Below are 288358 nucleotides of genomic sequence, written 5' to 3' on the forward strand. Positions count from 1 at the left end.
CCCTTATTCCACATATTTTCGAACCAGGCAACAGGACATCTGGGTTGAGCGAGCGACCCTGCGGAATGAACGAGCGGAGCGGAATATTCAGAAATGCGCTCTCCACTCACGAGCTCTGATCGTAACAAACCCGAACCTCACTGTCTGCTGAACTTGCGCAGAAACATCAAAATTAAACCAGCTTTTTAAAATGGTTTTTAAAACTAAACACTATTTTAGCACAAATTATGAGCTTATTGGCGTTTTTTTTAATATATATAATTATTGACAAAATTCGAATAGGCCTAAAAGTTTTTTTTTTTTTTTTTTTTGTGTGAAAGTTTTGGGTGGGCCCAGGGTGGGCCTGTTGAAAAGTGCCTGAGCTAGTACATCGTCTTTCAAAACATAACCTGTGCGAAAGAGAGAGAAAAAAAAATGAATGAGTCATTGTACCCAGCACTTCTGAAAATGCACTTCCGAATGCGTATCTGTCCCCAGCACATTTCAAACCAAACTGACGCCCATGGATGTCGCGTAAGTTCATCAGTTGTTGTAGAGAAACTGCATCTCAGCTCAGCCCTTCGAAGGTAGGCTACCTAACGTTAGGAATGTGTGACTAAAGATATTTTTAACGATGTGCTGTGATTGTTTTGATATGCATATGCAAGGACGCCTGTAGCTCAGTATAGATCTTGGTTGCAAAATCGTTGCTTAACGCAGTGGGTATACAGTAAACTTTATATTGTTCCTCTTAGCATCACGAAATTCACATCTCATTCAAAACAGTGATTACATTTTATACAGAAAACGAGCAAAGAACGGGTTGCCAGGTCCCCCCGCCCAAAAAAAATCCAGCACAAAATCGACTGCAAACGCGCACAAAATGGGACTAAAACTAGATACCCGCCGTAGGCCTACTCAAAACTTAATAATTTATTAATGGGATTTATAATTTTTAGCAACAAAGATACTGATCCTATCCCATCTTGTCATGTGCATCAATCTCAACATTACTCTCAAACTGAACAGCCTTTATCTCTCATCTGCTACACCTGTTTAATATTATGAACCAGTTGCTGATCTTCCTTCTCTGAGATTTTTATTTATTTATTTATTTATTTATTTATTTATTTATATATATATATATATATATATATATATATATATATATATATATATATATATATATATATATGTGTGTGTGTGTGTGTGTGTGTGGGTGTTTCATTGGTGTTAACAGGGCCTTACTTACGAAAGACTTTATAAAAAAGTTATACTTTCAGTCTACTTTGTATGTACTTCTCATAAATATACGTTATACTCCTCGGAAAAATACTTAAAATTGCACTTAAATATAGGATAGGCTACTTGACTTATAGCCTACTGACAGAAAAGACTTAAGTATAGGCCTATTTGGCTATAGCCTATTTGTACTCAAACTGAATCGAAATATACTTAATCTTATAATTAAGAATTCTAAGTAGGCCTATACTTGAATTGTGGTTGTGCTTACTCTTTTGACTGAGTAGCCTATTAAATACTTTTTCACATAGTGTTACATAGGCTACTGTCTTATGAACTTACATTGTTTGAAAATATTGATTTTAAGAAAACAGATATGTTCATAATTCTTAGTATCTGAATTTTTTTGTATTTGTATCTGAATTTTCAAATCTACTTTAGCCTACTCTTTTCCTGCCATTGACTGAATTAAATGGGAGGAGCTAGAGCTCCAACTCGCTGGATCTAGTGGGCGGGGCTTGAAGTGCTATCAAGCCTGTTAATGTGAGTGCAAGTTCAAACGGAAGGAAATGTTTGTTTTGATGCGCAAGATGCATAGACATGGCTACGACAGAGACGGAAGGCACTCCTGCCAAAAAACCAAAGCCCTCATGTAAATACCAAGAATGCAAAGTCTGCAACAAATTTGTAAAATAACTCACTAAAAGAGTACAGAAAAGTTATGTGAAATGAACAATGTGCTCTGTTTAGTGTCCAAGTTTAGTGTTTTGTTCTCTCATATTTAAAATATATATAAAAAAAGAAAAACTGTAAAAGACAAGCAATGTTAAATGAACAGAAAATATGCAAATAAGCCTTTAAATAAATGCTCTTCATATATACCCTTTTGTGTTTTCATATAGGGTGGGGTGGTGGGACTGCTCGCGGTGGGCGCAGGAAAATTTCCCTTATTTTCAAATCCCAAACTTGACAGGTATGTCTTGGTTGTTTAGTTGCCTTAACTTTATATTGTGGCGATGTGCTGCATGCAGGCTATTAGGGTTTCCCTCAATACTTAAGGATTTCCCTGCTGGACATATACAACGCTTAACGTAGCTTAATGGACTACAGTCAGTGATGTAAAAGACCAAACTCGCAGGCAAACAGATGGACTCAGAATAACGCGCAAAGCTTAATGCTGAGGGTTTCCCAGTGATAGACTGGCATACAGATGGCTTGATGTTGGACATTCGCACATTTAGGGACCGTCTCTAAAGTGTATACGACTTTGGTATACACGTTTCTAACTCCGATAGCATTTGAATAGAACGACTTACAGTCATAAAACCAACAGTAGTGTTAATTTAGTGTCAGGCATAATGCGCACCCTTTGGATTTTTGATATTTATTCAAATAAATGTAAGTTTGCTATTGAAGTTAGAAACGTGTATGCCAATGTTGTATGCAACTTTAGAGACGGTCCCTAAATGTGCTAATGTCCAATGTCAAGCCAATTTTTACATTTAGTCATTTAGCAGAAGCTTTTATCCAAAGCGATTTACAGTTAAACTAACAATAGGAGGACAATATGCAAGTGCTGTGACAGTTTAAGCTAATGCAATACACGTATGCATACTATATGTATGTGTTGATTTTATGCCAGTATATCACGAAACGCTCAGCATGAAACTTTGCGCGTTAAGTTCATATTCTGAGTCCATCTTCTTGCCTGTAGCCTATATAATAGCCTACAGCCTACTTCCCTAATAAGGTGCAAGATTGGTCTTTCATATCACTATCAACGGAAGGGAAATCCTTGAGTATGAGGTATTGAGGGAAACCGATTATAATCCTGTTCATGGTAGAGAAAGCTGATGACATGTAGAATACACAGGGAAAGTAACAATGAAGTTATTGAATGAAACATAAACACAGCTTTTGTGTGTTTATCATCTTTTCCGCATATACTGACACAGATAATCATTTTCATTTTATGAATGAATGTCTTCGTCAGCAACAAGCGCTTTTGCACCATCTGATGGTGAGGTCGACTAACAGCAGATGGAGAGTATGCTCGGCAATCTACTGCTTTTCCTGCAGTTCCTGGTCGTCAATGTTGAATTTACTGTCGAATTTGAACCACTGAATTTGTGGAAGCGAATTTGCAAAGCGAAATAAAATGGACCGAAAATTGCCTGTTGAATATTATTGGTTGTATTTTTAAACAGTTTGAATATTTTGGAAGTGAAATATGAAAGGTGAATATGGATTATTGAATTTTTAATAATGAAAAGGTGTTTGAAATGTTTTTAATTGAAATATTCACAGCTTAAATATTCAACCATGTTGAATTTCAGCCCATAAAAATGTAAACACTAAAAATACAATGCATTAAAATGCAAGCATGGTTAATGCAATGCCTATTTTTTTTCCAGTAGTGCAATTCAACAGGCTTTTTATTTCAAAAACATTTGACATTATTCTACTTCCATACTCTCGGTTTATCCCGAGGTTTACCGTAGTCTGCCGGATCCAGGGCATATCCAGATCTGATGAAGGACCTGCTCTTAGACATGACGACAACACAGTCCTGAAGTGTCAACCCTTTATATCTGTACAGATAAAACGTTGTCAAAATAGTTCCGGTTCACATGGCTACTCGGAAGCGATAAATAATTCTGTATTATACATTTTTAAGGCCAGACAAGTAGTTTGTTTTGGTCAATTTGTAAAGAAAAACTACACACCTGCACACATATATATTCAAACGCGCATACCTATAGACTAAATGCGTAATACGCACACATCAGCGTTTTCACAGGTTTGCGTTTTTAAAGCTTGCACAGAGATAAAAAAAAAATATATATATATATATATATATATATATATATATATATATATATATATATATATATATATATATATAATTATTATTATTATTTAAAAAAAATTCAAGGTTTGAGTTCTCGAGCCACCAGGCACTGTTGTTGTACGAATGAGCGGGCCGGAGAACGTTAAGAGTGTTCTGTTAGAACGGTGTCGTGTAAGCAGCCCCTGAGTTAATAACTAATGATCTTTGCAACGGAAGTGAATCAATCAAAACTAACTTTAGCTGGACAATAACTTTATTCTAGAGCTGCTGTGAAGCCAAAACAATCTCTGTTACTTTCATTTCCTATTATCACTGTAAAGCTGTTTTGAAACAGTACATATTGTTAAACGCGCTATATAAATGAAGGTGACTTGACTTTGTTTCATTAATACAGTAAATACTTTTTTCTTGATTTACCCTGAAAGAATGGAAGTGAAATGTGACAACATGTTGTAACATGTGAGGGGCACATTGTAACATCACCATATGACAGCTTAAAATGCTATCTGATCTAATCCCCAAAAAATGTACAAGACAAACTTAAATATTTTCTCAATAAAATATAATTAAGTAGTTTTTCATATTAAAATAATGGCATTTTTTAATAATTAAAATGTTGTTTTTTTGACAACCAACACACCGGAAAACACAGCTATACAACTAGTTCAAAACATAATAATTATTAATAATTTCTAAACATCGACTATCAGTCTATACTCACCTTTTTCTCATGGTTTCTCAATAAAATTCATAAAAGTATAGAATAGAATATCATAGTTCTAAATAGGAGCACATTGTAATGCAGTGTTACAACATGCCCCTCCTACACAACAAGCGAAGTATTAAAGAATTGTCTTAACTGTTAAATAACATATTGGAGATTCAAATAATATCAGTTCTATCATACGGTGGCCGAGAGAGCTCAACGCGCTGCAAATGAAGAAAACACATGCAAATAGAAAAACACCTGCAAATTAAGAAAACATCTTCTTCAGTTTCACAACACATGTGTGCTCCAAATACTCACAACACAACCAAATACAGAAACGCGCTGCAAAAGTTCACAACACAAACAAATACAGAAACGCGCTGCAAAAGTTCACAACACAAACAAATACAGAAACGCGCTGCAAATAGAACAGAACACAACGGAAATGTTTCCGGGGAACCCAATAAGTGACGGACCCGGCTGGGACGTGCTTACAGCTGTCTACTTTTATTTTATTTTTTATTTTATTTTTGCAAAACATACAGAGATGACACGTTTATGATATACAACTTTGTATACAATATACAAAATGTATTTACAATATGTTCAATGTCATAAGAATACTAAAAAGAACAATGAGCTGAAGACTAAAATAAATAAATAAAAAAGAGAGAGAAAAAGAACATGAGGGAAAGACATTAATCTATACATCAGTTACATTGTACACATTTTGTCATGTTATGTTAAAATAAGTTTCATAAGAAATTTTAGAATGCAGCTAGGGTCCAAATATGAGACAGCAAGTTTTAAAGTTGAGACACTCACACACAGATATAACGCATATTTTAAAAACTTTGTTGTATAAAATGTATATTTATTTGCAACAGTTATGTTAACAGCAATAATACTATATTTCTGGTAAGAACAGCTATTCAGCTGATGGACACGCGCTGCGTTGTCATGGGAACATCCCAGGTGAAAATAATGAGGAAAATATTACGTTGTCTTTCGTTGCTCCCTTCATCAACATAATGGCACACAAGTGCCCCGCTCCCTCCAAAGTGCCCAATTCAAGGGCTCTGCCGTCTGCCCTTTTAAGAGAGTAGGGCATAGGTAAAGCTCACGAGCAATAAGCAGCCGTCCGTCCGTCACTTATTGGGTTCCCCGGAAACATTTCCGTTGTGTTCTGTCCTATTTGCAGTGCGTTTCTGTATTTGTTTGTGTTGTGAACTTTTGCAGCGCGTTTCTGTATTTGTTTGTGTTGTGAACTTTTGCAGCGCGTTTCTGTATTTGGTTGTGTTGTGAGTATTTGGAGCACACATGTGTTGTAAAACTGATGAAGATGTTTTCTTAATTTGCGGGTGTTTTTTCTATTTGCATGTGTTTTCTTCAGTTGCAGCGCGTTGAGCTCTCTCGGCCACCGTACTATCAGGACCACTATCGTCAAATACGATTGACAATTAGCATACAGTTTGGATTGGCGGTATAGTTCAGCTCTGGGCAAGAACTCCCTGTGCATCCATGCAGCCTTGCATGGACAAGAGCAGGGAGAGCAGCAATAACCCCCCTTTGGGTAAACAGAACAGAACCAACATGAATGTATGCAGATATCATTAATTAAAGATTTTAAAGTACAACATAATTTGAGAATTTATTCTGATTCAAGGGGAATTAGAATGCCAAATCCTGACTGGGCGAGAGGAGGAGCTGGGGATGGAGGAGGGTAATAAGCTCATGAGAAACGCAATAGCTGCTGATAATACTGAAGGAGCTTATATACAGTGGGGAGAACAAGTATTTGATACACTGCCGATTTTGCAGGTTTTCCCACTTACAAAGCATTTAGAAGTCTGTAATTTTTATCATAGGTACTCTTCAACTGTGAGTGACGGAATCTAAAACAAAAATCCAGAAAATCACATTGTATGATTTTAATTAATTAGTAATTAATTAGCATTTTATTGCATGACATAAGTATTTGATACATCAGAAAAGCAGAACTTAATTTTTGGTACTGAAAACTTTGTTTGCAATTACAGAGATCATACGTTTCCTGTAGTTCTTGACCAGGTTTGCACACACTGCAGCAGGGATTTTGGCCCACTCCTCCATACAGACCTTCTCCAGATCCTTCAGGTTTCGGGGCTGTCGCTGGGCAATACGGACTTTCAGCTCCTTCCAAAGATTTTCTATTGGGTTCCGGTCTGGAGACTGGCTAGGCCACTCCAGGACCTTGAGATGCTTCTTACGGAGCCACTCCTTAGTTGCCCTGGCTGTGTGTTTTGGGTCGTTGTCAGACCCAGCCACGACCCATCTTCAATGCTCTTACTGAGGGAAGGAGGTTGTTGGCCAAGATCTCGCGATACATGGCCCCATCCATCCTCCCCTCAATACGGTGCAGTCGTCCTGTCCCCTTTGCAGAAAAGCATCCCCAAAGAATGATGTTTCCACCTCCATGCTTCACGGTTGGGATGTTGTTCTTGGGGTTGTACTCATCCTTCTTCTTCCTCCAAACACACGAGTGGAGTTTAGCTCTATTTTTGTCTCATCAGACCACATTACCTTCTCCCATTCCTCCTCTGGATCATCCAGATGGTCATTGGCAAACTTCAGATGGGCCTGGACATGCTCTGGCTTGAGCAGGGGGACCTTGCGTGCGCTGCAGGATTTTAATCCATGACGGCGTAGTGTGTTACTAATGGTTTTCTTTGAGACTGTGGTCCCAGCTCTCTTCAGGTCATTGACCAGGTCCTGCCGTGTAGTTCTGGGCTGATCCCTCACCTTCCTCATGATGATTGATGCCCCACGAGGTGAGATCTTGCATGGTGCCCCAGACCGAGGCCAAATGATTGACCGTCATTTTGAACTTCTTCCATTTTCTAATAATTGCACCAACAGTTGTTGCCTTCTCACCAAGCTGCTTGCCTATTGTCCTGTAGCCCATCCCAGCCTTGTGCAGGTCTACAATTTTATCCCTGATGTCCTTACACAGCTCTCTGGTCTTACCATTGTGGAGAGGTTGGAGTCTGTTTGATTGAGTGTGTGGACAGGTGTCTTTTATACAGGTAACAAGTTCAAAAAGGTACAGTTAGTACAGGTAATGAGTGGAGAACAGGAGGGCTTCTTAAAGAAAAACTAACAGGTATGTGAAAGCCGGAATTCTTACTGGTTGGTAGGTGATCAAATACTTATGAGAGAAACCCGTATTTTAGAGCGTAAATGGAAACAAACTAATTTAGAGGTCTTTAGAATCGCGTGGAAAGACAGTATGTCACGTTATAAAAAGGCCCTAAAAGCGGCCAGGGCTGAGCACCTCCGCAAACTAATAGAAAACAACCAAAACAATCCAAGGTTTTTATTTAACACCGTGGCTAGACTAACAAATAAACAGACGTCACCCGAACAAAATATCCCGTTACAGTTCAGTAGTAATGATTTCATGAACTTCTTCACTGAGAAAATAGAAAGCATCAGAACCACAATTGTAAACGTTCAATCTTCAATTGCGCCTTATAATTCAGCTTCAATTATCACCCCGCAAGAACAATTACAGTGCTTTACAACTATAGAACAAAAAGAGTTCAATAAACTTATCACTTCATCTAAAACAACAACATGTTTATTAGATCCTATACCAACTAAACTACTGAAAGAAGTGTTACCTGTAGTGGAAGAGCCTCTCCTCAATATTATTAACTCGTCTTTATCTTTAGGTCATGTTCCAAGAACATTTAAACTGGCAGTTATAAAACCTCTCATTAAGAAACCACAATTAGATCATAATAATCTAGCAAATTATAGACCCATTTCAAATCTTCCATTTATGTCTAAAATATTAGAAAAAGTGGTGTCTGCTCAACTGGGCTCTTTCTTGCAACAAAATGATATCTATGAAAAGTTTCAGTCTGGATTCAGACCGCATCATAGCACTGAAACTGCGCTCGTTAAAATCACAAATTATTTACTTTTAGCTTCTGACCAAGGCTGTATCTCAATACTAGTTTTACTTGATCTTAGTGCTGCGTTCGATACTATAGATCACACATTACTCTTAGATCGACTACAAAATTATACCGGTGTTCAAGGACAAGCATTAAGCTGGTTCAAATCATACCTATCTGACCGCTACCATTTTGTCTATTTAAATGGAGAAAAATCGATCATAACTCCAGTAAACTATGGAGTGCCGCAGGGATCTGTGTTAGGCCCTCTGTTATTCTCAATATATATGATGCCACTTGGAAATATTATAAGGAAACATGGAATTAGTTTCCATTGTTATGCTGATGACACTCAAATACATATTTCATCACGGCCGGATGAAAACGCTAAATTTTCCAAATTGACAGAGTGTGTTAAAGATATAAAAGATTGGATGACGCGTAATTTTCTTTTATTAAATCCAGACAAGACAGAGGTAATACATATCGGTTCAAAAAAACGCCCACAAAACCTCGCACAATACAACTTTAACATCATAGGATGTCCTGTTACTTTATCCTCTACAGTGGGTGTTATACTTGATTGCAACCTGTCTTTTGAAAATCATATTTCATATGTTACAAAAACAGCCTTTTTCCACCTTAGAAACATTGCTAAGCTACGTAATATGCTATCAGTTTCTGATGCAGAAAAGTTAGTTCATGCATTCATGACCTCGAGACTGGATTACTGTAATGCTTTATTAGCTGGTTGTCCTGCATCCTCAATAAACAAGCTACAGTTTGTCCAAAATGCCGCCGCTAGAGTTCTTACGAGATCAAGAAAATATGATCATATAACACCGATTTTATCATCACTGCATTGGTTACCTATAAAGTTCCGTATTAATTACAAGGTATTGCTACTGACTTATAAAGCCCTAAACGGCTTAGCTCCAGTCTATTTAACGGATCTTCTATCGCCCTATAATCCATCGTGCTCTTTAAGATCACTAAATTCAAGGCTTTTGGTCATACCTAGGATATCCAGAACCACCAAAGGAGGGAACTAGATTTAAAACTAGATTAAAGTCGCATTTCTTCAGCCAGGCATTCATATAATCCTACAGTTCAAACTACAATCCGGCCTCTAGCTCATAAATGCCAGAGGAGAACTGCCCCCCGACTGAGCCTGGGTTCTCCCAAGGTTTTTTTTTCTCCATTAGGTCACCTGATGGAGTTTTAGGACACCATTAGGTCACTTGATGGAGTTTTTCGGTTCCTTGCCACTGTTGCCTTTGGCTTGCTCAGATGGGGATATTTTGGGGATATTTAATTTAATTTTATCAATTTAATAAATTCCTCTTGAAACAAACTTTGTTGTATTATTTTAATTTAATACTGTGAAGCTGCTTTGATACAATCTGTATTGTGAAAAGCGCTATACAAATAAACTTGACTTGACTTGACTTGACTTATGTCATGCAATAAAATACAAATTAATTATTTAAAAATCATAAAATGTGATTTTCTGGATTTTTGTTTTAGATTCTGTCTCTCACAGTTAAAGTGTACCTATGATAAAAATTACAGACCTCTACATGCTTTGTAAGTGGGAAAACCTGCTAAATCGGCAGTGTATCAAATACTTGTATTTCTACACTGTAAAAAAAAAAAAGGTTGAGAAAACTTAAACGTTTAAGGCAACCAGCTGCAGGACATTTTTTAGTTTTCTCAACTTACGTGTTTGAGTTATCTCAACTTTTCTCAACTTTTTTCATGTTAAATAGTTGAATAAACTTTAAAAACTGAATTTGTCAAACAAAACGTAAGTTGGATTTTTTACAGTGTATAGGTAGACGTGGATCAGCTGAGAGTCAGCTGATGCGAGCTTGACTAACATGACCTGCCAGAACTGACGCAACGCTTGATATTTGTCTCATTTTAAATAAACAAAAAAAAAAAGATGATTTTTTTTACTTTTGCTATGGTTAAATAAATATTCAGTGATATCTTTCAAAGATCTTTGAATTTTGGGCAATTTTTTCTCAATATAGTGTTGATATGGCAACTAGTAAATACACTGAGTTTCGTCATGTGTGGAAGGATTTAAAACAAGTGTGTTACAACTAACCCTGCGCTAGTTTGTGCCTCGCTCACCCCTATTATTTTATCTTTATTAGGATGAATAATTTCGTTGTTTTCCTCACTTTAAAAGTCGCTTTGAATAAAAGTGTCTGCTATATGATTTTGTAAATTACTAGACTTAATAGGCAATGTGAAATCTTACTATCTGTGCACCCATCTTTATTTTTTGTCCACCGCATAAACGTGTGAATTATTTGTGAATTAATCTAAATCATCTGATTAATTTATGAAATAAATAATAAGACTAGGTTACCTAATCTGCCCTTTTTGTACATAAATGTGAAAGCATACTCCAACAGGCTAGTTGCCATTTTTTTTTTGTTAAATTGTACATTTAAATGGAATATTGACTGTAATTTTGGATAGACAAATTAAACCTTCATGTGATAGGCTATGCATTAAGCTATTTTAATGAAATGGAAACAAGTAAGTAGTCCAGTAGTCTAAAACCAGACATGGGACTTCCCACACTAGAGGAAAAACAAGATAACAAATGTGCTCTGAGATTAGTGAGGCATCCTCTCCAACAACATTTGGGAGAAATGTAATTTAATAGTCATATACTCCACTGTCCTAAGTGTTGAGATGGATTTATTTGTTTCTATTAACCTAAGTTAGCTAAATGTGCATCTTACATAAAATGAATCTTAAATCTAGATAAAATGTTATAAGAAGAAGATATAAAATAATGAATATCATAAATATATTTCAAGAACACAACTTCAACTTTCTACACAACATTTTAATGGTATAATAAGATTCAAGAACACACTTCACTTACAAAACAAAAATTAGTCAGTATTTACATTATAGTACCCCACTGGTAGATTCACAAGTTAGGTTGTGTAAACAAGACACATGGATATGTATTCGCAAGAATTTCCTGCTAGAAAAATTCCATGTCCTCAACTCAAAAGTGAAAAGGAAGGGTGCCCAAATTTCTTCTTCATTCCTTTCACCTTCATAAAACATGGTGTTTATAAACAAGTCCCGCATTGTGATAGCCAACAAGGCATCATCCTTAAGATATTTGGCAGATCAATCTTCCCTTCCCTCCACCCACTCACAGGCCAGCTGAATGTTTCTCAATATAGTCCTGTGAGTCCTGTGTGCAATATAAGAATTCCAATAATAATGTAATTAATTAAGTGCTGCTCATAAACACCTTTATGAAACAGGAAAGGTAAATACATAAATAAACAAATCATGCAATACATAAACATTCCCTCTACATACATAGATTTCTGGTGTTGGGGTGATCTCTGTGACATCCGACTCATGTCATCTGGATTTGGTGGTTTTTGTTCCTGGGTGACTAGTTGTGGGACTTGACTGTGGGAAGTGACAAATATTAGAATGTTTTTAGGCATGCGTTGCTTTATTTTTTATATATTGTCTGCATACTGGAAATGCACAGTAGGAGGTTTTAATCAAAAGTATAGTTATACAATATTATACCTTGTCAGAGGAAATGTCTGAATTAACTGATAGCACCACCACTTCCTGATTATAGGTATATCAGACTGGTAAAAGATAGCAATTGAAAATCTTAATCGTTTAAAAAAAATTGTTGATAGTGTTCTCACAGTCCTTTTTGCTTTACAAATAACCATAAATTGATGCAAACTCACCGTAGCAAAATCAAATGGCTTTGAGAGCATAACATAGAACACATTCTAAAAAACAAAAACAAAATTATATTAACAAATGCGGTGTTTAGGACACAGACACGACTGTACAGCAAATATAAGACCCCTAACCATCAGCATGAATATCCCACAATCAATTCCTCATAGCTGAAGAGGGGAACCCTGTTAATTATAGACAATATGCAACTAGACCATATATAATAAATACAGTAGCGGTCACATCCGTTGATTGTTTTTTGTTTTGTTCAAGTAAAGTCTTTGTTTAAAAACGTGCACTTGGGTGCACGTGCGCTATTAACCATCTTCTGAAAGAGTAGGCTACATCATCTCAGGATAAAAAACTAATTACGAATAAAACAAACAATTAGCCTACGCAAATATAAAATAACGATCATCAAACATTAAACAGCATTTAAATCAAAACTGCCAAATATAGCCTTCCAAATGAAATGTCGATCCCACGAAGGGAAAGTGACTTTGAAGCTTTGGGGGTGTTGATGGACTCGATCTACTCCATTTGTGTTTGATCATCGTTCTGAATCCGATCCAGACGTTGTCTTAAAATCCGGCGTTTTGTTTTAATGAAATATATACCCACATTCATATTGAAATAAAAAAAGTTGATTAAAAAAAAATGCCTGAAGGTAGACATTTTTTTTTTCTTTTTAATGGAAAGATTTAAAGTACAGTATATTTCTCAAGTATAAAAAAGTAATACATTAATAGGAACATATAGCTTACTTAAAGTACAAAATAATATATAAATAGTAAACTATAAGTATGATGTTATGTTCAGTTAAAGAAAACTTACAAGTAGCCTACTAACTAGTATTTTTTGAGAGTATACTTCAAAATGTACTTTCATAAACAAAAAAATGTGCTTTAAGTATTTTACTAGTAAACTATCCATATAACTTTTCTCCAGTAGAGGTTCAGCGAAAAAATCGGCAGCAGGAAGTAGCTGCCGTTGACAGCCGGAAGCCCTGCCATATTAGGATGGACCTGCCATTTCGTGGCAGCCAATCAGTATCGTCCAAAGTAGTAGCAACCAATCACATGTAACTGCAAGTCAAGCGACAGCGGCCAATGGTCAATGATGGCGCCGGCGATAACCATAAAACATGGTAAATCATGGTAAACCATACTAGAGCATTTAAAAAAAAAAATCTAACTTTCTGGCTAGGCTTTTTCAAGCCAACTTAAAGTTTGTCTACGAACTTTACCATCTAGTTCAGGATTGTGGTCTATCATTCTGATTTCAGAACAACAAATACAAAGCCTGTTTCAACAGTTACAGCTGCTTCATTAAACAAAGACAAGAATATATTAAAGTAGTACTACAAATGTAAAACTGAACTTAAATGATAGCAAAATACGATTTTAAATAAAGATAATCGATGAGACAAAGTTCTTTTTCTTTTTTTCTTTTAGACAGGACTTTCATTATTTAAGTTTAAATGTTGTATATTTAATATGTATAAAGAATAGGCTATATATTTAATAAATATACAATATGATTACATAGGCATTTCTTTCTGTATGTATATATTTAATTATTTAACAAACATGTACACTCATTGATAAATTATATTTATACACGTAAAAATTCATAATGTAGGCTGTATTATATTTATAATAGGCTATACACTCACCTAAAGGATTATTAGGAACACCATACTAATACTGTGTTTGACCCCCTTTCGCCTTCAGAACGGCCTTAATTCTACGTGGCATTGATTCAACAAGGTGCTGAAAGCATTCTTTAGAAATGTTGGCCCATATTGATAGGATAGCATCTTGCAGTTGATGGAGATTTGTGGGATGCACATCCAGGGCACGAAGCTCCCGTTCCACCACATCCCAAAGATGCTCTATTGGTTAGAGATCTGGTGACTGTGGGGGCCATTTTAGTACAGTGAACTCATTGTCATGTTCAAGAAACCATTTTGAAATGATTCGAGCTTTGTGACATGGTGCATTATCCTGCTGGAAGTAGCCATCAGAGGATGGGTACATGGTGGTCATAAAGGGATGGACATGGTCAGAAACAATGCTCAGGTAGGCCGTGGCATTTAAACGATGCCCAATTGGCACTAAGGGGCCTAAAGTGTGCCAAGAAAACATCCCCCACACCATTACACCACCACCACCAGCCTGCACAGTGGTAACAAGGCATGATGGATCCATGTTCTCATTCTGTTTACGCCAAATTCTGATTCTACCATCTGAATGTCTCAACAGAAATCGAGACTCAATAGACCAGGCAACATTTTTCCAGTCTTCAACTGTCCAATTTTGGTGAGCTCGTGCAAATTGTAGCCTCTTTTTCCTATTTGTAGTGGAGATGAGTGGTACCCGGTGGGGTCTTCTGCTGTTGTATCCCATCCGCCTCAAGGTTGTGCGTGTTGTGGCTTCACAAATGCTTTGCTGCATACCTCGGTTGTAACGAGTGGTTATTTCAGTCAAAGTTGCTCTTCTATCAGCTTGAATCAGTCGGCCCATTCTCCTCTGACCTCTAGCATCAACAAGGCATTTTCGCCCACAGGACTGCCGCATACTGGATGTTTTTCCCTTTTCACACCATTCTTTGTAAATCCTAGAAATGGTTGTGCGTGAAAATCCCAGTAACGGAGCAGATTGTGAAATACTCAGACCGGCCCGTCTGGCACCAACAACCATGCCACGCTCAAAATTGCTTAAATCACCTTTTTTTCCCATTCTGACATTCAGTTTGGAGTTCAGGAGATTGTCTTGACCAGGACCACACCCCTAAATGCATTGAAGCAACTGCCATGTGATTGGTTGATTAGGAATTTTGCCTTTGCCTGTTCTCATTATTTAAGTTTAATAAATGGTTATATTTAATAAATATACAATATGATTACATAGGCATTTCTTTCTGAATAGATTTCATTATTTAACAAACATGTACACTCATTCATAAATTATATTTATACACGTACAAATTCATAATTTCAAGTGTAGTTTAATGTTTGTTTTTTTGTATTAGGCTATGTCTATGATCTTAGTTACTTGATTTATATTTGATAAACCTTTTTTAATCAAATAATATAAAATAATTACTAATAGAAGTATTTTATTAGACGTGATAGTGCGCGCGTGCGGCCGGGGCTCTCTCTCGTACTTATATGCGCCCTGTCAAGCGCAGCAGTCATTCTATTCTACATCACTCTCACTCGCCGATCAAATAAGGCTTTGGCGGCTGCCAAAAAAAATCCAATGCAGGAAAACCCCTGGATTGGTTATATAACGTTGGATAGAATGACGGTCCAGCCATCGCGTATCAGCGCACATAAGGTATACACACTGTGAAGTAATTTGCTAATTTGCTTTTTGAGAAATTAAAACAGGTCGCACCACAAACATTTGCACTCACACAAATGCTCCCAAATATATTTTTAGGTCGCACAGATTAAATTTCAGGAGCATATGCGACCTAAATGGTCGCAATTTCGAGCCTTGCTATAAGTTCTCTTGAAGTATAGTTGCAGTAGGCTACAAATGAAAAACTTGTTGTGTACTCAAAGTTAACTACTTTTACACTTAAAAGTATTTTATATGCTAAAAATGGGCCAATAGACCCCTTTTCAGTTAGTAAACATTGTGACGTTTTTTTGTGGGCGGAGCTTAGGTGGTGGCAGAATGATCCCTCTGGCCGTAACGTTAGTGTGCAAGTTTTGTTAGCTTGTTTTTTAACAATGACTTGAGAAAATCCGATTTTATCTTAATGTGCAAGGTCACTCACTGTCCAGGACCGCGATTGTTATTTGCAAAAGTTAATTTTAACGGACATCCCAGATTGGCTGACCCCGCATACACGCTCATTCAATGGATGGACGATCTGACAGGATTAAAGGGGGGGTGAAACACTCAGTTTCAGTCAATCTCATGTTAATCTTGAGTACCTATAGAGTAGTATTGCATCCTTCATATCTCCAAAAAGTCTTTAGTTTTATTATATTTACAAAAGAAAGATAGGCTGTACCGAGTCTTTCCGGAAAAAAACGAGCGGCTGGAGGCGTGCCGTGTGGGCGGAGCTAAAGAATCACGAGCGCGAATCACACACACACCATACATCGCATGCTCCATAGATACATGAACTATACGTGATCATGTTGTTTACCTGCTGTGCTTACGCGCTGATAGCTAACAACACAGAGACATTTGAAGCAATTTTACTCACCGCCTGCGGTTCCAACGCACGACCGTGAACCTTTATCGTTGGGACTGCTCCATCCTTAAGCATTAGACGATCTGCAAATCCGGCGTCGAACTGGGCCTTGTTTATAAAACAATCATCGTCGAAATGCAGGGAACAACCAAGAACACTTGCACAACTCCGTTGATGGCTTCCCTAAAGCCGAGCACAGCGCTTTGATGGGCGTACTGCTTTCGCTCTCTCGCTATGGTCTACGGGTGCGCGCGCGCCCTTCCGGGAGAAGTGCCCTTAGGACCCGTATAAGGAAATTCCGCCCCATCTGACGTCACACACGCCCATACTCGAAAAAAACTTTCGAAACTTGTGACAAACCGGAAGGAGTATTTTTGGCACAGAAATATTCCATCAAACTTACAACTTAATTTTTTAAACTTTGTCCATGTTTAGCATGGGAATCCAACTCTTTAACAGTGTAAAAAACTCAGTATGCATGAAATAGCATTTCACCCCCCCTTTAACGTCAACGCTACCTCCGGTTGAGTGGCCTGACTTCTACACCTACCTACCTCATAGAGAAACCGAGGGTAAAGAGAAACTGAGGGCATATACATATTTAGATGCCTATAACTGTACTAAATGGTCACGTACAAGACTTGTGTGGTAGCCTACGATCCGCAGTTCTGCCTAGCCAGCGCCAAGGCCAGACAGAAGACGACAATGTAAAGAGTGACATTACGGTGCAATTTTAATAATGTGAATATTTTCTAGAAATAAAAATTCCAGATACAGCATATTCATTTTTTAACTATGTAGGCCTATTTGATTACACTTTCTTACTAGGTTCTTCAAAAAGTCTAATCACAATCAATCAAAACAATGTAGGCTATACAATCATAGATGATTCACAAATAATCACAATAATTTAGAAAACATTATGCAATAAAATTTCAAATTGGAGCCCGTAGGCTACTCCGTCGATTCTTGCACCCAACAACACAACAAGATGACATTTAATAACAATAATAATAATTTAAGCTCCTTATTATGTAGCCGAATCTGTGCTGGTTTGTATTGGCCGCCTCCAGTTTTCTGGTTTTTTTATTTAATTTTTTTACATTTTTTTATTTTTTTTTAAATGTACAATAATAATAATACAAGAAAAGATAAGTAAATAAATAAAGGACATACAATCAGTTAGAGCATGTTAGGATAAGAAAATGCGACAAAATTTAAAGGGGGATTTTGAAGAGAGCACAACAAGACAATGTTTTCCTTGCTTTGGTCTTCTCTGAAACAGAAAGCGTTTGAAGGTATTGATGAAAATCATTTATAAAAACTTTGAATAATGGCTTATGATTGGAAAATTTACATTTATGAATATGAAATTTTGCTAGGAGAAGTAATAGGTTTATAAAGTAAAAAAAATTCTCAAATTTTTTCTCCTTATTAATAAAACCAAATATAACATATTTCCAATATAAAGAAAAATGAGGGTACACAAAATCAATAATATACCTGCAAAAGCACTTCCAAAATATTTTGGTATAGTTACAGTCCCAAAACAAGTGTACAGTAGTTTCATCTTGTGCATTACAGAAATCACATTTTATGTCAATGTCAGGTTTAAACTTTTTTAGGTAACTTTTCACTGGATAGAATCTATGAATTATTTTAAATGAGACTTCTAATAATAATAATAATAATATCTTTTATTTATGGGCGCCTTTCAGGGCACTCAAGGACACCTTACAATATAGAACAAGGCAATAAGTACAAAACATACAAAACACATTGATGCAAATCATGCAACACATCATACAATCATTTCATTAAAAGCTATTCTAAAAAGATACGTTTTTATCTGAACTTTAAAACTGGAAATTGAATCCATTTGGCGAATGTGCAAGGGTAATGCATTCCACAGCCTAGGTGCCACACAACTAAAAGCTCTACCACCAAAGGAACTCATCTTGAAGTTTGGCACAGACAATAAGTCTGCAGAAGATGATCTCAAAGATCTAAGAGGTGTATACAAGTGAAGAAGATCTGACAAATATTGAGGTGCCAGATTATGAAGTGCTTTAAATGTAAGGAGTAATATTTTATAATGTACACGAAAATGAACAGGAAGCCAATGTAGATGGTAAAGAATTGGAGTTATGTGTTCGAAAGAACATGTATGAGTTACAATTCTGGCTGCTGAATTCTGTATTAACTGTAGTCTGTGAAGTTGTTTTTTCGGAATCTCACATAAAAGGGAATTACAATAATCAAGCCTAGATGTAACCAAGGCATGAATGAGAACTTCAGTACAGTGTTGAGAGAGTGAAGAACGAAGTCTAGTAATATTACGTAAATGAAAAGATGCAGTACGTGAAATATTATTAATATGGGAACTAAAAGAAAGCAAACCATCAAAAATAACGCCAAGACTTTTCACCTGGTTAGAAAAGTTAACCGGGCAATTATCAATGAGCAAGGGGAAAGATTGAGCTTTAGATAAAGCAGACCTAGATCCAACAAGAAGGGCTTCAGTTTTACCTGTATTTAACTTAAAAAAATTATTAGTCATCCATATCTTAACATCCTGCAAACATTTAGTAAGGTTAGAAGGGGGATGAGAAGCATTTGGTCTTGTGGATATGTAAACTTGTGTGTCGTCGGCGTAGAAATGAAAATAAATACCATAGAAACGAAAAATTTAACCAAGGGGTAGAATATAAATAATAAATAAAAGCGGACCCAAAACTGACCCCTGCGGAACGCCGTGAGTGACCGAGACAGGCTCTGATTGAGCAGTCTTAATCTGTACAAACTGTTTCCTGTCACATAGATAAGACGAAAACCAAAGTAAAACATTATTAGCTACTCCAATGCAGGCCAATCTTTCGAGTAATACTGAATGACTAATAGTGTCAAAGGCAGCACTAATATCTAAAAGAATAAGAATAGACAGGAAACCAGAATCAGCAGCCAAGAGAAGATCATTTGTAACCTTAACAAGAGCTGTTTCTGTACTATGGTTGGATCTAAAACCCGACTGAAAATGCTCATAAATGTCGTTATCTTGCAGATGTGAATCTAGCTGAGTTTCTACTATTCTTTCAAGGATTTTAGATATAAAAGGCAGGTTAGAAATGGGCCTATAATTATTTAGATCATTAGGATCGGCACCAGGTTTTTTGAGAATTGGAGAGATAGAGGCCATTTTTAATGATGAAGGAACAGTAGCAGAAGATAATGAAGAACGTACTATAGCTGTAATAATAGGAGAGATCGAATGAGTACAAGACTTAGCTAAAACAGTAGGTAAATGATCAAGTGAGCAAGTAGAAGACTTAAACTTTGTGATCAACTTAGTGACGGAATCAACTGAAGGCAGCTCAAAGTTAGAGAAAGTTTTAGCAGGGGAAAAAATATGATTATGTCCAATTTGATAATCACTAGACATTAAATCAGAATTAAGTAGTTCTTGATGAATATTGTCAATCTTAGATCTAAAAAAATTTGAAACAGATACTTGCATTTGCATAAAAAGATGATTTTGTGTTTTCCAGCTCAGCCTTGTAAGAAACCAGATGCTCAGAGTACATCTGTTTGTGTACTTCAAGACCAGTTCGTTTGCATAGTCTCTCCAGTCGGCGACCTAAAGCCTTTTGATGTCGAAGTTCCAGAGTATACCATGGAGACGAGTTGACATAGGATACAATACGAGTTCTCACAGGAGCAACATTGTCAAGTATTTGAAAAAAACTATTGTTATAAAAATTTACCAAGTCAGATGTAGAAGAATTAAAACAACACTTGTTTACAGAGTGATCAATCATTCCATCCAAAACATTAAGATCAATATTCTTAATATTACGAAATGAAACAGAGCGTTGAGACTTAACTTTTGCCAATGGAAGAGAAATATTAAATAATATAGGCTTATGATCTGAGATAGAAGATTCAATAGAAGTAAAATTAAAAGGCTTGACACCTGAACAGCATACAAGATCCAGAATATGTCCCTTGTTGTGTGTTGGAAATTTAACAAACTGCACAAGGTCAACACTATCCAGAATTGATTTAAATTCATTATACTGAGTGTTAGTATATTATCAAAATGAATGTTAAAATCTCCCATCAACATGATGTTCGGAGACAGGGTACACAGATATGTTAAAATGGTACAAACTTCTCTGACTAAATACCTTATTTACTATAAGGTATTTATGTGGCAATAACCAAACTTTTCTCCAGTCCACAATGGCCCTCATTTATCAATCTTGCGTAGAAACGGGCGTATATGTTGGCGTAAGATTATGCTTACACTCCTCTCGCCGCCTGATTTATGAAGCTGTGCGTACCTTTGAAATCCAGGTGTACGCAATACCTGACCTTGATAAATGCCGCGGCTGAAAACGATCGTCATTAGAATAACACGCCCCTATATATTCAAGTCTCCGCTTCCCCCACGCCCTCATTTTACGCCATGGACACACGGAAGACGGCAAAGAAGAGATACTTCTTTGAGAAAGAGAAAGCGAAACCAGGGAAGTGGAAAGAAACAAAATTGATTTCTAGATTTTTATTATTAATGACACTTATTGTTATTTAGAAGAAGAATGTCGTTATTATTATTATTTGTATTATTAGGCTATTATTATTTAAAAGAAGAATGTCATTTTTATTATTTTGTCAGTCTGAATAATTTTGTTGGTCATTGAAAGCCTTTCATTACTGAACCCAGTCCGTGCACACCTGCCGGGCCTAACCCTGGCCTAACCATCGTTTCAAAGAATAGTACAACGGCGAGCGCGTCGAGTATAAACGCCTCGTCCGTTTGGGGAGGTGCGCGCGCAGTCTGTGGAGACTCGCGCTGCGGAGCCAGGCGAAAGTATTTAACAAGGCTTGAAACGTCAGGTAAAGCGCACAGGCTCGCAACTGAAGGAATACATATGCCTACAAATCAAATGCTTTGGTAAAGTCACACAACTTAAACATTGAAGTCCATGTTGCACAAAAATAAACACTGAAGTTTATAATTAGCCTACTATGTTGTTTTTTTTTTTTTTTACAGTGGGTCATAATATATCATATCTTTTAGTTTGTCAGTGCGTTTTGTGGTGTTAGGAATTGTTTTTCTGCGCATTCCCGCACTCAAAACGTGCGTACACCACCTCCTGAGCTGGCGTAGGATTTGAGCGTGCCGTACGCCAACGTTCATATTGATAAATCTCAAAGTCACCGTGGTTTTGGGTGTACGCCAGGTGTACGCTGGAAATTTGGTGTACGCACTTTTGATAAATGAGGGCCAATATCCACAAAATTGCTCCAATAGGTAATTACATAAGCTTTGGTAACAATCTTTCGGAAAGAGAGCACGAATGGACCTATTGCTAGAATATGGAACTAGACAAATCTTGCCCACCATTGTTTGAGTGGGATCAAAAATAGGTGGTGTGGTAAACAAAGTCCTATCCAAACCTCTAAACAATGTAATAACACCTGTGGGAATAGCATCGAAAACGAGGGCAAATTCTCTAGGCGTGACAGGAAAATTTAATTTTTCTAGGAATTCGCCATATGTATATAGACACCCATCTTCATTAAAAAGATCACGTACTAACGTAATATTGTTACCATGCCAGTTTTGAAAAAATAAGGACTTGTTTTTATAGAGAATATTATGATTGTTCCATATGAAATATGAATGTGGGGAAAAGTTGTGTTTATAAATAAGTTTTGTTTGTGGAATGAAGAGAGCTTTCCAGGTAATTTTTCAGTGTTATAATTGCATAACGAAAGAAACTGTAGGCCACCCAGCTGGGAGAATATATAATTTGGGATAAAGTTCCAAATTGAAGAGGGGCATTTTAAGAAGTGTTTCATCCAATTAATTTTAAAAGTGTAATTTAAAGTTTTAAAATCTAGAAAATGTAGAACTCCATTTTTATACGTGTTCATTACAACAGTAATGGATTCCTCCAAACAAAATTGAATAAAAGATTATCTATCATTTTACAAGTTTTATTGTCCAAATGTAGAGCTAAAGCTGCATAATTATGTTAATCTAGATAACCCTTCAGCTTTAGTAAGCAAGACCCTGCCTTTTAATGAAATATTTCATTAAAGTTTTTTACGGGTTTTGTCAATAGCAGGAATAAAAATTTCAGAACATCGTGTAGCTTGATTCTTAGTTATTACAACTCCTAAATATGTGACTTTTTCTCTGACAGGAATATTACAAATGGATGAAATATCGCACTCTGTAATAGGTAATAACTCACACTTAGATATATTAAGGTATAAGCCAGAAGCTTTAGAGAATGCATCAATTATCCCTAGAGCTACTGCAACTTGATCACTATTTTTTAAGAAGAGAGTGGTGTCATCGGCCAACTGGCTGATGATCACCTCCCTGCCTGCAATTGAGATACCTACAAGGTTGCTTTGCTTGATATGGTCTACTAAGAGTTGAGCTGCTAATAAGAACAAATAGGGAGAGATAGGACAACCTTGACGTATACCCCTTTTGACATCAAATCTAGAATAAGTCCCATGTTTAAATTTAATTGAACTGTTGGCATTACAATATAAAGTTATAACTGCATCACTAAAAAAAGGTCCAAAACCAAATCTTTCCAGACAATACTGGAAGATACTCAAGAGTATCAAATGCTTTGTAGAAATCCAAAAATAAAACTTTGATCCGAAATCAGATGAGAATAATCAAGAACATCTAAAACTAATCTAATATTGTTGGAAATATGTCTGTTCTTCATGAAACCATATTGTGTTTGATCAATAATCGAGTCTAAGACGGTCTTAATTCTCTCAGCAAATATATCCGCAATTATTTTGTAGTCATTGTTTAAAAGACAGATAGGACGCCAATTATCAATCAATAATAAATCCTTTTTTGATTTCGGTATCAAAGTAATAAGACCCTGATTTAAGCTTGGTGGAAGCTGGCCAACAGAAGTACTTTCATTAAATACATTAAGTAAAAACGGCACCAGTTTTGGGGCAAAGCACTTATAAAATTCTCCAGTAAGCCCATCCGTCCCAGGAGATTTGTTATTTTTTAATCGATCAATTTAATCTGTTATTTCTTTAATACTTAGAGGTTTGTCACAAAGAACTTTATCTTCTGGTAGTATACTCTTAGGTTTATCTAGAGAGGCAAAAAAGGAGGATGTTGATTGTTCAGAATAATTAGAGGTATAAAGCTTACTATAGAACATTAAGCAGAATTTAGAAATCAGCTTCGAATCAGAGGTAACGGTACAATTAATACTGATTTGGTGTACAATGGCCTCCAGTTACAATGGCCTCTAGCGCCGAAACGTAACTGTGACGTCAGCTCGAAACTGGTCTATTTAGTCCCAAGTCGTTTGAAACACAGAACCAGTTCTTTAACTTTGCGATATGGTGCCTACTTTGTACGGTTATACGGTTTTATTTCAACTCTTGCTCTACACTGTAAAAATAAAAGGTGCCTGGAGGAACCTTTTGGGGTTCTTCACTTTGCCACACCGGCGGAACCGTCTGTAGATCCTCTAGGCACCCTTTAAAAAGGGGTGGTTCTCTGAAGAACCACACAAGTTTCCTGAGGAACTCTTATATTAGGCACTGTGTGGAACCACTTTGGGTGCATCCAGGATCCAAATTTCATTTTTTTTTTTTATATTTAATTTCATGTTGTTACTATGGTTACCTTTGACTTCTATTATAATAAACAAATTGAACCAAATACAAAATAAGAATTGTTTATTACATATTTTATATTCATTTTTATACATACACTTCTATGCATATGGGGAAAAAAGCTAACTAGATTAATATCAATGAATACACACAAAAAAAATAGTATAATACATAAGCAACATGAATAATCAACCATATACAATAGGCTATACAAGAAAAGACATTTCAACAAAATGCATGGAAACACATGTTCCATGTAATAAATCAATGTAAAAAAAACTAATAAAAAATGTCCATCTTCACTTAACTTTAAAACATTTGTGTTTCAGTCCACTTGTTAAGTCTGACATCACTGTTTCCAAGTCCAAAAGCTCTATCAGATGCCAAAAACAAACAAACAGTGCTAATATACACTCATTGTGCTGTAATATTCCTGAAAATTATGATCCTAACCTTTATCTCTATTCCGAAATCTCTGATGGTTAGTTATTCAGCTATTTTGAATCATAAAATGTTGAAGTCTGGGATGCCGTTACTGGAGACTGTAATGTACATACTATGGCTTTTGAAAAGCTTAAATGTGTGACTTGAAGTGTTCATAAATGGTTTTTGAGTATTCTCATGAAACAAGATAGAGTCTTCGACCTGGAAACAGTATTAAGTAAGTATTAAGTAGAGGCTTCGACCTGGAAACAGTATTAAGGTGCAGTAAAATTATCTGTTGTTCTGTGAATGTTCACTGGTTAATTTCAGTCATTTCAATAAGAATCCACACAATCAGCAATTTCGTTTGTGGTCAAAATTGACACTACGGGACCAAGTTGGTCACTGGAATTCACTAGATTTGACCAACAGAAAGCTGTGTGAAAGTGACTCCTGTGTGAGCTGTGCTTCATACATTACGTCGCTACACTGCTGACAATGGTCAATGGACTTTTTTGCCTGTGTAATTTCACGAAATTCAAAAATGTGACCGCACCTTTACTCGCTGCAACATAAAATGCAATCAATTATAAAATCTTCACAAGGGACATGTGAGGTACTTAAAGAGTTAGAAAAGTGAAAAGGTGCATCAGCTTCATTTTCTGTTTGTTTTTCCTCTTTTCCTCTGGTGGATGGTCCAGGCACTTCAGTGATTTTCAGGCCTACAGGAGGATTTTTATTCTTGTTCAAACTTGTATTTCAGCTTACCGAGATCCCTAAAAAGTACAACATTTACTGTTAGTAAGGTTATTAAAATGATAGTTGTGAAATTTAAATAATTTTCTCAGCCTTGTGACGTTCCAAACCTGTTTGACTTTCTGTCTGTGGAACCCAAAAGCAGATCTCAGGCATAATGCAACCCCAGTCACCGTTCGCTTTCACTGCATGAAACAAGCAGAAAATTTTTTTTTGTAAATCATTCATTAAACCATTCTTATGTACACTTGTCTAGTTCAAATCAATGCAACAATTTATGTAAAAATGGTTAAGCTCCAAAAATGTCAGAGAAAAGATCCTAAAAATAATCTCTTATAACTATTATAAAATAATAATTTATAATATAAATAAAATAAAAACTCATGTTTATGGGTTGTGTTGTAAGTCTTTTGAAGCCATATAATAGCTTTTTATAGTGATAATAATAATATAAAATAATATTGATATTATTTTTCTGAGTAACATGAATGAGATTTGAGAGCATGAGGGAAGATTTTCAGAGAATAACTGATTAAAAAACACAAGTACACAGTCAAACAATACAATTTCACACAGAAAAGTTCATAGTAATAAAGCATGTGGTGCAGGTAACTTACTGTAATTCAATGTTGCCACTGAAATGTTCAGATTATTTTAGAAATGTACTGGTTGTTCTGGGGAAACAAAATGAAATTATTCATAACTTAATATGTATTGACCAGTAAATGGCTTTAAAATAGTATTTGAGAGAATGAGGGCACCTGTAGTAAGCAGGGGCGTACTTTACCATTAGGCAAAGGTTGGCAATTGCCTTGGGCCCCGAGCTTCCTAGGGGCCCCCAAAATGCCCTATTAACTTATGCTTTTTTTAAATTTATTTTTAATTTATATATTCCTAAAACTCCATTTACGAAAAATGGCATCAAATCATTAGTGTTGCAGACAGGAGGGGGCCCCCCGCCTCACTACATTGGACTATTCCATTATCTCACTTACTGCGCATCTGCGAAAGTGATCTGCTGTGCCAAAAAACTGACGGAGAAAAATAAGTGATTGACAGACAGAGTGTACAGAGTAGTAGACAGAGTAAAAATGAAGCGAAGCTAGCTACCCAAGCGGTGCTGAAAAAAGGAAGAAGTGGGAGGAAAGCAAAAAAGTCTGTAAAGGTGCGCGGCGCGAAAGATAAACAACACGCAGTAACAGGAGGACTGGGAAATACACAAACCGAGCAAGACGAGTCTAAACGCGAAAATTTTAAGTTTCGAAGTTACCCAAGCGGCTCAAATAAAAGAAAAAAGTGAAAAGACTCTGATAAGTATTTGGGAACGCTGCCAAAGATGACACACCTTTTTAACGGCTACTGTTGGGGATAACTTACAGATCAGCAACAACAACGTCCAACGCACAGAAAAATCGTGAAGCAAAGAGGACACGGAGATCGACAGACAAAACTGAGAAGTTTACTTATGAATCATGATATTTAAAAAAATCTCAGCTCTCAGATTCTGTCAATTCTATTACGAAATTCAAACAATAAATACCGTTTTGCCGTTTTAATGTGACGTGACAGATTCCTATAGCGGCACGTGAACTGATCATCTCTTGCTAATAGTAAATAAACACGAAATAACAATGTTGAAAGATACAGTATAACTTACCGAAATGTATATTCCTCATTCATAAATAATATTGATTAATAAGTGTTTTTCAACCGCGGAAAGAGGTAAAACAGCTGGAGAACATTTACATCAGGAAAGCCATTTAATTGGCTAGAAAAAAAAGCTATAGAGAGTATTTGGCTAAATATGTGTACTATATTACTTATTTTAACCTTAAATTATACCAGCCAATAGGGCTTTTTTTTTTTTTCTTGAGAAAAAGTAACGCCTATCTTGTGAAACATTACCTAATATTTACCCAAATGAGTCAATATTGAATCAAATCACAAGAATTGAATTGAAATGGTGAAATTTGTCAAGCAAAAAAAAAAAAACATAGCTCACCAGAAATTGTACCATGTAAACATTGTAACATGTTTCTGTTTAGGAGTAAAGAAGTGTATGCAGGGTTTAAAGGAAACGTTTTTTTCTCCTCTCTAACTTTTACTTCCCCATAGATTAGCTTTACCTGCCTATCCACCATTCAGTCGGTACATATTTCTTTTGTTCTCTTTTAAAGATTGGATGGGGGAGGGGCCCATAGCCTACCTACCTTCGCCTTGGGCCCCCGAATTGCTAAATCCGCCACTGGTAGTAAGTAAAGTTAGGCTAAACAAAAACAGACCAAACTATATTAACCTGCTTTTGTTATTCATAACAAACCCCAATGAGGCAGGAATCAGCTAAATTAGTACAGGCTATATCAGCAATTTGAAGACACAGTTGTACAGAATATGTTGAATTGAATGACTAAATCAATCTAAAACAATAAGTCAATAATTTCCATTTGTTCATTAGATCAACGTAGATAGCATCGCGGCTAAAACCTTCGATACTGTGCAATAAACGAGGGGTAAACACTGTAAAAACCGTAAAAACGTAGTAATGTATAATAAATTTAGTTTATATATATATGTGTGTTTGAATATATAGTGAGTAGACTCTGTATTTATATTTATTTGTTGAGTTTACAAACCTTGTAAAGGAGAGCCGAACAAACGGCGGAAGCTTTGATGAGAGGAGCCGTTACTTTCCCGATGACGATCAGCTGAGCTCTGATGCGCGCGAGCAGCGCGAGGATCACTGAAGCGATGTCAGCAGAGGAATAGCAGCAGTTTCGTGACAGAATAAAACTTTTCTCCTGGTTCTTCTTCTTCATATTATTAATATTATTATTAGTGTTGTTGTTGTTTAAGGTTTAAATTAATCAATAAAATAGGCCTATACTAAATAAATGTAAGCTACCCAGGTGAAAAAGATGTAGGCTACTGTTAAATGTATTAAAAATGCATTAAAGTATATTTGTATTGTAGGCCTACTAAAAACACACTCAAGTACATTTTTAATACATTTAATAGTACGTCTTTTTCACCTGGGTATGTATACTGAATCAAACTTAAGTAGCCTATAATAATAATACTAGGATAATAATAATCTTATTCTGGCCTCACTGAACCATTGGGTTCCTCCAGATGCTGGCTTTAACATAAGAGATCTTCCAGGAACCACTTAAATGTTAAAAGATCTTCCAATAAACCTTTTATCGCATTCAAGTTCCTCTATTTTCCCCCAAAGCACTTCGAGGTCTCATGGTAATAAAAAGGTGACTCCAGAACCTCTGAACTAAATACAAAGTGCTTAAAGGATCCCATTAGTTCCAGCAAGAACCTCAAAGATTGTCAATGCTCCTCCAGTAACCCTACTATAGGAGAAAGAGCTTTGAGGCACTTAAATTACATTTTGAAGTTCCTTGAGTATCCGACAGGATATTTGAGGCTCCTTTAGTTTTTACAGTGTATATGCATGCATGCAGAAACATGTTTAAAAGCAGGATGTCCTGAAGGGTGTGGAACAGTCATTGGCCGTTGCATGTTTGTTTTGAAATATGTTACTTACAATAGCTGTGTTTGTAAAGCTCCCCCTTAGCCAGGCTTTTATTTGACTTTCAAATTTCTCCAGTAAAATTACAACAAACTCATCTTGTCAGATATTTTCACTCTCATTTTCCAGTTCAATCCATCAAGTGAATAAAGACACAAGACACAGCTGCATGATACGCCAATAATGCGACTCCGTCAGAGTGTTCATTTCTTCCTTTTTGGCATGTTTGTTGGCTTATCACTGAGTGGGTATGTAAAAAATTTTTTTTAATCTGTTGCTGATATTCTCACACTTGTTTTGAATCTATTTACTAAATGTAATTGTCATACTTTTGTAGCGAAATTGGTGACTAACACAATTGACATGTTTATTTGATCACTGAGGGAAAATGTGTTTTCTATAGACTGGTTTAAGCTCAGATCTCCCTAAACAAACACAAAACCAGTAAGTATTCATTACTGAATGCAGGTCTCAGAAGACATGAAGTGTTATTCTCAAAGATATATGTAATCATACAGACAGCTAGTGAGGTTATCTCCCTTCCCTCATGTTCCAATGAAACTTTAATGCCTATGTGTTGTTCATATGTTCTCAGTATTTGTGTATTTGGGAAACCAAATATATGAACAATTGACAAAATGATGGAACATTTGAAAGACATTCATAGGTGTGTTTAATGGGAAATTGTGGATGCTCTTAAAGGTCCCATGACATGAAATTTCCACTTTCTGAGGTTTTTTAACATTAATAAGAGTTCCCCTAGCCTGTAAATAGTCCCCAAGTTTCTAAAAATGTCAATCGGTGTAAATCGAGCTTTTGCTATCTTTCTCTGCCTTTGAGAAAATGGAGGCTCATACGCGCTGATCTTGAATCTCCTCCTTATGACGTCATAAGGAGGAAATGTTACCTCCCCTGTCTCTGCTTTGCCCGCCCAGAGAATATTTCTCGCCCATGAGAAAATGCGCTAGGAAGTAGGAACGCGCGCGCGCGCGATTTTAGTTTGTCCACGAGAGATATCATGGCTTTTGAGCGAGCGAAGCATAACAATTGCTCAATAATTGGATGTACAAATGAACACCGAAGGGTCAATACAGAGCTGGGCTTGCTGAACGTCTGAAACTAAAGTCTGGATCACTCTCTTTGGCTCAGCTACACACCTCGGACAAGTAAGTCAACTAATGATATATAAGTGTGTTGCTTTACTGTTTATGGTTACCTAGATTTTACACGTAGAATGTGGCTGTAACATTAGCTATGCAGTTTATGTGTGTGAATACACGCACTGTAACGCGAGTGTTGTACAAGTCTTTGTTATTTGGATAACCGTTTTCCTGTTGGTTATATGGCGCGCGCGATATCCGCATTTCAAGATCGCAGAGCTTGATGTAATTGTAATAAGATAAATTACAGACGTTACAGATCTCTCATGAAAAGGCAACAGTAGGTTCGCGTTAGCTACATGATAATAACTGTAAACCATCCGAATAAAGTACCGTATCCAGACATAATATTTTAAACTAACCATTCGGAAACGTCCTGCTGGAGCCGCTGAGTTGCAACTTCTTCATCCGTTGCTTCTCCATCTGGATCAGATTCTGGGTCAAACTGAAATGCTTGAACGACTGCGTGTCTTCGTGCCATTGCTATATCCAACGTAAACATGCACGCCACGTTACCGTTGCGCAAGATGGTCAAGGCCACACCCACCCTCCACCTTGCGCCGCCTTTCTCCTCCTCTCTCCTCCTCATTAGTATTTAAAGCTACAGACACCGAAATGGCCCGTCTGAAGGAAGCTCATTCTGGGACTGGCTTGTTGTGGCTATAATTCTGCACCGAGGCTGAATTTTTGGAAAGAGATTTCAGATACAGTACTAGGGACCACTAAGGCCTATATTAAAGCCTACAAAAAGTAGCATGTCATGGGACCTTTAAGTAAAAATTATTCAGTAAAGTAAAATAAAACAAATATGCTTTATAAAGCCAGGTATTAAAAGGCAAGAGGTTCCTTCTGAAAGTAAAATACATTGGTACTAATGGAGCTTAAAGATGAGACCCTTTTTTATTGGTTTAAAATAGCAGACAAGCAGCGAGTTTTCAGAGTGTTTATTTTATTTATTTCATTTGTTTTTCTTCTACTGTTGAGCTAGTGGGTCATTTTCCACATACATGTATGTATGTATGTATGTATGTAGCCTATAAATAATTTCATTTGAAATATTCTGTGTAATTTTATGTAGACAGAAATGGACTCTAAAGTGTACAATATTCATGGATTGTGCCAAAAATGTAAAAGTTTTAAAGGCTCAAATTGTGTGTTGTTATATATTGTTGAACACAAAATCTAAAGACAACACCACAATGGAATGGACGTCCTTTTTAAAAGAGCCTGTCTTGTTTTATTAGCTGCCCAGTCTGAAGAATCATTTATTTCTCTGTAAATATTTTATTTATATATATTTCCTTCTTTCCCGATTTAAGATGATATAGGAGCTGTGCATATAGGCTAATATTTAGTTTGAGCCCCTGAGGTTGACAAACAAAATTTTTGAAGGTTCAGCACCTCCCTCTACAGACCATTGACAAGGGAAAATCTTAAAACCTATACTTCTACTAAAAAAGATTGTGAGGGTGTCTACACACATTTCCAAAAGATCTTTGCTTATTTGATTGTCTTCTCTCACAGGCTCATTTTATTGAGTTACACTTCCAGTTGGTTTAGGTAAGTAGCCTACTGTACATACGTTTATGTGAACATTAAACATTACATTTCAGTCTGAATAAAACGTACTCGGTTACTAACGTAACCTCGGTTCTCTCTAGAAGAGGGAACGAGTACTGCGTAAGATATCTTACGCTAGGGGAAAATCCTTTTTCCGCGAGATATTGAAGCCAAAAATTATCCTTAATTTTGTAATAATGCAAAACGCGTTGCGGCAGCATGCAGACGTAGGCGAGGCAGCTCGCGCGCCTATTGGCTGCTCGGCGGCAACTGCAGCAGCCTATCGAGCGAGGCCTGGCGTGACGCCAGACCCAATCAGGGCACTTCGCGCCCGCTGCGTCACGTCCTGCCGAAATGGGCGTGGTCTAGGCCTATAAATACCGCTCGCAGGGAGCTATTATCTGGTTTTTCATCATCGAAGCAACCAGAGCGTGTGCATGCACGGCAAGATACGCAGTACTCGTTCCCTCTTCTAGAGAGAACCGAGGTTACGTTAGTAACCGAGTACGTTCTCTTACGAGAGGTCTCTCGTACTGCGTAAGATATCTTACGCTAGGGGACCCAATGCAAAACGCCGTGCATGCTGAGATCTGACACCAAAGACCCAAGGGCGAAAGCCCGGGGTACATATAGTGCACAATCACTCAGGGAACTCACAGGGAGTCCGGGAAGAGGGAGGGGCGAAGCCGCACTCTTCCACATATGGCAGCGTCGCTGAGACGCAAATTTCATACAGACAGGGCGGGGTACGGCCTGAACTGATGGGGGAATGTGGGTCTTACACAGTCTGCCCAGGCACATCTCGTGCTGCTACTTTTTACTGTCGAACATTGAGCTGTGCTCAGTAGACGCAGCATTCTGAGCTGATAGCATCAGGTCAGATAATACTGGTAAACTTAGACCGACAGCAGCCTGGCCTGCAGGGCGGGAACCTCTAGGTTATAAAACCTTATAAATGTAGACGGGGAGGCCCAGCCTGCCGCCATACAAATATCTTGCAAGGCAATCCCACTTGACCAGGCCCACGAAGAGGCCATGCCTCTCGTGGAGTGCGCTCTGACACCCAACGGGCACTGCATGCCCTTGGAGGCGTATGCCAGCGCTATAGCATCAACTATCCATCTGGATAGGCTCTGTTTCGACGCGGCAAGTCCCTTAGAACGCCCGCTAAATGAAACAAAGAGCTGCTCCGTCTGTCTGAAAACAGACGAGCGAGACACATAAGCTCGTAATGCCCTGACTGGCGAAAGGAGGCTCGCGTCTCTTTCCTCATCAGGGACCGGTAGGGCTGACAGGGAGATAACCTGCGCCCTAAACGGTGTGTTGAGGGATTTTGGAACATAACCGTGCTTAGGTATAACTTTTGAGTCATTAGGCCCAAACTCCATGCACGCCGCACTCACAGAGAGCGCGTGTAGATCCCCTATGCGCTTCACTGAAGCGAGAGCCAGCAAAAACACCGTCTTGAAAGACAGGTGTTTCAAATCAATTGACTGTAAAGGCTCAAATGGCGCACCTTTCATGGCTTCCAGAACCGTAGAAAGGTCCCATACGGGGACTGAGGGAGGTCTGGGAGGATTCAGTCTCTTAGCCCCTCTAAGGAAGCGGATGACTAAATCGTTCCTTCCTATTGACTGACCAAGCGTTGTTCCTGAGAACGCTGCTATAGCCGCCACATAAACTTTGAGCGTGGAGGGGGCCCTGCCCTCATCCAACAGCTCTTGTAGGAAGGAAAACACCTCCGTCACACCACAGTCTGTGGGTGACACACCACGGGCTGTGCACCAGCCCGAAAACACTGACCATTTCGAGGAGTAGAGCCGTCTCGTAGACGGAGCTCTAGCCTGCGTGATCGTGTTTAATACTCCTTTAGGGAGTCCAACATGTACCCGTTGATGGCCCAGACATGAAGGGACCATAGTTCCGGGTGAGGATGCCAGATCGAGCCGTGGGCCTGTGAGAGGAGGTCTCTCCTCACTGGTACTGGCCACGGGGCAGTACTTGCTAACTACATCACGACTGGGAACCAAGGTTGGTTTTTCCAGAACGGTGCCACCAGCAATACTGAGCATCCTTCTTCCCTGATCTGTTCTATCACCTGAGGCAGGAGAGAGACGGGGGGAAAAGCATAGAGCGGGCGGCGGGGCCACACATGGGCCAGCGCGTTCCTGCTCTTGGAGAAAAATTCCGGACAGTGAGCGTTTTCTTGAGACGCAAACAGGTCTACTTCCGCTCTGCCGAATTTCTTCCACAGCAGTTGGACTGTCTGTGGGTCATTTCGAGGCAGTTTATGTGCAGGAGCTTTTCCCGTTCCGACCACTGGCCGAAGAACGGTCTGCCCTCGAGCAGCACTCCCCATCCCGAGGTGGACGCGTCCGTGGACACCACTCTCACCCTCGAGGAAGTCCCCAGGCTTACACCTGATTGGTACCAGTCGTTCGCTCTCCAAGGTTTCAGAGTTGTGACGCACTTCTGATTGACCCTGAGGCGAAGCGAACCGGATGCCCACGCTCTGCGTGGGACTCGCGCTTTCAGCCAAAACTGCAGCGGGCGCATGCGGAGCAGGCCCAGCTGGAGCACTGATGATGCTGAGGCCATGAGACCTAGCATCTTCTGAAATTTCTTGAGCGGGACAGACGTGCCGCAGCGAAACGAGTTCGCTGTGCGTTGAATGTCTACCGCGCGCTGTGGTGATAGTCGCGCTATCATGGACAGCGAGTCCAATTCTGTGCCCAGGAAAGATATCTTCTGACTGGGTGACAGAGAGCTCTTCGCCCAATTGACACTGAGACCCAAATCCTCGAGGTGATCGAGTAAAATGGTTGTGTGTTCTATGAGCACTGCGCGAGATTGCGCTAGAATCAGCCAATCGTCCAAATAGTTCAGTACTCGCATGCCTCTCATTCTGAGGGGTGCGAGCGCCGCATCCATGCACTTCGTAAATGTACGGGGTGCCAGGGACAAACCGAACGGCAGGACTGTGTACTGATATGCCTGGCCCCCGAAGGCGAATCTCAAATATCGCCTGTGACGTGACGCTATCTGTATTTGAAAAATACGCGTCTTTCAGATCTATTGACACAAACCAATCTCCTTGGCGAATCTGCACAAGGATTTGTCTGGTCGTGAGCATCCTGAACTGTCGCTTCACAAGCACTTTGTTCAGTTGCCTTAGATCTAGTATGGGTCTGAGACCCCCGTCTTTTTTCGGTACCAGGAAGTATCTGCTGTATAGCCCTCTTTCGCTCTGAACTTGAGAGAGAGGCTCTATGGCCCCTTTGCTCAATAGTTTCGCCACTTCGGCTCAAAGTAAATGTGCTACTTCTGTTTTTACCGTGGTCTCGACGCGCGCCACATAGTGGCGAGGGCGTCGGCGAAACTGTAGCGAATAGCCTCTTTTTATAATGTTCAGCACCCACTTCGAAACCCCGGGCAGCTTTGCCCATGCGTCCGCATGAATAGCTAGGGGTTGAATACGAAGCGCGCTCCGCTCGCTCAGCGATGGGGAGGCTTCGGAGTGCTGTAACACAAGCGTCGCGCTCATGACATTTGAGGCATGGGGCGCGCTGATAACAGCGGGCAGATTGCCCGCGCTCGACTCCTCTGCGGTGGTCAACCGCGAGGGGGAGGGCTGGGCGGTTCCCGTAGGAACTGTCATGTCTATGTGTGGATGTGGGCGCGGGACAGCGGGCACATTTACCACACTGAAAGCATCGTTCGCTTGAGTGAAGCGAATGCACGTTGGTTTCGTTTTTACAGAAACCGTGAGACATGCATAACGTGGTGTTAGTGGGCACATTCACCATGTTTGAAGCGCAATCGATCTGAGTCGATTCATGTGCGCGAGCCCTGTGTGACGGGCTGTGCTTGTGTGTAGAGATGGGCACTGGGCAGTGGGCATTCTTTCTACACATAAAGCACCATCGGCCGTGGCCGGGACACCAGAAAAATTCACACTTATGGGATTTATCTGGGTAGCCGTAAAAACGGCGTTTGTGTGCAGGCAAGCGGGTGACAGAACCGACTTGTTTACTGCAGGATACACTGGAACAGTCACATTTACTGGAACTGAACGAGCGAGAAGTTGCCATAGAAACAGAGAGCGTCAACATGCTGGCGTTTATTGCAGGCCTGCGTGCATTACAACAGGCTTGTTCACTGCAATATTGACATTTCCAGTCGCCTGAATTCCAGAGGGGAATGGGAAATGTATAGGAAAAAGGAGGTCGGTCCGTCCGCAGCGGGACCAGAAAAACTTCTTTTTTTTTTTTTTTTTTCTACGCCAGTGACGCACGGAACACCATAGAAACGGTGTTTGGGTGCAGGCGAGCGGGTTGTACAACGCGCTCGTTGGCTGCAAAATACACATCTGCAGTCGCCTTTTCAGGGAACTGACAGAGCGAGCATTGACGGCATAATTTTATCTGCCGGTAGACCCGGGGATCGAACGCGGGTCTCTCGCGTGCAAAAACCTGAGAGTCTGCCGCTGGGCCACAGGGGGAGACACATTGTAACTCAGTTAGCGCGAGTATTATAAGAGAGCGTCAACGTGCTGGCGTTTGTTTGCAGGCATGCGTGTATTACAACAGGCTTGCTCACTGCAATACTGACATTTCCAGTCGCCCGAACTTCAGAGGGGAATGAGAAATGTACGAGAAAGAGGAGGTCGGTCCGTCCGCGGGGGGACCAGAAACGCTCTTTTCTCCTTTCGCCAGTGACGCACGGAAACCATAGAAACGGTGTTTGGGTGCAGGCGAGCGGGTTGTGCAACGCGCTCGTTGGCTGCAAAATGCACATCTGCAGTCGCTTTTCAGGGAACTGACAGAGCGAAGCATTGGCGGCATAATTTTAACTGCCGCCAGACCGGGATTCGAACTCCGGTCTCTCGTGAGGAAAACCAATGATTCCGCCACTGAGCCACAGGGGGGGTCACAAAGGTTTTCGGATGCACGAGCATATAAGAGCGTCACATGCTTTCTTCGGCGTATGCTTGCAGGCGCGCTTGTATTAAAACAGGCTCGCCTGCTGCAATATTGATATTTCCAGTCGCATGATCAGGGAACTGGGAAATGTATGAGAAATTGAAGGTCAGTCCATCCTCGGAGGGACTAAAAACACACCTTTCTCCTTTCGCCGGTGAGTGACGCATGAATGGGGCGCAGAAGGCAGGGTAGCTTTCTTATAACGTAAAGAAAAACTAACCCCGACCGTCCGCTTCCAGCCTCCCTTGTGAGCGGCGCAGTTTGCGCGGCTTGAACAGAGGGAGAGAGAAAGCTAGCCCCGTGACCGCCCGCTCCTGACATCCTCTGTGAGCGGCGCGGTGTGCGCGGCTCGAACAGAGGGAGAACAGGTATGCAGGAAAAGGGGCGTCTTGAAAAAGACGCCCAGCTCTTTTAGTGCAATGGGAGTGTGTGTCGCGGCGGCGAGCACACACACATACATAAACACAGTAGCAGAGAAAGGATATAACGCCGGATAGCGCAGCAGGAAGGCAAGGAAGGCGGCGCGGCCAGCGACTTCAGTGACTCGTCCCGCTGAAGGTGCTTTCTTTCAGACGGCGCGGCTTCTTATCCAGCTCCAGCGATGCGTGTGCTTCGCTTGAAGGATGAAAAATCAGATAATAGCTGCCTGCGAGCGGTATTTATAGGCCTAGACCACGCCCATTTCGGCGGGACGTGACGCAGCGGGCGCGAAGTGCCCTGATTGGGTCTGGCGTCACGCCAGGCCTCGCTCGATAGGCTGCTGCAGTTGCCGCAGAGCAGCCAATAGGCGCGCGAGCTGCCTCGCCTATGTCTGCATGCTGCCGCAACGCGTTTTGCATTATTACAAAATTAAGGATAATTTTTGGCTTCAATATCTCGCGGAAAAAGGATTTTCCCCTAGCGTAAGATATCTTACGCAGTACGAGAGACCTCTCGTAAGAGAACAATAATTCGTTTTATTAAATTGTCACATGTAACTGCTTTAGTTCATACCAGTCCAATTATTGTGTAAGTCAGACAAACAGATAATACAATTGTAGCTCAGTTTCTTTCTACGCATGCTCCAAAATCTTTTACATGTTCGATAATTATCATGCCTTGTGTCACGTATAAAGACTACACAAAACCCCGCCGCTGTAGTTCGATTACAGTGTCTTTTGTGTTATACAGTCTATTCCTGCATAATTGTGTTTTGGTTTGCAGAAATCAACAAACAGACGAATTAAGGTAAGTACTCAATGCATACACTCATAAATTAATTCTCTCTTCAACTTATACATAAAAATCTCATGTGTACACTTGCACAATAAGAATTGACAGAATTCAGTTTAATACCCTTACATATAGCCTATATGTACTTTCAGAATACAAAATGTTGAAAATATTTACTTGTTTACAGTGTAAACATGCTTCGATATAAACACGTGTGTGTGCGTGCGTGCGTGTGGTGTGTGTGTGTGTGTGTGTGTGTGTGTGTGTGTGTTTGTGTTTAATACACAGTGGGACAGACATTGTTTCACCATGGTTAGCCCCAGTTGTTTGGGAGGGAACCTTTGACTCCATACTGATTGACTCTATCTTCAAACAACAAAACATCACTATAGCGACCACTGTCTTCGCTTTGGGAAAGTAATAAAGTTACTTCTCAAACTCTCAAAATAACTATTTTTCTCTCTGTCTATCATTTATTAATATTCTTGGGTGACTTTGTAATGTCTTTAGATTATGGAATGGAAGTATTTTGGGCCAAATTACACCTCATATTCACATTCTCATGCTGGCTTCCTGTTACAACAACAGGACCAAATTTGCATCACCGTTGTAAAACTTGTTCACTTTGTTTGGAGCATGATTACACATAACCACAGCTAAATGCAGCCACATAGATAACGCCATTTGATCTTCACACACAGAGTCAAATCTATATCTCTGAATCTAAAACTGCATTTTTGTGGCAGAATCAGAGAGATGTAGATTTGAGATGTCTGATTTTTTTCAGCAGCCATTACTCCAGTCTTCAGCGTCACATGGTCTAACAGAAATCATTCTAATATGCTGATTTGATACTGAAGAAATATTTATATTATTATAATTGTTGAAAAAGCATATACACATAACATTTTTATTTTTTCAATATCTGTTCCTCACTCTTTTTCAGATACACACGTTTCCTCAAAGACTTTCTGGAGTCAGCGGAGGAGCATTACTTTGTTGGATTTCGAGTGCATTACTACTTGTTTACGGATCAACCAGGAGAAGTTCCTGAAGTAAAGATGGGTGAAAATCATCATTTGACAGTTCGGAGGGTTCCGAGTTTGGACAGATGGCAGGACATAAGTATGGGCAGGATGGAAATACTAGAAAAACTAATAAAGAACGAACTGGCCAGTGAAGCTGACTATATTTTCTGCCTGGACGTGGATACAAAGTTCTATGGCCGCTGGGGGGTGGAGTCTTTGGGGCGTCTGGTTGGTGTGATACATCCTTGGTTCTTTGATTATCCAAGAGATCAATTCACATATGAGCGTAGACCAGAGTCTCAAGCATTCATTCCAGCTGGGGAAGGTGATTATTATTACACTGCTGCTGCATTTGGTGGATCATTGGCTGATGTACATCATCTCACCAAAACCTGCTGGGAACAGCTGAGCATTGATGCTGCAAACTCCATTGAGGCGATATGGCACGAGGAGTCTCACTTGAACAAGTATTTCCTTTATAACAAACCCACTAAACTTCTCTCTCCTGAATATCTGTGGCGGGACATCAGTATCAGTGCAGCCCAAGTAAAAATTATTCGCTTCTCTCACGTAGCTAAAAACAATGCAGAAGTTCGTCCAAACTTCTAGCAAGTTTTATTTAACATCATGTTTCACAAAAGAGCATCATTTCCCTATCCCTTCGCTTTGAGACATATCTGGTCAAACTGGTTTGACAAAGCATTGTGAACGATTTGTAGATAACAAATCTACAAATAACACATTGCAGTTTTGAATTTGACTGATTATGTTGAATACCTTTGTTAAATCCTGATTAAATAATGTGTCATAATATTTTTCTGATGTCTGATTGATAAGTTAATAAAGATGCTATGTGTGTAATTTAATGTTCTTGTGAGCTGTGAATCAGTAATGACTAGATGTACACATATAAAACATCTAACAATATTTCAGGCTACATTGCAAATCATCTTTGTAAGTTTCCAAGCAAGAAAATATCTTAACATTCTTAAAACAACTTTCATTTACCTGAGAAGCAAATGGCATAACATATTAATTCTTGCTTTTTTGCATTTTGTCTTGGTCCTTTTGAAGATATTTGTGTCCCCCACTTGTTTTAAACATAAACTTCATTCATGATTGCACAATAAGGCACCATCTGATCTATGTAAATTGATAAAGAGATAGGATGATACAATCACTAGGAGTACAGCAGGTGGGAATTGTAGGATTGATTTCCATAGTACTACACAAGGGCAAAGAGCCCTTCATTCATGTTTGCACAATAAGGCACCATCCGATCTATGTAAATTGATAAAGAGATAGGATGATACAAGTAGAATCACTAGGAGTACAGCAGGTGGGAATTGTAGGATTGATTTCCATAGTACTACACAACGGCAAAGAGCCTTTTCTGTAAAGGGCTCCCAACTCTGGAAACATGTTGCCAAATGAGTTTAAAGCAGTAAAATGAACGTGAAATAAAGTCTTTTACATTGAAGGTAAAGTGGTGGTTTAAAATAAACCAGTACTGCACGCATATTTAAATTTAATAAATGTTTGTTTTAATTAGTTATTCATGCCAGGGTTGGAAGCATCCTTAAAATAGGTACAGGTCATTAGGTATGTATTTGTATGTGTATAAATGACACATTTATAGGTTGTGTTAGCTTTATTCTATGATTAGTAGTTTTCATTTTTTAGAAAACCTTTCTAGGGACCCGAGATGCAAATTAGCTTATGCTATCTCGATGTGCAATACATATTGATATAATGTGATATAATAATGTGATTTTAACATAGGCCAAAATATATAGGCTTCAGTATGTTTGTTCAGTGACGGGGGGCAGTTTTTGTAGCTACATCTTGGATAAGTCAATCTCTCCTCACCTTACATTCACGGGCTGTGAAATGTAATTCACCAACAACCCTCCCCAGCTGGGTACACTCATATAGTGCTATTAAAGGAGCCCTGGTATCCCAGTAGTAAAAGGTAATGTCTGGTCCTTTCCCTGAAGAATGGATAGTTAGCTACAAGAATACTACAAGAATAATTTGTTATATAGCACGGTGCCTCCAATTAATAAACATATAGCCTATATTCTCATGTGTTTGAGAATAAAAACAATGTAAATGTGCTCCAGAGAGGCATCCAGCTGCAGCCCCGCAGACTCACTTCTTGCTAGACACCAGTGGCTGGATACCAGTGGATGGACAGCAGACGTCATTTCCGTATCGTCATTCACTTTTTAAATTGACGTCATTTCCGTATAGTCATTCACTTTTCAAATTTGACGCGCCATGCAGATGTCAGCGGAAAGAAAAAATAATAAACTGTCGATGATTTATAGGTCATGTCAGAATTCAAATGCACAAACTAGCTAGTTAAAAAAAATCGTCTTGTTTTCAAGGTACTGTGTCGTGTTTTTTAAAGGTACTAGTGCAAAATGCCCGTGGCAAAATCAGTTTTTGTGTGTTTTTTTAGTAATTGTTGGTTTGGTGCCCGTGAAAGAGACTGTGAACGCATTGAATTCAGGGAGCAGGCTAGGTTACTACAAATGATGGCTGTGAATAAACTATAATATTCAGAAGTAAACAGTGTAGCTGACAGAGTGTTTATATCAGAATGTTTATTTTTAAACCACAACCTTCTTGGGGCTTCTTTGACCGATACAACCCTCTAATGTAAGAATGTTTATTTTTAAACCACAACCTTTTAAAAATGATATATTTAACGATATCTTTAGCTTTCTCATCCAAACAACGTCAAACTTGGCACTGCACTTACTCGTGACCGTAGCGAGACACCTGTCAAGTTTGAAATCCATCGGACTAACGGTTCGAGATGTGGTTAACAGACAGACACACACACACACACACACACACACACACACACACACACACACACACACACACACACACACACACACACACACACACACACACACACACACACACACACACACACACACACACACACACACACACACACACACACACAGAGAGACAGACAGACAGACAGACGTTTCTGTAATTTATAGATAGATTAGTGAACTCTGGTGTGCCTCAATTCTAGGTTGCTACAATAGATTTTCCAATTAAATCGTTCTTTGAGTGGTATGATTTAATATTGTAAATACGTTTTTTTTTCCACTTGGATGTGTGAAGATTGTACCCAGTTAACGAGATCTCATAGAACAGTCTTGGCAGAGAATAGTCTAAAATGCTAGGTTGTCTATGCACAAGTATGCTAAGTTTTTAATCAATTTTTCATTTCTGTATTGGCCTTGAATCAACACTTGTACTCTAATATAGTTAAATATAACCATGCTCATTCTAATCATATTGTACATCTGTTCTTGCTTTAGGTGTGGTTAATGTCAAAAAACTGCCCCAGGCTGTAAGAGACATGTGTGTCCCTTTTAAAGTTGTACAATGCAGAAATTGCAGATGTTTTTTCAAAGACTGGGTGGGGTACTGTGGAAACGGAAGACGTGGAGACCGGCGAGGGTTTTATATTTCCCTCTGAATTTCCTGAGCATTGCCCAGACTGCCAGTTTTAGGGGGCAGGAAAGAGGTGTGGTGTGCACAGTGTGCAATTGTTTATTTGGAACTGTTCATGTTTTATTTTCTCTTGAAATAGGGACTTCCCCCACAACCTTATGGGCCAGACTGTGGCATCTTCATTCTGATGGTCAGATTTGACTAATTTTACTAATTAGATTGTGTAATTTCCAATAAATATTGCAAAACCATGAAGTGTTAATTTGATCTGGATTGTTTGGTAAATTCTCTGATCATGTGAATCTACGTATATTTTAAAAACAGAAGTGGTTACATTTACAAAAAAAAATAAGAATTGAATATCCAAATGGGCAAGGCAAAAAACTGTGGTCAATTAACATGTACAAGTCTGTTGTATTGACAAAACGTTATAGTCCATTGATCTAGGCTGAATTTAAGTCACAAAAAATTGTTATATGATCTGAACAATATATATTTTCAAGGTGGTTCTTGTGAATGCAGTTTGCATGAATTATTGATGTTATAATATTAAGTATATTATTGAGAATTGTTTTATGTAAAGAGATATGATAAAGATCATATTTCAATTTGCACACAGCTTTTATATTATATATTTTAAGTCATAAAAGTAAAATGACAATACGGAAAAGACGTGTGCAATTAAGCCTGCAAAGAATGCTGTCTATCCACTGGTGAAAACAGAAAATAAATATATGTCAATCCAGAGGTGAAAATATAAAATAAATATATGTCTATCCAGAGGTGAAAATATAAAATAAATATATGTCTATCCAGAGGTGAAAATACTTTAGTTGAACTTTAAGCACTGCTTTTGGATAAATAAAATGCATTTAGTTAATTAATAATTAGTTACATTTATATAGCGCTTTTTCTGAGACCTCAAAGCGCTTTACATAGATGGGGGAATCTCCTCAACCACCACCAATGTGCAGCATCCACTTGAATGATGCGACGGCAGCCATATTGCGCCAGAACGCCCACCACACACCAGCTTACTGGTGGAGAGGAGACAGTGATGAAGCCAATCAGTATATGGGGATGATTAGGAGGCCATGATGGACAGAGGCCAAGGGGCAAATTTGGCCAGGATGCCGGGGTTACACCCCTACTCTTTTTCGAAGGACATCCTGGGATTTTTAATGACCACAGAGAGTCAGGACCTCGGTTTAACGTCTCATCCGAAGGACGGTGCTCTTTTTGGCAGTATAGTGTCCCCGTCACTATACTGGGGCATTAGGACCCACACAGACCACAGGTTGAGCACCCCCTGCTGGCCTCACTAACACCTCTTCCAGCAGCAACCTGGTTTTCTCAGGAGGTCTCCCATCCAGGTACTAACCAGGCTCAGCCCTGCTTAGCTTCAGTGGGCAACCAGTCTTGGGCTACAGGGTGATATGGATGCTGGCAGTAATTACTTACTGTATATAAGTTGATCCAATTTAACAGACTTTAAGTATACCAATTTATAGTGTGCCACAAATAGGCCAACATTTAGTTATACTAAAGTACATATGAATAAATTGTGCTTAAGTAGGCTATACTATGTTTTCGCTATAGGGTATAGTTTTTATTAATCAGTTTATTTAATATTTAATATTATTAATAATATTATTTAATATTTATTGTCTTTTAAGACACAAGGCATGATATTCTATAACATATCACATATCATAGCTGCTTTGAAACAAGATTGTGAAAAGCGCTTTAACAATGATATATCAGTTAAATAACCCAGCAAGGCCTACTGACCCATAAGAATCGACCCAAAGTGGCAACCATAAGAACATAATCTGATAGGCCTGTGACATTTCTAGCACAACAATAAACGTGGCTTGGGGCTTTTACTGGGAAACAAACATGATACAAAGGTGAACATTTAACGTTGCGTTCAGAACTGAGGTGCAGGCTCCCACAGGTGGTGATCAGGTGGAACTATGCAATATTGTATCTATCTCCTTATTTAGACAAATGTCATTTCAACAAAGTTTGATTTGATTAATAAGCTTGTTTGGCTTGCAACTCAGTGGAACCTTCAGTGGACACAACGCTGATTTTCCTATTTTCACAGGTATAAAACTATATAGCTCATGCCATGCGTTTTTTTTTTTTTTTTACAATGCAAAAGCAAAAGCATGAAAAAGAGCAATTAACACGTGGCCGATATTTCTCCAAATCTAGCAGGAGAGGGCGCTGTCGACTGCAGAGTGAACAGGTCAAATCTGTAAATGAGATTACTGCTTACACGTCTTGGTGATTACATATCAGATCATGCTGATATCCTGCCGACTAAATCTCCACGTCAGAAATATATATACAAAATCAACAAGTGTTATTAGGCCTATAAAACAGCAAAAACAATGGAATATTACTGCTTCACTCACAACACTGTCCTGTGAAATGGAGACGTTCCCTTATCTCTAACTCATAAAGACAAACATCCCATGAAACCACACGATCAGGGCTGGACTGGCCATCGGGCATACCGGGCATTTGCCCGGTGGGCCGACGTGCTTTTTGGGCCGATACATCTCATACTCATACATAATTTTTTATTATTTTTCTATTTTTAATTTTTTTTAACGGCCCATAAAATTTGTACATCGGCGGCCCATTCGTTTTGTTTTGTTTTGCTTAATTGGCGGCGCTGGGTTTGTGCCGGTGTAATGCAGTCAGTGGTCAAAAAAAGTCAGTGTTATTTATTTTTTTCTGAAAGACCAGCCCATGAAACACGTAGATCAGCGGCCCATTGGTTCTTTTCTTGATTGACACTGGGCTGGCCCAATCACAACTTTAAACTAGTGAGCGCGCGTGCAGCAGTTTCAGTTGTATCTGTCAAAGTAGTCTGCGAGATGGAGAAGAAACGCAAGGATTGTGCGTGAGAAATAGCGTGAAAAAATTGAACCAGGCCCTTAAAGCAAAATGTGTAAAATGTAAAATGTGTAAAATGTAAAAAACATGTAAAATGTGTCAAAATATATGTTTTCTGCCCTTCATCAGCTCCTGTGATGATGATGATAGTGAGGAGGATCAGGAGAGAGATGAGAAAGTGTATAGCCTGCGGTAAGCAGAACTACTTTCAAAACACTTAAGCTATGTCATGATCGAGTGTAGGAACCCATAACCCAGTTACAGATTATTTCCACATTGCATAGTTGACGATTACATAGACAGTATATAAAGACGATTACCGCAATTCACTAGAAATTTAATGAGAGTCGTTTGTAAACAATGTTTTCCGCCAAAATAAAAGCTTGATGCAGTTTGCGTCAAAATAAAAGATCATGTGCTTATCTCTTTCAAGTATAGAAATTGGTACAAAACTAATTATGAAAGTTTCCTTTATTTTTTAGTGCATTTGTTTTACAAAATATGGCTATTACTGTCATTGGATTAATATTATAGCCTAACTATTATTATGTAGTAGGTGTAATGTAAATAGACACTGTAACTAAAAGAGGTTTGAATTTTTCGTTTAATTTGCACACTGAATATGGGTTGGAGATTTGAATTTTGAACTCTCAAAGTGCACCAGATTGATGAATTTAACATTAAAATGCACAAAATTTTCTCACGTGGGGGCATGCCCCCGGACCCCCCCTAGAAGAACCAAGGTCCACCCACCACAGTTTTACCAAAAATCCTGTGAGAAACACTGGCATTGCTATGCCATTGCAGCTTATAGCTTGTTTTAGGATTCATCACTGTGGAGTATAGTTCAACTGTATTAATTAATAAATGTCAAATTTTCACTCGTTCCTATACTCACTCATGACATGGCATTAGTGGTTTTAAGGAATAGGAGTTGGTATGCATATAATTAAGGGCGTGCAAAGATGGGTTGTGTTTATGATCAGTGGGCCAGTCTGGGCCAAAATGCCCGGGCCGATTTTTTGTCCCAGTCCAGCCCTGCACACGATTAAACAGCAAAACAGAGGAAAAGATAGGAAAGCTATAAGTAATATAAAATATAAAAACATAAAATAACTTAATGAATAATAAAATGATGAATCAATTATTACATGATAAATCAAATGACAACTAAATGACTATTGATTATCAAATTAAATCCTATTAAAAAAAAAAGAAAATACAGCACAGATATGATTGCTCTCAAACACAGATTGCTAATTGAGAATCCTTAGATCCTTCACATACTTTCCATTCAAAGCAGAAAAAAATTATCACACGAAGAAGCCAATTAGAAATGCAACATTCAATTTCACATAATATGAAATGTTGTTTGTATATGTTTGTTTAAGTTAAATGGTATATGTCTTCGATATGATACTATTGTTTATGATAATTGCATCTGTTCTTTTCTATTCCAACCTTCAATAATTTCTATGTCAGGAACAATTTATGAAAACGATAAATATTGTGACAGTCTGGCTGATCATCATTATTAAGAGCTTATTAGCAGATTATTACCTAAACTACACTTTTCTAATTTCTCTAAAGATTCGCTTACCACTGAAAATTAGACTGTTCAGGCAAGAATAATGATAATAGTTTGCTTGAGAATATTTCACAGAATTTTAGTGCATATATTCTCCTATAAGGGCTAGCCCCTATATAGGCCCACATTGTTTTTTTAAACTTTAAAAAATAGTTACAGAACTACTTTTCCTTAAAAGGGAACTGGAAAACATGAGATGAATCGATAAATATATATTATGTTAATATATATTATGGTAATGTATTCTTTTTATAGTTTAAACAAAGCAAAATCAAGTAGTGCCTTCAAGAACCCCTTGATATTATTATTAAACCCAAAAGTGTAATAGTACTTCACTAAAACACTTATACTATATTATTTTGGGAATCTGTACTTTACTTGAGTTCTGTTAAAACTACTTGTACTTTTTCCTATTACATTTACCATTACAGTTTCACTACAGTTTTCAAGTGTAAAGTAGGCCTTTTCACATCATTCACAAAATATATATTTTTCTTGATCCAACTATCAAGCCAATTAATCATGCTTACATAAGTTTGTTTCCTTTTATTTAAACAGCTAATGAAATTTATTTTAGTTTAAATACTGATAAAGCTGCTTTTAAAAAAAAAAAAGAAAAGAAAAGAATAGTTGACCAAAAAATAAATAGGCTATGTCATAATTTTCCCATTGCCTTTGTCATTCCAAACCTGCACGACTTTCTTCAGTGGGTCACAAAAGGAGAAGTTGTGACATCCTGAAGAATGTTCATAATTTTCCCAACCACCATGAAAGTGGATAGAAACCAAGGGCTTTCAAGTTCCAAAAATGACACACACACACACACAAAATCATAGCATGAGTCATGAATCCGCAAAACAACATCAACGAAAGCATCATAAAAGTATAGTCCATATAAGTAATGTACTGTATTTCAAGTTTTCTGAAATCAAATGAGACTTTATATAGAGGACAGAGTGAAATTTAAGTTGCTATTTACCTGCCTTTACAATCTAGCTTGACACATGGTCTCCATTTACTTTCGCTATACACAACTATACACAGCATTCTCCTATAAATAACTACTATAACAAGTCATTCAGCCTTCAAAAGACTATGAGGATGACAGAATGTTTTTGGGGTGAACTATCCCTTTCAGTTTCAGACAGACTTTCAACTAGCAATGTGTTTTTTTTTTATATAATAACAATCACTGTAGATGAACTTGAGTTAAGTGTAAACAGGGTTCAGTCTCGATTATTAGTTTAAAAATCATTGTATTCAAACCTCAAACCACTGTAAAATCATCTGCTACTAATTTTTTAGCTGAAAATCTTCCGCATATTGGGTCCAAAAGTCTTACATGGCCAGAACAATGTAAAAAAAAAAAAAAAAAAATTAAGTTATCTTTACACATTTTTGCATCAAAAACTGCAAGAATTTGAAAATCTCCACTTGTTTTCAAGTCAAATAAAAAAGAAAAATGTGTTTACTTTAAATTATTTAAGTACAATTAAAAATGGATACTTTTTTGCTTTCACTCAAGTAATTTTTAAATGAGTAACATTTTTGACATAGTATCTGTACTTTACCTTACAGGGCCGGCCCGCGGCATAGGCGGTATAGGCAAATGCTAGGGGCGCCACTCATCCATAGGGGCGCCAGAATGAATTTTTTTTTTTTTTTTTTACAAATTTTTTTTTTTAAAATATATAATACTATTTTAAAACCATTAATTCGAAATACTACCCCCCCAAAAAAAAAAAAGTCCGGCTCACCAATCGTCCCCCGCCCATCGAGAGCTTGAAGTGCGTCAGAAACAGAGCGCGCGCGCGATCAGTTGTTGGTCATTTGTTGTGTAGCGTGCGCGACTCCGCATCCAATGTAGACAGCACTGCTTTTGTTAACACACAGCTCGTAGAAACGGACCTGGCAGCTCGCGCCAGTTTTAGACACGGTGAAAGTTTCCTGATTGTGACGGAAGGCCGAATTTACATGACACATTATAAATGAGCATAGTCTGCGATAGATACAGTGCCAAAAAGAAGAGAAGAGGATAAAAGGGGATAAAGACAGAGGTAAAGTGATGTAGTGAATGAACAATTTATGGCATAGGAGTAAGATACTATAATTTCATGGCAGTTATTTTTACCTTAAACTTAATGTTAGCAGTTGTTCTGAGTTCTCCAGAGTCCCCAGACTGTGTGGTTTTGTAACAATCATGTCAGTTTTAAGACGCATTTTTTATTATCACTTTTTTATTACTGTTTTACTCTACAGTTGTGCAGTTGTGGGGATACAGTACAGGCCAAAAGTTTGGAAACATTACTATTTTTAATGTTTTTGAAAAAAGTTTCTTCTGCTCATCAAGCCTGCATTTATTTGATCAAAAATACAGAAAAAATAATAAATATTGTGATATATTATTACAATTTAAAATAATTGGTTTTCAATTTATTATACTTTAAATTATCATTTATTTCTGTGATGCAAAGCTGAATTTTCAGCATCATTACTCCAGTCTTCAGTGTCACATGTGACATCCAGTCTATCACATGATCCTTTAGAAATCATTTTAATATTCTGATTTATTATGAGTGTTGGAAACAGTTCTGCTGCCTAATATATTTGATGAATAAAATGTTAAAAAGAACTGCATTTATTTAAAATAAAATAAAAATATTTTCTAATTATATAAATCATCTTTACGATCACTTTTTATCAATTTAACACATCCTTGCTGAATAAAAGTATTGATTTATTTCAACCAAAAAAAAAAAAAAAACAACTGACCCCAAATTACTGACCATTAGTGTATATTGTTGTTACAAAAGATTTCTATTTTTAAAACATTTAAAAAAAAATTTATTTATCAAAGTATCCTAAAAAAGTATCACAGGTTATGAAAAAATATTAAGCAGCAGAACTGTTTCCAACTTTGATAATGAATCATATTAGAATGATTTCTAAAGGATCATGTGATAGACCGGATGTCACATGTGACACTGAAGACTGGAGTAATGATGCTGAAAATTCAGCTTTGCATCACAGAAATAAATGATAATTTAAAGTATAATAAATTGAAAACCAATTATTTTAAATTGTAATAATATATCACAATATTAAAAATTTTTCTGTATTTTTGATCAAATAAATGCAGGCTTGATGAGCAGAAGAAATTTATTTCAAAAACATAAAAAATAGTAATGTTTCCAAACTTTTGGCCTGTACATTTTATGGCATAGTAATGATATTTATTTACAGGTTTATTGAAAATAGCAAGGTTCACATTAAATCTTTATTGTAAATCGTGCTATAAAAGATAATGGGGACTTGACTTGAATGCTATGTAATGCTCTTGGTATATATAGATATATATATATATGCTAAATCATGAACACAATGACGGGGTGAAATGGGCTGTGATGCATGGGGCGCCAGGTAAAATCTTGCCTAGGGCAGCAAATTGGTCAGGGCCGGCCCTGTTACCTTAGGTAGGCTACAAATTCTCAATATTGTTTATAGCCCTACCCCTTGAACGAACCATAATTATAGTCCCTTTGCAAAAGTACGAGTAAAGAAAAACAGCGTGTGTGGCTTTAAGAGAGAGGTGGGCGTGGCTTCAGGCGCAGTGACCTCAGCGAGGTAGAGTTTCTATTCAGTTGCGTTACCAAAACACCTGTAAGCGCTCAATAGGGAGCTATCGATTACGTTAGTTTGCGGAAGCATTTTTAAATTGTTTTAAAACCCAGTTTGTGCTTTGTATTGTACTAAGGAGGGTTGCGGCAGGGTTGGTTTGCCGAATATGGGGCCTCTTGCGAATCGGGATGTGTTTTCGTGGCTACTGGTGGCCTCGGTTCTCCAGGTGTCGAGTGTGCGCTTGGCGCAGGCCAGTTACCTGTGCACTGCATACCTGAACATTTCCTACACCAATCCTGAAACGAATCGAACCACCTGGAATCAAGAAGAAATTGGACTCTATGGGCAAGACTCACCCAAAGCTTCTGTCGTGGGGAATGTGTATTTAGCCACTCCGATCTTTGGCTGTGACGAGAACACCGTTTATAGCCGACCGAACGATTCCAGGGGCTGGATCGCCTTAATCCAACGCGGAAACGGTTGCACTTTCAGCGATAAAATTAACGTCGCAGCTATGAACGGAGCTGCCGCTGCTATCATTTTCAACGACTTCGGGGCAGAAAATCGGGTCATTCAGATGTCCCACCCAGGTATGTGACTCAACGGGCTTAGGACCTCAGGTGGGCTGTTGAACTTTTTTTAGACGGTCCTGTATAGGTTTTAGTTTGTGTATATGCAAGTGTTCCCTTGTCTATTTATTCTGATCAATTCTGGTCTCTATTGGGTGCCAGTTGTACTCTAACCCGGGCGTTGCGTTGTGTAAGTTGTGTAAACTTGACGGTTGATCCGTAGGACCTCCTCAACGCGGAAGAGCGCGCGCTCTGCTCTCACCTGTCCAGGATATATAAAAGAAACTGGACTAGATCCGCAATTTAGATCTGTTTTTATTATTATTATTATTATTTTTATCACAAACCCACTCACTGCGTAATGTCGACTCACTTTTTAGATGACCTACGTGTTTTATGACATTATGTCATGCCATAAAAAGTTAGTGTGCGTGTAGCCTATACTATACGTAGATGTTATTTGCGGTGTTATTTTAGTAATCATGATACTTGTTGTTAAAATTTGTTTAGTTATTTTGTCGTGTTTTAAAAAATATGTATATGTGTTCTAAAATAATTAAAACAAAAAAATACCAACATCACAAACTAAATAAAAAATGAAATGTTGCCTTTTATATAGGTTGTGTTTAATCAGTTAACGTTCTAGTAATAAACTGTATGTGTGAACTGTGATCACTCACTGTGTGATAACCTACTGACGCCCACAGGAACAGATCTGGATTTTTTTTTTTATTAAGTAATGTTAACTATAATAATGCTGGTAATTGCTTTTTTGTGTGTTAAAAGTAATGTTTAAAGAGTTATAAGAGTTCAGAACTCACATCTCTCTCGAAACAAGCTCTTGTTTTGACCACTTTTTTGACACAAGTGTGTCAAGCTGCATAATTTCCTCTCCCTTAATTTAAAATTAATTAGGTGTTGGTAAACACCTCTAATGGTGCATGTTTGGTGACGATTCGGCTCTTTCCGTCAGGTTGTTAAGCGCAACGGTTTGTGTTTTGTTTCGCTCATGCGTATTGCTGGTGTTTTCAGTATCATCTCTTTTGTGTGTGTTTCTAGGCACGAGCATCGTTGCAGTCATGATTGGCAACTACCGTGGGATAGATCTGGTCCAGCTGCTTCTCAAGGGCGTTCCCGTTTCCATAGCGATAGAGGTCGGGAAGCAGCACGGTCCCTGGATGAGTCACTATTCAGTGTTTTTCGTCTCCATCTCCTTCTTCATCGTCACCGCAGCGACTGTTGGCTACTTCATCTTTTACTCCGCGCGGAGACTGACCGGCCTCAGACAGCAGAACCGCAAACAGGTAACGTTACAGCACAAGATTTGCCTGGAAGGCTGCTGATTTGATGAGCAGTGAACGTCAATCCTGTTAATACACTGCGTTAATCTACGTTTCGCCCAAAAACACTTTTACGGAGTAAATAAAACTGGATTAAAGTAGGCCTACATCTTTATAAGACACAGATAATATACCTCAAAATGAATAAATATAAGAATAAATGGTAAAACAAACACCATTTGAAGGAGATTATATTTTTTTGCACTAGCTATAAGGGTCAATGACGTGACGCCTACATTTTCTGTCCGATTGCATTTTTTTCAGGCAAAAACGGGTTTAAATGCATAAAAAGATACTGTATATTTGTAGTAGCCTACCTCTCCCATAGGGCTGGACCCGAATATTCGATTATTCGTTCGGTGGGTTGGTATTCGATGTGAAAATTTGACATTCGAATATTCGTTTTTGTTTTGTTTTTGCACACCTGGGATCCCCCGCGAAACGGTTCTCATTCGCGTTTAAATAAGGCCGGCGACACACTGGCTGCGTGGCGTGTCCGTTTTTATTTCGGCTCCCATGTTAACAGGTTGGAGTTTGCACACTGCCTGCGTGAGACACGCGTCTCAAGGCCAATTTATACTTCTGCGTCGAGTGTACGCCGTAGTGTACGTCGTAGGCTACGCACGTAGGCGACGCCGTCGTGAGCATTTATACTTCTGCGAATGTCTGTGTTGCTCTGCAGTTACACCGCCGAAACGCTAGTTGGCGCGGGTGGGTTTTAATGTTCCAGTTCCACTGTGTTTACATTCCTCGCGGCTATTTTGAGTTTGGGATTCTACGAGCAATGGCGACTGAAGGAGTCATACAGATGGCTGTATTTCCACACTTCTTCAAGCAATCTCTCGGTCACTTGGTCTATTTCCATGGCTCTTCACTGATCTTCGGAATTTAAAAATGGCGGGCGGGCGCTGCAGAGTGCAGAAGATCATTCCGGAAATGCGTAGGAGGAAACGCGATGCTATCCAGCCGACCAATCACAGATCTTGCGGTCCGCGTCGCCGCGACGCGTAGTTACATTTTTGAGGAGGTGCGCGTCAGGGTACGGCGAAGGGTACGACGTATGGTACACGTCAATGCGTATGCTACGCCGTACCTTCTACGCGCACCCGACGCAGAAGTATAAATTGGCCTTCAGGCGCGGCTCGAGCCACGCGGAAAACGCGTGCATGCTAGAAATAGAAGAGCGCAGAACAGCGGAGATTTTATGGACCGAAGTGCATGCCTGAGCTTGTGTTTTGGGTTAAGCTGAGTTGCTTTGACATTGTGGAAAATAGAATAATAGAAACAAAATGTATTAGCCTTTTTACCCGTTATTATCAATCTAAATTAATCTTGTTTTTAATTTAACTTCATTTCGTTTTTTCTTTATTTAAATTTCGTTTTTCTTTATTTAAATTTCGTTTTTTCTTTATTTAAATTTCGTTTTTCTTTATTTAAATTTCGTTTTTCTTTATTTAAAATCTACCCTTTACTGTGTCAGTAATTTGTTAGTCAGAAAAATATTAGACTACCTTAAAAGTATTGCTTAATTTAACAGACCTGTTTGTGTTTTATATCACTAGTGCAGTGTCCGTTCTCGGAGCATAAGCCCTGCCCACGTGAGGTGCGCCGCTTCCCGCTCGCGCTGTTCTGTAGTTTACTAAAAGTGTATTAATTCTGAATGTGTTGCGTCTCGCGTGTCCATCTATATTGCACCAAATGCGACACTGCACTCCCTTGTGAAGTCGATTGAATGAACGGTTCTCGAAATAATCAAAATGCAAACGGACATACCGACACATAGAGATTCCTGCTCTTATTAGAGAGAAGAATATGTTCAGACCCCTCTCGATGGGGGAATATTCGATGTTCATTACTACCGAAGCTCAAAAAATGGTATTCGGTCCAGCCCTACTCTCCCATGTATGTACTCACTTTAACTTTTCAAAAACCTTTAGTTATTTGTTATTTTTTTGTTATTTAAAGTGTCAAAACATCATGTGGTGCGACCGTCCGGCCATAACTTGTTTTGAAAACGTCTTTAAAATGATTTTCTGCACTATTTGGCATGATTTCCAAAATGTTTTGTAATCCTTAAAGGAACACTCCACCGTTTTTTGAAATAGGGCTTATTCACTTTCTTTCCTACATTTAGATAGGTGGGCAAATGCATTTTTGTCTCAGTGCATGCATTGTTTTAGTTTGACAGGGTCTGCGCTAGCTTAGCTTAGCACAATGAATGGAATCCTTTGTTGCCAGCTAGCATGTCCTGAGTAAAAGTGATATAAAATTTTTTAAAAACCCACCTAATTACTTCTTGTGGCCTGCGTATTCACAACAAGTACAAATAGTTATGCAGATTAACACTAGGCGATTTCCTAGGCAGATATTGACTTATATATTAAGGACTATATTAGGGCGAAGCACTGCTACTTGGGCATGATATCTCTGCGCCCAAGTAGCAGTGCTTCACCTGTGCTTCCCCCTAATATAGTCCCAAGTCAATATCTGCATAGGAAATCGTCTAGTGTTAATCTGCATCGCTATTTGTACTTGTTGTGAATACGCAGGCCACAAGAAGTAATTAGGTGGGTTTTTTTTTTTTTATATCACTTTTACTCAGGACATGCTAGCTGGCAACAAAGGATTCCATTCATTATGCTAAGCTAAGCTAGCGCCGACCCTGTCAAACTAAAACAATGCATGCACTGAGACAAAAATGCATTTGCCCACCTATCTAAATGTAGGAAAGAAGGTGAATAAGCCCTATTTCAAAAAACGGTGGAGTGTTCCTTTAAGAAAAAATGCAAAGCATTTGTATTTATTTTTCCATCATAACATACAAACAGACTTTGTCCGATGATGTCCATTTTATGAAATATCATGTGGTGCGACCATCAAGGAACTACCATTTTGGGACTTTTATGTTGAAAACTGTCCAAACACAGGAAGTTACATCATATACCAATTTACCAAGGACCCATGGAAGCAGCAAGCAGTTTTGTAATTATCTCTAATTGGAAAAAAAATAAACCTTTGTAATGGTTGGTATGTAGTTGCCACATTTGGATGTCATGTGGTACGACCTCAAAAAAAAAAAAAATATTAAAGTTATTTCTACAAATATATATATTTTTATTATAAATTTCATAGTGACCTTTTTTGGGAAGATAGCTTGTTTTGTTTAGGTGGCCAATTCTGTGCCTGTAAATTTTGACTGAATTTGAAAATATCACGTGGTCCGACCACTGCAGACGGTTTTCCATGATAGATATATGTCCTAGATTGGCAGTTTTATGCTTTATATTCAATTGATGGTTTATATACAAAAAGTACATTAATTTAGAATCATTTGGAATAGATTTTTATGCAATTTGGGATATTTTTTTTAAATGTATATTTCAGACAGTTTATGTTTACTCTTTGTACAATATGAGAAAAATGAAAAAAAAATGTAATTTCAGTTTAGTAATAATGCATTTATTAGTAGTGTATTTATTATTGCCTATTTATTTATTTAAAACTATTTGAATCTATTTTACCAGATGCCACTGCCAAGCGAAAAAAATTCTAACCCTGCAGCAAGAGCAAAGTACCTTGATAGGAGAAGAGTGAAATATTATTACAGTTTAAAATATCTGTTTTCTATGTGAATATATAGTAAACTGTAATTTATTCCTGTAATCAAAGCTGAATTTTCAGCATCGTTAATCCAGTCTTCAGTGTCACATGATCCTTCAGAAATCATTCTAATATGTAACCCTGTACCACAAAACCAGTCACATGGGTCACTTTTTTGAAATTGAGATTTACCTATACATCATATGAAAGCTGAATAAATAAGCTTTCCATTGATGTATGATTTGTTAAGATAGAACAATATTTGGCCGATACAACTGAAAATCTGGAATCTGAGGGTGCAAAAAAATCGAAACATTGAGAAAATCACCTTTAAAGTTGTCCATTTATGTTTGCGATATTGCTATATTCACTCACAAAAATAAATGTTTTATATATTTACGGTAGGACATTTACAAAATATGAAACATTATCTTTATTTAATATCCGAATGATTTTTGGAATAAAAGAAAAATCGATAATTTTGACCCATACAATGTATTGTTGGCTATTGCCACAAATATACCCTGTGCAAGTCAATTGTGACTGGTTTTGTGATCCAGGGTCATTAATGATTTGCTGCTCAAGAAACATTTCTGATTATTATCAATGTTCATATTTTTGTGGAAACTGTGATACATTTTATATGTCAGGATTATTTGATGAATAGAAAGTTCAAAAGAACAGCATTTATTTGAAATAGAATCTTTTGTAACATTATAGCCTAAATATTTTTACTGTCACTTTTTATCAACTGAATGTGTCCTTGATTAATTAAAGTATTAATTACTTAAAAAAACAACAACTATTGACCCCAAATGTTATGTGTATACAATACTTTTATGAAGTAATTTATATCTATAACATTATTATTTGTTAGAAAGAAATTCTAAGTCAAGTTAAATTAAATGGTGCACTTGTGATTGTGATAAACATTTTATAAAAAAATTATTTATAAAAATCACGTTCAGGAAAATTCTGTGAAATTTGTATAAAATCTGGTTTAAATCAGTTTTTGGGTATAAAATGTATTGTTCACTGATCTCTTTAAATAGATTTTTAACTACATAAGGTCTTCGTGTCATTTGGAGCGACCACTCATCATGTGGTGCGACCAATAAAAGCAATCACTGTATTAAATTTAAAATAAAATATCTTATTTCTGTGGCTGAAATATGAATCACTGATACAGTATGCTTTAGGATATGATATTTTTAAAACATTTGTATCAGTTTTATGTGATTTACAGGAAAAATAAGTCTGTTAACTAGATTTAAGAAGGCAACTCAGAAATGATAGAACATATTATATAAGCAGTACACACCACAGTCATCTCATTGACAAATTCTTCCGGTAGCCCTCCTCCTCCCCTTCTCCAGTAAATTATCTTCCTCTTATGCTTTTATGCGCAATTCCATAATGGGGGGGGGGTTAACTCTGAGCTCATGCCGAGCCTCAGGTTTGAGCCTCCTCCAAGGATAGCAAGCCAAGTTAGTTTACTATTAACCTTTAAGGCTGAACGGGCAGGCGAACTAGTTAAATAAAGTTTTGCACTTTAAGATCATTTTATTGGCTTTGTACACACTGCACAGTTTGGTAACCAAAGAGTGATAACCTTATTTAAATGCCAAATGAACCTCTTTAATGCAATAGGCTAACTACACTCGAAATGAGAAAATGGCTTAAATTGTTTTTGAATTACATTTTATTTGCTTTCGTTTCATATCACTTTAGTTACTGGGTTTAGTCAGCCTTGAATTTCTTGGCGTGTTCGACAAGAAAAATCAAGGTCGTCTATATAATGTGGGGTTAAAGTAACTCTCAGAGACATTGATATACGCTTTCTAAGCCAAAGCTTTTAGAGCCAGTCTTTCCACCAGAGCTGCTTCCAACCATTTTTTTGGCCTGTGGCTAATTAAAATTTGAACCTCGATTGAGCTTGTTTATTAAATAACATCATGACAATTGTGATAAGGCTTTCCTGTTTATCAAAAATGCCATCTCTGATATTTCCATTTGTCACTGTCATTATCATTACAGGTGTTATTCACAGCAATAACAATAATAGAAAGCCATTGACTTTGGTTACTCATTTATATAATAGACGATAGTTGGTCTGCCCGGTAAGTGGTTGTATAAACAAGACTATTTGAGAATGTTACTAAATATAGATATCAAAACTGGATCACACAGTCAGTACTTTGGTTATGATTCTATGAGACCACATTTGTTCTGAACATCACAAATGTGTAGTTTTGCACTGTGCACTTCATGCTTGCTTGTTTATTAGTCTGATGTAACTATCTTCTTACTGGTTGGTCTGGTTTCACAGTATTGGGTTCTGAGATCATCATCCTTTTTTCAACTTTAATGTCATCACTGTATGAGTATGAGTTTGGTTCAAGAATGGCATTAGGACTAACTTTAGTATCAAGGGAATGTTTGATCTTGGATAAAGTTGAACTAAAATCACAACCCATCAGAGATTAATACACACGCACGCACACACACAGACGGACGGAATTTTTTCAGTTCGCTACTGTTGAAACTACACTGGGGATTTTTCAAAAAAATCTTGTTTGCAGAGGGGAATACCGTGGAATATTTAAGCTGACTAAAGCCAGAAGGCATTACTGTGCTCCAAAAGTACCTTTTCCTGTTGTTTATTTAGTTTGAGGTAAAACGGGAAGAAAATAATAAAAGTAAATTGTAAAGTAAAAGTCTTTGTTGAACTTTAGCAGGCAGAGATCCCATTCTTAACCTGTTGAGCTTTACAACCCATATCTCGGCAACGGCCTGGTAATACATGTTTGTGCTTTATAACTTCTGGAAAATCAGACCCTTTCTGTCTGAGTATGCTGTGCATTTTCTTGTCCAAGCCAAAACACATTTCATACATACATAAGACATGCCTCTTCTGCGATTTATTTAACTCACAACCATAAACAAATGCAATTCCTGTAATAGCTCCTTTTATAAAAGTAGTTTAATGAGTGATAGGATGTAGGTTCTAGAGTAATAACCAGATTTACCAGATTTGAATTGATTTTGTTTGGGTTTATGTGAGCAATAAAAATGACTTCCTTCTTCATACTGACTTAGAATTGACACACTGTCACAATGGGTCTTATTCATGGAATTTAAAAATTACAGATACATATTCACTCTATGACTCATTTGTCTTCAAATAACACAGGGTTGAGATCAGGTCAATGACAAATCAGAAAGAGCTCCAAGAAACCCATATTTCTTTAGAGGCTTGTAAGGTGTTGAAAAAGGGTGGAATGTCAAGGGTATTAGATTTACTTTTTGCTGCTGAAGAACAGTCAGTTTTAAGTAATTGCTGTTTAAAAAAAAGTTAACAGACATCAAATTGTTGCTGAGACTGTTGAATAGACAGATAGTCTGTTGACATGGTTTGTTTTCATTTTTTATTGAGTCTCTATTATTTGTTGGCCATTAGTATGTTCATTTCCTCAATAGGAAATTAATGTGTCTGGTCTTGTATGAATACATTTATATTTTTTGGTATAACTTTAGTCAATAGTGTTATATTAATTATATATTTTCAATCAAATGTTTCATCATTGGTAATAATAAATATCAGTGGCAATAAATTACTCTAAAGCAGCACCTGAGCAAACTTTGCTTTTGCATCTAACTCTGGCTAATAACTGATGCACTGTTTTAGATTTGAAAAAATTGTTTTATGAATAGTTTTTTTTTATTATTCAAATTTTGACTGCAGGGTAAGGATTGTGAATTTTCAACTTACCATTTATTTTGATTAATTTATTCATTCCATATTCACATGTAAGACTAGGCTATATTTATTGTAAGACATGCACATTAATAGTATTCTTTTTTTTCTGTTCCTCCAGATAAATTCAAACGTGTATATTCACATATCTCTTAAGCTACAGCATTTATAGTCAAATGTGATGTCAGCCGAAATGGTGGCTGATAGATTAAAAAACATTACTTGTCACTGTGCTGAAAAATACCTGCATTTAATTGGTGTAAATGAGCAGCGCTAGAGTTTAACATGTAAGAGTACATTTTCTTTTCCTTTTCAATCTGGTAGAGGATTCATATTACAATCTCTGTGTCAGCACACAATTCACTGTTTCCCTGTAGAAAACCAACACACAGGGTTGAGAAAGGTCATTGTTGTTTAGTCAATGAACACAAACTCCAGAGTTTCATGCGAGCATCTCTGGGGTGAGTTATCCGAGCTCTGCAGGCATATCCATGTCTGTTATATTAACTTGTCCCTTAATTTGTGAGGTCGTATACAACTTAATAACATGTATCTAGATAATGCAGTTGAAATTACAGTAATTAGAGTTGGACTAAAAATATGTTGGTATTCTCACAAAAGAAAAAGTTGGCACACCACAGCTCCATAATAGAAATATTATTACATGTTCTCACCAAAGTGATGAGAACATGCAGTAAATAATTGTTCTATTTATAAATCTGGTATGCCAACTTTTTCCTTTTTCTGTCTGTTTAGCTAGAGGTTCTTTTTTGGTTATCTAATGCATTGACATTCATAAATCTTTAAGTCTGTCTCAAGTGTCCACATTCTTGTGGCGGCCACTCTGTATGAATCAGCCGAGTAAATGAGTCCGCAGTAGATCTCGCACTGAAGGTTGAGGGGTTTTTTTTATGCTAAATGTAATGTTCCATTTATGTGCGTACTTAATAATCCTAATCTGAAGTCCCTTTGTTGTAGGTTTTTGTCTAGCAGACTTCACAAATCTGAGAACACTGTGTTGATACTCGCGTTACAGTTTAACGATATTCATACACTTCCTGAAAAACCAGTAAGACCAGACCAAAAACACTGAAACACACACACACACACACACATTTCAAGCTCTGTTTGTCTGTTCTTTTTCAGAAAAAGCTGAAAGCTGAAGCAAAAAAGGCGATTGGCCAGCTGCAGGTCCGCACACTGAGACAAGGGGATCAGGTACATTTGAGCACCATACACACTTCTATTTGTATTTATGCGTTTTCTTTCTTTCTTTATTCTCTTTGTTTTGTGCGTGCAGATGTATGCATGTAGAGTTTATTTGAAAAAAATGTATTGGTTTGTATTTGGTTTATATTCGTACATGTAAGTGCTTGTGGGTTTATCCTTTTTTTCATGTTGTGGATGGTACATTTTTAGGGTAACATGTGTAACAGGAGTGTAAATGTTACAGCACTTTTGGACACTTAGGGCTCTTTCACACTGCTTAACCCCGGGTGATTGACGTTCTAACCCCAGTTTTTAACCGCGGGTAAAGGAATGTTTCACACTTGTAATCTAGAAGTGGGGTTAGCATTGCTTTTTACCCGGGGTTGCAAATGCTTAGCAACAGACAACCAATTGCGTGCCTCATATTCACAGGCTTTGAACAGTCATTGAAACACTGAGTGTTGACGTTTCATGCTGAAATGGCGTTTCAGAGAGATAGAAGAAGAAGTGAAGAAGACACCATTTCATTCTTACCATTATAGTTCGAAAAGTCTGTTCTGGATAAACTTCATAGTACAGTTGGCAATATATAACATAAAGATGTGCAATGCTGGAGCCATTATGTAAAACATATCGGGTGTTTTGTTTGACCATTTTCAAATATGCAAATAAGGACGTTAACCTGAGGTTCAGGAATGTCCAGTGTGAAACGTCATTTTATGAATAGATTAGTTGTTAACGATGCAAGATAACCCAGGATTCCATTTACCTGGAGTTTCCAATGATCCAGGGTTAACTATTTCAAGTGTGAAAAGTCCTTTTGTAAATTGAGTCAAAAGCCGAAATAAAGCATAAAATATAGCATAAAAACAATGTTTGTTTTTTAAACTATTGTATAGTTAGAATTTGCATGAAAAAAGACCAATGAATCAATGTAATGGCTTATTATCAATAGGATAACTTATTAATTGCAGATATACGAAGAACTGGATGAACCATCCGTGTGAATGGTGTTTTGATAATGTGTGTGTATCTTTGTTTCACAGGAGACTGGCCCCGATGCTGATACCTGTGCAGTTTGTATTGATTTGTATAAACCAGGAGATGTACTGTCAGTTCTCACATGCAAGTATGTCTCTTTGTCTTTCATTCCATTCCATCTCCGTCAATCACAGATGTTTATTACTTTTTTCCTGTCCTTTCAGTGCTAATGTGTGCACAATGTGTTTGTGTGTGTTTTGCAGTCATTTCTTCCATAGATCTTGCATAGAGCCGTGGCTGCTAGAGCACAGAACCTGCCCAATGTGCAAGTGTGACATTCTTAAAACCCTTGGAGTTGAGGTGAGTTTTCACACTAGGACTGTTTGTCGCCCCAGACATGTTCAAAAGACCAGCGTTAGACGATATAAAGCTCTGAGGTGCTAGCAAATATCAAATGTTCTTTATCTAAAACACGGAATCACAAGTTGAAATAAAGTTTCAAAAGCACATTTACGAATTCATTTACTTTTTTCAACCACTCTTGTCAAATGTAACTTTTTTTTTTTCAACCTACCTTCTTTCAAAGAGGCACCAGATGGAGGCACCTCAGTAGGTAGGATGTTGCGTAAACAACATGCCTTGATGTTTTCCAGATACTGCCTGATAAGGTGTAATTTTTCAGGTTTCAGGCCGCAGTCTTATTGTTAACACAGTAAAACAAAGAAGATAAAAGCTGAACAAATGCAAACAAACCAGAACTCTTATTTCCTCTCAGTTCAGTTTAAAGCGCTACCATGACAATACAAATGTCCTGTTGTTTATCATGCTAAAGTGTTAGCAACTTAGCTGCAGATGAAAACGTGCAAAATAAAAATCATTACATTACTAAGCATTATTTAAAAAGGAAAAGAAGACGACAAGGCCAAATTATTTCTCTGCCTCGTGGTAGGAGGCAAAGAGGAACAGATGTTCAAAAGCTCTGGTGTTATTCCTGTTCAATGTGAGACAGCTCATGTGTTTAAAGCATTTGATTTCTGAGTCATGCAGAGTCACAGGGAAGCAGCATTACATTGCTGTTTGTGTTGACTAACGTTGGGTGCTCCTGGGAGAGAAATTGCTCCTGGGAGAGAAACCTTCGTAATTTGAAATATTTTATTGTGGTAGGAGTGAAGATGGATAGAGATGCATCAGCAGTGACACACCTCAGCTCAAAGTTTATTTGTCACATGTTCGAGTGAGGCCATATAATGCTTTTTTTTTCTCAAGGTTTCTAGAATGACTAGACAAAATTAATGCTGCCCTTCAATTGTTTGGGGTCAGTAAGATTTTTTGTTTGTTTGTTTGTTTTATTGGCAAAGATGTATTAAAATGATCAAGATTTCCATTTCAATGAAATGCTGTTTTTGAAAGGCAGCAAAAATATTATTGCAATTTTAAAAACATTTTTCTATTATATGATGGCAAAGCTGAATTTCCAGAATCATTACTCCGGTCTTCAGTGTCACATGACCCTTCAGAAATCATTCTAATATCATGATTTTGTGCTCAGGAAACATTTCTTATAATTTTTTTACATTATCAACAATGTTGAAAATACTTGTGCTGGTTAATATTTTTGTGGAAAAACACTGCCGACCCCCAAACTTTTGAATGGTGTCTATTGTGATAATATAAATTGACACATTTTATACAAATATGCAAGTAATATACAGATACATTATTTAAAATTGTTTAAAATAAATTATTTAATTATAGATTATAAATATTAACTTTTAATGTCCCTAGGCTATGGTGGTATTTGCCTTTCTGCAGCAAATACCATATCTGGGATGCTTTTTTTTCTGGTCTTAGCCCTGCTCACCTTGGTGAAAATATCTGACAGATTGGGCAGCATACCTGCGGTGTTACATTCTGTTGCTTGTATTATCCTCTGTAAGTCTCTTTGATCCTGCTCCTATTCGATGGAGTACATGTTTGCCCATCCTTAACTTCCAGAAGCAGTGATAGGATAGAAAAAAGGTCCAGTGTTCTGATTTACTCAAGTTGAATAATTTGCAATAGTCTTTTCTTTCTTATTATAATGTTTATAATCGAGTGAAAAGGCAAAAAATCCGGAGCATCTCCCACTGTGTTTGTTGCACCTTGGGAGCTCACCTTTGTTCCAAAGAATGTCCTTAAACAGTCCTGACCCAAGGTGACAAAAAACAGCATACCTGTAGTGTAAGGGGTGTTAAGTGGCGTTAGTAAGTAACTGCACATGATGTGTAACCGTGTGTGACTCTTCTTAACCATCCTGTCATGAGCCTTGATTACAGTAACCAGAGGGTTGATGGATCCTCTGTCACTTAAGCCCCTTTCACACAGAGATTCCGGAAAATACACGGATAAAGTGACCCGGGATTTGACCCGGGTTCGTTTGATTTTGGTTCATTCACACTGCCAGTGATTTTCCGGAATCGAGAGTGCGTTCACACACAACCCGTAAAAATGCCGTAAAGACACGTGACATCGATGTGACTTGTAATCTCAGCAGCGTCTTAAATTTGCTTATGAGCTGCGATCTCTCTCTCGAGAAACCACGCTTGTGCATTTTTTTCTCTGATTCGATCATAAAATTGCGCTTTACGTACCGTTTCACAGCTGGAGAACGAGCCCGCGCTTCAGCGCCATCACTACGACACGGCATTATTACGGCTTTTGTTCACACAGCGCGCGTTCCGGGACTGAACACGGCAATGTTACTAGGTCCCGACCCGGCATCGATCCCGGCATAAATCCCGGGTCGAGTTTGCGTTCACACAGAAGGCGCTCTGGCAATTTGCCGGCAATTTGCCGGGTTCAAAGCGCTGTGTGAAAGGGGCTTTATTATTATAAAAAAAACTGCTCTCACTGAAACTGGACTGCTGCTTAGTCATCATGCTTCGCATGCGGAAAGCTGGAGGATTAGTTCTGTTTGTTCTTCTCTCTTTGGCTGCCTGGTTTTATTCTTTTGCCCTTCAAGTCTGGAGTCCATAATTTTATGGAATTTGCCATAAAATCTAGTTTTCAGTTTTTTAACATTCAATCAGTGCGCACTAAAAAAAATATTTGGCCAGATATTTTCTGAAATGAATTTTTCTGATCTTCTCTCTCTTGTAGTTGGATGTAGAGGAGCAGCCACAGATTTCAGTGCCTGATTTCAGATCCTTTTCAACCTCCGAGGACCTGCAGAGTGAGACAGCATCACACACACACAGCGAGACTGCATCCTCTGGATATGCATCCATGCATGGAATCGAGCACCTAAGTCCTGCTGAAGGCACACAAAATGGTATTAAAAAAACACGCACACAATCACATTACTCGCGTCATGTAGAAACGCACTCCAGCTTACTGTGATTGTACTAATTAACTTTCACATACAAATATTATATGGAATGACAGCGTATCTGTGCTGAATGTCACACATTAATATATATTATATGCAGCTTTTTTGTGTTGTTTTCCATTGAAAACCCACCAATAAATAACCATGATGTACTTATGTAATTGGTGTTAGTGACAATATGTGTACAGTTACATGAACATTTTTTTGTGCATAATTACTGAAATTGCTATCCCTGCACAAGGCAGTGATGACACTGGTATAGAAATACTCATAATTCTGCTTTGCTGAAAATATGAAAATATGTTAGAGACAATAGCTTGCATACTGTATTGTACATTTAAATGTTTTAAATTATTAGTTCATGTTTTTGAATGATAACATTCACTTGAAATATTAAATAAATTAATTTCCAGTAAAATAATGTACTGATTTAAATCTAATCTATTGGTGCTATTTTGTGCCACAAATAATGCAGAGTTGCTTGATTTTGTGTTCAATTCTGCAGTCCTCAAAATGGATCCTGTTTTTATACTATATAATATACTAACTATTTTGAAATAAACCTCTGTCTAATCATTTACGTCCAAATAATATCTATAATAGTTTAATGCTTCTCTGTAATTGCTGATTTGATGAAGCCGTTCACAGTGTGCCTTAAAGCTGACGTTTGTAATGTTGTAAATACATTTGGAGATGGATGTTATTGTTTTTTGTAAACGCTAATGGAGAAAATGATTGGGGAAAAAGATGCTTCTAGAAACAAGGTAATAGGTCAGTTATTGTTATTGGTCTTTTGGTCTGAGTGGTTTGTTGTGATTGGTTTGCAGATGTGCAAGAGGAGCAGTTGGACGCGTCACCTCATTATGATAATCTTGCCTTCGAGGGTGACGTTCACAGCCAGAGTGAAGTCAGGACCTGAGCAGCACCAACAAACACTGATACAATGCACTCATACAGATGAAATGAAGGGTTTTGATTTGAGGACTTATATTGAAGCACTGCTGAGCCCTTTTCTGATTAGTTTCTGACTAAGTGCCTATACATTTTCTCTCTCTCTCTCTCTCTCTCTCTCTCTCTCTCTCTCTCTCTCTCTCTCTCTCTCTCTCTCTCTCTGACTAAGTGCCTATACATTTTCTCTCTCTCTCTCTCTCTCTCTGACTAAGTGCCTATACATTTTCTCTCTCTCTCTCTCTCTCTCTCTCTCTCTCTCTCTCTCTCTCTCTCTCTCTCTCTCTCTCTCTCTCTCTCTCTCTCTGACTAAGTGCCTATACATTTTCTCTCTCTCTCTCTCTCTCTCTCTCTCTCTCTCTCTCTCTCTCTCTCTCTCTCTCTGTGGGGTCAATCGGAGGTCATGTTTTAATTGTCTGTGGTTAATTCAGGTTATGATTTCTAATTCAGGGTTTGATTCCCACTGTGGTTGTGTAAGGATTTGAGACTCACGGCCTTCCATAGCGTCACGATGTCAGAGCAGCTGTGGAGACACACAGAGAGAGACAAGAGTGCTCCACCTGCTGTACATCAGTGGACTTAATGCATACTGTACTTTCCCCCTTTTTTCGTCGCTTATTAAAATATATTGTTCCAGTTTTGATGGAAAAAATTTAAATTCAGAAATGTTGTGCCTTACACACACTTATGTAAGTGTGCAAATGTATATTACTCTTTGCATAGACCTAATGGGGCTGGTTTTAAAATATCTGGATTAAGTTCTCCTGATTTTAATATTTAAATAAGAGATGGAAATATTTCTTTACTCTTTCAAATGAATAGTACTGACATTAAAATTAACACTGTAAATAAAATATTTTATGAAATTTTCTGTGTTTTTATTATTCAGTGTTTTTTAAGAAGCTCATTTCAGAACTCAGTTCTTTTTAATGAATCCAAAACAATTCACATAAATCAGAGCAGATCAAAGAAATCTGAATCACTTACTGAGCTGAAAATTACTTTTGTCATTAAAGAAATGCACCAAGAGCTACGGTTTTATATGAGACTTTAAACCGTGTAATTCATGGCTGTTCTACTTCGTATGACAACGGTCGGTTGAAGATCACACAAGTTGTGTTGTAATCAGTGGTGTTTCATAAAATATTGGCAATATTATTTTTTTTAAACTTTTTTTAATTCAGTATATAGTTAGAGACAATTATTGAACTTGTTAACTCTAAAATAAAGTAAACACACCTTTTGCAAGAATTGCATTTCTATTTCTTTTCTTTTTTTTCAAAAGTAGCCTACTTAAAGAATCGTTATTGGGAAAACCGGAATCATTATACTTTCCAATTCCCACCCCTAGTCCTGAAACACCCTTCTGCATGGTAGAAATAATGAGTTCCAGGTAAGAACGCTATCGTGACAACTCGTCGTAAACAAATGTTGCTGTCCCTTTAAATAATTTGAAACAAAGTCATGAGGTTGAGCGGGGATTGTGGGAAATGTAGTCGATAGTTTTCAGGCTAGCGCTCTCCTCTGCTCAGCGGGGCAGATGTGGAAGACTACAATCCCACTGGCGCCGGTGTCGCTGTCTTTGGCTCAGTTTCTGTCGACGTGGGAAAAGCGGTCCAAGAGCAAACACGCAAATCTATGGGTGTATGCGCTTGAGATGATCCGAGTGTCATGCAAGAGGACGCGTATTTCTGAAAACAAATTCCAGCATGTGGCTCAAACCCGAAGAGGTGCTTCTTAAAAACGCGCTGAAATTATGGGTGACGGAGAAATCCAACGATTACTTCGTGCTGCAGCGCAGACGCGGATCCGGAGAGGACAGCGGAGGATTGACAGGTACCGCGAACGCGCGGATATCCGTGTGCAAGCTCTAAACATGAAAGGCTGTAACGTTAATGCTTTAATAATTGTGCTAAATAAGTGTCCAAGTGTGATGTCTTTTTCGCTGTTACACCTTAAATTATACACCTCAAATGGTTTTCCAAACTATTGATTTTGTTTTAACCAAAAGTCATTTTGCAACAGGTCAAGGGTTAAGGTATATTTTTTTGTTTTTTGCAAGTTTCACAATCAGTGGTCTGATGATGTGCTCTTTTGAGTGCTGACGTCACCACTGCGGTAAACTGACCGTGTGCGTAAAGGTACTTAAAAATGCAACATTCCTCCAGTCATTATATGTTTAGAAGCTGAAGCCTAAACGGTTTTAATACGGAGAATATTTAGGTAGATCTGACTTCATCTCTCCTTTGACAGCAGTTGTTGCGTCATGCTGTGACGTCAGGTTATTTAGGTTTCATGTGGATTCAGCGTGTTTACTGTTTACTGAGGTTGTCTTAACAAAGTCCATCTGAAAGAAGGCCAGTGATATGCAAGTTTTGGGTCTTTTTTTTTGTGTGTGTGCCAATTTAGATTGTTTATTTTAAAGGTGCACTCATTATTTATTTATTTGCTAACATAAAAACGTTTTTTTACACATAAACAACTGAACAGTTTTTTAAGTTTTGAGAAATGATGTTCACTCACATGGAAGCTCTAGTGATATCAGTATATATCTAATCTTACTAAAATTACTACTAATAATTCAGAGTTTTTTTTATTTTAAATTTTTATAATTGATCCACCATTTCAAATTGACCGAGAGTATGTACAAATAAAAGAAGATAGATGCAAGCAGGACCACAGCTATGCCATTGGAAGTGGTGCTAAAAAACTGTTTAATATTATTAACAAACAAATAAATAATTAGTAATAAAAGTCATACTGTCATGGAGTCTCCTCCAGTACAGAGGAACATATGGCCAGAATGGTTGGTGAGCTGATTGTAGGTTTTACTCTAATTATTAGTGACTTTTTCCCCTTTTGGAGTTCATCACCATGGAAACCTTTGCTTCATGACTAAGAGCCATAATACAGCAGCTTCTTTCTGAAGCAGTGTGTATAAGCAGTGCAGAGAGGACATATTTGCAGTGACTATCATAATAATTTGTCCCTGCTAACACCCCCGGTACAGAATTTTTGTTGCAAAAAGTTAGTACCTTTTTAACCTCATATTATGCTATATATTTTATATATCTTAATGTGAATATATTTTAATATATAATATATTTTAAAATGTAATTTATTCCTGTGATGGCAAAGCTTAATTTTCATAGTCATTAAGTGTCACATGATCCTTCAGAAATCATTCTATAGCTATAATGATAACGATATAGTTTCATTATAGCTATATAATAGAGTATATTCATTATAGCTATATAAAGATAGCTTTTTTTAAATTCTAAATGTAAAAGATATTATTGGAATCACTTTCACAATTTTTTTTTTTCCAGCTGATGAATTATAAAAACATTGACAACCAATGAGAATCCGTCCTGCTTTAATGTGCAGTAGTATTTAAAGCGGCAGATGACAAAACTGCAGCATGTGCTTATAATAAATACAACAATATTATCCGTGGGTGTGGATGCTAATATAATTATTTTTATAGTTATCTTTTGTGGGCGTGTCATGGTATGAATGGGCCTTATTATGCTGACTTGGTGCTCAAGAAATATTTCTTTTTATAATTGTTTTAAACAGCTGCTTAATATTTTTGTGGCTTTTTCGATTAATAGAAGGTTCAAAAGAACAGCAGTTATTTGAAATGGAAAAACTGACCACATTCAATTGCAATTCAGACTGCAGGTTTTAAGAAATGTAGCCACATTTTAGGCCCAGGGAGATGTTTTTATAATGTAATGCTTGTTGTTTTACATCATTGTTTTAGGCCTGCTGGTTGGAACTTTGGACACAGTTTTTGACTCTACAGCCAAAGTTGCCCCGTTTCGCATTTTACACCAGACGCCTGACTCTCAGGTGTACTGGATCATTGCCTGTGGTGAGAGAGATGCTACACACAGTGTTAATGTGTATGTGAGGGCTCATTCAGATCCTGATATAATGTGTGTGTGTGTGTGTGTGTGTGTGTGTGTGTGTGTGTGTGTGTGTGTGTGTGTGTGTGTGTGTGTGTGTGTGTGTACAGGAGCATCTTTAGAGGAGATCTCACAGCACTGGGACTGGCTTCAGCAGAACATCATTAGAACTCTATCTGTGTTTGACTCTGGTGAAGACATCACCAGTTTTGTCCAGGGAAAGATAAGGGTGAGAGGGTTATTTGGCTCCCATATACCTTTGAATGTTTTTTCCCCTGTTTTTGTGTTTTGTGGTATTTTAGATATTAGTCCCTGCATTTGCTCTTGTGTTGACTTTAGTGGTGGTATGTTGTTTGTGTAGGGTCTGATAGCAGAAGAGGGCACATCCGCAGATGACGAGGAAGATCCCGAACGCTTCCGGGAGGCAGTGCTGCGCTTTGAACGTCTGTTTGTTTTGCCTCAGAAAGAGAAGCTCGTGACATATTTCTCTTGCAGCTACTGGAGAGGACGAGTGCCAAACCAGGGCTGGATCTACCTCAGCACCAACTTCCTGTGTTTCTACTCCTATATGCTGGGAAATGAGGGTTAGAAACATGCTGGCCTGCTTACACACAATGCCACAAGCTCTATTACAGTACCATTTTATGGGGGCACGATGGTAAAACATTGCGTGTATTAACAAAGTGGTTTTTAAATCTGTTTGTGCTAAAGCCCCACATATATTATGGCCCCTATTTACACCTGGTATTAAGATGCATTTTGGTTGGATCACAAGTGGATGACGCTAAATACAGGTGTAAATGGGGTCTAAAGCGTTTTGGGCTTGTCCACTTTCAACCACTTCCAGAGGTAGTCGAAAACGCATTCAACCAGATTGCTTTCATAGTGTGGACACTCGTGGTCGAATGTGTTCGAACAGCCGCAAAAGGCCGCCTACTCTCCGCCTACTCTCCGCCTACTCTCCGCCTACTCTCCGCCTACTGACCTAATTATGGCGAGCGCACTAGCAAGACCGGATTTAAACTGTCAGCTTGAAGACCCAAGTTCGGTTTGAAGACGAAAATCGTACCAAGCACAACGTTCTCTCACTATTCCTGATTTCTAACACGCACTCACAGAGTTCGGTGTGGTCTTGCCACTGTCAGAGCAGAAATCAAAGCTGCTGCTCTCCGTATGTTTTCCGTCGTCTCCTTTTGCGTTCATATGTAAATTGTGCAAGCTTATTATGTCCATTAGATTAACAGATCTAAAAAAAAGCCACTTCTTAAAATATAATAGCAGCAATGTATTTTCTCATATGAAGACCCGTGTATTTTTATACGTGTGAGAAATATATAAAGCATTTGACATCAAGAGATGTTGTTTCTCAAATAATATGATTGGTTGTTATTTTCAGCATCTTGTTGCCCCCTGAACACCTGTATTAACATGTAACTAAGTTACATTATTATACCTAAGTTTACATAGCAATGAGTACTCATTATTTAGCAACTTGGAAATGGCAATTTTTCCACATGCAAAGAGGTTAACCAATCATAATTGAGGACACTTACATAGCAAAGTCCTAAAGAGTTAGTTCACGCAAAAAAACGAAAAATCTGTCATCATGTACTCATCCTTATGTCGTTCCAAACCTGTATGACTTTCTTTCTCCTGAGGATTTTACGACAAGATATGTCACATATTACTCTATTAAGCACTTCATACATTGTGGTTTCCTCCTTTTACAGTTGGCATCAGTCAAAATCTTATATTATTCATGGTTTATGCATTTCTTTGCTTAGTGAAACGGGTGTATCCCTGGGATGAAGTGAGCCGTCTGGAACGTACGTCAAGCGTGATGTTGACAGAGAGCATCCGTGTGCGTGTGCGTGGAGAGGATCATTTCTTTTCGATGCTCCTGAGACTCCAGCAGACGTATCTGATCATGCAGCAGCTGGCCGACTACGCCATTGTGCGGTTCTTCGATAAAGAAACATTTAATGCTGAACATCCACTTGCCAACCCCCTTCACATCACGCAAAGGTGCATTAGTTTTATTCCTCTGAATGTTACGTTTGTTTTTTTGTGTTTTTTTACTGAACAATGTCTGACTCTACTGTAATCTTTGCAGGGCTCTGGAAATACATGCACGGAATCAGTCATTCCGAGCTTTTTTCCGGTTGCCACAAGAGGAAAACCTTTGTGAAGTGTACGAGAGTTTCCTCTGGGTTCCATTCAGCCACGTCAATGCGCTTGGAAAAATCTGTGTCTCTGAGAACTATCTGTGCTTTGCAAGCCAGGATGGGTCTCAGTGCCATCTCATTATACCTCTATGGGAGGTGCGTAAGCTGCTGATTTTTCTGCAAACTGCTAAGAAATCTGTCATGGTGAAGAAAAAGAAGTATGCTTAATTGTGTTGAATGTGCACTTGAAATGTACTTCAAATCTTAAAAGTATATTTAAAAAAAGTTTAAAGTTAAAAGTTTAACTTTGATTTTCTTTTAGAGAAGTACACTTATTTTGATATGCTGACTAACATAACTGAAGCTCATGTAAAGTACTTGATTATAATTTATATAGTGTGTTATGATATATTACACTTAAAGTTATACTTTATATGTACTAAATTACAACTTTAACATTACAAATATGTAATTACAAATATGTTTATTTATATACATGACATAAGTTTCAATAGAAATGATGTTCAAGTATATTTTGTTGCTGGGGAGTTTTGAAAAATTCATAATTCCTAAGTTTTGTTTTGTAATCAGTGTGTTTGCTTATTTCTATGTGTTTATGGCATTAATGTATGCCTGCAGGTGTTTAGTGTGGAGCTGCCAGACCGCAGTAGTCGTGCCCTGACTGTGTGTCTGCGTGGCAAGAGAGCTTTGCGTTTTTCTGAGGTTCGGGATTTTGAGCGACTTGCTGCCACCATCCGCAGAAAGTGTGGCACAGCAGGAAGCCCCCAGCATTGTATCAGTAATCCGGTAATTCCTCTACACTACAGCCACTAATATAAAGAAATTATGTGTTACCTTACCATATCTTAAAATGATAATACCATTATTATATATTCCATCGCAATAAAAAATGTCACAGGCAGTCTCAAATTAAAAATATCCCATATTTCATGGCATGGCAAACTGTACAAATCCCAGAGGATTCTTATTGGACACTAATTTGTATGTGTGTGTCTTTCTCTCCGAGGATGAGGAGGGTGTGATGGTGGGGCAAAGTCAAGCCGTCAGCACGGAAGCTCTCATGAACGTCTTTCATCCACACGATGCAGAAAACCTTGACCCCAAAATGGTAACCTTATTGCAATATTGGTGTAACGTTAGTTAGGTAAAGACGAATAAATGGAATCAAAGCAAGCGGTATACACTAACATTCAAAGTTTGGGATTAGATTTTATTTTTGTTTTGAAAGAATTGTTTTGAAAGAATACTCAGTGAGGACACATTCAATTGATCAACAGTGACAGTAAAGACGTTTTCTATTCATTAGGGAATTCTGAAAACATGTATCATAGATTCCACAAAAATGTTAAGCAACAACTGTTTTTAACATTGATGATAATTGGAAATGTTTCTTGAGCAACAAATCACCATATTAGAAAGACTTCTGACGGATCATGTGACACTGAAGATTGGAGCAGTTATTCAGCTTTGGCATCACAAGAACATTTTTATTAAAATAGAAAAAAGTAGATTTTTTGATTAAATAAATGCATCCTTTATGAGCATAAAATACTTCTTTTTTTAAATCCTTAAAAAATCTTACAGACCCAAACTTTTGATCCCACTGTTGACAGCTGAAGGAGCGAATGAAGGAGCAGTCGTGGCAGATCCACTTCGCTGAATATGGCCGTGGAACCGGAATGTTTTGCACCAAAAAAACACGTGATCTCATTGTACGAGGAGTTCCGGAGACTCTCAGAGGAGAACTGTGGATGCTCTTCTCAGGTGTGTGTGTGTGTGTGTGTGTGTGTGTGTGTGTGTGTGTGTGTGTGTGTGTGTGTGTGTGTATGCACAGTAAGTGTGTGCTGCAGTTTGTACATGTATGTTTGCTTGTGTTATAGGTGCAGTGCATGACATGACCTCTCACCCTGGGTACTACGGGCGCCTGCTGGAGGAGTGCATGGGCAGCAGCTCACTCGCATGTGATGAGATTGAGAGAGATCTGCATCGCTCTCTCCCAGAACACCCAGCATTCCAGAGTGACACGGGAATCTCGGCCCTTCGCCGCGTCCTGACTGCCTATGCTCACCGCAACCCCAAAATCGGCTACTGCCAGGTACACGCACACGTGACTCTTTCATTTAGTCTTCACACGTGGTCTCAGCATCAGATGGTACAGTTCACAGGACATCTGATGCTTCTTGTGCACAAATCTTTTTTAAAAGCTTCCTCAAAGCCATCAAGTTGTACCCTGGTAAACCAGATTTCTCGCAAGAGCACAAGTTGAATTTGCTCAGCGAGTTACTCTGGTGTCAGAGCAATGGAGCTCATTAAATATGCCCCTCGATCTGAGCTGCACCAATCACATCGGGTTATCTGATATAGGCGGGCCAGAGGCGAGCTAAACAGATGACGACAGCGCTGTGACGTCGAAGTCATCAGTAAACATTGCAAGAAGCCTATGGATAAATAGCAGTGGTTTGAAACCGCTTTGGCCGCTACAATGAACGAGTTAGACTTGGCTTTTTCCCAAAAGAGGAACAGAAGACGGCGCTCGAATCGTTCCTTTGCAAGAAGGGTGTTTTTGCTGTTTTGCCAACAGGAAGAGTCTAATCTACCAGTTAGCTCTGCTGGTAGCTAAGCGTATGGGGTTTATTGTTGTGATTGGTCGTAGTGTTATCCAATTGCGTGCTGTGAGATTTTCAAATGCGTGCTTGGTGCCGCCCCTAGAGCTGGCCGATTTTCATTGATCGACACCAGACCATTAATCTTTTAGATTTAGGTCTGGATTTCCAGGCTAATCAAGTTGCACTCTGATTGATTGACTACACAATCTCAGGTTTGTAATGGTCTAGTGTTTTCATGGCATAGAATTTTTTTTGAAATATTCACTTAGCAAATGTTAAATGTCAGTTAGATGATCGTGTCGTGTTTAAGTGACCGGTTGTAGCTTCAAAGGGGAGCAGACTTTATGATGGTGTATGTCTGTGCGCAACATCCTGCTTTTGCACAGCAATAGAGCATTATCTACCAGACTATCACACACACAATTATTCATTACCAAAATTACAAAAAAAAAATTTATTGCACATTGCACCAATATTTGATATTAAATCAGATATTTAACAAAACAAGAGAAAAATGAGAAAGAGCTAAATCTATGGTAATAAAGAACATAACATGAACTATGGAGCCTCATATAAAAATGTTTCTGTGCAAAACAGGAGTGACATGGAATATAAATGTTTTGTTAATCCAACACTTTGTCTATGCAAAGTATAATCATGGAAAATATGCAAAGTGAAGTCTATGCATTTGAAAGATATTGTGACTACGTTTTTTATTTGTAAGAAGTCAGATTATGAAAATATTATAACATCATTTAGCTTTAGATGATGTATATATTCTCACTCATTGTTTATATGTCGGTATGTCCAGGCGATGAATATCCTGACGTCGGTGTTGTTGCTGTATGCTAAAGAGGAAGAGGCCTTCTGGCTACTGGTTGCTGTGTGTGAACGAATGCTCCCAGACTACTTCAATCGCAGAATTATTGGTATGTGTGTGAGAGCTGGTTATATACATCTCCTACCCAGAATGTCATTGAATCATCTTAATAAATTTGCAGGTTGCCAAAGGTGTCGTAATTACTTGCCCTCACAACTGAAGTGAATTATTATTACTGAGCTTTGTTAAGGTGTGCTCTACAATGATCAAATGTTTATTTTTGCTTACAGTCAGGGCCGTCGCTAGTGGGTTGAAAGGTGGTGACAATTATGCCCAGGGGGCCCCACAAAACCCTGCAGTTATACTTTATAGGCCCCTGTTGTATGAATAATTCTAATATTTATATAAGTTTTATGCCTGAGATTTAAATGAAAACCACAAAAACATGCAATTTTGTTTAATATTTTTTCCAAATATCTACTTCTCTTACCTCCCTAAAAATGGTTTAGTCCGATCTAAAGTATTTAATAATTATTCAGTCCGGGACAAACATCATATGGACCCAATAAAATTGTAAGTCCCACCCCAGCTCGTGAACAGAACCAATCAGAGTTGAGGCGGCAGCTGCGTAAAGTTAACGATGAACTTGGTGGAAGAGCAGGGGATTGACTGACTGAAAAATGTCAGGGAAAAGAAAACATAAATCAGGGTACCAGAAACGCCATGAGAAGAATGAGAGGGAGGCCAGGAGAGTTATTGTATCCCAGTCGATTGAAGACAGGTTGTATTGTTATTTCGCTGGGAACAAGAAAACACGAATACAACACACTGCACTTGGATGATTAAATGTATAAGCTTTATTTAACATTATATTACCAGTTCCATATTATCTTTATTAAAATTTGACTGCATTCTTGTCAATTTCTAAATGTTTACTTTTTGATTTATGAATTATAACAGACTGATGGGGGTGTTTATTGGTTAAAATGTATTGGTTAAAAAATGGTTTTATTATTATTTAACAATTTCTTGCTTTTTGTTAGTTTTTATTAGTTGTAATTTTTATATAAACATTTAACTTTTAAAATAAAGGTTTTACAACAACATCACCATCTTCTGTTATATGTGGGCCTCCATGCTCATCTATTGTACAGTATATGATATTGGTGGAGGGTGGTGGGGGCCCACCTCAATATTTTTTCAGGGGGTCCCGAATCCTCTAGCTACGGCCCTGCTTACAGTATTGTTCAAGTCTCCGTGTGTATGTTTTCCAGGTGCCTTGGTGGACCAAGCCGTGTTCGAGGAATTGATCCGTGAGCATCTAACCCAGCTGACCGAACACATGACAGACCTGTCGTTCTTCTCGTCAGTGTCGTTGTCATGGTTCCTGACTCTCTTTATCAGTGTACTGCCAATTGAGAGTGCTGTGAATGTTGTCGATTGCTTCTTTTATGATGGAATCAAAGCCATTCTTCAGCTTGGCCTTGCTGTGCTCGACTACAATATGGACAGTCTGCTTTGTTGCCATGACGACGCAGAAGCTGTCACGGTCCTCAACAGGTGATTGTCGTTTTATAATAGCCAAGCATGTGAGTAGCAAGCTGGATTGTTCCTTCTATCAGTTCCTTTTATTTGTGTGGCCTGTCTGCCTCTTATGAGCAACATTTTATAGTAGAGGTTGACCACTGTCAATCAATTTGCATGTATGTTTATTATTACCACCACTACTACTACATGGATCTTTTGTCCATGCTGTGTACCGGTAATTCATTCAGCCAAGATCAGGATGACTGAACCTACAGAGTGTTTTTGGATGACAAGCTGCTGTTTAATTGTAAAGAGCATCTTTGGTTTTTGCAGTGGATATTTATATTTACAAACTCGATCTGTCTTCATATTTGATCTTATCCTTCAGGTTTTTTGACAATGTCACAAATAAAGACAGTCCTCTACCAGCTACCGTGCAGCAGGCATCTGCAACAACCAACGACAAATCAATACAAAAGGTTGACATCTGTGATCTCATCAAAGAGGCGTACGAGGTAAATCTGCACACTTTAATACACTGTAGTGAACATTAAAAACTGTCTATACAAAGAAAAGGGATGTCTCATACTCTCATTTGTTAGCCACTTTGGATAAAAGCGTCTGCCTAATGATTAAATGTAATGTCTTTGTTAATACTCAGACAATTAACACCTGTACTCAGGTTGACAGATTTTATAGTTTTGTGTAAATTTTGTGTTGACGGAATGACGGAAACCCCCCTCTGACAGGCCTGAAACAGACATAATAATGAGGTGTCTTTGTTTCAGAAATATGGAGACATTCGAACAGAGGAAGTGGAAAACATGCGGAAGAAGAACAAGCTTTGTGTCATTCAGACATTAGAGGACACAACAAAACAAAATGTAGTAAGTACAAATGTGTGTGAACCTTATTCCTTTACAGTCCTTATATAATATAATATAATATAATATATGATATAATATATTATATAATATATAAATCTTTATATAGACATATATAAAATATATAAAAATAACTACATTCATTAATTTCATGGCAAATTAGATTTTGATCAGTAAGATTTGATTAATCTATTTAGCAAGGATGCATTCAATTGATCAAAAGAGACAGTAAATGCATTTATAATGTTAAAAAAGTTGTGTTTCAAATAAGTGCTCTTTCTGTTCTTTGATTTGTGTTCTGTGATTTGTGAGGTATCATGTGACACTGAATACTGGAGTAATGGCTCCTGACAATTCAGCTTTGACATGACAGGAATAAATTACATTTTAAGATATATAAAAATAGAAAGCAATTATTTTAAATTGTAATGATAGTTCTCAGTATTGCTGTATTGTATTTTTGGACTTTGGAATGTGGTGTAATCTGCATAATTTCTTCTTTACACATTGTTTGCATACAGTGGCAGTAAAGTTTATTGTCCCTGGTAAATTGTTTAATAGTCCGTAATTTTTTTCCTTTTTTTTTTTTCTTCATATTATTGCAGTTGCGTGTTGTTGCTCAAGGTGTGAAGTTCAGTGCTGCTCAGCTGGACGAGCTCTACTTGCTTTTTAAGGTGAGTTTTTCAGTACATAAAGGCCTCAAAATATGGCCGCTGCCACATGAACTGTGTGTGCTTGTGTGTCTTTTGTTGAGTATGTGTGAGTGTGGGCATATGGATATATAGTGTCTATGTCTCTGTGTTGCAGAGGCAGCACTTTGTGAGCTGTTACTGGTCAGTGTGTAGTCCTGCCCTGCAGAACCATGACCCAAGCCTTCCATATCTGGACCAGTATCAGCTGAATCAGTCCCAGTTTAGTAGCCTGTTTAACCTCCTGCTGCCATGGACCACACATACGCACGCATGCTCGCTGGCAAGATCAGCCTTTCATATTCTGGACGAGAATGGAGATGGACTTGTGACCTTTAAAGAATTCATATGCGGTCTGGGTAAGAGGAGCCTAATTCTGACCTTTGACCTTTCACCTCAGTACATAGCAGCTTGCTTTCCAATCTGTCAGATTCATTCAAGTGTGTGTGTGTGTGTGTGTGTGTGTGTGTGTGTGTGTGTGTGTGTGTGTGTGTGTGTGTGTGTGTGTGTGTGTGTGTGTGTGTGTGTGTGTGTGTGTGTGTGTGTGTGTGTGTGTGTGTGTGTGTGTGTGTGTGTGTGTGTGTGTGTGTGTTGCAGATATCTTATACAACCGATCTTTCACTGAAAAACTAAAACTTCTCTTCAAACTACACCTTCAACCAGGTAAATTAATTATCTGATCTCTGCCACTGTACTATAATGTTTATTGTGAACATAATGATATGGTTATGTATGTATATGATTGTACAATGATTTGTATAATTGTATAGATTCATCTCTGTATATCTGTCCCCTTTGTGAACTTATGCAATCTGTATATCTTATACCTCATACCTCAGTAACCCTTAATTATCTATATATCTGACCCCCATGTATAACCCTGTATAATCTGTATGTCTTGCCCCTTTATAACCCTGTATAATCTAGAAGTCTTACCCCTCAATAACCTTTTATAATCTATACAGGGTAATAGTTGGGTCAGATATATAATCTATATGTCATCTAACCCCTCTATAACCATGTTTAATCTATATACAGTATCTGACCCCTCTGTAACCCTGTATAATCTATATATCTAACCTCTCTACATCCCCTCATTATTCTCTTTATTTGTAAACATTTAGTTAGTTAGTTAGTTAGTTAGTTAGTTAGATAGTTATTGGACACTTTCTCATCCAAAGGAACTTAAACAGCAACAGTTCTTCTAGTCTAAGAAGGCCATAATAGTGATATGGGACCTGTGTAATATGAGCCAATAACCTTTGGATTACTCGCCTGGTTTTGCAACAACGAAGATAACACCACTTTATCTAAATCCCCATCAATCTTGATGTAATTGGGCGCCTTTAAAAAAAAAAGGCCATTTTGATAAGTGCAGATTTGACCATAACTTACAACAGATCATGACAATTTTTTTTACCAGTGCAAAGAAAAATAGAAGAATGTGTGTTTCTGCATATATTCATATTTTGTGTTTCTTCAGGGACCCAGGAGTGTAAGATTTTACCGTCGTCTAGATTTTTTCCTCCAGCTGAAGATCACTCTTTCTCCACTCGTCTTTCTGGTCAGCTTTCACTCCTTTCTGTGGCTCATGCCTTTCTTTTTACTCTTTCTTCTTTCTTCTGGGTGTGTTATAATGTTCGTGATTTATTTTGTGTGCTTATGTGTTATTTTCATGTTTGTGTGTTGTGTGTAGTATTTTTTATTTTTGCTTAAGAGGAACTAATCAGCTAACATCAAAAAAGTTTCATTGCTAGAAAACACACTAAATTTTGTTATTTTATCAAGAAGCAGAAGCTTAAATCCCTGCCCACCCTAAAAAAAAGCTTATAAAATATGTCTATGTGTATGCATGTATATCTGTTCATTAATGCGTGAGTGTCGCTGTTTTGTGGCTGTACATTTTCTCCTCTTTTCCTTGTAGACTCTGCAGAGGATGGAGTGATCAGAAAATGTCCAGAGAGAGGTGGAGTATTCATCCCTGTCCTATAATCATGTTCTCCACCATCATATCAAACAATATTACAAAATAAACCATAACAGGGTGGTCAGGGTCACTGTGCAAAAAAACAGATGACTGCATTTTTACTTGACTACTTACCAAATAAATGGATGGGCAGAATATATTGATATGAGTTGAAATTATTGGATTATGTGAAAGGAAAGAGATTGGTTGGCAGACATAAACGTCAAATGAGTATACTATACAAAAATATTTTACCACAGAATGCTGCAATCAACCAATCAGAATCGAGTATTCCAGGAAACTGTATAAAAATCGGATGTATTTTGCCCTTCAGGTCGTGCTAAAGTAGATCTGCAAGAATATCTGAAACAGTGGCAGGAAGACTTGCAGCGGAGAGATGAAAATATTAAAGATCTGCCCAGAATTAATCAGGTACACACACAAAAATGAAACATGGTCAGAATTTAATGGGTACATAAATCTGTAATGTCTTTGTTCAGGAAAAAGGAAAAAGTCAGTGGTATTAAATGGCATTATCTAGCCATTTAATAATGACTGAACATTATCTGTTAACTTTTTCTGTGTGATGCTGAGATTTTCCACTTTATGCACTGCTGATCTGTGTACATTAACGAAACGTAGCATCGCTATTAACTGTCCAGTGTTTACCTTGTTGTTTTAACATTGTTTGTGCGCACATCGTCTGAAAGTTGAGCGAAGGCAATAATCAAATATTCTCTCATAAAGTTCCCTCTTTCTCATATATAGTGTTGGGAAGTTTGGGTATTCAGATTCATTTTATTAAATTGTTTTATTTGGTTCAAGATTTTATTTTATTTGTGTGTGTGTATATATATGTGCAGCAAATCTGCATTTATTTGATCAAATTCAGTAAATCAGTAATATTGTGGAAATATGATTACCATTTAAAATAACTTTTATTCTATAAAAAATAAATGTAATTTATTCCTGTGATGGCAAAGCTATAATTTCAGCAGCCCATTACTCCAGTCTTCAGTGTCACATGATCCTTCAGGAATCATTCTGATATGCTGATTTAGTGTTTAAGAAACATTTCTTATGGTTATCATTGTTGAAAATATTGTGCTGCTTAATATATTTGTGGAAACTGGGATACATTTTTTATAAATATATTTAGAAAGTATGATGAGTATTTTTTTTGTATTCTATACTTTTCCTTTTTCCTTGTAGAATAAATGTCTTAATTTAAAAAACATGTTCCTGAAAAAAACATTTGAAAAGGTAGTGTATGTAAATAATAATAATATATATTAAAAACTATTAAATGAATGTAGTGTTACACAAATACTGTAAGTGTACTATTAAAATAGGAATATATATTTTTTTTTTATTGTAATATGAGTATATCATCTCTGAAATGAATTTGGGACATCAAGACGGTTTCTCATGCTTATTTGAGTACAGCACCTGGTTTGCTTAGTCCTTGATTCCACAAATACATTGAGGTGTTTTGACAATTGTGTCAACAGTGTCCATTCTCTACTGACTAACATTGTTCAGTGCGGTTCTATTCCTGTTCTCTGGCATAGTCTCTGAGTCTCGCTGTTCTTTGTCCTGAACGCACAACTTGTTCTTGCCCTCAAACTTAAGTTTAGACTTATCTTATTGAAGTGTAATAGGAATGTTGCCCATTGCTGAACATATTTGTTGTGGTTAATGTGAAGCCATGTAAATGCAGTTCAAATCAATTAAATGGACTGTATTTGTTCCAGGTGCAGTTTATTCGTTTGACGAAGACTCTGTATGGTGTGTTCCACGGTGATGAGGAGGAGGAGAGTCTGTACCGCGCCGTGGCGCGAGTGACCAGTCTTCTGTTGCGCATGGAGGAGGTGGGGCGGAAGCTACAGCAGAGCAGCCCGCAAAAAACACCCCAAAATACACCCACCAGCACGGCTCAGATAGAGACCTCCCCAACATTACCCACCAGCACGGCTCAGACAGAGACCTCCCCAACATTACCGACCAGCCCTGAGCCCGGGACCCTCGCTGAGGGTGAAGGCACCCAGGACCACACTGAGTCTCCGGTCAGTCAACATGAAACCGTCCCATCCCGCTCTGACATTACCCCAAACTCAACTTCGCGCCCTTCTACGCCCACCAGCAGTCCCACCGGAACCAGCAGCCCTGCGTTGGACACACCAACAGACATACCCAGCTCACCCTCCATGGTCAGAGATGGGGACTGGAGTTTCTCCTTCGAGCAGATTCTCGCATCTCTCCTGAATGAACCGTCTGTCGTTCGCTTCTTCGAACGGGCTATTGACACAAACGCTCTGATCGCACACGCACGTAAAAACCAGCTTAAAGACGCACACTAAAACACTATTTCAGAGCAATCACAGCAAAACACTGCCCTAAAAGCCATAAGCCCTTCCTCCTCCTCTCTTTCTCTTACTCTGTGCAACCTCTACAGGTCAGTGTTTGTGAAACACTTATATGTCTGTTAAAGATGAGGAAATCGTTTCATTTAAATACAAATGCACATATGGAGGTCAAAGGGACAAAAAAAAAGAATTGAGGTATAAAATGATTCAGATTGTATAGTGTTAGGAAAGAAGTAAAACGGGTATGAGGTTATTTAATGTCAAATAAATGATTAGTGTTAGATGTTATTCATGTAATATAGAGGACAGGTGATATAATGTAGATGAAGGTATTATGATGTAATATAGAGAACTGAATGAGGTATTATATTCTAATCTAAATGATAATATAAATGGCACCTGTGATTTGGGATGATGGCATGAAAAGGCTTTGCCGCCTTTATTTATTTAAGTTACCTCAGAATATTCCTCCAGCTCTCATTCCCAGCCTGACCTAATTCACGTAAGCACATGTAAAACTACAAAAAGTGGGATAATTCTAAGGGAAATCAAAGTGCTATGCTGTTGAACTGCTGACAAACTATGTTGTTTGAGAATTCGTTCAAAATATCTCAGTCCATTAAACGTCACCTGACATTACTTACCCTACTAAAATGCTCCATGAAATGAAATTTTTGTTCTTTTTGTAGAGGCTTGATTAGGAAATCCCAAAAATGGGCTTATGCCAATCAGGAGGCAGAGTTTAGTCTGCAGTTTATATCCATCGCATTGAAGGTCTGTATTAGGAATCCAGATCATAGCTGTTTAATTCTGATTCACTGAATGTGTTTGTGTCTACAAACCGGAATCTGTGGTTTATGCCTTATTAGTTTTTGATTCAGGTCTTCACGGATACGAATATCACAAGTGCTTCCATTTAACGAAACCTATTTCATCATTCCTCTTATTGATTTGTAAAAATGTATCGCAACCATTTATAAGATTTGTTTCCAAATAATGCACATTTTGTCATAAAACAAGGATATTTTCTGCCATTATTTTACAGATTAAAAAAATCTCATACAGAACATACGGAAATGCTTTAGCAAGAAAAATATGTACAACTATTGCGCTGTAAATTATATGCACAGTAATTTTTCTGTCAGAGTTCATGTAATCAAACCTGTAAGAAACACTAAGTAATGAGTCCACCAATCGTAAGTAAAATATGTTGTATGATGCTTAAAATGGACCAATGAATATGCAGAATTGTTCTTAATTTTCAGCTTTGTGTAAATGTTGAGAGCTTGTGATGAATGCAAAAAGGGAAGTTGATGTGTTGTGGTTATTCTGTTTAAAGCTGTCAGGTCTATACCAGCTAAACATGTTTTTGTTCAATGTTTAATGAAGTAATTATGTTCTTCTAAAGCTAAAAGGCGCCCTAAGACAAGGAAGCCATAGTGCGTATTTTGTATTTGTTTGGTTGTCCATCTAAGGAAAATGCTGTTTTTGTTTTGCTTTCTTGCACACAAACCTCCAATTCCATTGTAAACCCGCTCTGGACTTTGCAGATGGAGTTGAATTGAAAGTTAAATTATTAGTGTTACATCTTCTCCAAGTCACTCTTTTGCTGTTCATACTGAACATTTGATGTTCACTTCATGTTCTGCGGGGTAATAGTGTGGTCGTTTTGATTAGATTTTTTTTTCTTTGTCTAAAAGTTTTTTCTTTGTTACAAACTGTTGTGCCTCATAAACTCTGTCACATAATGAAGATTTAATGATAAAATAAAATGTATGAAGAAAACATCTTCCATCTCTATTTTTCTCTAATCTCTAATGTTGTTCTAGGAGCAACATCGATGTTGATCCAGGAACATACCCTTCATGGGCAGAACACGTTAAGCCTCCTGGTAAAATGAGAACAATGTAAGCGGGACGTCTACAGTGCTGTCAATAGAGTGATCGATCCCAACTGCAGACATGCAGACAAGTCCCTGCTGTGATCTGCTTCAGCTGCCTTTGAGAGGTCACATGAGGAATGTTATATAATTTATGAAGTCCATGTTGGCACAGCTTGACATCATGTCCTATGACCCCTACATTGACTAGAACGGCCTCTGATCTTCTTATTGGGATTCCATGGCAGGTCGCAATGAAACAGCAGTTTAGACAGATCTTCTCTTCCAAGTTGTGACGTACATCCGAGTGTAACTGATTTGGTTCTATTTTTCGGCTGTTGATTGGATTTTGAGATGTGGGCTTTGCACTCAAAAATAAATGTGAACTTGCAGTCAATTGTGGATGGATTAAGCTAAATAAATTATTGTAGATGTCCAGCATACGTCACTAGAGAATTCTGTCGTTTTACCAAGTTCGGAGTTATGATATTCTGACTAGTAATTATGAGGTCAGGTCAGTAATAATAATAATTGTAATAATAAACATATGCATGGATAAAACATTCACATACAAAACATACATTTAGAAAATAGATGGGGAGAATTTGCATTTCATGTCAATTTTAAGCAGAGGTTGTAGTCTCCCTCTGAGGGAAAGTCTGTCTCTGGTCATGCAGCATTTCAAAATGTGACTATGTTCCAAAAGACCAAAATCTAGTGGGTTTGGTCTCTCCTCAGACTGCGTAAAATATTTACATTTTATTATTCTGTACTGAAAGTATCTAATCTTTCACCGGTCTTTCATATATTTGAAAATGCATACATTTTATTTCAACTAATATTTGTGTATTTATTGTGAAAGTATCAAGCGATTAGCTTAGCAACATGCTAACATGAGACTCTTTGTGTGGGCATAAGTGATTATTTAACCTTTTTACTTGTAGCCTATTTCAAATTAGTCACTTTTGAGGCTCCTTTTCAGTCAGGATGATGCTGCCTTTGAATGACCAACATCTCTCTAACCCTGCTCCAAAACCTTGTGAGCTGCCTAGCTGGCTTGACATAACGATTCATTATCATTGTGCCAAAGTGCCCATGTGACACTTTAAACTTTTTGGATCTGCTGAAATGCTTTTTGCAACTATTTAAGCCACTTGAATTTGAGCTACTCTTGCCTAATGGGACAGATTTAGCCAATCGGTGCTCCTTCCCGTCCGTCTGCTAGACCTGTATCAGGTTTCAAACCGGACACTCATGCTCATACAGAGTGTCTCTGGGCACTCATTTCATCTTTCTAAGAATAGTCTTCAGTGTTTATTTAAGAAGTGAACACACACATAGCAACTTTGCTTTATATCAATCATGTTTACATGCTGAGAATGTGTGGACACTACATTCATAAAGTGCTGGTTCTCTGGCTAAAAAGATTTAAACAGGCCATAGACACATTGAAGACTCTGTAAACACCTGGTAAAAAAAACAAAAAAAACAGACCTGAAGTCTGAATGATGTAACTGTTGTAAGCTTTTGACGTGTAAAATGTGGTTATTGTTGCCAATGAAAGAATATAAATAAATCAGTTTTCCTCCGTAGTCTGTCCAAACCCCCCACCCCTCCAAAAAACCTCACAAAATTCAGACATTCACATTTTACCCGTAAGTCTCCTAAGTATTTTATTGCTGGTAAATGTAAAGCAATTCTGAATCATTCTTAAGTATCATACCTATGGAAGATCATTTCTGCCACATAAGAAAACAACTCATGCTTTGGTAAATCATAATTATGACAAAAATTGCTCTCTGTCTCTTTTTTGGAACATATCTACTATTAAACACATTTCTTACCGATGAAACTTATTTAAACTTCATATGAAATGTATGACAAATGTGTGTAATATTGCTTGTCGGAGAATGTGTTAACAGCAGTATGAACTGACGGCCATATCTATGGACTTTTAAGGTAATCGGCTAACCAAGCTAGTTCTTTTTATTGTTGCCATTTTATTAAATTTGAATATCCGAATGTTAGTGAGAAGATGAAAAATAAAAACCCATTTAGATGCAGTCCAGCAGCATATGCAATGGACATCATTATGCTCATCTTTGGTAGCTCTTTTAAAGGCATCTTGAGTAAAGCAGCTCTATAATTAATGAAGCACATGCAAAAGACCTGGACTGGAGGTGATTGGACCTGTTTCATAGAATACTGAAATTTGTTGCGCAAAATCCCCTTCTTCTTATTCTATAAATGATTCTATTTATATGTTAACTCAAACTCTCCCGCCATCTAGCTTTAAAATTAATGAGGACTCCATCACCACCCTGAATCACATGACCATAAACAATAAAAATACTTATTTGAAGTGACCATGGCATGTACCCTTTGCTAACGAACTTGTAGAAGGGCCTTTCACGCGTTCACACTTGTATATAATTAAATAGAGTAAAGGTAATGCGTATTTGGCGTGCTGTTCCGAGCTCGGATTTTGGCCCGAACGCAGAGAGCTCCCCCCATCCCAGGTTGGGATAGGGATAATTAGAAGTGAGGAGATGGTGTGGTGGAGGGATGCTGGAAAACTGTCATAGAACAGAGGTAAGTCTGCTGTATACCTCTTATCTCGTTAATTGAATTGATTCTCTGAATGTGAACCCTCATGAGAAGGTTTTTAGATTAGTATGTCACCCAGTAATGTCATCATTTCAACTTTTATTTCATAATTATGACTTAGTATTTCATAAATTCAACTTTTTCTATCTCATAATTATGTCCAAATTATAATTTACCAAAAGCATAAATTTTTTCTTATGTGGCAGAAATGGGCTCCATATGACTCAGTCCATTATTCAATCATCAATCTGTTCAGTCGATGATCAAGTGATTGCAATGTTCCCACAAAATGAATTCAAGTAAAGCATCACACCAATTTACATTCAGACTCCCTGATTCTGATGTCACTCTAAATGACACTTTTGTAAATGAATCTCATCATGCTCAGTGCTGGTGAGCGAGAGAGAGAATCTCTTGTGTGTTCAGAACGGAAGAGCCCGGAAACAGTGATGGAGTCTCGTTTCCTTCTGGTTAGATTTTGAGGTCATCCATCCTGGTCTTGTTGCTGCTGTAGCGACTTGAATGGCTGGGCCTGCGCTGCTGGCTCGCTGGTGATCCGGGGACAGAATTCGCCGCTTTACTGGTCTTGACATCCATTGCGTCAGGTTTTCCGCTGCGCTCTACAGCCATGTTCTCGCGGTTTTGCTTGCAAACAGAGCGGCTGCCATGCTGTGGGAAGGTTCCATCGGGTTCTGAGAGGTTGAAGTGCGGCTCAGCGGGAAAGGGAGCCGGAGGAGGAGCGTGAGCTGGAAAATATGGGTAGTTTGGCACAAACTGAACCATCTCACTGGGTGCTTTAGATTCAGTGTCGCACACAGAATGAGCGCGCCGGTAACGGAGGCCCTGTCGGCACTTGGTGAAACCCAGGTGATACATCTCCACCAGGTTGAGCAGCAGAGAGACACAGGCCACGGCCAGCATGAACACGATGAAGATGGTTTTCTCCGTAGGTCGTGAGATGTAGCAGTTGACGGTGTTAGGGCAGGGCCACCTGTTGCAGGTGTACAGTGGCTTGAGATCGAATCCATACAGGAAGTACTGTGCCACAATGAAGCCCACCTCAAACAGTGTTTTGAAGATGATGTTGAAGACATACGTGCGTAGCAAGACTCCCTGCAGGCGGATCTTCCCCTGTTCATCACGTATAGGACCTTTTCCATCTTTGGAGCTTAAAAGTGCCTGTTTGTCTGCCCCGCTGTCATCACTGTGTTTATGTTTCTGCTCCATGCGCACCAGGTGCAGGATGTGGCCCAGGTAGATCAGTGTCGGAGTGGAGACGAAGATGATCTGAAGCACCCAGAATCGGATGTGAGAGATCGGGAAGGTTATATCATAACATACATTCTGACAACCAGGTTGTTTGGTGTCACAGGTGAAACCGGACTGCTCATCACCCCAAACCTTCTCTGCGGCAGCACCGAGCACCAAGATACGGAAGATGAAGAGTACGGTGAGCCAGACTTTGCCCACCACTGTGGAGTGTTCCTGGGCGCTTTCCAAAAGCTTCCCAAGACTGTTCCAATCTCCCATTACTGTTTCGTGCCCACCTGCAAAAACATACAAATATATTGGGATGCATCAATAGCAATTACAATTCTGAATGAGCCAATAATCAGTTTTTATGGCCAATAATAAAAAGATAGATATGAAAATTCTATTGTATTTTGTTTTAATGATTATTTTAATGAATAATTCTATACTTAGTACGGATACATCCCTACAAAAATACTTTGACATATACTTTGATGTTTTGAATTTCAGTCCACTACAGATCCATCATGTATTAAAGGAATAGTTCACCCAAAAATGAAAACTCTGTCATCATTTACTCACCCTCAAGTTCTTCCAAACCTGTCCGAGTGTCTTTCTTCTGTTGAACACAGAAGAAGAAATTTTGAAGAATGTTAGTAACCAGACAGTTGAGTTCAACAGAAGAAAGAAATACAGATTTGGAACAACTTGAGGGTGAGTAAATGATGACAACATGTTTTGGTGAACTATCCCTTTCACACACACGCACACACGCACGCACACACACACTTACACACGTACACACGCACGCACTTACGCACGTATTTAAATAGGGACATTCCATAGACTTGTATTGTATTTGCATCTTGTTAAAGATACTATAACCTAACCCTAACAGAAATCTTTCTGTATTTTACACAAAAAACACATTTTTACAAATGAGTCCCCAAGAGGTTTTTTAGCAGATTTGGCTCACACAAAAGTTTAGAAATTTGTCCTTAAAATATGATTAATTTGTTTCACACACATGCATATATACCAAGAAATCTGGTTAAGTATGTACACACACACACACACACACACACACACACACACATATACAGTAGTAGAGTGGGGTTTTGAAGGTTCTTTGTCATATATATTGTCATATGCCCTGAGGTTTGACTGGCATGTCTTCATGCTTGAGCATGACCTGAAACAGGTGGACATGCTCGACCCCTACACACACACACACACACACACACACGCACGCACGCACGCACTTATTTAAATAGGGACATTCCATAGACTTGTATTGTTTTTGCATCTTGTTAAAGATACTATAACCTAACCCTAACAGAAATCTTTCTGTATTTTACAGGGGAAAAAAAATTTAAAAAACATTATTTTCTTTATACTGTTTTTACAAATGAGTCCCCAAGAGGGGTTTTAGCAGATTTGGCTCACACAAAAGTTTACAAATTTGTCCTTAAATGCATATATTCCAAGTAATCTGGTTAAGTATGTACACACACACACATATACAGTAGTAGAGTGGGGTTTTGAAGGTTCTTTGTTATATATTGTCATATGCCCTGAGGTTTGATGTCTTCATGTTTGAGCATGACCTGAAACAGGTGGACATGCTCGACCCCACACACACACACACACACACACACACCAGGGCTTGACATTAACTTTTTGAGGCACTTGTCCTTCGGACAAGTAAATTTATGTTTCACTTGTCCATGCACTAAAGTCACTTGTCCGGGTAAAGATTTGTAATTTTATCATTTATGTTTTTGTGTTTTGCTAATGCAGAATTCGAACAAACCATTGAAAGCATCCAAACACTATCAATATTAATAAAAATTCAGTTGAAACAGTAGAAAGGAACGTGTCCCAAGAATAGAGTTCCCCTTCAACAAGAAATAAGAATCTCCAGACTCCATAATACAAAGTAATACTTTGCACGCTGGTGTGCAGTGTATCACCAGAGTATCACCAGAGGTAGTGGTGACTCTTGGTGTAAAAAATAAAACTATCTGACCTTTATACAGGCTTCAGAATGGACAAAAACACTTCAAAATGTGTTCGTTTCAAATCGGTAAAATTAAATCGGTAAAATAGACGTAATGAGTGGCACATAACGTGAAGTAACATGGCATTTTATTTTGTTTGAAATTTAACTTGTCCAGTGGGACAACTCATTTTCTCTTCCATTTGTCCTACAAAAAAATCCACTTGTCCCGGACAAGCGGACAAGCCTTAATGTCGAGCCCTGCACTCACACACACACAGACACACACACACTTATTTAAATAGGGACATTCCATAGACTTGTATTGTTTTTGCATCTTGTTAAAATACTATAACCTAACCCTAACAGAAATCTTTCTGCAAAAAAAAACAAAAAAAAAAACATTATTTACTTTATACTGTTTTTACAAATGAGGTTTTTAGCAGATTTGGCTCACACAAAATTTTACAAATTTGTCCCTAAAATATGATTAATTATGACCGCCGCTAGCGTAGCTAGCCGGTCATATAGGGATTGTCAAAGTTTTTTTTTTTTTTTTTTTTCGTCACCTTACTGAATTTTTCGGCAACGATACCAGGGACACCGAAGCACCGGGGAACATGAAATTTGGTGGGCATGTAGCCCCACTAGACTTCTAAGGAAAAATTTCGTTTGGTCCCCGGGGGCCACTCCCCCCCCGCGCTGGGCCCCCCCAAACCCAAAAAAATGCAGTTTTTCCTAAATAACTACCTGAACCGTGGCACCGAGGATGAAGAAATTTTTATCGTATGTTGGTCTACTAGACTTTTACGGAAAAATTTCGTTTGGTCCCCGGGGGCCACTTCCCCCCCCGCGCTGGGGCCCCCTTAAATTTTTCGTCAACGATACCAGGGACACCGAAACACCGGGGAACATGAAATTTGGTGGGCATGTAGCCCCACTAGACTTCTAAGGAAAAATTTCGTTTGGTCCCCGGGGGCCACTCCCCCCCCGCGCTGGGCCCCCCCAAACCCCCAAAAAATCAGTTTTTCCTAAATAACTACCTGAACCGTGGCACCGAGGATGAAGAAATTTTTATGGTATGTTGGTCTACTAGACTTTTACGGAAAAATTTCGTTTGGTCCCCGGGGGCCACTCCCCCCTCCCCGCGCTGGGGCCCCCGTAAATTTTTCGTCAACGATACCAGGGACACCGAAGCACCGGGGAACATGAAATTTGGTGGGCATGTAGCCCCACTACACTTCTACGGAAAAATTTCGTTTGGTCCCCGGGGGCCACTCCCCCCCCGCGCTGGGCCCCCCCAAACCCCCAAAAATTCAGTTTTTCCTAAATAACTACCTGAACCGTGGCACCGAGGATGAAGAAATTTTTATGGTATGTTCGTCTACTAGACTTTTACGGAAAAATTTCGTTTGGTCCCCGGGGGCCACTCCCCCCTCCCCGCGCTGGGGCCCCCGTAAATTTTTCGTCAACGATACCAGGGACACCGAAGCACCGGGGAACATGAAATTTGGTGGGCATGTAGCCCCACTACACTTCTACGGAAAAATTTCGTTTGGTCCCCGGGGGCCACTCCCCCCCCGCGCTGGGCCCCCCCAAACCCCAAAAAATGCAGTTTTTCCTAAATAACTACCTGAACCGTGGCACCGAGGATGAAGAAATTTTTATGGCACATCAACCTAGCCCATAATCACTCATTTGTGATTTGCGCCCCTCCCATAAAAAATGAAAATGCAATATTATTCTGCTTTAATCGCCCCTATCTTCAGTGGAGATGTTCAGAACTGCACCATATTTCATGTGTATGATTAACTTGACAACCTCTGGGGGTATCCTCTGCTAAGTTTTGTAGAATTTCATCCATGGGGGGGTATAAAATAAATTCATTTATGTGCACATTTAGTGACTGTACACTCATCGGCCTGTAGATGGTGCTGTTGAGCGAAGGGTTGCTGGTTTAGGATGATACTGTCACACACACACATGCAGGAATACAAACAAACGCAAGCATGCACACACACTGACATCCACACGCACAGACACACACCCATACACACACATACAAATCCACATGCACAGACACACACACACACAAACACACACGCGCACACATGTACGCACACATACATACACGCACAGACACACACACACACACACACACACACACACACAGACACACACATACACAAATACACACACATACACACACACACACACACACACACACACACACACACACACACACAGACAGACATGCACATACTATTACTTTTTTTAGGTATATACATAAACACGCAATACAGCCAAATTACTCCACGTCATTTATTTTTGTGGAAAGCCAGTGCAGGCCTGAGCGGCGGTCATATTTTGTACCGCGATGCGGTACATCTAGTTTGTTACATTACACACAAGTAATCTGGTTAAGTATGTACACACACATATACAGTAGTAGAGTGGGGTTTTGAAGGTTCTTCGTCATATATATTGTCATATGCCCTGAGGTTTGACTTGCATGTCTTCGTGCTTGAGCATGACCTGAAACAGGTGGACATGCTCGACCCCTATACACACACACACACACACACACACACACACACACACACACACACACACACACACACACACACACACACACACACACACACACACACATGGATCTTTTAACACACTTCATCCTTTCTGTATTCCATACTGTCTGTGTATTGATTCCGTTTAACTAAACATTAAATTGTCTTAACTCAGGGGTTTTCAAACTTTTTTAAGCTATGGACCTCCAAATAGGATAATGGCCTTGCGAAGGGGCCCCCCTCCTAAATTATAAAGGTAGTTATATATGTTCGTGTATACTGTAAAAAATGAAGACATTATAAATATGTGTCAAATATTTTCTGGAAAATATCTAATTTGTAATATTTGTAACATTTACATATTTTTGTTTCTTATCTGTCAATAGAACAAAATAATTAGTGAATAATCTCATGATTTTTTTTACCAGTTTTTAAAAAGCAGACTTAAATGGTGATTGGTTACATTCAGTCATATATTTGTCACATCTCTCCACCATGCCCATGATCTCCACCAGAGGACACTCCTCCCGACTCCCTTGCTTTCCCACATGAACTTCAACTCCCATAACCCATTGCCTGTACACATTTTTGTTTGGTCACTACCACCTGTGTCTCATTATCTGGTTAAACTCTGCCCATATAAGCCTGGTGTTTTCACTCATTCAGTGTGAACTGCAAAGTCTTGTATGTTCAATGTGACACTGCAATTCTGAGCCCTTGTATCCTGGTTTCCCGTGTCCATGTAAACAGCTCAGATAGACCCCCCCAAAAAAATATCATGAAGCATACTGTGTTCAACAAAGTTAGATATGCCAGTTCAATAGAGTCTGATATAGTCCTCGACTGGTCAATCTCCCTGTCAGTAACGCATAATTCACACTGCTGGGTCCATAGTTGGCGAAGTCTTCTGTTACGGACTACTCTGAGACTTGGGTGAAGATCCAAATGCAGCTTTTTTTGCGCTATCCAGAATCCAGATCACATCCATGTAACAGGCAATTTGGTCAAAACACCAATGCAGACAACCCAGACAAACAACACCAGAGCAGAAAACACAGGCAAACAGGGAAATCCAGCACACACACCAAAAAAACAGGCAGAAGATCAAAACTAAGACTCTGGAACATTATATAGATCTTGCATTGCAACATTCACTCTGTACCCGCCACGCCAGAGTCTACAGCCGCAATGGCCGCCACGCCAGAACTTCTTTAAGTCATGGCCGCCATGCCAGAGTTTCCGGCTGTCGTGAACCCTGCACCTGAAGCTACCAAGGCAGTCCCTATAGGCATTTGAGACTGGCTTCCATTTTGGCGGACACACCGCTGATGGCGGTGCGAGCAGTTGGCATTTCTTTGGTGGTAGCAAGTCAGGGTGTCTCAGAGGTCAATTGTACTCCCTGTTACGGCGATGGCCATTCTGTGTGTCTGGGCTGTGTACACTTCTCCAGAGGCGGCGGAACCTGATTCAGTTTTGCGCGAGGGGGGAGCATCTGCCCATGAACTTCCTGTTTGCTTCTACATTTCTAATGTAATACACTTATAATAATAATATGCTAAAATATGGATTTTTTTTCCATTTTATATGAATCTAACTACTGAGTTAATTTAGTTCACACACACAAATTCTCTGAAGAACAGGTTCTCAAATACATGCTAAACACAAAGTATTTCAAAACCAATATACACATCCTTCCTCAGATAATCACTCAGACATACTGTGATTAGTCACTGACGAATATACACACACAGTCATATATGAATTAATCACATTAGTCATAATACTAAATATAGGACACTTTTACTTCCCAAAACCTGAAGGGTCTGACAATCATTTGTGCCACAAAGCCATTATCTTTACATATAGAGACAAAGATTGATTCATGCTGTTAAATGAAAGGAATAAAAAACTGTGATTATAATCTGAACCTGAAAGGATATTAAATTGATTTTTCATTCTGACAGATGATGTTCCAGTGCTATCAGTCTCTATGTGTGTATAAGGTAGAGTGTGTGAAAGTTGTTTAGTTTTATTGTGTGAAACTTACCTTTCTTAAATGTCCAGAGTTAGAAAATCCCCTCACACACAAACGCAGTGCTGCACGTCTTCTGTCATACACACACTTTCTTCTTTATTCCAGCACTGGTTCAAACAGTAAGAGAAGACTGGCCCATACAAATACACTGTATATGTGTGTGTGCATGTATGTGTGTGTGTGTGTTAGGGTTAATTTTGGCAGGGAACACAATCCCTAGGGAGAATTTTGAAGAGTGTACCACCTGCCTGGTTTCTCAAAGCCTTTCTGGTGAGTGACAGCTGTCAGGCCCAATGGCTGAGCTCACAGTTGAACGGATGCATTCCTCCCTTTGAAGGAAAGTAACTAAAACAAATTATTGTTATTTTTGTCTGTCTATTTTCATTTCTACCTTTTTAAAGTGTGTTTAGCACCAAACAGAGAACAAGTAGATATAGAGCAAGAGGTAGACAAAAAACAAGAGCTGTGTGTCTCAGATTGTAGCTATTTTGAATGTAGGATATGTAGAATGACAGATGACAGGGAATATTTTACATTCCCTATAAGCCCAGGTAAAATCTGGATTGGCTGGTGACAGAAGACCCAGGGCTCAAAACAGTTTCATAAACAGGTTTATGAAATATTTTAATATTTGCTGACCTCCGTAGCAAATGTAGGTCAGTCCAAATTAATAATAAGCATTTTAACAACAGATTATTAAAACAAATGTCCTGCCCATTTATAATGTAAAAAGTAATTAATAATAATAAATAAATAAAAACTGTATCATCATTATGTTCCGAGAGGCTGACCTTGATATTGTAGATAAAGCATTACAGTCACTGTGGTTTCTATCGAGACTGAGTTGGTCTTTTGGAACTGTAGCGCCCCCTAGAGTACAAGTAAAACAAAAATAAATCTCAAAGTTACGAGTAGGCTTCTTGTGGAATTAAGAGACTTTTAAACATTTGTTTGACACAAAATCCCGAAATCATAATGAATCTGAATTGCTATAAACTGTGTGTAGATGTTTGTAGGCATATTATATAGCAGTTATAGACCTACATAGTTAAGCACACATTTATGTAAGTGGAAAATGAATAGCAGAACATTTTATTTGATTATAAATTAGCTTTCTACTGCAGTGGTTCTCATCCTTTTTGACTCCAAGATCACCATTGTCCGAGACAATATTCAATCCAATGTAAGCTGATTGTAGGCTACCTCTACTTCTGTTGTCAGACATAACAATAATAAGCTCAAATAAAAATGAGGTGTGTTTTTGTGTGTTCATTTTTAGCATTAACAATTAAGATTATGGGAATATACCTATATTTAAATCAGTTTAAGACTTATTGGTAAAACCCACTGATCTACAGGATAATGAAGTAGCTACAACTGATGAATGAATTGAAACATTTTGAACTTTTTTTGTTACAAACACTTTTGACATTTGCAATAAATCTCAATGTGTGAAATCTAATCTTTGTCATCAGGCAGAGATTCCATCACAAATAAATTAAGATTAAGATTTTCTTTAATTGTAGTATTTTTAGCTACAATATAACATTTTTATACAGCAGTGTAAATTTATTTAAACAATGGTCTAAAAATTTTTGGAGTAATATCATGTTGTGCCTATATCTTTTAAAAAGTATTTCCCCAGTTTCACAGACAAGGCTTAAGCCTAGTCCCAGACTAAAATGTTTGAGTTGTTTTAACCGAAAGCTAGCACTGACATGTCTTTAAAAAAATGTCAGTGCCATTGTTTTGTCTCAAGATGCACACCAGTAATGTTTTTTCTAAGGCACGTTTATAAAAGCTTCATAAATGTCCTAATTGAACTAAGGCCTAATCTTGACTTAATCAAAACCCTGTCTGTGAAACTGGGCCATTGAGTTATAAAAAAAAATAATAAAAAAAAACATCATCAATGAGGTGAGGATATTATTAGGCCTCATTAACATTAAGTGTTTGAGTGAAATATTTAGCTTTCATGGTGACTAGACGAGCACTTCTAAAAGGAAAACAATTTCTGAGAGATCCAGGCTCCCACTGCAGAGTCCTTGGAGTTATTGAGATGGCGACTTGTTGCCCTAGCAACAAGAAATATGATTTCTGCGATGTTGAGCAGGATGCAGATGCCGGACACCGCAAGCATAAATATAGTGAACACCGTTTTCTCTGTTGGCCGGGACACAAAGCAATCGACTATGTTTGGGCACGGGTACGAATCACACTTTACCAGCCGGAACATCTTGTAGCCTGGGTAAATCATGTAGAAGAGATACATAAACGCAGATTCGAATAACACACGGAACAGCAGGCTAATCATGTATGTCCACCAAAGGCCACCGGTAATCTTCATCTTTTGAGTCTTTATCTGCTCTAAGTCCTTCGGACTGGTGCGGCCAGCTTGGCGATACAACTTTTTGTCGATATGCCGACGATGTGCAATGTGCATGGCAACCAGCAGGGCGGGGGTAGAGACCATGATGAGCTGCAGCGCCCACAGTCGGATGTGAGAGATGGGAAAGAAGTGGTCGTAGCACACGCTGTTGCAGCCAGGCTGCTGGGTGTTGCAGATAAAATGCGCTTTCTCGTCGCCCCACACGCTCTCCGCCGCCACCACCAGAACCATGATACGGAAAATGAAGAGAACAGACAGCCAAATCCGCCCAATGCCTGTGGAATGCCGGTTCACGCCGCTGATCACGGCATAAAAAGACGCCCAGTTCATTTTTGGTTCCAGATCTGCAAAACAGAGAAAAACTCCACTCTTAGCAAACTCTCTCTCTCTCTCTCTCTCTCTCTCTCTCTCTCTCTCTCTCTCTCTCTTAAGAAATACATATTATTATTTAGCAAGGAAACAATAAATTGATCAAAAGTGGCAGTTTATACTCAGCTGAAAAAAATGCATCATGGTTTACACAAAAATAGTAAGCAGCACAACTGTTTTTAACATTGATAATAAGAAATGTTACTTAAGCACAAAATCAGACTGATTTTTGAAGGATCATGTGACACTAGAGTAACTAATGGCTGCAACATAAAAATCCATACATAAAAAATTATTTAAAATAGAAAACCCATAGAACATTATTACATCACAGTCTTGATTTAAGCCTTTTTATTACCACACAATAACCATAAGACATCATAATATGTAACACAATGACCATGTCTGACTCAAATCTAAAAATATATCGGAAACATTGCATAACACAATAATAAAAATTTAATTCTGACCAATCTGAGACCAGAGCTAACAATGAACTTGTTCTGTATAGGCTGGTACTTGCACAAAGTGATTTTTCATGACTACTACCTAAAAGAACCTCATTGACTGAAACCCATTTACATGTCACAAGTAAAGCAAATGCAAAGAGAAAAAATACAACTACATCTACAGGAGAAAACAGCAGCAGACCACCCATGTTCTGACAGACAGAGAAAGTAAATGACAGAAAGAGATTTATGCAGTATTCAGCATTACCAGACTCCGCAGGTGGTGTTAGTGGCATGGGCAAAGCCCGTTCAGAGGGGTTCTGAGACCCGCCGTGTCTCCGGTGTGTGTGTATGCCTGTGTCTATATGTGTGTACTTCTGTCAGATGGAGTGTCTCCGGCTTGCAGCCACCATTTATGAAGGAATGGACACCCATGTGACCGGCGAACTCAGAGCCAATGTCATTCTCCCATCACACAATGAAAGCGTGGGTTCAGTCACAGAACAAGAGTGTGTGCTTTGATGAGTGTGTTTGTGTGATATGGGTCACCGGGTATCTTCCATCTTGTACTTTTGCCTTTCTGCCTCATAGATTTATGTAATAGCTATTTTAAGCTTTATATTATATATTAAAATTATATGCACTATTAAAGGCAAAATCTTTTTGGATTTTTAGTAAACTTTTCTATGTCTATCCAATTCATTTGTCCAATATATTTGAATTGACAAAATAAAAAAAGTTTGGGTGTAATTAAAACTCAAAAAAGCCAATAAAAAAAAAAATTAAAAAAAAAGGAACACAATTTAATGATTTGAGATTATTTACAGTGTTACCTCACAGGACCATGTAACAAAAAAAATAAACAAATTTAAGCACACTCAATATGAACTAAAATTGTATATGTGAGTTTAGAATTGGTTATAGGTAAGTTTAGGAATTAGAAATATGCCAAAAGTTTGGTTTGCAAACACCCTGAATCAATAATATGTATCCATGTGAAAATTCATAAAACTTATGATATCATAGTGCAGGACATCCATTCATATTATGTAATTTTATGTTTTAATTCATGCTTTTACATTATTGATGAATATAACTATTATATTTTAATATTTCATAGAATAGAATATCATTTAGTATATAATAATAAATATTATTATTCATACTATACAAATTATTGAATATAAAGTGTTGTCTAAAAAAGGTAAAATATTATAAAAAGTATTTTTCTTTTTCTTTTCTCTGCTAGGAAAGTGTTGATTGTGGTTTTATTGTTGTTTTAGTGAAATACAATGATGGATGTCATCACAAAGATACAGAATCCTACAAGTACATCAGAAATCCACTAAAGAGTCTAAAGATACTGTGTAACATCTTGACTTCAAATAGCCTAGAGATTTACAGTTTCCCAGAGTAGTGTTATGAAACAATATATTTTCTGATATTATTATGTGTAGTATTCCATGAACAGGGAGTGTTGTAAACTTTCTAAATTAAATATAGAGGGGAGTTTCACACAGCTGAATTCACTGGTTTGGGTTTGGTAGTTGGTTGATTATTGAGTTTCTGGAGTGAACATGGTTGGTAGTTGATTATGACAAAGGTTTAATTGGTAGGTTTAGTACTGTGTTTGATAGGGTTGATATTTGGCTGATGTTTACCTGCGGTTGGTGTGGTCCCTGAGCAGAAGAAGAGGTTGAAGTCGCACAGGAAAGGGTTGATGTTTCCCTAGTGCCGATTATGGCGCAGTACCGGAGCTTTGCATTGCTAATCACTCGTGTCACGCTGTTACTCACCCCACTACAAACATCTCCACACAAAAGATGCTTGTGCTGCCGGTCCTTAACCATTCAGATCAGATCCGAGGCATACACCCACCAGCAGAAACTGTGACGCAAATTATGTACAAACGCACATTTACACATGAACATACACCAACTCACATACACAAGCATGTACATAGCAGTTCTTTCACACACATTCATAGCCACGAACAACAAACATGAAAGTTTAAACACACTGGACCCAGTCTGTGTCTGCAAAAAGATACTTGTACAACAGAACTGTTTTTAGATAGACCTACATTTATTATATTAAATCACTCCAATCACAGTTACAACAGCAATATTTCAAATGAAAAGATAAAATTAATCCAAATTGTTCCTTATTGTCTATTAAAAGCAGCATTTATTAAAGGGAAATTTCATTAAAAATATAAACTAGATGTACCGCATCGCGGTACAAAATATGACCGCCGCTCAGGCCTGCACTGGCTTTCCACAAAAATAAATGACGTGGAGTAATTTGGCTGTATTGCGTGTTTATGTATATACCTAAAAAAAAGTAATAGTATGTGCATGTCTGTCTGTGTGTGTGTGTGTGTGTGTGTGTGTGTGTGTGTGTGTGTGTGTGTGTGTGTGTGTGTGTGTGTGTGTGTGTGTGTGTGTGTATGTGTGTGTATTTGTGTATGTGTGTGTCTGTGTGTGTGTGTCTGTGCGTGTATGTATGTGTGCGTACATGTGTGCGCGTGTGTGTTTGTGTGTGTGTGTGTCTGTGCATGTGGATTTGTATGGGTGTGTATGGGTGTGTGTCTGTGCGTGTGGATGTCAGTGTGTGTGCATGCTTGCGTTTGTTTGTATTCCTGCATGTGTGTGTGTGACAGTATCATCCTAAACCAGCAACCCTTCGCTCAACAGCACCATCTACAGGCCGATGAGTGTACAGTCACTAAATGTGCACATAAATGAATTTATTTTATACCCCCCCATGGATGAAATTCTACAAAACTTAGCAGAGGATACCCCCAGAGGTTGTCAAGTTAATCATACACATGAAATATGGTGCAGTTCTGAACATCTCCACTGAAGATAGGGGCGATTAAAGCAGAATAATATTGCATTTTCATTTTTTATGGGAGGGGCGCAAATCACAAATGAGTGATTATGGGCTAGGTTGATGTGCCATAAAAATTTCTTCATCCTCTGTGCCACGGTTCAGGTAGTTATTTAGGAAAAACTGCATTTTTTGGGGTTTGGGGGGACCAAACGAAATTTTTCCGTAGAAGTCTAGTGGGGCTACATGCCCACCAAATTTCATGTTCCCCGGTGTTTCGGTGTCCCTGGTATCGTTGACGAAAAATGTATGGGGGCCCCAGCGCAGGGGGGGGGAAGTGGCCCCCGGGGACCAAACGAAATGTTTCCGTAAAAGTCTAGTAGACCAACATACCATAAAAATTTCTTCATCCTCGGTGCCACGGTTCAGGTAGTTATTTAGGAAAAACTGCATTTTTGGGGGTTTGGGGGGGCCCAGCGCGGGGGGGGAGTGGCCCCCGGGGACCAAACGAAATTTTTCCTTAGAAGTGTAGTGGGGCTACATGCCCACCAAATTTCATGTTCCCCGGTGCTTCGGTGTCCCTGGTATCGTTGACGAAAAATTTACGGGGGCCCCAGCGCGGGGGGGGAAGTGGCCCCGGAGACCAAACGAAAATTTTCCGTAAAAGTCTAGTAGACCAACATACCATAAAAATGTCTTCATCCTCGGTGCCACGGTTCAGGTAGTTATTTAGGAAAAACTGAATTTTTTTGGGTTTGGGGGGGCCCAGCGCGGGGGTGGAGTGGCCCCCGGGGACCAAACGAAATTTTTCCTTAGAAGTCTAGTGGGGCTACATGCCCACCAAATTTCATGTTCCCCGGTGTTTCGGTGTCCCTGGTATCGTTGACGAAAAATTTACGGGGGCCCCAGCGCGGGGGGGGGAGTGGCCCCCGCGGACCAAACGAAATTTTTCCGTAAAAGTCTAGTAGACCAACATACCATAAAAATTTCTTCATCCTCGGTGCCACGGTTCAGGTAGTTATTTAGGAAAAACTGCATTTTTTGGGGTTTGGGGGGGCCCAGCGCGGGGGGGGAGTGGCCCCCGGGGACCAAACGAAATTTTTCCTTAGAAGTCTAGTGGGGCTACATGCCCACCAAATTTCATGTTCCCCGGTGTTTCGGTGTCCCTGGTATCGTTGACGAAAAATTTAAGGGGGCCCCAGCGCGGGGGGGGAAGTGGCCCCCGGGGACCAAACGAAATTTTTCCGTAAAAGTCTAGTAGACCAACATACGATCAAAATTTCTTCATCCTCGGTGCCACGGTTCAGGTAGTTATTTAGTAAAAACTGAATTTTTTTGGGTTTGGGGGGGCCCAGCGCGGGGGTGGAGTGGCCCCCGGGGACCAAACGAAATTTTTCCTTAGAAGTCTAGTGGGGCTACATGCCCACCAAATTTCATGTTCCCCGGTGTTTCGGTGTCCCTGGTATCGTTGACGAAAAATTTAAGGGGGCCCTAGCGCGGGGGGGGGAAGTGGCCCCCAGGGACCAAACGAAATTTTTCCGTAAAAGTCTAGTAGACCAACATACCATAAAAATTTCTTCATCCTCGGTGCCACGGTTCAGGTAGTTATTTAGGAAAAACTGCATTTTTGGGGGTTTGGGGGGGCCCAGCGCGGGGGTGGAGTGGCCCCCGGGGACCAAACGAAATTTTTCCTTAGAAGTCTAGTGGGGCTACATGCCCACCAAATTTCATGTTCCCCGGTGCTTCGGTGTCCCTGGTATCGTTGACGAAAAATTCAGTAAGGTGACAAAAAAAAAAAAAAAAAAAAACTTTGACAATCCCTATATGACCGGCTAGCTATGCTAGCGGCGGTCATAATAAGCACCAAACATTAAGTTTTTTTATTGATTTTTTTACAGTTTTTTCCAATTGCTAACACACTAAAATGACATGCACAGCACACTTATTTAAACTGACACAAAACCTCTTCTCAAGTCTCCAAAAGTCTAAACACATTTTCTGCTTTACACACTTTTTTAGATATTCAAAATGGCACTTTTTAAATGCACTGAACACGGTTCTCTGCATAAGACACAACAATCTGATATAAAGTCACATGTTTGCCATTTCTAAACACTGCCATTCAAAATGACACTACATGAGCTAATTGGTCAATACATGTGCCACCTGGCCAAACACCTCAATGGTTAATTGTTAACGCTTCAATCAGGATGTAAGCACTATGAAAAGACCACAAGTGAGCACCTTTTTTTCTTTTACAACAACAATGGAAGATGCTGCAGACAGAGAGAGGAAGAGGAAGAGGAAGAGGAAGAGGGAGGGTGAGAATGAGAGAGGGTGAGAATGAGAGAGGGAGAAAGAGTGAGAGGTAGGGGTAGAGCTGGTAGAGGAGTTCATGGCCAAAGAAGACAACAACTTTCAAATAAAATCAGAGCAACTTTAGTTGATCATGTCATCAACCATGGGCTGACAATGCGAGAGGCTGGACAAAGAGTGCAGCCCAACTTGAGCCATTTTACCGGACATTTAGACTGAGTACAGGTATGTAACCAAAATTTCATGTAGTACACATGTAGTACACCCCATGTCATAGTGTATCAGTTGGGTGACACCTGTTTACTTCATGAATGGCTGATGTCATACACTAAATGTACAAGTTTCCTCTACAATGTACTCTACTGTGGGGGAAATATCTGCATTGTCCATGCCCTATATTTTAGTTTTTTTGTTTTTCTAAAGGACTGAGAGACGCAACCATGGTGGAGGAAGGGGCCAAATTTTCACCGGGGTACAGGAAGCTGGCATTGTAAACTTGGTTTTGGAAAATAATGAAACCAGATTACGAGAAATTCAAAGCCACATCATCCAAGACAACACCACATTCAACGAGTCAGTCTGTCCACATTGGCTTGCATTCTCAAGCGAAACCAAATCAGAATGAAACAACTTTATGGTGCCGTTTGAGAGAAACTCTCAAAGAAACAAAGAGGTCAGATGAACACATGTGGATGTAAGAACAATATTGACTGCAGTACACTACACGCAACATTGTTTCCCAGTGTACTGGATAACACCATATTGACTGATTTTTGTTCTTTGTTTTCAGGGAGTACTGGAAATGGATGTTCATGCAATCCCACATGAGTTCATCTTTATAGATGAGGCTGGGTTTAACCTAGCAAAGACCAGAAGAAGGGGGAGAAACGTCATTGACCTCAGAGCCATTATAGATGTTCCTGGCCAACGTGGTGGGAACATCACAATGTGCGCTGCCATGGTGTCCTCCACCATCTTGCCAACCTTGGACAATACAACACAGCCCATATTCTCACATTTCTGGACAGACTGAATGATGCAGACCATCAAAGAAACCGGTACGTTGTAGCATGGGACAATGTGAGCTTTCATCGTGCAGCCTCAGTCCAAAACTGGTTTGCTGACCACCCACCATTTCTCGTGCAGTACCTCCCACCATACTCACCATTTCTGAACCCATAGAAGAGTTCTTTTCGGCATTGAGGTGGAAGGTATACGACCGGCAGCCCTTTGTGCGCATGCCTCTTGTGCAGGCTATGGAAGAGGCATGTGATGAGATTGATGTGGGTGCGATTCAGGGATGGATAAGGCACTCACACAAGGTGCTTCTTCCCTTGATGTCTGGCAAGGGAAGATATTGCCTGTGATGTGGATAAGGCGCTGTGGCCAGATCCAGCTGTGGGGCAAGATTTTTTCAAAAAGATTTTCTTCTTCAGTGTACTGTTTTTTGTGAACATATTTTTGTTCAGTCCAATGTAAATATATCTGCTGTGCATATGTTGCACTGACTTTTTGGTGGGGAAAAAAAGAAAGAAAAAAACGTTTCAACGTAGTATGTGTCTTCAAATATTTCTGTGCATGTGAACAATCTGAAGAATTTTCTACAATTTTAACTATTTTAGTATGGCAAAGCATACTAAAGATGAAAGTGCTTTTCATTATGCCCAACAGTGTAGTTGGTTAGACAAACAACTGGTAATATGAATGAAGTGTGTGCCATTTCGAGCAAAAGTTTGATTTTGATAATGCTATAGTTTTGGTTGCATTGCTTCATTTTGCAGGATATATTAGGTATTTCGCAGTTTGGGTGTGGTTTTTGTGAATTGTATTAAGTATTTTGATAAAAAAACAGCCTAGTTTGCAAAATTGTGTGTTAGTAATTGGAAAAAAAAAACTGTAAATGCAGGGGACATTCTTTTAATTTTTAGTATTTCACTTCCCAAAGGTCTCCACAAGGTGACCCACGAACACGCGCACCAGCACTCTGGCACACAGGACGCGCGAGCGCGGCAGCGCGCACGACAAGCCCCACCTAGAGGAATTGTGGGAAGACATGGCAGCTTCCGCTGTTTGTGTTCACGGAATTTCCGCACTGAACAGTCACTAAATGAATAGAGTTTAGTTAACATCATAACTCAATAAGTGTTGCGGTTTGGTTTGTTACGGGATGGAGGAGAGCGGCAGTGTGGACAGTGTGGAGTCGCTGTGCAGGTATCAACAGAAAACACACTCTCTAAATGAATATGTAATGTATAATTTCACGCTGGCTTTTATATAATGTTTTTGAAACTTCTTGACAAGCGCAGCCGCTAACTGTCTTCACTTCACTGTCAGAAGGGATCGCTGACCCAGAAATTAAAATTCTGCCATTATTTACTAACCATTATGTTGCTCCAAACACGTATGACACCACTTATTTTTATTATATAGAAAAAAAGATGGTGAAAAGAAAGTGAATAATGACTGAGGCTGTCAGTCTCTAACATTCTGCGTTGTATATTCCATGGAAGACATAAATTCAGTTTAAAATATACAGTTTTGGAACAACATGAGGGTGAATAAATGATGAAAGAATGTTCATTTCTGAGTGAACCTTTCCTTTAAGATGAGTAAAGCTCATAGGTGTGCTTTAATCCGCCTTCATCCTCTAATGTCCTTTCAGCTCCACTACGACCCGCTCTGACCGTTCAAGTGGCACCAAAGTTTCAGACACAGAGCTGCGGGTCAGTCAGAACCAAAGTTCAGCCCAGCACTTCTTTTTCTGTATTTAAAACTGGTGTATGTTCTGAACTGTTACTATTACTAAACCTCATCTGTTACTTTTTCTTATTACAGAGTAAAGGAAGGGCATTTGAAAAGGTATTAAAGTGTGAATGTGTGCAAAAGACTTGGATAAAGTTTCAGTTTATGTTCACTGATCATATTTTCCTGTATGCAGGTCTATAAAGACCCTGGTAAAGGCGAACTTCCTCTTCTGGAAGAGGAACTGGTTCAGGATGCCGGTATGTGTGGCACTTTATACTGACTGCTGTGCATCAGCTATTCTGATGGTTTTAATGCTTATTGTGTGCTTGTCCACAGCTAAAGACGTGACTTACATTTGTCCATTCATTGGGCCTGCTAGAGGATCTCTGACCGTCACTAACTACAGACTGTTCTTCAGGTGCACTGACAGGGTAAGAACCACGCACACATGCTGTTTCTGTACTTCTGGAGAGAATTTCTAAACTAAAGACTTAATTTTCAGGCACCTTATTTGTTTGTTAGGAGCCGGTGTTTGGGCTAGATCTGCCACTGGGAGTTTTGAGCAGAGTAGAGAAGATCGGAGCAGCGACTAGCAGAGGAGACGCCTCATACGTCCTCGTCTGCAAGGTTTGTGAATTTATTGTACATTGTTTTTCAAGAAGACGACTTGACATTTAACTATACAAATGTTTAAAAAAACAATAATTAAAAATAAAGCTGAAATAAAATATAATTATTGAATGAAATAATTATCTATAAACATTTTGAGATAAAATGTACAAAAATGACAGACAAATAAAAATAATTTAAAGCTAAATTGGAATATAATTTTTTTTTTTTTTACTGAAAATATACGAATAAAGGCTACTTCAAAATATTAATAAATAATAAAATGAGGTGTTATTAAAAATAGTGTTATTTATATACTAATAAAATAGTATATAAATAATACTAAAATAACACTGTTTGTGGTTGGCCAATGAAAATGTTGGCAGGGCAGGAAACTGGCCAGCAGAAAAAACTCTTACTGTTGAGCCCTGATACATTCTTTTCCCTGCATGTTTGCTCAATGTATATGTGTCTTGTAGGATATGAGGAACCTGCGTTTTGTGCACAAGGAACCTGAGGACTCACTAAAGAAATCAGTGTTTGAGGTTCTGATGAAGTTTGCTTTTCCAGTGTCAAACAACATGGTGAGAAACATAAGACGACAAAGAGCGTATGTTATTCCAGCATAAAGTATAGTATAATTAATAAACCTAACAAAATCAGCATCAGCCTAAAAGTAATTAGACTCCATTCTCTTTGTCTAGTCCCTCTTTGCATTCGAGTATAAGCAGGTGTTTCCTGAGAATGGATGGAGGGTGTATGATCCACTGGCTGAATACAAGAGACAGGTATGTTGTGTGTTTATTCATTCACCCCTTCAGAGGGACTAGGACTCTAATGTAAAGCTTGTATCACCCTAAAAAGGTTTGTTTTGCAATAATGATGGCTGGGTGTACATTATCCCATGTATTACACAGCTACTTACCAAATAAATTAATATAAGTAAGTTAATATAAATAAATGAATAATGACAACAATATTTAATATGTAATAATGGTTTTATTCTACAATATTTTTATATTATTTTTTGATTTTATCACTTGGCAATAGTATAATAATAATATTAGTTAATAATATTAATACATGTATATACATTATGTAAAATAATTTACAGTATTTAACAATATTTTATTATTAGAAAAGAATGAGGCTATGGAGTGATGCAAGAGACATCTGGCACAGCTATGTAGGATATTGTAAATCAATTATACATTTTAGGGTCATTATACAAAACATTTCACTGCAGAATCTGTGATTGACCAATAAGAAACAAGTATTTCAGAGAGTCGTGTTTTAAATATAAATAGGGTCTTCCGAATGAGAGCTGGAGGATCTCCAAAGTAAATGATCACTATGAGCTGTGTGATTCATACCCAGCGGTGCTAGTTGTGCCGGTAACAATCACTGACGAGGAACTGCGGCGCGTCTCCAGCTTCAGGGCCAAAGGACGCATTCCGGTCAGTGTCTTGAGACGTTTCTGAATCTTCACACGTCAGTTTGTGTGTGAGCAATAATTCATCCTCAGATCTCATCACTGAAGCTATTGGCTCGTTCCGGTTTAGGTATTGTCATGGATCCACCCGGAGAGTCAGGCTGCAGTGGTTCGGTCCAGTCAGCCCATGGTAGGTCAGAATGGTCGACGCAGCAAAGAAGATGAGAAACTCCTTCAGGCCATCATGGACGCAAACGCACAATCACACAAACTGTTCATATTTGATTCCAGACCCAGTGTGAATGCTGCAGCTAACAAGGTAAATACTCACTTTCTTTTCAAGCGTGTGTTTTAAATGAAAGGGAAAGTTTTGACGGTTTGTGTTTTAGATGAAAGGAGGTGGGTATGAGAGTGAAGATGCTTATCAGAATGCAGAGCTGGTGTTTCTGGATATCCACAACATACATGTAATGCGCGAGTCACTACGGAAACTGAAGGATGTCGTCTATCCCAACATTGAAGAATCTCATTGGCTGTCCAATCTCGAGTCCACACACTGGCTGGAGCATATTAAGGTGAGACAAGAGGGATCTCTTCATAATGTTTCTCACATGTTAAGAAACATGAGGATGATGAAGATGGCACTGATTGTGTATGTGTGTGTGTGTGTGTGTGTGTGTGTGTGTGTGTGTGTGTGTGTGTGTGATAGTTGATTCTGGCAGGAGCTTTAAGGATAGCTGACAAGGTGGAGTCTGGGAAAACCTCAGTGGTGGTTCATTGCAGTGACGGCTGGGACAGAACTGCTCAGCTGACCTCACTGGCCCTGATAATGCTGGACTCTCACTACAGAACCATACGAGGCTTTCAGATACTGGTGGAGAAAGAGTGGCTCAGCTTTGGACATCGCTTCCAACAGGTCAGGCAACTTACATGACAACAACAAACAAGACTGTAAGGGGATAAAATGTTTGCTGTTTTCCAAATTCCTCACTTGTTAACTCATTCACTATTTACTATATAACGAATGCTTCATAGTGCATCATATAAGTGCACTGGTGTCTACTCTGGGCACATACTGTGATTTTTAATGTGTTGCACTACTGAAAAGTCTGAAATTAAGTCAAAATAAAGTTGCTAGAATAACTTTATTTTGCCTTTCCCAATTAAATAAAGTGGTTTCATTTTCAAATATTATATGACAAATATCATTAGACATTCTCAGCATTATAAACAGCAATGATAAAGAGAAGAGATAACACTGGTGTTATGCACTAGCACATGCTTTTCTAACTGAACATCAGCATTACTGAAAATTATCAGTTTTTTTCCAAATGATATCTAAATGGAGAATTCAACTTCATTTGCCAGGCTGCAACAGAAAAACAAATTCTCTTCTTTTTAACAAAAGGATGAGCCACTCAACATGTCCCTCCCTGATGTTTCAGTGGAAATTACATCAAAACATTGAATAACGCTGTGCTTTTCAAGGCACTTCAGTAGAACTTTAAAAAATTGCATATGTACATTACAATTCAAAAGGGGTCAGTAAAATTTAAAAAAGAAAGAAATTAATACTTTTTTTCAGCAAGGACACATTAAATTGATCAAAAGTGACAGAATATTTCTATTTCAAATAAATGCTGTTGTTTTTAGCTTTCTATTCATCAAAGAATACTGAAAAAATTATATCACAGTTTCCAAAGAAATGTTAAGCAGCAGAACTGTTTTTAACATTGATAATAAGAAATGTTTCTTGAGCTCCAAATCTGCATATTATAATGATTTCTGAAGGATCATGTGACACTGAAGACTGGAGTAATGATGCTGAAAATTCAGCTTTGCATCTCTGGAATAAATGGCATTTTAAAATCTATTAAAATAGAGAGTTATTATAAATTGTAATAATATTTCACAATATTACTGTTTTACTGATCAAAATAAATGCAGCCTTAGTGAGCATAAGAGACTTTGTTCAAAAATATATAATAAAAATCATACTGACCCCAATGTTTTGAAAGGTATTAAATACAGCAGCATGTCAAATAATGAAATAATACCATTCAAAAACAAAAAAGATCCATGTTTTGTAATTATTTTAAGTCACTTTGCTCATTATTTGCTCTACCAGATGAAGTAAAAGAGGCTACTAGCATTCATATTTTTAAAAAGCGGGTTAAGACATATCTTTAAGACAAAGTTGCTTATCAATATAATGATATGGTGTTGTAATATAACAGAGCTGTGTGTAAGTCAGTTTTATGTTCTATTTTACCTTCAAATTTTTTCTCGTTGTTTTATTTTTATTTTTTATATCGATATTGAGATCAAACTATATAGCCAATTTACTTTATTTTACGCGCTGAACCTTTATAGTTGTTTTACGAATATTTGTATATTTACATTGTGTGATTGTATTATTTGATTTTATGCATGTGAAGCACTTTGAGTTGCATTCTATGTATTATTATTATTATTATTATTATTATTAATACAATACATAATTTTTGTGTATGTAGCGAGTAGGTCATGGTGATAAGAATCACACAGATGCAGATCGCTCTCCGATCTTCCTGCAGTTCATTGACTGTGTCTGGCAGATGACAAGACAGGTTAGTGCAAAACTGTGTCTTCAGTGTATTGCTATGATCTGTCTCTGTATAAGTAATAAATATTTGTGTCTCTGCTGTTTGTAGTTTCCTGCAGCTTTCGAGTTCAATGAGAATTTCCTCATAACAATACTGGATCACCTCTACAGCTGCCTTTTTGGCACATTTCTGTGTAACAGTGAGCAGCAAAGACTCAAAGAGGTGAGAGCGAGCCTACTCTTAGCTATAAATGTTTGCACACTTTGTACGAATGTAATTTAACAGTAAGAATATGAATGTTTAATGGATCAGGAAATAATCTGGTAGATGCTATTATCTTTAACTTACAGCGAATTAACCGTGTTTCGGACACAATTTTGTGTTTAGGAAGTCCCGAAGCGCACAGTGTCTGTATGGTCATTTGTGAACAGTCAGCTAGAGGAGTTTGTGAATCCGCTGTACGTACACTACCCCTCCCACGTTCTCTTCCCCACCGTCGGTATACGACACCTCCAGCTCTGGGTCTCCTACTACATACGCTGGAATCCTCGCATGCGGCCACAGGTACAGACATGTGAATGGTTTTTAAATTAATGTGCAGGTGCAGAAATGATTAGGTTCATTCTCTGATTATGCCACATAATTGTGTTCTCACAATCTTCTGATGTTTAAAAGATAATAATGTGTGTACTAGAGGTGTCCGTCACTACAAAAAATCCAAGTATCTGTTGGTTTAACTAACAGGGCTAGATCCTTCCATCTTTAAACCCAGCTATTTTGTTTTGATTGTCAATAAATCTTACTCTATGATGTAATTAGATGGATTTTATTATCCATCAGCTAAACATCTGAACCTAAACATCATTTAAAGACCTTATATTAGTTAATAATGGGTCTTGAAAGTCACTGTTTGATTAAAAATGTATTTTAGGAGCCCGTCCATCAGCGCTACAAAGAGCTGTTAGCAAAACGGGCAGAGCTTCAGAAGAGGGTGGAAGAGCTTCAGCGCGAGGCGGCCAATCGTACGGCCTCGTCATCCTCCGAGAGGGCGGGGTCTCCTACGCGCTCCATCACACCTGTTCAAACCTTTGTATAAGTGCTCGACAGCTTTGAGGAATGTAGATCGCCACACACCACGTGAGCGTCACACGGTTCTCATGTTACTTGCAGTGATGCACAACTGATGTAAATTCACACACTAACATTCACCTCGCTGCTACAAGCTAGGTGGATGGAAGAAGCTTTTAATCACTAAAACTGTTGGATACTAGTATTATATTAATACATTTATTAAGACTAGTGAAGCATTAATACATGTTATGTTAGAAACATATTAGGGCTTGTACTGAATGAACTGTATGTAATAGAACATGACGAAAGCGTTGTGATGTTACTGGGATTCTGTCTGCATCATCTTGATGCGGAGGGAAATTGAGGTGAGTCTTTCTAGACTCAGGGTTTTATGTACAGAGTTCTGTCTTTACTTGAAATTCCTAACTTTCTTGGGCTTGATAAAGATGACACTATCTAATCATGTTATGAGTCATATAGAATATGCTCTATAATCTAACTTTTGCTTAAACATTAACATTATTGACCAATAAAGTGTATTGACACTAATTAAATGGAACTCTGTTGTCAGTCGTCACCAATCCGGTGGTGCTGTGATACAGCTAATCCACAGCTATGTCATGCAGTTATAATTGAGCTAGAGCTTTTTGAGTTTTTGTGTAGTTAGGCTGCAGTCTGTCCGATTATACATGACACATGTAATTTAATATTTGAAAGATTAAATGCATGTTATGCATTACCTTATAATGTGTAAAGTGCCAAAGTCAATTATAGCTTGATTAAAGTGTGTACAATCACATTATCTAGGTCTTTTAGTTTCACTTTTCAAAGATTTTCCATAAGTTTTTAGTCGGACTAAAGCGTTTACGTTGTGAACTCTTTAAAGTGCATGTGAATGTCAATGAATCAGTGTTTAAAACTATTTAAGGAATGTGTTAATTGAAATAAAGCTGAAATAAAATATACATGAAAAACTTAAATAAAAATCCTTACATGGCAAATGACAGAAATAAGTTTAAGTACTAAAATGAATATAACTAAAAAATAAATTTTAGCTTAAAAAAATGACCAAAGCATGTAACAAAATTACTAAAAACTTTTAACTAAAATTACAATGAAAACTGAATACTAAAATAAAAGGCTAATTCAAATGGTTAATAAATACTACATTCGTATATAAATAAAAAACAAAATAACACTGCAATGAATGCACTACATCCAACCAAGCTTTCAAATGTCAATTATCAAGTGTCTGATTTACCTAACGACTTTAATCATGGCCCCACTGTTGTCCTCCTTCAGATGCTGTTTTATTGTTGAATGAAAGGTGGGGCTGACTCTTTTCCGAATGTTCATTCCAGTCGTACATCGCTATAACATTTATCACGGTTCGAGTCCCAGCTCCTGTCCTTTCTGTGTGGAGTTTGTGTGATTTCCCAGTGTCAGTGTGGGTCTCCCCACAGTCCAAAGACATGCAGGTTATGTGGATTTGGCCATAGGAATACGTGCGAGTGAGTGTGTCCCAGAACTCTCAGTGTTTTGTCAGGAAGGGCATCCGGCGTAAACCCTATGACAAATCTAATGCGTGTGCTGATAATTCCGATGAAGTGGACCCTGCAAATGAGCAGGACTAACACTAAGAAAATATATATTGCTATACCATTTTTCATGTAGCACATGCTTTTAATCTATAGCAAATGTGAGAAAACATGGAATTAAAACCCACTAAAAGGTTTTTAATCACTCATCATAATGTCATATGTTCCCAGTTTGCATTTGGCAAGTAAAATCAACTCCCCAAACAGTACAAACTGTTTATTTACACATCACATTCAGTTACATTTTTTAAATGACGCCATATCTGTAGAGAAGTTATTTTTATAAAAACCATGAAAGTACATAAATACAAGTTTATTTACAGTATTTATGTTGGTTTGAATTCCTGTGTGTCTGTGAGCTAGTGGCCCTGCTCTCTCTGTCCTTCACCACTTCCCCCTCTTGCTCCAGTCTTTAGGAGTGAAATGCAAGCATTTGGGATCAATGCGGAGATGGCGTTTCTGCATGGCACGCTCGTGGCCTTCCACTATGTCCTCGGACAAGGTGAGGATATATTGACCCTGCGAGGGAAGAGAGCAAAATCAAATCACCCTGGAAGACCCCTTCAGTATCTGAATTAGCAAAGAATATAGCTAATTACTCCTTTTCATTGGAAGTGATTTCTTACCTTATAATAATTGATGAGGTTGAGGTATTGAAGAGTTGATATCACGTCCTCTTTCTTGACACTCGTGATCTCACTAATTTCACTAAGAACAACAAAAGCGAGAACACTGCTAGAAATGTGTGCCTACAAAGTATTTCTTTAGTACAGTACAAAGAGTTGGCACACACTTGATGGTGATCTGTGGCCGTTCTCCATTCTCTGATTTGAGGTCCATGAGTATCTCCAGAATGGTCTGGGACCAGTATGAGCGGTAGGAGAGCAGGCCCAAATCAGACAGAGGTTTCTCTGGGGTACCTGTCTTTCCTTCCACCTTTGAGAGCTCATAACCTTGGAAGCAGAGATGTGAAACAGGGGCTATGACATTTAGAGCTTATTATATTTCACAAATAAAATTGAGGCATAAAATATTGACTGAAAATTAAGCAAAAATCTTCAAACTACTCACTGAACTCAATTAGTAGTTTTCCATAGCCTCTTCTCTGATAAGGTGGTAACGTCAGAATACAGGCCACATTATAGTCTTCTGTTGATTCTTTCTCCTTTAATGAGAGAGTAAAAAAGACATTAAAGTCATCGTGAAACAAGTTACGATAGTCTTTTCTTCCTTATTGTGATGTATATTCGAGTGAAACAGCTTCTTGAACAAGACAAAATGTAGGCAGAGACTTGATTTTGTCCATCTGGAATGTGGTTTGCTATTGCTGTGATGTCATGTTAATAACAGGTTGTCAGACCAGTAAACACATCATCAGAGAAGAGAAGAGATGTCATTGCAAGAGGAAGGGAAAGTTATTTTGATTAAAGAGGGCACATTCATTTTAAAATAAAATAATCACGTGCCAGATAAATCATTTATATTACATTCTTCAAAATTACATTAAAAAACAAGAATTATCCATTTTGATTTCATGATGAATTTAAATACAGTGGCCTCAAAGAGTATTTGGTCACTTTATATTAGAGAATATCAAAACAAGAGGAATTCATTTTAAATAAACAGCACAAGCGAATGTTTGAAGAATTAAAAGGCAAACAACAGATGCCAGCAGAGAGGGAATATACCTTTGAGAAGTAGCCAACTATATGGAAACCCTTTGAGTCATACTCCGTCATAACATAGAAGAGGAAAGGATCCGTGTCGTAGTACAGGGTCTTGTGGTCCAGGAAGCATTTAGCCAATAAACACAAATTTTGGGAATATGCCTGTGCAGCAAAAAAGAATCACAGATTTAAAAGACCATCAAGAGACCACATAAATGTACAGTACATACTGCAACAGTGCACAGGACATTATTAATGTTTTTATTTACATAAAAAATTACACACCTTGTTTTTCCTGCCATCTATTTCAAAAAAGGAGATGGTTCCTTTGCGGTAGATCTCATTTCCTGGAGGATGCCGAAGGTTGCATTTTGTCTGTACAGATTACAGGGGGAGTAATTATTTATTAAAAGTAGTGAAAATTAAACAAAAGGCATGTAAAACTATATAATAACAGCTATTTAAAGATATGGTCATATTTATTATTGTCCAGTGAAATTTAGTGGGTCATTTCAATAGGAATCCTCCATGCTATTGAGAGTTTCGCATGAGGGCGGAAATGTTCAACAGAAAGCCGCTTGGTTTGAAAGTGTGAGCCACTGACAATGGACTTTTTATTGCCTCGTGAAATTTCACCAATGTGACCACACCTTAAGTCTTGAAACAACTCTTACCAGGTGTCTTTGAAGACATTTGAGGCTCTTGAGGTATTTGAGACAGAATTCACAGAGGTAGAGAATGGGCAGAGAGGTGAGCTCCTGTGAGTATGGAGAGAAGTACCAAGGCTTCAGCCTGTGCCGGCCCAGCTCTATACAGTTTATGTTTTTCATTCGCGTCACGATGTCATCATGACTGCGGTCTGACACCAAACTACCGGTCATGCGCGGGGCAGATGGGATTCCATCTGAACTGTCCTGAGAGTCCTGAGATCAGAGAGTAGTGTTAGAGAGAATTGTATGAAACATCGATAACATGAATGTCTTTCATATTTAAAAATGTTTGTGGGTTTTATGTAAACTGTTTTGTTTTTCATTGTTAGGTTTTCCTGATTTCCTTTAAAGTGATAAATATACTGCATTTACAGAATCCATTGTATCAAGAAACATCTTTAACAGCCCTAAGCCTCCATTCTGGCAAGGCACTCAACAAAGCAAAGGGAAGTAAATGAGCCAGACCTCTCCTGGCAGCAAATAGACGGTGGAGCAGCGGGGACTGTTATTCTGGAACACCTTTACCATCTAGAAAAACACAAGGGGTTGCTATAATTTAGGACACTTTAGAGGAGTAAGGTAGTTGATGGAGCAGAAAGAGTTATATTTATTTGGAAAACATTTGATGGATTTGGTTTTGATTGGAAATCAGGTACAGACTTGCTATCTCATTGGTAGTCAGTGTTGGTTTTTAAAGTAAAACGTTGCATAGCACAGAATTTGTTTGTATAACATAATAAACATTAAGTTCCTTCATGAGAAATAAAGGAAATGTGAAGTGCCTTACAATCTAATTCCTAACATCTTACAGCACCATGTTCTTGCCAAATAACAATAAAATGTGTGTAAAATTAATGAGTCTACACATAAGCTTCTGCTTTACGCGGACGACATCTTGTGGCTTGCTTCGGACCCAGCCAAATCAGTCCCAGCATTATTGGACGTTATTGAATCGTTCTCCAAGATATCAGGGTATAAAGTCAACTGGTCCAAGTCAGAGGCCCTTCCATTGACTTTATACTGTCCAAGAACTTTATTTCAGGCGGGGCTGTTTCAGTGGCCTAGTGAAGGCATAAAATATCTTGGTATTCTCTTCCCTCACCAAATTGATAAAATAATCGAAAAGAATTTGAATCCACTCTTTAATAAAATTTCATTAGATACAGATAGATGGTCACCACTATTTTTATCATTATGGGGAAAGGTCAATGTCCTGAAGATGAATTGTATCCCGAGGTTGAATTATTTGCTGCAGTGCCTGCCTATTACAATACCCCAAAAATACTTTAAAAGATTCGACCAAATTTGCAAAAAGTTCTTATGGAATGGTAAACGCGCAAGGATAAAATTAGAAAGGCTACAGGTACCAATCAATAAGGGTGGCATGGGCCTCCCCAAACTAGCCCTGTATCATTATGCCTTCTGCTTGAGACATATAGCTCAGTGGACACTGCCACCTGAGAGAGCTCCTCCCTGGTTTGAGATTGAACAGAGATTATTCTCACCACTTTCCCCTATAAATGCTTTATCTAGCAATATACCCTCCAAATTAAAATCTCACCCTATCATATCCAACCTCTGTAATGTGTGGAAGAAGTTTTCTAAAGCTTTTAATATTAATGTTTATCTTAATTCTGAATCCTGTATTTGGAATAATCCAACCTTACGTATTAATAAACATTCTCTTCTATGGAAAGATTGGGTAGAAAAAGGAATTATTACACTTGCAAATCTGTATGAGAGGGATAATATAAAATCATTTGAAAGGTTAGCAGGTGAATACAATTTGCCCAGAAATAATTTCTGGAAGTATCTTCAAATGCGTCACCTGCTAATTGCTGTCATAGGGAAAGGAGTAGAACCTCAGCAGTCAAACCTTCTTTCTCAGATTACAAAAATAATGGGTTTGGGGCATGAAGCTGCTATCTTTTATACAATGTTATTTCAACAGACAGTTACCATATCTTATGCAACAATGTTAACTTGGTCGGCAGATTTGAACATTGATGTTACACATACAGAATGGGATCGTATCTGTGAAAACATTAAGAGGGTTTCAAGAGACATTAAGATTAGACTAATTCAGTTTAAGATTCTTAATCGATTTTACTGGACTCCGACTCGGCTGTTTAGGCTGAAGCTGAGAGATAATGCAGACTGCTGGAAGTGCTGTAGTTCAGAAGGGTCTCTTTTTCATTTGCTCTGGGAATGTCCCATGATTCAGAATTTTTGGCTAAAGATTCATGACTGCATTGAAAATATTACCCGGGCTAGTCTGGAGTTCTGTCCGAGGTTGTTTGTTTTAAATGATCCACAGATGACATCGAACTGTGGAGCAGCGGACTTTATTCAGACTAGTATAATGGTAGGAAAACAAATAATAATGAGAAATTGGAAGAACCCAGGGGAGCCCTCTTTCCAGGAGTGGAGTACGGAATTGGCAAAAGTGGCATCATATGAAAAAATTTCTTTCAATATTAATGACAGGACAGAAAAATATATGGCGAAATGGGGAAAATATGTGCAATATATTGCTACTAGATGAGAATGTGGTGCTTATTGAAAAATGTATATTTGATTTGTTGGCTGTTTTTTTTTTTTTTTTTTTGTAGTTTTACATGATTTTTATTATTTCTTTTTGTTTATTCTTTTTATTTATTTGTGTACATTTAAAATGTATCATCACTATGGGATACATGTTAAGATGTCAATTGTGAAGTTGATTACAATGTTGATTTTATTGTAATAGTGATGTTTAAAAACTTAATAAAATACTAATTATAAAAAAAATGTGTGATGTTTCATTTTAAGCTGCAGGACTTACCTCATCTGTCCCTCCACAATTTTTTCTTTTTCTCCCAGGCTGAGGAGGAATGAGATGACGCTGAATGGACATTGTGCCATTCTTCCAGGTGGAAGAAGCAGAGTAAATAAAGAAAGGTTTGATTGTTAAATGATATTAAAAAATTACTTTATACTTACAACTTAATAATAATAATAATAAGGATTATTATTATTGTTGTTTTGCAAGAAGAGACACACTGGTCTTAAATTGTAATTTCTTACTGTTGTTAGCGAGGTGAGTGGTTCATGCTCCTCTCTGGATTTGATGCTGAAAGGGGAATCTCTAATTGTTGGATATACAGAGGCCTGACTCGCCTCTGCAGAACCAGGAAGTGAAGGCACTGGAGTCGCTGCGGTCACTTGTGTTGCCAAAGAGACTGACTCTGCTTTCCTTTTCTGTAAGATCAAACAGAAACGAGTGTTACTTTTTAATCTTTAAAAGGCACTAAAATCCATCATATATAACAACATAACCATGAGTGAACACCTGCCACTTACCTCATGAAAATAACTAAGGAGTAATAAGTAATGAGAATGACTAATGAGGTCTGGATGCATTGAGAGCTTTTCCATAAAGATTGCAAAATTAATAGATTTGTTTTCAAATTAATAAAACATCTTATTTGAAGGGATAGTTCACCCAAAAATGAAAATGCGGCCATTAATTACTTACCCTCATGTCATTCCAAACCTGTAAGATGGGTGAACTATCCATTTAATTCCCTGTGCAACAAATATTAACAACGTATCGGCTATCTTAACTGTGCATTTCAAAGTTTCAATCTCATGTAATGCCTTTAACAATGCTACCATTATTGTGGGATAAATATCTTTAAATTATGTCACACATAAGGTTCTGCAATCTGCAGTTGAAATTGAGATGAGGCAAAAACTGCTTCCCTCACACTGTTTGGAAAGTGTATAATGAGTTTATTCAAACTAGTCTTTAATTCAGCCCATTCGCCGAAAACTCTTGTAGGACAGAATCAGATTGATCAGTAAAATACAATGGGCAGGGTTCGTCTGTACCGGTGTGGGGAGGGTTTTGCCTCTTGAAGGAGCTGAAGCAGACTGACCGTGGAGATCTAGACTCTTCTTCTAAATTTAAACAGAAAGTAACAAGATGGTAAATGGACTGAAAAGCATGCAAATTTGAACAAAAACTGTGAATGTTAGATCTTTTTATCATTGATGTGGTGGAGTTTTGTTTCTACATTTAATGTCACTGGGTACAAAGTAGATTCTCTTACCACGTCTCTCTCTGGGGAGCTTGGCCGAGACCCAGGCAGGCCATTCTTCATGGGAGTCTTCGCCTCCTTCTTGGGAAACTGGAGCTTTTTCATGTCCAATCGGTCTGGAGTAACCCATTCGTCCAGGCGCTTATTGACTAACAACAACAAATTTAGTTGAGTTTTTTCTGTCCAATTAATGGCTAAATAAATGGAATCATGCATTATATAAATATTAACACTGTAGGAAAGAAATTAGGTAAGTGACCAAAGTATTTAGTCCGACTGATAGTTAATACTCACAGTCAATATAGTGGACATAGTAAAGCTTTCTCCCAGGGATGTCTTTGACACTGAGAATTTCAGCCAAAGCTATGAAGAGACAAAATTATCAATTACTTTTGGACAAGCAAGCAGTTATATCCTTAAATATACGTATATACTGCTATTTACGTGTAGCTAGTTTTGCGCTTGCGACAAATGTTGTTTACATTCTATCCGCAGCTGTCAGGCTGATACTTACGCCATTCGTCTTCATTTTCTTGATTTTTTCGAAGCACAGGCAGTCGACAGCCCTCAGTGATCTCACCCTAAGAGGACATAACGCATTTATGAATCACATCGACCAACAAAGACAGGACAAATGTTATTTAAATCGCGAATAAGACAACATAAAAACCAACCGTCTGTCCATTACTCACCGAGTGATCCGCCATCTTTTTATCTGGCGCACAGAATTGTGCGTTATAATAAAACGCCAGTCGCGTTCATTTGGCATCGAGTGACGCGCTGAACCATAATAGATAATAAAGGTTTTATTCACATGGGGAAAAGAGTGTAGAAAAAAACACATAAGAACCAAATACAAAATAACCTACTAAAGATTACATTTACATGAAACTCATAACGTTTAAAGGGTTTCATGTGCATGCAATCTTTAGTATTTAGTATTTGGTTCTTTTGTGTGTGTGTGTGTGTGTGTGTGTGTGTGTGTGTGTGTGTGTGTGTGTAGGCCTATATATATTTCAACTTAAGATATAAATTTGTTCTTTCATATATATATATATATATATATATATATATATATATATATATATATACACACACACACACACACACACACACACACACACACACACACACACACATATATATATAAGAACAAATTTATATCTTAAGTTGAAATATTTATATATGAAGAGTTCAGATGCAAAAGCCTCTAAGTGCCATCTGAAATTTTCTTCTAGAATTATCATTTTTATCAAGCTTGTATATTTAAGTTAAATAATTTCACTTAAATGGCAATGCAAATACCTATTAATTGTCATTTAAGTGAAATTACTTAACTTAAATATACAAGCTTTATAAAAATGATCATTTTAGAAGAAAATTTCAGATGGCACTTAGAGGCTTTTGCATTTGAACTCTTCATATTCTATATCTATCACAAATAGTTTGGATGTATCATGTAGAGCCTAAAAGTTTCAATAAACTGCTAATGCACAATGAGCAGAACACAGAGCAAAACGCAATACTTGTGAACACTGTGGTTAATAATAGTTCAGGTTAAATAAGTGAGTATAATAATGTTAGGGTTTCTGTAACAGTTTTGTTCATTTTTATTGGAATCTGACTGTCTGCTGAAAACCTTCTATTTTTTCTTGTTTATCTTCTGTGCTCTCTACAGCTCTAAAATTGAGATAATTCTTCTGCAAATCCCTAATGATCATATTAAATATTCCTTAAATGCCCCTACTGTAATTCCAATAAAATAAACAATTATTATAATTATTTGTATAATACAACTGGGTTCTCTCTATTCCTGAAGGGGGATGTATTGCTTCTAATATACACCGTTCTGTTATGTTTTGCTCTAGAGAGAAAACTAAATTGTTTCTGTCTGAGACAATTTTACAGTCGTATTATTTCCTGTTTCACTTTTTTAGATGCTTTATTTGAACATTCAGTTTATGAGCATTAGAGGTATGAAAATTAGAACATAACAATAATTAAGAACAACACTAATAGAGAGAATAAAGAAAACATGAACAAACAATACCATAGCTCACAGCAGAAAAAGCCAGAAACTAAAAAAAGAAAAAGAAAAGTAAAGAGGAGGGCATTACTCAAATTAATAAAAAATTACACATTGAATACAGTAAAAAGTTTGTAGGCCGTGCAAATTGTACATGTTCTGAGAGCTTTTTTGTTAAGGGAAAGTGAAATTGAAAGAATACAACAACAAAAAAACAAACAAAAAATAGGTTTACAATTTGAAAATGTACATTTATGATTATAAAATCTACATAGAAAGAGAATTAGGTTTATTATAAAGCAGGCATTTGGATCCGCTTCAAACAAAACCTTGAGATAAACAGATTAACATCTCTCCAGAGCTGAAAAGTATAGTTGCACGACTAAAACAAATGAAGAAGAGTTTCAGTGTCATTCTGACAAAAGGAGCATTTAGTGTCAAAATCAGATCCAAAATCAAATTCAAAATCAAAATCCGTTGACTCTTTTTTGACACTCACTGTATAAGAAAGGGTGATATTTTTACATCACTAACACGTCACAAAACACATTGCGTAGTTCTTTAAAGGGGTGGGACGAGGTCTTTGATTGGTGCTTATATTTTAAAACCACTCTTCCCGCCCATTGGCGCAGGCTCCCGATTGGCTGTTGAGTCTTTCCTTTGTAGTCACAGGTCGCATCCGGTTCGTGCGTCGACGGAGATACAAAAAGGAGAAAGCAAAAATTCTCGCTAGGAGCCGAAATACCGAGCTATGAAATCAGGGTTTTAGTTATTCTTTTTGTGTATGACCATATTTTAGTTTATATTTAGTTCTTAGTCATGAGTATAAGCCATTGATGTTTTTATAGTAGTATTCGCAGAGCAGTTTTAGATGGTTGGATCCATTTTATTTATCGGGATTAGTTGCCGTTTTAATTGGGATTGAATCTTCTCAGGTCTCACCTCGTCTCATGTGTTAAAGGTCGTCCTCGTGTAAGTGTAGTTATATTTTAACAGAAGCGGTAATTGTGTGTTTGTGGGGTTGGTGATGGCCACATCGGCCCTGTACGCCTGCACCAAGTGTAACCAGCGGTTCCCGTTCGAGGAGTTGTCGCAGGGCCAGCAGCTCTGCAAGGTGAGAGTACACATGCACGGAACTCTACTGTTAACATGCGCTTCAAGAGTCTCGGGGAAAAGTGGGTGTATTGTCTGTGTTTGGTTAGAGAGTTATTTAAGTGTTTATTGTGAACGGCAGAAGCCTCCAGACATTGTTAAAGCTAAAACATTACTGATGTCCTAACCTATTTATGTGTTTCAATTATGTTTTCACACTTGAGTCCTCTTTAAAAGATCCGAACTCGCACCTTTTGAAGTGGACTAAACGATTAACCAAGTGAAAAAAAAAACAGTTCTACGACTCGGATCCTCTTTTAAGTAGTAATGGGGTCTCAAACCTCTTTGTGTTCTTACTTTTTTTTTTTTTGGATACAAGTTAGTCACATTTAATGCGCGATGCCTGACCCTATACACTTTACTCTAACATTTTATCCAATATACTTACATTGTGACACCAAGCTTTTATTTATTTTTATTTATTAATATGTTAAACAACATTTCTACAAATTCTGTTGAGTTAGTTTTACTTTGAACATAATATAGGCTATTATATATAATATAGAAACATCTTTGGGACAAAAATATACATTTTGCTCTATATCACACCTCCACCCGTATACATCCAGTTTATTTTGAGTTGTTTGCTTTAAAATTTAAATCGTCTTTATTTATGGCGTAAGGATATGGTGACATAAGCACAGAAATATTCATGATTCTACTTTGCTAATAATGTATAAATGTGTTAGAAACAGATGGCGGCACAAGATCACTGATTTCATAGTATACATTTTAAACGTTTTAAATTATTATGATTGTTTTTACAATTTAACAATTGTCCTAATGTCTAGTATTGAATCAATATTTTAATGCATTTTTATTTTTTAAGTTTTTTTAAAATAGTAGGCTACTGTCAGTGATTGCATTCATTCTAAATATATAAAAAAAAAGGTACATAACCAGTAATGTACTTAAATACCGGTAAATCTACTGGAGAAATCGGGCATTATAAGAACTAGCAAGTATTCACTCCATACATTATTGAACATACATTGTTATTTATTACATACGGTATTTTAATAATAATATAAAACATAAACAAGACGTTCTCACAGCTGCGTCTCTCTCACAGAATTTGGAAGCGATTGGAATAAGAATGACCTAGACAAGTGTATTTTGGGAAATTATTAATTTGGAGAGATCTGTCAGCAGAAGCAGCCCTGATGAATAGCCGATTTGTATGGAGGCATTTGTTGACCAAACTAAAGTGTCCCAAGATGATGTCTGTTTGGTTCACTTTAAAAGGGTCTGATATTGTTTGGAGTATTCGCATATGGGCCAAAAATCCAGCGATCCATGCTCAGACCCCTGAAAAGGACCAAGTGTGAAAACGCCTAAAGATGCAGTCATACAATATATCAGATTGTAACATGAATCATTCATGAATGAACACAACACTGCCATTGTTAGTTTTTTATGTGGCCTATACACCTACATATTAAAGCACATTTTAAGTTTACACTATCATTGGATGTTTTTCCTCCCAGGAGTGTCGGATCGCGCACCCTATAGTAAAATGCACCTTCTGCCGGTCAGAGTTTCAGCAGGAGAGGTGAGACACTCATATACACAATCAGGGTGGGAAACTAAGTCTTTGCTCACCAGCCGCTAATGTAAGATCTTTCCTTTTTCTCAGCAAAACCAACACTATCTGTAAGAAATGCGCACAGAATGTCAAACAGTTTGGAACGGTAAGTTCATGTGAGAGTATAAATGTTTAAATTACTGGAAATCCCGCAGATGAATGCACTAACACATCTTTTCCTCTTTTTTAAAATTTTTTTTTTTTAGCCGAAGCCATGTCAGTACTGTAACATCATTGCTGCATTCATTGGGACCAAATGTCAGCGCTGCACCAATTCTGAAAAGAAGTACGGCCCTCCACAGACCTGCGAACAGTGCAAGCAGCAGTGTGCCTTCGACAGGAAGGATGAGGGAAGGAGAAAGGTAACCAATCACATGCACATTATTATTCAGTCTTATTACTCATCCACACTCTGGCTGTGTTCTCCTGACTGCATGTATGTGATGTGATTCATCGTGCTCTGACAGATTGAAGGGTTACTGTTTTCAGATTTCAGCACATTGAAAGCTCAATCATGTCTGTCATTAATTACTGAGCAAGTTGTACAAAACTGCTGTTGGTTTATGCACAAAACACAACTGAATCATTAAATCCCATTCCTTCCACCAATGTTAACAACTGATCACCCAAGTTTACTTATTTATGATCAGCAGTGTATTGCGTTCTTCATGATGCATTAGTGGCCAAAAGTGATATTCGGCCTAGAACATTTTTTCTATTATTTTCCTTTATTCAAATATTATAAAACAATTGTTAAAGATTTTGCAAGCATATTGCGTAGTTGAGCTTGGAGTCAATTGTTTTTTTTTATGATTTTATGAGCATGCCAAATGGTGCAGACATAATTTTTGGCCAGGCTGGCATCCAGAAAAAGTTATGACTGCATGCAAAAACGAGAGAACTAACGAAATAATGCATAGTAAAATAAAATTTGTAGTTTGGTCTTTTTTTGCCAAATATTTTTGTCAGCTAAGTACCTTAACCAAGTTTAGTGCTTTGCTCTTCCCTCATATTTAAGATATCAAATATTTTCCTCATATTTTAATGGTTTAATTGAACTTGTTGGGTCACTAAAAAAAAAATCCACTCTGGTCATCACTTTTTGGCCACTACTGTAGATGTGGAAACATTTGCCGTTATGTCTTTAAGCTGGTGTCATTTTTGTTTGAAGGTCAACCTGTTTGAAAACACAAACAGGTTGACCTTTTTGCAAATACTTTTGGTGATACTGGTGGTGCAGAAAAATGTACTTTACTTTTAAAACATTCAAACCATGTAAATGTTATTTTATGTCCATGAATCCATCTTGAATTTGATTGTAGCCCAAAGCTGCAGTTTTAACTTTATGCACGCAACCGAGACAGCACTGTTTTTACATTTAACGATATTCTTTCTGGATATTCTGTTCGAAATAATATTGAACCCTAAGCTGAACTGCTACAGCACTTTTTTTATCATTAAATATTAAGTATTAAATATTTAATATTAAAACAAATTTACATCAAAGGTGTTTATGCGTCATGGCAAAATGAAAACCGAGTGTACAGCATGTGTAATAAGAGTGCACAGTGTTGTTTACTAAAACTATTTTAAAAAAATGGTGTTCATTTAAATAAATCAAATTATGAATATTAAATGGAAAACAAACTAGAAATATTGCCTTGGAAAGTACTAAAACTGAAGTAAAAATAGATTTAAAGCTAAATAGAAATGTTGAAATAGCACTACAAAATTATTAAAACTGAATATGAAAACTGAAAATATAAAAATAAAAGTATAATAAATGTTCTATTATATAAATAATACTAAAATAACACTGGCCACACGTGATGCAGAATTCTTTCTTTCTGCAGGTGGATGGGAAGCTCTTATGTTGGCTTTGCACACTGTCATATCGTCGTGTTCTACAAAAAACAAAAGAGCAGCGGAAAGGCCTTGGCTCTTCCCACTCCAACTCTTCTTCCCTCAGTGAGAAGGAACATCAGAGACACCATCATCATCATCATCAGCACCACAGACACGGAAGTTCACATCACAAGTAAGTTTGAATGATATAATACAAATACAAGCAACCGAAGCGCATGAGCACTAGGGGTGTAACGGTTCAAATGACTCACGGTTCGGTTTGTATCACGGTTTCAGTACAGTTCGGTATGTGCTAATGTGTTAATGAGAAAAGGACTACTTTTTTATTTTATTTTTAAACTAAATTTTTGTGTGAATTTGTCCGTTCAATCGCAAAAAGACTTAAGCGAACTTGATTTCACAGAGCACGCAAATTCTCTTTCACGTCTTCTTGCGTTTGAACGTTTCAATTGGCAAGGCTTAAAAACACGCATAAATGATGTTTATGCTCAATACGGTGCTCGCGCTGACACACAGCTGAAGCACGCGCACAGATGCTGCCTCACATGTATGCGATCTTGTATTCAATTCTCTTTCACAGCTACACGCACACAATTGTCACACACAAAAATGCAGTATTCAATTCAGTATACTGTGGAGTATTCAATGTAAACAGAGTCTGTTGTGTCATACTACACGAACAAAAACAAATGGGAGAAAATCGGATGTGTAACTACATCCGTGCATTCATTCTTAAAGGGACAGCTGCCCTAATAAATTGTTGCCATCCGTTTCATTAATGTTAATAATAACTTTTGACTGAATCACTTTTTTATGCTTATTATGAATCAATTTACACTTAATTCATACAATGAAAACTATACAGTGTTTTATTTTTACATTGAATTATTTAATTTTGGTAGTGTTTCTACTACGTTTAATAAACCTATGCAACTGTACCTGAAAAACTTAACTTAATTTAATTTGTATATTTTTCTATTATATTTTTCCTATTGGTTGTAATTTGCTTCTTTGTTCCTATTTTTAATATCAAAAATAAAATTGCCTGCCTTGCTTTATTACAGAAAACTGTGTGTAATGATTGTAGTCAGCTTAAAGGGTATTTGTTTTATAATATTGTGATGACTAAAATCGGAAGAAAAAATAAATAATTTTTTTTCTTCTAGTCCTATTAAACTGTCTACCGCAGTCAATTTAGAAAAGTAACATCAAACAGTAAACTACAATCAAAATGCTCATATTGAATTGAAATTTTATTCAAAATCAAGAATCGGGAAACCTCAAGAATTGAATATAATCGTGAGGTCCCAAAAGATTCCCACCCCTATTGCTTATTGAAAATGCTGTCACTGTGTGTGTTACAGAATGAGTGGTACTTTAAGTCCAGAGCAGGATCAGGGGCTGTGGAAGCAGAGGTGAGACGTGTCTCTTTTACATGCACACACGGCATGCTGTTTCTTTTCGGCTGTAGTTTAATATTCAGGATGGTCAGTGTCTCTTTGTCCATGCTGTGGGATTGTGTTGAGCTGGATTGACTCTAATTTACTTCTCTTATGTAGCATTCAGAAGGAAACACCAAAGAAAAAACCCAAACTAGAGACAAAGCCATCCAATGGAGACAGGTAATTCTCATTGCAATTGCCCCTTTATTTTTCAGTTTCTCAGTGTGGACAGGCTGACACAATCTTTCTTTCAATGCCAAACATTTCTTTTTCTTTCCCTCCAGTAGTTCAATCACTCAGTCAATGGATTCTGGAGGCACGGATAACTTCATCTTGATTAGCCAACTGAAAGAGGAAGTGATGTCATTGAAGCGCATGCTCCAGCAGAGAGACCAGACCATACTTGAGAAAGACAGGAAGGTAACTTGTGATGCCACTTCCTGACTTTGGCACAACATTCACATGGAGTCAGTGTTGTAGCTGTAGCTCTTCAAAGTTACAGTATGATTCACTGAATCAGTATCATATACAGTTCATATATATACATCCATTTATATATATATATATATATATTATATATATGACAAACTCTAAAATGAGATACAGAAACATTATTAGACTCCTGAGTTTCATCCTGCTGTCTGTGATCAGCCGCCCACATCACAGTCCTTTTGCTGCCGAATATGATAATTATGCTGAATGGTTGAGTTGTTACTAGAAGTCTACAAGTGAAGATATAAAAAATGTTTGATGTAGATTTGGGTTTGCATTTGTTGTGTGACTGTGGTGTATTTCTTTTGAGTTGCAATACAATAAATTCCAATTGAACTTCCTATGCAGTGTTGTCAATACAGTTTGCAAAGAAGATTTTCTGAATTTGTTTACCGTTTCAGCTGACAGAGCTGAAGGCAGACTTTCAGTATCAGGAGTCAAATATGCGGGTGAAGATGAACAACATGGAGAAAGCACACAAAGAGGCCATGGAGCAACAACAGGTCACTTACACCGTACACACTCTCCAATACTCAAATCACCACATCAGCAGACGTCAAAATTGCACAGTACCTCCTATGGATCAATAATTCATTTCTATATTAATAACAAATGGCAAAGAGAATGGGATCTATATACTATGAACAAACTTCATGAAATCAGCCCCAATGTTCTATCAAATCTCAAACCGATGGGACCAGATTGTTTATACCCATTGCAGAACATGCCATTACAGGATGACACAAGTTTTAATACTAGAAGATCCACCAACATTTTCTTTGTGTCAAAACTCTTTATCATTGACGCATGTTTTATTAGATTGTGCTAGTTTTAAACCAGTGAGAAACCCTTTTCATTCAGTTAACTCTTCTAAATAAATTAACAAAGTTAAACCAAATATAATTTTAGAGTTTTAGCGAAAAATAAATAGTAAAAACCTGAAATATTTTTACCATAAATTTCTCACCATGAAAATAGCCACAAAAGCTGACATTAAAAACAAACTCAAATCACCACACATACTAATCAATGAATTTAACTGGTAACAGGAATTGTCATTATCAGTCAGTATTGTCATTGTTAAAACTATGGAAATTGTGTCTCAGTTTTTTGATGAGCACTTTGAAAGAAGATCTTTATGCTCACCAAAGCTGAATTAATCAGAAATACAGTAAAACAGTAATATTGTGAATAGTTTTTTCCAATTTTAAAATGTAATTTATTCCTGTGAAGGCAAAGCTGAATTTTCAGCATCATTACTCTAAACTTCAGTGTCACATGATCCTTCAGAAATCATTTTATGCTGATTTGGTGATCAAGTAACATTTCTTATTATTATCAATGTTGAAAACAGTTGTGCTGCTTAATATTTTTGTGAAAACATTATATATTTTTTATTTTTCGATGAATAGAATTAAATAAATCTTTTTTTTTATTGCATCCTTGCTGAAAGTATATTTTTCATTAAAAAAAAAAAAAACACTGAATTGTGTGTATGTATAATTCACTAACTGTGGATTTGTGTTTGTCTCTCAGGGGAAGAACAGAGAATTGTTGAAACAGGTTGCTGCACTCTCGAAAGGCAAGAAGTTTGACCGCAGCAGTAGCTCACTGCTGTTACCATAGCAATGACCTCACGCCATTACAATGACCCCTTTCCCTGATGTGTCATTACTGTGAGGAAGCTTCACCCTCCATTGCTCACAGGTTCTCTGTGTGTTGTGTTTTATTATTCTGATGATGTCACATATGCAAAAATCTCAATTATTATTATAATAATTTTTTGTTTGTTTTCTTTGGCTGTTCTCAGCGGTTTTAGTAATTATACATATTTACAAAACAGACAGAACTGTATAGAGCCATTTCAGGAGCCCTGGCTGATCACAGCCTCAGATCTCATATGCAAAATATTTCTGAATTTCTGAAAACAGACTGACAGGAAGCAGAAAGTGCTGTCAACAAATAAATGGAATGTTATGAATTGAACTTGTGTCTGATATAATGAACAGTTTTTATAGATGCTCAATTCATCTCTCTCTCTTTCTCTTTCTCTCACACACGGAAAAGACTGTATTATTGCATGTCTTACTGCCTGGTCAACTGTGTGGTTTTGTATGTTAATTAATCACTGTTTTGTTTGGCTTCGTATTAGTGATATTTCAGAGATGAATTTTGCAGGCCTGTATGAGATGCTACTGTTTTAGTGAGTGAGCCTCTCTTATGTCCCTCCATGCATTTGCATCTTTTTACTGTCAGACACTTTTGTACTTTTTTTTTCTGCAACAGACGTTTCAGGAATATTAAAGCTAGTAAAAACCTCAGTTTGTGTGCGTATCCTTATCGATGCATTAAAATTGTTGAAAGTGTGCAAGATTATTATAGTTTTGCATTTTAAAAGTTTTATAAATACTATTCCATGTGGACTCTTACTTTCAGTTTAGTTTTGTTTACAGTTTCGTATTTAGCAGGCACATTAATTCATTTTAGAATGTGTAGTAATTTTAGTTAAAGAAGCAGTTGAGGTCACAACGTTGACAGGTCTTTATCTCTGTACTGAATTTGTTGTCAGCAGTGTCACAATGATCAGAGCCTAGGGGAGAGGCGGAGCTTATTTTATTCTGATTTTTAAGTGGTATTGCAAAACCTGCTAGATGATCCTGTTCTGAGAAGTAGGATGATACAATAACGAATTAAAATAGTGACGCCTGAACTAAATTGATGATTAAATAAATTCTGACCATTCACACAGCGGGTCGCCTCATGGGCGCCGACATCATGAGTTCACATGACCAACCAAATATGATTTGTTTATTTTGGTAAGATCACTTGTGAAAAAAATGGCTGACTGAACAGCGTATTTTACAATGGCATCTAACTGGACATTTTTGTGCGATGTTGCATCCACGCCTCTAGGTGTCAGTATAAGTCTATGTCTAACATTGCGCAACAACAATATAAAACGTTAGACTTTGGTTTTAGTTGTCTGTATTTTTTTGTGTATTTACACAACTTTATAAAATGTTACTATATAATTCCATTTATTTGGAGAATTACAACGATCCGTTGTGTTATCATGAAGTGTATTTGATTTTCGCTTCGCTTAAACGTTTGTCCCGCTGCGGCCACCGTGACCCTACATACACGTGACTGTAGTGTGCGTTTCGCGGTGGCTGATGGGATATAATTGATGAGCAACAACAGAAGGGCTAATCGCAAAAAATAATAATACAAACTCGCTTGATTTAGTTAGTTGTTTAGGGTTAGTACGTTTAATTTGTGTTATCGTTGATAAGTTCAGAAGTATACCCGGGATTTATATCGTCCTGCTGCAGGTGAGTGTAAAATAATGTAACATAAGTAACAACGTAAAGCGAGCATGTTTTTATCGAGAACATAAACATATAAACAGTCAACATTACAGACGTTACAAGGGCGTTACACGTGTGTTCTGACATATTCATTAAACAAAGAAAATATTCCACGGTTCCTTGTTTTTTTTATCATTTTGATAGACTCAATTAAAAGGTCTAGAAAGTGGGTTAAGTCATTCCATTTTGTCTAATGAATTTAATAGTTTCAAAGGAATAGATTTCTATATTTTACTTTAAAAAAGAACAACATTAATCTATGCCCAAATGCAATTTTGTATTTTTACAACTGTGGTCCAAAGCATATTTCATGTGTTTATATGAAATCTCCATGGTGTAGAACATTTCTGAACTTTATCAGACACTTGACTGAAGATGTCATATCATTAAGTTGATGTTATAAATCATTTGTTTCAGGTAACCAAACATGACCACAGCGGCAAGGCCAACGTTTGAGCCCGCGCGAGGAGGACGGGGCAAAGGAGAGGGTGATCTGAGCGCTTTGTCCAAACAATACTCCAGCAGAGACCTGCCAGGACACACCAAGATCAAATACAGGTGAAGTTGCTGTTTACAGACTTTCTTTTGCAGAAGAATCAATTATTAGGGGAGAATTTGTCTAGTACCTGTCCTGTGGACTCAATGATTGTGTGATCGTTTCATGCCGAATTAAAACACTTCCTGATATGCTTGTGTCCCTGCAGGCAGCCCACTCAGGATGCTCCAGAAGAGGTGAGAGCTCGTGATTTCAGACGTGAGCTGGAGGAGAGGGAGAGAGTTGCTGTTAAGGGCAGAGATAGAGGAGCAAGAGGTGAGGAAGCATATGTGACTTTTTTTTGTGTCTTTGTTTGGTCAAGATGTGTTCATTGACCATGATCCTTTCCTGTTTCCTTCAGAACACACAACTTCGTCGTCATCGTCTTCATCCTCCTCCAAGCGGCCACGTCTGGATCAGATTCCTGCGGCCAACCTGGATGCTGACGATCCCCTCACTGATGTACATACACTTTATTTATATATATTTAGGTGTACGGATTGATTTTGGCTGTAGTTTAAATGATGTGTGTGTTTTAGGATGAAGATGACTCTGACTCCGGCTCTGACAGTGATGATGACACTGCCGCCCTGCTGGCTGAACTGGAGAAGATCAAGAAGGAGCGAGCTGAGGAGCAAGAGAAGAAGGTGAGCCTTACTGACCAATTATCACAATTTTTTTTTTAATCATATCAAATAATTTCAGCTAGGGCTGGGTTAAAAATAAAGATTTCTAGTCTTTGCTTCTCATTTTGATTAACTGATATTGATTCTTAAATCCCAAGAATCAATCTTTCAGTCAGAACCATTGTGGCGTTCTTTAATGGGCCTTAGTTTTAGCGGCAATTTAATAGATCGTCTCATTCTCTTTACTACTAGTTATAGCACAAAATAATCCTGAATGAACATCAGAAGGTATGTTGACGATACAGTAGAACTTACCAAAATCTATAATGTCTCGTAATCACTCAATGTTTCAACCGTGAAAAGATTTAAATTAATCAGCGTGTAAACATTGTCACGAAATGTTGCATTTAACTTAAAATATCCATGCATTGGCTGTAGCTTGATAGTTGGAAAAATTAACTCTAGAGAGGAGCATTTTGCTAAATTTATGCACTATAATACATATTATGTATGTATGTACTTAACAAATTCCTCAGTATTTAATGAATGTTTGAATGAATCTATTGTGAAAACAGCCACAGTACTGTTAGCCCATCTATTGGCCCAATGTTGGATTTCCAATAATACGGGTGAAGCTGCCTGCGTGTTACTGTCTTTCCTTTTACGCAACACAACAAGATTAAATAAAATAAATGTTCTCATATGTATTAACTCGTTATTTCATCTGACTCCATAAATGAAAAAGGTTTTAATGATATCTGGGCATCATTAAAAAGGGAGCGAATGTTTGATTATTCTTTAACTCTTTAATTAAGTTTTACCCGCTCAGATTAGGAAACTATATCACTAAGAGGTCCTTGCATCTTTCGCAGGTCTCACGATCTCGCCAGTTTTGGTCACCAAACAGAGGTAATTGGCTATAATATCTTAGACGGTCGGTTTCAGCCTTACACAATCAAAGATACTTCAATAGCCCCCATGGAAGTTGCATACACTTAAACTTAATTCAATCGTTTTACTTCAGTAGAGGTTTTGGCCACTATTAAAAGATGCAAGTTGACCAACTTTACTTATAATAGCTTTGGATTTGGCCAAGCCTGTGATTTCTCAAGTACACTTATCTAAAGTAACATCAAATTAAGACAGAGGTAATTAGACACCCAGTTTCAGGTTGATCAAACAGTGTTCGCTGCCCTAAACGGAATTAACTTGTGTCTGCAACCCAAGTACACTTGAATTGATGTCAACTATTAGTCGTCACTTATCTGACGCAAACTTGTGGGAATATATACGAATCCGATAATCTACTTGGGAAAACAATCTCAGAGTCAGTCAGAATAAAATGAAATGTTTACAATTTATTGACCAGGTAATGAAGCAATAATTCAAAATCCAATTCATACAATAAAATCATCGGTCAATCAACTACAATAACAATAATTCGGAAATCGAGGAATTAAAGAAACATTTACCTGACAGCGGTCGTGTGGGAAGTCAACCGACAGACTCCTCAAACTTTTCTGCTCCTTTTCCTTATAAACCCAGATAATTCAATATTCTTACCAAATGGTGGTGCCTGTCATTATAATTAGATTGAGGGGCTCACAACTGTGAGATCAGAATTTGTACTTGATTGGGTTCTTGTTTTACATACAGGAGGTAGTTTGAATGGAGGATCTGGGGGAGGGAACACCTTTAAGGGACACATCACTTTTTTCATATTTTATAACTTCTTTTAGCTTTTCATTATAGTTGGGAGAATGAGACCATTTTACCAGGCGCACTGAGACACTTTAAATGATACCAAACATGCATATTTACTTTTTGTACATCCTTAACATTGTATAGGTTTTCAGTGAGTTTTAGGTGAGGAGGAGAAGGTGGGAGAAGAGGGAGATTGTCAAAGTGAGCTGCATTGTGTGCATCCGAGACGGATGTTGCTGTTACATATGCAGGAGAGAGTTCAAATGTTAATTCTCAGGAGAGCTTTCTGTTCTCTCGAGGGGTAGCCCAGACTTTTTGGCACTCACCTTAGTTACCTCCATTTGGCACCGTGGGCCATTCACAGGGTTTCCTGTGGTGTCATTTCAGTCTTTGTAAGGTGGGCAGCTTTAAGGGGCTAAGAGTTAAGATAGTGTTGGTGGATGCTTTTACTGATCTGATGAGGTGTCGAAAGTAGCAACATTTGAATGTTTATATTTCAAAACCAAATTGGTGTAGAAACATAATTGTCACTAGCCACGTTTCCATTACCCTTTAAATTGCACAAATTGAACGGAAACATTTCAGTTTCGCAAAAACTCCCATGTATCGCAAAATAAAAATTACGTTCGCATGAGGTGTTTTTTCAGGCATTTTGAAAAAGGAATATTCCGCAAAACTGCAATGGAAACAGTTTTGCGCATTTACAGGTCACCTGACGTAGATGGCGTGGTATGTTTGGACAGAAGATGAGACGTTTACTTTATTAAACTCATAAAAGACAAAAGAATTACGGGAATACTGGATTCTAAACCACTAAGAAATGCCACAATCAAGACCTCGAAGCAGATATAAGGGAGAAACGCCTCATACGCAGCCGCTCCCAAGTATAAGGGGCTTTCCTTGCCATTAATGCTTGGATAACATGCCTATGTCTCCTTCGATTAAAAATAATGGCCAGTGCGGTGGCTGGGATATACAGTATGTAAACCTACCAACATCCGTTGCCATGATTTTTGGAATGACTTATTGCGAGAGCAAAAAATTCAGTTTCAGTCGCATAACATTGGTTAATGGAAACGTCGTAATTTCACAATCGTTTTTATTGACATTTAGAAAATATCGCAAAAGTTTTGTGCAAATCTGTAATGGCAACGCAGCTACTATAAGGTTATTATAGTTATTTTAGTATTATAAAAACTGCCTTAAATACACTTTATACTATTGATTGGAATTAAATCAAAGTGCGAGCTTGTGAATAAAAATCTAATTAAATCTTGACGTTTGTGTCAATACCAATGATCGTGGTCACCCTGTCAGGGTTTCTTTTGTGATAATGACCAGCCTTCATGTGCATTTATGCCTTTCTTAGGCTTGATATCTTATTGGCTTGAGTCTTCACTGTTTTTGTTGTTCTGTGTGCGATTAAGGAAAGGGAGCAGAAAGCAGAAGAGGAGAGGATACGTATGGAGAACATTCTGAGCGGGAATCCACTGCTTAATCTGGCAGGCCAGCAGCAGCAGCAGCAACAACTACAACAACAACAAACACAGATCCAGAACACATTCAGTGTGAAAAGAAGGTAATTTTGTGGTGGTAAAAATAAGTAACAAGATTGTTTGGTCTTTCCCTTTAAGTTACTTTCAAGCTCATGTTGCAGAATTATAACCGAAGCAAAAAAAAAGTGCTTAAATATAAGATGATGCAACGCTAAAAAAGTACAGCACATCTAATAGTAAACATTTCACTCATTTTTATGTTACATAGTAATAGTGTGATAGTTTCTGTACTCTTGAGCAATATCAACAGCTCCACATATCCACACAAACACATTCTGTTTTTGGCAGGTGGGATGATGATGTCGTGTTTAAGAACTGCGCTAAAGGAGTGGATGAAGCACGTAAAGAAAAGCGATTCATTAATGACACACTGCGCTCTGAATTCCACAAGAAATTCATGGAGAAATATGTTAAATAAGATGTCCTGTTATGGAATTGTATTTCAGCAATTTGTAAAAGTTTTTTCCTTTAGTAAGTTTCACATGTACTTCTTTTTGAAATAAGGTCTTTGTGTGCTTCTCTTCAGTAGTTGCTCTGTAATAAAAATGTACCAATAAACAGAATGAAAAATAGAATGCTTATTGTCTTCTCTTTCTACTTTATGTGAACCAGTTGTTTTAAGTCATGTTTTACGACATTTCACTAATCCTGTGAAAGTGTGTCTGTCTTTATCTTTTTATTTTTAGTCAGAATGGCCTGTTACCCTGTTAGACCTGATTACATTCATATCACAATATTAATAACTCTTTATGTTCATATATTTGACACATTTTATTGCTCTAGGTCAGAACGTTTTTTTTTTTTTTTTTTGAGTATCTGAAGCAGAGCCGCTTTGAATCAGTAGAGCAGATCTGACTTTCAAACCAAACCTGACCTGTGTTCTTTCACAAGGGCTTTCTATTCTGTTCCCGTCTGTAATTTGAGCTTTCATGTATTCATGTATTATTCTCTCCATTCAATTCAGTTTTATTTATTTAGGACTTTTAACAATAGTAAATGTCTCAAAGCAGTTGTACAAAGTAGCATGCCTAACCACCCACCCCAAGTGAGCTAGAAAATGGCAACAGTTTCATAAAAAAACTCTCTTAATCTAACTAATATATCTTGTGAGAATCCAAAGTTAAAAGAGGAAACCCATCCTCTTCTGTTTGGTCTTAATAATTCTTTGAAAGACTGTACATAGAATCAAAACTGTGCTTCTGTATGGACGGTTTGTCTAATATTAGTAGTCCCAACTGTTTCCTTGGTAAGAGAACTAGCCCTGAAGGATGTGTTTAGAGATGTGTTTAGATGTCCTGATAGCACACAAACGGTCAGTAACCGAGTTAAAACTATAGGATGGTTGGTTGTGGGCATGGTGAGGACAACGTTAGAAGCCCAGAAGCATCAGTCAGTTATTTATTTATGTGGTCAAAGTTAATGAACGGCTACACCTGAGGCACATTTACAGGTCAGACCTGTTCTGAGTTGGCAGCTGTGTGAACCATGACCAAAGGACCCACAGCGTGTGTTCAGTTATTATTCACGTTTTTTCTCGCAACAGTAAATGTGCATCAGCTGAGTGGGTGTCTGAGTAATTGAACTGTGCGTTCTTCAGAAACTGAGTAAGTTCTTAGCTCTGACGTCTATGATTGTGAAAGTGAGCTAAAGGAAAAACTGTTTGTCAAGACTATGTGTGTAAAGGGAACACCTCCTGATATCCCTCTAAACGTAACCTCAGAACTTCCTCCTCAGATCTGTCTTCTGATTGGCCGAGGCCAGCGGGTGGGCTCAAAATGAGGTTTACTGGAACTTTACAAAAGGCATCCAATCAGCCAAGAGAGCCAGAGACGGATACACAGAGAGAGAAAGAGAGAGAAAGAGAAAAGGGAAGCCCAAACCTCCTGTTGCAGTTGGCCGTCTGTCTGAAGAAGGAAAAGAAGAACTGCTGTGCACAGTGTTTATTTGTAGGTAAGTTTTCAGCTTCCTGTACACTTACAATTCTTTTGCCTTGGGTTTCATGTTTGTCTGAATGAAGATGGCTTTCTTTTTCAGTTGTTTACAGTAATGTTATACTGTTTATCTGCAGCTTGCTTATGTTTTTGAAGTGTTTAAGGGGCGAGCAGACATGAGGTGTTTACACTCATGTAAGCTATTAATGTAAATTAATATTAATGTAGATTAAACATTTTCTGTATGTGAGAATTTATGGTTCAGAAACATTCATGGGTGTGTAATAGACAGGTTATACTTTTTGTTTGATGGAAAATTCAATAATTAAAAAAAAAAATCAGATTGGACTAAATGGTCTTACTATATTAAGCCCTTGTCCATTTTAAACCTTAACCTTTTTTGTTGATTGGCTCAAAAGTAGCAATGTATTATATATTTTACTTTTGATTAATAAGGTCTATTAGATCCCTGCACAACTGTAGTTGATTGTTTATGAAAGGAAATTATTTCAATGTTATTATCATGTAATTCCTCTAGTATTACAGAAACTGTTTTTATATTTTGCTAACACAAAATTAAGTTTTAGCTTAAAAAAGTAATTAATGTGATAATGGCAAAATTACTTCATTATAATATTATTTTAAAAATTCTAATTTTTATTTCTATTCTATTAGCATTCTAATATGCTGATTTGCTGCTCAAGAAACATTTCTTATTATTATCAATGTTGAGAACAGTGCAAACCGTGATCTTTTTTTTTCAGGATTCTTTGATAAAAAGAAAACTCAAAAGAACAGCATTTATTTGAAACATATTTACTTTCCCTTTTCATCAATTTAATGCATACTTTTAAGCAACTGAATATAAGTATTTATATTCATAAAGTAAAAATCTTGACTCAATCCAAACTTTTGCTTCACAAACAGACCAAACCACCACTGAACCAAAAAAATGATTCTCTGACTCAGAGGGCTGCATCTGCTATATCATGCCAGATAAAGGTGATATCACCATAACAGGATGCGTGTCTAAAAGTTAACTCAGTCTTCTTGGACAGTTTTTCCAGATGTTTGAGAGGGTCATCTGACTTCCTGAACACGCTGCTTGAATCCCTCCAAACTGTGATGTCATCAGTTTGGAAACAGTGGCATTCCTGGATAGTGTTGCTCCAACTCATGCTGGTGGAGCGTGTGTGTTTGTGCATGTTGATCTGTTCCTTTGCAAGCAGCAGATCTTCAATATAACATTCAAGTGAAGCTTCTGAAACTGGTTTTGGCGGTTTATTTAGTTTCAACATTAGTTCAACTCTGAAAGCAAGATTGAACTGCTCTATTAATGCAGTCTTTTTAACATAAGACTTTAAAAAAGCTTCAATAATTGTGCCAAGAAACAGCCTACACAACCATTTCAGTTTGATCTGATGTCTTTGTGTGTGGGTGCGTGTGAATGTTGCACAGGATAAACATTTAGTTTGTTAGTATACTAGCTTTGGTCGGCCACAACCACGGATGTTTCTTGATGTTTCCTTGAACGTTAGTGGTAGGTTTGTGGTGAAGTAGTTCCTAAATCAGCCATTCATTCACATGCACATGTATCAAAATCATACTTACTCTTCCTCTTTTCCCCTTATCGTTCATGTCTGATGGATGCTGAACTGTTTTCCTGTGTCTTCTGAATATCCCAGAGGGGTTTCTGGTCTAATTCGGGGTGTAGGATACATGGAGACGATTGAAGTTTCATATCATGTGTTGCTCGTTACTATTTGTAAGTTGATGTTCATACGGAAGTCTGTTGGTGTGCGTATGTTTTGTGCAGGTCATGTTGCCTCAGTGTGAGAGAGCGCGGAGTATAAGTGGACGTCCAGAAGGGCCGTATCGGGCGGTAGAAAGCGCAGATGCTCTCGCTACACAGGACTTTGAGGGCGTAGACACGCTGGACAAACTTTTTATTCATGCTGTTAAGAGATTCAGTCAGGAACCCTGTCTGGGCACCAGACAAGTCCTTAGTGAAGAAGAAGAAAAACAAGCCAATGGGAAGGTTTTTAAGAAGGTAAATTCATCCAATGATTCAGTTAATTCTGATTTAGTATCAGCTGATCCCAGTCAAGATGTTAAGGACAGTTGATGAAGAAACTTATTTTTGTTTTTGTTTGTAGGTGGTCCTAGGAGAATACAGCTGGATGACCTATGAAGCGGTCAGCGAAGCAGTGGAATCTTTTGGCAGTGGTCTGGCAGCTTTGGGTCAACAACCAAAAAATACCATTGCCATCTTCTGTGAGACACGGGCAGAATGGATGATCACAGCGCAGGCCTGCTTCAGACGCAACTACCCATGTAATACAATCACAGCACTTTTTTATGAAATCATACAATTTCATCATACTTTTTGTCCTCAGAAGAAGTTTGAGTTTCTGTAACTTCTGGTCCATGAATTTGATTGGCTTTTGCCTTTTCACTGTTTTTATCACTGCACATTTTTTGCTTGTTCCAGACAGATTGTCAGTCTGCATGCAGTATGCTTATTTTCTTAACTAGCAGCTACGGCCATTTTAAACTCAATACATCAGCTGCTTCCAGTTATTTTATCTCTACAAAACCAGCTTGTTATGCTGCTTGATGTTGCAAACTGGTATTTGTATGATAATGTATATACACTGCAGTTGCTGTTTAGATTTAAATAGGCGTATAAGCCTTAAAGCCTTAAGAGTCTGTCTAAGTATGTCTCTAGCATTTTATATGTTTGGCAAAAGTTTTTCTAACAACCATGTAAGAAGATACAACATGGTCAAATTTCAGGATGACAATGTCAAGATTCATCAGGCTCACATTGTGAAAGAATAGTTAGGAGGGAGCATGAAGAATCATTTTCACTCATGTATTGGCACCTCGAGTCCAGACCTTAAATTCATGGAAAGTCTTTGGGATGTGCTGGAGTAGACTTCATAGAGTTCTTGACTCTTGCATATTGCGATAATACGTTTTCCTACATGGTTGTTTAAGAAATGAAAAGCGACATAATTCATCAATTAAGGTTAGAAAGAGCTGTTCCCAAATATCTAACATGCTAGAAACATATTAATCACTGCAATAATGATCCAGCAGAGACTATTTAGAGTATTTGCCTATTTAAAACCATTTTTTTTGCCTGGGCAGTGTATATAAAATTAGGTGGATATTAGAGGTAGAGATTTTCAGTGGCTTATAAGTTTGTCATTCAATCACATACTCAACCGGGTTGTCAAAAACACTGATTCATTTAGGACTAAAACAAATTATTGGTTTTATCAGTGAGCCATTTGAATCATTCAACCGATTTGTTTTAACAACACTGATTCATTCAGGAACGCCGCTACTTTTTGTTGCTTTGATATGCAATTGTTAATTGTCCTTTGAGTTTGTTTGGCACTATTTTTGTTGAGAAAAAAGTAGACAAAGTAACTGGCAATATTTTGTCTAAAATACACCACGTAATGTGTTAACTTCTTGTATATTTATTTAACAGTTCCATGCCAGGGCAACCCCGGCATAATAGCCTGTAAAATAATAACTTAAACTACATTATATTTACAGAACAATTTGTTTGAATTTAGTTTAGGATAACCTTCATTTTATTTATTTTTTTAATGCACATTTTGCAGACTCTGCAAAAGATGAGCACATTTTATGAACACAACTGTGTGTGTGTGTGTGTGTGTGCGCGTGCGTGTGTGTGTGTGCAGTGGTTACGCTGTATGCAACTCTGGGTGAAGATGCAGTAGCTTATGGGCTGAATCAGTGTGGAGCCACTCATCTCATCACCAGCACAGAACTGTTGCAGAGCAAACTGAAGGTACACAAACTCACAGACATGCGTATCTGTGCTTATCTGTGTGGTCTGACTAATTTTATAATTCTCTTTCTCTCTCTCTCTCAGAACGTTTTGAGCGTACTCTCAGGTTTGCAGCATGTTATCTATGCAGGCAGTGGTGAAGTATGTCAGGCTGATTACCCACAGTCTCTCACCATTCACAGTGTGCATGAAGTAATGAAGCTTGGGGCAAAGCCAGAGAACTGTGAGCAACATGCAAAACAATTACTTATGCAAACAAAATGTGCTGTTTAACAAGCTGAAACACTCACTCTCTCTTTGTGTCTATCTCTTAGTAAGTGAAGAGTATGAGAGGCCGACTGCATCTGATCTCGCAGTGGTTATGTATACAAGTGGGTCTACAGGGCTGCCTAAAGGGGTGAAGATGCAACACAGTAATCTGATTGCAGGAATGGCGGGTCAGTGCCAGCGGATTCCGGGCCTGGGGTGAGAAACAGTAACAACACAACCAGTTCACTAGTTTGCATGTTTTTCCATATATACAGACATTCAAATTACTTCCAGCTTAAATCACTTTAAAGGGTTAGTTCACCCAAAAATATAAATTCTGTCAGTAATTACTCACCCTCATGTTGTTCCAACCCCATAAGACTTTTGTTCATCTTCGGAACGCAAATGAAGATATTTTTGATGAAATCTGGGAGCTGGCTCACTTCTTTCATAGGCTGCTAGGTAATTGATATCTGCCAGCCCAGAAAAGTTGGTAAAGACATCATTAAAATAGTCCAAGTGACTACAGTGACTCAACCTTAAGTTTATCAAGCGAGGAGAATAGTTTTTGTGCGCAAAACAAACAAAAATAACGGCTTTATTCAACCATTTATTTTCTTGCGTGTGCATCATCTTCTCAGTTCTCGCGCATGCGTCGTGGCGCTCTCGTGAACTCACGTCAGAGGCCCACACGAAAGAAAATTAATAGTTGAATAAAGTCGTTATTTTTGGGGGGTTTTCTCACAAAAAGTATTCTCGTCGCTTGATAAACTTAAGGTTGAGCCACTGTAGTCAGTTGGACTATTTTAACGATGTCTTAACTAACTTTTCTGAGCTGACAGATATCAATTACCTATCAGCCTATGAAGGAGTGAGCCAGCTCTCAGATTTCATCAAAAATATCTTAATTTGCGTTCCAAAGATGAACGAAAGTCTTACGGGGTTGGAACAACATGAGGGTGAGTAATTACTGACAGAATTTTCATTTTAGGGTGAACTAAACCTTTAAGTCGCCTGGTTATGACATTAGGGTAAAACTGAAGTCAGAGTGTGTGATGGAGTAAATATAGAGAACGAAAGAGACGTGTGGGTGTAAAATTGTAGCATCTGATGATTAAAAGCGTGTAAAAATTATTTAGTGTCTTTCTAATATTTCAACTTAAATCTTTATTTGTATGTCAGTGTTCTTTTAGTATTATTTATATACTATTGTAGTGTTTATTCATACAGTATATTGAATTAGCTTTTATTAGGGCACGAGCACAGATGGTGAGAGGACCCTATTGTTTTTGTTTTTTTTATTTTCATTTTAAGTTTTAGTAAATGTGCTTTTGTCATTTTTAGTATTTTTTTAATATTTCACTTTAGCTGTGGTATATTTTATTTCAGTTTTATTTTTTTAGTAAGTTTAGTACTTCAATTTAAACTTATGCCAGTTTGTTGGTTTTATTTTTTTCATCTATATATTTATTATTTATTTTATTTCAGATTTATTTTAATAAGAAAAAAAATATTTTTTTTAGTTTTAGTTAACAATATTCACATTGCTGTTTGTTTAAACAGATCACAGGATTCATATATAGCTTATCTCCCATTGGCTCATGTGCTGGAGCTGACAGCAGAAATATCCTGTCTGTCATATGGCTGCAGGGTCGGATACTCCTCCCCACACACACTCACGGACCAGGTAACACACACACACACACACACACACACACACACACACACACACACACACACACACACACACACACACACACACACACACACACACACACACACACACACACACACACACACACACACACACACACACACACACACACACACACACACACACACACACACACACACACACACACACACACACACACACACACACACACACACACACACACACACTTTTCCTCTATTATACCATCTTCTCTGTGTTTGACCTGTACTCTTGTCTGTGCAGTCCAGTAAAATAAAGAGCGGCGGTAAGGGAGATTGCTCTGAGCTCAAACCCACCCTGATAGCAGCAGTACCGGTGAGGTTTTCAAATGTTGCTTTTCTTAAGGTGTTGTATTTATGTTCCCTTTGCTTTACTCAATGTTTGTGTGTATGTGTCTGTTTGTGTGTATGTGTTTGTATAGGAGATCATGGATCGTATCTGCAAGAATGTAAATGGGAAGTTGAGAGAGATGTCAGTGATTAGGAGGACTCTGTTTAAAATGGGATACAACTATAAACTGCAGCAGGTGTCACAAGGAGCTGACTCTCCGGTGTGTAACATGTGAGTCTTTATCCATCCATCCATCCATCCATCCATCCATCCATCCATCCATCCATCCATCCATCCATCCATCCATCCATCTATCAATCATATCGTTTAAAAATGAATTTTTTCCGCATTGTACACAAATACATGCAAATTTTTCCTAAACGAAATGGTTACTAATGGCTTCCTAAAAAGGTAAAAACTGATCATGAATATCATTTCTGGGGGTTTCAATGTAAAAAACACTGTCCAAACTGAGTAAACAATATAAAAAATTTAGACAAATTGCAAAATAAATAGAGTAAAAAAAATGTTACAGTCTTGTTCCGCATGCATATACTATGAACTGATTATAGTAATTATAATAACTGGGTAATAAGAACTAGGTGCTAACCATGAACCTAAATCTAACCTTAACCCATGTTGTTACCTTATATTGCCCAAAACTTTCCTAGGTAAGTACACTGTAAGTACATTTACTGTAAAATAAAGTGCAACCAGAAACTCTCTCTTACTCTCTCTCTCTCTCTGTCTTTTATGATTGTGTATGTTAGGTTGATCTTCAAGCATGTGAACTTGCTGCTGGGTGGGTGTGTACGCCGGATGTTGTGCGGAGGGGCTCCACTGTCTGCTTCCACACAGAGATTCATGAACGTGTGTTTCTGCCCCGTCGCTGTGGGTTACGGCCTCACAGAGACGTGTGGAGCAGGAACTATCTCAGAATGTAAGTGCACACACACTCATACAACTTGTTACGTTTTTCCTGCACTTTAAAATGACTAGATTCCTGTTCTGACATGTTCAGTCTTGTGTGTGTGTATGTTTGTAGTTTCTGATTACAGTACAGGACGAGTTGGAGCTCCTCTCATTTGCTCTGAAATAAAGCTGCGAGACTGGCCTGAGGGTAAGACACACACACACACACACACACACACACACACACACACACACACACACACACACACACACACACACACACACACACACACACACACACACACACACACACACACACACACACACACACACACAACACTGCAATTGAGGGTTCATTTTACATTCCTAACCTACTTCTCTCCTTCATTATTAGGTGGATACACCAGTCAGGACAAGCCCCACCCACGTGGGGAGATTTTGATTGGTGGACCGAATGTTGCCATGGGATACTATGGGAGTGAGGGTGAGGGAGAAAATGACAACTTCTGGGTAGACGAGGCGGGGCAGCGGTGGTTTTGTACTGGAGATGTCGGGGAAGTTCATCCAGACGGTTGCCTGCAGATTGTGGGTGAGTAAGATCTGAATCATCTTACAGGGAAGAGTGACATCAGAGAAGTCCAATGTTGAGTTACGTCAACCATAGCATACCAATCCTCCACTTCCTGTTCTCAGATCGTAAGAAGGACCTGGTAAAGCTGCAGGCTGGTGAATATGTGTCTCTGGGGAAGATAGAAGCCGCCCTGAAAAACAACCCCCTCATTGAGAACATCTGCGTCTATGCCAGCAGGTACACCAGAACCTTATATCCCAGTTGATCGCAAAACAATTACACACAGCATAATATTTTCTAACTATAGATTAACATGGATAAACACTACATTTACATTGTGATTTATTTCCGAATAGTGACCAGAACTACGTGATCAGCTTTGTGGTGCCCAATCAGAAGCAACTGACTGAGCTGGCAAATAAGAATGGGATAGAGGCCGAGTGGGAGGAGCTTTGTAACCACACCATGATGGAGGAGGAAGTGCTCAAAGTCATCAAAGAGATTGCAGTAAAAAGTAAGCACATTTTTACAAGCCTTTTAATTGTGTTTGGTTGTTTGTTTTAGGTATTTTGCAGAGATCTGCTGTTTGTGTATTTAAAATTGAAAAGTGTATTTTTTCAGTGTTTTTTTCACCTATCCCAACTTAAAGTCAGCATGAAACAGAAACTGGATAAAAAAAAATGTAGGGCAGGACTTGAATTTGTCCTTTGGGAATGGATTGGATTGTGGTTTGCTATTGCTGTGATCTCATGTGAGTGACAGGTTGTCCCGCCCTCAGACCAGTAAACACGTCATCAGATAAGAGAAGAGATGTCATTGCAAGAGGGAGGGGAAGCTATTTTGATTAAAGAAGAGGGCACATGAATGCAATATTCAATAAAAAATGAAGAATTGTCCATTTTGATTTTAAAGTGACTTGAATATGCAGACTGAGTTGGGGGGGCCACTAGATTACACATTTTACATTTAAATAGTGTTTGTTGTAAATTACTGATATTTGTTCGTTTGATATGAGAAACGGCAAAGCCGTGTTTGTGTGTGTGTCACTTTGTCTATGTGTATAAACTGCATATAAACTTGTGTGTGTGGTACTATAGATAAACTGGAAAGGTCTGAGGTTCCACAGAAGATCCGTTTAATTTCTGAGGTTTGGACTCCAGAAACAGGGCTGGTGACGGACGCCTTCAAGCTAAAGAGAAAAGAGCTGAAAAATCATTATATAAAGGACATTGAGAGGTTATATGGGATTAAGTGATGCACATGCAACACTCCTCTGTTCTAGGCTGATTTCCAATACAGATGTATATCATGTGTATTGTATTGTCGTCCAGACTTGCTCCATATAGTAGACATGATAAAAGTATATTTTAATTGAGCACTTATTGCCAATCCTGTTTATCTCAGTAGAAACACCATTCTGCCTCCTGCTGGATATATATAGTATTTACTTCTTGGACCATTTTTGTTTAATGGGAATAGAAGATGCATGCAGTGGTGTTATATATGGTTTTGTATTTTTTTTTACTTTAAAAAGTGCCTTAAAGCATAGCTATGTTACATATTCTGATAAATGTTTAAAAATTGTGCCACCTTTACTTGAAAATGTTCTTGGGATGTAAGTGGTAATTGTCACATTTTTAGTTGCTCAGTGTAATATTGTTTAGAGTCAGTTGAAGAAAACAACTGATGCAATGTTGTTTAGTGTAATTCTCTTGTTTCTGATGGTAAGAGTAGTAACTGTCACTCAAGAACTGCAGAAATTCAACTGGGAACTGTGTAAACTATACAATATAATGTGGGATGAGTTTATGTTTACATATGTATGGGAAAATTTTTTTTTTTTTTATCTGTATACTATTAATATAAAAAAAGAAGTAGCCTACATTTTGCATTATATTTTTTACACTTCATCTCTAGTTGAACATGGTGAGAATGTGGTGCCATGAACCCAATGTCATTGTGTAATGTGTGCTAGAGATAAAACTGGGAAGTCATATTTTCCTGTTGAGCAATATTTTGTATTGCACTTTTAAAAACTATATCACCATCCATTCCACAGTATAAGCTTTTTCACTATTAATTTGTTATTTGCCTCAACAAAGCAAACATTTATAATTGGCTTTCTGTTTGTTTCTTGTGTGCTTTGATTTAGTTTTTTGATAAATTTAAAAAAGTTGTGTATTTGTATATATGCCTTATACCTGTGAATTTTGTAAATGAATAAATAAAATAAATTCCTGCCTGTGCTATGTAATGATATCACTCAGTTTCTAATAAACACAGATCTTGTCTGTCCACCATCACTCCACAGACTTTGGATGCTCTTTTTATTATCTATATCTTGATTTGCACATTGCATGTGTGTCAAAATGAAATGTAACTAAGTAGGCTACACTTCTTGTTTATCCCTCTTATTTGATCAAAATTGGATACAGAGATTCTGGTTATTTCTCCACATTTATCTGCCAAACCTTCTCTATACCAATTGTCGTTCCTGAATTGAATTCCTCTTACCATGGAAATCGTCTCTGTCATCTAAAGAATTGGATATTTAATCATTTTCTGTTAGTAGCCTACTGTTCTTTTCTCCCGTCAAAGTCTGATTTAACACCTCTATGGAAGTTTAAATGTTCTCAAATCTGGCTAACAAGAATAAAGTAGACAATCTTCTAGTTTTGCCTCATTCATTTGTTTGTAAATAGAAACAGTATGATTCAGAAACTAAACTATATATTAAAATGCAAACCATTTTAAAATGTCCAAAAATGATCAGTGGTAGGCTATTTCCATGATGTGCATGTATGTGTGTGTGTGCGCGTGGGTGTGTTTGTGGATACTAGTGTGTGTGGATGCGTAATAAGTGTGTTTTGGGTTCCTCGAGGCTGTATTTTACTCCTGTCCGCCCACAGCACCAAACTGCCTCTTCCACCTTCGAACCATAACAGAACTGAGCCAGTTCCACTTGGATCATGTTTTAATGTCTTAACCGCGGAGCGGAGGTCCGGTTCGGTTCCGTTCGGCGGCGGGTTTTATGCAGCTGGACACACGCTGAGGGAGGTGAGGGAGGAAATGGCGGCCGATCTTCATAAATATCCGCGATTTTGGAAAAAAATAAAATAAATAAAAGACATTTTACTGTGAGTTTGTGAGAAGATAAATGTCCCAGAGTCGTTCATATGTCAGACAGTTTCAGCCATCAGCTTGAATATTGAGAATTATTGAGACACTATAATGTGCTACGTGTGAAGAAACGTAAAGTTCTAATGGGGTTTTACAGTTTTAAATTGTTTTGGTGGGTTTGGGGCGGTTTTAATGTCTTTTAGAGGACCTGGAGGCCTGTTAGCATGTTAGCATGCTAGCCCGTGTTTACGGAAATCAAACTCAATATTAAAACACAATTAATAAAATCTCACACGTTACACGAATACTTCGAGATTTTATGTGTTTAATTGAGTTTGTATAATGTTTGATTTTTCGTACAGTAATGTTGACAGCAAATGTCTGATATTTATTATTAAAGTCACATATAAACACACCGTCCTTCACACAAACGCACGCGTAAAAAAACTCATTCAGTAACTGAGTTGTTATGTTTGTTTTAAAGCAGACATTTGAAGAAATGGTTTTCATACAGCAGTTTTTAAATTGTTTGGGTCTTTCTTCTGCAGTGTGGGGACACTTATAAACTCCAGAAGAGACAGAAGATGTTGAAAAAATGATAGCAGCTCAGGACTTTCAAGCAGACTTCTACCAGTAAGTACCAGACATAACTTAACTCACTCCTTCTCCAGCCAGACAGTGTCTGTGTCTCAAAACCTAGTGAGTTGCCTACCTAAACGGCATTTTTGGAAATCATAAGCACATATGAACAAGAAGTTCAGCATCTGTTACATGACTATTTGCTTATTATGCACTTGTGTTACCTATAACAAAACCAATATATCCATGTTTGTAGGGAAATTAATTAAACTACAACTTGTGTGTTTGCATATGGATGCACACAGAGTACATCTAAACTCTGTATGTTAGGAAATTAAAGCACCTGTTTAACACACACCCCAATTACTTTGATCTCCACTCACACACTGCTGTAATCACTGGTGCGTTTTGTTTAGGGAAGGACACTCTCGGCTCTCGGACACCGATCTTGAAGATCTCGAGGGTCGAAATGGCAAACCTGGAAAAGGGAAGGTACCTATGAGCAAATTCACTTCTTTTTCATGAGTGAAACAGCTTTCAGACACGCAAATCGCGACATGGCTTAGTGCGATTTAATGAAATGAAAATTTGCGTTTAATGTTTCAGAGTGATGTGTGGTACTGTTTTCATTTACACACTTGCAGCTCACGCGTGGAAATGAAAAACCAGTGTTTTCAGTATCTCGGAGTGGCTTGGTTCACAGTAAATGCTGCTGGACACAAACTCCATCTCTACATGTGCTTAGCTTATAACATGCATTTAAAGCGGCAACATTTTCATATCTTGTGATGAGAAGCACTTATAAACAAGTGGTTGTCAACAAAAGAGAAGCTTTGAGGGCTTATTTTGGTGGTTTTCTGCCTCAGCTCAGTGGTTTAACATTTGAAAATGAAGAAAATTAAGACAACCATAAATGTTTGAATTGTAAATTTACAGTTGTACTGAAAATTTAAATTATTGTATTATTTTTTTCTAAATTCGATTTTTTTTCTATTGAAATATTACAATGCAGTGACATTTCTCATAGTTTCATATTTTTATTTAATAATAATAATAATGTGTAATAATAATAATAATAATAATAATAATAATTATTATTATTTTATCATCATATTGATATATAATCACATCACAGTATTTTTTACCAAAATCTGATGTAAAGATGGCGCCCGGTGGTCTCTCCAAAAACGCCCGGTGGTGTGTTGGCTGCACGTCTTGCTCAGTTTGTTTTATTGTTCTTACTTTTTATGTTGTGTTTACTTACATTAGTACATGGATGTTTTTATGTTTTGTCTTGTTGTTCTTTTACTTTTTATTGTAATGTACAGCACTTTGGAACTACTGTAGTAGCCTGTAAGGTGCTATATAAACAAATAATGAAACAAAATTAAAATGTACAGTTCTACAAACAAGCACCGCAAACCTGGAGTTTTTTTTATTGCAATGGCAATTTTTATGTAAAAAATAGCAGATTGTCTCTCTCCCCCCCCCCCCCCCATATTGTGCAGCCTTAGATCTGAGATGGAATAGATACTAGCATGTTTAATGGAATTCTCCTTGCTTTTTACCATTTGTGTCCAGAAGGGGAAGAAGACCCTTGGAGAAAAGTTGAAGGGGTCAGAGGTGAGAGGTCGGGTAAATGGCCACCATCAGGAGAATGACATGGAGAATCTCAGTTTGTTCGAGATTGTCAAATTGGGCAAGAGTGCCACACAGGTACCAACATGTGCACAACATCTTCAGATACATGCTGATCTCTTGCACTGTATTCATTCATAGACTCTATTTCAAAGTGCTCGGATGTATCATCACGTGAATCAGTGGTGTGTGTGGTTAGTTATTATATCCAGGCCTAACTGCAGCGTGTGCTTTCTGTGTAGGCTGTGTGTGTATGAAAGAAGGTTTAACTGAGGTAGTTTGAGCGAGTGTGTGTGTGTTCTCTCTCTCTGCAGTCAGTGATTGATGATTGGATTGAGTCCTATAAGACAGACAGAGACTCTGCCCTTCTGGAACTGATCAACTTCTTCATCCACTGTTCTGGTTGTAAAGGTGTGCGTTTGTATGTTCTCTAGGTGTACCGGTAGATAAGTTTTGCATACTTCAAGTGTGTGTTTTGTGTTACTCAATGCGTGTGCTTGTTGTAGGCGCTGTGAGCTCCGAGATGTTCCGGAACATGCAGAATTCTGAGATCATCAGGAAAATGACAGAAGAGTTTGATGAGGTTTGTTAATGTGTGAGTTTATACCACAGACATTTCAATAGGAAGAATACATGATATGTAAAACAGTGTGTGTGCAGGGATGGAAGAGATTCGCTACTTCAAATGAATATGTGTAAAAAGGTTGTGTGTGTATGTGTGTTCAGGACAGTGGCGATTACCCTCTGGCGAGTTCAGGTCCTGTGTGGAAGAAGTTTAAATTAAGCTTGTGTGAGTTCATCGCGGTCCTGGTCCGACAGTGCCAGTACAGCATCATCTATGATGAGTACATGATGGACACGCTCATCTCTCTCCTCACCGGCCTGTCCGACTCACAGGTCAGAGCGTTCAGACACACCAGCACCCTGGCAGGTGGGTGACCCTGGGCTACGTACCATGCAATGTTCAGAATAGCATACCCTAACCACTGCTTCTTCAGTATACAGTATGGATATTGATATTATGATTTGCACAACTGTTCAAAAGTTTAGAGTCATTCATAGATTTTTTATATATTTTATAGATTAATACTATTATTTAGCAAGAATGCATTAAATTGATTAAAAGTGATAGTAAAACATTTAAATCATCACAAAAGATTTCTGTTTCAAATAAATTCTTTTTTCCCCCTATTCATCAACAAAAAAAAAAAAGAAAAAAAAAAGTTTCCACAAAAGTAACTGTTTTTAACATTAATAATAATAAGAAATGCCTGAGCGGCAAATCAGCTTATTAGAATCACAAAGGATCATGTGACACTCAAGACTGGAGTAATAATGTTGAAACTTCAGCATTTCATTCACAGAAATAAATAACATTTTAAAATATATAAAACAAATATTTGAAATCGTATTCATAATTCACAACACTACAATTTTTACTGAATTTTTGATTAAATAAAATGAGCCTTTAAGAGCACAAGAGACTTCTTTCAAAACGATTAAAAAATCTTAATGGCCTCAAACTTTTAAACAGTTGTGTATATTGTTTTTATGACTTAATGCACAGAAATTTCGACTACTGAAAAATTTCGGCCAAAACAGCTATTTTTGGTTTCGGGCCGAAATCTGACCGAAACAGACGTTCAATTAGCGCTTTTCCGATGCCACTTTTTGACTGTGTTCAGTGTTCACCAAAGTGCACACAACGTAGATAAGATACAACAGTTAAACATGTCAGCTGTGTGGACACTACCTCTGGATTAACAGTTCATTATATGGTTTCTTCCTTTCTGTTGATATGTGAACAAAACTTCACTAAATATTTGTAGCACGCCTGCCATCCAATAATTTCAAAAAGCTTTGTTACTTTTAATATGAAGCAAAGTCTCAACTTTAAAATTCTGTCAATTTTATTACGAAATTCAAACAATAAATGTTGTGTTGGCGCTCCTTAATACAGCGTGACAGATCGCGGTAGCCTCCTCAGTTCAAGCGGATGTAGCACATGTGAACGTTCAATCATCTCATCTCTTCTTTACTACTAGTTTTGTGCACAAAATAAAAATGGGTGAACACGTTGAAAGATACTTTACAACTTACCGAGATGAATCTTGTCTCATGTAATCGCTCAATTAGTGTTTCAACTGTAGCAGGACGTCAATATACCAGCTTGTAGGCTATACATTGTCCCTTAACATTACATTTACCTCAAGAAAGCTATTTAGTGTCCATAAACTCGATTAGTTAGCAAGAAAAAAGAACTACAGAAGATTTTGCTAAATATATGCACTGTATTACATATCCATTATTCATTATAATTTTACTTAATCTGTTAGTGATGTCTTCATTACTTAATGTATGTTTGAAAAAATCTGTCATGAATGAAATCAAGTTATTACATTTTATTGTCATTTAAATGTTTATATTTCACCAACAAACTGGAGTAGTTGATATAAAAACTGCCTATATACAATTTAAAAGTTTTTATACATAATTTTTTAGCTACTGAGTGTTGATTAAAGTTTGATTCATAATTTTCGGTTTCTGCCCAGAATTTGCATTTCGGTGCTTCCCTACTTAATACATTTGCTAAGTTGCTTAGTCTTGTTTACTTATTGTATTATGCGTACTGCACGGTGTGCAGTAAGCAGAATGCTAATATTCCATTCTGAGCATGAACGAACTGTAAAGTCATGAATTTTGTGATGCAATATTCAGTCAGGGTGTTCTCAATCATAAAGTATGAATTGTACAGCCTAACCCTAAAGATTTTCACTGTATTTCAGCCATGAAACTGATGACTGCTTTGGTGAACGTTGCTCTGAATTTGAGCATCAATTTGGACAACACACAACGACAATATGAGACAGAACGCAACAAGAGCATCGGGAAACGAGCCAATGATCGCCTGGAGTTCCTGCTGCAGAAACGCAAAGAGGTGACACACACACACACACACACACACACACACACACACACACACACACACACACACACACACACACACACACACTCACACACATTCTTAAATGAGACAATAAACCTGATTTAAACATGGATTCTGTAATTTTTAGCTCCAGGAAAACCAGGATGAGATTGAAAACATGATGAATGCCATTTTTAAAGGAGTGTTCATCCACAGATACAGGCAAGGAAACGTCTCAAAATTAACTAAATTAAATGACTTATTCAATGAATTAATGTTTTAAAATAACCCACACAGTCTTTGAAGAGCTTATTTTTTTCATGTATTTGTTTGCAGGGATGTGATTGCTGAGATCAGAGTCGTCTGCATTGAGGAGATTGGTATGTGGATGAAGATGTACAGTGATGCTTTTCTTAATGACAGTTACCTGAAGTACGTGGGCTGGACCATGTATGATAAGGTATTACAAACACATTCACACAGATTGATTATGTACTCTTCAAAGCTAAACAAATAAACAGCATGCTTATGTTTATTACTGTGAAGCAGCTTTGAAACAATCTGTATTGTATAAAGCTCTTTATAAATACTGACTTTATACACTCTTTAAATACAAAGAGTGACTTTTACAATCTCTTTGTCTTATCCGTCATATGTTATTTTTCTTTCTCCAGCAAGGGGAGGTCCGTCTGAAGTGTCTTACAGCTCTTCAGGGTTTGTATTATAGCAGAGAACTTAACGCCAGACTGGAACTCTTTACAAGCCGCTTTAAGGTGAGTGTTCCACCAGGATACTTGAAATGGCAACATCAACTCGCTTTATGATTCTGAAGGCTCTGAAAAATGTATTATGTTACTGACAGTTCTCTCCTCTTTTGTCTATATAGGATCGGATTGTGTCCATGACTCTGGATAAGGAATATGATGTTGCAGTTCAGGCCATTAAACTGCTGACGCTAGTTCTGCAGTGAGTTCAGCACTGATCATTCATCATTGACAGTCATACTTTAAAACACATTTTTTAAATGTGTCCATTTAATTTGCGGGTATGTTTGTTTGTGCACACAGAAGTAGCGATGAGGTCTTGACTGCTGAAGACTGTGAGAGCGTCTATCACTTAGTTTACTCTGCCCACCGACCGGTTGCTGTGGCAGCAGGGGAGTTTCTCTACAAAAAGTGAGTGCCACATTTTTTTTATTCCATAGCACAGTCTGTGCTTCATTAAATACGAATGTGATTAAACACATTTGCCACATTAAGCTCAACGTATACTTTGCGCACTTTCCTCGTGACATAACTTTCGTCATCAGGAGGGTCCACAGTTGTCCACCTGCAGCCCAATTTTAGGTCCGGTTATACAGTTGAGTGCGCAAGCCTCTCAAAGAATACTCCTTTGACCGTGAACGTGGAAAGACGCGTTAAGCGCATGTGCAAATCTAGTGGACTTCTTTTCAAGTGCTCAAGCCACTTGCACATACGCTGTTGTATGCACACCATAGACACAAAATTACATCATTGCGCGAACCCTCGTGGAACCCGGACAACCGAAGTATACTTTGGGCTTTAGTTCTGATCCATAATACATCTGACTCTCACCCTGACTGATTCCGCCATGTGGCTATTTTGTGAACACAACAATTCTGTGTGTTGTGTTCCTAGGTTGTTCAGTCATCATGGTCCAGAGGATGAGGGGCGGCCCAGGAGAGGCAGACAGTGTTTGAATGCTAACCTCATCAGAACAACTGTCTTGTTCTTTCTGGAAAGTGAGGTGTGCTTGATGTGCTCTGCCTGTAATGTAGAAATAAAATAAATGTATTTTTTGGGTTCTTTTATGAATTTTTATGTGTTTTAGCTCCATGAGCACGGTGCCTATCTGGTGGACAGTTTGTGGGACTGTGCATCAGAGCTCCTGAAGGACTGGGAGAGTATGATCAGCCTGTTGCTAGACGAACCGTTCCCTGGAGAGGAAGGTACAAATGCACACACTTGTATTTATCATAGAGGTTTTTTTGTGTCTGGACCAAAATTTGGCTAAAAATCTTTCTAACCTACATCACTTAAACACCATGATGTGTGTATTTCAGCTCTCACTGATGCTCAGGAAACTGCTCTGATTGAGATCATGCTCTGTGCTGTCAGACAGACTTGTGAGTGTCACCCACCCATCGGACGAGGCTCTGGAAGAAGGGTAAGACACACACACACACACACAAAACAACATTTTGATTTTGCTATATTAATGAGGACATCCCATAGATGCAGTGGTTTTTACAGAGAGGAGATATTTTCTTAACCCCTAACCATGAACCTAATCTATGGAAAAGTTGTCAACCCTCTATAATGCGAGTAAATCACTTGCATATGCGAGTAAATTTCATGTCTATCATTAGCCATTGGCTAATAAATTCTTAGATTTTACTCCCCAGTTTGTGTGTTAGATGCCAAGTATAAGTTTAGCATAGATATATTTTTACTTGTTGAACACTGACTGAGCTCTTGAGAGTTTCGCTCTCCGTCAAGCGATCTGATTCTGTAGTATTTCATATTCAGCTCAGCGTACCTGTATAAACCCTAGTGTGAGTATAAACCGTCGTGTTTCTCTCACACACGCAAATAGAGAGAGAGCGAGAGTCTTACATACCACGCAAAATCGACGCGCTACAAGTAAACTATATTATTGCTTGTATTTTCCTGTCAAAATAATGGAGTTCATCTGGAATTATTCAGCTTATAAGAACAAGTAGAAGATATGCCAGTTTCTCCGTTAGTGGGCGGAACTAATGCGCAAACGGCAATCTCATTGGTTGGCACTCATCTCTGTTTTAATTTCAGCAAATCAGTTTGAGCGAACGCTGACAACGTGATTAACATTCATGAACCCAGCAGCTCATGTGTTGTATATTGTCATTATTAGTAGTAGAATTATGATTGAAGTATGATTATTATCTTTAAAAAAAATATACTATTATCAATACTATTATCTATTTTTTTTACAGAAACACTGAATGACCAACAATATCTTAAACACCACCACCAGGTCACAAGTTCAGTTAAAATGACAAATATGATTTTAAGAGTGTACATTTAGATGTTTAAAAAGCTGTGCCATTTTGCAAAGATAAGCTGATTTGGTGAAATGATAGATAGATAGATAGATAATAGATAGATAGATGGATAGATAGATAGATAGATAGATAGATAGATAGATAGATAGATAGATAGATAGATAGATAGATAGAAAGAATTTTTTTTTATATCAGTCTGGCGAGTAACCATAAAAATGTACTAGCCAATGGCGATTCTGTTGAGGGGTTGGTTGTAGATTAAAAAAAAATCACCCTATCTATTGTCTAAATGCATGTTATTTATCTTATTTTGAACGATTCATCTATGTATGTTTCATGTAAAAAAAAAGTTGACCTTAATTTTTTTAAACTCGATCTTCCTTTGAAACGAAAGGCTTCTTTCTGGTGACATGCTAGACTTCTCTGATCATTTAGTCTGCTTAAACCCCGGTCATTTCTTATAATCGACCTCAAGCTCGTATTCAGATCTGCCACCATCCAATCAACAACTGATGATTAGAACCAAGTCTCCATCCTATATTTTTTTCTCTTTTGATAATCTGTTTTACTACATGGAAGATGCAATCTGATGCTGCTTTTTTTTCATCTCAACTATAAAGCACGATTTGGGTGATTTATGAGCCTTTTCAAATAGAGAGGATCACTTCTTATGTTCTCACAAGTTCTATTTTCAAACCATCATACTTATGTTGTCACTTCAAGGAATAGATAAAATAATTGTCTAAAAACTCTTTTAAAATGCTGTCATTATTCACTCATTCTCAAACCCGTTTGCTGTTTTTTATTTTGGCACAGGTTCTGACAGCTAAAGAAAAGAAAATCCAGCTGGATGATCGAACAAAGATCACAGAAACGTTTGCTGTGGCTTTGCCTCTGTTATTGGCTAAAGTAAGTGTTTCTCTTCCCTGCCAGACAGTGTGTAATGTACAAAAGAATAGCAAACAAATGTAAATGATTGTGACAAAAATGTCACTTTGAATGATCCTGAACACTTTTTGCAAATTTCACTGCAATATTGATTGGCTTTTTGGGCATAAAACAACAGTCCACAACTTGCAATTTGCATATAAATATTCCAACCAAATGGTTCGGGCCACCTGAATCAGGATGCAAACCGATTGATTTCTGAACAGACTCTCTCTCTCTTTTTCTCTCTCAGTATTCAGTGGACCCAGATAAGGTCACTAATCTGTTGCAGTTTCCTCAGTATTTTGATTTGGAGATCTATACAACCGGTCGGCTGGAGAAGGTGATTATGCTCATCCAAAAAACAAACAAACAAAAAACTTCACATTTTGCCACATAGTAATACAAATATTGTGCTTATAAAATATGGCTTTGTGTTTTTTGTTTTTTTTCTATTGGAAGAAAGTTTCCAATAGTTTTTTTAATAACATGAATAGACATGAAGTAAAGAAATGATTGATTGTTTTTGTTTTGTTATAGTAGTACTGTAAGTAATAACTATGATGTCCTGCAGCATCTGGATGCTCTGCTGCGTCAGGTCCGCGATGTGGTGGAGAAGCACACAGACACAGATGTATTAGAGGCATGTTCTGTGACATTCCATGCACTGTGCAATGAGGAATTCACCATCTATAACCGCGTAGATATCGTCCGCAGCCAGATGCTCGATGAACAGATTGACAAGTTCCACCGCTTGCTGGAGGACGTCCTACAGGAGGTTTGTTTGTGTTTTAGACTAGTTTAATTACAGTTCTGTGTAATGTTAGCCAGTTTGAGTTTGAATGCTTTTGTTTCTTTAAGGGGGAGGAGCCTGATGAAGATGACGCCTATCAAGTTTTGTCAACACTCAAAAGAATCACAGCCTTCCACAAGTAAGAACACATACTCAAAACTGAGAAATAATTGAGCTAAAACTGAGAAATAGTTGAGCTAACTTGCTAAAATCTTTAAGTTCTTAAAACACTGCTTTCATTTGATAAGCAGATTATTCTTATTTGTTCTTTTGATTTTGGTGTGAAATGAGATCTGGACATATTTCTGTGAGACCAGAGGAGTGTCTTCATCATAATTGTGTGTGTCTGTCTTCCTGCAGTGCCCATGACCTTACTAAATGGGACCTTTTCACCAGCAACTACAAACTTTTGAACTCTGGCCTGCAAAACGGGGATATGCCTGAGCAGGTACTGACTACTAACACAGGGGTTAACTCATTTTAGCAGCTATTCTGCAGCTAAATGTTGTCCTGAATCAACATCATGCTGCTTTAATAACAAAAAACGGAGCACATGGAACTTTCTATTTTCATTCCCCAGATGCATTTAGATTACATGTGCCTACATAAATTGGTAATTAAGGAATATTAATCAAGCAACGATATTGTGAAGAAAAAGAAAAACCACTCAATGATCTTGCCTTGAAAGCATCAAATCAGTTTTAAAGGGATAGTTCACGCAAAAATGAAAATGAAGTAATCACTTTCTCACCCTCAAGTTGTTCCAAACCTGTATGAATTTCTTTCTTCTGCTGAACACAAAAGAAGATATTTTGAAGAATATGGGCATCCAAACAGGCCCCATTGACCTCCATAGTATGGAAGAAAAAAATACTAAGGAAGTCAATGGTGCCCTGGGCCTGTTTGGATACTGACATTCTTTTGTGTTCAGCAGAAGAAAGAAATTCATACAGGTTTGGAACAACTTGAGGGTGAGTAAGTGATGACTTCATTTTCATTTTTGGGTGAACTGTCCCTTTAATTTATCATATCTAAGACGAAGAAATTAATTATTATATAATTATAAAGATTATTACCCCTGACTTATTCATTTATTTATTTTTCAAATGTACTGTAGTGCTTAATTTTTCCCATTTTTGCTAAAAATAATATTTTATTGTATTGATAATGTTCTGTTTTTATTTGCAAGTACTGTAGTTCTCTACAGGCCATATTTGGTCTGTGACCTGTGTGTTTGACTCTGCTCTAAACTCTTTGACCTCACTTCAGGCACTTTCAATGATATTTAATTGTTTTGTTTTGTTTTGTTTTTTATAGATTGTGGCTCATGCACTCCAGTGCACTCACTATGTCATACTCTGGCACTTGGCTAAAGTCTCAGAGGGCAGTGCCAATAAGGTACAACACACACGTACGTGCCCAGACCTGTGTGAGACTGTCATTTTGAATGTTTAGTCACACTCTTGTCCCATTTCAGGATGAAATGGTGCTGTTGCGGAGGCAGGTGAGAGCCTTCTGTCTGATGTGTCAGAGGTACCTGAACAGCATCAGTACCACTGTCAAAGAACAGGTGAGTCTGACCTGCCACAGACCAGGCATCCTTTCATGCATATGGGATTGTGGGAAAATTAATTCATTCTTGGGGGCAGTCGTGGCCTATAATTGTTCGAGAGTCATACTGGTAACCCGAATGTTGCAGGTTTGATTCTTAATACCGGCAGGAAGTTATTTTTACTTTCATGAACGGTGTGTATCCGTGTGTTGCAGGCCTTCACCATTCTCTGCGATTCACTCCTGATCTTCAGTTATCAGATTGTGGCGTCGGGGCGGGAAGCTTTAGAACCCCTGGTGTTCAGTCCAGATGCATCCTTACAGAGCGAACTAATCAACTTTATCCTGGATCACGTGTTTGTTGACCAGGATGAGGACAGCAGCACAGGTAAACAAATACAAAGAGGACAGAAGACTGTTGTGATCCCCTCTAAAATGGATTTGAATGTATTACAGCATGTATGCAGTCTTTGCTCCAGAGGCGTGATCAGCTGCTGATTTGTAATGCATAGTTCTAATTTCTGCTGACATCACTGACATCAACAAAACAAAAAAAATCCTGATATGGTCATATTTGGGGTCAGACACTGTTGTTGCCAAACAACGGCATACCTTGTTTAAAATAAATTAATCTGGATTCATTATGCTTTATGAGCTTTTTGGATCTTTTAAGTTTTATTTACCTGAACTTTCTGTGGAGGGACAAAAATCTCCCAGGTTTAATTAAATCTTAATTTGTGTTTTGATGATAAACCAATGACTTGAGGGTGAATAAATTATGACAGAATTTTCATTCCATTTAAGAATACTGTGAGGAAATGTATTTATAATTTTTTGGGTTTGGCGCTGTTATTGGAGCAGAAATGAGACACTGCACCTCAATAATTTATTTAGAAACACAAAAAATTGTACAAAAACATTTAACAAACTAGCAGTCAAAAGTTGGTAATTGTATTCAATTTGTATTCTTTTTTTATTTCCATCCTCGCTTTAAAAAACAAATCATCACAAAAAAGAATAAAGTACAAATGATTATTATTTTATTCTGCACAATTATTGGCTGCTTTTTTCACTATTTAGTCCAATTCATCCATTTCTGGGGTGTGTCTTGCAGACGATGAGGCTGGTAAGATTGAGGCGCTCCACAGACGCAGGAATTTACTGGCCGCCTTCTGCAAATTGATCATCTACAACGTGGTGGACATGAAGACAGGAGCTGACGTCTTCAAACAGTACATGAGAGTGAGTCCCACTCACAGTCCTCTGTGTTTTTTAAATGTATTTATTTAAAGATTTATTTTTTGTGTTTTGCCTTTATTGGGATAAGATAAAATATAGTACACAGGATGTAAAGTGGGAGAGAGATTGGTATCGGGAAAGATCCGTGAACCGGGAGAGGAACTCAGGCCACCCGAAGTGCAACCTTGCTACAAGTCGGAGCCCTGGCCATGAGGCTATCGGCTCCGACACAGTCCTCTGTGTTACTTGAAGCTTACAGTGCATCTCTGTCTCTGTCTGTCTGTAGTACTATAATGATTATGGTGACATCATTAAGGAGACCATGAGTAAGGCACGTCAGATCGACAAGATTCAGTGTGCCAAGACTCTGATCCTCAGCCTGCAGCAGGTGAGATAACGCTTCTATCCTTACACAGACCCGCTCTGCTAGCAACACTGAATAACAGAAGGGTGATGTGTGTGTTTCAGCTGTTTAATGAGATGCTGAGTGATCTAGGCTGTAACTTTGATCGTTCCACATCTGCTTTCTGTGGGATTAAAGAACTGGCCCGACGCTTCTCGCTCACGTTTGGACTTGATCAGGTCAAAACAAGAGAGGCGATTGCAATGCTCCACAAGTAAGAAAACTCAAACATGCTTGCTGTTAAGACCCAACAGGGTTATGGGGCTGGGCTCCATCCACTTTCTTTCTCCTGTCTGTATAAATCATATATTTTATTTATTTCTAGGATTTTTATTTGTCACCAGATTAAGCACCAAAAGCAGCTCTCGATTGCATAAAGTTACTAAAACAAATGAATAAAAATAGTGGTTTGACTGAAATGGGTTTTCCACAGGCCGATACCAATATTTAGAAAGCAGGGTGGCCAATTTAATGCAGAGATATGCATGATATTAATAACATTAATTTAATGACAGCAAATGAGTTGCTTGCTGAAATGAAAAGAAATGTGGGCTTGTTTTAAGAGAGGTTCACAAATCTTCTGACTGTCATACTGCTCTGTTACCAGCATCAGCACCATTTGTGGAAAAGGGGCATCAGCGTCCCCTTATGTCTTAGTGACAGAGTCTTCAGTGTGTGTGTATATGTGCTTTTTGTGTTTTAGGGATGGAATAGAATTTGCATTTAAAGAACCCAGTCCACAGGGAGAAGGCGGCCCTCCTCTCAACCTTCCGTTCCTTGACATCCTCAGTGAGTTTTCCTCCAAACTACTGAGGCAGGACAAGAAGACTGTGTAAGACACTCACACTGAGAATCCCTTGCTTTCTCAGATCCCTCAGAGACCTAAGCATTGTTATTCATGATGTATTCGTTTTTTTAAACCTCAAAAATGTCTTTAGGAAACCATTAGTTATAAAAACGTACATTGGCGTAAAAGGTGGAAAAATGTTGCAAAATTGCAACGCTGGCCATTTAGCGCTGGGCAACAATTTTTTGATACAATAAGTGAATATTTGAACACAAATGCATTTGAGCTAGGAAGGTAAAAATATTTGACAATTTAAGTACTGTAAATTTAATTTACATCTTAACATATTATGTCAATGAGACATGATGTTAAAAATTTTAGATGGCATGTAAGCCATCTTGTGTGTGTGTATATTATTTTATTTCTTTTAAACAGATCAATTTGTTCCAAAAGTGTTATTGTGCCAGCCATTCTTAACACTTTTGGAACAAATTTATCTGAAGTATCAGGCAATATACATTTTGAGTGACTTTAGCAAGCTGTGGAAGATAATATTTGATTTGTTTTTGTTCTCAACTGCTGTTGTGATACATTTCAATCTTCAGCTACTGGAATGTCTAGTTTTTACCCATATTTAGTGAATATACAAGTGTTGCAATTCTGCTGCGCTGGGTCTCTGAAGGTTAACTGTGTACTGTCTTTTAAATGAATTTCTCTACTGAAGTATATCTGTGTTCTTTGTTTGACCTCTGATCTTTCCCATCAGGCACCTGTATCTAGAGCGGTTTATGACCTTTCAAATGGCCCTGCAAAGGGACGATTGCTGGTTGCCGCTCATCTCCTACCGGAACTCTCTGCAAGCGGGCGCTGATGATGATACACTGTCTGTCATCAGCGGCATGAGCAGGAGCTCCGCCCGCAGTCGCAGGAGCAAACCACCCGCTGCCAACAAGAGAAAACTGCCTGAGGGTTCGTGTGTTCAATCGTAATTATATCATTAATTATAATCTCTGCAGAGTTAAAACTAACTTTCCCCTTCATTGTCTTCTCTATCTGTCCGTCTCTCAGAGGAGAGTAGCTGTAGCAGCAGTGATGTGAGCGCCTGGGTCAACCGAGAGCAGACTGGCCCACACACTCCTGTAATGATGTCATCACCCCACATTGTCTCCACTGTCCTGCGGGACGCAAAGAAGCTTCGACCAGAGGAGGGGTACATGGGAGTTTACAGCATGAGCAACGAAACGCAACACACACCCCTGCAGCAGCCGCACCAACACATGGACTACAAGTAAACATACACGCATACATTTATACTAGGGCTAGTTCTAGGTATAGAACTCCGCTGTCCTGAAGAGTTTAGCTCCAACCCTCCAACTCTGCAGGACAGCGGCTCTCTAGGACCAAACTTGCCCACCCCTGATTTAGACATACTCCCTCCTCTATTAGTAAAGAGTTGACTGAGAAATGTTGTTTTCAGTTCTCAGGTCGCGTGGATGATGGCCCAAAAACAGCAGCAGGACAGAGCAAGCCTGCAGTATGGCAAGATGAGAGGCCACATTCAGCACACCATGTGAGTGCACATCTACGTACACATACACTACTGTTCTAAAGTTAGGGGTCAGGACTTTTATTCAGTAAGGATACATCAAATTGATCAAAGGTGACAATAAATTACATTTATAATTTTATATAAGATTTCTATTTCAAAAATAGGCTGCTCTTTTGAACTCTGTTCATCAAAGAATCATTAAAACAATGTACTACAGTTTCCACAAAATATTAAGCAGCACAACTTCATCACTGATAATAAGAAATGTTTCTTGAGCACCAAATCAGCAACATGTGGCGATCATGTGACACTAGCCCCTTTCAGAGCGTTGATCCCAGAAAATTGACTTAGAATTGCTATGTCTTCTGTGTGCCTTCTGTGTGAACGCAAACACGTCCCGGGATTGGGACCTAGTAACATTGGTGGGATTAGTCCCAGAATGCGCCCTGTGTGCACAAAAGGCAGGACCAGTGCTGTAAGGGGTGTCTCAATGACGTAGTTATCGTGCGACTCTTTGACCGGGGGTTGTAAATGCAGATCAACGTTCACGTTGCACATTAACAAAGAAGAACGTTTGTGTTCGTCAAGGGACAAAGAAAGGATGGAAAAATGTCTGCAAACACGTCACATCCTGATGTCACGTGTCTTTACGGGATCTTTACGAGATGTGTCTGAACGACTGCTCAGATTTCAGAAAATCACTGGCAGTGTGAATGGACCAAAATTAAATGATCCCGGCACACATTATCAGTGTATTTTTTTAAAATCAAATTAATGCAGCCTTGTTGAGCAAAAGAGACTTGTTTCCAAAAAACATTTTAAAAAAAATTAAAGATCCAAAACTTTTGAACGGTAGTGATGTTTGTGATAATTGTTTTTATTGATGTGCTTGTTTGCCAGTCGCCGTGGCAGCGGACTGATGGAGGATGATGAGGAGCCAATTGTAGAGGATGTGATGATGTCATCAGAAGAACGACTGGACGACCTTAATGAGGGCATGGACTTTGACACCATGGACATTGATCTGGTAGGAGTCAGAGTTCAGGATAGCATGAAAGTGACAGTGAAAGTTTCTCAGATCTTCACATAGTCCATCTAATCCAATCTCCTTTGGCTGCGGGGTCAACACACTCATACATAGAGAGAAAACACATTTTGCGTGTCATTGTTTTTAACTTAACCTTTTTTTGTCCCTCTGAAGCCTCCATCCAAAAACCGCAGGGAGAGGTCAGAGCTGAAACCAGACTACTTTGATCCTGCCTCCATTATGGACGACTCGGTGAGCATTAATTCATCCGAATGTTTATTCATTAACTTATTAATCCACTCAGTCTATTGATTAGTGGTGCTTGTTAGAAATCCCTCAGACTTAAATTAAAGGATGGTCCAGAGCATTGTGTTTTTATTTTATTATTAGTCTAATGCCAAAACACCTTAGCAACTGAACAGCATTGTGTGTAGCAAATTTACGTTCACCCCCCCCCCCCCCCACACACACACACAAAATTCTCATTTGTTCTCTCTGTTTGTCCAATTGTTCTTGTCATTGTGAACTGACAGAGAGAGATGCTGTGAAAGAATACAGTACTAATGGCCTGTTCACACCAAGAACGATACCTATAAACTATGAAGTGAACGATAACGATAAACTATGATGTTTAAAACGTCATTCTAAAGGTGTGGTCTCATTAGCTAATTTTGTGGGCAACTAATTCCATTGCCTTTTGTCAATAACAGCAATGCACACAGATCACACAGAAGTCACTCTGAAACCAAAACATTTCTGTTGGAATCTGTGTGACCAACTTGAACCCTGTTATCATTAGAACCTCTTTGCACCTGCAATACTGGGATATAAAGCGACTCTGTGTTTTGCCTTCCAGGTTCTTAATGTCTCCATGTTCTGAGATGGGTAAATGAGAGCATCGCTGACATGTTTCTCCTCTTCTGATTTCACTCCATGGACTAAATGCACATGATGGTGCTGTGTATCGTTCCCTCCTGAAAACACACCATAACTTTCCATCTGTACATATAACAGACAAACATTTACAGCATGAGATCAGACTTATCTATTCATGCTTTTTTGTAATGGAGGTTTAAAAATAACTGTTTTTTGTAACTCCTGGAGGAGTTTTGATTTTTAAGTAATTTTGTAAAGACAATCAGTTGTAAATGACTTTATAAAGAGTGATTGAAATCTAAAATTTATAACTCAACTTTCCTTAAAGGGTTTAGACTTGCAGTGTCTGTTTTTCCCCCAGTACTTCTCTCACAATGTTTTCGCTTCCCAGAAGTAGGTTACAACTCATAATGTGATGATATTCCTCACTTGTATGGTGATGGTTGGCTGATTTAGAGTTTTTATTGGTCCTCTAAGAGCTCAAAGCACTTGTGCTGATTGGCTGACACTTTGAAAGGCTGCCCCTCCCTCAGATTTAAATTAATTTCTGAATATATAGATATAATTTTAAAGGTATTTCTGCATAAAGGGCATTACCCCCTTTTTCAGAGAAAAGCTCTTTCTGTAGAATATATCTAATTTCTTTTTAAAGATTAGAATGAGGTATTATAATATAATGTTATATATCTTAAATACATACATACATACATATATGTATGTATTATTTTGTTTTACACAAAATGGGTAATGTAATGTGAATCATTGCTGGTTTATATTTAAGTTAATGTTTTTTTATGTTTGGTATCCAACCTACTGTTTTATTCACGCTTCATCTGTCCTGAGAGAATCACTGATGTTTTATTCACTTTTATTTTGGAAAAGCTCCACTGTGAAAAATTCTATCTTTCCCCTTTGTGTAGTTCATTGAGGTATGGATTCAGGTTGTGTGTTGTTTTTGAGGTTGGGTAGTTTAAATCATGAATGGCTTGTTAATCAGAGCGAATCATGATGATTGTTTTTGTGGTAAGAAATCTTGGTAAATGCAACCATGGTGATTGTAAGCAGGGTAAATGCATTTCTGCGAGGAGCTTTTGTTCATGATTGGAAAGGAAACGTCTTTTTATATGCATTTCACACATTGTTGGTCATTTGTCCCACTTTGATTTTAATTTCCAGTTCTGCAATGTCTCCTTATTTCCAAAAGTGTGTGAGTGTATGTATTTTAATGTATTGGACTGTACATAAAAACCAAGATGTTTTATTCTATTTGCAAGATGTCGGTTGTTTCATTTCCTATGTTTATGCATTTATATTTAGATACAAAATAAACCTAGCTGGTCTTTAGCACTGCTTTTTAAATCAGCAACTCCCAGAGAGAGAAGACTGTTTGCCCAGTCATCAAATGTTACTGAAAGGTTTGTTTAAATTGTATTCTGTTAAATGCTTCATTGAAGAATACTGGAACTCAAAATTAATTATATTTTTTTGTCTATGTTTTTGTGTCATAGATAAAATACAAACAATTGCCATACAAATCACTGTTGCTTCATTGATCTCTTCCTGTGAACCATGAATACAACAGTGACATTTTCTGGGTCATGAACAAGAAGGTCAGTGTTCATCAGTGGCCTAATCAAAGCCTTCATTCACACAAAGAATCAATGACTGAACAAACACATCCGACCAGAACAAATGACAGAGATCAGTGTCAAACACCACAGCATAACAAACCTCCACTGAACATGAAGGGTTCGGTTTTTTTATTTATTTATTTATTTTTTATGCAGTAAGCATACGTGTATGTTTTAAAACACTCACACTTCATAAAACTTTAGAAGAATGTTGTGCACCCTGGATGTAAAAAAGTATAGTTTAAAACATAACTGGTCAGGTTTCAGAAATAAACACGTAGATGATGGTTTGTTCACACTCAACCCCTCAGTGTCAGCAGATTGTCTTTTTTTGGACATTTCTAATGCAGAAGATGAGCAAAAACGACATTGAAGGTTAATGACAATGATTCAAAGGAGTACCGAGTGTATACATATATCGATTAAAATATTTAGAATTTAAGTAAAAATGGGAATATATTGCATACTAGTATAGTTGATTTAGTTCTTCAAACGACACGGCAGGGGGCGCTGCTGTCGTACCTCGGCTCGCACCGACCGGAAATCTATGCCATGACAACTGCACGCGCAGCTTTGAACTCAATGGCGGGGAGGACGCGCACTTTCTAAAATTGTGACGTGAAATATTCATCAAAACATTTCGATTTAATAATTTGAACTACTTTATATGAGACCTATTTTGTAAGACCGGGCTTTTAGTGGTTATTATGGATCTTTGGAAAGCAGAGAGGCTTAACGCGCCTGCGGACTTCATGAAAGCTCCTGACGGAGGTAAACAAATAAAAAATTATCCGAATAATGACCGACATAAACCATATAAACAAACCCAAATGTGCTGGTGCTCTTATATAAATATATATCAATTATCAATATTTGTGATATTACAATTTATAGAATAAAAATAAGCAGTATATTAGTCTTTACATCAGGGTAACTTAGTTGACATGACATGTCAGCAGTGACAGCTGTTTTGCGTGATATGAGAAATTTCATCTAACTTAATTTTAAACAGCATTGTACATTATCATAATTGCAATTTATATATCTCAAATGAACTCCATAGTCTACATGGACTATTTGTACTTCTAAAAATGTATTTGTCACTCACACCGCAGGACTTTAACGCTATAATAAAGCCTTCTGTTTAACATTTGATACACACATTTCTATGGTCTCTAAAGTATCAATAAAGGTTCAATAAACTTCCATTTAAAAACGTGTTTATTTTTTTCCTGACTATTATTTCCTTTTGAGGTTTTACAGGGTTAAAGTGAACAGGAAGAAAGCTAAACGGTGGTTAAAAATAACAAACTTGGAAGATAATGAGCAGTTCTGTTGTGTTGTATGCCAGGCATCTGTAATATTGTAACGTTAATTGTGAATATAAAGATAAAAAGACACCCAGATGCTTGGGACACATACTCAAAAGAGAGATTTAGAGGTCAAGTCTTTCTTTCTTTCTTTCTTTCTTTCTTTCTTTCTTTCTTTCTTTCTTTCTTTCTTTCTTTCTTTCTTTCTTTCTTTCTTTCTTTCTTTCTTTCTGTGTTTAGTACAATAATGTCAGTCTGTCTGTTTGTCTCCCAGCATCTGTCTGTAACCCTTCTCCTCTGATGACACCTGCTCAGTTTACTGGGGGTCCTGTGCCCCGGCCCACAGCTTCACAGGCCACACCCACCCAAGATCTGCCACACTCCACACCTTTCAGAGCTCCGCCCCCTTCTAAATTCAATGGGGAGGGGCTCGCCTGGACAGAGACTGATGGAGTGGAAGCATGGCGGGCCATCCATCATAAACACCAAAGCGAGAAAATGTTACAGCAGCGCTCTGACCACAGGTACACAAAACAACAAGCACTACCCCTGTTGAATCCAGTCTAGTGATTTTAGGGGTCTGTCTAAAAATTCATCTCTCTCTCTGTCAGGTTGCCAGAAGATGAGAGGAGCAGCTCAAAACCTCTGCAGGTGGAAAGGTTAAGAGAAGACAAGGAGATGATGATGGTCGAGATGGAGCGTCTGAAAGGAAGAGTAGAGTGTTTGAAAGAGCAGATTAGAGATCAGCAAAGCCAAATAAACAGGTACAAATACTCAAACTGACTAACTGCATGTCTGATACTTTCACTGTGTATGTAGGCTGAAATATGTGTGTGTGTGTGTGTCTGCAGACAGTGTATGGAGCGTGATGAGTTACACAGTGAATTGAAGAGATGCAAGTCTGAACTCAGTATGAGCCAAGACCTGGTAAATACATGGATACACTATTCCCTTATTCTCTGAACAGTTTTACTTGTATGTAACATAATGTAGAACGTGTATTTTAGGGTCAGAAAAGCTAGTTTCTGAATACATCTTTATTTTGTGTGTCTAGATTTTGACCTTAAAAAAGGAGTATAAATTAGAATGTCAACGTTTGGAGAAAGAGTTACAGGACTCAAAGCAGGAGATGGGGAGACTGCAACAAAAATTAGAGACACAGGTAAGGCATAATTGACACAATATTAGGAATATTTAGTTTCCAGTGCAATGATATTCTGATCAATTAAATGTATCTTAAAGGAACACTACACACCATTTTTCCATCTAGCACAGTGGTTCTCCTTTTTAACTTGAAAGGCCCCTGTATTTTCAACACATTATTAAAATGGTCCCCCTCCCCTATGTAGGCTAAGATATTATCTGTATTTATGCAATAATTATGTCAAAATAGTTTGTTGAGATAAATGAATTAATCATTATTCTTGGGGTGTTTATATTGGGATTTTCTTAATTTTATTTTTGGGTGTTTTTTAAAATAATTTTAACTTATTAGAATTAGATTGTTTAATATATTAATATGAATTTATTTAAGATCCTGTGAACCTTTTGGAAGTTTTCCTTGGTTGAGAAACACTGCACTAGCGGTTAGGATTTAACTGATCTAACTCTCAACCTTTTTGAATATCAGAACGTGATAAATGATGCTGTACAAGAAGCGACCTCACTGAGAACCCAAATACAAGAAGTGATATCAGAGAGAGATGAGCTGAAAAATCAGCTGAGGTGAGTATATAAAAAATAAGTTGCTCATATAACTGTTTCTAAATGACAAATCATTTACAGGTCTGTTAATTTGAATTTGCATGATTTGTGTTTATGCAGTGTCCTGAACAGCTCATTGCTGGAACAGTCTGAGTGTGTGCAGAAACTACGTACATACATTGGCAGCCACATCACTGAAAGAAAAGAAGATGAAGAGCTTAGACGACAGATACAGGTGCACACACACACACACATGTGCAGTCTACTGAAATGCCATCAGTACATCAGCTTGTGTAAATTGTGGTGATTGCATTATTATTTCCAGTGAATACATTCATTTTATAATGATTGTGTTTATAGCATTTGGAGAAGGAAAAGGAAGCTCTGTCTCTATCTGTCCAGCTACTGAATGTCAGAGTGAATGCATCCAGTGACATTCTATCCATTCAAGAGAAAGAGCTAGGCGAACAGGTAAGATTACACACGCATATAGATATCCGTTTAGTGTTTGAATTGAATGACCAATACAGTTTGATTGTTAAGAATTCATTAGTACATTTAGTGATACTTGTTATGTGTGTAGGTGCAGACAGACCCATTGTACTCTGGCAGTAAGGCTGGGCAGATGTTGAGTGTTTGGAGGCAAAAGGTCTTCATGCTGCTTGTTAAACTGCAGACAAGGGACTTGCAACTCCACACAGAGAAATCACAACTACACAACATGGTAATACAAACAAATTCCCACACACATACATAGTGTACTATCATAGATATTCATTACATAGATAATCATTTGTTAACAAACAATGAGCTCATTGTTTCTCCAATAAATTATTACATTGTTTAAATTAATAAATTTTTCGCTAACTGTGGTTTTGTATATGTACATTTCTGAAATAAATAACTAAGACAGCAACCTCTGATAATAGATCACTCTAAATTGTAATGTGGACTCATGGATTTGCTATAAAGCTGCTTTGAAATGATGTGTATTGTGAAAAGCGCTATAAAAATAAATGTGAATTGAATTGAATATTCATTCCTAACCACTAGTGTCAGTAATTAGCATTTTTATTTGCCCCCTGAAATTGATTTTCAGAAGTCATTCCTACCTATTAGATTATACATTTTTTCCAACCATAGTGTAAGTCCATATACAGGTCACAACGTTTAACGTCAGTAAGGATTTTATTTTTAAAGAAGTAATACTTTTATTCAGCGAGGATGCATTAATTTAATCAAAAGACAGAAAATAATTTTACCTTGTTACAAAAAAATCAAATAATTATTTCAAATAAATGCTGTTGTTTTAAACTTTCTATTCATCAAATAATCTGGAGTAATGAGTACTGAAAATTCAGCTTTGCCAATACAGGAATAGATTGTATTTTAAAATATATTATTGAAATTTGCAATATTACTGTTTCTAACTGTATAGATGTATAAATAGGTGCAGGTGTATAAATGCAGCCTTGGTGAGTATAAGAGACTTCTTAAAAAAAAAAAAGAAAGAATTGTTCCATCCCCAAGCTTTTAACAGTAGTGTGTCAATTAATTGAATTAATCTGCAAATAAATTCTCAATCTGTTCAATTATGGCTTAAAATATTATGATTATAAAAATCAAATCAACATCAAAAACACAAATAGCTGACGTCATTAACACATTTTAAATAATTGTCTGTTTTATCATGTTTGAATGTGTGAATAATGAATATATGAATCTGTAAATGTGTGTAGGTATCCTCTCTACAGCAGGAAGTAGAGTGTTTGCAGTCGCAGAACAGTGTCCTTCAGCACCACCTAGAGGACAAAACAGCCCAGTTGGAGTTAGAGCATGTACAAGCGCAGGTACTCTGTCATACACACAGGCACATTATGTGACCCTGGACCACAAAACCAGTCACATGGGTACATTTTTTAAACTTAAGATCTATACATCACATGAAAGCTGAAGAAATATTATTTCCATTGATGTATGGTTTATTAGGATAGGACAATATTTGGCCGAGATACAACTATTTGAAAATCTGGAATCTGAGGGTGCAAAAAAATCTGATTTTGAGAAAATCGCCTTTAAAGTTGTCCATTTATATTCGCGATTGTGCTGCATCCACTCACAAAAATAAATGTTTGATATATTTACGGTAGAAAATTTACAAAATATCTTCATGGAACATAATCTTTACTTAATATCCTAATGATTTTTTGCATTAAAGAAAAATCGATCATTTTAATGGATAATTCCAATGGAATAATGGATCTGTGCAGCTCTTAGGATGACAGCAGCCTAATAATAATCTTTTTTTCTGATTTGACTTTTGTTGTTTGATTAACATTAATGCCCATGCTTTTAACCCCTTAAACCCTAACCGTCCCGCCGGCGGGACGCTACCCCATGAAAAATATTCATAATCAAATTACTAAGCAACCACTGAATGCAACAACACAAAGCTTAGAATCTCAGCTTTTTAATGCATCTAATGCATCTAGTTACTTCGATCAACTCCTAATGATTGCAGAGTTATTCCACTAAATACGAGTGTACCCGCCGTAGGCGCCACCTAGCTGCAAAATTAATAATCATAATTTTTTTTCCAAAATATTACCTGGATCAACTTAAAATAGATGTCATTTGAAAGCTTAGAGTCTGAAATTTACAATGAATGTAGCCAATTTGATAAACTCCAATGTAGTGCTGAGTTATTTGCTGATAAATAGAAAAAAAATGTTTTCATAATTTATAAACTACTTTTTTGTACCACATACTGCAATATGTCAAAAACATCATACAGCTCAGATAGTCCTGTGTCATATGTCATTTGAAAGGTCTCAATGAGTAGAATACAACAAGCATAATTGTTCCAGGGTTTTTAATAAACTTGAGCAAGGTTTTTGTAAAATAACCCCTTAAGAGACCCATGTGTAAACCATATATGGATGCTGCATTTTAGACACATTTCCGCTTGTAACTTCATGAAACATGCTCCAATTGTGGAAAATGATTTATTATAGATGTAGCACTTGTCGCGTTTTAACTCATAACTCAATGAAGCATGCATCAATTGTGGAAAATGGCACATCATTATTTACAGCAGATTGTTAAGATTAAAAAGAGCCCAAACTCATCATAATCCATCACTCAGATCTAAAGATATTCCTTATGGCGTTCTAACACAAAAAATAGCACAGGCGGATCTATGAAGTTGCAATAGCAGTGATGCGATGTTGTTTTGATGTGACGTTTCAGCTCATAACTCAATAAAACATGCATGGATTGTGAAAAATCACACATCTTTATTGACAGCAGATTCTCACGATTACAAAGAGCCCAAACACAACATAATCCATTGCTTTGATCACGAGATATTCCTCACGAAGTGATGCATACTTGGCTAAAAAACAAGTCTCTCATCCTCCCGGGGTGCAAAGTGTTTTCCAGTTTTCCCGGAACCATCCGTGCTCGATTTCAAACGTGGAATAACACAAAATATGTATCATATTAAAGCTTAGAATCTCAGCTTTTTAATGCATCCAACCACTTCGATCAACTCTGAACCAGTGCTGACTAGTCTCTCTCAACCAGAGTGTACCGACGCCCCACAGACGCCACCTAGCTGCGAAAATATTAATTATCATATTTTTCAAAAATATTGCCTTGATTCAAACAAAATTGGTGTCATTTGAAAGCTTAGAGTCTGAACTTTACAGTGAATGTAGCCAATTCGAAAAACTCCTAAGTACTGCTGAGTTATTTGTTGATAAATAGAATTTTTTTTTTCATAATCTATAAAATAGTTTTTTGTACTATGTACTGCAATGTGTCAAAAACATCATACATCTCATGAAACATTCAAAAATCGTTGAAAATTGCACTTCATTTTTTACAGCATATTAATACAATTAAAATGAGCCCAAAATTAACTTAATCTATTGCTTTTATGACAAGATATTCTTCATGGTGAAACAATTTTAAAAATGCCCATGAGGGGGCGTCAAGGTCTCAACAAAAAGGCTATCTTGGTTCCAAATGCTATAACTTTTGATTGCTTTATCCAATCACCAGAAAATTTTATCCAGATGCAGCTCATATGTAGAGGGACTTTCCCAAAAAAGAATTTTCCTTCTACCTTATTTCCTTCCTGAGTTATTCCATGTCAAATAAGAAAGATATGCATTATCATTATAAAAATTATATATATTTTTTGTCTTTTATCAGCAGTTTCTCGGCAGGAGAATGTCCAAATGTAATGTAATGTATATTTTCAAAAAAATTGAAAAGTGTTCTTTCAAACGATACCTACCTTTAGAATCTCCTTGCTATAGTTTTGAAGTTATGAGTCTTTAGTTTTGTGTATGTCACTAAGAAAACTCATTTTTTTTATTGCCTTCCAAATGTGTGAGGACTAAACAAAAAGGCTCCCTTTGTTCCAAGTGCTGTAACTTTGGATTACTTTATGCTATCATCATAAAATAACGATCCAGACGTAGACCACACATAGGGGAACATCACAAAAAAAGAATTATTTTGCCACCGTATTTCCTTCCTGAATTATTGCATTTCAAATAAGAAAGATATGTAAATTATTAAAAAATAATATTAATATTTTTGTCTTTTATCAGCATTTTCTCAGCATTAGATTGTCCAAAAGTAATAAAAAATTATATTTTCTAAAAATATAAAAAGTTTCCTAACAAATGATATCTACCTTTTGACTCTCCTCTCTATAGTTTTGAAGTTATGAGTCTTTACTTTTTTGTGTGTCACTCAGACAAAAAACTCCAAAAATGGCCTCAGGGTTTAAGGGGTTAAACGAATAACTTTTGTAACTTTAATTGTAAGGATTAATCTGTATTTAATTTATTCAGGGAAGACTTTCCAGTATTATTTTTTTTATAATACTTTTAAAAATAATTTTTATAAGACTTTCCCCTATTCAGTTTCTTCAGTATTCAAGTATTCATACCTTTTTTTAATGCTTCAGAAAAGGGAACATAGTGAGCATTGATGCTCCTTGGTTTTCACAGTGCATTGTGGGACTTTTTTAGGCAGCGAGCATTTCAGTGCACTGGAAGGATTTTTACAATTGAGACAGCCCTTAAAATGGCCAACTCCCTGATCAGTGCCCTGAGCTGATTGAGACACTCACAATTTCAGTAGATTCACTTTCAGAATGAGATTTTCTAGCTGATAAAAACATTGACAGCAAATCAGAATCCTTCCTGCTTTAAAGCACAAGCATTTGACAGGGCTCTACAGTGCGCCCATTTCACTCGCACATGCGAGTAAATATTTCGGCGTGCGAACGTGAAAAAATATTTGGGCGCACTTGTGCGAGTGACACAGCATTTTTCTATAGAAACAGCTGCAAATACATCATCATGAGGAGGGCCTGAGTAGGACACTATATTACCGGGAGATCAGTTATTTAGGCCTAAATCTTCAGTAGCTACGCAGAGCATATGAGCGGAGTGGAGCGGTGAGAATCTCCGCTCATCGCTCACGGAACTGTTCACCCCTCCGCTCCCCCGCTCAAAGCTACATCAGGCCGCTCCGTTCATTTTCGCTCAGCGCTCAACGCAGTTTGCTTCGCGCTCCACTCAAATCGCCCCCCGCTCGCTCCAAAAAAGGAAAAAAATCTACATGTATATCACTTGTAGCGGTCCCCAACCTTTTTTGCGTCACGGACCGGTTTAATATCAGACAATATTTTCACGGACCGGCCAAGGTGTGGCGGATAAATACAACAAAATAAAATGATACGAACGGCATAAAAAATGGAGTATTTTTTTTAAATAGCCTATAATATTAAACGTGAATCCAATATGTGTAGGCCATACTAGCAACTTTATTAGCAGCGTCCTCTAACATCGCGCCTAAAGACAACTGAGAAAGTCTGAACACAAACAAAATGCCCCCAAAAGAAAAAAATCCATGTTTTCGGTGCTGATGCGTTCATGTAACATGTAGGCCTTAAGGCCAATTTATACTTCTGCGTCGGGTGCGCGTAGAAGGTACGGCGTATCATACGCATTGATGTGTACCATACGTCGTACCCTTCGCCGTACCCTGACGCGCACCTCCTCAAAAATGTAACTATGCGTCGCGGCGACGCGGACCGCAAGATCTGTGATTGGTCGGCTGGATAGCATCGCGTTTCCTCCTACGCATTTCCGGAATGATCTTCTGCACTCTGCACCGCCCGCCCGCCATTTTTAAATTCCGAAGATCAGTGAAGAGCCATGGAAATAGACCAAGTGACCGAGAGATTGCTTGAAGAAGTGCGGAAATACAGCCATCTGTATGACTCCTTCAGTCGCCATTGCTCGTAGAAACCTAAACTCAAAACAGCCGCGTTGAATGTAAACACAGTGGAACATTAAAACCCACCCGCGCCAACTAGCGTTTCGGCGGTGTAACTGCAGAGCAACACAGACATTCGCAGAAGTATAAATGCTCACGACGGCGTCGCCTACGTGCGTAGCCTACGACGTACACTACGGCGTACACTCGACGCAGAAGTATAAATTGGCCTTAAGGATGGCACTGCCAATAACGCACCTAAAAGCTGTCACAACGAACCGGCAAAATTAATGATTATGAATATGTAAAATATAGCAGGAGACATTTTAATTGTTTACTAATAAACCATTTTTTTTTATGTCTGTGTCGGCTGGAAAGATGCTGACTCGCGATCTTCGCAGTATTGAACGCCCCAGAGAGAAATGCACATTTCATACGGATTACATAAGAGAGCAGTCTGTTTTCTTTAGTTTTGAATTGTTCTGTTTAAAAGTAGACATTTCAAGCTTTATATATATGTCTCAGGTCTGTCAGGCAAGTAGGCTATACGCTGAGTTTCGGTTCATTTATGAGACAAACTCCAGGTTCACCCGCCGGCGCCTTCGTGTCGTGATTATCTATTTTCTAATATATTTACTTATTTATTAAATCCAGACAATTGGTTGATGAAACACTGATCAAAATTAAGATACAATTAATACAAAACGAAATTAAATTTAAAGACAGGCTTTGTGCTTTCTGTTTGAGGTCTCAGTGAAAGTTTTAAAGCAGTCTTTTAGTGCCGCTGTCAGAGCGCTCACGTCCGTCACGGAGAACTGTCCCATCTGTAAAAAATGTTTTTTTTTTTTTTGTGAAATAAATTTCTAAATAAATGCGACTTAGGCTATGCCTATATATGTTTTTTCTTCTTCATGGCGCATTTTTTGACTGATGCGTGGCGTGAGTGGAGCGGGAAATAGGGCGACGCTCCGTCCTTTTGAAATTGCCGCTCTGCGCTCTGTCCAAGATCCGCCCGCTCGCGCTCCCCACTCGCTCCCGCTCCACTCCACTCACATGCTCTATAATGATAAACTTATACAACAAAAATGACTGTGCCCCCAAATATTTGTCTGTGCTCCTAAATGTTTTTATTTAGGCGCACCAGTGCTCCTTGTTCAAAAAGTAAGTGTAGAGCCCTGATTTGAAGTGGCAGATGACATTACAAACAATGATATCCTCCACTAGTGTAGATGCTAATAGAGTAGTTATTGTTCTCTTTATAGTTATCGTTCTTGGTGTGAAACAGGCCTTAAAGTCTGCACTGATGCCATCTGTGTTGCTGTCATTCATATTGGGTTTCTGGACTCAATATATACATTTTCACATAGTTACACGTGTTCTAACCAGGTATGACGTGATAAAGGGTTTACTACATTCCAGGTCTTCCAGGTCATGTGATTGCTTTGTGTGAGAAACAGACTGAAATTTAAGTGGTTACTCACTAAATATCTTAAGTCTAGTTCATTGATATTCACATAATCATTTCAGCATCAGCTTTTGAACTTTCTCTCTAACCCTCATGAGCTCATCTCTTTCTGCCTTCTTATCTTTGCTTTTTAACAGCCTGCGCAGGTTGGATTGAGCTTAGGGAGGTTTAAGCTTGTTCAGCATTGACTCACTGAAGATCTGCTATTTTAGCATCACGTTGTTCATCTGTGATTACTCACTGCATGCAGAGCAGCTGTCCAGCTGATCAGCTGTGTTACATGGTGACAGCACCAAAACTTTTCTTCTGTAGCGCCTACAGGCAAGTGTGTGTTTCTGAAAGCCTGTGTGCTTGCTTTTTGTGTGTGTTCAGGGAATACAGCAACAGTTGGATGGAACTCTACAGGAGAATGCTCAGCTGAAAGAGCACAATAAGAGCACAGAGGGATCACTGAATGATATCAGTGGAACTGCACACAGGTAGCACACACAATCACACCCCTTTAGCTTTCACTGTTTCAATAAGGGCTTCAACCTTGTCAGAATGTTTACTATCTAACTGTCCGTCAGAAATACGCTGTACAATAATGTTTTTTCTCAAATACTTGAGAGGCATGCTCCTGTTAAAATTAGACTGGTTCCATCTGCTCGTGCCTCACCCTGGTTCACTCCTGAATAGGGCTGGGACAACGCGTCGAAGTCATCGATAACGTCGACGTATTTTTTGCGTCGACGTTATCGATGACTTCGACGCGTTGTCCCAGCCCTATTCAGGAGTGAACCAGGGTGAGGCACGAGCAGATGGAACCAGTCTAATTTATGCCTAAGTCGCAAAATATGCGTGTCGATTCGTCGACCTGTTTTCATTTCTCTAAAAAACGTGTGCAAATTACTTCACAGAGTGTACCTTAAGTGCGCTGATACGCGATGGCCATCATTCTATCCATCCAGGGGTTTTCCTGCATTGAATTTTTTGGGGGGCGGCCGCCAAAGCCTTATTTGATCGGTGAGTGATGTAGAATAGAATGACTGACTGCGCTTGACAGGGCGCATATAAGTTAGAGATGGGGAGTCGACTCCAAAAGAGTCGATTCCTCGACTCTCACTAGCCCTAGTGTCGGAATCGACTCCAGGTCAGGAATCGACTCCCAGTGTCGAGTGTTTTTTTCAAGTTCAACACAGCAACAGTTCATTATAACGAAAAGATTATAATGAATGTAAAGATACGGAAATTAAAACAAAAAGATAAAGAAATGAGAGGAAAAAATAAGTAATGCCAGGAAAACAAAGAACAATAATGTATAGATAGTTTTTTTCTGTTGGGTCTGTTTTGCGGCTCAATCAATCATGATGTGGTTCAATACAGTCAATTGGTTGTGATTGGCACAAAACACTGCAGTAGGTTTTACGAACCAATCATGTACCAGTCCTCAGGGTGAGAGTGGGACATGCCCATAATTGGTAAGTGGTGGTTGATTGAGTGATACTGTTGAGTGATGACTGTTTTTTAGAAAAATTAGACGTTTTCTACAGAAGAGCTTTGATATCTATAATTTCCAGGTAATGTATGTAATCATGTAGGTTATCCCTAAATAAGACATTAAAAGACAAGTGCTGTGTAAATAAGAGTATAGTGTTTAGTGTTGTACTTCTGAAAACTGAAGGGAGTAAATTAAGTGTATAACAAAAACTATGTAATGCTTTGTGTGCTTGTCAATTCTTATATATGCATCCTTGTTTCCTTTCCTCTTACCTCCATCCCCTTAGGATGCGAGGATGGAACATTAACATTAGTGAAATGGCATGTACTCACTCTATATGAAGTTCATTTTCTATTATTAAATGACAAGTGCATTAAAAACTATTATTAAACAACAGTTATTATTGGTAATAATCAGTGGTGGAATGTAACGAAGTACAAATACTTTGTTACTTTACTTAAGTACATTTTTCACGTATCTGTAGCTACTTTACTTAAGTAGAATCAATAGTGCATACTTTTGACTTTTACTTCGTTACTTTTTGCAGCAATTATTATACTTTCTACTCTACTACATTTCTACAACGTTTCGTTACATTTTCGGATCAGTTTTTCCCCCTGCCAAAACAAGGATTGAAAAAAATCTCCATGTTTTCGGTACTGACGAGTTGGTGGCGCTGCCAATAAAGCACCTAAAAGCTGTCACAAAGAACCGGCAAAAGCAATGAATATGTCAAATATAGCAAGGAGACATTTTAATTGTTTATTAATAAACAAGTGTTTTCTGTGTCGGCTGCAAAGATGAGGTTGACGATAGGCCTACAGATACGCGATCTTCGCAGTAGTGAACGCGCCAGAGAGAAATGCGCATTTCATACGGATTATAAGCAGAGAGCAGTCGGTTTTCTTTCGTTTTGAATTGTTCTGTTTAAAAGTACACATTTAAAGCTCTCTTAAGATATATTTATCAGGTCTGTGTGAGGCAAGTAGGATACCTTATACGCTGAGTTTTGGTTCATTTATGAGACGCGCTTCAGTTCACTCGCCGGCGCCTACGTGTCGTGATTATCTGTTTTCTACTATATTTACTTATTTATTAAATCCTGGATGAAACATTGATTAAAATTAAGATACAATTAATACAAAACGAAATTCACTTTAAAAAAAAGGCTTTGTGCTTTCTGTTTGAGGTCTCAGTGAAAGTTTTAAAGTCGCTTTCAGAGCGGTCATGTCCGTAACGGAGAACTGTCACGTCTTTTGTTTTTTCCTCATAAATGGGAACACGAAAAATAAAATAAAATCAATATTTTATGTTCTGGGGAGAGCCAACCCTTCTTCATCCGGTGGGTATTACTTTTGGTTTGCGCAGTGTAATTCACAGAATTAGGTACAAAAAAATATTTTGCTACCTAAAAGTGAAAGATTTTTTGTGTCCCGTAACGCATGTGTAGCCTAGGCTATTTCCCATTAAATATAAAACGCATACTGATATTTTTCAATATGTATTAAATGCATTTTCTGAGAATGTATATTTCAAGTTTTTACTGCAAATGTCCCGTTTACAACGATGGAATTGCCCAATATTAAATAATTTACCCTCAACTAGTTTTGTGGTGTAGGTCTACGTATTGTATAATGTTAACTTCAAAAAAGGGGTGTGTTGCGATTCTGCCTTCTCACACCGCGACACAGGTTCGTAGATCTGAGTGTAGCGATTTCGGATTCATATTGCATATTGTTACAGCCCTAATTATTAGAATATAGACATTAAGAGAATAAATTGTTATGCAAGTACTTTTACTTTTAATACTTAAAGTACATTTAAAATCAGGTACTTTTTACTTTTTACTTAAGTAGGGTTTTCATTGTGGTAGGGCTACTTCTACTTTTACTAAAGTAAATATGTCTCTGGTTATTTGTACTTTTACTTAAGTACTGAGATTCAGTACTTCCTCCACCACTGGTATTAATATAACTAATATTTTTCAATGTTAAACAAAAAAAGTTAAAAAATAAAGTTAAACATGCTTAAGTTAAAGTTCATAGCTTCACTACATTAAAATTATATAAAATAATATACAAAATAAATAGATAAATACACTGTCTAAAACAAGTCTGCTTTTACAAGTTTAATGATTAATACTAACATATTGCACACTTAAATATGATTTGAAGAAGCTGCGATGTGAAAAGGAGGGGGATTTATAAGGTTTAGTTGATTAAACATTTTAGTATAGGAAACATTTGTATCCTCGCTCTTGACTCCTCAGGAAGCCTCCTCGTTCCTCGACCTCCTCCAGGTGGAATTAAAGAATTTAGATGTCCTACATGAGAGCGGAGCTCGATCGGTTTCAGGGTCGTAGGACATACGAGCGAGAAACGAGGAAGCATATTGAGACGCACCTTCTGAATCCTGACCCTATTTTAATTCAAAGTAAATGGAGTCGAGGAGTCGATTCCACCGGAACCGAACACCCCTGATATAAGTACGAGAGAGAGCCCCGGCCGCGCGCGCACGCACTCACCGTCTTCAAACAACACGAGCGCTGTCTTGCTCTCTCTCTCTCCCTCGTGCATATTACCGGTAATCAAAATCATTAGACACGATAGAAAAAGGGCGGAAGACCAAAGTTTCACGTGGAGCATTCGGAGATTTTTTTCTCTTGAATTACTGCGGAGTGTGAATTGTGGTAAAAAATTAACTGCCGGGATAATCACACAACGCTTGCCGTAGGCTACACGTCCACTAATGACACGTCCGATTCGCGAACTAATGACTCATTTGAACCGATTCACTTCAATGAATGGTTAAAACAACTGATCTGTCCAACACTGAACTCACGAGGCGTCTGAATCGGTGTATAACAAATCGGTAACACTTTACAATAATGTTCCATTTATTAAATTCTAGTTAAGTACTTTTTTTTATTAGTATTTTTTTTTTTTTTTTTTTTTAGAAAAAGGTGAGTGGCAGAGTGTATTACTATACGTTGTTGTTATTTTTATGTGAATGAAGAATTAAAATATGCACTTTTTTCAGTAAGCTAGGACTATGTGTTTTCAACATAAATGTTCAATTCTGTTGGTTCAGGAAGGACGCCATGACAGGCTGCTGGCTCCCACTGTTAATTTTTATTTATTTTTTGTTGGAAAAGCACTCTCTGTATTAGCTTAAAGCCCCCAAGTTTACATTGGTTACTGTATTCTTTCAATTGCTCTAAACAAGTATTTTGGGTGACCTTTTTTTTTTTTTTTGAATGCTAGACATCAAGTTGTTGTTATTTTCATCTGAAAGAAGAACTTTTTTTTCAGTAAGCTAGGCCCTATGTGTTCAGTAAGCTTGTTTCAGTAAGCTATGTGTTTTCAAGGCTTTAAGGTTTTATTGAATGCTACCTCTGACTAAGAATGCATTACTATGCACTTGTATAGTCTTTTATTTTGGAATTTTAAGAGCAATAAACATATATTGCAATGTTAAGGAATTCATGTTTTTTTCATTCAGATATGTAAATTAACATGTATAAATTGCTATTAGTCAATTAATGGGGATTGGGGAGATAATGGATAATCGAATCGAATCGAATCGGACTGGAAAAATGAATCGTTAGATTAATCGATGCATCGAAAAAATAATCGCTAGATTAATCGTTTAAAAAATAATCGTTTATCCCAGCCCTACTCCTGAACTTCGAAAGATGAAAACTGAGGGTTGCCGCCTAGAAAGACTATACAGGAAAACTGGACCCATTGTGCACTCTCTGGTATGGCAAGCCGTTTTAGCTTAAATTGTACCCAGCGTTACTCGTCGTAATTGCATTTTTACTAGTAAGAGTTCAATTAGAGAGCTCTACAATTCAATTCTTACTAGTAGCAATTACAATTAGAGAGCTCTCTTATTCAATTATTACTAGTAAAAATTACAGTTAGAGAGCTCTCCAATTCAATTCTTACTAGTAAGAATTACAATTACAAAGCTCTCTAATTCAATTCTTACTAGTAACAATTCCAATTAGAAAGCTCTACAAATGAATTTTTACTAGTCATATGTCTCCATTGACTTCCATTCATTTTTAATTACGGAGCTCTACAATTGAATTCTTACTAGTAAAAATGCAATTACGACGAGTAACGCTGGGTACAATTTAAGCTAAAACGGCTTGCCATACTCTGGCTTTTAAAGAACATTTGCTCAACTACCGTACAGTCCTCAACGATGCAAGATCCTCTTATTTCTCTACCATAAGGAATTCCACGTGCAGGCCCAAATCACTCTTTGCTATGGTTAACAAACTCACTAATCCACCACAACATGTTATTTCGGGCTCTGGGGTGCTTGTGAATAGCTTTTCCCAATTCTTTTCAGACAAATTGAAGTCAATCACTGAATCCATCACCAAAGACACCCCTCATACAAGTGACTCAAATGTTCATTTGATGTTATCTGATTCAGCTCACTCAACAAACTCTCTCTCTTTTACTCCGACTACTCCTGCTGCCATAAGTGATCTAATTGTGAAGTCTAATTCCACATCCTGCTGGCTTGATCCTACACCTTCTGTTTTGTTTAAGATGTGTGTCTTCAAGGTTGCACCCTTCATAACTCGTATGATAAACTGTAGTTTGGCTTCCGCCATTGTCCGAGCAGAATTAAAAATGGCTGTGGTGACCCCCATTCTTAAAAAACAGGCCTTGACCATCTAAACATGGACAATTACAGGCCAATATCTAATTTAACATTCTTAAGCAAAATCCTTGAAAAGGTTGTGGCTTCGCAAGTGCGATCATATTTAGATGTTAATGGTCTTTTTGAACCTTTTCAGTCAGGATTTCGCCCATCTCATAGCACTGAAACTGCTTTTCTTCGGGTGGTTAACGACATTCTTTTGTCCGTGGATTCAGGGTAAATAAACATCTTGATGCTTCTCGATCTAAGCGTTGCATTTGACACAGTCTGCCATGAAATACTGATCTCTCGGCTTTCTGATATCGGCATCACTGGTTCCGCTCTTACCTGGCTCATTTCTTACATCAGTGACAGAAAGTACTATATCACCATACAAGGGTATAGATCTGCCACTGCTTCGCTTACACAGGGTGTTCCTCAAGGTTCAGTTCTTGGCCCACTATTGTTTATCATCTATATATATCCACTTTAAAAACTATTTTTTCCATCTTCGTAATATTGCACTTCTTTGATCTTCTCTCACTTTTGCTGATGCTGAAACCTTAATTCATGCATTAATCACATCACGTTTGGATTATTGCAATGCTCTATTTCTTGGTCTGCCCAAAAAAAGTATTGCAAGATTACAGTATGTTCAAAACTCAGCAGCAAGAGTTCTCACCTCCACCAGGCGTTCTGCTCACATTACTCCTCTGCTTCATGACCTTCACTGGCTACCCGTAACATCACATATTCACTTTAAGGTATTACTTTTAACGTTTAAGGCATTAAATGGTCTTGCATCTCCATATCTGTCTGATCTACTTTACTCTTACCGCCCTGCTTGGTCCCTTAGATCAGCTGAACTTGGTTTATTGTCCATCCCTCATTTTTGGTTGTATACTGTAGGTGGAAGGTCATTTAGTGTCAATGCTCCTAAATTATGGAATTCACTACCCCTTTCACTTCGTAATATCTCATCTGTGGCTACATTCAAGACTCAGCTAAAACATATCTATTTAACATGTATTTTGGATAATGTGACTATATGTGTCCTTATGTGATTGTAATGTGTGTAAATGTATTGTAATGTACAATGTAAAGCGACCTTGAGCTACGGAAAGACGCTATATGTGACCCTGGACCATTGGTCAATTTTTTTAAATTGAGATGTATACATCATATGGAAACTGATTAAATAAGCTTTTCATTGATGTATGATTTGTTAGGATAGTACAATATTTGGCCAAGATACAACCATTTAAAAATCTGGAATCTGAGGGTGCAAATAAATCGAAACATTGAGAAAATCGCCTTTAAAGTTCTCCATTTATGTTCGCGATTGTGCTGCATTCACAAACAAAAATAAAAGTTTTACATATTTACGGTTGGAAATTTACTAAATATCTTCATGGAACATGATCTTTACTTAATATCCTAATGATTTTTGCCATAAAATAAAAATCGATAATTGTGACCCATACAAAATGTTTGCTATTGCCACAAATATACCCGTGCGACATGTGACTGGTTTTGTGATCCAGGGTCACATATAAATAAAACTACTACTTCTTCTTCTTCTAAACACCAACATGACTGTCGTGATTAGATTAAAGCTGACTGTTCCTCTGACCAAACCCCTGAAGTCCGCTCATCCATAAACATCTGCCTCTCTCTGTGTTATCTTTCTCTCTCTGTCTCTGTCATCAGGGTGATGTCAGCCATAGAGATGAAGGCAGGTCAGATGGAAGCAGTTCAGTCCAGTGTAAGTCAGCTGAACCAGAGACTCGCCTTCGCTGCCAAATGTCTGGACACAGTACATGGTGAGATTGTCATCTGTGTGTGAGCGTGTGTAAGTGCGTTTCACTTTTTATAACGTGTGTTGTTTGTCTGCAGGGCTGCTGTTGAGGAAAGAAGCTCTGTGGAGAACCAAGAAAGCTACAAGATCTCCAGAGCCGGCAGTGTCAGAGAGGTAGAGAATCATGGGAAAGATTTAGAGACACTGAATAACAATGTCAATTCAATTTTATTTTAAGGTGACTTCACCGTTGATTGTTGGAAAAGCCAGAAAAGATCTGTGAGTTTCAGCACAGTCATAATACAGTATATATATATATATATATATATATATATAGATAGATAGATAGATAGATAGATAGATAGATAGATAGATAGATAGATACAGTATATATACATATTTTAAATTACCCGAAACACATCAGTTGTGTGATGTTTTAGACATTTTATCCCACGATTCATAATAATATTCACACAATAATAGTTTTTGCATGTTGTTGTTGTTAATGATATAATAATATGATTATAATTATTATTATTATTACACTAACCTTCTTTTTCCAGTGTGACAGATAATCCAGAAATTATATCATAATTCCTTTTTTTACCTTTTCTTTATAATAATAATTATGATAATAATAAAAAAAATTGTTACTACTACTACCTTAACCTTCTATTTCCAATGTGAGAAATAAGCAAAATAACATCAGCCTTTTCTTTATATTTATCTTTTAATATTAATTGATCGATCTGGTAAGAAAACCGGTTTTCCAAATTTTTCTAAACTAAACATGCAAGAGATTGTGTGATGACAGTGTAGTATACAACTTTTTTGAAATGTTAATCATTGCATAATGTGTACAGCTTCACCTGTAATTATTTTAGTAGTAAACTGTGTATAATAAGCAATACGCTAGTGTTCCGTTCTGTCATCTTCTCTCTGTGTTGCAGCTTTATTAAGAGTCTCCAGGCTGAGGTGGCATTGTTGAGTGCAGACAGGGACAAACTCACACAAGAGCTCAAACGCACACCAGACCTCATCCAGGCCTCCCTTTCCGAACTACAGCAGCAGCGTATGTACACAAACCCCAGCCTAACACTGAATGTTTATAGAGTGGAGTAAAGAAAGGAGCCCTAACTGTGTGTTGTATGCACATTACAGGAGAGAGAGAGCTGAGCCACCTGAGGGAAGCTCTGTCACGCAGCAGAGAGGAGTTGGAGGCATCAGAAATTATGCGAATGAAGACTCAGGGACAATGTGAAGAGCATGAGGGGACCATCGGGGAGCTCCGTGCTGAGGCCCAGAGACTACAGCAGCAGTGTGACTCAGGTGTGTGAAAAACTGTGTGTGAGTGGAGCAATGGTAATTTCCCATCCCCACACAGAGCATTCTGTATTCACTCCACAAATTCCATCTTTCTTTAATTCTCATTGCTAATAGTCTATTAACACTGTGCTTAACACACAGTGAATTCTGCTGACATCAATTGCTCGTTGCTCCAGGCAAAATCATGCAGCTCTGCTTCCACTCTGCTCACATACTCTAATTATGAATCATTTGTGCTTCTTTATATCCATGCAATATTTACAAAGTGTACAACATCTAACAGTACAGTTGCTTATTTTTTGAATATGTGTATGATGGCAGTTTTACAAAAGGTATCAGAAGCTGAGAGTGTGTGTGCAGAGAAGCTCATGGACAAGGAGGCTCAACTCAACACTGCAAGGAGAGAGCACACAAAAGCTGGTATACATATATAGTTTGCATACAAATGTTATGTTTTATATTTCTGAATAATGCTCTGAGTGTCTGCACAGAACTGAACACACACGGTCTGTTTTATATGTGTGCAGTTGTCGCTTTGCGACAGGTTCAGAGGCAGGTGGAGAGAGAGAAAGAACAGATGAAAGAAGGAGAGAGAGAGAGAACAGAACACACACTCAAACAGATCACACATCTGCAGAAACAGCTAAAAAACAAGGACAAAGACTGTAACCTTCTCCTAGTGAGTCATATATATACACACACACACACATACTCACATACTCATCTATTCTCTCTAAGGGGGAATCAGTGGCAGTCCTGGCTCACTTGGTGCTCAACGCAATTTTTATAATCAAACTTGAAGCTTTAAATTTACTATCCAAATATTTACAGCTAATTTCAGAACAAATTTTGCTGAGAAATAAACCCCACAGAGTAACATAAGGTGTGATGTTTTGTTTTAACTTGTCAAAGATGCAAACAATTTTTTGGAAGTCATATTTAAATCCACTTGGTTCAAATATCTAAATGTGGGTTTTAGAACTGTTTCTGTTTTCCTTGCCTTATAGTGTTTTGTGTGTGCAGGCAGTGGTTCAGGAACAGGGTTTGATGAATGAGTATAAAAGACTGAGAAGATCAGCAATTCAGACAACCGATGCTCTGAAACAAAAACATAATCTTCAGTCTGAGTGCAGCAATCCTCCAACACCTGAACGTAAGCATACACTGACACTCACTTATGCAGTTGGTTTTTAATGCTTTTTTGCACATGATATGTATTTATTTTTTATAATATTGTAAAATCTTTGATTATTTTATTTGTTCATTCATACATTGATTCATTCATTTATTTTGCTTTGTCTACTCAATGTTCTTTCGCACTTGACTTGGTTCCTCATCCTGCTTCTCTCTCAGGTCTGCTGGGGGCACTGCAGGCTCTTAGTGCCGCAGTGATGGGCAGCTCAGAGGAAGAGGATGATGAGGAGAGTCAGGCCTTCACTGTGACACAAACACCCTCTTGTGCTGACACACATAAAGAATAGTGCTGAACACCCCAATCAATCTCTCTCTCTCTCTCTCTCTCACACACACACACACACGCTGTCTTTCCAATCCCTCTCATGGGGTTCGATGTCTGTTTTTATAATTTAATAAAAGAGTTATTTGTAAAATTAGACTTGCAGATCTTCAGTTAATCTCAGATGGCTTGCAAAAATACACATTTCTGTCATTGCCTTTACGACAATTATTATTAGTTATTGGTTTATATTTCTGATTTGTTTGCAGTTATCCCATAGATCAGGGATATGGAAATGAGAATGAGGGAAACAAGAAGCTGCCATTGGTCAAGAAAAATAATAGTGTGTGAGATGTCACTAAAACCTCCCGTCATTTCATAGAATAACTTATTTGTTATTTAGCAGGCCCTCTTTTCCAGAGTAGCTCAACAAATAATATTTTTCTATTAGATTTTTTTTTTTAATGTAATTTATTCCTGTGATGGAAAAGCTGACGTTTTAGCAGCTATTACTCCAGTCTTCAGTGTCAAATGATCCTTCAGAAATGATGTGCTGGTTTAGAGCTCAAGTAACGTTTCATATTATCACTGTTAAAACAGTTAGGCAGCTTAATATTTGTGTCAAAATTGTGCAATTTTTTTTTTCAGGATTCTTTGATGAATAAAAATAGTAATAGTCAAAGTCAACTTTATTGTCATTTTTAGCACCTTGCATGGCAATTGTTAAAAACGAAACAGTTCCTTCAGGGAACAACGGTAACACATTCATGAAGACTAAGAAAAGACAACAGTAATGTAAACAATAGATATACAAAAAGATGGACAATAAATTGTACAAATAAATAAAGCAATATATATTTATTACCGGTAAGTGTAGCAGCATTGAGGTACGAGTATATTTAAATTAAAAAAAAAATATTATAACGGGGGTATGGTCACAATCTTTTGGCGGGTTGAGGGTGGTTAGGTGCACTCAGGCTTGCGGTTCAGAAGTCTGAGCGCTTGCGGAAATAAACTGTTTTTGAGTCTGGATGTTCTGGCCTGAATGTAATCTTTTGTAACATTATAAATGTTGTTACTGTCACTTTTGATCAATTTTGTGCATCCTTGCTAAATTTAAATATTAATTTCTTTAAAAAATTAAGTGGCCCCCCAAACTCCCAAAATTAAGTGGCTTACTGGCCCCCCAAACATTTGAGTGGTATTGTAAATATGAAGAAATGTAAGATAGAACAAAGCATAAGATTTTTTTTTTGCCCAATATTTGAAAGGGGTTGCCCAGATTTGATATCTTAAATTTTACGTTTGAAAAACAATGATCATACATTGAATGAAGATTAATTATAAAAGTCAACATGAAATCAAAATTAGTCTTATTGAGAAATTATTTGGTGATTTTTTTTTATTTATTTTTTTGTGGCTTTGTAATCTTTCATCAAAACATAATTTGCTCCACCTCTGACTGTCCTTTTTGGCTTGTCATTCAACCCTTCTCCTTCAGCCACCTGGCTCCATTCTGGAATGAAATGCCCATTTTTCATTGTCCTATTAATGAAATCCCCACGCCAACACTCTCTTCTCTTGTGAGTAGTCGTTACATTATGATAGGAAAATGGGCTGTGAACATTGTTTCATGTTGACTTTAATAGCTTTTTCTGCAGAACCTGTAAATAATGTGTGTGTGTGTTAAACCACTTTGTCCTTCCTGTCATGTATTTCCTTGATATGTTCTTGAATGGATACACTCCTTCGCTTTTAGAGCGTAGAGTGTATCTATTAAAATTTAAACTCACCTCCAGAGAACTTTTGAGTAACGTTACTGCTTGTATTTCAGCCTGTGTGGAAGAGAGAAAGGCATCACTCACTGTCACCGACTGCTTCATACATATATGCCTAGTTTAACATGTATGTCTGTATTTTTCTGTTTTGGAACACACTTCTCTCTCTATGGCATTCACTATCTACTGGTGATGTTTGGGATGTAGTATCCAATAATGGGCTTTAATACAAGTTACTGAGAGGCCTTAAAAATCCCAGTTTGTGACTCCATTTAAGGGGAAAGAAAGAGTAGAGTGTCTATTGAGTGGGTGATTTGTATGCTTTAAAGGGAAAAGCCTCTTTGATGATACATCTTTTTTTAATTTTTTTTTTTTTATCCAGTTCCTCTCTATTAGTCGTTTTTTTGGGGGGCCTCCTGTATATCAGTCAGTCAGAATTTGTCATAAGACATGGCTAATGTGTTAATGGACGTCGAATAGAGTGCTACATAATTGTATATGCCAATTGGAAGTTAGCATCACACAAAAAGCCTATAGCATTTTTCCATTGGCTTTTGGACTATTGCTGAAAATAAACTCTGACCAACTAACTTTTATAATTTTTACACATTTTGTTCAGCAAGATAATCTTCACACATGAACGCAACTTTTTTTTAAAAAGAAGTAAAAAGCTTAAGGCTATAAATGAACTAGTAACTACACAATTGCTCATGACTTCAACGTCACCACCACTAAGCATCTGACAATGATTTTGATCTTCAATTAAAATTTACAAGTTGCAAATTTTGAGTTCGAATAGTTTGCAAGAGCGTGAGCATAAACACGAGGAAGCTGTATAAGCAAAGTAGTGAGTAGATGAGTTTTTCTGTTCTGTGTGATGATATTTAATTTCCCAACAACCTCTATAATCCCATTTAGAAACTTTACAACAACCACCTTTTGAACCCTCTGGTGCTCTTCGCGTGTCAGTCAAAAATGACAAAAAATGTATTTCAATGAAATGAATGTACTATATTTTTGTTCAATAATGTTTTTTATTTCATATTTTGTATTTTTAGAGGATTTTATGGTACTAAATTATATTTACGCTGCATTTACAATCCATTTATTCACTTTTTGAGCTTTGAACTCTTTTTTTTTTTACTTAATCTGTCGTTAATCTCGATTGCTTTTTAGAGCACAGACTTAAGTTTGATCTCTTTTCAAAGATGACACTTGGCAGATTATTGCTGAAGTGAAAAAAGTGAAGTTACAGAATTTTACATTTGCTGTTATGAAAACTCCACAAAAATACTATTTTCAATTTTTATATGAAATATATATTTTCAAAAACACGTTTTATTCTAAAACTGCAAGAAAATCAAAGCCATAAATATAAAAAAGTTGTGTTCAAAATTTGAGCTTGATACCTCAAAAAATTTGCTTTCAGTAAGATTTTGTTTGGCCGTAGGACCAAACATTTTCACTAGATGAAATTCGTGTGTGTTCATAGCAAGTGCCAAGACCTTTACCATGTTTCATATCATTCTGAATTCTGAAGAAAAAAAAAAGTAAAAATTTTCAAAAATGACTGAAGAGCACCAGAGGGTTGACGCATAACAGACTTGAAAAATAATAATAAAGTGGGATATTAGTGATGTATTTTATTCCGAAGAATAAAACACGAAACTACCTTGAGCTTGTATTAACCACAGGGCCTACTTCAGCCATTTAATCAAAAACCCATTAGTTTTAGGACTCATTCCTGCAGCACTCTAGGGAGACTGAGATACCTATTTCTGTCCAGATGGTTTAGTTACACCGTACCAGGAGGGACAAACCGGGTCATTCTAACCAGCCAAACCGTGACCTCTTGGTTGCATCACTTCTCTTCCAATTCGTGACGTTACTGAGTCTTTGTCTTATGCTCAAACTTTTCATTTTCCCTCAAGACACGTACTCTACATTTCCCTCAATGAAAAGTGACGTTGCTCATGTAACCATTTTGCAGAACTGCAGCTGGCCTGTGTGCTTGTCCTAAAGCACAAACAGCTGCCATACAAGATTTGAATATATGGATATGTACTGAACGCATGGAAATGTGTGCAGCAGTAATAGGTGGTATGACCTACTGCAGCCGTATCCGAACCTCAATGAAGGGAGATTTGTGACCCACACTAAACGGTTCATGGACGTCATGCGTGACTGTAAATAACTTATCTTATCGGTAATGTCACAAGGTCTTTGTGTGATCGCTATAGATCCCAGCCATGAAAACTGTCCATAACGTTATATCTGAGTCTGACCTCGACTACAGAAACCATGGGGCATAATTCAGCTTGACAAACACATACACACGCGCACACTCTTTCTTCCACACACACTTTTTGCTCTTTCGGTGGGCGCGTTGCAGTTGGGGTTCAGGCCTCTAGCAGATGGACAGTGAGAGCTGCTGACAGGGCATATTTGCGTGAGCAACACAAGGACAGGGAGAACGGTTTCCTAAGGGAACTTAGAGGACGGACACACAGATGAATGTGCAGGAATGATAGAGCCCCAAGGGGGTTAAGAGGGGGAACTTAATGATGGATGAGGCTTTTACTTCCTCTGATATCTTAGAACCCCTAATGCTTCCTGTGAGTGTGTATGCATTACAGGGAGACTTTGTGCTGTTGCACTTTTGCCGCAAAGCATAGTTTGATCTCCTGCTCTCTATGATGTCATCAGTGCAATCGTCACGGCAACGGGTGTTTCGCAGCATCATCAAATGCCCTCTAAGCCACGCCCCCGGCTGCTTTACTCATCAGTCGCATTTAAATTCAAGCTTTAGCAGTAGCAGGTAGACGGATGACTTCCAGGGTTGTGTGATGAAGTTTGAATGACCCTTGTGGATATGGGCTCTTGAGAAAACTGATGAAGGCAGTGCTTGTGCCTGAGGAAACAGCTAATTATAAACCCCCAGAATTTGATTGGTGGTATTAACTTGAAGCAGCTCCTAGCTAAATGTTTTCATGAACTGAATCATGTAGAATCTTGATTTGAACATCACAGGCACTGTCTGCAGGCTATTCATTAACATATTAGCATGGAATTTACAGCCTGTTTGCATCGGCAGTACAATTTGAACATCATAAATAAACCTCCCCTGTGATAACTCTTTCTCTGCAGCAGTGAGCTCTGGTTCTCAAGCAATCATCTAGCCGTGTTTGATTTCACAGAGTGCTTTAAGTTATTGACTAGAAGCAATGTAAAAGCACTTATTGCTGAATCTAAATTAGTGATTTAATCTGAATTAATGAGATTCCAAGCATACCCTTGTGAAAAAGAAGTTGTGCTTGAAGGGTTAGTTCACCCAAAAATGAAATTTCTGTCATTAATTACCCTCATGTCGTTCCAAACCTGTAAGACCTTCGTTCATCTTCGGAACACAAATTAATATATTTTGATGAAATCCGAGGTTTCTGGACCAGCAACATCATTGCAAATTTCAAAGCCCAGAAAGGTAGTCAAGACATTGTTAAGATAGTCCATGTGACTACAGTGGTTCAACCTTAATGTTATGAAGCGACGAGAATACATTTTGTGTGCAAAAAAACTAAACAAAAATAACGACTTTATTCAACACTTTCTTCTCTTCCGTGTCAGTCTCCTACGCTGATCAGGTAGTAAACACAGTGCAGCGTTTCCAGGTTCTACGTCAGAACACCGGCTCACCATTGTTCGATGCTGTTTACTTGAGCACCACGACACACGCGCACACACGGCTATTTTATCGATGTCTTTACTACCTTTCTGGGCCTTGAAAGTTGCAATGACGTTGCAGTCTATGGCTGGTTCAGAAAGCTCTCGGATTTCACCAAAAAAAACGTAATTTGTGTTCCGAAGATGAACGAAGGTCTTATGAGTTTGGAACAACATGAGGGTCAGTAATGACAGAAATTTCATTTTTGGGTGAACTAACCATTTAATTATACTGAATGTGCACTTGAAAGTATCTTAAAAGAAAATATCTTAAAAGTATATTTTTTAAAACTGTACTTGAAGATAATTGAAGATAATCAAGTACATTTTTAAAAAGAGCACTTTGTAATAATGTCAAATGAAAAGTTTTATTTTAAGATACATTTTAATTCATTGTTTAATCATATTTTCTGTGTTTAAAAGACGTAGGGTGAATTGCCCTAATGTGGGACACCTAAGGTCTAGTGTTTGTAGGTCCCCCATAAATACATGAATGACAGTGAAACTATGAGTTAGACAAAGCTGTGGTGTCATGTGATCAAAATCACATGACCTATCAAATGTCCAATCATATTTGAGGGTGGAGCAATCATCAAATAGGAGGCACCTTGTGTGAAGACCATCCGAAGGCCAGTGACGTAGAGTTTTAACAAATTTGATATTAAGGAGTTAAATACATTTTAAACAAAGCAATCCTGCTACTTTTTAGCCTAATATGCTTATGAAATGTTTGTCCATCAAAAAATAGTGTTACTTTGTGTGTATAAACTATATATTTAATATTTTTATCAAATTTCCTAGTGTCCCACATTAGGAAATGTGGTTTCCAAATCCGGGACAGCATGATCGGCCTAATGTGAGACAGTACTTCAATGAGTCAAAAATGTGTGGTGGGGCATGGTTTGTGGGACAAACATGGTTATTTACATGGTTTTAGTCTTGTAATGCAATATTAGAATACTGTTAATGCAGATGTAACATTAGAAACAGGGAAAGGATAAGAGAAAGAAACTTAATCAGTGGAGGCAGGACAGGATGAAAGGAGCCAAAGAGGAGTATAGGCAGATTGTTGAGGATGGTGGGGTCCCTCAGCTGAGACTGTTGGCCAGGGCATGGAATGTCCCTAAATCTACTCTCCAGTGAATCTAAAACAAAATAAGACTTTACTATTCTACATGTATCAATGTGATTTGTGGTATTTTATCATAGATTTTTCAGTGTCCCACATTGGGAACACAACTGTCCCACATTAGGAACACAACTGTCCCACATTAGGAAGCTGCAGATTGTGTCAGACGACTTGCAATAAGAGCACTAATATGTCTATAATTTCTCTTATGAATGGGTTATCTGAATTTTCTCTTTTGATTTGATTAGGACACATCCTGGGGTTTTTAAAATGGTATTGGATGTGGATTTAATGTTTTGGTTACACATCGCAATATGTCACAAAAGTCTAAAGTGCAAAAAATGTCCCACATTAGGGCAATTCACCCTACACTTATTTTGATGTTGACTAGCATTCGAAAGTACATGTAAAGTACTTGATTATAAATTCAAGTAGTGTTATTCGATGTTAATATATTTTAAATGTACTAAATTGGAACTTTATTAAAAATGTGTAATTACAAATATATTTAAATGCATGCATATATTTAAATTTAAATGCAATAGAATAGAAATGCTAGAAATGGCATTATAGTGTACTTTAGTTTACCGTAAATAATTGTCAGTACATTAGAACCATATTTCAAAGACAGTATGCAAAGTGAATATGCAAATATGCCAATTTAAACTATAACACATTTTAATTTAATTGCAGTAAAAAAGCGCTAAAATATTTAAAATATTATTTTAAAGTATAAATACTCCAATTAAAAATATAATAAAGTTTTTTTTTCCCAAGGTAGTCTAGTAAACTTTTTTTGCAATAACTTGGAATACAGTATTGCATATACGATATTAAGAAATATTTGAGTTTGAACAGTGATCATTTAATAATAATTAATGCAATATATAAAAAGAAATATAAATCTGTTTCTCTCTCTCTGCTGGTTCTGTTTAGAAGTCAGAGATTCATCTGCCGTAAATCTGATTTGTTCTCTTAGATGGTGTGTGTAAGAGACTGCAGAGACAAGTTAGGGGTGTGTGTGTGTGTGTGTGTGTGTGTGTGTGTGTGTGTGTGTGTGTGTGTGTGTGTGTGTGTGTGAGTGTGCTCAGGGCGAATCTCTATGCTTCAGTGGGTCGGCACTGAAGATTCTCTGCCTGGAAAAAATGCGGAGAATAAATGATGGAGAAGAAATGGGGGAAAAAAAGAAAGAGTGATGGCTGCTGAGGCTGTTACTGTGTGTGTGGGTTTGTGCGCGTGTGTGTGTGCTTAGTCAACCATGAGTTCCTATTACAGAATGTCCAGTGTAAGTGAGCGGTATACGAAGACATGCACACATATAACCGATACACAGATAAATTACAGCTTGACCTCTGTGGTGTGTGTATTCAGTCCAGGTGGCTCATGGTCATTGTGTTGTGTAAAATACTAAATACTCCTCATCACTTCAGCCCGTGTCATTAGTCTCTTCCAGTTTATGACAGGTCAGCATCACCTCAGACCTGTAAAAAAAAAAAAATACACAGTATAAATATATATACATATATACTCTTACAATAATAGTTGTTGTTTTTTTTTTGCCATCATCCCATTTCTTAAAAAAAAGATTTGCAGAATTGTAAGCGGTGTTCATGAGAGGTTGTGAGATGAATATTCCAGTCAGCAGTCGTGAACAATGCTCTGATTAAGTCAATAAGTCAATTTCGCTTGCTAGCTGTTATTGACATTACATTATTTTACAAATCAGCTGTCAGAGCTGTGGTCACTAAGACTTTAAGTATAGATCTGGGTGCTTTTTTTAAACCTAATTTTTAAAATGCAGATTTTTAACTATTTTATAGAAATATAAGTCTCTTTACACATATTTAAGCAGCATCAGATTCACAATCATGCATTTTAGCTAATACAACAGCATGATTGATAGTGTGATATTTATACTGAAGTTAAATAAACAAGAAGTTACTATAGAGAAACAATTTGGCTATATTTTTTCAACTCTGAAACAGAGTTGTGAAGGGAATGGACGGAGCTAGAGCAAGAGAAAGTTTCTGCACTAAATTGGTCGCTCTTTGATGCCGACTTACAAGACTTTCTTAATAAAGTGACATAAAAAGAAACAGTTTCAAATTTGGAGCAGTTCTGTTGTTAAATCTTAGATAGCCCATATAATTGTGCAGTCTGTACACTTGGGTTAGCATCATTCAATTTCATTCGGATCAGTTGTCTTTAGACCTTTAGACCTGGATGGCTGTCTTCGTCGTTTCGCTGTGATTTCTTTCTTTGCTAACGTAAAATGTCTCACTTTTAAAAGCATGGTCAAACTCAAGTAAGTGCATTAAAAATGATAGTTTTGATGAAAATTAACCATACTTTGGTCAGATGCATGTGGTATTAGAAGGGAAGGACTTTTTTCATTCTGAAGAGCATTTTATTGGACAAAGTTTTGGCTATGCCTCTGAGAGCTACCTGAGTCATCAATATTTTGGTTGTTTTTTGTTTTGTTTTTGTTTTACCATATAGAGGAAAAACTGTAAAATTTAAGTTAATTTTGTCAACTCTTTGGAGTACACTAGCATATAGATGGCATAAAAACTTACAGACATGGACTAAAAGCCACAAAAGTCCAATTTTGACTTCATTTGATCTTTAAGTGACAGTTTGGGGCCAAGTGCCTTCTCAGAAATTGAAATGGATAAAAGCTGTTTACTGCTGAAAACTCCCATTTCTCTTAAAATCCCCACAGGAGCTTTTGTAGCCGATTGGTCCAATTAGAATTTGACAAGATGAGCTTCTGTCGTACCAGGCATAAATTTCACATTCAAATACATGCTGAAATTTGATTATGTAATTTGATGCTAATTTATTTATTATTTTCAGCCTGTCCATCACAGAACTGTGTGTCTTTTAGCATTGTATTGACTAAACTCCTAATCTGCACTGACACTTCTCTAAGAAATGCTTCATTCTCACTTGTTTGTCCATTTCTTTCTTCAGTGTGAAAATGGAGTGATTGCTGCAAAACCGCTGTTCTTGTGTCTCACTGGATGACTGCCCACCAGCTGATGCCACTGGCCACATTAGATATCGCATCACTTCCTGCACATTTATTATGGTGAGATCACTGTGACAGCTGTGCAGAGCACTAAATGCACACATACATAGACTAATTTTTTATTTAAGAAAACTTAAAACAAATACATTTAATTATTTAATTCGTTTGCAACTAGCATAATTTAACAGGTACACTTTCAAACAAAAATAAATAAATAAACACAATATCCGAAGAACAGCTTCTGCATACAATCTTACTATGCACATATTCTTATTTATATTTTTTGTAACACTTTAAAATACATATACAGTAATAAAGTACTAATAAATCATTTGCAAAGTTATTTTCTAGTTAATATATTGTAGTCTCTACATTGTTCATATATTAATAGGCTATTTAAAAATAGTGAGTTCTTTATTCATTGCCACTGTAATTGACTTAATTATTGTTTAAATAGCTCATATGTAAAGAATTAGATCATGTTTTTTATGCTTTTTTTTACCGTAAATAGTTCTCACTTTAGATTAGTTCACAGAAAATGGAAAAATGTCATTAAGTGCTTTAAACCAATCTTTATTGGACCTTAACTGCATTAGTATTAAGTGTTCCTTTAAAAAAAATTATTCTGACATTATTTTTTTAGTAGTTGGGTGTAGGACACTGTAGTTAATTTATGTGAGTGGGGATAGCAGAAAAAAGTAAACTGTGACATATTATACCCTAATATTCTTCATAAAGTGGACTACCAAAATGTATAAAAATTGGGACCAAAAATTATTCAGACAATTTGACCTGACCATGTTATGCTAAAGTGTTTTTCTTTAATTGCTAATGCACCTTTTTACACCACAAACTGAACAAAATTAAGCATTGCTTGTATTATCTAATTGTGCACTTAAATGTAACATCTGACAGCTATTCAACCTAATTAATTTGTAAGACAGTCTAACAGAAGGATGTCCAAAACCAGTGAAATATCAACGGATTTGATAACTCTGAGTTCTTGTCATATTTTTTTTTTTGTTGCATTTTCTAAGCTATATATATTGTATAAAACATAAAAACCATTATGCCTATGGAGAGTAATATGTGCATGTGTGTGTGTGTGTAATATATCTGTAAATTTTTTAAAGAACACTGAATATGAATGCATGTAATGAGAGCTCACAGGTATTTGAATGTTACCTGCAGTGAAATTAATTTTGTTCACAGCTCTCAATCATTATGCAGAATGAATGAACTTTCCACTTGCCTGAATATAGGACAAATAATTGCCCAGAGCTTCTGGTGTGTGTGTGTGTGTGTGTGTGTGTGTGTGTGTGTGTGTGTGTGTGTGTGTGTGTGTGTGTGTGTGTGTGTGTGTCAGTGCTTATGCATATGCATTAATTAGTAAGTTCCTTTAATCAATCTCTTGAGCTTGCAGCAGTATTATAATACTATCATTGAGATACCATTATAGATTATAGTTTTGGGGGGGATCCTGGAACAGTGACATTCCAGTTACTGTTATGCTACATCAAGTGTAGTGCTAATGCATCAGTGATAATTATTATCAAGAACAAATTAATCTATAGAATATTTTTGTATTTCAAGGTTAAGTAACATGTTTTTTTTGTTTTAAGGCCTCATAGATTAGTTTGTTGTATGTCCAGTATTTTGCACAGCTTGCGAGGGAACGCTATTGTTTATCTCATGTTTTTTCCCCCAAATATATATTTTATGCTTTTCTCTGTCGTGGGAGTACAGGGGACTCAAAAGACATCAGATCAGCTGCGTTCCGTCTGTGCTGCTGTTTCAGAGAGAAAAAGCCAGCTGTAGACAACATCACTGTTTCTTTGGCAATAATTTATTGCGGGCGAGTTGCATGCTAATCTGAATTCAAATGCGACCAGTTCAGTGTGCAATACATTTCATTAGTGACACCTGTAAGAAACTGGTGCAAGATTGGTCATTTTGGCCAGTTAATTCTCTTTATAGTCACTATGTGTGACTTAAATAACTATTTGTATATACTATATACTTGTCCAGCCATCTGCACATCAAGTTGCAAGTCAAAAGACAAGATGGTCAACTCACATCAGCACACACATGGTTCACTTATAAGTGTGTTTTTAATGTGAGTGAGAGAGATGATTGTGAGAGTGTGTATGTGTGTCTGCATTCAACAAGAGAGTCAGTCTGATAAATCTGGCACTGCATACACAGACATGGCTTGTATGGTCAGTTTACACACACTCACTCACATAGGAAATAAGGAGCTGAGGAAATCTGGGTCGCTGTTAGTCAGCCGTATCCAGCTCAGTGCTGTGAGCTTTCAGTTTTGGGTGATGCCAAGGCTGAAAACGTGGAAGAATTTCACAATTACAGACACCTGCAGATAGCTTTTCTCTTAGAAGAGCATGTTTCAAGAATAAAGAACATAAACACATTGAAACATCAATATTGATGAACATGTTTTCTTTATATGAGTCAGTCAGTTCTTAGAAGCATAAAGGACAGCTTGTGTTATCTGAAGCACTCCAGAGACAGACTCCACACAGTCAACAGCAGTGATCAAACAGATCAGAGGATTAAAATAGAAAAAAATATTCTCCTTAATATATGGACAAGACAAAATAGATAAACACGTACGTGAAAATAATAGAATCATAATAGCATAATAATCACGAAACTGCAAGAACCTCAGTAGGGGTAAATTCGGAGGGGAAAAAAATTGGATTGTTTACACATGCAGTGCAGTGTGTTTGGTAAAGACCTCAAGTTAACAGCTTGCTGAGATAACCTTTATTCGACATAAAATATTAATATTCTGTTAAACAATTCAGGCAGAAGCACCTTACACTCGTTTATCGACACCTCTTGCTTTTCGACAGATTCGTACTTTAACACTATATGACTAGCATGCCGGTGTGGGATAGTAATGGTCCGGACCTGTGGGCTGCTGTACGTGAACTTTACATTTTTCAGCTCGCGCGCGGTAAAACGTTTGGTCCGAGCGCACAAATGGAGAAGGGATTTGTGGCTGAATATAGGAGGTTTAAACGACGTCTTTGAAGTGGACGGTTCCCAGGGTCTCGTGCCGATTTTTCTTGAGCTGTATGCGGACTGCGCACGCGGGTCCGCAGTGGCGGGTTGCGCGCGTGCGTTTGCGCGTACGCGGGTGCTGCTGTTGTAATTTCACGTCACATCAAGTTTGATCAGCGGTCCGATTGGATGATCTACAGCGCTGTCCTGAATTGAGGAGCTCTTGTGCTTGTTTGCTCGTATTCGGCTCTCGTCCTGTAGCCCGAATGCACCTATCCGGCATCGCGTGAGGGAGTCGGTGCACATCTGGAGGATTTTGTTGTCGCCCTCGCGCCCGGTCTGGATGTTGCGCGCGAGCTGAAGAATTCTAGAGGTCGGAGACAAAATGCGGCGCCGAGCGCACGCGAGCGTCCTGCTCCTGCCGTGGCTTGTGCTGCAAACGCAGGCAGGCTTTCCAAACCAGATCAATATCGGTAAGTGATTTGATTATTTATTGCTCAAAACATAAAACATTTCCCCTTGTACACGTGCTGATCCTCATCTACCTGCTGCATCACCCACATATTCTTAATTCGAGAAGTTTGCACCTCTTGCGCCAAACAGAGTGTGAATTATATGAATGGCACTACTACTATCCCTCACTCGAACAAGTGTAAATTCAGGTAGATGTTCTTAACTCATCTGATTCTGATCTCACATACAGGTGGTCTCTTCATGCGCTCCACGGTTCAGGAACACAGCGCGTTCCGCTTCGCCGTTCAGCTCTACAACACCAATCAGAACGTCACTGAGAAACCCTTTCACCTGAATTATAACGTGGACAATCTGGAGTCGTCCAATAGCTTCTCAGTCACGCACGCGTGTGAGTCTATGCTCTTTTTTTCCTTCATGCAATTCTGCACCTGTTCTCCTTTAAGTGTTCTTAACGATACACTTCATATATATATCATCATAGACATTATAGGAAGACTTAGAAAAGACTTGTTCCTGCGCTCTTTGAGAATAAAAGCTCCTATTCTCACCAAAGATGTAGGCTTGGTTTGCAAGGACATATTGTGAGGAGGCAGGAGACAACCCTCAGATTCTAATTTCTAAAACAAACAGAAACAATTCAAGCAATGAGTCACAGGACCTTGATCATTTTCACAATGTAGGTGTTGAGAAAATTCAATTGCGTGGATGTCTCATAGTACATGCATGTTTCCATAATTTCTCAGCCCACACCATATAAATAAGACTGTTGATCTGTCCTGTTTCTGATATCTAACAGTATGTCACTGAATCCTATACCGTTTTACCTGTTGTTACAAACTTTAAAGTTCATTGCATGCATTAAGTATGCATTCTTTTCTTTTTTTTTAATCAAGTGTTCTTCTTCTTTCTAGTCTAGCTAGGGGACTAGATGTCAAAAAGCGTCAGCGTTCGTTATGAAGCGCTGCCCCCACACAACTGCTATAAAGACACATGCTCTTTTTTTCTCTTTTAAACGTTTTCTCCAGTGAATTCATAAAATAAAACACAACCAAATATAAACTGTCATATTTAGTCCTTAAACACAGAGAAAATGTTCAAATGAGAAAAATGGAGCATGTGTAGTGAAAATGTATAATTTTGTTGGAGATGACAAAAAGATAATGTTTTAATTTCCAATAATGAAGTTATTTATTTGTAGTTATTATTATTTTGATATCAAGAAAAAGAAAATAAAGCGAGTGAAAAAGAAGGAAAAAGAACAAATAAAGACTGATAGTGTGAGAAGTTAGCAAAGAAGAGGAATGGAGAGAATAAAATGTGAAAAACTCTTCTGTGGCACAAGCCTCAGGTCTTTATAATGGAGAGATAAAGAAAAAGGGAGAAGGACTGCGAGAGAAAGAGCGATGATGATGAGTGCAGGCTGACATTTGCACACGTGCCCAAACCAGTGCAAGGGTTAGTGCCCTGCAGTGTGCGTGTGTGTGTGCGTGTGTGAGAGTGAGAGAGCTTTACCATCATTATAAAATGCCTGTTTACAGCTGCTGTCATTACCATTTTGTGTCTCTGACTGGCCTGGCTGCTCATCTGAGCGTGTCTATGTGAGAGACAGTGTTTGTGAGCTTTTGGTTTCCTCTCTTATGGTGTTATTGCTGCAGTCATTGATCTTTCTTCACTGCATTAACACACACACACACACACACACACACTGCTCCAGGCATCAGGTTGGCCCATTGGACAAAAAAAATGACCGGGCTTTTAAAAACATAAATAAAAAGATTTTCCAAGGCGAGACATATGCACATACCTCTAATACTCTGAAGGTGATTTTAAAGTTTAATGAATAAACTGTGGAGATGCTCTTAAAGCTTAAAGTACATATCCAGGAATAACATGACAGGAATGACAAAGTGCTTTAACAGTGATGCAAGAAGGGTTGATAAATAGAGACAGACACTTATTTTTCTCTCTGGGGTGGTGTTTGAATCAGAGCACACTAACTTTTGTATGCAGTGCTTTTATTATTAGTCAGGTGAGCCGGTTTTAGCTCAGACCAGTCGCTCAGTGTTGTGAGTGCGATTTGTGCGTCAAACGGATCCTGCGAGAAAAGGTTATGACAGCATACGTATGCAGTGACCCTGCTGTTTTAATTGAGGCAATCTGTGTAGTGAAGAGAAAACGGTAGGGGTCAGAGGGTTTGTAAACATGTTATTTTTCACTCTTTTGCTCTCTCTCTCTCCCTCCCTTTCTACTTTCTGTCTTCTCATCATTTTTTTCCTTATTGCTCCCTGAAGCGTTCGAGAGACGGATGAAAAGAAGGGCAGAAAGGTAGTAAGCAGATGTAACCTGCTTGCTCAGAAAAACAAATGAAGGAGAGAGAGACATGTAATCATTACCTTGTCTCTGTATAATTTCTGCACCACTAGTGTCGCCAAAGAGAATTGCAAAAATAACGACGGCATGAAATTGAAATCCACCCTATCTATTTTCTAAGTGCATGTTATTCATTTTACTGAACGAAATGCATTTCATAAAAAAAAAATCTGAAAAAAACAACCAAAATGGCTTGATCTTCTGGTGCAGTGTCACAACTTCTCTCTGGTCGGATTTCTAGTGTCTGACTTCTATAAAATAATTTTGTCCTCATAAACTGCCCACTTTCTTACAATCAGTTTTGTTTTTCCTTTTGATAATCCGTTTCGCTAATATGTAGTACATCACAATACGTAATAAAATATTTAGGGTGCTCTGATTGATCTGCGACCAATCGCTATCGGCCGATAATGGTAAACCTCTAAATTTGCCGATCTCGTAAACCGATCTCATGCTGACTCGCTCCTGCCGTCAGAGGTATGGCATGACGTGCAGTGGCACCGTCTCAATCTCTGTCCAGCGCGGGTAAAATAATTATTAGATTAGATTCAACTTTATTGTTATTGTGCAGAGTACTAGTACAGAGCCAATTAAACACAGCCAGAAGTGCAATCAGTAAATATGTGTGTGTATATATATATATATATATATATATAAAAATCTAAACATATATATAAAATATATATATAAATACATCTAAACATATATATATAAAATAAACTTATTATAGGAGTGCAAGGCTTCAGGCTTCCATTTGTGCGCTCGGACCAAACGTTTTATCGCGTGCGAGGAGAAAAATTGAAAGTTCACTTACAGCAGCCCACAGGCCTGGACCATTACTATCCCATGTCTTTTTTTTGTGTGTGTGAATTCAATTCAGCGTTTGAAATCAGGCTTGTGCTGTGTGTAAGCTAAATGTGCAACAAAATTGCCCCATTGTAAAAACAAAAATGCACTGCATGTTCAAATATGTAGGTGAGATAATTATAATTTAGAAAAATGTCTAAACAATTACCCCTCCCCCCGCAAATAACCCCCATTTCTCATATTTTTTGGGGGGAGAACACAATGCAAATGGCCACAGATATACTGTGCACCAATAGTTGTTATCAAACAGGTTTTTCAAACACTCAAAGCCTCATCTGTAATTGGTCAGACAAACAGAAAGTCCCGCCACATCATTGGCCTGAGCAAACAAGCTGAGCAATGTTTTGATTGCACCACAGAGCCACAGTGTTTACACTTTTCAGGAAAATCAACCTACACTTAGTTATAGATGACTGTATATTAAGCTGAGTAAGAAGAACGTATTGTAACAAAAAAGTACACTCTTCAGCTTTAAGGACTAAAATGAGAGAGTGAGTAAGAACTGAATGTGTCTTTCTGAACTGCAGTGATCGTTTGGTTTGTTCTATCATGGTGAGAGCTGCTTTCCACTGAGGCACAATCAATATAGAAAGAGGACAGGACAGGACCACATTCACACTCACACACACTGACTAAAACATATACCCCTACACACAAATACACACTAAAACATATACCCACACAAAAACAGCACTCAGTTTGTGTGTAGATATGATGTGTATGGTTATCTTTCTTCTTTGGACTCATTTAATGAATAGCCTATCCAGTTGGTGAATGCCTACTGCTATAGTATTCTCTCTTAGCAAACTTTGTCAATCACAAATAATTACATTATATTATAATACAGCAGGCTACTGTATATCATATATATTATTAACCAAACTAAACACCAGCTTTAAATACATTTAGTGTGAAGGTAGATTATATCAATATTGCTTTATTCTGTCATGTAACACTTCCTCAGGATTTAGCAGATTTGCAGTGGCCACTGAGGCTAAATGTGGAAACGTTCATGTGTAGAGTCCATTCAGGACTCGATTGAACAATTACTAAAACATCCAATAGTGTCAGCAAAAAATATAGGCTATGTGTCTCACTGATCATTGTCCAAGTGCTCTGATTGTTTTTTTGTGAAAAGATCCCAATAGTTAATCAGTATTAAAAGTCAAATCATGGCGGGCACCATACAGCCTCCGCCACCTACTGGACTGGAGTGTGAAGTGATGGGTGGTGCACAGGAAAGCAATGGCAGCCACCACAATTTTAGTGGATTAAGATTCTGCTCATTATAAAAACACATTTTGACTGACTGCTATTTTATTTAAATATTGAGGATGTTTCCCCTTCAGTGTCTTTGGTGGGTATGGCTCTATGTATAGGCCTACATGTGTGTGTGTGTGTTTGTATGTAGTGAGTGTTTGCAAAGGTTTTCTTTATTGTTGTTGCTGTTGTTTTTTTGCTGTACGAAAGCTCTCTATTGTGTATGAATATATTTTCTGTGCTGCATGATCATTTGAGCATTATTTTTTTCAAGCGTAGGCTGTGTATGTGTGTGTTTATCTCTGTGTGATGATTTTTAACCTCTGGGCTCTCTGAGTAATTTGACATTTGCTTGTATTTTCTTCATTTTCTCCCTCATGCTTACATGCCACATAATTCTTTTGCCTTGCTTTTTTTGTTTGTATGTCTTCTGGAAACATTTGGGAACATTTGCCCCGTTTGGTCCTTTTCCTAGAATCAACTAACCTCTAATCCTTCCGTAGTCCCTTATTCTCTCATATTCTCTTCTTTTCAAGAGGCAGGTGTTTGTGTAAGGCAAAACATAATTTGCTTTGGGAAACAAATAGTAAAAATGTACTCTTTCTGGAGAACATATGGTTGTAAATATTCAGTTAATTAGATAGCAAAAGCTGAATTAATGCTTAACACTGACTTTTCTAAGGATTCATTCATGGTTTGGGTCGTGGAGACGTCAGTGAACAGCTACATGGTTGCTAGATTTAGAAACATTTGCAGTTTATCTTTAAATAATTTAGATGACAACTGCATTTAGGGTATTTTAAAATAAATAAATAACAAGACATTTGATTTGGATTTGAGAAGAATGTACGCCATATTGCAATACATGCAGTCTGTGAAATCAAATATGATGTCAAAATCTCTCCATTTTAACAGGCTATTGTCTCTTCAGGTTTTTTTTAAAGACATACTCAGACACACACATACAAGTACATGTACTCAGTAGGGAGTGTCATAATACAAATCAAAATTCTTGTAAGTTTGTGTGTTTAATGTTTGTTTATTTTAAAATGTACTGACTGATGCTTCCATCTCTCTTTTGGTCTGGCAGTCTGTTCTCAGTTCTCCAGGGGTGTGTATGCAATATTTGGATTCTATGACAGGAGGTCAATGAACACATTGACATCGTTCTGCGGCGCTCTGCACACCTCCTTCATCACTCCATCTTTTCCCACGGACACAGATGTGCAGTTTGTCATGCAGATGAGGCCGAGCCTCCGGGGGGCGCTGCTCAGCTTGCTAGCCCATTACAAATGGGAGAAATTTGTCTACCTGTATGACACTGATAGAGGTGAGTAAACACACACACACACACACACACACACACACACACACACACACACCTGAACACTATTCAAACAAGTTTTCGAACACTAGGAATAGTTCACCCAAAAATGAAAACGCAATAACACAAAAGAAGATATTTTGAGAAATGTGTTGTTGTTTTTTATTCTATGGAAGTCAGTGCTCACCAAAACTGTTTGATTACCAACATTCTTCAACATGTCTTCTTTTGTGTTCTGCAGAAGAAAGAAAGTCATACAGAAGGTGGTATGACATTTTTTGGGTGAACTATACCTTTAAAGTTGTAATGAAATGGAGTAGCGACAGATCTTTTCTTCCATATTGTGACGCCGAGTCAGCATCTTTAAATAGCTTATTGAATGTAACAGCATATTGAAAAATTACAAAAAAAAATCCATGGTTGGGATCTCTACATCGGTAGTCAAAAACACATTCAACTGAATTTCTTTTGTAGTGTAGATGCTCATGTGGTTAAATGTGTTCAAACTGATACAAAAGACTACCTACTAACCTAATACATAATCAAGGGTAGTGTAGGGTAATATGGGTAATATGAAGGGTAATGAGAAGTGTTGTGAGTGTTGCACCAAAACAAGCATTTCAAACTTTGTGGTGTAGAAACAAAAGTGGTGTAGAATGTGTCAAAATAAGAGGTGAGTGTCTCAATGAAAAGAGATGCATTTAAAACGCATTTTAATATCAGGTGTAAACAGTAATGCGTGTGATTGGATGACTGAAAAAGCATCTTAATACCAGGTGGAAACTGGGCCTATAGAATACCAAGTCTGTCAGGGACATGCACTGACATTTTGGGTGGCAAGTGCTCAAGTGAAAAAAAAGGCACCCCTTGTATAATTACTTATAAAATGTAAAGTGTCAAATTGTTGATTAGTTACACTATTTATTACCATACACTATAGGGCTGTTATACCAATTAATTTAAATCAGTATCAACAAAATCCATCTTACCATTTATCAACCATGTACACTGCAATTACAATTGCCCAAATAATGTCATGAGATTAATGTTCTAAATATAACATTTTGAATATAGAAATATGAAATGATGGGGAAAAAAATTAAATGGTGGCAAGTCGTAATAAGTGAATCATAGAATGATTCATTCAACTAATTCGTTCAAACCGGCTGATTCTTTCATGAAGATTCTTTCAAGTGTTCACTTTATGAATGGGTCATTGAATATTTGACTCAGCCGATTCATTCAATAACGGTGAATCATTCAAGAACGAAACACCGCTGTGTGTTACTGGGAGACGCAACTTTTCTGCTTAGTTTGGCAAAAAACACTTGTCTGTGTAAGAGCTATCACTCTTTTCGTTTGTAAAATAATGTCTCTATAAATGAGAAAATAATCAACTTATTGTTTATTGAACTGTTGTATAAAATAAATATCACATTTTGCAATCGTGCTGATATAAGAAAATAGCACTCTTGCTAGTGTGATATTTTCTTCACAATATTATGTTATAAACACAAAATACAAGAACTCATACAAGGGCAATTCATATCTTGAATTTTGGGTGCATTTTTATTTATTCTAGTGGTATTTCTGACCTTGTATGACTCTATTTTACATCAACGGTAGACTATCTTGCGCTTAAGCTTAAAGGGGCAAAATATATTTGCCCATGTGATGTCACAGGTCACCCAATATCAAAACAAGCCATTTTTTGATCTTGAATAAATAAATGCTTTCTTTATAAGGAGGACATTTTAAGCTATGAAACTTTGAGGATGCTTTATTGGTACAAATACCTCTTATTTGATAAGGCATATTTGATTTCTCATGTCATGACCCCTTTAATGGAGGGCTATTGGCTAAGTTAGGCTGGCTGTATTGAGATGTTTAAATAGTGGTTTAATTTCACAGTGGTGACAAACAGTGCCGAGGTTTAGCGCAGACACGATCGTTACCTGGCTGTCACCAATGAAGCAGATCCGGGAGACGTGGATGCTGCTCGCCTGCTCTGCAGAGCGCTGTGGTGACTGTGACGAGGGATGTCGGAGAGGGGGAGGGGCTCGTGCGGTCTCACAGAATTATTAAGAATAAGTTGTCGGGCACATGCTGAGAATTGATGCCATGGGCCAAATTGAAACAAAAACTAAAATATAAAATAAAATAAAAAGTGTCTAGTCAGAGGCCAAAATGGCAGGTGCTTGAGCACCACTTAGTATTTGACCTATACAACGCATCAGGCACGTGCACAGATAGACCATCTGTGCATGTGCCTGATGCGTTGTATAGGTCTAATGTCTGCTTTTGTTCACACAAATATTAGAAATCAGATTTTGGCTTGCAAATTACAGCTAAAGCAGTAGACATCACTCCTCATATCAGGTATTGTGACAGCAGAGTCAAACACTGGTATAATTGAGGACCGTTTTCCTCTCTGTTTGTGTTCCAAATCACCTGATGGGCTTACAGCCAACAATCACACATTTTTTTCCTTGCTTGTTTACTCTGAAGAGAGTGCTTACAGGGACAGTTTAAGATAACGAGAGAGACTTTGTTATGTTTACTCCAGGGATCCTCCTTAATGGATTAAACCCATCATACTAATGCACAGAATATTTGGAGTAACTGTGTACTTACAGCTAGAAGTTAATGGAATTTTGTTTGGACCTGCACTTCTTAATACTATAGGCGGCAAAATTCAGAGACCTCATTGATCATGTGAACTAATTTGTACAAAAGGTCAGATTTTCTTCCATTGAAGCACAAGATCATGCTCTTTGGAATCAGATCATTCTCAAATCATGATATACAGTGAAGACAGTCTCAATCTGTTACCACCCTTGAAATCATCCACTACACTCAGCAGGAAGTTGTGCTGGTAGTGCCAAACTTTAAATGGCTTTACATCACCACAGGGCTCTTGGATCTGTTAAATATGCTAAACAGTGACGATTAAAAAAAATCTGCATGAGATTGGAGCCTTGGCTTGATGGTTCACATAAACATTCAGAGACATCGAGTTGTGATGTTCAGATGGGTGCCGCAATATTTGGCAGAGATGCTCAATAAATAATTCAAAAGGCCAAGTATATAATTTGGAAAATTAATCTGTCAGAGGTTAAGAGATATTTAATGAAGGACTGTAAAAGATTTTGTCCATACAGTGGTTAGCAAGACCCTCTTAATTGCTAATGAGGAGCAATGTTTAATTAACTCATAAACCTTTGCAGGTCTGAGCGCTGCTATCACATGGCACGTGCCCTTCCTCTTAATAACATGTATGACTTAAAGATTTGAAGTGCTTGTGTGTATGTATGTCATTTGAATTCTCACCTCTCTGCAAGCTGTCAGTCTGGATTAATTGGTCACTGCTAAACAGCCTTGCGGTCTGGCACTCTAGGACGTATGCTAATTAAAATAGTGATTGAGTGTATGTGTGCGCGTGTTGTCCTATAATAAATGTGGTCGTGGGGCTAAAAACGAGATCAAATAGATCAGGGCTGATTTGTGTCCTGTGTGTGTGTGTATGGCCTTGAGTTGGAGGTTATAAAGGGTGTTATTGCTTTTGTGTTTGCTTTGAATCCTTTAACAGGTTAAGTTGGTATGTTGTCTATTAATACAGAAAATAATCTATCTATCTATCTATCTATCTATCTATCTATCTATCTATCTATCTATCTATCTATCTATCTATCTATCTATCTATCTGTCAGAAGATATGTAAATATGTTTTATTTTTTGCACCACTTTCCTTAGTGATGTTTTTTTCTTCTCTTGAATACATATAGGATGGAAAGACTTTTCCCCCAAAATGTTTACGGTAATCATAGCTTATATCAGAGCAAACAAAACCCTCACTCGCTGAGGCAGGGGGCCTATCCAGGGGTCTAATATGTTCTGCAGTGGATCTGATGTATTACAGAACACCTGATCAGTTGCGTAAAATATATGATCTGCATTGGATCTGATCTATAGTGTAACGTATCAGAGAAATACATGAATGAAGGCCAAAAACACACCTGCACAAACATATGCATAAAATATGTGCGTTCTGCCATTGCATTAGTATCATTGGTGCAGAGTTGCTGTAATTACATTCACCATTTCTCTTTCTCAGCCTTCCCTCCTTTCATCCCTTCAGATTTGCACTGCATCAGCAGTTCCTGTGTGTTCTCAAACCAGGAAGAGAAATGAAGCAGTACTTGCTCCATCATTCTGGCCCAATTCTGCCCTGTTACTACATCTGCACAGGCCCGGTGTAGCAGTGTTTTTCACACCATGAATTATTCTCTCTTTTTCTCTCAGGGTTTTCCATCCTACAGGCCATCATGGAATCCGCAGTGATGAATAATTGGCAGGTGACGGCGCGTTCAGTGGGGAACATAGTGGATCCGCTGGAATACCGACGCATTGTTGAAGAAATGGATCGTCGGCAGGAGAAACGCTTCCTTATTGACTGTGAGGTTGAACGCATTAACAGTATTCTAGAGCAGGTAAATAAAAACACATCATTTCATCTGCCGGCCTGTGAGTCTGTTTACAGTGACTGTCTGTCTATCATAGTGGTAGATCAGGAAAAGTTATCAGTCTTGTGGTATCGATCAATACCTTTCCAAAATTCAACTGTCGTTAGCGAATAAGGTGATAAAAATAGTGTGTGTGAAAGCGTGAGTGTGTTTGTCTAAGTAGGGCACAGCGTCCTATAACAAGGGAACAGTGAGAAAACTAAAAATACTCCCTTTCCTCTCATCCAAAAATACAGCTCTCAAAGGTACTGTTACATTCTCCGATTCTGTTTGTCTCTTTCACTTATTCTTTCTCTTTCAGTTTTTTTTACCCTCTGTCTATATTTTCCTGTTTTTTTCCCCCACACACTCATATGCATTGAAACAGAGTAGAAAAGAATGTGTGTGCGTGTGTGTCACTAGGAGGTCACAGAGATAATGAAATCCACAAGTAGATCAATCAGTGCTCAGAGCTCGGCGCTTTCAGCAGACTGGCTGTCTGTTGTTATTTGTAAATCAATAGCTGTGTGTGTGTGTGGTTGTGGTTGGGTCATACCTTTATGTTGTGCTGGCACAGCACTAAAAATTTTAATATTGCCAATGTATTCAAGCGCTGCAACTTTGTAGAACAATAAATAATAACACAAGTCCTGTGATGTGTGGGAATATGCATTGTAACAGCTCCACAGTTCCCAACAGGTTCAAGCAGGACAATGGAGACAGTTCATTCATATCTGATTACGTAACAATGGGCACTACTGACCTGATTGGTTCAGTGAAAAAACATTTTAAATCTATCTATCCATCTATCTGTGTATATACATTTTTCCTAACATAAATGTTGTGGTAGTTACACTTGACATTTTTCATTTAAAATAAAGTATTTTTTTAAATATTTGGCTTTATTTGTAATTTCAAATATTCCATGACGTGGCAGAAACTATTACCCATAAAATGACAATAAAAGACCTTGTCACTCATGGCCCGTGACTTTTCCCTAGTATTCAGCTATACTAATAATAAAAAGAAAGACACCATTATTTTTCCCCAGTACACTTTTTCCCCCCCCAATTATTTACTAATAATAAAAAGAAAAACGCAAGCAAACTTTTCCTTTCCTCCGCTGGGACTGCAAAGTGCCCATAGTTACAGAATCATCCTTCTGCAGTTAAGGCTTTTGCATTTTGTTTCCAATTTCACCTATTCATTGGTTTTGATATCATGTCCACATAAACTATCAGACATAATGCTGGATGACACTCTTCCATTCTTTTATTTCCAGGTTGTGATCTCAGGAAAGAACGGTCGAGGATATCATTACATCCTGGCTAATCTTGTGAGAAAATACACACACATGCAAAGAGCTCTTATTTCCTAACCTTCTGTGAGTGACCTTTCACTTTTGACTATTGGCCATTGCTCTCTGCAGGGGTTCTCTAACATGAGTTTGGATAAGGTGTTTTCAGGCGGAGCAAATATTACCGGATTCCAAATTATAAATTCTGATAGTCCGATTGTGCAGCAGTTTCTCCAGCGCTGGGAGCGGCTCGATGAGAGAGAGTTCCCTGAGTCTAGAAACACTCCCCTGAAGGTCTCTCTCTATATTTCTATGCTTATTTATGTGCATTTGTGATGTGTTTATTTGGGAGTGTGCCACTTGTGAATATGCTTGTATGTGTAATTTATGATAACATATTTTGATGAGTTTAATGTAGCAATCATGCAGTAGTTTTATTAATCATCTCTTTTTTGTTGTTTCTTGCCTATGTTGCTGAAATTCTCCCATACTGCACCTTTATTTAATAGAATATGAGCACTCATTTAGTCAAAATGCAGTGTATTGAAAAAACTGCTAGACTTTAGTGTGGTTCTCTTTCTATACTGATGTTTCCATGGATGCAAACCGTTTGTCTGTTTGTTGTCATGTTTAGTATACATCTGCACTGACACACGATGCCATCCTGGTGATCGCTGAGGCATTTCGGTATTTGAGACGTCAGCGCGTTGATATTTCCCGTCGAGGGAGTGCAGGCGACTGCCTTGCCAACCCGGCCGTACCATGGAGCCAAGGAATCGACATTGAAAGAGCTCTCAAAATGGTAGGAGCGGTCCACAAAGGGCCTCAGACAGAGAGCTGAGAGACTTCTTCGAAGAGTTAGAACAACAGCAACATTCACATTTTTTACTGTAAATGAATGTTCACTACTGTTTAGATATGCATTTACATTTGTTGAAATAGTTTGTGTTTATTTTCACCTGTATGGTTAAATGATACCTATTATTACCTTTTAATAATGTTGTTTCATGCTTTTCTTTTCTTTTACTTTTGCTTGTTATTTTGTGGGTGTTACTGTTCCTGTGTGCTTTCCTTCTGCAGGTTCAGGTTCAGGGTATGACGGGAAATATTCAGTTCGACTCCTTTGGACGGCGATCAAATTACACCATTGATGTTTATGAAATGAAACCGGGAGGAGCCAAAAAGGTTAGTGGCTCTGGAAGGGCAGTTTCTATAAATTCACACAATATTAATGTCACAGTGAAGCCACAAGTCATTTTAGAACATTTAGCAGTGCTGAAAATGAGACTATATATATTTATACACTTACCGGCCACTATATTAGGTACACCTTGCTAGTACCTTTTTGCCTTCAGAACTGTCTTATTTTATCGTGGCATAGATTCAACAAGGTGCTGGGATTCCTCAGAGATTTTGGTCCATATTAACATGATAGCATCACGCATTTGCTGGAGATTTGTCGGCTGCACATCCATGATGCAAATCTCTCGTTCCACCACATCACAAAGGTGCTCTAATGGATTGAGATCTGGTGACTGTGGAGGCCATTTGAGAATAGTGAACTCATTGTCATGTTCAAGAAACCAGTTTGAGATGAGCTTTGTTACATGGTGCGTTTTCCTGCTGGAAATAGCTGTCAGAAGATGGGTACACTGTGGTCATAAAGGGAAGGACATGGTCAGCATCAGCTTCAAGGTTTGACGTGTTGTCCATTCAGTGATGCTCTTCTGCTTACCTTGGTTGCCTGCAGCCATATCACCCTGTAACCCAAGACTGGTTGCCTACTGTTGCTAAGCAGGGTTGAGCGTGGTCAGTACCTGGAAAAAACTAGGTTGCTGTTGGAAGAGGTGTTAGTGAGGCCAGCAGGGGGTGCTCAACCTGTGGTCTGTGTGGGTCCTAATACCCCAGTATAGTGATGGGGATTGGGGACACTATACTGTAAAAAAGCACCATTGGCCTCTGTCCATCATCATGGCCTCCTAATCATCCCCGGCCCATATATACTGATTGGCTTCATCACTCTGTCTCCTCTCCACCAATACGCTGGTGTGTGGTGGGCATTCTGGCACAATATGGCTTCCGTTGCATCATCCAGGTGGATGCTGCACATTAGTGGTAGTTGAGGAGATTCCTCCCTTCCATATGTAAAGCGTTTTGAGTGACGAGAAAAGCCATATATTAATGTATGACCTCTGGCATCAACAAGGCATTTTCTCCCACAGAACTGCCGCTCACTGGATAGTTTCTTTTTTTTGGACCATTCTCTGTAATCCCTAGATATGGTTGTGTGCGAAAATCCCAATAGATCAGCAGTTTCTGAAATACTCAGAATAGCCTGTCTGACACCAACAACCATGCCACGTTCAAAGTCACTTAAATCATCTTTCTTCCCCCCATCTGATGCTCAGTTCGAACTTCAGCAGATCGTATTGACCATGTCTGCCATGCCAGTTGCTGTCATGTAATTGGCTAATTAGATACTTGCGTTAACTAGCAGTTGAAAGGGTGGCCGATGAGAATGAATACTGTATATACATTTTTTTCTGCTTCAAAAACAGAAAAACAGTCATTATTAACTCTTTCCCCGCCATCGATGGAATTTTCCGTCATATTTGACAGGACGATTCCCGCTATTGATGGAACTTTCCGGCAATCCGTGTTTTCACTGTTTTATATTAGGGGGTGCTGTTAAGCATCTTCTGAAAGAGTACAAAATCTCAGGATCAAAACACATGCGAAAAAGAAGCAGAAACAAGTGATAAAAGCACTGCTTATGCACATGTAGTCTTTGACAAAAATGTGATTTTTTTGTTTTTTTTAGCTTTTTGTTCAAAATGTTGCTTACCCACATAAAAAAAAAAAAGAAAAAAAAAAGAATACGTGAAGCTAGAATAAAAAAGAATTGTTTAAAAGCAGAGGCTTTGTTCTTTCTTTTGATATTGCATGTTCAAATATTCATGCAACAAAATATTCTGGGGGGCATGAATATTTGTGGAAATTATCAAAGATGCTGGCAGTGGCTGGCAAAAAAAAAAAAAAAACGCTGGCAGGGAAAGAGTTAAGCAAGAGTTTTTTTTTTATTGCCATCTTTTAGACCCTCATCATTAAATGTTTCATTTGTTTCCAATTTCTTCTTTTTTTTTCTTTTTTTTTCTTATCTGTTTTTTATAGTACAAATAAACATTTTATCTTAAAAGATCAAGGGAAATTGTATTTCTCACTATACAACCCCTTTAACTTGCACTTGAATGCTCCAGCTACCATCATACTTGCTTTCCTCCTCCATCATTCATGAGATCATGTTTCTACTGAGTCATTCTCTTTCTGTATTACTCATTTATTTTATTGGTTGACAGTGATTGATTGATTCTATTTATGCTTTTGCTGTTTCTGTTTCTGTCTCTTGCAGATTGGCTACTGGAATGAATTAGAGAAATTTGTTTATATAGTGGAGCAGCAGGTTACCAACGAATCCTCATCTGTGGAAAACAGAACCATTGTGGTCACTACTATCATGGTACACTATCTAAAGCTGCTTTTAAATATGCCGAACCATGACCCTTCTGCCCTCTCAGGTTTAGTGTCACAGTTGCATTGCATCCTGGGGGGGCAGAACGTTTTTATGTTTTGCTTTGCTTTGCACTCACTCACTACATGTTGAAACAGTCGATCACAATAGAGTGTTTCAACTGTATCCGTGTGAGTGCCAAAGCATTTTCAGTTCCATTCCAGTGGCCTGTTGTAGCAGTGACATCACAATACTGGCTTTGGTAAGAAATAGGTTATCTCTGCTTCTTTCACTTCACCAAACGTAAGTACTGAACAACTGAGATGTCGGGCTGGATGCAAATGACAGTGTACATAGACACATGCAAACAAAAAGTGGCTTAGGGTTTTCTCACACATGTGCAATATTAAGTAAAGTGTTTTATTTTACATCCCCTCAGAGTTCAGATGTTCTCTGCACTTTCTAGCTGAGCTGTTTTTAATTTCCAGCTGTCAAATCAGAAGTGCCCATTAGGTGCAGACAGTTATTAATTTAGCTCCCTAAAATGACATAATCGTCCCAGCAGAAACGATGAATGTGAGCAGGGGCATGACTGTGAGCGAGAGTGAGCAGTGTCCACTCAATAGCAAATCAATACAATTAAAGTTTTTGCTTAGATTGGCTTTTACGTATTTCTCTCATTTATTAGTGGCTATTTAAGTGCCACATGAAGACGAGTTGTGGTTGGGAACCAGCTCAGTGCCTTTTCATTCAATATTACGTTCCAGTAATATTGCAAAATTATATGCATACAAATGTACTGCCACTGTTTAGATACATCCTATGAAATACAGCTGCAATTTTATTTGACTAAAAATAAAAAATCTGACCAAGCAGCCCTAATTTTGTAACTCCCAACCAAAGCAAAATGATGAATATATTCGAGTGAACTGTGGTTTTATACAATTTTAAAATAGCAAAATGTAATTAGAATTTTACTGTCCATCCCATATATTAACAGTTAACAAGAAATGCAGAACTTCTTAATCTAGAGCATTTCAAACAGGACACGTGCCAGGTTATGCACGTGATAATGTTTTGCCTACTGGACATGTTACGTTGGACGACTCATTGTGTTTAAAGAAACATGTGTTAATTGAACCAAATGCTGGAAGTGAATCGGTTGGGGCTGTAGAGTGATTACAGCCGGGCTTAAACGAGTTTCATAATTACGTCCTTAATGGAGAACTCTGAGAACTTGAGGGCAGGGGGGGGGGGATAGAGGCGAGGACTGAGATGAAACTGAAAGAATATTAATTAAAGAGTGAATATGGTAATTAATCTTTTGAATAATGCATAACCTGAAGGTCACAGAAACCAAATCCTAGTGATGAAAATATCAAATGAACTTCAGAACTGTGTCAGTGAGGAATACAGTTATTTTAATACAGGTACATTAGAAAAGTGAGCATTTATAAGACCAGTCAGAATTACATAAATAAACATATTTCACTCAATTTAGTTAGTCACAGAAGCAGTCATATTTAAATGTACCACAAGGTTCGCCTTATGTTACATTTAAAAGTGATAATGACCTCTTTCTGACTCTGCCTATGATGATCTCATAAGTAGATACAGAAAGTGAAAGAAGAACTAAATCTTAGGTTAATTAGATTATTAGGTTAATAAGAGTTTGTGAAAGGAATGTTTTATTCTGCATAGATTGGACAGATGTGCCTGTGTATAGAAATCTCATATAAACTGGCTGAAAATATTAATGAGTTTAGATGGGCCAGTTTGTAAAACATATTTATTTTTTTAAATAGAGTTTGATCTGATGCTATTAAAGCAGTATTTTGATTGCTTTTAATGTTAGAGTTTCATCATCATTCATGTTAACGTCTGGCCTGATTAAAATAGTTAAAAGCACGCACAGATGTGAGAAAACCTCTGCCACACTCTTTAACCCACCCACCTGCATGCACATGTGTGTAAGTTTAAGTGGAACCCCCTTAAATTTGCTTGCTTTAGACTGACGAATGACTCCAGTTTACTAATGAGAGGACCTGCAACTTCACTTCTGTCAGCTCTGTCTTTCTCTCTCCACTTTGAGAAATTAGACTGAATCCACTGAATAGCACTGTCCACAAACCCAAAACCCACTTTAAATTCAAACTAGCCTTCCTCACAGCTGCTGTTTGTTTGGTAGCTTGGCTGTTGGTCACATTGCTGTTATAAGACTCAAAATGCATGTTTATATTTCAGTATGTGTTTGTGCGAATGAGTAAGAATGAATGTGAATATGTGTGGGTGAGAGAGATGTATCGGCATGATGGCAGACTAATGATTTTTTTGTGTTTTCTGGGCTGTCAGTCTGTAAGCCAGCTCAACCTCCTCTGATTTGGTTAACAGGAAGCTCCATATGTAATGTACAAGAGGAATTATATGCAGATGGATGGAAATGATCGCTATGAGGGCTACTGTGTAGACTTGGCATCAGAAATCGCGAAGCACGTCGGCATTAGGTACAAACTGTCCATTGTAGCTGATGGGAAATACGGAGCACGCGACCCTGAGACCAAGACCTGGAACGGCATGGTGGGGGAGTTGGTATATGGGGTGAGTGCTGGGAAAATGATCCCGCAATGGGAAGGTTTTGGTGGTGGGATAGTGGCTGTGTGAAGCCAGCAACACTTAGGAGGCCTCATATATAATCACTGACCGCTCTGTCAAAATAAAAGTCACAGAATCACTGTTTATTTTTCTTTGCAGGTTTCAAAATGTGTCATGCAGAATCTTTTCATATAACTGAGCTGTTTGCTTTATGAGTTTGGTGCTTGTCAGAGTTGTTCTCAACATTTATTTCCTGTGTCACATGATTTATTTTGACACTGTAATGTGATTTTTAAATTATTTACAGTCTCCTGGTGTTGCTGACATCACCCAAGTCTTTGGTCATGGTCAGTGTTTTTACACAATAAAGCTCCAAAGTAGTGTCTCTCTGCATGTTGTTGAGGCACCATGACTAAATCCATTTAAATTTATTTACAAAAAAAAACAACCAAAACAGCTTTGCCCAATTTGTTCCTGGTTGCTGTTAAAGTTAAACAACACAATATATTCTCTAAGAATGAGAAGAGTGTGTGTCTCTATGCTTTTGTTTTGTTTCTGTGTGATATTCAACATATCCTGACTATTCAACATATCCAACATATCCTGACTAATGATGCATATCATTTAATAATCTCAGGTGAAGAGTGTTTAACTGGATTTTCAGTCTTTTTTTTTTACTGAAATGATCTTATACACAATACTGTAATGCACTGTGTATCTTCATCATATCGGTTATCAGTTAATGTTGGAATTTTTATGTATATATTGACAAATATTTGATATTTTTCAGCAGATATATAATATAATATTTAATTTAATATAAATTTATATTTTTCAGGCATTTATCGTAAACAATTTTTTTGTTTACGATAACAAAATGTCATGTCATGAAAATAATTCCTGGCTTCTCTGTATTGGCCAGAATTGAGCGCATCCTTACACAGAATGTTATTATGAATTTTTATTTAGTTCTATTGTTGAATTTTAAATTGAGTTCTGAGTTGCATTCATAAGCAGATGGAGACAAGAAGGCATTATGGGACAGAAGTACATGGTAACATTCTGCTACATACAGTTACAACATACAGTTAAATGTAAAGAGTGAACCAAAGGTTCTCCATTACTTGCTGTTATGAACCTTGTAAAAGTGTTGTTGGTACTGAAACAACTGGTTCACTCCTCAATTCTGCATTTTTATTGTCATTAGACTTTGAAAATGTTAAACTATCTAATCACATTTCCATGATCACACCATGACATTGTTTTTCTCATATTATGAACTGAGAGTTACTGTGTTCCATGTTTCCAGAGGGCAGATATAGCTGTGGCTCCTCTCACTATAACCCTTGTCCGGGAGGAGGTGATAGATTTCTCCAAGCCCTTCATGAGTCTGGGCATTTCCATCATGATCAAGAAACCACAGAAGTCCAAACCGGGAGTCTTCTCCTTCCTTGACCCATTGGCCTATGAGATCTGGATGTGTATCGTGTTTGCATATATCGGTGTGAGCGTGGTTCTCTTCCTGGTGAGTCGTTTCAGTCCATACGAATGGCACCTGGACGAGAATGAAGAGGCGAAGGATCCGCAGACGCCACCTGACCCGCCCAACGACTTTGGCATCTTTAACAGTCTCTGGTTCTCTCTTGGAGCTTTCATGCAGCAAGGATGCGATATCTCGCCAAGGTTGGTGTATTATTTAGCCCGTTCTTGTCTCTCCATCCTCATCTTTCTCTCTCCCCTCATCTTTGCATTTTATGGTTGTCTCGTATTTCATGGTGCATATATGTTATTTTACTTGGGGTGTTTCACTTGTCAATAAGCTAAAGCTTATCTCCTAACCCTTAACTCATTCTATCATTGTGTCACTTCATTCATTCACTCAAACACTCATCAGTCACAATATTGTCACTACAACTGTTCCTGTCCTTCTCCACTTTTCCTCTTTTGAAATACAGCTTGTGTTAAATCAGTGGTTCTCTCTTTTTTTCACTCCTCTTTGGAACTAAAGAAACTTTCGCTCCACATTCAGCCAATAATATAATAATATATCAGTATTGCTGCCAAGTTTTGGCACTTATAATGACATATAATCATTTAACAGATGCTTTTGTACAAAGCAACTTAAAAATTAGGAAAAACAACAAACAATTTAATGCACATGAACCAATGTCATGTGCAGTTACATTATGAAGTTTTTATTCAAATGCTTGCTGTTTAATAATAAAATATTAAATTATTTTTAAAAACACGATGAAAACTGCATGTTTTGGATAATGATCCAGCATGTTTGCTGAATTATGAAAAGTTACAGTCTTCACTGAAAAAAGTTGGAAAAATATATTAAATAAAACAGAAAATATCCAGAAATAAATGAAATAATAAACAAATGATACTGCTTTACAGGCGCAATGATAAAAGGTTAGTTCACCAAAAAATTTTTATTCAGTTATTTACTCATTGTCATGTTTCAAACATACTGTAATTAAACAAGATTTGAGAACTGTCTTGCGCTTTGAGAACCATTGCTTTAAGTGATGCTTGACACCAACTAAAATAATTTATATTCACCATGTGTTGACTGTAAAATGTACAGATTTTCTCTCTTTCACTGTCTTTCTCTCTTTCTTGGAGGGCTACCGTGTTCTTGCTGCATGTCTCTATTTTACTGTCAGCAGTTTGGTGTTTATAAACTGTTTCAGTGGAGGATTGTCAGCCCTCTTCACTCATTCCATCGTTCTTCTATTCAGTCATTTGATTTTCCTGTCCATCTTACTCACCAAATTCCTCTTGGATTTGTCTTTCATTCTTGAAGTGATCTTTGTGACCCTGTTCTCATCCTCATCTTTCTTCCGGCCCTTCATTAGGAAGACCTGCCCAAACAGAAGCTTCAGTTGTACTTTGAGTGATTGTTTTGTCCGTAGCTTGAAGACCTTTGCATCATTTATCAGCAGTAATAGCTTTAATATGTGTGTATTAATTGTTAACCTTTCACAGGGGATTTGTTTGCTCTCCTATTGTCTCTCTGTCTCTCTCCCTCACTCCCCCTCTCTCTCAGGTCTCTGTCTGGCCGTATTGTTGGAGGTGTGTGGTGGTTCTTCACTCTGATCATCATTTCATCCTACACTGCCAATCTGGCTGCTTTCCTGACTGTGGAAAGGATGGTCTCGCCTATAGAGGGCGCAGAAGACCTGGCCAAGCAGACTGAGATCGCCTACGGAACGCTCGACTCCGGTTCCACTAAAGAGTTCTTCAGGGTAAGACAGCAATAGAAATGTTCTATCAAGTGCAATATTGCCACCCTTTTTAGCCAAGCTGGTGTGGTTATTGATGATAGTAAAAATAGTGTTCAGTGCCATTGTTTCCCAACCATATCTTGATCTTATTTACATCTACACTACCATTCAAAAGTTTGAGGTTGGTATGATTTTTTTAATGTTTTTGAAAGAAGTCTCTGATGCTCCCTAATAAGGCTGCATTTAGTTTATCAAAAAAACAGTAAAATGCAATTTATTCCTGTGATGGCAAAGCTGAATTTTCATCATCATTGCTTCACTCTTCAGAAATCATTCTAATATACTGATTTGGTGCTCAAGAAACATTTCTTATTAATGTCAAAAACAGTTGTGCTGTTTAATATTTTTATGGAAACCATGATAAAAAAAAAAAATCCAGGATTCAAACTAAAGTTTGAAATAGACATTTTTTTGTAAGAATGTAAATGTTTTTACTTCACTTTTGATCAATTTAAAGGCACAATATGTGAGATTCTTTGACTAAAATATCCAAAAACCACTAGAACAATGTTATATATTTAGTTGCTTGTGTACTTGCACTATCCCAAATGTTTCCAACAATGTTCAAATCTGGAGAATCAGCTATTTTAACCAGTGTAACGACCCGTGTCATTGCGTAGCTTGTCAATGATGTCATATCCGCGACGTGTTACCCTCGATTTCCAGTTTTACTTCCGTAGAAACCATGGAAACACCAAAAGACGCTTTAATATATTTTGTTAAATTAGACAGGTGAGCAACAGTTTGGATGCTTTTATAGACAGAAAACTGATTATTGTTATATAGTTCAACATGGTTAGTTTTATTGTTTGAATCTCTTGTTTTCTTGATTTACTCCGGGTAACATATTTGTACCCAAAAAGTAAATCAGACAACACTATTTTGTCAAGTTTCTAACATAGCGTAATCAGAAAGAGCTTTATTTGTCACAATAATACAGCTTTTTCTCCACCATACAATGTTTTAAAATGAATTGCATGCCATGTAAGTAACCCAGCTTTTATTAATATGATATTCTAATATCGATCTAGCTTACTGCAGTGTGCAGTGTCTCATACCAGCCAGTAACATTAACATAACTTTCAACACACTCAAATGTATTTTTATTATGATTGTTTTGACCAAGTAAAATAGAGTTGGGTTACCTCACAATTTTAATTTGTCAAATAAAGTGACCTGTTTGTGTAGTAATTCAGCACTTGCAGCTGTTTCATTAGAATGAATTAAAATAACTTGATTTTAAGTGATCAAATGTAACTGTAACAAAGTTCAAGTTTAGGGAAGAAGAACCATACCGGCAAACATTAAACATAACATTAATTGTAAAATAAACATAAACAACCAAACGAAAGGAGTGGCAGCGGCCGACTGTTCCCGGAGCTCCTCCATGGGACTCGAGAACGGTGTGTCGTGACTCGCACAGGTACCTCTCATTAGCATTCACTCCGCTGGCCTCATTCCACTCCCACGGCTCTCGGCCGCGCCCTGCTTCATACCACAGTAATGCTAATAAAACTTTAATAAATTAGCTTGTCTATGAAAAGGATTTTTGCCTGAGTCCCTTCGGATTACTTTCCTTCTGCTGTGGAGGTGAAGACGACAACTCTCATGATTCCACGCTCATTCACGGCATCAATCTATGACTTTATAATAATAATAATACATTTTATTTGTAATGCGCTTTTCTTAAACCCAAAGCGCTAATTCATACCTTTGTTATTGTTTTGAATAAGCGACCTCTAGCGGTGAAATTGCTTTCAATTTGCCTTCAATGGATCCTTGCTAAATAACTAAATGGATGTGCCAAAAAAAAAACATTCTGCTTGTCTGAACAAAGCCTAATGTACATTATTCAACTCATTAGCCATAGTAGCTGAACTGAATTTGTCAATTAAAGTAGACTTTCAAAATGTGCAGTATTGGAAGGGACTTTGTTACAGGATTGAAAAACACTGATATATAGGATTGAGGGAGTATGTGATATTGCTATGATGACAATTTATAAACATCATACTCTATTGGCTTACTTTACACATTAGAGGAGCAAGAATATAAATTATTGTTGCCTACACCTAGAGATGGGAAGTCCGATTCTTTTCCGCAAACTGTTTTTTTTCTGACATTTCGTTTCAATAAACTGGTTAAAAAAACGATTCACCAGTTTGTTTACATAACCACACAATGATGTCACGTATACACAACTCTATTATTAAAGCACCCAATAGTCATAAACAGAAACATGTTGGACATGTTCAAAAGACTGTTCTCAGTTCAGTGTACTGTTGGACTAACTGGAGCGGTGTATGAGTTGACAAAATCCGGTATCATATGATAATATCATATTCTCCTGGATATTGGCTCATTTCAAGATGGACAGACTGTCAGAAAAGTCTGTAAGTCAGTTTTGATTGATTAACTTGCTGACTTGAGCCAAAAACTGTTTCAGACAGTTCTGTCCGATTTGGTGAGCTGGTTCAGCCAGTTCACAACAAAACAAAAAAACAGGCAGAAAATAACGATTAGTTAGCGAAGTTGTCGCACCGCACCGCAACAGCTTGAAGCATATCTACACTGGACGCAACAAAGCGACTGTTGCAAATCAATTTGTTCTTTGTGTCAGAAGTAGCGCGAGTGCTTGGAGTACATCAGAAATAAAACGGGACATCAGTTCACTGTCAGGATTTTTTGTGTCGCGCCGGATCCAGTGTAGACAGCATCACTGATTATTATGGGTTCTTATTGTGTATTCTATTTGCTTTGGTTGCGTTGCATCGGGCCGCTCACGTCTGGTGTAGACACGGTGTTAAGTAACTTTAATACTTAACTAGGTGATATAAAGGAAAGCACATATTTGTGTGCATTTATCTGCAAGAAATTCTGACAATAAAATATGATGACGGACTACTGGCAATCTGACAAAGACATGTCACCACAGACACGCAACCATCTTTGACTGAAAACATGTTTTACTGAATCTTTGCCATAAACCGTTTTCAAGTGAGGTAGCCAGGGGGCAGAGTGTGTGTTCGTGTCTGTCCATGTGTTTTGAGATGACAGAGAACAGGGCAGTTTTAAGATGACCCAGATACAACACTGCTGATGAGCTCATCCTGTCATTTCACCTTAATGTCACGATTACACGCTAATGCGTGTGTGTGAAAGCAGATATACATGTGCACACACTCATGCACGCACTTAATCAGTCACTCACAGTCACTGTCACGTCACAGACCCCCTATAGAGTGGTTGGAGTCAGAGTTTTAGAGAGAGAACACATGAAATGAGATGCCTTCTGCTCTTCTCTCTTTCATGAGTTGTCATCTGCTAACACACTGAATCAGAGCAGAGATGACAGGAGAGCAGCTGACATGGAGTTGGACTGAATGTGATGTGGAGACAGTCTCCACCTTGTGTTCATAACTTATTATTTCAGAAATTGAAAAAAACATGTCAATAGAAGTGAATTATGTGTCCTGTCTGTACTAGCAAGTAATGAAGACAATTCAACTTATTAGATGGTGATGCTGGTTTGAGTTTATTTTTTTACGTAGAAGAAACAATGTGCATATATTGTGGCAGCCAAACAGACCCCACGAGTAAAGTGATTTAAAGGAATAATCACCTTCATGTCATTCCAAAATTGATGACTTTATTTCTTCCATGGAATACAAAAGGAGAATTTGTTGTGCTGGTACTCTTTTTCCATGGAATTACAATGAGTGAGGTCTGACCCTTTCAAACTTCAAAAAGGATGCAAAAACACCATAAAATTATAGTAAAGAGGCCCATATGACTATTTTATTTAGCAAGGATGCATTCAATTCATCAAGTGATGTTGAAGACATTTACATTGTTACAAATTTTCTTTTACTATTTTCTTTTAGATTTGCTGTGTAGCCGAAAACAAACTTTGTTGCATTATTTTCCTGTTATCACTGTAAAGCTGCTTTGAATCTGTATTGTAAAAAAGCACTATATAAATAAAGGTGACTTGACTTGACTAGGGATGCACCATATTTAGGACACCATATTGGTATCGGCCAATATGTTAATTTTTACTGGTATCGTTATCGGCCCAATAAGAAAATTTGTCTGATATATTAAAGCCGATAAATAATGTATTATTTCCTTCAGCTGAGAGACTTCTGATGCGCGCCGTTCGCCATGATGCTTTTGAATTTGCTGAAATATGATTGGAATCCCTTCAAAAAGGAAAATACAGTTAAGTGCAACATGCGCAGCGGGAAATCATTTTTAAAGTCAATCATAAAAGCTACATTAAAGGATAATGAGTACATCGTAATTTTGTGCTTGGGACATGGCTTTTAATGGTGAGACTTTTGTTTTTGTAATCAGGTTCTCAAAATTTTAGACAAATTTGGATTTGGATTTATCGGCTTTCGAATAATAAAGAATTATTTGTATCGGCCAAAATTTTCATATCGGTGCATCCCTAGACTTGACTTGAAAAAATCAAGTATCAGTTTCCACACAAAAATATTGAGCATCACAACATTGACAATTGATATAAGAACATTGATATTAATAAGAAATGTTTCTTGATCATGAAATCAGCATATTAGAATGATATCTGAAGGATCATGTGACACAAAAGAGTAATGATGCTGAAAATTCAGCTTTGTCATCACAGGAATTTTTTTTTTATTTCAAAATATATGATAGAAAACAGTTATTTAAATATTATTTAAACATTACTTTTACTGTATTTTTTATCAAATAAGGGAAGACTTATATAAAAAATTGTACTGACCACAAACTTTTGAAAGGTTGTGTAAATTTTAAATGACTGATGGTCATTGCATCTAGTTAGTTCTCAATACATCATTTAAAGAAGCATTTTTGGGAATAATCGCTCATCTAATAGTGTAAATTGGGACTATATGTTTATCATGTCAGATGTCTGAAAAGAGTCATTATTTTTGCATTTGTTTTGTGTCACCAGTGGCACAGAAATTGCACACTTCCCCCTTTAAATTCTACAGTTTGTGCCTGAAAATGCAAGAAAAACACATTCACTCATACACCAGCTGTGTGTAGGTCAAGTTAACCTACTTGCATGTACGATACTTGTGAGTGTATGTGTGTAAAACTGTGTCCTATAAAAGCAGGAGTGTGTGTATCTGTCCTAATAAATGTAGGTGTGTGTGTGTGTGTTTACCCCAGAGATATCCTGTCCGCTACATGGCCATTTATATCTAGTCTCACAAGAGATGGACACAGAATATTTTGGTTTATGAAACTTAAGTTTTGATTTACATCAAATGCAGAAGTACAGAAGAATTACAAGTATTAGTACAACCATAATTTATCTGTTCTTTCAATCATTCATTTTGTGCATTCTGAGTGTGAGAATGTTGTATTGGAGAGCTGTGTGTTGAAATACTGAGGTTTTTTCTTAATATAGTCATGTACTTTAACTCCAGAGACAGGGCTTGTTTTAATGTCACCGAAAGGAAAAGTCTTGGACAGGCAAGCATGGCAGATGTTTCTTCCTCTAGAGAATGTGAGGGAAATTTGCAGTGATTATTTCAAGAGCTCTTAATTTTCTGTCTTTTCTTCTATGATTTTATACTCTGCTCTTGTCAGGTTTAGTCTCATTATTGAAGAAGGCTCCAAGATCAAAAGTCCCTGAAGGATCTTGTACAAAAGAGTTTGAGGTCTTTAGTTGACAATGTGTCTGGGGTGGAATGTACATGTTGTAAGACACCTGAAACTCAAGAAAAACACATTTACACATGCATTTATACACCAGATGTTTGTAGGTCAAGTTTAAATCAATGTTTCTTGATTTACATTTATGCATTTGGGAGACGCTTTTATCCAAAGTGACTTACATTGCATTTCAAGGTACACATTTACATTCTTATCAGTTCTTGCTTTCCCTGGGAATCGAACCCATGATCTTGGCGTTGCAAGCACCAACGCTCTACTGTTTGAGCTACAGGAAGGCTAAATTATGTAAATTTAAATTCTTTTTTGGGGTTTTAAATATAATGAGTATTTAAATGGCTGACCATAGCATATGGGAGGGTTCTGCATGTGTACTGATGAAAGCTAGAAATGCTCCTGGAATACAGGATATATATGTAACAACAATGAGCTATTTTCTAATAATATAGTGGAGAATTATCAGTGGTGGCTAGTGATGGGCTGGTGTAGGTCCCAGTCCCTGTCCATCCCTTGCTGAGAAGACATTTTATCCTGTAAAATGTCATTAAACCAAAAACATTTATATCTCTCTGAACCTCCATAGAACACATTTCTGTCTTTCCTAACCTTTCCATTAATTTCCTTTCTTTTTTCTCTTTCAGCGTTCAAAGATTGCGGTCTACGAGAAGATGTGGTCCTACATGAAGTCCGCCGAGCCTTCCGTGTTCGTTAAGACCACCCCCGACGGAGTGGCTCGCGTGCGCAAGTCAAAGGGGAAGTTTGCGTTCCTGCTCGAGTCCACGATGAACGAATACATCGAGCAGAGAAAGCCTTGCGACACTATGAAGGTGGGAGGGAACCTGGACTCCAAGGGCTACGGTGTGGCCACGCCCAAAGGGTCGGCATTAAGGTGGGTGGAATAATATAACAATTCCCTCTGTTGTTATAGTATTCCACCTACCCTGATTCCACCATCTCTCTCTTCTCTCTGTCTTCATGTTTTGTTTTTCATTCTTATTCTCTCACCCTTCTGCCTTTTCTCAATCTCTCTACCTCAAACTCTTTTTCATTCTTTTTTGTTTATCACTCTTCTTGTCTCTCTTTCTCTTGTGGTAAATGACAAGGTAACCGTGTCTTGTGTGTCAAGTTTTTTTATTTTTTTTTATGTCTTTTGTGTTAATGTTTTACCGTGTTTCTCTCTACAGAAATGTAATTTAACTTGTTAATTTACAGTCCATTTTTACAGTGTGATGCCTGTTGCTGTTGATTTCCTACACCCTTTTCTCCTGTCCTCCTCCTCCTTTTAAATCTTCTCTGTCCTTCGCTTTGTGCTGTGATTGCAGTTCTGTAATATTTGTGTGGTTGGATTGGGGTTTTTTTCTCTGCACTGGCGCTGTTCTGCCTGCTTCCATGCATGTCATGCCATAAACTGTTTCTTGTCCTCCTGGCAACGGACTGTCCTTGCATCCTTCCCATCACTCACTAGCACTCAACCTCTTTTTCTTTCTCTCACTTCTTTCTGTTTTTCTCTCTCCACTCGGCACTACACACACCTCACTTGCATACACGCTTCTGTCTGTACCCAGTAGCCGACGCAATTAACCAATCAAACGGTCCAACCACTTCACCAGTTAACCGGTCTCTCCTTTGTATTGACCCCTAACAAAAGAGCAACTGCCAGTTGCTGCAGTCTCATTAGATTTCTCACGAACCTGTCCCTTTTCTTACGAGCTATGTGTTTATTCGTTTGAAGAAGCGCTGTAAACCTGGCGGTGTTAAAGCTGAATGAGCAGGGCCTGCTGGACAAGCTGAAAAATAAATGGTGGTACGACAAGGGAGAGTGCGGCAGCGGGGGAGGGGACTCGAAGGTCAGCCTCAATCTCACCCAAACAACCATTTCCTAGCTACGAGTAATCGGCAAGGCTGTGACCTATGACCTCCGGCAACAGTACCGTGACCCTCAGGGGTGGACACGAGCAAACTGAGCTTAATGATCCGAGGACATTAGCACCACTGCGACGGCCGCAGTTACTGTCAGCGCTGCTTATGTAATGTTTTTTGGAGATTACGTAATGAGGCAAACTGTTGATCAGATGTGACCCTTTACTTGGCTAATGGAGGAAAGGAAGCAGAGGAGGAGAAGAATAAAGACTCGGTGGGTGGATGTGTAGAGCGAGGTCAGGGTCACCAAGAGTGCAGCTTATTAGGATGGTTAGGTTCTTGCGAACCTGCTTCGCGGGTTTGTTTGTGTGGTAAAACAAGCTGCTTGTTATAGGTAGAATAGGCTAGGCTCTCCTCTGATCTGTAACATCAGACCATCACAAAATGTAGTGTTGTTTGTGTATACCAAGGCTCCAGGATTTAATGGCTATCAACAGAAAGAAACAATTGAGATGAATGGGGATCTAATAGACAGTGCAAACAAGACCAAAACTGCTCTGGAAAATGGATGTCTGTAGCACAGATGTAGGATGAGCCTATTTGATGTTTATTATTATGTTTAAGGGATAATTCACCCAAAAAATGTAATTCTGTCATCATTTACTGTACTAGTGTGCTCCAAACATGTGACTTTCTTTCTTCTGTGGAACATAAAAAGTGTTTCTTTTGTGTTCTGCAGAAGAAAGTAAGTCATACAGGTTTGGAATGACATGAGGGAGAGTAAGTGATGACAGAGTTTTCATTTCTAGGTAAATGATCCCTAGTTTTGGAGCTGTAGTTTAGTGTATTTGTTATTACGTGTTTAGGTTGCAGTTTACAATTCCCTCTAAAAATGTGGAAATGCCCTAGGTAAAGTGCCATTTTTGGACAATATCAACATGAATGTAACATGTTTTGGTGTAACTTGCAGTTATCATTGAAGACCAGAAATAATTAACTTGTTCTTAATTAAATATGAATGGCAATATATGCACGCCACAGTCAGCTGTAAGACCTAAATACTGGATAAACTTAACTCGAGTTTCTTTTTTGCAGATTATTGGGTCAGCATGCCTTCATAGCTTTACCAATTGATTGCCTATTAAGGTTAGTGCACAACAGACCAATTATAACACAGTTTAGATATTTAAAAATAGCTGTAGTATTTTTCTGTGTTGTCAAATCATATTTATTTTAGTTGATAAAATGTTGTTGATTTTCTTCCAGTTTGTGTTGTCCCTTGTCAATGCAAAGTCTTCACAAATGACAAATATTTATGCTGATATTGTCCACATCACTATGCCTATGGTGTTTCCAAACATCTGGAGGGCACTATATGTCGAGTGTCTGTTTGTTAGTGTCATATATCTGGTAGTGGCAAAAGAGAAGTGCGAAGACTTTTGGTATCTTCACATCTCCAATCAAATAGTCAGATGACAGATTTTTTTTTAAAGACGCCATCTTTGATTTTTGGCCTTTGGCCAACTCCCTGCTACAAGTATGCAAATCCTTTTGGAGCTGCTAGCTCTCTCAGATTATTCCCTGAATCGGCGTATAATCTATGGAAAAGCCGTAGCTCCCTTGTTGGTGGGATTAAAGAAAAAATATAAGACCACTGGGACAGACAGTCCTGAAGGGACTAAAACATCACAGGAAAACGTGAGAATTCTAATTAAACACTCCTAGAAATCAAAGGTGGAGAAAGATCTGGTGCCGTATTGTAGACTCACTAAACACACATTTTCATCTGCATACGAATGCACAGAAAACCACAAACAAGCACAAATTCATTATACTCACACACACACTCACTTCTAATGTATGGCCACTTTTCTTTAGCCCCTGTGCCTGCAGAATGGTCACCCTGTGTTCAGCCTATCATGAGGGCAAGGTAGCCCCACTCTGTCCTGATTGGTCTTCAAAAGCGGGTTCACTGCAGTAATTGGCTCTCTCTCATGAGTGGCGTCTGAGCTCTAAAAACTCAGAGGAAGATGGCCGCCTAGTCCGTGCATTGATAAGTTGAGCATGCTGGGTGGAGGGTGTCTAGTCTGTTATGACATCACAACTGCATGTTTCTCATTTATTGACCTGAGTCTGATCCAAAATGCATGAATGGAGTAATTCAGCAAACCTAGCAAGTATATTATACTATTATAAACAGCTGCAAATATAGAGAAAACTCCAACACATACAGCATAAAGCTTTACAGAGCAAACACACAGTACAGTACAGAAACAGTGGTGAAAATCCACCCCAATACAGTAGGATGTATTGATGAATGTAGGAATCAGGGCCCCGTTTTTCACAAATGGATTACTGAAAAAAACCTTTTTTTTTAGCTGTTGGCGATTTGACGCACTTCTGAGTTCTTTGAAGCTCATCATAGAGTCATGTGCTCTCAAACCTGTGTATGCTGAAAACAGAATTCAACCATGGCCACTTCATTCTGACAAGAGCACCCTGTTGAAGTACAGTAGGAACAATATTTAGTCATTTATTTAAAATTTGGAATAAAATTGGAGAAACCATATTTATACAGTGCTGTTGCATTGAATAAAAGTGAGGATTTTCAATTATAATATAAGTAAACATACAGTAAATACGAGTTGAATGTACTCAAGCATTAGGTCCATCTCTCCATAAACAGATCTCATTCTTTCAAGGTAAAATTCGTCGGATGTCAAACCATTCGAGGTCCGAAGCTGGCTTGTGTCACCGTGGTAAGTATGGTATATTTGCTTTGCTGGATTACAACTCTCATCATTTAGCAGAAGGAAAATAAACTGAGTTTCCCAGCAGTCCTGCTGATGACATACTAACATCTTACAAACGGAAATGTCCAGAAGGAATAGTAACATCTTCGTTTCCATTATTTTGTCAGCTTTCGTTTAAACTAATGTTTTTTTACTAATAAAATTTGCCATAGGATGCGTTATGCAAATATCTACGAATGCCCCGTGAATATTAATATTCTGTTTATTATTTATGTGCTGACTTTCATAAGGGCTTGGTGTTTTCGTTTGTAAGATGTTTGGCTTCAGCCCTCACCCACCACAGACCGGTTCCCCTTCTGACTGCTGGGTCCTGTTTATCTGTTAGTCAAGTAAGGGTTTTTTCTCCCGATGGATCCGGCTTGCTGAATACTGGGTTAGAAAAGCTGCATTCACACCACAATTACAATTACCAATCTCATCTGCCCAATGCTCTTTGTAATTATGCTCTGTTTGGCTGTGTTACCATGGTTACTCTCTCTGCCTCTGTTGGAACAGTGAGTGCCGATTACTCAAAGCGATAACAGTAGGTAGCACTGCCAGGTCAAAGGTCGAAGGTAACACTGAGGCTAGCCCTGCCTGCATTCCCTCTCTCTCTCTCCATCTCTCCCTCTCTTATTCTTTCGCTGTCTACGATATCAACAGCACAAGGCCAGGTGTCCTACAGTATCGCTTTGGTTAACAGATATTCGGTAGGTTTAAGTTTTAATAACATAAAATAACATAATGGTGCCATGTTATTTATGTTATTTCCCCTCGTGAAGAACTCCTGTAAACCTTGCAGTGTTGAAACTCAGTGAACAAGGCATCTTAGACAAGCTGAAAAACAAGTGGTGGTACGATAAGGGTGAATGTGGGACCAAAGACTCTGGGAGTAAGGTTAGTCTGCTCATTCATTTGCCAACAAACATATTCATATTCTACAAACATCATAACAAGCCTTACTGGTTTTAATGGATTTAGTGGATTTGGCTCCAGCTGGATTCACTTCATTTTGGCCCCTTCTCTTGAAAGCCTCTTTACAAATGTAGCAAATATCAAAACCTTTAGCATTAATGAGACAACACAACAGATCCACCCACCCACTCACACACAAAAGGAGAAATGGCATATTAAGGAAGCTCTTACCAGTGTTCGAGATTCATTATCTTAATGATGTAGTAATTAAGTGTTACATAAGTATTTTGTAGTAAGCATTCATAACAGTGATTTAGCAATTAAGTATTTCATTAAATTTTTCCTCTTCTGCTGCTGTGACATGGCCTCATTCTCAATATTGTTGGTGTTTCGTTAACTAATTAGTTTATAAATGGTCTCCAGGCAACATTCATAGATATTAATTATCAGAATGAAAACTTAAAAGAAGCAGTCATTCTGAAAGTATTTCTAATTGGCCAGATGAAGGGAGACTGAATGCCATATAGCATGTGAAGATGAATACATTCTGTTCAAGTGAATTGTACATACCAGGGACATATCCTGGTCATTTTATTTCCAGTCCTGATTGAGTTTATGGAACTGCACAGCGCCCCCTGTATTAGCCAGTTTACAGGCATCGGTTTAATAAAGACCACGTGCAGGAAAGCGTGTTTGCCTGGAGACTCTAATTGCAATTCTTTTATCCCAATTCTCAATGTAATCCAGTCTGATAAGAAAGTTAATTAACTCTGAAAACATGTCCCATGTGCATAAGCACAGCAGATCCGTTATGAGGCTATACCACTGACTATATGGGCCTGTAACCATGGTAACCGTATTCGGGGGGGAAAACGGGTCTCTAGCTTTGCATTCAAGACCGTAATGCTACACTCCCAGTCCTCGGTTGCTATGGTGCCCTTTCACAGGCTTCTAGTGAAGACAGACCATGTTTGTGTGTGTCCGAGTGTTTCGTAGACAGCCAGGCTGGTGGTCACAGCAGCAGAACCGAGTCCTGTTGAGGCTTGTCTGTGTTTTGAGGTGTGGCGATGGTCGCATGCAGGTGTCTGTTAATGAGTTTTGAAGGCTGTGAAGCTTGCAGAAGTAGTTCAGAGAGGGGAATTGCCATAGTAACATCAATATTCTTCCCCCCTCCTTCTCCTCTTCCTTACTTCCTCTGTTAAGATGGCAGACCGAAGAAGCCAGAGGATCCGACTGTAGCTCTCTGCTGGCAGCTTATTTGTCATGTTTCTGTACTGACTCAACTTCACCTCTAGAGGGGGCAACAGGCTCAGAGCTGGCTCTTCGTGTGTGTGTGTGTGTGTGTGTGTGTGTCTGTCTGTCTGTCTGTCTGTCTGTCTGTCTGTCTGTCTGTGTTTTGTTTCCATTCTGTTCGAGGGCAGTGTTTCACTGTCTCTCTGGCCAGTAGAGTGAAGGTATGAGAGGAGAGAGGGAATAACTTCTTCCTCTCTTGAGCTGCCTGAGCTTTTAATCCATTAACCTTTGACCTCTGGGCACACCTCATAATGATTTGATGCCCTTTTGAATACAGCCCTCAAGTACCCCTTTTTATTTAGTTCATCTTCTTTACCTCCAAGCAAGTTGCGAATGGTATGTGTGTAACAGGGCTTGCACGGCTACTCTTTTTTACTAGGCGAAAAGTAGTCAGCGAATCACTATTTACCTTGTTTATATGACTCAACATCAGCAGTCTTTGCTGTTTCTGGCAAGTCTAATTCTGCATTAATGGAGGGAGTTGCAAGAGCAGAAAAAGGTGAGAAATTGCCATTTACAGATTAATTATTATTTTTTCATTCTTAATCGGTTTCTATCTGGCTTTGAGTGCCACTTAACTTAAGTTCACTTAATTTCACAATGCTTTGCAATAAATTTGGCTTGTATTTGAACTCGAAAATGAACCATCTCAGATGTCCGGAGCACTTATGTAACGTTCGCATATTAGGTGCTTTGTGAAAGTAAACTGCTCTATGCTGATTTGAATACATTTTTGAATAAAGAGATTTAGTTGCTCCATGATGACCTTTCTCGCTTGTTGTGACAACTAACCGATGCCACTCCCCCATGCGTCAAAGTAGCCAGAGCAACTTTTCTCTATTTACGGATATGACGAAACACGCACGGAATAGAGTGACGCAAGTACGCAATTTCGCGTGAAAAGCATTTCACTAGGTCTAAAATATAAACAGTTTTAACAGGCTTACCATAGTGAAATACAAAAACACATTTTGGAAGAAAGATTGATGGTGTATTGACTCATTTGAATTTTTTTCATTTTGAACAAAAAAGTTACATAGTGCACCTTTAAATAATTTCCAGGTTATTTGAGCATACACACAAAAATTATCCTCCTGCCATCCAATCTATGTAGAGTTGGCGCAGTCAATGACAAGTTGACGCAGACCCAATTAGTCGACTAGTCGTGCAACCCCTGAGATCGAAAGTGACGATACGCTGATGTGTGCGAATAAGTGCATGCTGGGTTGTGAAAGCTTGCATGCGTATGTTTAAGGTCCTTTATTACTTATTATATAGTAGTTTGGTGTGCATCCAAGTATACTACTTTTATACTAACTGTGTCTCCCCCCCACAGGATAAGACCAGCGCGCTGAGTCTCAGTAACGTGGCTGGCGTGTTCTATATCCTGGTGGGGGGTCTGGGTCTGGCTATGACTGTGGCTCTGGTGGAGTTCTGCTATAAGTCGCACCAGGAGACCAAACGACTCAAACTTGCCAAAAATGCCCAGAACTTCAAACCAGCTCCTCCTTCCACTGCACAGAGTTTCACCACATACAGAGAAGGCTATAACGTCTACGGAACAGAGAGCGTCAAAATATAATGGTTCGTCTAAGGATGTTTTATGTGTATGTTTTGAATGTTTGTTACTAGTGAGACCATTTCTTAAAAAAGGTATTAATGATGGGAGGTCTACTTCTGATGAGTGATGATATCAGAGTTGGTGTTCAATTCTGAGGTGAGTAAAGTTTTCCACTGTGTTAAAGCTGCTGTTAGCTATTTGTTTTTAGAATAGCAGTTGTTTTGAGAAATCACACTTGTCTCTTTAACTGCCCTAGGCACTGTAAACATAAAAAAAAAATCTGAGCGTGGCCCAGTCAGCAGAGTTGGAGCGTGTCATTTTGTAATGAATTACACTACCGCTCAAAAGTTTGGGGTCGGTCTTCAAGGAGAAGTCTTATACTCTAAAGAAGTCAGCAAGACTATACACACCAAGGCTGCATTTATCTTCTCAAAAATGCTGTAAATAATAATAAATATTATTACAATAGCCGTTTTCTAATTTAATGTTTAAAATGTAATATATTCCTGTGATGGAAAGCTGTAATTTCTGCAGCCATTACTCCAGTCTTCAGCGTCACATCAATCATTCTTTAGAATCCCTTCTAAAATGCTGATTTGGTGCTCAAGACATTACATGATCAATATTGAAAACAGTGATACTTAATCTTTCTTGGAAGCTGTGATTTTTCTGGATTCCTTGATGAATAGAAAGTTCAAAAGAACAGCATTTATTTGAAATGGAAATCTTTTGTAACATAATAAATGTATTTTATTTTCACTTTTGATTATTTTAATCCATCCATTAATTTACTGACCTTGAACTTTTGAACGATAATGTATATCAAATAAGTAGTTACTTATATTAAAAAGGAACCATATATAAAATAAATAACTACAAAATAAATTGTGATGTATGTAATCTGAAATAGTGGCATTTTGCCAGTAAGAAAATTTGGCCAATCATAAAACCTCTGCCTCTCAACCTGTCACATTGGAGGTGCTCTCTTAATTCAGTGCTTAAAGTGCGGTCACATTTAACATTGTTCTGGGCATTTTCAATAGGAATCTGTCCGATCAGGAATGTTGCACGGAAGCTAAATATTTCCCCACACATATTTTGCATAAGTTGGTCAAGCAAATTTGCTTGAATTGAAAGTGACTTCTCTGCGAGCTGTGCTTCATACAATATTGACAATAGACAATGGACCTTTTACCTGTAATATATTGCTGATATTTCACTAATGTGGCCTCATTTTTAGTCTGGTGGTACTTACAGCGGCTTTAAGTTGGTGCCATGAATCAGAGGCTCCATCTCTTCAAACTTCCTGCATTTAGTTCAGTGTCTTTGGTGTCGGTGAATTGTGTTATTGTCAAAAGAACGTATCTTCCTGCAAGTCTCAAATGGGTTGGGCTGCTGTCTTTTCTTATTCTCAGATTGGAAGCCTGTCCCTTGCTGATCATGTCGTATGCGGCATGGGATAGACTCTCCGTCTCTTTGAGGCGACTGTGATTTCCCTTTAGAAAGTGGACACGCACCCAACCAAAACCCATCTCACGGAACATTTGTCTTCTCGCCTCTGACCACAACCTGAACCAATCACGCGACAGACTATCGGATGGACCAAACACCCGCCCACCCTCTCTCAGTGCCTTACTGAACCAGTGGCAAAACAACAAAACATGCAGGCCATCCCACCAAAGTCCTGGAGATGTCCTGCTGGGTGCTGGGTCTCAAACCATATTTAAAACGTATGCTTATTATGAGAGGGAAAGACGGTGAAGGAGGGAGGGAGAGATAGACACACACCATAGAGAAGTTTGATCTCCTGATCAGTGATGACAGTGTTTAATGAGCGACAGTCAGCTTGTCTCCATGAAAACTCACACCAAAAGGGTTTCTGCAAACAAACATATTATGCAAACTGTAGTAAATGTTTTTGAAGGATTCTGCTCATTAATTTGTTTAAAAAATTTGTGCTGTGATTCTGTCCTCATCAACTTATGTTATGAATAATGTAAATAATAATTTCAGATACATTATGGCATCAGAGAACTAATGTCAATATTGTTTTCCTTTCACAATTTACAGTTTATTAAGATTTTTTATTTCATAGTGCATTTACTTTAGCGGGAGAGTGAATTCATACTGTGTGAGTGAGAGAGAGAGAGAGAGAGAGAGAGTGAATATTTCCGTTTTCTGTTCTCAAAACCCAACAAGGGTGGAAGATGCTGAATTGTTATTGCCATATTACTTTATTCTTAAACATAGGAGATAAATAATGACAACACATTCATATAGCATCTGCAACAACAACAACAACAAAAAAAAAAATCATATTCGTCACTATCATAGATAAGTTCTTCAAGTCAAGTTTAGGAAACAACAGCAAAATGTTTAATAGTTTGTACTTTGGTTTTAAAAATACTTTAATGAACTGTGATTGTCACAGAGGTATGATATCTGTTAAACCGATTTTAAAAAAGAAAAGAAAACACATGGATCTTTGATTTTATAGATCCAGATTAAGCCACTCTGTTGAAATTCTTAACATTTGTTTAGATGGTAAAATGCATATTTATTTTGAAGATTTTATATAAACTGACTTCTGTATGATTTCTAAGTGAACTTGCATGTACAGTAAGGATGAAAACTGCTTTCCCCTCAGTAAAATCTCCCTTGACATGCCCCTCTTCCCATATCCTCCTCCATTCCTGGTTAAAAATAATAAAAGAATGAATAGAAAATAATGAAATGATCTAGATACATCCTGACGAAAACAAGTCTGTCCCGCTGCATGACTGCATCCCACTTAAACATTTAATTTTGTAAATAAAGACAGATTTAAGACAAATTTCTACTGACTAATGTGTGATTTTTGCTTCAGAACCAATGAGTTTGTACTTGTGTATATGTATTATAATCTCAAACATGCTTTTTTTCATTTTTTTTTTTCATTGATGCTTACATTCTCCAAGGAATTTCAGTTTGTCTTTCTTATGGTTGTCTGTGCACATTAGGCTGATAGGAGAAAGTATTGTAACGTTGAAAAAACACCTCATATTAATTTGATGTCATCTTTTATCAGGGCCGACAGCTTCCCACTGCTGACTGACATGTTCCACTAAACCTCAAGAAGACCAAAGGATCATATCAGAAGCTTTGCATTCTAGATTACTTTAAAATGAAGAGATGATCTTATTGATAATAACTCACTTACAAATAAGCCTCATCACTATTGCAATACATGCCACCTGCTGAGCAAATAGGCGCCTGCTGCTGTGCATGCAAATGTAGTACATGTTGCACAGCAGCAGCTGGCAGTTATACAGGTTTGTGTAATAAGAGGTTAATGGAAAAGTGCTTTACTGAAACTGTTTTAGAGCTTTATGACCATTGCAGTTCTGCTTAATTCTTCTGAAGGTTTACTAATAAAGGCTGGTGAGGCGTAGCGGCAAAAGTCCTGGGCTGATCATCAGAGGGTTGTTGGTTCGATCCATTGAAACATCATCATTCAGGAGGACTGTATCTGTAAGTGTGAATAATGAGTGGATAAAGCGTCAGCTAAATTACGGCTTTTTTTTTTTTTTTTTTTTACCTTAGAGTAAATGTGTTTCTTGTTTAAAAATACACTATTATTCTGTTCTTATCGAAGTTTCTGTATTTATTCCCATTGCAGCAGCTCTGCAAACTGATCTTACGAGTTTTATTCAGATAATAAATGGTGATGCACCCGCCACACCCCACCAATGCCATTATACGCTCTCATTTCCCCATGACTCAGTGGTGTTTGTTTTAATTTATAAGCTTCGTGTCTGGTTTGGATTAGATGAGCTTTTGCTGCCTACATCCGCCTTATTTACTTATTTATTTATTTATTTTGTTTCGCTGCCGGTTTGTAAGATTGCTCGTGTCCCTTTGGTTGCCTGGCAACGCGCGTGGCAGTGGGCGCTCCTGACCTTGCGTCCGCGACCGCGCACAGCGCGCGCGCTTAAAATAGACCCGGGGAGATTGACGTTAATTGAAAATAAGAAAAACGCAAGAAGAGCCGAGCGCCGTTCATACGGCTCGACGGGGAAAAAGGGGGCATGTTGGATGGTGGGAACGATGAGATATGAGAATATTACAGTGCACGCTCGGATGCGATACCGGCTGAGAGATTCGGCAGGTGAGCCCAAAATGTTCTTATTTATGGCTGATCTGATGCGCGCCGTCGGTTCTCAATATCAGCCAGCGGTGAGAACGAACGATCCCGAGTAATAAGAGCAATTTTCCGATGCTGGTGAATAAAAAAATATGTGTAGTTATGAAAAAGGCGTGAATTGAAATGTGTATATGAGTGTATGTGGAACGCGTTTTTGATTGAACAATGAACGGTCTAATGAATGCGCCGCATTGCTTGTGTTTGGGAAATGGCTACGATAAAAGGATGTGGGTTTTGTTGAGGAAATGTTTTCATTTTCTTTATTTCTATTGATTTGATATGATTTTAACGGTATTTTATTCTCATCTGCAGCATGAAAGCTTGCAATAGCAGGAGAGAGAGAGAGAGAGAGAGAGAGAGAGAGAGAGAGAGAGAGAGACGAATTGATAGAGAGAGGTAGAGAATTATCATTCGAATAACCTCAAAGCCGTGATTTGCTGCATCTGGGCTGTGGGGTCTCGTTAATCATAGTCATTAGATGGTCGTAAACAGTCGGCTTTGTAGTTCTACTCGTTGTCAGACTACATAAACTTATTCGCATCTGTTTGAAAACACCTCTGCCAGCACCGTTATTTAGCTGTTCTCCAGGCCTGTCTGCGCGAGGGACACTCGGGGGTCGAGTTGTTCTCCGCGTGCATGCTCAATACCCGCTGGTATATTAATCACGGGCGGCGCGTGACGCTGCGCGCGTGTGAATTGAAGCGCAGTTCGTCACCTGTTGGAAAGGTAAGCGCACGCGGGAGTGCCAGTCAGGAACCAGTGTCGCGACCGTCCGTGTGGATGAATCCAGGAAGCGAGGCCGGTACCGAGTCCAAGTTGTCATAGTGATTTTACCATCTGCTGGCTTGGTTTGCTTAAAGCTTTGCCAGCGCGCGCACGTGTGTGCGTGTGTGTCTAGGCGTTGTGTTGTATGTTTACGTTACAAAACACTGGCATTAGCCAATTCGAGGGAAGGGTCGTGACACCACAGCTCGTTTCACGAGCTACTTGTTATCAGATGTGCAGTGAATACTGAACCTCGCTAGAGTTTTCATAATGAATGCCCCCGCATAGTTTATTATCCGCGCGCCATCCCGCCACTGCACCGTTCAGTCGGAGCTACGGAGGAGGAGGAGGCGGAGGAGGAGGAGGGGGAGGGACAAGACTATTGGTATTCATCCCTCGTATGGTAGTCTCTTTCACCGTCCCCGCCGTGAGTCCGGGGAACACACACATACTCCCCATTCCCCATTCCTAATGAATGCAGAAAAGAAGCCGTTTACCCTGTCATTAAACCTGAATAGGCAATAGCACCAGTTTCATGTAAAGCTGAATTCGTCAGTTCAATGAAAGCAGACTTTATCATTTCATTTCTCGCACAGTTATGTGGGTTAAATATCAAGGACCCCAATTTTGAAACACTTCTACCCTATACTGACCTGATTCAGGCGCGCGCCGTCCTCCCCTGTCCGCTCGCTATTGGAAAATGGGCACTGGAATAAACGGACTCCCAGTATTCTCTCGATGGGCCCCCACGATTCAGATTAACTGACCCACATTACAAGGGTGGAGGAACCCAGAGCTAAAAAATATTTACTGAAACGCGAGTAGGCTACGTTTGTTTATTATACTGATATTCTACAGGTAGCGAATCTCATCAGCACCATGGACAGCGACAGGAGTGAACAACAGGAAAAGATCCACTCAGAGCCCGTGGGTACACTTAAGGGCTGGATGGCTTTAGTGGATGGCTTATTAAATTCAACATTTTAAAAGATGGAAATATTAGTTAAGGCTTATTTCTGTAAGTCAGCAGAGGTAAAAAAAAAAAGAAGAAATTTGAGGTAATCAGTTACATTATTTTAAGTTGACATACTCGAAGATTAGGCTAAGTAAACAAAACTTAAATTTTGATTTTGTATTACACAAACAAGTTCATTATAATTTAAATATTGACTAAGCTAACTCGCTCAGTTTGATTGACTAAACATCATGTTAACTGCTAGCTAGCAAGTGGTAAGCATGGAGACTATCTATATACACTTACATGTATATACAGTTAAACATTATACACTAACAAATCTCTCCTTATATTAATCTTGTGCTACAACACACCAAATAACACTTAATTCCAACATGTATTCTCCTTTTACAGTCTGATGCAATAATGGGATTTAAAAATCAGTTCTTCAGTTTAATATAATATAGTTAAGTTCAGCTTAATATAATCAATTACTGAGTTCACATGACTTTTTTCTATTAAGTACAACGAACTTAGGAATATTTGATCTGTAATATTTGAGTGAAATTAACTAATTTCATTAAGTTAATTTCATGGTTCAGTTTTACAAGCATGATGGGAAATTCTCTTGCCATTGTGTAATTCATCAAGTTATAATTGATGGTTTTGATTCCTGAACTTGACCAGCGTATATTTCTGAAGGTCTGGTGTACCTTTAATCGAAATACTTTTCAGAGTTCAAGAGGTGCTGCATAATGGGAATGACCCAGTTAATTGCACACTGAATAATTGTAATTATTTGATCCTGTAGGTTGCTGTTTTAAGGCATAATAATGCTAGTGATGAGTCTGCATTGCAGTTGCTTTTGGTCAGGTTGAGATCAGTTTGTTTCTGTGTACATGGGATTTTTTTATTTTGTGTTGTTTGCGGTTCTAAAGTTGAATTTACTGGAAAGGCAATTATATAAAATAGGTCATATAAGCACCTGCTCAACACACCAGTGTTTTACACCACTGTGAACGAAAGTCGTTTCACGCCTCTAGAGTGCCAGGCATGTAGAAATCAGGTATTTTAGGTTCTGTACTGGAAGTTGTTAATTATTTTGCATTGCATAGTGTTTTGCTCATATAATGTTCCTGAAATAGAAATTGTAGGCCGTTTTATATAAATTTGGAATATCTTGATATTCACTTTTATTTCTGTAATGTCTATGAGATCAAAGCTCTGATACAGAATTATTTGATAATTTACTTTTGTTTACATCTCAGGCTGTAAATGGTTGCAAATCAGTTTTTTACCCAGAGAGTGTGCATTTCTGTCAGAGCCTTAGGAAGGCTTACAGATTTGGTATTTGCATGATCTGTAAACAGTGCTTCTGGGGCAGTGAGTTATGAAATGGGGATTATTGAGCCTGATGTCACTTCTTTTTTTTTAACTGCTTAAAGTGTAACTTTGCCGTTTTTCAACCCACTTTTTATTGTTACAATGTCAGTATTATATGTAAATTGACAATATTTAGTCGTTCTCTGTGTTACCTGGACTGAGAAATTCATGTTTATTTGTCTGCAAATGTCTTGGTGACTTTTGACAGCTCCAGGGCTTTCATGAACACGGCAGTTTCTTTGTTTTTCCCCCTCCGTTTGGCCTTAAACACTGTATTCGTAGTCATCCAGCCTTTAGCCACTGCCTACAACGCACTGGATCCTTTACTGCAAACCGAAATTAACTCACTCCCGCTTAACTTTTACTCTTTGAATTCTTGCACCCGGGAACAATACAAGTCAACACCATTATTACTAAAAGTTAAGCTAAGTATTTTAAGTATTTCCTACTTAAGCAAGGCGGTATTTGACTCTGGTCAAGCGTATCCATAGCAGACTGGTGGGAGTGGCCTGATGGCATCGGTGTTGAAGTTTTCCTACCTATTTGGCAAAAGGAAAGACAGCAGCCTTTTTTCTCTTTTTTCTCTAGGTTGTACTGATTTCCTTTCTACTCCATAGGCAGCCAAGTTTTAGGGTGGGAATCACAGGGTACCTCACGATATGATACATGCCTCACAATACCGATAATATCATGAGACAGCAATTCTGCGTTAATTAATATATTTCTAGACAATGATACATCGCGATATCTGTCTAACTATGAAAACAAAATGCCTGTGAAAATGTTAAGGGTTTTCCAGACTTTGGACTAAGCCTTATTTTATTAATTAAAATACCGATATTTGCCGCTACTCTATCAATTATTGTATCACACGAAGAAGGACAACAATATATTGCCCTATCGATATTTTGTCCCACTCCTAGTGTCAACAGAAAAGTCTTGGTAAACTGGACAAAAAAGTATTCACTGTTGAAACTTTGGTGCTATTTTAAAGGTTCCTTGTGACAGATTAAAGGTCAATGCGTTAATGATTAATGACCCTGTGGCCATGTTTTACTTATCCCAGATAGTACATCTCTCATCTCTTCTCATCAACTTCTAAATTAGTGGCCCATGAAAAAATTCACATAAAATGCTCCATGTATCTTCATACATGATATAACACACCACTGTCCAATACAACATGTCGTGGCCAGAAAATAGCAAATTTGCCTCAATATCGACAGCATTTTATTTATTTTTGTCAGTAGTTATTGATATGTTTCTGGACAAGAAGTGAACATGACACTCAACCAGACATGGCTGGATATTCATTTGAATTTTCTTGGTCAGTTATGTAAATGTTTTGTTTTGTTTAGCATTGTTGTTACATATTGATTCTATTGTCAGTGAATGTTTATAAGATCCTAGAAATTGAGCCGTCTTAACAATACAATGGTTCTTTGGTGCGTCAATTTTACCCAGCCAGAATCGCAGTCATAGATTTTCAAACCTCCAGGTCTGATCTTTGGCCAGATTTTTAAAAGGAAGGATGTAGATGTGAACTCTTGTTTTGTGGTTAGTCCTCATCACCGCAGTGCAGGTTAATGAATGCTGTGGGTTTCGGCCTATAGGCTCTACATGCTGCCATCCCACAGCGTCATGCGCGCACATTGATTTCAGATAAAGCAGCTGCTCTGCGTGTTTGTGGCTGAAGCGTTGCATATCGATCCACTCACACAACATGCATTCTGAACACAAGCCAAGCCCTTGCACTGTGAGACTTTAGCTCCTCCCCTCAGAACATAAGAGATCCACCTGCCGTCCATGTCTGATCCCTCATGAGACTGAACCTACAGCGCTGGAGCTGCGCAAGGGTCCGGGGTTAAAGAGTTTATAATTGCCCCTTAGTGCATGTGTAAATGTGATATGAACCAGAGATTGTGTGTGCATCTGCAATTGAGTGTTTCTGCTGGCTTTCTCTCTTTAAAGTACACCATTTGTATAACATTCATATGCACTATCATCTAAAGTTTTGGGGTTGATAAGATTTTTTAAAAATATTTTAAAGTATCAATCCAATTTAAAATAACTTTTCTATTTTAATATGTTTAAGGTGTAATTTATTCCTATAATAGCATGAGCTAAATTTTCTGCAGCATTACATTACAGACTTCAGTGTCACATGATCCTTCAGAAATCATTCTAATATGCAGATCTGGTGCTCAAGAAACATTTATTATTATTATTATTTCTTATCTTAATATTTTTGATCAGTTTCTGACTGCTAATTTTTTCAGGATTTTTTGTTGAATAGAATCTTCAAAAGAATATCATTTATTTGAAATACAAATCTTTTGTAACAATAATGGCAATGTAATGCATCCTACGTAGCTGAATTGAACAATGTATTGACTCCAAACTATTGAACATCAGTGTAATTCTACAAAGTTCTGTCATGAAACTCTAGTGTAACGGTCATCAGCTGGAGTGCCCTCGAGAACCACCAGAGGGCACTCCATTTCAGATTGTCATTTTCCCTCACAAACTACATTTCCCATACTCACTGCCCGGACTCATCTTTACTGATCACATTCACCTGTTTGTCATTACCTTGTTTAGCTCACTCCTTATAAGTCTGGTTTTCACATTCAATCATTGCATAGTTTTGTATGTGTTACACTGCATCTCTGAGCATTTCTTTGGTTCCCTGTATTTCGGTTTCTTGGACTCTCTGCCTGCCTCGGGATTACCCGTTTGCCTTGTCCCCTGCCTGCCTCTGGATTACCTGTTTGCCTTGTCCCCAGCCTTGTGTGTTTGTTTGTTTGGACTGCCTACCTGGACTTTGACCTGTTGCCTGTTCATTTGTTTACGTGTCTGGATTGTCCCCTTCTGATTAAAGCTGCATTTGGATCTAAACTTTCTGGTCTCTGAGCAGTTCGTGACAGAAAACTATGCCGACACAGATCCAGCAGCCAAGTAAGACCCAGACCCATCGATGAATCCAGCAGCACAAATTATACGTCTCCGTCAAGGAGATCGACCCATCGAGAATTATGTAATGGACTTTTTGGAGCTTGCTCCTCTGACTTACATGGATGAGGTATGTCTAATGATATTTTTTCGAGGAGGACTATCTGAGTCACTCAACTACCGTATGCCATTGCATGACCCTAACGGGACTCTTGAACAGTATATTGACTTGGCCCTTTCCTTGAGCGGTTCATCATTTACTGTGGGCCTTGTGGAGGAAGAACCCCGCAAACTCACGAGAAACTCTAAGCCTGAGAATCTTCACGTCATGCCGCCCATCACCGGATCGGTCTCTGGACGTTCTAGATTAATGTCCAGTGTGATGGACTCACCGCTCATGTCAGCACGGAGGGCCAAGAAGATCGGCCGAACAGGGTCTCGTCCTGCCAAAACCACCGCTCCAGAGTCTCTTTCCGCCGAGGTGTCTGCCGAGCCAGAGCTTCACGTCAGTCCTGCCGAGCCAGAGCTTCACGTCAGTCCTGCCGAGCCAGAGCTTCACGTCAGTCCTGCCGAGCCAGAGCTTCACGTCAGTCCTGCCGAGCCAGAGCTTCACGTCAGTCCTGCCGAGCCAGAGCTTCACGTCAGTCCTGCCGAGCCAGAGCTTCACGTCAGTCCTGCCGAGCCAGAGCTTCACGTCAGTCCAGCCGAGCCAGCGCTTCACGTCAGTCCAGCCGAGCCAGCGCTTCACGCCAGTCCAGCCGAGCCTGCACTTCACGCCAAATCTGCCGAAGCCAAGGAAGTATGCGTCATGCCCGCCGCCCCTGAGACTGAGAGCGTCATGCCCGCCGCGCCTGAGACAGCAAGAGACATGCCCGCCAAGCTAGAGCCTTCACCGCTGGTCTCGTCCAGCACAGAGTCCTCTTCGCCGATGGTCCTGCCCAGCTCAAAGCCCTCGCCACCGCTGGTCCCATCAAGCTCAGAGCGTGCTTATCCTGATCCAGAGACTGAGCTTCACGTCGCTTCTGCTGATCCAGAGACTGTTCACGTCGCTTCTGCCGATCCAGAGCCTGTGTTCCCTGACAAGATGGCCGCCGCCGAGCCTGTGTTCCCTGACAAGATGGCCGCCGCCGAGCCTGTGTTCCCTGACAAGATGGCCGCCGCCGAGCCTGTGTTCCCTCACAAGATGGCCGCCGCCGAGCTGGTGTCTGTTCCTGAGCTGGTGTCTGTTCCTGAGCTGGTGTCTGTTCCTGAGCTGGTGTCTGTTCCTGAGCTGGTGTCTGTTCCTGAGCCGGTGTCTGCTCCAGCCTATGACCCCGTAGCTACCCCCAAGAAGATTTTGGGGGGGGGCAGTAGGTCCCGCGATGGGACCATGAGGGCCTCCCCGCCGTGGCCGCCCGAAGGGACTTATCCGCCGTGGCCGCCCGAAGGGACTTATCCGCCGTGGCCGCCCGAAGGGTCGTCTCCGCCCTGGCCGCCCGAAGGGTCGTCTCCGCCCTGGCCGCCCGAAGGGTCGTCTCCGCCCTGGCCGCCCGAAGGGTCGTCTCCGCCCTGGCCGCCCGAAGGGTCGTCTCCGCCCTGGCCGCCCGAAGGGTCGTCTCCGCCCTGGCCGCCCGAAGGGTCGTCTCCGCCCTGGCCGCCCGAAGGGTCTTCACCGCCCTGGCCGTCCGAAGGGTCGTCTCCGCCCTGGCCGTCCGAAGGGTCGTCTCCTCCCTGGCCACATGAAGGGCCGTCTCCGCCTCGGTCGCCTGCTCCGCCCTGGCCGTCTGCGCAGCCTCAATCTCCAGGCCCTCTTCCGCTCCACGGGCCTGGCCCTCCATCCCACCCCAGAGTCCGCCTCCACTCCACCTCCCTCCTAGAGAATCATAGGAGCGTCTGGAAGCCGCTCTTTAGAGGGGGGGCTATGTAACGGTCATCAGCTGGAGTGCCCTCGAGAACCACCAGAGGGCACTCCATTTCAGATTGTCATTTTCCCTCACAAACTACATTTCCCATACTCACTGCCCGGACTCATCTTTACTGATCACATTCACCTGTTTGTCATTACCTTGTTTAGCTCACTCCTTATAAGTCTGGTTTTCACATTCAATCATTGCATAGTTTTGTATGTGTTACACTGCATCTCTGAGCATTTCTTTGGTTCCCTGTATTTCGGTTTCTTGGACTCTCTGCCTGCCTCGGGATTACCCGTTTGCCTTGTCCCCTGCCTGCCTCTGGATTACCTGTTTGCCTTGTCCCCAGCCTTGTGTGTTTGTTTGTTTGGACTGCCTACCTGGACTTTGACCTGTTGCCTGTTCATTTGTTTACGTGTCTGGATTGTCCCCTTCTGATTAAAGCTGCATTTGGATCTAAACTTTCTGGTCTCTGAGCAGTTCGTGACATCTAGATGGCGCATGCTGATGTTTTTAACTCAATCCACTTGCAAACATGTTGCATCTATAGGCCACAGCTGATTGGTTCCTGTTGTATCAGTAGCCAATGTGAGCTCAACCTTCAAATACTTGGTCAGCATCTGCTGTAGCAGTTTACATAAGCAGTGTGTCTTACTTGCTCACAGCAGCGTGTCGTGTGTGAATTGGCAGTACTAGCATGTCTTGTACTTGCTCTTCAGCAGCAGCAGTGTAGCACATCTACTGTATTCCGCCAAGACCAAACACATTAACATTGTCACATCCATTACCATGCCACAAACACACATAGAGCTGTCATGACAGAACTATTGTTTTGACATTCTGAAGTTCATTCTAACTTCTTTTTACGCTTGAGAAGTGTTCTTTCTTTAAAATAAATGCCATATGGTATGATATTTAGCTATCTAATGCTATGACATTCATGCATTTTAAGTTTGACATTAAGTGTCCCTTTTTGAGGCCACTGTAAGATGTGACTAACTGTATTTTCTGAGGGATTATTAATATGGTTCATATTCTGAGTGGTGTGATGAGAGGTTCTGTCTCTTACATCCTGTTTGTGTGTATTTCAGGTTTGTGCTGAAAGGATTTGCGTGCTGGAAAAATGAACAGCTTCACCTGCTGAAATCAACAACCAATATGGAGCATTTGGTGGCACACACCTGGCTGCGGAGATTCCCACTGGATCTTCCTGAGTGTGTGGCGTTTGTTATTGAGTGCTAGAGTGTGATTGTGTCAAAGCGGAGAGTGTAATTAAGCTACAGACAGAGATTTTTCAGTGTGAACGTGTGTGTGCTGTTAAGAGGGACCATGTGGCACACACAGTCAGCAACTTACCTGCCGCTTCCCCACCTGCTCTGCCGACCTCTGAACTTTGCTCTGTGTTGGCTGCTTGTGTGGTTGATGTGGTCAGTCTCCATGGCAACAGCACTGACCTACCAGCCCACAGTAAACACAGCACTTGGCAGACTAAGGGGGATGCGGGTTGCTGTGGCAACGGAGGGTCTGGGCCCTGTGGATCAGTATTTGGGTGTGCCGTACGCTTCCCCGCCTGTAGGAGAGAAGCGCTTCATGCCGCCCGATGCTCCATCGGCCTGGTCCGTTGTACGGAACGCCACCCGCTTTCCTCCTGTCTGCCCACAGAACATTCGCAATGCAGTGCCCGACATCATGATGCCCGTCTGGGCCACCTACAACCTTGACACGGTCGCGACGTACCTGCAGGAGCAGAGTGAGGACTGTCTGTACCTGAATATATACGTACCCACAAAAAGTGGTGAGTACCTACGAACGCAAAATGCACACACACATTCCTTATTTCATATACAGAACATCACTGGTTTTGGTTCTTGGTTTTAACAATTTTTACATTTTATCTGATAATATTTGATTATTTTATTGTAATATTCTTTGAAGAGAATCAGTTTATTCAGATGGTTCATGTAACTGAACAGATCTTAAAAAAATTAAAAATAATCAGCCTTGTAAGTTCCTGTGCTGCATTTTAGATCTTATTTTTATTGCAGACTATTTATTTAAAAGCTGCATTTAAACAAACATAGGATATATTCTATTTTTATTATTGTACACAATGTGCAGTTTTTTTTCAAAAACCCTTTTTGCATGAAATAAAAATGAAACAATTAAATAATCATATATATATATATATATATACAGTATATATATACAGTATATATATATATATATATATATATATAAAATATACTGCCTGTTTTAATGTGTTTAGCTAATTTTTGTTTGTAACTTTTGTTAGTAAAAATTACACCCTGTTTAAAAGTTTGGGGTTGGTAACTAAAAAAATTGAAAGACTCTAACGCTCACAAATGTTGCATTTATCTGACCAAAAATACAGTAAAATTTGTAATATTGTGAAATATTATTCAAATAATAATATTTTAAAAATGTATTTTATTCCTGTGATAGCAAAGCTGAATTTTCAGCATCATTACTCAGTGTTCAGTGTCACATGATGATCCTTAAGAAATCATTCTGATAGGCGGATTTGCTGCTCAAGAAACATTTCTTATAATTATCAGTGTTGAAAACAGTTGTGCTGTTTTTGTGAAAACCGTGATATAGTTTTTGTGTGTGTGTTTGTTCTGAATTTTTGATACAAATTTAAAAGAGCAGCATTTTATTATCTTTTATCTATATCTATATCTTTTATTACAATGTAAATGTCTTAACTGTCACTTATGATCAATTGAATTCATCCTTACTAAATAAAAGTATTAATATCCTTTAAAAATATTTGATCGGTATAGCTTGACTGTAGTTTAACTACTGTAGATAAAGAGTAGCTTGAAGCCTTGTAAGCTACAGTTTCAAAGCTTCCCCAACACTGCAACACACATTATGCACAGAGATATAATTTTTATTGTAATCTTGGATGTCAAAAATAAAAATAAAATATTCCACTTCAGCTCTGTTATGTTAGCTTAAAAGCACTACAATCCTCCACGGATCATCTTAGTTCCTGTCTTCCTCAGCCTTTCTAGGCTACATCAGAAGCTTCTCTGATATCCAGTTCAGTGCCTATGGCCAGAATCCATTCTGTGCTTTCCTTGCAGTCTTTAAGTCTACTGGAGTGAACGTTTAGAGCACTGTTTTGGCCTCATTTGGAGGAAATAGCAGATTTCTCCTGGTAAAATGTTGAAAGCTTTATTATTGCAGGGTTCGGGAGAGTGAACCCCTGGTTTCACACAGTAATTTAGAGAGGAGTCCACTGAGCTTTTATACATTCCCCACTTACACACGTACACAGAACCCGCAACACACACACAAACACACGTTTCTCTGCGGTCTAGTTTCTATCTGCTCTTCCAATTTATCATCTCTTTCTCTCTCTCTCTAGGTACAAAGAGAACAGGCGACATGTCAGCTGACACAGAGCGTTCAGAGGATGATGGTATGTCCCGTTTTCATCATTCTTTCAGTTGAATCAATTTTTTATGTTTTTTCCTATTTATTTTTATCCCATCGTGGTTAATGCAGGAGAGAATAATCTGGATGATATTTACACAATGTTGCATCATTTTCAGGATGATTTTATAAGGTGGTCCAGTGTGTTTGGCCCGTGTTTTGCTGTGGCCTTGGGTGGTTATAGATATCATATTTTCGACCACTTCTTTACACTGTTTCTATAGTATTTCAAATCCATAGTCTGTATTACTACATTTTGCCACTTTCTCGTTATGACGTTTGAACAGTAATTCAAACCAATCATTTACAAATGCATCTAATGAATAGACATTATTCACTTGCCTACCGTTATTTGTGAACACTGCATTTGAAGTCAACACTTCACCATAAAATGACTATAATCATTATAATAAATGAAACTCAAAGAAATTGAGTAATTTAAAGGAAGTCTCTGAGGCAGATCTTGGCTGCTTACATTGTTATTTTAGTCACTTTAGTCACAAGATCTCTGTGGAAATTTTGAGCAGCTGTGAAAAACACTTCAGAACATAGAGAGCCTCATGTTTTTTTTTGTGCACTTCTCTCTCTGTGTGTGTGTGTGTGTGTGTGTGTGTGTGTGTGTGTGTGTGTGTGTGTGTGTGTGTGTGTGTGTGTGTGTGTGTGTGTGTGTGTGTGTGTGTGTGTGTGTGTGTGTGTGTGTGTGTGTGTGTGTGTGTGTGTGTGTGTGTGTGTGTGTGTGTGTGTGTGTGTGTGTGTGTGTGTGTGTGTGTGTGTGTGTGTGTGTGTGTGTGTGTGTGTGTGTGTGTGTGTGTGTGTGTGTGTGTGTGTGTGTGTGTGTGTGCAGGTCTGAGGGATTCTCGAGATGACCCCCGTCCTGTGATGTTGTTTATACATGGTGGCTCGTACATGGAGGGCACGGGGAACATCATGGACGGTAGTGTGCTGGCCAGCTACGGCAATGTCATCGTCATAACCCTCAACTACAGGGTGGGAATATTAGGTATGTACCATATGGGAAAAGGATTTTAAGCTTTGAAAAATTGGTAAAATCTGTATTTAATAAGTGGCCAAACTAATAATAATATTAATAACTAATAATAATATTAATAACTAATAATGAATATTAACAAAAACATGTTCATGTTTTGAAGGCAAGATCAACATGCACAAGATAAAATTCCAAATGAAACATGTCAGCCATTAAAAAAGCATCCAAGTCTTTAGAAGACCTCAGTAATGTTTTATAAATGCTTTGGGGAGCAGATCTGTCCATTACAGCCTCATTCAGAGAAAGTGCTGTTAGTGTGCTTCTTTTCTAAAGAGCTCTGATTTTGTTCAATCTCAGCGAGAAAAACATCAAAACAACGCACATTTCCTGCTCAGATGTTATCAGACAGAATATTACCTACAATGAAAGAAAGAGAAGAGAGTTAGAGTGCAGAATGCTCCCATCTTTAGAAATGAAAAAGTTCTGAAGAATGCTCTGATAAGACAGCACAGCTGAACCCTATAAAACAGCAGTCATCTCTGAAAGCAAACAGGCATCATCGGCTTACATTTACCATCACTGATAACCTGTCGGCTGCAATAAAACCTCTGAATGAAAGAAATGTACTCAAAAGAGTACTCAGTCACTCAAAGACTGTGTCTTTAATAGGCAGAGAACATGTACCCAAATCCAGACTTTACAACAGTTTCAGTACAACAGATAGTGACCACTTAGACAAACTTATCAAAGCTCTTTTGTACATCTTGGACAAAGATGTCCTAAATATCACTGGTAAGGCTGTATGCAGCTCCTAAAGAACACAGCCAATCCCAATGGCTTGCTCCAACCCCAACTGGGGGGTCTTGATTTAGCTGCTTAGCATGACCCAGTTAGCCCCTGCTAGTAGATGTCATAACTACACAACCTGATTGTTTTTTTGTTGTTTTTTAAAGCAAAGTATAGCTAGAGTAAAGCTGACCAACTGAGAATCTTATGGATGGCTTTCTTTATGTCCGGTACACATTGTACAATTTTGGGCTGCCCCAGACAAAAGATGACCAATCGTGGCGATTTATGTGGTCGTGGCTCCTAAACGGTGGTCCTACGTTGTACAGTGAGAGATGATCAAAGACGTCTGTTGTCTCTTGCGACCAAAGATAGCCTGCGATAATTTTATGACAGTGTCCAAAATTTAACATGATCATCTCACAGTGAGTGTGTTTGCTACTAAGACCCACGTCTACTACCTAGCACAAAGAATTCAACATGAAATGGCGTATTGATCAACGCGACGAACTTAAAACTACTTACCTCAAGCTCCATTTGCAAAATTGGCAAGTTGGCCTCTTTTCCCTAGCCATGACCGTCCATATTCTCCTCTTTCACTTCCTCCTTTTTTTTAGCGCACATAAAAACCACAATTGCCAAAGTGCGATTCATCTTGCTCTATTTGTTTACCAATAGCTCATGCTGATGACCTTTTATTCTTCCATACTAACTTGCGTCATTGCCTATGATTTGATAGGTGTCATCATCGTACAGTCTACGTTCATGTCGTACCCAAGTTTATTAGATCCATGTCGTACAGTGTGATTTGTAATGATCCTATAGGATTGCTGAAATCGCACAGTCAGTAGCAGGCATTTGGTATAGACCTTCTTGGTGGAGACCTGCAGCTTTTTTCATAACGTTTCCGGCCATTTCCAGGTTGTGCAGCAATATTCAGGGTTTAAGGATTTATTTTATGCATGATTACAAAAAATTATACCCATAATCTCAGTGAGACATCTGTTTCTGTTTCTCTAAGCTTCAGTACATTCGTCCTGTTTTCAACAGTCAAAAAACACAAAAATAAAACAAAAAGATTTCACTCTCAAGATCATTGATGAATAGTCCAAAAATATTGTTTTTCAAATCTTTCTGTCCTCTCTCTTTATTTCTGTACCAGGGTTTTTAAGCACGGGTGACCAGGCCGCTAAAGGGAATTATGGTCTCTTGGATCAGATTCAGGCTCTCCGCTGGATCAATAAGAATATTGGATATTTCGGTGGTGATCCAGGCCGTGTGACCGTATTTGGCTCAGGAATCGGAGCATCCTGTGTCAGTTTGCTCACTCTTTCACACCATTCTGAAGGTCAGAGATCAGACACCTCAAATAATATTAATGTTTAATGCAACATATAAATGGTAACACTTTAGTTTAGGGTCCAATTCTCACTATTAACTAGTTGCTTATTAGCATGCATATTACTACGATATTGGCTGTTTATTAGAACTTATAAAGCACATATTAATTCCTTATTCTGCATGACCATATTCTACATCCCTTAATCCTATACCTAAACTTAACAACTACCTTACTAACTATTAATATGCAGTAATTAGGAGTTTATTGAGGTAAAAGTCGTAGCTAATAGTTAGTTATTTGTGAGAATTGGACCCTAAACTAAAGTGTGACCATATAAACATATAATGTCACAGATGCTATGAAATTCTCCTCGCTACTGTTCCAAATGTTTATATATTCAGATCAACATCATTCATGAACATACGTTGAAACAGAGGGACCTGACAGTGAGTACGCTTTGATAAAAACAATATCAAAATATTATTAAATTATAATAATATTAATACATACATTTAAATATCAATGAATTGTTTGGAAAACAGAGATAATGGACAAAAATATGTCCTTTTAAAATCTCCTCATTGGAATCCTGGTAATAAAGTCATTTTTTATAATTATGCTTATTTAATGATACCCTCTGTAAGGCCTTATGGTAATTAGTTAAAGGTGTGTATTACCTAGTACATAGTGTATTTCTGCAGTCCGTAACTGCTGAGACAGCTGCCTCTGCAACCATGACCACTGTCACATTCGAGTTTCCGTTACCACGGTAATCTCTGCTGTAACCATGGTAACTTGTCTCCTGCCTCATCAGCCTTATCCCTCTGTTGTGGGCCTCAAGTGTGTGTAGGTGTGTCTGTCACTGCAAGGCGTGTGTGCAAAGAGTGTTTTACAGAGATCAGAGTCAATCGCACACGCCTGCAGGGATATTGATCCTACATCATCGTTTTGCTTCGGTGTACAGTACTGATAACTCCTCTTCCTTTTAATCTCTTTCTCTCACTGTTTTGTATTCTCCCTCCCTCTTTTTGTCAGTTTTTGAAAATTTTACGCTGATCCCCCTATTTCATAGCCTAATGATAGTTTACGCATGCATTTGCTGATACATATAGTTTAGCAAACCCTGATTTTGTACATACTGTATAATTTTATAGCTCTTTTCTCACCAAATGCATTTACAGCCAGAATAAAACCCAGCTGCACTTCTAAGTGGTTGTGTATTTTAGGACACCGCCAGCAAAACTGGTATGTTTCCTAGAAATCCTGCTTTTTTACGGAAAACCACATCTCTGTTTTTGTCTAAATTGACTGTCACTAACAATTTTTGCAGTTATTGCTCCAGAAGAAAGCGTCCTTTTTTTGTGGGTACCGCAGAACAGGTCATCCCCGTTGAGCAGACATTATTTTTCAGTGTGTATAGAGTGAGGTCATTGGTGGCAGACTGCACCGCTACTGTTGGTATATCATTTATGGAGATGTTCAAAATGATTGGACTTAAGCTACATCCCGTTCTCTCTACCCTCCATACATTTAACTGTGGTTTCTACAGGTTTTGTTGCTTCTCTGAAATACACTGATACTAAGTCATTAAGACTTAAGCTCTCTTTAAATTATTCTGACTGTTCCAGACCGAGTGAAATATGCAGTATGACTTCAAACAATCAAAAATCAATTTTACTGTTCACTAGAAAGTCTCTGCTACAGAAGAGGATAAAGGATAAAAAGGATTAAATCTGCATGTAGATTCCATTTCATTTTGTATGCCAGAGCGTTTGATTGAGTAAAATTATATTTTCTACATGACAGCGATAGAGGAAATTTCAGGGAAAAAAAAACTCTTCTTCTTTTTATTTATTTATTTCATTTTTTGGTTTATTATCTGATGTGAGCATTATGTGACACTTATTCATTCATCCACTCTATCACACAAGAGTCTAATTTATTTGATATTTTTGATACTCCCGTACTATGCTAACATAAGTTGCAGTACCATCTAAAGCAGGGGTTTTTAAACTAGGATACCAAAGATTAGATATTATAATGTTTTGGGGTTTTTTTCAACACAGTTTAAGGTTTAAGCACATGAAATTATTCTAATAGTGAGTAGAAAAATATATACTGTCTTACTTAATACTGGTAAATATTTCCACATACTATTTAAATTAGCTTTGATTTTACTGTGACACAATAAAGGCTTTAAAAACAATAAAAAATACTATATAATAAATTATTTATAATAATATAAAATATTTGAAAATTATTTATTTTTAAGAACAGCATGTTCTCACACCTCATTTTTTCATGCAGTACAAATGGGTCTTTATACTGTACATCATATTTATAGTCATTTGCAAAATAAAAATGAAAACCCCTGATCTAAGACTTTTTTTTTTATTCAGCTTGATACGTTATTCAGTATAAGTGTACACTGGAAGCTTCAATACCAGGGTTTTTTCCTTGTGTGTGCAAGCAATATAGCTCTTTCTGATTCTGATAATAGCTGACTTGAGCTTCAATCCCCGAAATTCAGGAAAATTCAGCTCCCATCTGGTGGGTGATTGGCATGTTTTACACCAAGCAGAGCATCCCAGTAGGATGTAGCTGTTGAAGTAGTTTCTTTTCACTTTCCTTGTTGAGTAATTTGCATGAGTCAGAAATGCATGTGCTAATTATGGAAGGCTTGTCTTGGTTGAAATGATGTGGTAGAATTGATTAGAACAGAAATGTTTCAGTCACCTGATCAAGGTTGGTGAAACTTGTTTACACGACTTTCGTACAGTGCAACCATAGAGTCAAGGCACAGGCTCATCACAGCAACAGTCCTGCGGGAGGAATCAGGGGTAAAAGTGTTTTGCTGAAGGCCACAATAGTGATGACTCATGGCTCGTGCTTTGCAGAGAACATCTGATGATATTTGACTGTCATGATATTGTATTCTAGGCCTATCAAGTTTGGGATTAGTGTCTCTATAGACATGTTAGCTGTCCGATATCTGTAATCGCTGTCTCAGAGGAGATAGTTGAATGTGAAATATTAAATGATAAAAAAAAAAGCCCACCCCCGACCAGATGGGAGTTATCCTACTAATATTATATTATCTAACTGATTACAAAACTGTGAGTGCAGTTGAATATGAAGCATCAAACTTAAGAAACAGACAGAATGTATTCAATTGGAACATATGACAGAAACTGTATATGGTCAGGAAAAAAGGGCAACATAAAAGCAAAAATGACCCTGAAGATCAATTGCCCCTTAATAAAAAAGTTAATTTCTAGCAAGTTCGTTTGGTAGAGGGAAATCTAATGGTTGAACTCATGCTACCTTCTTGCTCCTCTAAAGTCCTTTGTTGAGAACTCTTTGAGTTTCTGCTCAACTAAAGGATTTTTAATTTCTACATGTTCTTTTGGGAGCACAGATTGAATACAAGAGACAGTGAATTCAAGTGCAGTCCACGCTGGCAGCGGGGCTACAACACATGGCCTTGCACATGGCCAGTAGTGTGGCACTGAGGACAACGATTCACCGAACGCTGTTGTCTGCGATCTTTTCTCACCTTGTGGATTATAGGATTACAACCATTGCATCGCACTCAAATAGTCTTGTGGATTTGTAACTCATTTCATCTTCATCATCAGTTCAACTTATCAAAGACAGGGCATTCAAACGATAAGTTTAGTTCATGTCATTGACGCATTATTGAAGAGACAAAGACCTTTGAGATTGCTTTGCAGTTTATTTCTATTGTCTGTTTGGCACATGTATTAAGCACTGGTGGAGAAAATAAAATTGATTTAAATGATCATTTGTTCTGTGAAGATATTTATTTATCAGTACATGTCATAAGTCTGTTGAACCCCCTCAGAGTACATCTTTAAAAGAAAGGTGTTACAGATTGGGACCAAACAGATTATTTGGCACATGTAAGAAGAAATAACCTGCCCAGCATGTACTGATACTGTATAAAAGCTTCTCATTTAATAATTGAGAGTGGATAAAAAAATATATAGTAATGTGGTTGAAGGATGTGAGGATACACAGAGTAAGCCCAGGATGTGGATGGACCCCGTCTTTCATGACAGATGAAAGATACTGCAACTCTGCCCTTTGAGGATACTAATATAATTACTGATCTGGAATATTGGCATGGCATTTACAGTTTTATTTTCTTCTGACATTCCCTATTCTCTCTTCAGGTTTGTTCCACAGAGCAATCATTCAGAGCGGCTCAGCACTATCCAGTTGGTCAGTGAACTATCAGCCTGTGAAATACACACGTCTCCTCGCAGAGCGTGTCGGCTGTAATGTCCTTGACACACAAGTAAGATGATTGTTTTAATTTGATTGCTGATTGATGACTGTTGAGTAATTAAGGAGGGGGTGGCAATGCAGTTGTGAAATTTGATTGGTTGCCAGTGTAATTATTTATTTTTAACTTTATTTTAGTGTCTACATTTTAATGACTAGCAATTTTTAGCAGTTGTGTAGGTGAGGAGGCAGATATAATGCTTGTGGTTTTTATGCAGGACCTGGTCCTCTGCATGCAGAAGCGTAGCTACAAGGAACTGGTGGAGCAGGAAATTCAGCCAGCGCGCTTCCACGTGGCCTTTGGCCCGGTCATTGATGGTGACCTCATCCCGGATGACCCTGAAGTGCTCATGGAGCAGGGGGAGTTCCTTAACTATGACATCATGTTGGGCGTTAACCAGGGCGAGGGCTTCCGCTTCGTAGAGGGTGTGGTGGAACCAGAAGAGGGCGGAGTTTCTGGCTCGGATTTTGACTTCACAGTATCTGATTTTGTGGACGGTCTCTACGGTTATCCAGAAGGGAAGGACACTCTCAGAGAGACCATAAAGTTTATGTACACTGACTGGGCCGATCGAGACAATCCCGAGACCCGCCGCAAAACCCTAGTGGCCATGTTTACGGATCACCAGTGGGTGGAGCCAGCTGTGGTGACGGCCGACCTGCATGCACGTTACGGTTCTCCGACCTTCTTCTATGCATTCTACCATCACTGCCAGAGCCCTATGAAGCCTCCATGGGCGGACTCGGCACACGGTGATGAGCTCCCCTATGTGTTCGGCATTCCGCTTATTGGTCCCACTGAACTCTTTCCCTGCAACTTCTCCCGAAATGATATCATGCTGAGTGCCGTCGTTATGACCTACTGGACCAACTTTGCAAAGACCGGGTAAAACAGAACACTCTAAAATAGCACAAGCAACCAATCAAAGAAATATGCACAATTAAGCAACACAAAGTGAAATATTATCATTGACATTACAACAACAACAACAACAACAAAAAAGAGTCAAAGATTGTTTGGTTTTTTTGCAAATATTATTTATACATGCCACTCTGTAATCAATTATGCAATCATTAAACAAAAATAAATTTTGTTCACAGTCCAGTGCGTGAAAAAATGCTGTAAAAAGGCATTACATAATAGTATTTACACCATAGCACATTGCCACAATACATCAGGCTCCCATCTTACATCTTTCCCAGCCACCAGGGAATGGTAAAACAAGTGTGACTGGTAAACATGTAAACAGTCCCTGTGACCTTGAAGTAGGTCACAGGGAGCATAGCTAGAAACTGGGAGGAGCAATGCTATAAGTAAATTACAATGTAAAACAGGGCATCAGCATTTAAATCAATGAAACAGTGCCTTCTGGTGGAAAGAAAGTGGCATTAAAACAATGCACCTGTAGATACATACATACATCAGCTCACAACAGGGATAGTTTAATATGTTGTTATTCACAATTTGTTTGTGTTGATAAATCTTGTATATGTTTGATATGTGTTTCAAATAATAGCCTACATATTTATTCACTAAATACTGTTCAAAAGTTTGGGGTCAGTAAGATATTTTGAGTCTTGTCACCAGTGAAAACAGAAATATTATTACAGTTTTAAATAACTTTATATTTTAATATATTTTTAAATAATTGATTCCTGCGAAGGCAAAGCTGAATTTTCAACATCATTACTTCAGTCATGTGTCACATGATCCTTCAAAAATCATTCTAATATGCTGATTTGCAGCTCAAGAAATATTTCTTATTATTATCAATGTTAAAAACAGTAGTGCTGCTTAATATTTTTGTAGAAATCTTTTGTAAAATTATGTCTGTCACTTTTGCTCTATTTAATGCACCATTTGTTCTAAGTTTGCTGTTATAGTTTGATATACATTTTCTGAAATTATTGAATATTACTGAATATGGCATGATAAAATATAAATTAATTTTAAAATGTACTAAAACAATAAAAAAAAAATCAGGATTAAATTGTATAATATTTATATAGTTTATTTAGTTCAGATGTAATTAATTAACTGTATTTTTGTGTATCTGTTTGTTTAGGGATCCGAACAAGCCAGTTCCTCAGGATACGAAGTTCATCCACACAAAGGCAAACCGTTTTGAAGAAGTGACATGGGCCAAGTACGGTCCTCACGACCAGCTGTATCTGCATATTGGGCTGAAGCCTCGTGTTCGGGATCATTATCGAGCTACTAAAGTGGCCTTCTGGAAGCACCTGGTACCTCACCTGTACAACCTGCATGACATGTTCCACTACACGTCCACCACCACGCGGGTTCCACCTCTTCTGACCACACACAGCTCTCACAGTGCTACGCCGCGGCCAGGCAACAAGGCTCGTACCCCTGGTAAACAGCCCCCCCAGTCCACAGCACGCAGTGGACCGCTGGTCATTGCCAATCCGCGCGATTACTCCACGGAGCTGAGTGTCACGATCGCTGTGGGAGCGTCGCTCCTCTTCCTCAACGTCCTGGCCTTTGCTGCGCTCTACTACCGCAAGGACAAACGCAGTCGGCAGGACACGCCCCCTCAGTCCGCACCTCAGCGCCAGACCCCGCCCAATGACCTCAGCTACACACCCACCTCCATCTCTGGGGGTAACCCAGAGGAGGGGTCACTGTGCGACCCCCTACGTTTGACCCCGGCGTCATCTCCACGGGATTACGCCCTCACACTCCGCCGCTCACCTGATGACATTCCACTCATGACGCCCAGTTCTGTCGCCATGACTCCAAATAGCGGCACTATGACACCCAACACAGTTAGCTTGACACCCAATAGTGTTACCATGACGCCCAACACCATTACCATGTCACCTAATTCTTTGATGGGGTATCCCAGCATGCACCCTTACAACACCTTCACACATGGATACAACTCCACCAGCCTGCCCCACCCACACTCAACAACACGTGTATAACATGCAACAGAAACTCCACACGGCAACACACAACACTCACATCCCACAAATCCTTACAACACAATCACAGCGACTGATTACTGTAAAACCAGATCAATCCGGTGCAAACTGTTTAGCAGTATTCGAAAGTACAATAGCAGGTGAAACTAATAATAACATGAGCACAATCACCTCTGATTTAGGGCACTAATGAAACAGAAACATCAGAAACAATCATATAAACCAGAAGGAAACGAACAATATAAGCCAGAAGGAAGTGTCACGGTCTGCAGCACACTAGTACGGCTCAGTATGAACGCACCGCTTCTGACCTATGTCTATACAGACAATATTCACGTTATATGAGCAGTTAAGAAACTTCTCTGTGGAATAAGAAAGAACGAGCAGATTACCTGGAGGGTGAGCTGTAGTACCGCTGCTGCCTCTAGGTGGTGCTGCAAGACTCTAAAAACCCTGCAGGTGGTTTGATCCGCAAGAACAGTAGGGGGCGCTGGAGTCCCATCAGTGGTTCACCATTATGAACCAAGCAAGCACTTATTCTAAGATATGTAATAATAATAACCTGTAATAACAAACATATTAATGGCTATTGTACAGTATAACATATATTAACGTCAATGTACAGACAGCTTTTTTGAATGTGTCAGAAAAAAATTCTTTCTAATCGTTTTTAAGATCAGATTATATCCATAGCAAAGAAGGTCATTTGAAGCCCAGATTGATTTTAAATCCTAAACATTTTCCTTTCTTTCTTTATAAGCGCAAAAAATGTACTATTTTATAGTCTCTCTCTCTCTCTCTCTCTCTCTCTCTCTCTCTCTCTCTCTCTGAACGGGTGAATTGTGATGGCTATTTTACTTTTGGTATAATCGATTCATTTAGTTGTAGGTTACACGAACACATAACGTCGAGTATTAAGGAACACGGCGTGTGTGAAGATTAGGCTATTCGTGAGTGAGAGAGAGCGGGTGTGTAATTTTCAAGTTAAGCATCTTTAGATAATTTGTGTCTTGCTAAATGTTATCATTTTGTGACAATGCTTTTCAATCATCTTAAATCTGTATTGTATCTGAGTTTGTTTGATATGTTTTGTGAAAATGTTCGAACTCAATTTGAAAGCATTGAGTTTCTTCAGTATTTATCAGTGATATGACATCACTCATACAGTAATATGACATCACTCACGCTGTGATATGACATACAGGCTTTTGCTGAGAACTTAAAATGTTAATCTTTCCCGTGAAACATGAATGTGGTGATTTGCACTGAACACTGGGCTTCTCTGATGATGGACGTTCTAAAATATCATGTTTACTACGGAGCTGCACAGAGTTTGCACAGGAGTAACGTTACAATCGTGTAGTTATGGTGTCATATCCTGCCAGATGGTTAGATTCTCTATGCTAACCACCCCTGCCATGATTTTTGTGCCAAATTTGCGATAGTTTCCTTGGTAACCAGCAGAACGTTTGTCTGTTAACGTGTTTATGTGAAAGTTCAACAGCTTTATAAAAGAATTTGCAGTATTTACCACCATTTGAGTTCATCTGGACTTTGAAGAGGAAAGACAATGGCATTTGGATGCATGTGTTGGAAACAGCAGTGTGTCTCTCCTGGATGAGGGTGACCTGATGTGCAGCTGCTCAGGTCTGTCGATTCAACGGCTTGCAGAAGTCTGTTCTTTTATACTCTGTACATTTCTGCCTCAAATTTGCAGTAAATATTGAGTTTGCCTAAACTTCCTGCTCCTTGTTTATCAAGATTGATTTGGAGTCTGAAGACTGAAGTTTTTGATCTCAAGAGAAATCTGTGACGCATAAGCCTTTTACAGCGCATTCAGGGCACATTCTTTCTGTCAGAACTGAACCTGAATAAACCTTAGAGCTACAGGGAAATCTTAACTAGGTCTAAAACAAAAAATTGTATTGGAATATTTCACACAAAATTAAAAAATCTATTAGCCTAGCTACTTAACATAACTTCCCACTCGGGCAGCGCTTTCCGTACGACTATGCAATAGGCCTTTATTCAGCAAGTCTATGGGCCAGTGGCATAAACAGTCACAACAAGTTGCCGTTTTTTACAATCGCTACACATTTCTCAATACTTAGGTATTTTTCCACACAGTTCTCCTAACCAACTTTTAACATGGCACAGCAGTTAATGTCACATTCGAAATGCACTAATACTACCAAAACACTTCATCTATGTCTCAAATCAATTAACTATTCCATAACACAATAGCAAAGGTTTTCAACCAACAAACACACTTTGTCACTAATAAAACACTGACCTAAAAAACACTAACAAATTGCTTTTGTAAAAATGTCTTACAAAACAAGAATGACACGCTATTCTGCTTATAATTCACTGCAGTAGTATTTTACATACTCCATGTTTACATTACAGTACAAAATTATTCCTAAGTTTTCCCCTTTTGTATAGATGGTAATGAAATTGAAAGACAAACACTTGTGTAGGTGTTCAGCTACATCAAATTGTTTTGATAGTATTTAAGTTTAAAGATTCAGAATATATTTCAATATGGTATTACTGTAGAAATGTAGCAAATTTCTATCTTATTCGTTTAGGTTTTGAACTTAAGTTTAATAGTTTTGAAAAGTTGTTGAGTAATGCTTGTTGTGTCTGAGTGAGAAAATAATTTATGTAACTTGAAAGATGTAGTCATTGAAATCATTTTGTGCCAAAGCAATGTTAAATGATCCACAGTTTCATTTAACTGATGTTGTGATCACTGTGTGAAGAGTTTTGAAAAAGTGCCTTAAGTATTGAGAAATGTGTCCTAGCGATCGTAAAAATTGTAAGACTGTATCTTAAGAACTAACTAGCAGTAAGCCAAGGGGAAATCCGACTTACTTTTTTTGATACAAATTAAAAACACCTTATGTATATAAAAAAAGTTATGAACAAACATTTTTTTATGTAAGACTAGTCAAAGCAATTTATGCAACCGGCCCAAGGTTTGGCTATTATAAGGTCAACATTTCAAAAAAAACAAAAACATTTCAGTGGTCCTTGCATAAATGAGCCAAACAATGTTTTGCTATAGACTAAATCTTCTGATATGAGCAGGTTTTTGTGAAAGTTAGCAGTTTAGGTAATATCAACACTTGCCTATAAAACCATCGCCTATTTGAGGTTTCCTGACTAATATAATAACACTTTGTAAATTACACCTGTGTAATAACCTGGGTTTTTGACAGATACTTTTAATGGAGCGCACAAAATCACAAAATTCTTTAAAATCACACATAAGTCCCAATGTTTACTAGAGTGTGTGTGTGTGTGTGTGTGTGTGTGTGTGTGTGTGTGTGTGTGTGTGTGTGTGTGTGTGTGTGTGTGTGTGTGTGTGTGTGTGTGTGTGTGTTACTAAAAGAGAGAATTGTCTGTGTGTTCCTAATTCGGACAGCTGTAGTATTGTAGTATTGTACTATTGAATGGTCTTTTGTCCCAAACTGACTCAGTCACACCGCCCTCAGTTTGTTTAAAAATGTATCTGTGTGTGTACAAACTTAACCATATTTTGGAAACAAATTTGTATCTAGAAGTGAGTTAAATCTGACCATAACCTTTTTTGGGGGACATCCTAATTTGTAAAAAAAAAAAAAAGAAGTAATTAAAATGAAATCAATAACTGCGGAAATGCAGAAAGTTAAGCAAATGTGTTTGTGTGTGTGTACATGGATGTTTATGTAGAACTTGTGAAGAGGCCAAAAAGAGATACTAGCGTTTGTGCATGAGTGTTTTGGCCCATTTGTTCATCTTTCTCATGCATGCGCATGAGAACATTTAGGATTCATTGCACTGACACACACACAAACACACTTACTCTTTATTTATCATGGCAGTGAAAGAGGGCGCTGCATCTTTAAGATCTGCCCCAGTGTGTGAGTGTGTGAGTGTGTTTGTTTGTGAGAGAGAGCAAAGGGGTTTGTTTATTGTTCCAGGGACAAAAGCGTGAGTGAGAATCATAAAAGCATCGAGAGATTAAACTACACGGCACATCAGAGAGACAGAGCGCGATACGCACACACATACTCACATGGGTAAGTCTACCTGAACTCACCTGAACCCATTTTTAACCAATGCTATGATTTTCATCATTTTTCTCATATTTACTGGCAGAATTTGAATTGATCGTTCTGTCTGTGATTTGCATGTGATATTAGTTGTTTAGATAAATGCATAGAAGTGTTTTAATGATCCTTTTTGTATGTAGTGTGTAAGATTAAGATGGCTTCTGATTGGTCAGAAGAAGCTTAGAAGCATCACTCCTGTACTTATGGAGGGGAAATACGGTATTAAATGGATTCTAATTCATTAGAAAGGTTGTTTTGATTGATTAACCAGCTGGCTCTGCTTTTGATTGGCAAAGACAGTTACTACGACGCCTCAGAGGTGTGGGTGAGACGACCAGTAACCTCAGGAGACTCCAGCCAGAGGTCACATAAGGTCTTTAGGTCAAATATTCTCTTCTCTGTGGGCGAATCCTGTACGGCCCAGTGCCAGTCTAAAAATAGGCATGAAGGATTAACATGTATGCATTGTATTATTATTATTTTTGCAGTGCCTGACAGCAGATTAGATGGACAAGAGCTTATCAGCCTTCTGCAGAATCACATTTTCAGTTTGAACTGTTATAGCAAATGTGTCATTTTCTGCTCAAAACTAGGGATAGTTCTTCCAAACCGGTTGTTCTTTCTTCTCCAAAACACAAAGGAACACTGGTGTCCAAACAACATTGGACCCCAACGACTTTTCATTGTATGGACAAAAAGTAAAGCACTGAATTTCAAATGTAAATGGTATGTTCAAAAGTATGTTCTTTTGTGTTCCCCAGAAGAAATAAGGTATACAGGTTTGGAATGACATGAGGGTGAGAAAATTATGACAGAATAGTTGGGTAAACTATCCCATTTAAGTTAATTTAAGACCCAAAAGCATTTCAACATTCTCAAACAGAGGGTGTGATGAATAAATGTCTTCCGTATAGTAATCAATATTGTGATTATTGTGATAGATTATTGTGGCTATTTTTGAGGCATTTTTGACGCTTGTTGAGAAGATAAGCTAAAAAAAAAGGGTCTAAAAAGAGTGTAAAAGGCTGGGTGACCTGCCATGATCCCAATTGTAACCCTAGTGGTGTCAGTATGTGTCTGTCTGTGCCGCTATGGGTTGAAATGCAATGACGCACTCCACTGCTGAGGCCTGTGAGTGTGTGTGTGTGTGTGTGTTTGTTCACAATGATACGTTTTGTTGTTAAAACAAAAGCCATTATGACTGTCACAAGTGCTTCTTTTACTGACCACAAAACCTCAAACACACATGAAAACGCAACCCCCCCCTCCAAATCTCACCCTGACACCAGGCTACTCAGGCAAGAGAGAAAGAGAAAGGGAGGGAGGGAAAGAAGGAGAGAAAGAAGTGAGGGAGGGAGAGGAGCAGCTTAAGCGATGCGTTTTTTTTCTTCCTTGAGGTGGACAGTGGAGTGTATCTGAAGAAAGAAAGAGAAATTAGAGCAACAGAGGACAGAAATCTCTGTGGAGTGAGTGGACAAGCGTCTTCACGGCTCTCTCCTGGTGTGGGTTCGGCTCAGCAGTGTCCATGTTTCCAGTGAAACAGCCGTGGTTGTGTAAAGCGCTAGGTGACCCGAGGCGCATCATCTTCTCTCACACGCTGGGGACTGCAGAACTTCATAGCTGAGCCTTCTGCCGCTTATTGTTTGGCTTCTTTTGGTTAAGTTGCTTTATTATTGATATAGTTGCTTTGCCTGTTCAATGTTTTGGTGCATATAGCGCATATTCATCTTTTTTTTTTTTTTTCACGAAGTCTGTTTTGATACTTTCAGGTTTTTGTAATTTGGGTTTCTTTTTGTGGTTCGAGATTTCGAGCAGGGCTTTTTGATCGCCTGCATTTTGGCTTGTTCATTTGTGATTCCATGATACACTGACTGTTTAAAAGTGTGTGCATGTGTCAGTCAGATAGAGCACATTGTGTGTGTGTGTATGTGTGTGCATGTTGTTGTGTGTCCTTGACTTACTGTAGGCCAACTAACTCTTAAAAGCACATTAGCGGTGTTTGTATTAAGTGTGCATGCTCATTTATAGGTCAGCGGTGAGCTTTCTAGATGATCATGAGTGCGCTTGTGCACTGTTAGAATAGAGTGTGTGTGTAAATGTGTGTGTGTATTGTGTGTGCTGCATGTGCAGTGTGTGTGTTGATATATCACTCACCTACAGGTTGCTATGATTGCTGCATCCGCTGCCTGGGCGCCGTGCCCTACACCAGCCTGCTGGCCACCCTGCTCTGCTACACTGGTGTGGCACTCTTCTGTGGGGGAGGGCATGAGGCGCTCACTCACACACACACATTCATAGAGCTCTACTTCGCAAGGGACGTCCAGGATTTCATTGTGCTGGCAGACTTGTGAGTGATTGTCTTTCTCTTTCTTTTTGTGATTGTGGGTCTGTTTTTGATTGTTTGTGTCATTGTTCCATATTTTGTGTTTCAGTATAAAATATTTCCAGTATGTGATCTACGGTCTGGCCTCCTTCTTTTTCCTCTATGGATTGTTGCTGTTGGCTGAAGGTTTTTACACCACCAGTGCAGTAAAGCAGACGTTCGGAGAATTCAGGAGCACCCAGTTCGGGCGCGGCCTCAGCCTGACCGTGAGTGTGTGTGTGTTTGTGTGCGTGCGTGCATGCTTGTGTGCGCGTGTGTGTGTGCGCGCGTGCGTGCGTGAAATGCTTTTTGAATTTTTCTCTTTTCATCTTTCTTGATAATGAAATATTAGGATATGGAAAAGAAATAAAAAAGAATGCATAAATATATAACATTTTATATAAGATAAATTATTAATAATATTTTATAATTTTTTTTATATATTTATTATTATTATTTAACCCATAGGAATTTTTGTATTTAGTGTTCTTTGTTCAGCTATGCTCAGTCCTTTAGTAAGTATTTCTTTCAGCTTAAATTACATTTTGAAAATGTGATATCTATAAAATGATTTGCAAAACTACTTATCCTATTATCACAAATGAATGGAGAAGTCATGGAGAATCTTAGGTCAGAAAGTGAGGGAACATTAAAATACACACCAGCTAGATCACTATTTCATCCAACTGCAACTTGATTGTTGTATCTAAACTCCCTGATAACCTCTGAGCAGTTGATTTAGTCTGATTTATTTTGTTTGTATCTGGACTGTTTAAACACTGTTTAGGTGTTATATCAAGATTTACTTGCATGCTTGTCTCTCTCGTCCAGCTGATTATCCTGACATACATTCTTGCTGTGATCTGGCTGGTTGTCTTTGGCTTCACTGCCATTCCCGTGCTCTTCTTCATTAATATGAAAAGCTCCTGTCACAAAGTCAACATTCTGTCGGAAACCACCTTGTTCAACCAGCAATCAAGGGTCTGCATGGACCCACGCATGTATGGTACGTCTGCGCCCATGTGTGTGTGTGAATCTGTGTGCGTTCATGATCATGATGTCTGTTTTTTCTATGTAGGGTTTCTTCCCTGGAATGCTGTGCCTGGGATTGTTTGTGGAAATACACTGGGCAACATCTGCAAAACACAAGAGGTTAGATGGTTATAGTCCTGGACACACACACATACTCAGAGTTTCAAGAGATCATATCACTTATATCCCTTTTCATGTTTCCAGTTCCACATGACCCATGACCTTTACATCTGTGCATTTGCTGGAGCAGGAATCACCCTTCTTGCCCTGGTTAGTGATCTCATATTTTACACACGTGAAATTCAGTCATTGATATTTACTGTGGAAGATGTTTTGTGCGAAGTCATAGTGGTTAACTGGTTCCTATTTCAAGGGCCTCCTTGCTTTGCATTCTGGAAAGCATCCATTATTAATTGGTAAATCCACCTCAGAAATCTTTATGAAATGATTTTAAGAATCACAAATGACAATGATTGGTCAATTTTGGCAATTACTGAGAACAGAAACAGGTCATTTACACATATTTTGATTATTATATTTACACATTTATTTATGTCTATTGACAAACTTCCATTGCCATTGAATTTGGACTGGATTCTTTGAGGTCAGAGTGCAGAGCTGTCAAACAGCATGAAGTTCATAACGGAAGTATAGCAAGGGAATGTTTAGTTTACAATCATTAACTGACCTCTCTGCTACTGACAGATCCCCAGCGTCTCTACTCCCTTTCCTGTGTATTTGGCAGCAGTTATTTATCTAGTTATTTCCAGATATAACTATCAGGACAGCCCTCTGTCCTGCTGAGGATCACAGTGAGATTGGTGCAAACATGTAATAATAATGTAATAAGTAGAAAATTGCAGTTTCAATGGCCCCCAAAGTATTTAGACACTTAAGCTACTCTCAAATTCTCCATTAGATATGTGCCATCTGCAAACAAATGCACATTTGTGCACATATGCCAGATGGTAAAAAATAATTACTGCATTAACAATCGTTCACAACCTTTTCAAAGAATCAAGTCCTGAATTTATCTTGAGCAAGGAACTTAAACCCCAGTTGCTCCAAAGTGATTGTTCCTCTAAAATATTAGTACTGCACTCTGCTACGGACTAGTTTGTAAATAAATGATGTGATATTATTAGAATCACATGCCTTGTCTGATGTTTATCATCCAGAGAGTGTCAAAGGGATATAAACACTAATGTCACAAAACGTCAGATTTCCTCTTTTGCAGAGGAACAGGTCAGTGCCGCCTTCTGATCAGACTTATGGGTTGTTCTTTCCTTTTCTTATTTTTTCTAGTTCATTTACGTGGTTGCCACCACCTACAACTACGCTATTCTAAGGTTTCTCGGAAGGAAGGGAATCCGTTGCTAGGTTCGGTGTTGCTAGGCCCGCTTTCCTGTTGCAGCGGTATCAGTGGTGTCATCACTGTGGCCCGTGAGGAAACGCAAGCGAGTGCCATGAAGCCCCTGCAGAGGTCTATCATACAGAGCACAACACACACACACACTAGTGAGACAAATAAACAAACCTCACTATAGAACACTGATTAATGGAAAAAACATAAAACCACAAACTACTGTACTGTAGATCTCTGGAGGAGTGGAATCTAGCTTCTCTATTTCTTCATTTGTCTCTTTTCTCTCTGTCTTTGTCACACACACACATTGTCATACCGCTCTCTCCTTTCTCTCACGGCCATTTATTCATTTTAATGATTGTATTCATTGTGCTTCATGGTCATATTAATGCCTTGCAGTTTGCTAGGATTTTAGCTTCTCTCTCTCATTTTTCATCTTTTTGAGAGAGTTTGACTTGTTTCCTCAGTCAGTTGTTGGTTTATATTCTGAGACACACAGAGAAACAGCACTGAAGTGAGCATATTTCTTTGTGTCAATTTGAATTCAGTATTTACAGACATTCTTAGTGTCAGTGTGTATTTGTTGTATATTTTGACTAACTGTGGCAATATGCTGAACCTGTTCAATGATGGTGCTCGATCAAAGGAACTAATGTTTTTTTTATTGTTCTAGCTCATTTTAGAACACTAAAAATATTTCTAGTCAGATTGATATCTGTAAATGATTAATAAAAATAATGCAAACTAAAATGAATTTACATAAAATTGTGTGTTGACTTCATAGAAACTCATGCAATAAACTTTAATGAAAGATGACGATCAGTGTTGTCAATTCTTCTTACAGCTACAGATCACATTTAAAGAGGATATTAAAATACAATTGAAACTGAAATGTTAGAAGAAGATGAGGAACATGTTGATCAGACACAGAAAGAGATACTTTATTAACCCCCAAGGGGAAATTGTATATACTATATATATATGAATACATGCACACACAGCAATGATCATTAACAGAAAATGGTGTTGTATTCATGTGCACTAAACCTACAACAGCATTTCCATCACTGATAAAGTTTATTTTAAATAAGTGCTGAATTAAAGCAAACGTAGTGGCAGAGTCTGAGATGAGCTTTGTTGTAAGTTGTAGTCCAGTAGGTGGCTGTGGGGAGTAATCATCAGAGCTGGAAGATTTGATCAAAGCATCTCTCGCAGAGGACTTTCCCAGCATACTGGTACATAGATGAGGAGAGATCACCCAGAGGACTGCGGCAGCCATTACACTAAAACACACACAGAGAGACAAAACATTACTGATCACACTGCAGCACATCTTATTGCTGTGGATGGTCATAGGAAAAAGCAATGAAAGGGATACTTGATGAAAATTCTCATCATTTACTCAGTGTCATGCTGTCCCAGATGTACTGTATATGACTTTCTTTCTTCAGACAAGCACAAAAAACAAAACAAAACAAAAATCCATCTCTGCATCCATTTAAAGCAAGTGTACAGGACCAATAAAGTTGACTCTTTAAAAACCATGATGAACACGATGGTAGGCCTAATCTACACAACCACAGTTGATAAATTGTCTTGGGCTGTTTATGCCAAGCGTGAACTTGAACCAGAATATGACACTTGACTGGAGGCAAGAGTTTATAGTTTAACAAATCTCGTTCTGCTTCAGAATACATTTATTAATCCATTGTGGTTATGTAGATTACCATCATGTTCACTTTATGTGGTTTTTGAAGCATCAACTTTGGAGGTCCCATACACCTTCATTAAATGGACTCAAAGAGATGGTTTATTTGTCTAAAAATATTTGTTTGTTCATCTGAACAAAGTCAGGGACAGCATGAAGTTGAGTAAATAAGAAATAAAATGTATAGTGTAACTTAGTCACATGGACTATTTTAAAAATGTCACCACTACCTTTCTGGGCCTTGAAAGTTGTTATAACGTTGCAGTCTATGGGGGGTCAGAAAGCTCTCGAATTTCATCAAAAATATTTTCATTTGTGTTCTGAAGATGAACGAAGGTCTTAGGGGTTTGGAACGACATGAGGGTGAGTAATTAATGACAGAATTTTTATTTTTGGGTGAACTAACCCTTTAAAGCTGTCATATAATGCCATTTTTGTACAAGCTAATATGATTCTTTAGGGTCTAAATTAAAAGTTTCTAATATACTTTAATTAAAAATTCTCATTAGTATTGTAAGAAAACACAAATTTTACCTGGTAAAAAACAGCTCTGTTTTCAGCACGCCGTTTAAGTGCATGTGTCTTTAAATGATAATATGCTTTGCTCACCCCGCCCCTCTGTTCCGTGGGCGTTTTGCCACAACAACACACGTGGAGTGTTGCCTTGACAACAGTTGAGGGTAACGTTATATTTTGAAGAATGGCAGCGAGAGTCTCCGAGGACACTGTGCAACCGTATCAATTTTAACCGGAGTCGGAAAACAGGACGTGTCTGAATGGTTGGTTAACGTAATATCACTTTGATATATCTTTGTATGTACTGGCAGGGTAACGTAGTGAGATACGAACGCTATATGTGTTTACTGATGTATACGTTAGTTCATTGACAGATTGATGTTACAGCTAATGGTCATGAACAACTTTTTTTCGGTAAATGTAGGCTCGTCCGTGATGCGTAACGTTATCTATGCAGTGTTAGGTACAACTGTAGGGGGTGAAGCACTAACATTTGACTGATCTGTTTAAAAAATACGCAGTCTGTGAGACTATTACAGTCATTAGGCACATAAACAACACATAGCCTACTCAGACAGGAGCTAATACCTTTTTCAATGTTCTCGTTTATAAAGCAGTCTGGTGAAATGATTCGCGCAAACATGAAAGCATTGACGTTGATCGTGGGGAATATTCCCTTCGAAAACAAAACTCAGCCACTGCGTCTTCAGCGGTTTGGATTTAGGAACATCAAAATGACTGCTGTGTTCCTTATTGCACCCAAGAACAGAACACCACAATCTCTTAGACGGCATTCTGCTCATAGACAGTGCTCCTGCGTATCAACAATGACGCGCGGACTATGATTGACAGCTCGCTCACGAGCGAGGGCGGGTCTGTGTTGAAACGCTGCTGTCAATCAACAATTGTGGGAGGGGCGTCCATTTTGTGACATCACAAAATCGAACGGCTTGATTTGAGAGAGGGGAAAACATATAAGGAGATTTAAAAAAAACACTGGATGGATTTTTATCATTTTATGATGGTTGTGTACAGGCACTGCCAACACACATTTCAGTACAATCAACTTGTAAAAGTGCATGTACCATTATATGACCCCTTTAACGTGTCTCCTGTGACCACTTTTGTTTGGATTTTGCAGAGACTCCTCTCTTATTTCGTGGTGCAGAAACAGCGTCCGTTTTAAAGGGCCTTCTCGCTTAGGTCTCTAGTGCTTAGGAACGTGGGTTCTAAAGCTCTTGCCTGATCATAACCCTTCTTATTTTCAGTGACCTTTTCTCTTTTGTAATGTCCCTCAGCCATTTACAGTCTTTCTTCAAATCTCCCTCTTGCTCACTGTCTCTCCTCCCCCATCATGAGTGTTCACGCCCTCTACTGCTGATTGGCTACAAGTGTGTTTTGGAGCTCATTATGATCCACTTTCAACAGCGTTTCTCAGAAATCGCTTACTGCACCTTTAATACCAGGTGGAAATTTATAGACAAAGCTCAGATGAAAACAACTTTGAGGAAGGCTGAGACACTGACTTCTGAGCCTAGTTCAGTACAGAGGAAGAAGAGATTTAAAAAGTAAACCTTGAAACAATCCGGATGGCAGCAAATGTCAGGAATGTTGACGGTGATTTTCACACTTCCATTTAAGGGCAGCTTGCAGAAGGAACACATGGTTTTACCTTTCACACTGCAAAGGGAGACACACAGATACACAGACGTCTTATTAAGAATAAAACTGTGTTGAATACAAATACTAATACATTCAACTTTATTGTAAAAATAAATGCAATTATTTAGTGAGACAGGTCACACTTAATTTGACAGTGTTGATGTGTTTACATGATTTATACTGATAAACAATAGTGTTACAGTTTGTGTAACTAATGTCTAATTATATAATTGAATATTACTGCTCTAGAAATAAATAAAATAAAAATGTAATATAACATACTCTAGCATAAAGCTGGCAAGAACTTTTTCTAGAAGTTTTCATTTGTGATTCCTCTTTCTGATTCTCTAGAGCCACAGATATCATTTAATGGACACTGATTTAATTGACTTAAGCATACATTAAACTAAAAATGGCGTTTCAAAAAAAAATCTAAAAAGTCAATTTAGGTCAACAAATGTCATATCAAAATGAAATTGGTGTTGCATAAACGACTGACTTACTTCAATCCAGCTTCACTGTTCAGTCTGTGGTCCTCTGCTGGGGCTTCCACAAGAGGCTCTTCTGTTGGTTCTGTAGTTGAAGTTTTCAGAGCAGATTCTAGTGAAAGTTCCCCATGATTATTTGGAGGCTGGTTTTCTGCTTGTCTGGGTACAGGTATATGTGCTGTTATGAGTTGTTCAACTGGACTGTCTTCTTTTTTCTCTGTGGTCAGCGCACCTGAAGGTTTTGATGGATTTTCATGTAGAGTTTTGTCTGTTTTCTCATGCAGTGCTCCACTAGATTGCTTTTGATCTGTTGAAACTTCTTCTACTGTTTTCTTCCCTGTTACCTCTACAGTAGTGTCTGTAGGTGTCTTCAATGGTTCCTCTACAGGTTTGACTACAGGTTTCTCCACCACATCCTTTTTAAGAGCATCTGCAGGTGTCTTCAACGGTTCCTCTACAAGTTTGACAACAGGTTTCTCCACTGCATCCTTTTTAAGAGCATCTGCAGGTGTCTTCAACAGTTCCTCTACAAGTTTGACAACAGGTTTCTCCACTGCGTCCTTTTTTAGAGCATCTGCAGGTGTCTTCAACGGTTCCTCTACAGGTTTGACTATAGGTTTCTCCACTATGTCTTTTTTAAGAGCATCTGCAGGTGTCTTCAACGGTTCCTCTACAGGTTTGACTATAGGTTTCTCCACTATGTCCTTTTTAGGAGCATCTGCAAGTGTCTTCAACGGTTCCTCTACAGGTTTGACTACAGGTTTCTCCACTACGTCCTTTTTAAGAGCATCTGCAGGTGTCTTCAACGGTTCCTCTACAGGTTTGTCTACAGGTTTCTCCACTACGTCCTTTTTTAGAGCATCTGCAGGTGTCTTCAACGGTTCCTCTATAGGTTTGACTACAGGTTTCTCCACTACGTCCTTTTTTAGAGCATCTGCAGGTGTCTTCAACGGTTCCTCTACAGGTTTTACTACAGGTTTCTCCACTACGTCTTTTTTAAGAGCATCTGCAGGTGTCTTCAACGGTTCTTCTACAGGTTTGACTATTGGTTTCTCCACTACGTCCTTTTTAGGAGCATCTACAGGTGTCTTCAACGGTTCCTCTACAGGTTTTACTACAGGTTTCTCCACTATGTCTTTTTTAAGAGCATCTGCAGGTGTCTTCAACGGTTCCTCTATAGGTTTGACTATAGGTTTCTCCACTACGTCTTTTTTAAGAGCATCTGCAGGTGTCTTCAACGGTTCCTCTACAGGTTTGACTATAGGCTTCTCCACTACGTCCTTTTTAGGAGCATCTGCAGGTGTCTTCAACGGTTCCTCTACAGGTTTTACTACAGGTTTCTCCACTATGTCTTTTTTAAGAGCATCTGCAGGTGTCTTCAACGGTTCCTCTACAGGTTTGACTATAGGTTTCTCCACTACGTCCTTTTTAGGAGCATCTGCAGGTGTCTTCAACGGTTCCTCTACAGGTTTTACTACAGGTTTCTCCACTACGTCTTTTTTAAGAGCATCTGCAGGTGTCTTCAATGGTTCCTCTACAGGTTTGACTATTGGTTTCTCCACTACGTCCTTTTTAAGAGCATCTGCAGGTGTCTTCAATGGTTCCTCTACAGGTTTGTCTACAGGTTTCTCCACTACGTCCTTTTTTAGAGCATCTGCAGGTGTCTTCAATGGTTCCTCTACAGGTTTGACTATTGGTTTCTCCACTACGTCCTTTTTAAGAGCATCTGCAGGTGTCTTCAATGGTTCCTCTACAGGTTTGTCTACAGGTTTCTCCACTACGTCCTTTTTTAGAGCATCTGCAGGTGTCTTCAACGGTTCCTCTACAGGTTTGACTATAGGTTTCTCCACTACGTCCTTTTTAGGAGCATCTGCAGGTGTCTTCAACGGTTCCTCAACAGGTTTCTCCACTACGTCCTTTTTAGAAGCATCTGCAGGTGTCTTCAACGGTTCCTCTACAGGTTTGACTACAGGTTTCTCCACTACATCCTTTTTAAGAGCATCTGCAGGTGTCTTCAACAGTTCCTCTAAAGATTTGACTATAGGCTTCTCCACTATGTCTTTTTTAAGAGCATCTGCAGGTGTTTTCAAAGGTTCCTCTACAGGTTTGACTATAGGTTTCTCCACTACGTCCTTTTTAGGAGCATCTGCAGGTGTCTTCAAGGGTTCCTCTACAGGTTTGACAATAGGTTTCTCCACTATGTCCTTTTTAGGAGCATCTGCAGGTGTCTTCAACAGTTCCTCTACAGATTTGACTATAGGTTTCTCCACTGCGTCCTTTTTAAGAGCATCTGCAGGTGTCTTCAACGGTTCTTCTACAGATTTGACTATAGGTTTCTCCACTGCGTCCTTTTTAAGAGCATCTGCAGGTGTCTTCAACGGTTCCTCTAAAGGTTTGACAATAGGTTTCTCCACTATGTCTTTTTTAAGAGCATCTGCAGGTGTCTTCAATGGTTTCTCTACAGGTTTCTCCACTACGTCCTTTTTAAGAGCATCTGCTGGAGTCTTTGGTGGTTCTTCTACAGGTTTGACCGTTACGTCCTCTGCACGTGCTCTCTTGGAGTCCTCAAGGACAGGATATGAACTGGAACACATTCAGAATAATTATGAAGCATCTGATTGTTCTTCTACACCTCATGAAATATTAAATATAGTCTGTTATGAATTAATAAGTGTGAACATCTAAGAATTTCTGCTTCAGTTTTTTTTTACTTGCAAATAAGGAAATTAAAGAAAGGCTAAATAAATAAAAGGTAAATAAAAAATAAAATAGATAAAAGGCTCTATCCAGTACAGAGAGCTCCACCAGACCTTTTGGCCAGATGGGACCCTCTCTTGACAGGTGTGTTTTCTGTTGAGCTCACAGGCCTAAGGGAGTGCAGATACTTGAAGTTATTTGGATGGAAACATGTATAGAATGCAGAAACATTGAATACATACATAACACACAAGGAAAATAAGAACAGCTCTCACTCAAACGTCCTTAAGGCTGACATGACAGAAGAGCTTTGAGGGGTTGTGGATGTGTCCAGACTGGAGGAGGCGGTGGCGCCACTCTGTGAACATGGTATGATGGAGGAAGTGACCTGACTGCTCTCAGGTGATGATTCATTCTTAGGCTTTACAAGCTTTGCTGGTTTACTGTTAGAGAGTGAACAGAAAAAAGAGTGAGATGAACTGAGAGTGAGAGGGAAATAGACAATGATGTCTCACATGGAATTCATGGAATCACAGGAAAGACCTTTGACTGGTTGATACTACCACTCTCAGCCAGCAGGTGACAGCGTAAGTGTGCATTTACCATTTTACATCTGACTGAGTGTCCAGAACCTCTTGAGATCCCTGAATCCAACTTCCATCTTTTTTCAAATGGGTTCGAACTTTTATCGCCTGCAACACAGCCTGCCTGTTAACATCTACAATCACAGAAAACCTCTGTTAGAGTGTGTTTTGTTCACAAGTGCATGTTTTATTGTTTGTGTTTGTGCATGTTTTACCACTGGACATTGTGATATCCTCTTCCTCAGTCAGGCCTATATGAGAAACACATGAAGTAAAAAATCTGATATTTTACAGCCTCAGTTTCTCTATATCCCATTTTAGTATAATCCATACTACGTATATTGTTTGATGTGCTCTTTTTCTTTTTGGTGCCAATTTCTGTACTACCCAGGAATGCACGCACATACAAACAACAAAAATGCAGCACAACCACATGTTTTCTGTCTTTGGTGTGTGCATTATCTCGCATACCATCTATAACAGAAACTCTGGTGCTGTCACAGTAAAATGTGTTGTGAATATTTTTGTCTCCATGCAACTGTTTGGAATTGCACTTGACATAGTAATTGCATTGTCTTGTGATGTATTAGTCCTTTAGCAGTTAAGTAGTGAAGACATAAGTAGCCAAAAATAAATGAGCCGGAAGACGTCAATGGCTAAGAGGAAGAGCATGTCATAAAACACACAGCAACACAAACACAAGTGATGAGCAAATGGTCTATAAGACCTTGTATGTGTTTATTTGCTCATATGTGTTGTGTTTGTGGAATGCTTTTTATTTTAGTTTTTGTTTTGTTTGAGCTAATTAGCCTACATGATATCAAAGTAATATGAAGCTAGATATAGCCTATTCCACGCCCACATTTACCTCATTGGTGTTTGGATGTAGTTTACTTACAGGATCTGTTCTGCTTACACATTTGCCGTTTGAATAATGTGCGTGCATGCACTTTAAAGGTTTGACGCAAGTCGGACTAAAACAACACATCGTCTTATTAAATAGGCCAATAATGTAAACGCTTTATCCCGGCTGAAATCGTAGCAGTCTAACTTTTGCGATGTCAATGTAATTTGGCTTCGACGTTGTGCGTATGCTTCGAAAGACAGTGGTGAAGCGCGATGAACGATCAATTGTCTCATATTATTTGTATAACTGCGCGTGCACAGGTAAGATAATTACCTTTATCGCTAATCCTAACCCTCCTACAAAACTGCTGACATTATTAGATTTAAAGCAACAACAACAAAAAATTTGCCTTTCAAAACGTATTTCACTGCACTTCAATTGTCTTCTTTTTTGTTGCCATGTTTAACTATAATATGATATTTTAATTTCTGGCCATCACAAGATTAGTTCATTCATTCATAAAAGACATGTCCCCTTCTTAAAACATTTCAGGATCAAAAAGTACAACACCACACACACACACACACACACACACACACACACACACACACACACACACACACACACACACACACACACACACACACACACACACACACACACACACACACACACACACACACACACACACACACACACACTATTGGTTAAGTCTCAAACATAATGGCAGGAAGTCCTCCTCACTTCCCAGAACAGTGAAATCATCTTCAGTGCTTGTTTTGTTGAAATTTCATTGATCACAGTCAGAGGAAGAACCCTTTTGTCATAATGCAAACCCCCTCAAACAAAAACTCTAGAACACACATAGAAAAGCTTTTACACCCTTACACCTATAGACACTAAGAGCTAGGCCTATATTAGTAAGGACCTCTCATATACGCAATCATTTTCACAAGGAGCACTTAAAGTAGCATAGTTTCAGACATGCTTCGCTATATCTTAGAGGACATTACAAAATGGCCCTCAGATAGCTTACTGCCAAAACTGTACACACACCCTAAATTTGTTTAAACATACATTTCTCTGATATGGTGTCTTACCTGTGTGTAGAAATCTGTGCAGTTTAATCTGTAAAAAAGTGATTTAAACCTTGCCAAACTGCAACCACTTCATATGCACTCAGACACACACAACACACACCTCCCATGCACCTGCACACACCTCCAAAAAAGCAAACCAAATAATAATAATACAAAAAACTAGACATAACTCAGCAAGCAATAGCTGTCATTTCACCATCTACTATAGACCCGATATAGTCCGGCTATTAGTGACCCACTTCTAGCCAAAATAACCTTGAATTTGATTACATGTCGTTTTGGCCAAAATAACTTACGAGATGTATGAAATTCCATCATGTAAGCAAAGTCAACAGTGATTACAAGGTGTTTGGTTTCGTTTCTTTGACATGTTCTATGCTTAGCCTGTGCGTCTATTCTTGGGCTATGGTTAGACGTCTATTACATTTTCACTGAAAGCCCAAATTTTGCCTTGTTTACGCCTAGACGTCAGGGCTGTGTTTGGACGGCTATTACACGTCTTTTAAACGCAAAACTGCTTGCTGGAAACTCGCATTTCACACACCTTGGAATTTATTTCCTTGATGTAAGATAGTGATGTCTGTGTTCATATTTGAGTGTGCGTGTGGGTTTTGTCTGCAGTCCAGTCACAGTTTGTTCCAAGACACTGTTATAAAACAATGACAAAGTGAGACAAATGTGCACCAAAGACCATCTAACCTCTTAAGTTTACAGACATCTATTTGCACAAATGTACAGTGTGCAACATGTATGTTGGCTGGAACAGTATACCTGCAGGAATAAATGTATTAATAAATTATTTTCATCAACACAACAAACTTACAATCACTGGCTTGAACGTATCTGTATTTTGTGGCTTATAAGCCTAAATTCAACCTCACAGAAAGAAAAATTAAGATTCTGGTAGATTCTGGATTTTATTCTCAGATTTTCAAAAGTATATATTTGATTAACAGTCACATATTCAATGTCACAGTCAGATGTTAAATGAATAATAAGATATAAAAAAAATGTGAGTGATTCTACACATTTACAAGAACAATATATAGGTGGATATGTTACATGTTACTCTAGTGGTGTAGAGTCACAACATTTGAGATTTTAGAGGTTGGAGTGTGAAAACTTAAAACTGTCATGTAGCAGTTTTCAAACTAGATGCACTAATAGTAGGTCTGTGTGAGGATCAGCAGTTTAGCGCTGCAGGACATAGTGGTGATGGAACAGTTATCTCTGTAAATCTTTATTGAATACCTGAAACCTTTGCACCAAACGGTCCAGATTCTTAACTATTATGCAACACCCTGGTTTCTCTTATCTATCAACATTTTTATCTGTCTAAAACATCCTCCTCATGTTTGCTCATACTGCATTCAATGAATGATGAATCTACAGTTTTAAACCTGTTTCACTGCTTTCAGACATAAGACATCTCGGTAACACTTTATTTTACAGTGTCCTTGTTACATATGTTACATGTACTTACCATAGTAATAATAGTAAATTATGCATAATTACATTCAACTAACCCTCAACCAAACCCTAATCCTACCCTAACCCTATAGTAAGTACATGTAAGTTGCTTAATATTACTCAGTTCTTAACTGTATAATTACACTGTAACAATGACACCTTAAAATAAAGTGTAACCGACATCTCATTACATCTCAGAAGTGCATCTGGAAGGAGCTTGATATACAAACATTTTCATCCATTTAACTTCAACTAAAAAGTTCCAGAATCTTGATCTTGTCTTTATAAAGAAAATTAAATTGAAATAAGTACTGACAGAGGAGAACTGATTTAGAAAACGGGAGGTTTAGAAAACAACGAATGACAAGTATTCAAATAACCAAGACAACAGGATTCCTGAAATGTGAAAAAAAGACATAAAAGGAAATGTGTGCAGCAAGGGTGTCAACAGGGAATGACAGACTTTAGAAAACTGAATTAATTAAGTAAAATATGAGAAATATGTATTCTACAAATCCCTACTGAACTACTTCTAAAACTCTCAGAGACAGAAGGAAAACTATCACTAAATGCTAAGCGGGTTCTTCCAGATTCCTTCCAGAAGAACTGCTGTTACAGTAAGTATGTTCATTACTCCAGCTGGTGTTTCAGATGACCCAACAAGACTTGAAAGGTGTGTCGATCTACATCTGCTCTACTCTGTTAACTCAAGCATCTACTCTTAAGATAAGTGACACAAGCCATTGAGACAGTAGGCCTAACCAAATCGGTAGGATGGATAGATAGATAGATAGATAGATAGATAGATAGATAGATAGATAGATAGATAGATAGATAGATAGATAGATAGATACCAAATCACAGAACAAAACAGTGATGTTGTTTACTTGTTAACACCATTTATTAACGATGCTCCATTATAATAGAATTATAATTCGATTTACAATGATTTATAATTTAAACAGCATGTTACATTACAGTGAATTTTTATATTACAGCTTAAAGATAGAAGTTGGGTCTTTCTGGCAGATATTGCCCATATAATGAAAGACACATCTACTGTCTAACATTTGAGGGTTATTTAGAACTCTGATATTACTAGTTAGCAAAATATTAAGACTGTACAGCTGTATAAAAAAAAAAAAAAGTTTTATCATCTATGATTTGTGCAGGAAAATCAGGAAGTTCCTCATCCTGGATAGAGTCTGAACAACATAACATAATATTTGGGCTATATTTCTACATTTTATTATGTAACCAAATGTTATTTGTAGATGGTGGGGCTATCACAACCCCTGCATAATTAGAAATAATCAACCAAAGAATCAACCAACAACATCATCTGAACTGATCATCCTGAACAAGTGGCAGGCCATGGAAATGCACAATGATGCTGACTGTTGACATAGGCCCTGTCTCAAATGGATCCCTAAAAACATGTGTGACGTAACGCCGCTTTGACTGTCGGGAAGAAGTTTGCTCCGGAGCCCGCTTCAGTGTGGGCTTGGCAAAAAGTGCTCATCGAGGGCGCATATCGACCACAAAGGGGGTGCTCACGATATGAAGTGTGCCATTTGGGACAGGGCCATGGTCCTCAGTAGATTGTAATGATAGCATGTAAAGGTTACAGCGTCACGAGATTTCATGACGGGCTGTTCTGCTGCTCAAGAATCTCCATAGGCACGGTTTCTTTGAAGTCACTCAGTTTCCTGGAGAAGGAAGACAGTCTTGTGCTTATAGAATCTCTTTTCTGTGTCAGCATACCCCCGTAAATCTGCCACAGCTGCTCCCGGAAGTGATTTCCCACAAAACAGTACAGGAAAGGGTTTATGGCAGAGTTGGAAAAGCCGAGGCAGAGGAAGAATGGCAGGAGTTTATGCATTACTTGGATCATCCAACAATCCCACTCCACCCCCAGCTCTGCCAGAGCTCCGAGAAACGCCAGCACGTGGAATGGGAACCAGCAAAAGAAAAACGCCAATACCACGGCGGCCACCAAACGCAACACGTGGACCAATCGGCCAGAGTCTTGCTCCAGGTTGTTCGGGGTGGCTAAAAGGTGCACGGCTATTAGGCTGTAGCAAGTAGCTATGACAACAAACGGCAAGAAGAATCCAAGGATGTTCTTTGCAAGAGTTAACCCAGTTTGCCAGATGGAGCTGGGGTAATAAATGACACAAGCCGTGACATTGTAACTGGGAAGAGTGTGTATGTCACGGAACACAACTGTTGGCAGCGTGGTCAGAGCCGCAATGACCCAAATGATGGCGCTGACACATCTGGCCCGGTTTATGCTCCTACTGATCTGAGAGTGCAGGGGGTAGACAATGGCGTGATATCGATCCACACTCATACAGGTGATGAAAAAGATACTAGCATAGACGTTTATAGTGACCAAACCCCCACACAGCTTACACATAACCTTCCCAAAAACCCAGTTGTAATCCAGTGAATAATACACAGCCCAGAATGGCAAAGAGCTCAGGAACAGCAAGTCCGACATGGCTAGATTCATCAGATACGTGTTGGCTACGGTTCTTCGGCCTGAACTGTGATACAGCACACACAACACCAGCATGTTACCAAGAAAACCCAGTAAGAAGATGAGGCTGTAGAAGACGGGGATCACTTTCTTCTGGTACTGCGAAGTTGAGGAAGACATGTCACATGAATTCGTCATATTATGCTGTAGCAATGACACATCGGGTGAAGTCAGGTTATGGGCGGAGTCTATCTCCATGGTGACACTGCTGATTATGCAGATGATTCTGAAGTTCTGTAATGGAAAAAAAAAAGTTCTCATGTGAAGCAGAAATGATGAAACATGTTATTGTAGCCTTGTGATAAAATGCAAAATCATCTATCATACTCCTTCACTAGAACTTCTTGATCCCCTACCCTCAAGTAGAAAATACAAGATTGTGAAACTCCTGAACGTTTCGCCCAAAAGCAAAGAAAAAGTCATAAAACAGCTACAAGTCACAGGCTGAATTTCACAGGTTGCCAGAATAAACACAGAAAACACTCTGAGTCCTATTTAAAGTCTTGTCCCACGGTTGTGTACAGCCTCATTGTCTGTCTGTTACGTGATTAGAGCTATAAACCAGAGGGAAAAAATCCCACCATATACTGACCATCGACAGTCCACTGGGACTGGTGTTGCAGCATCCTCTCCTTTACATCTTGTCAGTGTGAGAAAGAGAATCTATGAGTGAGAGAAAGAAACGTGAGAAAGCGAGTGTGTGAATGTGTGTAACCGTAGCTCTGGTGAGTTTGGGTCCAGCGCAGATGTGTTTTATAGCTCTCAGTAGGCTGCTCATAATACATCTGGTTACTGTTAACATAGGCGGGGGGCACATGCAGATATTTGATTGGCTAGGATATCAGTTGTGGAGTTTGGGGGGTGTACGAACAAGATTCAGTCCTGCTCCCCAATAGTATGTACTGTATAACACAAAGTAGGTGCCCAGTCATTCTTTTCATATTTTACCAATGAGATCAAGTAATGTATGCATAATAATTGCACAACATATAATCACACACTGGCAATCGCAATCACAATCAAGTAACATAAGATCAAATCCTTTAGCAACTGCTGACATATTTAGCAGATTGAAGTTTTTTTTAAAGGTAATGCCAATTATTTTAACCATGATTAGATCTAAAAATGTAAATAAATGATTCCTTATATTAAAAATATCTTTAAGTTTTAATATGTTGAATATTAGGAATCTGCTTGTGTTATATGATATACTAAGTGAACAAGTTTCTCATAATTTATATCCGCTCACCACTGTCATGATAATTCATTTATGAAGATTAACATTACACACTCTGAGCCCTAAATAATGTTCACAGCTGTTGAAAATAATTCCAGTCATATTTCAAATGTTGCACATGTTCTTAATCAGAATGCTACGCCGGTCAAGTTCACACACTTTCTGTTTAAGTCATTGGAAAGCTTAGTTATTTAATATAATAAATGAAAAATGTAAGTTCTTTCAGAATGATGCAGTAATAGATTAACCACTCAAACGATCTAAACTATTTCCCTCATATTTGTTTCATATTACACGTCATATGGCTTTAGAAGAACTGCAAAGTCCAAATTTGCCTACAGTGATTCTGCTCCCTT

General features: G+C 38.2%; 17 protein-coding genes and 2 long non-coding RNA genes across 44 annotated transcripts in view; 12 read left to right on the plus strand and 7 right to left on the minus strand.

Annotated features, from left to right (window-relative positions):
* Positions 1–444: 444 nt before the first annotated feature.
* Positions 445–39898, plus strand: LOC309500083 (histo-blood group ABO system transferase-like). Of its 8 annotated transcripts, none has more exons than XM_082171641.1 (6): positions 446–566; positions 29220–29338; positions 31775–31810; positions 37963–38019; positions 38293–38421; positions 38951–39898. In XM_082171641.1, the coding sequence occupies exons 2-6, from the start codon at positions 29274–29276 to the stop codon at positions 39639–39641; spliced, it is 978 nt and encodes a 325-aa protein (XP_082027767.1). In that variant the 5' UTR covers positions 446–566; positions 29220–29273; the 3' UTR covers positions 39642–39898. The 8 variants fall into 8 exon arrangements, with proteins under 8 accessions (XP_082027765.1, XP_082027766.1, XP_082027770.1 ...); XM_082171643.1 differs by having other exon boundaries at positions 37996–38019; XM_082171642.1 differs by lacking the exon at positions 446–566 and adding an exon at positions 2179–2194.
* Positions 23740–29268, minus strand: LOC309500093. 2 transcript variants are annotated; one of them, XR_014206474.1, is made up of 4 exons: positions 28186–29268; positions 26170–26226; positions 25663–25737; positions 23740–25572 (listed from the first exon to the last, which is right to left on the minus strand). It is a non-coding gene; the product is annotated as an uncharacterized lncRNA (long non-coding RNA). The 2 variants fall into 2 exon arrangements; XR_014206475.1 differs by lacking the exon at positions 28186–29268 and having other exon boundaries at positions 26170–27545.
* A 10746-nt stretch (positions 39899–50644) lies between the features above and the next one.
* Positions 50645–67268, plus strand: rnf128a (ring finger protein 128a). Its single transcript, XM_082171638.1, has 7 exons — positions 50645–51221; positions 52260–52504; positions 61044–61115; positions 62153–62235; positions 62351–62447; positions 65226–65397; positions 66282–67268. The coding sequence occupies exons 1-7, from the start codon at positions 50798–50800 to the stop codon at positions 66371–66373; spliced, it is 1185 nt and encodes a 394-aa protein (XP_082027764.1). The 5' UTR covers positions 50645–50797; the 3' UTR covers positions 66374–67268.
* On the minus strand, positions 66422–67721 carry LOC309500097. The gene is made up of 2 exons (XR_014206479.1): positions 66621–67721; positions 66422–66577 (listed from the first exon to the last, which is right to left on the minus strand). It is a non-coding gene; the product is annotated as an uncharacterized lncRNA (long non-coding RNA).
* A 234-nt stretch (positions 67722–67955) lies between these two features.
* On the plus strand, positions 67956–85144 carry tbc1d8b (TBC1 domain family member 8B). 2 transcript variants are annotated; one of them, XM_082171625.1, is made up of 21 exons: positions 67956–68238; positions 70169–70279; positions 70424–70542; positions 70675–70897; positions 72098–72338; positions 72427–72634; positions 73118–73285; positions 73506–73607; positions 74113–74263; positions 74380–74594; positions 75917–76034; positions 77200–77485; positions 77841–77967; positions 78241–78339; positions 78942–79010; positions 79144–79384; positions 79623–79688; positions 80509–80589; positions 80950–80991; positions 81326–81423; positions 82746–85144. In XM_082171625.1, the coding sequence occupies exons 1-21, from the start codon at positions 68112–68114 to the stop codon at positions 83349–83351; spliced, it is 3498 nt and encodes a 1165-aa protein (XP_082027751.1). In that variant the 5' UTR covers positions 67956–68111; the 3' UTR covers positions 83352–85144. The 2 variants fall into 2 exon arrangements, with proteins under 2 accessions (XP_082027751.1, XP_082027752.1); XM_082171626.1 differs by lacking the exon at positions 80509–80589.
* Positions 85145–87529: 2385 nt separating this feature from the next.
* gja2 (gap junction protein, alpha 2) lies at positions 87530–95829 on the minus strand. The gene is made up of 2 exons (XM_082171740.1): positions 95708–95829; positions 87530–89390 (listed from the first exon to the last, which is right to left on the minus strand). The coding sequence occupies exon 2, from the start codon at positions 89371–89373 to the stop codon at positions 88315–88317; it is 1059 nt and encodes a 352-aa protein (XP_082027866.1). The 5' UTR covers positions 89374–89390; positions 95708–95829; the 3' UTR covers positions 87530–88314.
* Positions 95830–97193: 1364 nt separating this feature from the next.
* On the minus strand, positions 97194–100700 carry gjb1a (gap junction protein beta 1a). 2 transcript variants are annotated; one of them, XM_082168733.1, is made up of 2 exons: positions 100564–100700; positions 97194–98428 (listed from the first exon to the last, which is right to left on the minus strand). In XM_082168733.1, exon 2 carries the CDS (start codon positions 98412–98414, stop codon positions 97692–97694), a length of 723 nt encoding a protein of 240 aa, XP_082024859.1. In that variant the 5' UTR covers positions 98415–98428; positions 100564–100700; the 3' UTR covers positions 97194–97691. The 2 variants fall into 2 exon arrangements, with proteins under 2 accessions (XP_082024859.1, XP_082024858.1); XM_082168732.1 differs by lacking the exon at positions 100564–100700 and adding an exon at positions 99171–99311.
* Positions 100701–106064: 5364 nt separating this feature from the next.
* Positions 106065–113294, plus strand: mtmr2 (myotubularin related protein 2). Its single transcript, XM_082170120.1, has 16 exons — positions 106065–106261; positions 106713–106773; positions 106886–106909; positions 106989–107052; positions 107132–107226; positions 107318–107422; positions 107884–107988; positions 108109–108192; positions 108712–108861; positions 108967–109155; positions 109226–109411; positions 109546–109752; positions 111353–111445; positions 111530–111643; positions 111809–111985; positions 112353–113294. The coding sequence occupies exons 1-16, from the start codon at positions 106218–106220 to the stop codon at positions 112515–112517; spliced, it is 1863 nt and encodes a 620-aa protein (XP_082026246.1). The 5' UTR covers positions 106065–106217; the 3' UTR covers positions 112518–113294.
* A 998-nt stretch (positions 113295–114292) lies between these two features.
* kat5a (K(lysine) acetyltransferase 5a) lies at positions 114293–121294 on the minus strand. The gene is made up of 15 exons (XM_082170121.1): positions 121242–121294; positions 121064–121130; positions 120844–120912; positions 120562–120698; positions 120341–120409; positions 119534–119707; positions 119292–119372; positions 116933–116995; positions 116432–116680; positions 116043–116132; positions 115779–115919; positions 115162–115255; positions 114884–115043; positions 114717–114798; positions 114293–114609 (listed from the first exon to the last, which is right to left on the minus strand). Exons 1-15 carry the CDS (start codon positions 121254–121256, stop codon positions 114475–114477), a joined length of 1626 nt encoding a protein of 541 aa, XP_082026247.1. The 5' UTR covers positions 121257–121294; the 3' UTR covers positions 114293–114474.
* A 1940-nt stretch (positions 121295–123234) lies between these two features.
* fam76b (family with sequence similarity 76 member B) lies at positions 123235–131433 on the plus strand. Of its 2 annotated transcripts, none has more exons than XM_082171653.1 (10): positions 123235–123689; positions 125215–125279; positions 125364–125418; positions 125519–125674; positions 127166–127350; positions 128543–128593; positions 128738–128800; positions 128905–129040; positions 129514–129615; positions 130649–131433. In XM_082171653.1, exons 1-10 carry the CDS (start codon positions 123603–123605, stop codon positions 130736–130738), a joined length of 990 nt encoding a protein of 329 aa, XP_082027779.1. In that variant the 5' UTR covers positions 123235–123602; the 3' UTR covers positions 130739–131433. The 2 variants fall into 2 exon arrangements, with proteins under 2 accessions (XP_082027779.1, XP_082027780.1); XM_082171654.1 differs by having other exon boundaries at positions 128908–129040.
* Positions 131434–132261: 828 nt separating this feature from the next.
* On the plus strand, positions 132262–137476 carry cwc15 (CWC15 spliceosome associated protein homolog). The gene is made up of 7 exons (XM_082171655.1): positions 132262–132444; positions 132898–133038; positions 133185–133291; positions 133377–133477; positions 133555–133662; positions 136773–136924; positions 137190–137476. The coding sequence occupies exons 2-7, from the start codon at positions 132908–132910 to the stop codon at positions 137317–137319; spliced, it is 729 nt and encodes a 242-aa protein (XP_082027781.1). The 5' UTR covers positions 132262–132444; positions 132898–132907; the 3' UTR covers positions 137320–137476.
* Positions 137477–138701: 1225 nt separating this feature from the next.
* On the plus strand, positions 138702–148677 carry acsl4b (acyl-CoA synthetase long chain family member 4b). 2 transcript variants are annotated; one of them, XM_082171636.1, is made up of 15 exons: positions 138702–138847; positions 140649–140882; positions 140989–141166; positions 142552–142661; positions 142746–142884; positions 142976–143126; positions 144474–144597; positions 144868–144939; positions 145046–145185; positions 145725–145894; positions 146000–146074; positions 146261–146455; positions 146560–146674; positions 146794–146951; positions 147535–148677. In XM_082171636.1, exons 2-15 carry the CDS (start codon positions 140652–140654, stop codon positions 147690–147692), a joined length of 2016 nt encoding a protein of 671 aa, XP_082027762.1. In that variant the 5' UTR covers positions 138702–138847; positions 140649–140651; the 3' UTR covers positions 147693–148677. The 2 variants fall into 2 exon arrangements, with proteins under 2 accessions (XP_082027762.1, XP_082027763.1); XM_082171637.1 differs by having other exon boundaries at positions 138715–138851.
* Positions 148678–149257: 580 nt separating this feature from the next.
* On the plus strand, positions 149258–168182 carry stag2a (STAG2 cohesin complex component a). The gene is made up of 34 exons (XM_082171624.1): positions 149258–149494; positions 150106–150190; positions 150553–150628; positions 151718–151852; positions 152089–152185; positions 152281–152357; positions 152501–152705; positions 154561–154712; positions 154849–154922; positions 155037–155160; positions 155375–155473; positions 155587–155666; positions 155768–155875; positions 156359–156467; positions 156552–156669; positions 156784–156887; positions 158581–158673; positions 158945–159034; positions 159266–159469; positions 159553–159623; positions 159845–159932; positions 160802–160882; positions 160962–161054; positions 161252–161423; positions 162150–162277; positions 162561–162662; positions 162743–162891; positions 163381–163509; positions 164231–164433; positions 164533–164752; positions 164942–165034; positions 165914–166040; positions 166215–166292; positions 166897–168182. Exons 2-34 carry the CDS (start codon positions 150153–150155, stop codon positions 166918–166920), a joined length of 3741 nt encoding a protein of 1246 aa, XP_082027750.1. The 5' UTR covers positions 149258–149494; positions 150106–150152; the 3' UTR covers positions 166921–168182.
* Positions 168183–169073: 891 nt separating this feature from the next.
* Positions 169074–190733, plus strand: cchcr1 (coiled-coil alpha-helical rod protein 1). Its single transcript, XM_082171634.1, has 19 exons — positions 169074–169318; positions 170132–170381; positions 170469–170621; positions 170709–170784; positions 170912–171019; positions 171488–171582; positions 171682–171796; positions 171922–172032; positions 172145–172285; positions 173301–173411; positions 179702–179808; positions 187182–187294; positions 187368–187443; positions 188220–188341; positions 188431–188598; positions 188917–189015; positions 189123–189274; positions 189619–189748; positions 189949–190733. Exons 1-19 carry the CDS (start codon positions 169255–169257, stop codon positions 190074–190076), a joined length of 2319 nt encoding a protein of 772 aa, XP_082027760.1. The 5' UTR covers positions 169074–169254; the 3' UTR covers positions 190077–190733.
* Positions 190734–202330: 11597 nt separating this feature from the next.
* Positions 202331–241159, plus strand: gria3a (glutamate receptor, ionotropic, AMPA 3a). 8 transcript variants are annotated; one of them, XM_082168708.1, is made up of 16 exons: positions 202336–203206; positions 203437–203595; positions 208795–209034; positions 213331–213518; positions 214813–214866; positions 214960–215121; positions 215462–215629; positions 215908–216012; positions 218237–218344; positions 220727–220933; positions 222237–222610; positions 223983–224181; positions 230553–230800; positions 235346–235460; positions 238108–238355; positions 239748–241159. In XM_082168708.1, the coding sequence occupies exons 1-15, from the start codon at positions 203119–203121 to the stop codon at positions 238351–238353; spliced, it is 2661 nt and encodes an 886-aa protein (XP_082024834.1). In that variant the 5' UTR covers positions 202336–203118; the 3' UTR covers positions 238354–238355; positions 239748–241159. The 8 variants fall into 8 exon arrangements, 6 of the variants coding, with proteins under 6 accessions (XP_082024836.1, XP_082024835.1, XP_082024838.1 ...); XR_014205865.1 differs by lacking the exon at positions 239748–241159 and having other exon boundaries at positions 202331–203206; positions 234150–235460; positions 238108–238141; XR_014205866.1 differs by lacking the exon at positions 239748–241159 and having other exon boundaries at positions 202333–203206; positions 230553–230738; positions 238108–238246.
* A 1104-nt stretch (positions 241160–242263) lies between these two features.
* On the plus strand, positions 242264–268354 carry nlgn3b (neuroligin 3b). Of its 3 annotated transcripts, none has more exons than XR_014206040.1 (9): positions 242264–242479; positions 251551–252254; positions 253854–253907; positions 254766–254921; positions 256858–257043; positions 261234–261358; positions 261564–262231; positions 263412–265938; positions 268260–268354. XR_014206040.1 is itself a non-coding variant. In XM_082169699.1 (8 exons), exons 2-8 carry the CDS (start codon positions 251789–251791, stop codon positions 264289–264291), a joined length of 2535 nt encoding a protein of 844 aa, XP_082025825.1. In that variant the 5' UTR covers positions 242264–242479; positions 251551–251788; the 3' UTR covers positions 264292–267211. The 3 variants fall into 3 exon arrangements, 1 of the variants encoding a protein (XP_082025825.1); XR_014206041.1 differs by lacking the exon at positions 268260–268354 and adding an exon at positions 267689–268034; XM_082169699.1 differs by lacking the exon at positions 268260–268354 and having other exon boundaries at positions 263412–267211.
* plp1b (proteolipid protein 1b) lies at positions 268222–273967 on the plus strand. Of its 3 annotated transcripts, XR_014206042.1 has the most exons (8): positions 269700–269956; positions 270552–270738; positions 270824–270980; positions 271585–271759; positions 271832–271905; positions 271990–272055; positions 273091–273608; positions 273659–273967. XR_014206042.1 is itself a non-coding variant. In XM_082169704.1 (7 exons), the coding sequence occupies exons 1-7, from the start codon at positions 268355–268357 to the stop codon at positions 273163–273165; spliced, it is 738 nt and encodes a 245-aa protein (XP_082025830.1). In that variant the 5' UTR covers positions 268222–268354; the 3' UTR covers positions 273166–273967. The 3 variants fall into 3 exon arrangements, 2 of the variants coding, with proteins under 2 accessions (XP_082025830.1, XP_082025829.1); XM_082169704.1 differs by lacking the exon at positions 269700–269956 and adding an exon at positions 268222–268358 and having other exon boundaries at positions 273091–273967; XM_082169703.1 differs by having other exon boundaries at positions 273091–273967.
* An 89-nt stretch (positions 273968–274056) lies between these two features.
* Positions 274057–284958, minus strand: LOC309498660 (uncharacterized protein). The gene is made up of 8 exons (XM_082169504.1): positions 283050–284958; positions 281022–281057; positions 280826–280940; positions 280498–280665; positions 280336–280392; positions 277541–280108; positions 276950–277055; positions 274057–274434 (listed from the first exon to the last, which is right to left on the minus strand). The coding sequence occupies exons 1-8, from the start codon at positions 283069–283071 to the stop codon at positions 274330–274332; spliced, it is 3177 nt and encodes a 1058-aa protein (XP_082025630.1). The 5' UTR covers positions 283072–284958; the 3' UTR covers positions 274057–274329.
* A 144-nt stretch (positions 284959–285102) lies between these two features.
* Positions 285103–288358, minus strand: part of agtr2 (angiotensin II receptor, type 2) — a 4347-nt gene continuing 1091 nt past the window's right edge. For 2 of the 3 annotated variants that reach the window (XM_082169701.1, XM_082169700.1), the window contains exons 3-4: positions 287358–287428; positions 285103–286999 (exon numbers count right to left, since the gene is read on the minus strand). In XM_082169701.1, the coding sequence (XP_082025827.1) occupies positions 285866–286999; positions 287358–287360 (1137 nt within the window). In that variant the 5' untranslated portion in view covers positions 287361–287428 and the 3' untranslated portion in view covers positions 285103–285865. The remainder of the gene's footprint in view (positions 287000–287357; positions 287429–288358) is intronic. The other variant, XM_082169702.1, reaches the window with a different exon arrangement.

Source organism: Leuciscus leuciscus, assembly GCF_965113295.1.
Source record: "Leuciscus leuciscus genome assembly, chromosome: 5".
Lineage (NCBI taxonomy): Eukaryota > Metazoa > Chordata > Actinopteri > Cypriniformes > Leuciscidae > Leuciscus > Leuciscus leuciscus.

What these genes read in the sequence shown, in the direction of transcription:
- LOC309500083 (XM_082171639.1), top strand. Translation starts at nt 448, where the DNA reads ATGCACTTCCGAATGCGTATCTGTCCCCAGCACATTTCAAACCAAACT. An exon ending in TACACTTCCAGTTGGTTTAG is followed by an intron (nt 31,811 to 37,962) that starts GTAAGTAGCCTA and finishes TGTGTTATACAG; the next exon opens with TCTATTCCTGCATAATTGTG. An exon ending in ACTGTCTTCGCTTTGGGAAA is followed by an intron (nt 38,422 to 38,950) that starts GTAATAAAGTTA and finishes ACTCTTTTTCAG; the next exon opens with ATACACACGTTTCCTCAAAG.
- rnf128a (XM_082171638.1), top strand. Translation starts at nt 50,798, where the DNA reads ATGGGGCCTCTTGCGAATCGGGATGTGTTTTCGTGGCTACTGGTGGCC. An exon ending in CATTCAGATGTCCCACCCAG is followed by an intron (nt 51,222 to 52,259) that starts GTATGTGACTCA and finishes GTGTGTTTCTAG; the next exon opens with GCACGAGCATCGTTGCAGTC. An exon ending in GACAGCAGAACCGCAAACAG is followed by an intron (nt 52,505 to 61,043) that starts GTAACGTTACAG and finishes GTTCTTTTTCAG; the next exon opens with AAAAAGCTGAAAGCTGAAGC.
- tbc1d8b (XM_082171625.1), top strand. Translation starts at nt 68,112, where the DNA reads ATGTGGCTCAAACCCGAAGAGGTGCTTCTTAAAAACGCGCTGAAATTA. An exon ending in CTATATGCTGGGAAATGAGG is followed by an intron (nt 70,898 to 72,097) that starts GTTAGAAACATG and finishes TTCTTTGCTTAG; the next exon opens with TGAAACGGGTGTATCCCTGG. An exon ending in CCCCTTCACATCACGCAAAG is followed by an intron (nt 72,339 to 72,426) that starts GTGCATTAGTTT and finishes TAATCTTTGCAG; the next exon opens with GGCTCTGGAAATACATGCAC.
- gja2 (XM_082171740.1), bottom strand. Translation starts at nt 89,373, where the DNA reads ATGGGAGATTGGAACAGTCTTGGGAAGCTTTTGGAAAGCGCCCAGGAA.
- gjb1a (XM_082168732.1), bottom strand. Translation starts at nt 99,198, where the DNA reads ATGCCACTAACACCACCTGCGGAGTCTG. An exon ending in AACACCACCTGCGGAGTCTG is followed by an intron (nt 98,429 to 99,170) that starts GTAATGCTGAAT and finishes TCTGTTTTGCAG; the next exon opens with ATCTGGAACCAAAAATGAAC.
- mtmr2 (XM_082170120.1), top strand. Translation starts at nt 106,218, where the DNA reads ATGGAGGAGAGCGGCAGTGTGGACAGTGTGGAGTCGCTGTGCAG. An exon ending in TTGGACATCGCTTCCAACAG is followed by an intron (nt 109,753 to 111,352) that starts GTCAGGCAACTT and finishes TTGTGTATGTAG; the next exon opens with CGAGTAGGTCATGGTGATAA. An exon ending in AGCAGCAAAGACTCAAAGAG is followed by an intron (nt 111,644 to 111,808) that starts GTGAGAGCGAGC and finishes TTTTGTGTTTAG; the next exon opens with GAAGTCCCGAAGCGCACAGT.
- kat5a (XM_082170121.1), bottom strand. An exon ending in GCAAAACCCTCCCCACACCG is followed by an intron (nt 119,708 to 120,340) that starts GTACAGACGAAC and finishes TTGATCTTACAG; the next exon opens with AAAAGGAAAGCAGAGTCAGT. An exon ending in TAGATGGCAGGAAAAACAAG is followed by an intron (nt 115,920 to 116,042) that starts GTGTGTAATTTT and finishes TTTGCTGCACAG; the next exon opens with GCATATTCCCAAAATTTGTG.
- fam76b (XM_082171653.1), top strand. Translation starts at nt 123,603, where the DNA reads ATGGCCACATCGGCCCTGTACGCCTGCACCAAGTGTAACCAGCGGTTC. An exon ending in AGGGCCAGCAGCTCTGCAAG is followed by an intron (nt 123,690 to 125,214) that starts GTGAGAGTACAC and finishes TTTTCCTCCCAG; the next exon opens with GAGTGTCGGATCGCGCACCC. An exon ending in AGGATGAGGGAAGGAGAAAG is followed by an intron (nt 125,675 to 127,165) that starts GTAACCAATCAC and finishes TTCTTTCTGCAG; the next exon opens with GTGGATGGGAAGCTCTTATG.
- cwc15 (XM_082171655.1), top strand. Translation starts at nt 132,908, where the DNA reads ATGACCACAGCGGCAAGGCCAACGTTTGAGCCCGCGCGAGGAGGACGG. An exon ending in CACACCAAGATCAAATACAG is followed by an intron (nt 133,039 to 133,184) that starts GTGAAGTTGCTG and finishes GTGTCCCTGCAG; the next exon opens with GCAGCCCACTCAGGATGCTC. An exon ending in ACATTCAGTGTGAAAAGAAG is followed by an intron (nt 136,925 to 137,189) that starts GTAATTTTGTGG and finishes TGTTTTTGGCAG; the next exon opens with GTGGGATGATGATGTCGTGT.
- acsl4b (XM_082171636.1), top strand. Translation starts at nt 140,652, where the DNA reads ATGTTGCCTCAGTGTGAGAGAGCGCGGAGTATAAGTGGACGTCCAGAA. An exon ending in AGCAGGAACTATCTCAGAAT is followed by an intron (nt 145,895 to 145,999) that starts GTAAGTGCACAC and finishes GTATGTTTGTAG; the next exon opens with TTTCTGATTACAGTACAGGA. An exon ending in CAAAGAGATTGCAGTAAAAA is followed by an intron (nt 146,952 to 147,534) that starts GTAAGCACATTT and finishes GTGGTACTATAG; the next exon opens with ATAAACTGGAAAGGTCTGAG.
- stag2a (XM_082171624.1), top strand. Translation starts at nt 150,153, where the DNA reads ATGATAGCAGCTCAGGACTTTCAAGCAGACTTCTACCA. An exon ending in GGGGAGTTTCTCTACAAAAA is followed by an intron (nt 155,876 to 156,358) that starts GTGAGTGCCACA and finishes TTGTGTTCCTAG; the next exon opens with GTTGTTCAGTCATCATGGTC. An exon ending in ACGGGGATATGCCTGAGCAG is followed by an intron (nt 159,933 to 160,801) that starts GTACTGACTACT and finishes TGTTTTTTATAG; the next exon opens with ATTGTGGCTCATGCACTCCA.
- cchcr1 (XM_082171634.1), top strand. Translation starts at nt 169,255, where the DNA reads ATGGATCTTTGGAAAGCAGAGAGGCTTAACGCGCCTGCGGACTTCATG. An exon ending in GAGCTGAAAAATCAGCTGAG is followed by an intron (nt 171,583 to 171,681) that starts GTGAGTATATAA and finishes GTGTTTATGCAG; the next exon opens with TGTCCTGAACAGCTCATTGC. An exon ending in ATGTCTGGACACAGTACATG is followed by an intron (nt 187,295 to 187,367) that starts GTGAGATTGTCA and finishes GTTTGTCTGCAG; the next exon opens with GGCTGCTGTTGAGGAAAGAA.
- gria3a (XM_082168708.1), top strand. Translation starts at nt 203,119, where the DNA reads ATGCGGCGCCGAGCGCACGCGAGCGTCCTGCTCCTGCCGTGGCTTGTG. An exon ending in CCACTAAAGAGTTCTTCAGG is followed by an intron (nt 224,182 to 230,552) that starts GTAAGACAGCAA and finishes TTTCTCTTTCAG; the next exon opens with CGTTCAAAGATTGCGGTCTA. An exon ending in CCAAAGACTCTGGGAGTAAG is followed by an intron (nt 235,461 to 238,107) that starts GTTAGTCTGCTC and finishes TCCCCCCCACAG; the next exon opens with GATAAGACCAGCGCGCTGAG.
- nlgn3b (XM_082169699.1), top strand. Translation starts at nt 251,789, where the DNA reads ATGTGGCACACACAGTCAGCAACTTACCTGCCGCTTCCCCACCTGCTC. An exon ending in CTACAGGGTGGGAATATTAG is followed by an intron (nt 254,922 to 256,857) that starts GTATGTACCATA and finishes TTTCTGTACCAG; the next exon opens with GGTTTTTAAGCACGGGTGAC. An exon ending in ACCAACTTTGCAAAGACCGG is followed by an intron (nt 262,232 to 263,411) that starts GTAAAACAGAAC and finishes CTGTTTGTTTAG; the next exon opens with GGATCCGAACAAGCCAGTTC.
- plp1b (XM_082169703.1), top strand. Translation starts at nt 269,917, where the DNA reads ATGTTTCCAGTGAAACAGCCGTGGTTGTGTAAAGCGCTAG. An exon ending in CATGGACCCACGCATGTATG is followed by an intron (nt 271,760 to 271,831) that starts GTACGTCTGCGC and finishes TTTTCTATGTAG; the next exon opens with GGTTTCTTCCCTGGAATGCT. An exon ending in ACATCTGCAAAACACAAGAG is followed by an intron (nt 271,906 to 271,989) that starts GTTAGATGGTTA and finishes TCATGTTTCCAG; the next exon opens with TTCCACATGACCCATGACCT.
- LOC309498660 (XM_082169504.1), bottom strand. Translation starts at nt 283,071, where the DNA reads ATGATGGAATTTCATACATCTC. An exon ending in TCAGCCTTAAGGACGTTTGA is followed by an intron (nt 280,393 to 280,497) that starts GTGAGAGCTGTT and finishes GCACTCCCTTAG; the next exon opens with GCCTGTGAGCTCAACAGAAA. An exon ending in AACAGTGAAGCTGGATTGAA is followed by an intron (nt 277,056 to 277,540) that starts GTAAGTCAGTCG and finishes CTCCCTTTGCAG; the next exon opens with TGTGAAAGGTAAAACCATGT.